Genomic DNA, 288,358 nt, shown 5'->3' with positions numbered 1-288,358 from the left:
TTTCTGACTCTCCTGTGGATTAGATAAGCTGTTCATAGAAAATGCATGTGGGCAGGTAATTCTTTTATATTTCCTTTCAAGGCTGCCCTAATTGGGTCTATGGTAACAAAGTCCTTTCAATAAGAAGCACCTATATACTCAGCATTGTAGAATTTTAAAAATCAGCTGAAAAAGTAACTTAAGCATTAATTACCCAGATTCAAAGATAAATTGTATGTGTACATTTATGAATTTTCATTAGTTAGTGAAGCTGTGCTGTCCGATGAGTTCTGACAAGTGTATCAACTTAGCAAGCCATTGCCAGAGCCAAGAAACACTCCTAAAATTTTTCTCTTGACCCTTGTCCCTTTCTCTTCCTGAAACACAGTTTCTTTGTGAGCAGAGATTCATTCTTCCCTTTTTCTTGGGCCTAGACAACCTCAAATTGTCTTTTAATCATTTCCTAGAATTTTAGATAAATTGAGTAAGTCAGAATGTATCCAGGCATGCCTGACTTTTTTGCATTCTTCCTGATGATTTCGAGATATATCCCGTTTTTTGTTCATCAACAGAAAGCGCTCTTTTACGTTGATGAGGATTAATGTATCTAAAGATATATAACATTGTGTTAATTCAGTCACCTTCTGATGGACATTATGGAGAAGCCGAAGCAGGACTTCACCTATTGGTGAGTGGGAACCGCTGTAATAGCTGATGCTTAGCTCAAAATAATGTTGGCAATAGTTCTAAATTCGTTATTCTGTTATTTCTTTAAATGTTTACATCCAGTACTACCACTGATGATTCTGTTTTTATTGTGTTCTTGACCCTCTCGTTTGATCATAGTAAGCCTGCTTTATGAAACTGTAATTGCTGATCTGCATGTTTTCACGTGAAATGACTTTCCCATGATACACAGTAATGAGAACAATTCAACAACCTTTCTGATTAAAACAAAACAAAATAAAACACCAACAAAAAACACCAACAAACTACTGAGTTTTTTCAAGAGAAAAAAAAAAAAAAATCTTTTCACCTCAATATATTTAGCTGAGGGGCCCTCTGGTGGAAGAATCTGTATATAACAGGACAGGAGCTGCTTCCTGCTTTGACTGCCTGTGAATACTACATTTTATTCATGAAAACTATATTACCTGTATCTATATTACAGTAAAATTCTCAAAATTCAAGTGTTCGCTCAGGTTAAAATTCAAAGTTTGGATTCAATATTAAACTATATGATGAGACTGAACATAATGATAATAAATACTTTCTATCCCAGTTGTTACTAGATTGACCATGTGGGTGAAAATGTCTAAAAATAAGAAAAGTTCATCTTATTCCCCTGAGTTGTATTATGATAGAATACATGTTGGTCCTGATAATTTACCTGTTTTATAGGTAGATGTTCCCTGGTTTCTCAGGTTAGAACCATCATACACTGAGGAGTCAGTCTTACTCTTCTAGGGCCCAGGGAAGGTCAAATGGGGCCATCAGATGAGTCCCACCCTGTCCATCCTGAAGTCTCACCTAGGACAGATCACATAGTGGTGAAGTTTTGGTGGTTACATGTTAGCTCAGGAAAGTGAGCTCTTGTATATCTTCTCTTCTAGACCACATGATTCTAAAACCAGTGTTGAAAGGTTAGTGGCAAGTCAAACTTGTTTGTTTGTTTTTTGTTTGTTTTTAACATTCAAGTGAATCATTTTCAAAGATATCTAGTGGAGTTCTCATCTGTCATGTCAATTTGATTTTCCTTACAATGACTGTGCAGTACTTTTAAAATTATCTGCATAAATTAGTTGTACAAAGAAGTTTCATTTTACCTTGTTGATTTGGGATACAATATATTTGTCAGAATCACCCCACCCCTCTTCATCATTCTTCCTTCTCTTCCTTCTTCCTAAACAAGTACCAACAAATTTATGCGGATTTTTCTGTATCAATAAACAACGGAATAGCGTTTACTTCAGAAAATACTAAGGGAGTCTCATCCTGTACAAAGATCCAAGTATAAAGCTGCTATTTACAGGCACAGTCACACTTACCGAGGCAATGTCTCTCTGCTGGCATGTGCTTATGCTGGATCTTCCTGCTCCACACATGTTGTATGTGAGGATAGCAAAGCTCATAATACCAACGCACAGATAGAAGCAGCTCTCTCTCTCTCTTTCTCTCTCTTTCTCTCTCTCTCTCTCTCTCTCTCTCTCTCTCTCTCTCTCTCACACACACACACACACACACAAAATCACTGTTCCCTTATGAGTATGAAGTCCCCACACCTTGCCCCAAGGAGGACTTAACACATGAATCATGAGTTTTAGCAACACCATATTCATAGGAAGGAAGAGATCAGCATGATCAGTGCCCTGCAGGTGCACCCAGCTCCCATAATCAGAACCAGAGGAGCCCAGGCAGAGCAAAGGACCACACACACCTCTCTTGTGCTTCTGACTAAGACTCACAGATGGGAAGTAGAAGTTATATTGTGGAAATGGGTAGGTGCCATTTGTCACACACACACACGCACACGCACGCACACACACACACACACACACACACACACACACACACACACACACACACACTCAAGCAATTCAGTGAGTTTTCTGTGTACCCAGAGAAGGAAGAAGCATCTGGAATCAGGCAATAGCTCCACCTCTAGCCATCATATAGAGGGAACCAGCTGAGCAAACCCAAAAAGGGACAAGATGCTTTACAACTTATCCACTGGTATAAGTGTTGTTTTAGGTTGAAGAAGCCTGAAGATGCTACTGCTGCTATATTTGTAGTAGATGCAAGTCATGTACATGCTTGTCCAATAATTCCTGCATGGATTCCTCCTCTACCTCAAAGGACACCAGCTATCATTCTTCGTATAAATATTTTTATTAACTTCACTTTATTCTTTATAAATTACATTCCATTTTTAAATGAGTCAAATTGGAGGCATCCAGATTAGCATCTCTCAATCTTCACTATGAAAAAAGTTCTCTAGAGATTTTGTAAAATGAAGGTGTTGATTTAACAGGTCCAGTAGCCTCATATCAGCACCCAAGTGGCCCTAGAGTGTAGGTCCATGGACAGTGCTCTGAGTATTAGGAGTCTAGATTCTTCCAAGTGGAAGGAAAGAAATGTCCTATGTAAAAAGAATTCTCCCACTGTAGGCAGAGACTTGAGTGTAAAACCATAGAACCACATGTATAGAGAGATGTCCCAGGAAAATGCTGTGTTTTGCCAAACTGCTAATGAACTTGATGTTATCTAGTTCTTCTTTTCTTTAATTTAAAAGGATTTCAAATATTGTTTCAAAGACTGCAGTGTTCTGTATTTTTCTAGGGCAAGGGGAAATTAGAAAACTGTTGGAGAAAATATACTTATCTAAATAATCTAGACCACTGAACTGATCTAGATTATTCACGAATGGCATCAGACGCATTTAAAATAACCAATATTTTCTCTAAGTTTGTTTTCCACTTCCATTTGTGCTGTACATATTTGGAGAAGCTCTTGCAAGCCACAAAATGAATCATAGGACACAAATTATCTTTCCTAGTTATAATGTTACTCAGCATGATTCTGAGCCAATGGACCATAAGTATATCCCTTGTTATATCCTGAACAGGATCCTAATTGACAAAAGTAACTAGCATTAGTGTAGAATTTGTGGTATGTAAACACGTAAGAAGTGTTCAGTCATCTTCTACAACAGCTCTGCAGGATGTCCTTGCCTTTCCTGTAATGCTTAATTGGGAAAAGTATTTGTCATGTCTTGGCAGTGACCAGAGAGAGTATCACTCATAAAGCTATAGGGAGGAATTAAAGGGAATTGAATAGTGTTTCCAGTAATTTTTATGACTCATATAATTTTCTTCACACTATGTATTTAAGAAATACTTTACGTAACTACTTATCTAAGAAGTATTTTAGAGAAAATTCGCTTTAACTTTAAATTAAATTGAATTGAAACTCAATTATCTAAATGGTTGCCTCATCTGAAATATACTTTTCATCTACATGGCTGATATTTTCTAGATAAGTTTATAGTCACCACACAAAAGAAAAAATGAGCCAGACACTGGTAGCTCACCTGTAATCCTAGCTACTCAAGAGGCTGAGATTTGAGGATAGCAGTTCAAAACCAGCCCAAGAGAAAAGTCCCCATGAGACTCTTATCTCCAATTAACCAGTCAAAAGCTGGAAGTGGTGCTGTGGCTCAGGTGGTAGAACACTAGCCTTGAGTACAAAGAGGCCCGGGACAGTACCCAGGCCCTGAGTTCAAGCCCCACAACCAACAAGAGAGAAAGAGAAAGAGAAAGCAGGGGGGGGAGGGGGGAATGTATTTTTATTTATCCTATTAATTATTTTTATTATGCAATCATCTTTTTTTTATTTAATTTAATTTTTTTGTGAACATACTGTACAGAGGGCAGGATAATGCATACTGTACATGGGCAGGATAATGCATACATTTCTTATCAAGCATTGCAGCCTCCTCCTTTGTTTACCCTTCACATCCCTTCCCTACCTCCCCCCTACCTCCCCACCACCCAATTCTCCCCCCTCCCCGCCCCCCCCCCCGCACCAACATTGTAAAGTTCGTTTTCGACATGACCTTGTACTTCTCATTGTTGCAACAGGTCCACCTGTATCCTTAAACGACTTGTTTTTCCCCTATGCAATCATCTTAATTGTCAGTTATTTCTTACAGTTAAAATTTTAAAATATTTCTAACATATTAATAAGATGATTTCTTTGTTGCATTGTAGTTCCTCCCTCACAGTATAACCCTTGCTTTCACTGTATTTGATGTTGGTATAATTTGTGGAGGGGAAGAGAAAAAACAAATTGTTTAAATAGGGATACAGGTAGACCCATTGCAACAATGAGATGTACAAGTTGTTATGTCGAAAAACGAACTTTACAACTTTGGTGGGGGGGGGCAGAGGGAGGGTAATGGGGGGGTGAGGGGGGGAGATGGGAGGGGATAGGAAGGGGAAACAAAGGAGGAGGCAACAATGCTTGATAAGAAATGTACTCATTATCTTGCCCATGTAATTGTAACTCCTCTGTATGGTATTTTCACAATTAAAAAAAAACTTTAAAAATATATTTATTTAATTCAGACCTGGAAGTATACATAATTTCTCAATTAAATTAAAAATGTCACATTATGAATTACTTGTGTGGTGTTAATTGGGAGTGCAATCTATTAGCTGGGATGAGGGGAAGATCTTGAGTTTAACTAAAAGAAAAAAAATGAGGTCCCAAATTTGGAAGGCTTAACGTATAAATACAGCAGAATAGATTAATGACATTAATAGCAATAGTAATACTTATTAAACACCTACTGTATGCTCAGCCTTATTCTACATGCCTCTCCTATATGCTTTATTCGTTAGAGAAACATGGGATTCTATAGTATAGTACTAGCATGTTACATGGGAAAATGTAACTTGGCGATGGAGATACAAAGAGCATAATCAGCAAGGTTGGGTCCTTTTATTGTGGGATGGAATTGGAATTCAAGCCCAGAAAATCTGGTTTCTCAGGTAACATCACTGTAGAAAGTTTGGGGAACTGTAGCATTAAACAGAACTGTAGACGGCTTGACATTCTTTACTACATACTGTGATCCACAGGCCTGCCGCTTCAAAACTAGCGAAGTCATTTATACTTTTTTTAAACAATGGAAAGAAAAATAATGTTTTTGTAAAGTGTGAAGATTTGCTGAAACCGTAATTCTGAAACTTTGTTCATAAATTAGTGCTTTGTGGTACAGTCTTTTTTTTGTTTATATATTGTCTGTGGTTGTTTTCGTGTAATGACAGCCAAGTTAACCGGTAGCAACAGAGACCATATGGTCTCCAAATTTTAAGATATTTGCTATCTGGTCCATCATGGAAGAATTTCCCAATCCTATGGTAGAGCACAGGGGTGAAGGGAGCGAAGAACATGGAATTCCATCCGCTACCTCAGAGGTTCTAAAATGGCCTTAGTATGAGGCAGGTAAGCTTACTTGGCAACATGGCTTCACCTTATAAAATGACAGTATAATGCAAAAATACCAAAACTTCCTCCAACTAAGTAGATAGCAGTCAGAGAAATAGTTGCTTAGGTGCTTAGCTTGCTCTTCCTAGGAGTAAAACATGGGAAAGGAGCTTGGGAGGCTCTGAGCGACCAGAAAGGACAAGGACAGGATGATGTCCCAAGCTTCTGGGTACAGGACGCAGCTGCTATTTACTCCATTGATGTTGGTAACATTCCCAACCCCCCTCTTTTCTACCCTTGTCATCATGATCTGTAAGGGATTTTGATTAGAGATCTACAGAGCTCTTCTGGGTCAGGGGAGAGGGATTGGAGGTGGGCTGTGAATTTCCCTGAATGGAGCAATAGTGCAGTTACCTAGGCACTGTGGGAGGGAGGTTTCGAAGTCTGTTTGTGCCTAGATGTGCCTTTGCTGAAAGCTGTTCATTCTCTATGTACTTTTCCTGGAAAATGGTATTTCCAAGCATGATGTTTTTAGCCATTACTAAGACCACATTTTACCAGGCATTGTGGTTCATGCCTGTAATCCCAGTTACCTACTCTTAACAAGACTATATTAAATTATAATCAGGAGAGGCCTATAAATTTAAAAGCCTGATTACTCACCATTTCTAGAGAGGAAGAGACAGCATGCACATGTGCGCATTGTGCGCGTGCATGCGCGCGCGCGCGCGCACACACACACACACACACACACACACACACAATTAGAACCCAAAAAGTACAGAAAATAGGCAAGAAGATGGTTCAGTGCCAGCACAGGTTTCTTTAGGGGGAAAACCTGTATAGAGGGGTCTCCAGCAAGGATTCAGACTGGCCCCACAGCCACTTACAGACTGGAGTTTTATAGGGGCAGGCAAGCAGGTCATGAAGAAGAACGGGTCTAGCTACCCTTGGGTGCCAGGTAGTGAGAAGGGAAAGAAAGGTTCTGAGTTGCTATGGGGGTAACTAAAAATGTAGTTTGAGGTCCTCTGGGACACAGGATGTTGCCTGGGATCATCTGGGGTGCAGGGTGTTACTTGTGGTCTGACTGAGTGTTAAGTATCTCCTAGGGGAGGGTGAGGAAAAGGGGAAGTTTTCTGTTTTGCACTGATATTTAAGAAAAATTCCTGGACAGGAGCATTCAGATGGAGGTATCTTGGCTAAGCAGACCTAACACTTACACCACAAGGATGGGAGGTGGAGAGGAGACAAAGAGAGAGAGAGAGAGACAGACAGACAGACAGACAGAGAAAGAGAGAGACAGAGAGACAGAGAGAGGGAGAGGGAGAGAGAGAAGGAGAGAGAGAGGCAAGCAGACACACAGACAGCCTAAAGCCCAAAATTTATTTATAGTAGACAAGGAAGGGCAGAGCAAGGATTGTGGGGCTTTGTGGAGGGTCATTGGTTGTATAGTTTGAATGTAACTGGTCAGTCAGGAAAGAAAGGAAGAGATAAAATAGGAAAACCATCATGAATTCATCACTTGAATATACTTGTTTAAGACCAATATTCAGAAAAGGACAATGAACAGGTAAAGGTTCCACAGGAATGAAATGGTGCTAGAACTCAGAGCCACCAAGGAACAAAGAACCGCTTTGTATTACAGGCCCAATGTAGTCACAAAAGTCCTTAAAAGTGAAAGAAGTCATAGCAGAGAAAGATGGCAGCATCCTGCAGCTTGGTCCAACATGGCTGACTTAGAAGGGGGAAGGAGGCGCCTGCTGTGGATGTGAGTGGCTTCTGGAAGGAAATGCCCAAGAACTAGGTTTTCCCTAGAAACTTGAGAATGAATGCAAGCCTGCTGACACCTTGAGTTTCATCTGGTAAGACCCTTTCAGACTTCTAATCATCAGAACTATAAAGATAAGAAATTTTGTCTCCCTTTGAGTGATTAAGTTCCTGGTGATTTGTTGCAACAGCAGTAAACTAACAGCACCCTTTAGATTCTATTGTTGCAAGGTGGAATTGAAAACCACAGAAAAAGATTTGCTGACTCTCATCCACCCAGGAATAACTCAAGATTTCTTATCTAGCTCCACATCTTCCTCACTCCAGAGCTCCTGGAAGTCACTACCAAATGAGGAAAATAGACACACCAATGAAAGTTTACTTGCTGTTCTTGGCTTTAGTACCTGTTATTACTGTTATGGCTAATGTCGTTTATGTTGACAGAGCAGCAATGAGAATTGTATATATGTGTATCTTTCCTGTATTGCCTCAGAGTCTGGTAGTAGATGTTCAAGAATATATAAATGTAAATATTCTGGAGGGAGTTAATGGATTTGTTAGTCCAATAAACATTTAGCCAAGGCTTTTATGATGAGTTAGGCCCTAGTGTTGGCCTTGAAGAATAAACTTAAAATGGGTCACTCCTGGAATTTTCTCTTTATTCATCAAATAGGACATAGATGATTCATCACTTAGTGCTACATAGCAAATCAATTCAAAATGTATTTATTTGAAATAGTGAGCATGTAGTAGTGCTTAGGGGACAATTGGACTGTTCTGCTGATCTACACCATTTTGCTAATCTTTCTTGGACTCAGTCATGTGTCTGTGGTAAGCAGGCACGTTGGTTGGTGGAAGGCTGCTTTTGAATAGCCTTATCTGGCTCTCTGCTGTATAATCTTTCAGCAGGCCAGCCTGATCTGATCTTGTGTTCCCAGGGGATCCAAATAGCTGAATGTAATCCAGAAGACTAATTGAGGCCTAGGCTAAGAACTAACAAAGTTCTGAGAGAATTTTACCATGTTCGGTTAGACAAAGCAAATCACGGAGGATGGAAGGCCCAATTCAAGTATGAATAAAGCTACCTCTTGATCGAAGAAATTAAAAAGTCATGTTGCAAAGGCATGGGTAGAGAAAAAGGAAGTAACTGGACTTATTCTTACAATTGATCTAGGTGGCCTGTCAGTTCTAGTAAGCAAGTGAGAAAACCATTTCAAATGCAAAAATTATAAGGATGTCGACACAAATTCCTTGCCCGTCTTAATAATGGTAGCCATTCATGACACAGATGGTACCTTAGCACCATTGCCTTACCAAAAATAAGATCTTGTGGACTGAAGTACTGTTCCTTGTTTGTATGTATTGTTCACTCCTATTTGTTAAATTTGCATTTGCCCATTCTTCTTTTTCTGTTTGGTTTATTTTCTCATTTGGGGAAAGGAAACCATGAAAGGACCAATGACTTGACACGGGGCAGTGAAAAGCTGTGGTGAAAATAGTGGCCTGTCTACCTTAGCTTAGAATAGCTAGACAATGGACAGGGCCCCACTGAGAAGCCCACGTGTGAGTCTTTATGTCTCAAAGCAAGTGTAAAATATGGTGACCAGGTGAACTTAGATTTTCATGCCCCTTTCTTAGACACTACCCCCAGTCTGTAGCAATTTCTATCATTAATAGTTGTCCAAAGTGGAGTTGAGGATGTTGTTGCCTTCATCATACTTCCATATAATAATCCAGTTGTCTCAAATAAATAAAGGTTTTCCCCCTAGTAGAAGCAAAATTAACGCTTTCCAGGACTAAGTCCATTCATTTTGTTACTCTTGTAGAATTCAACCCAGTACTATATAGACATTATTCCAAGTTGTATTCCTTGTACTTGAAAACTATTTCAAATCATGCTTTCACATAAAGCCAGCTACAATGATAATGATACACATTATTTTTGGAGAGAAAATGAAGAAGGAGCTATCAGTGAAATCCCCTTATCAGATGGTACTGTTGGACGTTATTTGGTATCATTGCTGTAGTGTATTAAATTATTTGGAGGGTTCTACAGCGCTGTCTCACTATGTAGGTGGATGGCCCCGTTCATGTTTACTATAGGAATTGGCACACACAGCCCACTTGTCTAGTTGATAACTGAATTCCCACAATTTGTGATTATTATGAGCCCAAATATGCACTGAAAAATATGTGCTGTGATCACTAGAGACCAAATACCTACTGTGTTTGCAACAGAGAAGGGTGTGGTTATCAAGCTAAAAAGTAGCAACGAATTCTAAATCTCAAACACCATGCATGGTCAGTTAAATGCTTCCTATTCTTACTGATTGCTGAAGGAAAAAGTGAAAATATTAACTAGAGAAGCTTTCCTAAACTGTACATTCCTAAACAAAGTCCGTTGTAATTCATGTTCTTCATTCGTATGTTTGACTCATTCTTTTTGTACATTTTTTATTGTAAAAATACTGTACAGAGGGGTTACAGTTACATGAGCAAAGTAATGAGTACATTTCCTATCGAGCATTGTTGCCTCCTCCTTTGTTTTTCCCCTGCCATCCCTTCTCCTACCCCACCGGTGAAGTCGTAAAGTTCATTTTCAACACAGTGTCTTGTACATCTCATTGCTACAATGGGTCAACCTGTATTCTATTTAAGCATTTTGTTTTTTCCCTTCCCCTCCCCAAATCAGAGAAGTGTATATACAAGATGCAGGCCCCTGACATCAAATACAGTGAAAATAGGGGTTATTATCAAAGAAGGTACTGATCTCCTCATGTGACTGTAATATTTTCTTACCAATCTCAATAATATCCCTTTTCCTTCATTCTTCCCCATCCCAATCACCCTTCTCATTGTCTTCCTCATTTCACAGTGCTTCTTAACATTCAAGTGCTTCAAGGCTTGTGCTAATATTTCTCTAAGTGGTCTCATTTAGACCGGTATCTTTATGTAAAGGTGATAAAACCCCAAATTTATACTTCTAACCTCAACCCCTCTTAGGACCTCAACAACAACTGTCTACTCTCTACCACCATTTAGACTCTACAAGGCATTTCATTCTCAACATGCCCCAAACTCCAACCCAGTCCTGCTCCACTGCCTTGCAGCCTTCTCCATTCTAGTTTAACAAACTAGGTTTCTAGCTGCTCAAGTCAAAACTTTGGAGTTATCCTGAATGAAATTGTCTCCATTTCCGTATTCTTATACAAATCCTGTCAGTATTATCTTCAAAATCTATCTAAAATCTGGACATGTCTCACCATTTCTGCTAAGTGTTAGAAGTTAGAAGCTTCAGAAGAGGAGAGAGGTAAACGAAGCAGCCCCCGCCGGATGCCTACAGTCTGAAAATCCCTTGGAAATCTAGGTTTAAAGGCTAAAGAACCTGGAATCTGATGTCCACGGGTGACAACAACAGAGAAAACCCCTCAGGAAGAGTCAAGCTAGCTCCTCTTCTGTGTTTGCATTCCATTCAGGGCCTAGGTATATTGGGGAGTGCCACCTATATTCAAGGTACATCTTCCCTAGTCATTGTCCTAAGCCACAAACCAATATTCCCTGGAAACAAAGGTCCTTGAAGCAAGACAAGATGACAGCCAAAACTATAAGGAAACAAGAATAGATTATTGGCTCAGCTTCTTTCATTTTTCCTTTGTGTTTTCTTATTCATTTCCCTCTGCTCTATTGAAGTTGGAATTCCTACCTGCCTTCTCCCTTCTCCCTTCTCCAGCAATTTCATCTAAGAACCCTTGTTTTCACTTTAAGTACTCTATCATTGGATCCTATTCAAAAAAGCTTTGAACAGAGTTTATATTTTAAAGTTTAGGAGAAAATGGGCCAAGTCAATATCCAACTAAGTTGATCAGCTTATAAACCTAATATAAGACACCAAGAACTCTGCAGCATTATTTGTGATATTTAGAAGAACGAACTTGACTTTTGCTACCCAACACAGGAGACAAAAGCCATGGGTAACTATTGAACACTTGAAATGAAGCTACTTCCACATGTAAAAACAATAGAATTTCCAAAGTATTGAATCCTGTAAATTATCAAAATTAATATCAAATTTTCCTTATTATGTTTAGCACCATTTGCATTATATCTATACTTAGTGGTGCCAAGCAAGAAAGTTTAGGCAAGAAAAGGCAAGTAGTGTGTTAATAAGATCAGTAGATGGCCAGCCTGTATTTTAGAGCTGGCATCCAGGCCATGTTTAGAGACAGACATAAGAGAGAGCAATTTGGAGATGGACACCAATTAGAAGATAACTTTGGTAGCTCAGGAAAGAAAGGATTGCCCTATTCAAAGCCACGGAAGTATTATTTCTGCACAAATTGCCATTTGCTGCACTAGTTATAAAGAAGAACTAATGACTAAAACAAAATAATAGGTTATTGAAAATGTGTTTGTGAACTTTCTCTGGAAAGCAAATACCCAGCCATAAACAGGTATCCCCATATTCACACTAACATCTCCTCTGTTCTCATTTTTTATTATTTTTGCATCAATCTGGAGTAACGCAAATGAGGGAGAATGTGGCCTTTTATGAATTGCTACAAGCAGGGCAACTGAGGCTAGAGCAAAGAACTTGTGCTTTAGACTAAGCTCCACAACTTGCCAATTGTATTTTGCTGGGCAGATTTGCTAAACAATCTGGGCTTCACTGCCTTCAAAACAAAAATAGCTAACTCTTTCACAGGGTTGGTGGGAGTTGAAATATAAGTACAATAAATGTGTGGACACCTAACTAATGCCATGAAGTGTAAATATGCTGGTTTGTCTTTCCCAAAAAGTAAATCATGGATAGCAATGGTGGGATGACTCCTTGGGTCACAGTGGCCTTCATACTTGGTAAACCGGTAGTTATGCTAGAAGGTGCAAAGGGCCTTCTCAACATTTGCTGCTGGGGGAACTTTGGGATTCTAGGCAAATGTGTCCTCCTTCCAAGGACAGTCCTGGCAATGATCGAGCAAGATAAGTGGAGGATAACCCAGGCTCTTTGTCGGCTAAGTAAATGAGACCCTGTTTATTTAATCTACTAGTTATCTGGCCACACAGGTGTTCCAGAGCCATTCTTCCCTTCGCCAGGATGTGGGTTTCACAGGGCCCCCAGAATCAGAGCAGTACATAAGGAAATGTTTATCTCCTCTGCAAATATAGGCAGTTGAGACACTTCAAAGTCAGGTATTTTTATGTTTAAATGTCTAAGGTTTCTGTGTCATAGTTGAGTTATGTAACCTTCAGTTGAGTGCAGAAGACTGGCATAATTTTTCAATGGAAGCCCCTCAGTCTTCAGTGCCTTTGGTTAGCTGGATGGAGACTTCCCATAGATTGGAGGTGCTCTATTGTCCTTCACAAGACTGTCCATCAAGATTACTATCCTGAGGTGTGAGCAACAAGCTTCAGAGACTGGTAGAGAGCAAGATTTCTGTGGTAGCTCCAATTACCAAGTGCACTCAAGGTATGGGGAACATTTTACTGCTTCAACTACATATTAATTGCTGCTTGCTGGGGCACCATGCAGAATGGGGTGAATTTTCACATTAACCCAGAAGTATATATATGGTTCCAGATTGCCCATGAAACTAAAAACTGCCCATCCAATTGAAATTCCTCCACAATGGGATAAAGATCTGAGCAGTTATTTTTTATGATTAGAGGATGATGGAAGGAAAGATGATTTTACAAAGTCAGATGTTGATGGGAGAACTTGTTAAAGTATTGGCATTCTCCATGACAACCACTCACATCTCATGGTGCAAAGCTTAACTCATGACTGGATGCTTGGTGTCTGAACTATTCATGAAAGTCAGAAAACCAGTGGACAACCAAGAAATCTGTATTTGTCAAAGCAGTGGTAACTGTTCTACCCTGAAATCTCAGTGACCTAAAATAATGGGAGTATCTTTTTTGTTCTGTGAAATGCAGAGTATCTGTGACTGTTGAGTAGCTTTCCACCTAGTAAGGAACCTAGGTTCCTTTCCTGGGTTTTTGCAGCGTAGGCACCTGACTTCTAATGAAGACATAGAACCACAGAGGTTCTGCATATGGAGGACCTTACATGGGTTTTTAGAAACAAGACTGGAATTCATTCACAATATATGCCAGGACTAGCAAGAGACATGTGTCTTATCTCCCTGAAAGGGACCTTGGGGAAGAGGATCTAGATCTTATTCCTGCATGAAGAGTTAGCCATAGCATACACACAGACACTCTAGTTAGCAGGTGGTCTGAAGAAAACAATAGATTTGATCAAAGTTCACCCCTCAGCTAAGGACTTCATCTAGACTGGATCAGCTGACATGATTGGAAAACTGGCATGATAAATGGCTGATTGTCTGCCTAGCCTTTGTAGGTCTGGAATATTGAGTCTTTCTGAAACATTTTAAAATCTGAACTTACTTTGATGTATAGAATAACCTCCATCGACTCTGGTCTATAATTCAGAATATAATGACTTTTGATTCTAATCCAATAGCCTATAGAAAATGACAATTTACCCAATTATTGGTTAGATTTTGTACCATTTCAAATGTCATATCAAAAATAACATATAAATAAGTTTTTAAGGTATGCAGACTATAAACTTCTCCATGATATGGCCAGAATGAATGTTGGTTCCCATAGGACATGATCCTGGGTTCAATACAGCATTAACACAGTAAATAACAGAAAGATGAAAGACTTTAGTTCTTACAAGCTTCAAGAGAGTTTTGTTTTCCCTTTATTTAATTGAATAAAAGAGTATTCACATCCAAAACTATGAGAGATGGTATGAGTAGTTGTAACTTTAGCAGATATGTAGAATAAACTCTTTTTGTTAACTTCTTCATTCACAGGGTTCTGCTAACTATGCATCGACAATGGGCTAGATGCTCACTTGTGATGGGGAGACCCAGAGAACCCCAGCCCTCTCTGCTTAGGACTTGGAACTGAATGTGTTGAGTCTCAAGTGAGGCAAAGGCTAAGGTAGCCACCTAAGGAGATCAGTGGCTGAGAGATAAGGGGCCTGGTAGGAATTTTCCAGGGCCCCCACCCAAGGAAATCCTTGGTAGTGCCTTATGTTCTTGTTTGAACATCCTTTGCCAAATTTTCTTGACCTTTGTACACACACACACACACACACACCACACAGACCTGTTGTTCCTTTCTGTACGTTTAATTTTTGTCATGGGACTGCAAATGACCAGCTTTAACTTAAAAGTATAAAATTTTTAATGATCCATTAAAAATGTGCACATTATCAGGCTAGATGGCTCTGGTTCCTTAAAATGATCATCTCCTAGAGTTTCTAAATATTTACTTTAAGTACTATATCACCAATTAAAACATCACAGTTGTTTTTACCCAGCACTTCTTTTTGTACACGATTCCCATACCATTACTTTCCAAGCTGAATTGTATATCTTTTCTCTTATTCATTATTTCAGCTGATTTTGATGAGGTCATAAATGACCTCTCTTTTCCTTTACTTCTTTTCCTTGTGGTCCTCTTTTTCCTTCTTCTCTTTCTTTTTTCTTTTTAATTTTTTTTCGCTTGTTACTTTGACACATGGTATCCCTATGTGGTCAGGAAAACTTTGAACTCACAATCATCCCACCTCTGCCTTTCAAAAACCCATGAAATAGGTATGAGCTACTCTCACAGACACTCTAATTGTAATTGTTCCTTCACTTATTCTTTCTTCTTTGTTACTGTTGAGAAATAAGTCTTGTAGCCTCTCAACATGCTAGCTGGTTTTCTGGAGGGAATGAGATCTCTTGAAGAATTGATTCTATGTTTGAGCGGAGGGCAAAAATTGTAGAAAAGCTACATATAACTGAATGCAAGATGGTTATGGTCAAATCTGTGAAAAGAGATGTCAATGGGCCTGCTCAGAGAACGTTAAACTAAGGAAAGAGACAACAACCTTCCCTCATGATTCTGAACATTGCATAAGCACATTGGAAGAGAACTTGCCATAGTTCCCACTTTCTCGTCTTCCCATGTACACCTTGCAGAACCTTACCAGCACTATCAATATGGGCTTATCTGTGAATAAAATTAGAAATATGTCCTTGGAACCTCCTCTGTTTTCATGCCACTTTTCCATGCTCAAAAAGATAAGGCTTCCCTATAAAAGGAACTTTCAGTAGTAGCTGGTTTTCCAAGAACCCAACGGATCCGCCATGGTGAGTCAGGAACATCTTTTCTAGGTTAATTTGCTAGAATTCATTTTCCCCAAAGGTCTGCATGAACTTGAATTACATCCATCTTTTTTTTTTTTTTTTTTTTGGTCGGTCGTGGGGCTTGAACTCTGGGCCTGGGTGCTGTCCCTCAGCTCTTCAGCTCAAGGCGAGCGCTCTACCACTTGAGCTACAGCGCCACTTCCGGTTTTTCTGGTGGTTTATTGGAGATAGGAGTCTCACAGTCTTTCCTGCCCAGGCTGGCTTTGAACCGCGATCCTCAGATCTCAGCCTCCTGAGTAGCTAGGATTACAGGCGTGAGCCACCAGCGCCTGGCTTACATCCATCTTTTAACACGTTAGTTCACCTGAATCAACCATGTTTTTCCCTTTCTGCAGATGCTGCTGCTGTGGACACTGTCACTGCTGCTAGGGGCAGCAGTAGGTGAGGAACGGTATTTATTTGACAGTGGGGAAGCCTTACTGCTTAGTCCTTTCCAGAATTCTGGAATGGCTGGATAGAGACATGATAAGGACAAGGAGTAAAGTGATGAGGATCTAGGATTAAGAGCGCAGGACCTGGGGTGAGGTTGTCAGATCAGATCAGTGGCACCCAGCTCCATTTGAATAAACAAGAAAGAATTCCAACGTATGTGGTGCTACATGAAAAAATACTCGGTTATTTGAAGTTCAGATTTATCATCAATATTTATATTCTGAACCTAGCACCTCTCGCTTCAATTAATGGAGTCGTTTGAAGCCTTCCTTAGTCACCTACAACTCAATCGCTCTATGGAATATCTTTAACCTCTTATGTTTCAGGGTATTTTTTGGTCAAATGAGGATAATGACATCCCCATTATGGGGTGACTGTGCGGCTTAGAAATGGCAAAGAAATCACCTTGCCTAGTGTCTGGCACATGGTAAAATCTAGGCAATGCAGCCACCATAGCAGCTAGTATTTTTAGTGCTGCTATCATGGTGGGCTTAACCTTGCTCTACAACTTTTCCTTTGAGGTTTCCCGTTATGCAGTACCATGCCACCCTAGGTTGTGTTAAATTGTGGATGTTTTCTTTGATTGATTGGGTACCTACGTTATCACAGGAATCTAGGATGGTCCTCACGTATTTGTCAGATACCTATGTGCTCACCCATAGTGGAGATAAGAAGACTGGGTCCCTGCATGAAACAAACTAACCACCCCACCTGAATTCCAAAGCCAGAGGGGCTAGTGGTAGTCCAATCCTCCGCACATCCACACCACAGCCCAACGCACAATGCAACTCAATTCTTGGGCACCAACTGCTTAACTATAATATCTATTTTGAGAAGCTAAAATGATTCCCTGCCTTTTTCTGAGCAGAGACGAGAGGAGAGAGAGGTGCTTCCCTAAGGTAAAAGTGAGGAACCAGAGCCTGTCTGTAATTGCCATTGCTCTTTATGAAGGTGCTTTATGAGTGTGATAAAAGGGTATTTGGGAACGTAAAGGAAGAAAATCTGTAGAAGATGTACTTTAACTTATATTATGCCTGAGAGACCATTGAAAATGCATTCTGGTTACAATAATATCCTTGAAACCCTTCTGGGTGATTTCAGGAAGAGAAGTCTGCTACGACAGACTGGGATGCTTCACTGATGATGCTCCCTGGGCAGGAATTGTGGAAAGACCCCTGAAAATACTGCCCTGGAGCCCAGCGGACATCAACACTCGCTTCCTGCTCTACACCAATGAGAACCAAAACAACTATCAAGTAAGAAGCCCTCTTTCCAGGATGTAGTCCAAGCTGTTCTATGTAATTTGTTCACTAAATATCCAAATCTTCTTTTTTTATTTTTTTATTTTTATTTTTTGTGAACACACTGTACAGAGGGGTTACAATTACATGGGCAGGTTAATGCATACATTTCTTATCAAGCATTGCAGCCTCCTCCTTTGTTTACCCTTCACATCCCTTCCCAGCCTCCCCCCCAGCCCCCCCAAATCTTCTTAAGAGAGAAAAAAAGCAGCATTGTACTCTTATATTTGTAGATTTCTAGGGCAATGAAATTTATTTTTTGACCCTTCCAATGTACATGTGTGTATACAAATATATGTATATATATGTGTGTATATGATGTATATATGTATATAAATATTTGTACATATTCATATTCATTCAGATATACATAACTTCTTGCAATACATACACAGAGAATGCATATTTAAAGTGGTATGAATTAAGGTTTCTTTGACCTTGCAGTGGTAGAAAGGTTTTATGTGTTTTGTAGACATCATCTTTCAATTTTAAATTCTGGTCTTTTTGGGACTAGCAATAGACAGTAGTAGTGAACCACAATCCCAATCAGCCACTAATAATGAATGTTGGTGACTGATGCACTGGAGTGTGATGTGTTGCTAAGGTATGATATTTAGTAGTTTGGGTGTTTTCAATGTATTTTCAGCCTACAGTACTTTCAAATTACATCAGGTTTATTGAGACATAGCTCAATCATAACTAGAGAAAAATCTATACACATAGATAGATAGATAGATAATTACAATTGTAAATATATAGATTAGGTTACAGCTATACACAGTTGAGCATATGTATATGTATACATGTATGTATGAAGACTTGAAGTAGATAAGACTTGAAATAGATAAGATTTCACTGACAAATATTATAAAATACATATCATCTGAGTAAGACAACCACAAAAATCTTGTGATGATAGAAACTAGAAGCACAGTGATGTTGGTGAATAGCTTGACTGTAATGGCAAAATCCTTTCAGGGATCCCAAATCCCACTAGTTTTCATCTTCCTACCACCTGACATATATTAGTGATTCTAGAAGACACTATACACACTTAACCTGAAACACTTCTCCCCTAAACAGAGAGTCACTGCAGACACATCAAGCATCAGGAGCTCCAACTTCAATACAAATAGAAAAACTCGCTTCATCATTCATGGATTCATAGACAAGGGAGAAGAAAACTGGCTGTCCGATATGTGCAAGGTGAGACCTGGTGATCTCCCAAAAGAAGGTTAAAGTTGTCTCATGTGCAGAAAAATCAACCTGTAAGGCAGGGAGGGCCCCAACCAAGGAGAACAAATGTTAATACTGCCACACTGGAGGATTCTCTAGTTGTAGGAAGGCTCCAGGGATACCAGTGGGAGTGAGATCCTGGGACAGACAGGGCAGCAGGCATTTGGGGACTGTAGTCAGCTATTATTTAAGGGCTAGTATAGACATTTCAAAACTTAGCAGTAGAAGTGCCTATTGATTTTCAGTTGATAACTCTTATCTCCTCTAGTAGGAATATCTATGATCACTGGATGGTTTTCATTTCTGGCTTCTGCTTTTCCTACAAAAGTGATCTCATTTTCTTTTATTTGCCTTTGGCTCTGCTCCCAGTGATAACAAAGATTTAAAAGATAGAAAATCAAGTAGAATAAGTTGTCCTTGTAACTGCTAGTACTTAAGAACATTATTATTGATTCATTTATTTGTATATTTATTCACATTTTCATCAAACTTTTGCAGCTGCTATGGCATTGGATTGTACTTGTTTTTACAGGGCTGTCACGAAAAGAATCCCAGGCTCTGCTTAACCCATTAATTTCTGTCCTGTGTTTGACTGGAACCAAAGACAGAACCAGTTAACTGTAGAGCACATGGGCTGATCCTGACCAATCCTGACAATAGAGAAGCACACTAGAGTTCATTCCCTTCATGAGTTTAGGAAAATTAGTAAAAGCAGAGTTTAAATTTTATAGTTATTGTAGGTGGTAATAATATTATGGACAGTAATAATAGCTTGCTGTATAGCAGTGAAGGAAAAATGTGATTCAAAAGAATATAATTATTTTAGGTAAGAATATAGAATTTATTTCTAATATCCCAAAAGCAGGTGTTTTAGGTATATTTGATTGGGCCTTGCCAACAGTGTTACAATACTATTAATATGTTGTGATGAAGAAAGGAGGGATTAAACCAGAAGGATGAAGATCCTAGTTTACAATCCTGATCTATTCTTAGCTAACTATAATATTTGAAAAGGTGTAGCATAAATTATGCTCCATAGCAGCAACTTCATGCTCTCATCTAAACTAATCAAACTGGATTCACTTTTACTTACTTAGAACAATTATTTCTGTTCTTTGGATTTTATTCTTCTGTAATAGAAAAAAAGTTAAAGATGATTTCTTTAATATTTTTAATTTTATGTAAAAAGATGAGAGTATGTAAAATATATGCTCAAGCAAATAATTTCTACCAGAGCTGCTCTTCTACAAGCCTTGCTTGACCCTAGCAAGCAAAGTTACCAGTTTACATTGTCAGATATGCTTTTGTTGTTATGTTGTTGGTTGTGGTGCTTGAACTCTGGGCCTGGACCCTGTCCCTGAGCTCTTCAGCTCAAGGCTAGTGCTCTACCACTTGAGCCCCAGTGCCACTTCTGGTCTTCTGGTGGTTAACTGGAGATAAGAGTCTCATGGACTTTCCTGCCCCAGCTGGCTTTGAACCACGATCCTCAGATCTCAACCTCCTGAGTAGCTAGGATTACAGGTGGGGCCACCAGCGCGTGGCTTAGATATGCTTTTATGTGAAATAACAGTGATGTAGAGTAAAACATGATTAGGAATTCATCAAAAAGAGCTTATTCCTTGTAACATCAGTATATTTTCCTATGTAAGGGATTCTAACAGTCTTTCATTCATTCACTCATTTAGTAATTTTTTTTTTTTGGGGTCCGGTCGTGGGGCCTGAACTCTGGGCCTGGGCGCTGTCCCTCAGCTCTTCAGCTCAAGGCTAGCACTCTACCACTGGAGCCACAGCCCCACTTCCGGCTTTTCTTTTCTGGTTATGTGGTGCTGAGGAATCGAACCCAGGGCCTCATGCATGCAAGGCAAGCGCTCTACCACTGAGCCACCTTCCCAGCCCCTCATTTAGTAATTTTTTATTGAGCATTTGTGAACCAGGAAGTGTTCTAGACACTGAGCAGAGAACAGTGAAAGAGCCACATAATGTCCTAGTACATTCTAGTAAGGGACAATGTAGTTTGATGGCCTTCAAGAAAGTCTAATAAGACAAAGACTAATGTCACAACTCATACATTTTTCTCTGGATCAAATGCATCTTTTACAATAGAAATCCTAATAATGCTGTTTCTACAATGGCCACGCCTCGGGTTTGGAGCCAGTGGTAAACTTCAGGAGATATCCTATACCTAGTACAGTTTTGTTCATAGCTTTGGGATTAAAAGTGGCATGATTTGTTTAGGTCGAGGAGGGAATTTATCCTAGTCTTCAAATGTGTTCATTACTCATCTATTTCTTGTGTCTCTTCCTTCAGAACATGTTTAAGGTGGAAAGTGTGAACTGCATCTGTGTGGATTGGAAAGGTGGCTCCCGAACTGGCTACACCCAGGCCTCACAGAACACTCGCGTTGTGGGTGCAGAAATAGCGTATTTTGTTGATGTCCTTAAGGTAATACCTTCCAAGTTATATAAAAAACTCATATACTTTGTTTTCTGGATTCTGTTTTGAAAACAAAAGTTCTAGGTATGATAATTAATCAAGACATTTCTCTACTGAAATAGGCTTTCCCTTCCCTTCAGATAAAAATACAAAAGAATAATCTAGATTTGGGCGTCATCGATAATCTATTTATTTCAAGAACTTAATTTTTATTGTTAATTAAATGGACTTAATCAAGAAACTAGGGGCTGGGAAGGTGGCTCAGTGGTAGAGTGCTTGCCTTGCATGCATGAGGCCCTGGTTTGATTCCTCAGCGCCACATAAGCAGAAAAAGCCAGAAGTGGCACTGTGGCTTAAGTGGTAGAGTGCTACCTTGAGCTGAAGGACAGTGCCCAGGCCCAGAGTTCAGGCCCCACGACCGACAAAAAAAAAAAAAAGAAAAGAAAAAAAGAAACTAGGGGCTGGGAAGGTAGCTCAGTGGTAGAGCGCTTGCCTTGCATGTCTGAGGTCCTGGGTTGGATTCCTCAGCACCACATAAACAAAAAGAAAAAAGCCGGAAGTGGTGCTGTGGCTCAAGTGGTAGAGCGCTAGCCTTAAGCTGAAGAGCTGAGGGACAGCGCCCAGGCCCAGAGTTCAGGCCCCACTTCCAGACCCCCCCCCCAAAAAAAAGAAAGAAAGAAAAAAGAAAAAAGAAACTAGGTAGATGATACCTACTTAATACAATGGCAAAATGCTAACCAATTGGGAAACCAAAAATCCAACTTAAAAAATGAAACTTGAATGTATTTAAATAACTTCTTCCATTAGGGTTTCAACTCCAACTTGTCACTTAATCACTTCTGCCTAACAACTCACATTGTTCAAAGATAGATTTTACAAAGTAAACAGTGTTATAAAGTTTTATGCCCACTAGTTCAAAAGTTAAACCCATTTCCATTTTGATCATTATAACTTCAAAACAAAAAACCTCTGAAAACAATTTTTTTGAGGAGACAGCATGTCTTCCTGAAAATCAAGAGTGAGAGCCCTCTTTAATGTCCACCTGGAATTCTGAACTCTTGAAAACATTTTAAGGAGGTTTGCTTTCCAACAGAATGAATTAGGATACTCACCTTCCAACGTCCACCTCATTGGCCACAGCCTGGGCTCCCATATTGCTGGAGAAGCTGGAAGAAGAACCAATGGAGCCATTGGAAGAATCACAGGTTGGTCACAACAGTGGCTGCAATATTAGATTAGATGTATCCTCTATGGGGATCAAAAGGAGATATAGGAGAAATATCTGGTGCAGCCTCTTAACCTTCTCACATTTTCTAAATTGTGCCACAATTAGAAATCAGAATGTTCCATGTCCTGGTAGATTGTTTTATTGCCATAAATCTTTGTTTTTCACCATTCCATTTAACATTTGAATATATTGCATGTGACTAAAATGCAAATTGAGAAGCCCCAGAAACATGACTGTTTCCCCATTTTCAGGAAATAAATACCATAAAGCATAGAATTTAACCAACAGAGCTTAAGTGTGTACAGTTAATTGAAATCCTGCTTTAACAGCAGCTGCTAATTACCACATGTGTCATCAACCAGAATCCCAGAGACAAGAGAAGGGAAAAGATGGCTAGATTGCACTGGACTGGTAATTCTGTTCTGGACATTACTAATTTGATATTAAATGCCATTTTACTAAACTCAAAATGGCTGCATTGAACTAATAGGGTCACAGTTGTTCAACAATCCTGTAACCTTTAACAAAGAAGTTGCTATCTTGGATCTGAGACCTGACTGCTTCAAGGAATGACCATGCCCCTCTTCCATCTTCCACCTATCTGTGCTGACCCAGAAATACCCAGATAAGTTGTTTGTATTTGGATTAGTGGAGGCATCTAGACTTTCTCTTAATTTGCTGAAAAGAAGTTCTTCCAGAGTCTTTTCTCTCATTTTCTACTCTGTTTACCACAGTCTGTTCAACCAGATACTGGGCCATGCCAGGCTATAGACTCAGTAAGGAGAGCCAAGGTCCTTGTCCTCTTGGGAGACTGTATTATTATTGGAGCACTTCAATTCTTAATAGTATTAAACTCTTTTCTGATAACTGCTTCTAATAACCAAGATTCTCTCAAAGAGTATGCATCCATAAATAGAGTCAGTGCTATCATTTGGAAAAATCCACTTTCAATCAAATAGCTAACTCAGAGCAGATTTCCCTTCAAAATGGTTATGTCAGGAAGAACTCATTTCTTTCTTTCTATCTGTAACTCATGACTGTAGCCAAGACTTGCACTCAGGTCTGTAACTCATGAAGAAAGGTGGAGATGCCTGAACAAGGACATAATTAATGACACATATATGTTTTAGGGTTGGATCCTGCTGAGCCTTGCTTTGAGGGTGCACCTGAGCTAATCCGATTGGACCCCAGTGATGCTCAGTTTGTGGATGTCATTCATACAGATGCTGCCCCAATTGTCCCCAACTTAGGTAAGTTCCTCAACTTGTCCTCCTAGAGGATTTTGAGTCTACAGTTTTAGTGTATGTATAGTGTCTTGAATCTCTATCATATCATAAACCTACTCTTACTTTTTAAATTATTCAGGGTTTGGAATGAGCCAACCTTCAGGTCACCTTGACTTCTTTCCAAATGGTGGAGTAGAGATGCCTGGATGTCAGAAGAATATTCTCTCCCAGATTGTTGATATTGATGGGATATGGGAAGGTAAAACCATCCTTGTGCAGACATGTTTTCTTTAGGGAAAGTTTGTATAATGTTGATAAAGTCACTGGATAATTTAGAATAATTTAGGTTTGTATATAACAACGAATCTCTAATTGTACTCTTGAGATACAGATCCACATCAACACATGTAGGAATGAGGTCTTTGGGAATAGAATCATATTTATGATAAGCTTTCCAAGGACCTAATTCAGCGACTGCATTACCAAGTTGCCCTTATAACAATATGGGACAATTCTTCCCTTATCAAGTTATTTTTGTTTCATGTAACAATGATATTAAATATTATCATTTTAAACAGTACTTAAATTCTAGTTGAATCTTTAATCACAAATACACTTCATAAATGATTTTATGCTATGACTTCATGAGTTCACATTAATTAGAGAAAGCTTCAATACCTATGTTTTCATTACAATGTTGACTTGGAAAAATAAAAATGTGTCACTGATATATAATCATATTTGATTTCATAGGAACTCGTGACTTTGCAGCCTGTAATCACTTAAGAAGCTACAAGTACTACGCAGACAGCATCCTCAACCCTACTGGTTTTGCTGGATTCTCTTGCTCCTCTTATAGTGTTTTCTCTGCAGTAAGTATATTTCCCCTTCCATGTGAATTTTAATTTTGAATTTTATTTTTGTAGTGCTGAGGATGGAACCTAGGGCCTTGTGCATACTAAAGGTGCATTATACCACTGAGCTCTATCTCCAGTTACTCCATTTGTATTTTGTGGCTACGGGTTCTTAATATTAGCATGGCTCACTATGAAGACATCATTCAGTGAATATTTATAGTGTTAGATGTATACTAAATTGTAGATATGCATTTTAGTAGCAGAAAAACACGAAGAATTTACATATTAGGCTTGTAAATGGAAATCTCTTTTGTATAACTTATTCCCTATCACTTCTGTACATCGGGTATATGTTCAAATTCATTTTGGAAATAATCCTAAACAAACAAGTAACATACAAGTCCATGGCTATCTGAGAGCCATGTTTAAAGGAAGCTGCTGAACATGGGAGATTTTCCTTAAATGCCAACCTCTGTAACTGTAGAATTATGGACATAGAGATAGTTCTTGACAACTTCATATCCATCAATATTTCTTTGAATTTCCATCTTGTTTGATAGCCTCTTGGTATTGAATTCTTCTATCTAAGCTTGAACATGAAATATCTGTTGTTTGTTATAATTTGTAGTTTAAAATTTTTATTTGAGAAAAAGTAAAAAGAGAAAAACAAAATAGCTAAATGACTGAGTAAAGTACTTCATTGCTCTGAGACAGTATCTTCATCTATAGATGAAAATAATAATGGTCAATTCAATGCCCATGGAATTAATGATATTTTATGATATATTAATATTTTCATGATTTATTAATTGCTTAGCCCTGAACAAAAAAAAACCCATAATAATCAGTATTCAACAAATGCCAGCTATTTGGGAAACTGGTACACAATTTTAATCACATACAGACTGATTCCATAATTAGAACTGAACATCTCCCACTTTTCTTTAGTATAATGTTTTGTTTTTATCATTTTATAAATAAAGCAGAGGAAATCATATTTCATGCAATTAAAACAGTCTGATTCAACAATATAAACAATCTTTTTGGAAAAATGCTCAGTGCTTATCTGAGTAAAATCACTCAATCTTGAGAGTTCTTTGCCTCTATACCCCATTCTCAATGTTTCTTCAAGGGAGTACTGACTTAGTTCATTCTGTTGGTGATCTACTCAGTATATGGTGTTTTTGGTTTTTGGTTTTGGTTTGGTTTTGCCCATCCTGGGGCTTGGGCTCTGGGCCTGGGCGCTGTCCTTGAGCTTCTTTTGCTTAATGTAAGTACTCTACCACTTGAGCCACAGCACTACTCTGGCTTTTTCAAGTAGTTGATTGTAGATAAGAGTAACTTGGAGGTCCACTGGTCCAGAGAGGTGCAGTTCCTTTGGACTTTCAGTCATCTTGTTTGTCTTTTGGATATGCATGCTCTGAGACTTCTGAAATGAAATCTGGAGCTTGTCTACCCTGGGTTTAGATAATCCATTTGTTCCTGTCCAGTTCTCTCTCTCTCCCTAGCTTATGGGATGTTGGCATGAATCTATTTGGCCTATCATCAGATCCATTGATTCAAATGGTAACTAGGTGTCTTTCCACAGTGGGAAGTGGATGTTCATCTTCCCAACTCCATTCATTACTCTTAATTCCTCTTAGTATATTCCCTAGTCCAGGAAGAGAGGATATTTTCCCATATTATAAATTTCTACAGAAATCAGCCTCATTATTAACCTTTAATAATCAACTGGATCATTTTTCTCTGCACATGGGGAGAATTCTGAGATGTAGTCTGCAGTCCTAAACACTAAATGGAGGCTAAGGGACTTGAGAAATACCTGGCTTGCAAGTTTATTGTCCCCCTAATGGATTCTATTTTACATATGAGAGACTGATTATCCCATCTTGTTCTTTCTTGTGCAACTGTGGTAAAATAAATTCCAACTTCCATGAAGCAACATGAATATCTTGGGGGCAAGAAGGGCAACTTATGGAGAAAACAAGGAAACAAATGTATTCACACAATGTCCCTAGTTATGTGTAATTATCTAACAGCAAAACCACTGATTTATCCTCCTGCATCATTAAACTTTTCTGAGACATTATTAACGTTCTTTTACCATCAGAAACAGAATTAGCATTACTTGACTTTTTACTTGACTTGTAGCAACATGGAGGAAAAGATGATACACTGTTAACAGAAAGAGCACTTATTCAGGACATCTTTGTTTTCACAGAACAAGTGCTTCCCCTGTGCACATGGAGGATGCCCACAGATGGGTCATTATGCTGACAGATTTTCTGGGAAAACAAATGGAGTATATCAGAGATTTTATCTAAATACTGGTGATAGGAGTAATTTTGCTCGTAAGTTCTTATTTTATTAACCTTAAATTATTCTCCCCACCTCCAACCTCCTGCTTAGTGCTGTTTACAAATTCACTGTCTTATATATGGCAAACCAGTGTTCTACCACTGAGCTACAACACTAGCCATAACTTTAAACTTTTAATCCTATGTTTCCATGCCCACTAATAATATATAAAATTGTTTTTCCATGCACATGTTTATACATCCCTCCCAGTGTGAAAATTCTCCAAATGCCACACCCCATATAATAGAACGCAGTATGGGGCATAGACTATCAATGTGACACACATACATTTCTTTTTTTTTCTGGTTCTGAATTTAGGAGCCTTCTTCTGCATCAGTCTCTTTTTACTCAGTCAAAACTTTTAACAAAATTCTAAATTTCAGTACAAACAGAAAAGTAACCTCCCATGGGGCAGGCATGAGTCCTCACCCCTGTAATCCCAGCTACTTGGGAGGCTGAGAGCAGGAGTACTGTGGTTTGACACCAGCTCGGGCAGAAAAAGGTTGCTAAATTCTATTTTCAAATAACTAACAAAAATGCATGGCTGAAGACAGATCAAAGGCAGAGCACCAGCCCAGCAAGCGAAAGACCCTCAGTTCAAACTTACAGTCACAAAGAAGAAAAGAAAATTAACTCTCAAGAAAGGTAGCAGTGGTGATGGGAATGGAAAGGAGTGGCTATAGTTCAAGAGATATTTAGGGAGATGGATAGAGGGGGTAAGATTGTTTTTAGTATATTATAAACATGTATGGAAATGGAGTAGTGAAATGCTCCCCTGTGTAACTAATGTAAGGTGAGAGCAAGAGATGGGGGGCCGGGGAGGGGGGGAGAGGAGAGTGAAAATAGAAATAGAGCATGTGTGAGGTATGAAGATAGGCTCCTGGTTTCTTTTCTGGATGACTGGGGAAGAAAATTGATTCTCAGGGACTCATTTGTGTTAGCAGTCTTGTAAAAACTGAAGATAAATTTGATCTAAGCCCCACTTTGGCCAGGCTAGCACTAACTGGCAAGTACTGGTGGTTCCCTATTGATGAATACCAGGGGAACTTTTGCTTACCTAAATAGAGACATTTCAAGAGGTAGAGAAAATCCATGTAAAGTATTTAGACAAAAAGGTGAAAAGACTAATGTTTTGTGATCAATTACCTTTTACCATAGAGTTTCCTAGACTATTCAATAATAAGTGGTTAGGTTCAAATTTTTAAACAAGATTTCTTTGTCCCTTGGCTTTTAAAACTATCTTTAAGTTTGAAAAAACACCACAAACCTCCCTTTTCTCAGTGCCTGTCCTGTGAATACTTGGATAAAAGAAAAACTGTGATTTTCATTAGAAGAATCACCAGCATCATGTATAAATTATTCAAAATTCTTCAGCAATGGCAATGGGAATTGACCTGTTTCCTGTACCTTTTCTCTTAAAGCTGACATTTTGCACATTTTGCCTCCCATTCAGGTTGGAGGTATCAGGTATCTGTCACACTGTCTGGACAGAAAGTTACAGGACACATCCTGGTTTCTTTGTTTGGAAATGGAGGAAACTCTAAACAGTATGAAATTTTTAAGTGAGTAAAATAACTACTTTGCACTTTTAAAATGTTGGAATACTGTTTGCTATAATATATGTTAATGACAAAAAGGATTTTTTCCTATTATATATGAGAATATTGTCACATGTGATCAAATAAAATTTGCCCCACTTACATCAACATAGACTTCAGAATATTCCTAAGTTTCTTCTCTCATAATTTCTTAGGAAACTATTAATGTTTCTTTTGTTGTCTGACATAATGAATAGACCATTGCTCTCCACAAACCTGTAGGGGAAAGATGATACAATGATTACTGAACTGAGACTAAAAGCTGATTGAACATATAACACATCTTTTATGTACATTAAATGAAAGATAACATGACGCATTGGTAGCAAACCAGATAAAACAAATGTGAGAAATTAATTCATACCTTAGATTGAAAAACTGATTCATACATTATATTGGGAGCAACCCATCCATTGAGCTAAAATACATGTGAGAAATTAATTAAAACATTAACTTGAAAACCAATCAATTTAGGTATGGACATTTTAAGCTGGTTTTAGAAACATATACATGTATATAGACTACATATGATATATATTTATTGTGTGAATTACTTGGTTAGTATTTGTAAATAGTCACACACTTTTAAAAAATCTTACCACCTCAGGGGCTCTCTCCAACCTGGTACGGTTCTTATCAATGATGTCGACTCTGATGTGGATGTTGGAGACCTGCAGAAGGTTAAATTTATTTGGTATAACAATGTGATCAACCCAACCTTACCCCAAGTGGGAGCATCAAGGATCACAGTGAAAAGAAATGATGGAAGAATGTAAGTAATAACTGAAGGGTTGAGAAGGACTGAGGAGTGTTTATAATTCTGTCTTTACTAAAATTCTCCCTTAAGTACACATACTTCTACAATGATTCACTTCTGCTCCCCCGCCTCAACTCCCCCCACAAAGCTGATTTCTAAAGATTTTCGTACCTTTAGGAGAAAGTATAGAAGTTTAGGAAACTGACTTTGATAGATTTGTATGTAAGTGTTCTTTCTGAAATTCAGCAGTAGAGTGAGAATCTAACTTCATAATTTGAAAGTGTAAAGAGTGTTCCATTAGAATTAACTTATGCCCTGTGTGTAAATAATGTGCATCATTTGTGAACCTAAACTTTATAGGCTCAAAACATTACCACTTAGATAATCAGAGACTTATTGAACTTATCAACGAAGAATCTAGGTTTTTGATGGAAAGGTCCACACTGAAGTGTTTCAGAGCCAAATGATGTTCAGGGAAAGTGAACTAATAATAATCATAATGGTAACAAGAGTTTTTTCCATATATTTTTATTGTAAAAATACTGTACAGAGGGGTTCCAGTTACATGAGTAGGGTAATGAGTAGATTTCCTATCTAGCATTGTTATCTCCTCCTTTATTTTTCCCCTAGCATCCATTCCCCCCACCTCCCCAACTCCTCCCTCCCACCCCAGAAATTGTAAAGTTCGTTTTCAACATAGTGTCTTGTTTGCCTGTTAGACATCAGTATCTTTTATTGTTTGAGGTTCCATGTCATGAAACCTGTTGTTTCATGTAAGAGTTTTTTTATTAGTAAGCCAAATTTTGAGGCAAAGAAGACTGCTTCTGTCACCAAATTGCACTTATTCACATTAAAACCCAAGAAAAAAAAAGAACAACTAAAACCCAAGAAAACTTGCATCTAACAGAGAGTACAAACCACAACACTTCCAAACTTATCTAGTACAAATTCGGGCAAAATACATGAAACAAAAGTTTTCATGACATGGAACCTCAAGCAATAAGAGATAATGATGTCTAACAGACAAAAAAGATAAACAGGTAAAGCCATAAAATATCCCAGCTACTGCTTTGAGAGAATTTCCATGGGGTGGGACAGGCAGGCGGACTTCAAGCAGTAAGAGAAGGATCAGAGCAGTTAGAGGACATAGAAGTATCTGGTCAATGTTCTTAACGTCTCTCCTTGGACCAAGAGTGCCCTTCTTTCTCAGATTGTTGGAGGGCAGAATGGGTGGAGAGAGCAGCAGCTGGGCTCATTCCCAGCGCTCCACTTGTGTGACAGGAGTGACCTTGATGTCTCTCTCCACAGATTCAACTTCTGTAGCCAAGGTACCGTGAGGGAGGATGTTCTGCTTACCCTTACTCCCTGTTAGGAGCTGTTGACACATGACCACTGGCTCTTACTACTAATAAAATCTACCTGTGAAGCATTACATCTGTCTTTTGTCATTAATTACTTCCAATGAAACTTCTGGGTAAGATGAAAAAAATCCAAAATCTGTGTTTGGTATGTTGAAACACAAAAGACTGATGAATTTCACTACAAACCACATGGCATTTGGTCTTGGAAATTTTGCTTACATGATACTGATATGGTGTCAACTACTCAAATTATGGATGCAGTTCTGATCATGGGAGGCAGCCTTCTAGGCCCCAAGTGACCCTTTGTTGTAGGCCTAAAAGGAAAGCGCCAGCTGATGTTACTTTTCTTTCTTTCTTTTTTTTTTTTTTTTGCCGGTTGTGGGGCCTGAACTCTGGACCTGGGCCCTGTCCCTCAGCTCTTCAGCTCAAGGCTAGTGCTCTACCACTTGAGCCATAGTACCATTTCTGGCTTTTCCTGCTTATGTGGTGCTGAGGAATCGAACCCAGGGCCTCATGCATGCAAGGCAAGCACTCTCCCACTGAGCCAACCTTCCCAGCCCTGATGTTACTTTTCCATGATTAAGTTCTGCTCCTGACTAGCTATCTCTCTGGATGATGACACAATGAGGAATGAGGACAAGGCTCTCTGAGGCCTCCTAACTGGTCTCCCAGTTGGGTTGCCCACAGACCTCTTCTCTCCCCGCAGTCTATTGGATCTACCTAAGCACAACTCAGAGTTCTCCATAGTGATCCTCTAAACAGAATCCATATTTCTTAGTCTTCTCAGTTCCCCTTGTCAGGTTTTTCCTCTTAAACTCCATTCTCACCCCCCCCCCCAGATGTTTCTTTCTGGAACTCCATGTTCAGGACCTGCCCCTCAAAGGGGGCTTTTGGTCTCATTTGCACAAACTGTTGTGTTTTTTTCCTTGTATGTCCTTTACTACCTGTCTATTCCATTTCCCTCCATTTGTTTGACTTCTGTGAGTTCTTAAATATCTCTATAGATTTCATTTTATCCAGAAAGCCTTTCTTTACCTTACCCTTTCAACCCAGATTGACTTAGCTATCTTTCTTTGCATTCCTACTGCTGCTGTTTTTTTCCCTTGTCATAATAACTCTGTCTCCACCTGTAATTACAAACTCTCACCTCATCTGTCATACCTATTTATCATATTAAGGCTGTTACATTCCTAAGAATACTGCTGAGAGATTTAACTATGATACCACTAATAGAAAGAAAAAATGAGTCTACTAAAGTCAGGTATTTAAAACTAGGCTATGTTAAAAAGAACACCTAAAAGAAAGAAAGATATCTGTGCTATGTTTTACAAGACAATAGAGTTATTAGTTGTGTTAAGATGATGGGAATGGTACTTATGAGTTAGAAAACAACAGAGACAAAGACACAGGGATATGAAAATATAAGAAATTCAAAACATGCTTTGTTCCATGGTTCATCAAATTACTGTATATTCAAGTTGATAAAATATGAAAACTTGTTCTAAGCACAATCAACCTAGAATAAGAAGGATGTCTAACTCTTGAAGAACCAAAACCTTCAACTCTAACTAGTGCCCATAATAGGGATGTGTGTTGTATCACATGACTGGAAAGTCCAGAAGATGTAGAACACTCTGGTTTTGTTGGTGCAGCAGCTTATTGACCCCTTCCAGAACTATTATCTTCCTGTCTCTTTGTTCTCTTGTCCATGATGACTGGCTCCATTCCCAATCGGAGCATGGCCATCTTCCTCAATTTGTGCCACAGCCTTCCTCCTTCATATGAAGGAGAAAGTGTCTTTTTTCTCAGTCTTTCTGACAAAACTCCAGAAATTCTCTCTGACAATAAAATGGAATATGGTAATTGGCTAAAGCCAGTCAAAGGCCAGCCTTGGACAGGGGATGAGACCAGAATCCCCAATGTACATGGACCCTGTGGAGAAGGAATGAGTACCTAAATTAAAAAATGATCCATCCTCCCTAGTCACTTTAACTACTGGAAGACGGAATTGTTTTGATTGGGGGATGCTCTGTGAGAAATGTTTCAGGAGCAGGATCAGAAGGTCAATTTTCATCTTGTCACATCTGAGATGTTTATCAGACCTCGAATGGCCCTATTAAGTAAGCAAAGGGAGTAGAGAATATAGGCCTGAATTAGACATCAAAACTTTGGTATGTTCAAGATTTGGTTGACATTTTTTAAGGACTGTATTTTTCTTAAAGGAGACTAGCACAATACTCTGTACAGGTCAATGCTGAATTAATAAGTTATATTTTGTGTGAGTACCTTATGTAAATGTCCTATTAAGTTAAAATTACTAATAAAGCAGGCATGGTAGTGAACACCTGCAATCACAGCACTTGGGAGGTTAGGCACCAAGATTTCTTTATGCCAGCCTATGCTACATAGCAGAATGCCAACAAAAAATTTAAAAATGAAAATACGAATGCTAAAATTAGCAAAGGTGCTACCTATCAATTTACTCACTTATACCATGAAAAATAGGACTTTATCATTAAAGAATTAAAAAGGTATATATACACAATGGAATTCTATGCCTCCATCAGAAAGAATGACATTGCTCCATTTGTTAGGAAATGGAAAGGCTTAGAAAAAATTATATTAAGTGAAGTAAGCCAGGCCCCAAGAAACATAGGTCCTATGGTTTCCTTTATTTGCAATAACTAATATATGTCTGAGTCAAGCAGAAAAGATCAGATAAGTTGATGTTAGGGAAATGAACCCTAAGATATGTATTCAAATGCTTTTTTCTTTCACGCGATTGTTTCTAACACATTTAAAGATGATTTCTTTGTTGCTTTGTATGTCCCTCCCCCACGGTATAACCCCTGCTTTCACTGTATTTGATGTCGGTATAATTTGTGGAGAGGAAGGGCAAAAACAAGTCGTTTAAATAGGGATACAAGTGGACCCATTGCAACAATGAGATGTACAAGACGTTATGTCGAAAATGAACTTCACAACTTTGGTGGGGGGTGGGGGAGGAGGATTGGGTGGGGGGGGTGGGGGGAGAACTGGAAGGGATGGGAAGTGGAAACAAAGAAGGAGGCTACAATGCTTGATAAGAAATGTACTCATTATCTTGCCCATGTAATTGTAACCCCTCTGTACAGTATTTTCACAATAAAAAAACAAGAATTAAAACCACATTTACTTAAACTCTATTGTTACAGAGAATAATCATTCCTAGCAGGATACAGTAGTGGATACCTGTAATCCTAGCTGCTTGGGAGGTGACATTGGGGAGATGGGGGCAGAGGAGGCAGTTGGTGAGACTCCATCTCCATCTGTGATAGGACATAGTGCCGGACACCTGTTATCCCAGATTCAGGCCATTCACAATGGCAAAGTGTGTATGCAACAGTATACACCTGTCATTCTCAGGTGTATACAAGTAGGAGGACTGTAGCTTAGGCAAGATCAGACATAAAGCCAGCGCTTAAAAATAGCCAATATAAAAAGATGCTGGAGGTGGGGCTCAGTGGTACAGAGCTTCCTTCAGGCCCTCAGTTCAATTCCCAGTCACACACACCCACCCCCCACTCCACACACATGAATTATTCCAAAGATTTCATCTGTTTTAGGCTGTAGGAGTGTTGTTCTTTTTCTGAGTTATTTCTCAGCAGCAAGTGGGGTCTAATGAGAGATCCTTAGGACTTTAATGAATTTCTTAGATCTCTTTCTCTCTCTCTCTCCCTCTCTCTCCCTCTCCCTCTCCCTCTCTCTCTCTCTCTTTCTCTCTCTCTCTCCCTCTCTCTCTCTCCCTCTCTCTCCCTCTTCCTCTCCCTCTTCCTTCTTCCTCCCTCCCTCCCTGCCTCCCTCCCTCCTTCTACCTTCAAATTTCCTCTTGGATGATGTAAGCTCTTCAGCACATGTGTACCTCTGCCATGATTTGATGCAGCTGAGAGGGAAAAGGCCTTCACCAGAATTGAGCTACAGTTACTTTCATGACTTTGAAGCTCCAAAACTATGAGTTAAATAAATTATTCTCTTTAAAGTGCTAGCTACCACAAGTATTTCACCATTGTAATGGAAAGCTGATTAGTTCAGGTAGTATAAACATTTTAGCAGTATCCTTCTGATCTACGTAAATGGGATATCTTCCCATTTTATTGGGCTTTCTTTAATTTTTTATGTCCATGTTTTATATTTCTATGGTAGAGATAATTAGCTTTCTTGGTCACATTAATTACCAGATTTTTTAAATTATTTAGCTTATGGATTTTTTTGTTTCTTTGTATATATTTTTATTGTAAAAATACTGTACAGAGGAGTTACAGTTACATGAGTAAGGTAATGAGTACATTTCCTATTGAGCATTGTTACCACCTCCTTTGTTTTTCCCCTACCATCCCTTTCCTCCACCTCCCAACTTCTCCCTCCCCACCCCCTGAAATTGTAAAGTTCTTTTCAACATAGTGTCTTGTACATCTCGTTGTTACAATGGGTCATCCTGTAACCTTAATTCAGCATTTTGTTATTTCCCTTCCCCTCCCCAAATTATAAAAATGTATAAACAAGATTCAGGGCACTGGAATCAAATACAGTGAAAACAAGGGTTATACCATGGAAGAAGAACATACAAAAGAAACAAAAAAAATCACATGGTACATTATAAGTACATTAAAAAAACAACAGCAAGAAAGATAAAAACCACTTGTGTCTCTATCTTGGGGTTCATTTCGCTTAGCATCATCTCATATGGTCATATGTACATAGCTTTTGAGCTTTTCTGCTTGTCTTAGACAGGACTTATGTTTCTTTGGGCCTGGCTTACTTCACTTTAATATAATTTTTTCCAAGTCTTTCCATTTCCTAACAAATGGGGCAGGATGATTCTTTCTGATGGAGGCATAGAATTCCACCATATATATAAATATATATACATATATAATCACATTTTTGATCCATTCATCTACTGAGGGGCATCTTAGCTATGGTGAATAATGTTGTGATAAACATAGTTGTGCTGGTAGCTTTAGTATGGTCTTGTTTGTGATCGTTTGGGTAAATGCCCAAAAGTGGGATTGCTGGGTCATAGGGGAGCTCTATGTGGAGTCTTTTGAGGAAACTCAATACTGCCTTCCAAAGTCATTACCAAAATTTTGTTTTTGTTTTGCTTGTGACAGTCTCTTTATTTAGCACAGGATGGCCTCACACTCACAAAAAGTACTGGGATCACACACATGTGTCACCACAATTGGAGTCTAGTAATTTTGCAGCTATTTGAGTAGAATTCTTTTATTGTGTTTTTTTACAGATAGTTCACCATTGATGTATGAAAATATGACTGATTTTATATGTTCATTCTTCACCTTCACTCAATTCATTATTAGTTTGGATCCTTTTTCTGGTATGTTCTTTAAGGTTTTCAATATAAGATCACGTGTCTACCAGAAGGGACAATTTGACTTCTACCTTTCCGGTTTGGATGTCAGTTGTTTATTTCTGTTGCTTAATTGAGCTGTCTAGGGTTTCTAGCAATATGTTAAACAGAAGTGAGAGTAGACATTTTTCACTTTTGCAAAGTGAAAAGCTTTAAATTGTTCTTTAATCAATACCACATAGCTGTGGCTCTTTCATGTGTGGCTTTTCCAACAGCACATGAAACATGCTCTAGAGCATGTCTTAGGACACAAACAAACACAAACACACACACACACACACACACACACACACACACACACACCCTGTACTAATCAGCTTTCCATTACAATAGTGAAATACTTATGGTAGCTAGCTCTTTAAAGAGAAAAAATTTTAACTCAGTTTTGGAGCTGTAAAGTCATGAAAGTGACTGTAGCTCAGCTCTGGTGAAGGCTTTTTTTCTCAGCTGCATCAAATCATGGCAGATTCATGTGTGCTGAAGAGCTGACATCACCAAACAGAAAATTTAAAAAGATTCAAATCATTGCAGTTATCTTTTCTAATCAAAATGGCATAAAAAGAGAACAGAGAATTCAGGGGAAATGTTAGCAACTTACACATACATGGAAATTAAAAACATGTTCCTAAACACCCCATAGTCTACTGAAGAAGTTAAAAGGAAAGTGAAAATTTCTTCAGATAATTAAAATGAAAAAATCAAACCTTACAGGATACAGTCAAAGCAGTTCCAAGAAAGTGGTTCATAGTAGCAAATGCCTACACTTAAAAAGAAAAAATGTCACAATTAAAGAAATATTAATATACCACAAAGACCTAGGGAAGAAGCAAAAGCAAGAAAAGTCAAACCTCATCCCAAATCTTGCAAGAATTTATACTTTGAAGGTGTCCCCAGTGAATGAAGAATGGGCAGGAGGTTTTTGGTTTTGCTTTTTTTTTGTTGTTTGTTTTCTTGTTTTTATATTCCTATAGCTTGAACTCGGCCTTCGTGCTGTACCTGAGCTGTCCCTGGGCTTCTTTCGTTCTACCACTTGAGCAACAGCACCCCATCTGGCTTTTTCTGTGATTAATTTGAGATATGAGTCTCATGAACTTTCCTGCCTGGTCTGCCTTCAAACTACAATCCTCAGATTTCAGCCTCCTCAGTAGCTAAGATTGCAGGTGTGAGCCATGGGTGCTCAATAATGGTCAGGAGGTTTTAATACAAGTTATAAACCTCACAAAAGCCAATCAAGAGTATATATAAGACTTTATTTGTGTTGTTTAGAAGAGTAAGTGACCTAGAAATTACGTTTTTCAACACAGTAGCTGGTATCATAGGAGGCTACTGATCCTTTGAAATGCATCTAGTAGCACATGGGGAAATTCTAACAATTTGGATGTATTAGGTTGTATAAATTATTTAAATGAAATTCATTGAAATGTTCTCAGTTTGGCGGGCAGCAATGGGGATTTAACTGTGTGATACATACTAGGCATGTGCTTCACCACTAAAATTCCTGCACCTTCCTGACATTTTTAGAGTGATTTGCTTTATATCTCTGCTGAACAGTGCCAAGCAAAAAAAAAAAAAAAAAACCACACACACACAAGCAGAAGGAAACTGGGATTTTAACGATAGGGGCATGACCAGTCTTCATTTTACTACTGGCTGGCTGTGTATAGAGGGAAAACGAGGGGAAACATTCTGGAAAACAGAAGTTACAAAATCAATGATACTGCCCAGGAAACAAAAGATTATCATATTCAATATCATAGAGATTTATTTTTATTTGATGAAACTTCTATTCCTAGTTATATGGAAGTGAAAACAGCTAAAAAGAAATTTAAAAAAAAAACAACTAGATTACCTAAACTATGTGTTAATTTGGGAAAGCAAAGTCTTCCTCATCTTAAACAGGTGGCTACATTCTAATATCTCTTCTGTACACATTCTTGAATACTTTTTCAGATCAAATCTAGATGAACACAGCCCAGAACAGGATAATCTGTGTATTGACACAAACAGGCTCAACTGAAGCTAGTAGAAAGCATTTGTGCGACTTGGCTGAACTCTGCTACCTCTGTGTCTCTGAACAGACTGTATAAACTGAATTTCAACAGACTTCGTAAGAAAAATGTCTACACACATGCATAAGATCACGCTTGGATAAGACACAAAAATTCAAAATTATGGGAACATAAAATAATGATGTAAAATTTGAACAGACTTTGGTTCAGGAAATTAACTCATGAATAATACCAGACAGATAACTAAAATTTGATGGCTGGGTTGAGGTAACTAGGTACTCAAAACCCTCATATTTGACAAGATGATTGTTCTGGAAGGTGTAGACCACTAACAACCCCCTGTCATCACAGTATTTTTCTATTTGGGGAATTTTGCCATTCTAAGCAAACATGTTCCCTTTCCCAGGACACCCTGGCAGCAGCTGAGTTCTATAAAGGGCAAATAGCACAGGCTCTCAAAGGCTGAGTAAATGAGTCCCATCTGTATAACATGTTTGTTATCTGGCCACAGGTGCTCTAGGACCTTTCTTTCCTTTGCCTGGACTTTGGTTTCACAAGGTTGCCAGAATCAGCATATTATATAAAGGAATATTTATCTCCTCTGCAAATATAGGCAGGTGATGAGAAACGTCCAAGACAGGCACCTGAGTGTGCAGAACATTGAGCTGCTTCAAGTCTACATTAATAATTATAGCTATGGCAATGCAAATGAATTTTCACTGACCTTGACCTATAGTCCAAATTGCCTGTGAAACAATGGTTCCTCAGGAGAAACTGCATGAAAAAATGTCTATTAAATTAAAATTCTTCCATAGTGAGGTGAAGGGCTGAGTGATTTTTTTTATTTTGTTGGTCATGGGGCCTGAACTCTGGGCCTGGGCACTGTCCCTCAGCTCTTCAGCTCAAGGCTACCGCCCCACCCCTTGTGCCAAAGCACCACTTCTGGCTTTTTCTGCTTATGTGGTGCTGAGGAATCAAACCCAGGGCCTCATGCATGTGAGGCAAACACTCTACCACTGAGCCAATTTCCCAGCCCCAATTATTTTTTTAAATTAGGGGATGGCAGGAAAGATTGTTTAAAAGCCAAGTGTTGATGGGGAAACTTGTAGAATGTATTGGTGTTAAACATGAAGACCATCTCTCTCTCTCTTTTTTTTTATTTTGGTCGGTCATGGGGCTTGAACTGTGGGCTTGAGCACTGGCCCTGTGTTCTTCAGCTCAAGGCGAGCTCTCTACCACTTGAGCCACAGCGCCACTTCCAGTTTTCTAGTGGTTTATTAGAGATAAGAGTCTCACGGACTTTCCTGCCCAGGCTGGCTTTGAACCGTGATCCTCAGATCTCAGCCTCCTGAGTAGCTAGGATTACAGGTGTGAGCCACCTGTGCCTGGCAACCATCTTTTCTCATGGTAAAATGTACAGCCCAGAACTGGATGCTTGGTGTCTGACTATTCATGAAAGTTAGAGGATAGGGGTACAATCAAGAAATCTGTTAAGATAATGGTGACTGCCCTAACTGAAAATTTAAGTGGCTTGAAGTAATAAGGGTTTATATCCTGATTCTATGAGTTGGAAACTCAGTGTCACGTTGACCAGCTTTTGTCCTAGTAAGGAACAGGTGTTTCTTTTCTCTTTGAGTTCTTCAGGTTGCTGTGCTTGCCTTCATCAACTCGTGGAAGCATATGGAGGACTTTGTGTGTGGGTTTTTAGGAACAGGACTAGAACTCAGGCACAACCACACATGTGTTTGTCATGGCCAGAAGTCCCATCACGCTGCAGGAGTTATTGAGGAAGAGAGTCTGGATCTTATGCCTGTGGAAATACGTCAGCCTTCTTTACCCAAAAAGTAAGTGAGTGATCCAAATAAACAACAGGGCTGATAAAAGTTCACCCCTCAGCTAAGATTTCAACAGGATTGAATTAAGAAATATTGGAGAGTAAATTTTTATGGACTCAGTGTTTCAGAATTTGTGTGAAATGCTCCTAACTCTATAGTCCATATTGTGTGACATAAATTCCCCCACAATGTAACTTTTTATGAGACACCTAGAATGGTAGTATATGATTGTAGTATCAACCTAGCATTACTCTGCATAAATAATATAAAGATGCAACACTTCAGTTCTTAGAAGCTTCTAGAGCGCTGTTATTGTTTTTGTTAGTTGACTTAAAAGACCCTTTAGAGACTTTGTATGTAACATACATACAAATTATGCAAAAATATTTCTTTTTCTACTTATCCCATTATGTTTGGTTATTCCTTCACAGAGACCTGTTGGCCTATATACCAGCATCCAGCTGGATACTGTGACAAAGAGACCCAGAGAATTATAGTCCTCTCCTAGTTTATGACCCAGAGCCAAACGGCACTTCTCAAGTGAGGGAAGTGCTGAGGAGAAGTTTGTTAGAGGATCAGGTGAGCGAACCTAAGGAGGGCTGGAGAAGCCACCTGAGGAAGGGCAGGGACTAGGAGATGAAGGACCTGGTGGGAATTTGATAGGTCTCTCATCCAAGGAATTTATTGCTTGTTCCTTTGGTCCATCTTAACATTTCTTTTACTTTCTTTCCTTAACCATATTGTATAAACACAGAGAAAAAATGTGACTCTTATAGATCTTTCATTTGTCTGAGGACTGAATTGTTACTTGACAAATTTTGGCATACACATATACTAATTTCAAATGAGTCGATCTAAACATTCCAGTCTACCATTTTGCATCTTCCCACAAGCAACTTGGATAACCTTGCCTGTTCTATCAATATGGGCTTATCTGTGATTAAAATTATAACTATGTCCTTGGAACCTTCTCTCTTTTCATGCCACTTTTCCATGGCACTGCTAAGAAAGATAAGGTTGCCCTATAAAAGGAACTTTCAGCGGTAGCTGGTTGTTCAAGAACCCAGCGGATCTGCCACGGTGAGTCAGGAACATGTTCTCCAGGCTAATTTGAAAGAATTTGCTCATTTTCCTCAGAGGTCTGCATGAACTGGAATTATGTACTTAATTAGCCCACCTGAATCCAGTGTATTTTTCCCTTTCTGCAGATGCTGCTGCTGTGGACACTGTCACTGCTGCTGGGAGCAGTAGTAGGTGAGGAAAGATACTTATTTGGAGATGAGGAAGCCTTGTTATTCAGTTCATTCCAAAAGATTGAGATTAGCCATGATGAGACTGTGTAGTCAAGTGATGAAGATGCAGGATTAAGGGCACCGGGCTTGGGATAAGATTGTCAGATAAGATCTATGACACCCAACTCCAGCTCTGAATAAACAAGAAATATTTAAAACAGACATAAATATGCAATATATTCATTTTAGAAGTAAATCCCAAAAGTATTCTAATAAACATTTAATTTCAATTTTGATGTGCACATTTATTTTCTGAACCTGGCACTCCTAGTTTGGAATCCAGTCACCTACAATTTAACAATCCTGAACAAAATACTTAACAACTCTATGCTGCAGGATCTTCTTTTGGCCAAATGATAGCCCCTTCGTGGGATGACTGTGAGGCTTAGGTAAGATAAAGAAATCACTTTGCCCAACATCTGGCATCCCCACAAAAGCTACTGCTTTAATCCCTGCTATTATGATGGAGATTACCTTTGAGTTGTCCCTTTAGGCAGAAACATACCATCTGTAGTTATATCAAACATGGATGTTTTCTTCAATTGTTTGTGAGTACCTGCTTCACCACAGTACTCTGGGTGACCCTCAGACACAAGCCTGATACCTATGTGCTCATACAGAATGGAGATAAAGTTTGTGCCATCCAGATGGTGACTCCTGGCAGTTGAGACCTCCACACAGTCCACCAATGAAGCTTGACACACACAGCTACTCCATTCATTCCAACACTACAGCTTGACACACACAGCTACTCCATTCCTAGGTACCAATTGCCAAAGGATGAATCTGTTTTGAGAAGCTAAAATGAGTCCCTTAGCAAGGACAAGAAGAAAGTGTGGCTGTTCCCTGAGGTAGAATGAGGAGCATCAGCTTGTCTGTAATACGGCATTGCTCTGCATAGCTATTTCATTAGTAACAGTAGAAAGAGAACAGTGGAAACAAATCTGTATCTGGTGTAATTTAACTTATATTTTGATTGAGAGATCATTGAAATAGGAATTCTTGGCGAGCTAATATCCTCGAAATCCTTCTGGATCGTTTCAGGAAAACAAGTCTGCTACGACAGACTGGGCTGCTTCAGTGACGATGCTCCATATGGAGGCACTGTGGAGAGACCCCTGAAAATGCTGCCCTGGTCCCCCAAAGTGATCAACACCCGCTTCCTCCTATATACTAATGAGAATCCAAGCAAATACAAAGTAAGAATAGTCACCTATTTTAAGGCTTAATGCCATCTCTTATGTAAGAAGTCTGTTTGTAATCTATGTGCTACTTCTGTAAGAGAACACCACAGGAGGTAATTGTTTTTTAAAATTGATGCTCATTCAACTCACGGTTCTTGAGGCAAGGATATCTCCAGAGCTCAAGGCTCTGGATCCTCAATGCACGTACAGAACACTGCCTTACTGCACCATAATATAGTGTTAGACATCACATGGAGAGAGAGCCTGTAAAAGAGAGCGAGAAGGAAGGCATGGGATGGATCTGAATCTCCCAGCCCTGATTAGAGAACACAGTCCACACAACAGCTCACAGATTGGGTCTTGTACCTACACCTCCTCCAGGCTGATGGTGCGAGCTGGGAGTTCTGCAGTTTTGAGGTCTCAGGGATTACCTCACTTCACCAGGCAGCAACCTTGTAGGGATCCTCTGTTGCGCTTCCTCCCTCTCATTTTGCAGTATTCTTCCCGGACCCCCAAACTGTCCTTAACGACCTTTGAAGTGCATAAAAGCTGCGTATTCCACTGCCCTGGTGTTTGTCTTCTTTAGAAGGTGGTACATACACCAGAGCCTGTATGTGCCAGAGCAGGGATGTCTGAGGAACCATAAAGTGCAGTGTGGTGTGCAGGGACCTAGAGCCCTGGGCAGCAGGCCCAAACAGGGTACTTTAGGCCCTTCTCCCCAACCATCTTGCCCTTGTAGGGCTCTGGGCCCGTCATGGAAAAGGAAAGTCTGTGAAACTCATATCTCCTCTAAACTACCAAAAAAAATAAAAAAATAAAAAGCTGGAAGTAGAGCTGTGGCTCAACTGGTAGAGTTCTAGTGTTGAGCAAAAGATGCTCAGAGACAAAGCTCAGGCCCTACATTCAAGCCCTAGGACCAGAACCAAAAAGAAAAAATAGCTAGTATCTAAATTTTACAATGATAACTAATCAGATTGTGGAATTGCATTTCTCTAGACTTTCAGGGAATAAGTACATTCTTTTATGGATCTTCTTTATAAATGTTCGATTAACCTAATATTGTATATTAAATGCATCATACCACTAATTTAATACTCTAAAATGAGTTTCAATGACCCCATGAACACACATCAACATTTAGTTGCCATTGTAATGTTATTAAGAAATGATATTCAGAATGGACTAATATAGTTATCATGAGTGTATCTTCTGGATAAAAAGTGGGTTTGCCTGTCTCTTGTACTGATTTGCCAGTCTAAATTACAGCATGGAAAGATAGCACCAAAAGCCATGTCATGGTCAAATAAACCTGTTGTTTAACCAGTCTACATATATGGGTATATGTTTGTGTGTATGTATTACACTTAAAATGCCAATATTAGCCAGGTGCTGGTGGCTCACGCCTGTAGTCCTAGTAACTCAGGAGGTTGATATCTGAGGATCATAATTCAAAGCCAGCCCAGGAAGGAAAGGCATGAGACTCTTTTCTCAAATTAACCATCAGAAAACCAGAAGTGACACTGTGACTCAAAATGGTAGAATGCCAGCCTTAAGCAGAAAGGCTCAGGGATAGGCCCTGAGTTCAAGCCCCATGACCAACAACAACAAAAGTCCCAATAGTATAATTATGAACTTACATTGTGAAACTATTATACAATTTATTACAATATCATATTATATTATGAAACAATGAACTCAGTTACAAATGTACTACAAAGAATTTCACCTGAGAGACTTCTCTCCCCTAAACAGGATGTCACTGCAGATGCATCAAGCATCAGGAACTCCAATTTCAAGACAAACAGAAAAACTCGCTTTATCATTCATGGATTTACAGACAAGGGGGAAGAAAACTGGCTGAGCAACATGTGCAAGGTGAGAGCTCCCAAGATAAGGTTGGGGTGGTCCTAGGAGTGAAAATCAACAACCAAGAAGGACAAATGCTTGCTGGTTGCCATCATATTGGAGGATCTTCGGGCCCCTGCTATGCCCAGGATTCCCCTGGGAGGTCCCCTGGGGTGGGGGGGTGGGGGGGTTAGGAGGTGGATGCAGAGGCTCTGGGACAATCATTACAGTGAGGTTGGTTGGCATCTGATGGCTCCTGAGAGTGGTTATTTAATAATTCATAAAGCCTATAAGTATGGTTCAGAGGTTGAATGCCTGCCAATAAACAATATGCTCTGGGTTCACACTCCAGTGTTGCCAAAATATTTTAAAAATTAGGGCTGGGAAGGTGGCTCAGTGGTAGAGTGCTTACCTCACATACATGAGGCCCTGGGTTTGATTCCTCAGCACCACATAAGCAGAAAAAGCTGGAAGTGGCACTGTGGCTCAAGTGGTAGGGTGCTAACCTTGAGCTGAAGAGCTGACAGACAGCACCCAGGCCCAGAGTTCAGGCTCCATGACCAACAAATAAAATCAAAAAATAAAAAAATTAATGTATTGCTATTTCAAAAGAGCATATGCTGCCACACAGGTATATCCTAACTGCCCTTGGATTGCTCCTTTGTTCATTTACTTTTAATTTCTATGTGAAGACCTGCTAAGAGTTCTTGTTGTCCCAAACTTCTTCCATTTTCATTTCATAATCTGATCTCCTCTTATAGTAATGTCAGTGATCACCCAATGGGTTTTTTTTATTTCTGCTGTTGTTTCTGCAGAAGCGATCTAGTTTTTTAAATTTACATATGGCTCTGTTCCTTGTGATAATGAGGATTTGACAGACCGAAAATCAAGTGTTATAAATGGTCCTATTCACTGATGGTTCTAGAAGATCACTATTATTGACTTATTTATTTCTGTATTTCTTAACATTTTCATCATTTGTTTTGTGGCTGCCATGGCACACTGTTTTCATTTCTTCAGGGCTGTCATGAAAAAAAATCCCAGACTTTGCTGGATCCATTCATTTCCAACCTGTCTTTGACTCAAGTCAAATGCAGAACACAGAGCACATGGTCTGGCTCTCCCCTTAAAATAGATTGGACTTAATCATTTGAAAAAAAACAAACTTACTCCTTAACCTTCGATATATTTCACACATAAATGATCTCATCAGCCAGTAATTTTATGGAGCACCTGTGTGGCAAAAATATTCTAGACACTAAGGCTGCCCCGTTGCTCTTTAGCAAGGAACAATGTGGTCTAATGGTCTTTATGAAGCTCTTATGAGACAATCAACTCTGCCACATCTCAAGCATTTTTCTAAGAATCAAATGTCTGTGTCGATTTCACTAGACATCCCAAGAATCCTGCCCTCATGATGCTCAATGCCTCTAGCAGATTTCTGGGGGGATTTTGTACTTAAGTGCTTTGTTGATGGCATATGTTAAGAAATGACATTACAAGGAGGGAATTTGCCCTACACTACAAATGAGTAAAGATTCTGATTTTCTTACCTTTGTGTTGTTTCTCTTCCATCAGAACATGTTAAAGGTGGAAAGTGTGAACTGCATCTGTGTAGACTGGAAAGGCGGCTCACGAACTGGCTACACTCAGGCCACACAGAACACCCGGGTTGTGGGCGCAGAAATAGCTTATTTTGTTGATGTCCTTCGGGTAACTGTTTTTGGATTACTTTAAAAACTATACGCATTGCTCCCTGAGATGCTTTTCCCAAAAGAAAACAGTACATATAATCATTATGTAAATTCATTTTTAACTGGTACATAAAAATTGAACAAAGTCACGCAGTGCTACATGATATTTCAGTAATTTACTTTGTGAAAACAATTTGCAAGATATTAGCAGTTGTGTTTAATTCCTCAAAGAATCGGTTTGTACCAGAGAGTTCATATCTGTAATCCTAGTTACTCAGGAAACAGAGATCTGGAGTATGGCAGCTACAAGCCAGTCTAGGCAAAAAGGTTACAAGAGTCATCTCAATAAAAACCTGAGCATAGTGGCACACACATGCTATTCTAGTCTGTATAAAAATGAGACCTTATCCCAAAAACAAGTATAAAGGCTGGAGGTATGGCTTAAGGTAGAGTGCTCATCTAGAAAATATGAATCTCTGAGTTTAAAATTTAGTCCCAGACCAAAAAGGAAAAAGAATGGTTGTAACTTGAATGACACTCAGGGGCTAACTTGTTTATAATTAAAGATGATTCCATTCTCTTCTATCTATACCTTTATATCAGAAGCAAATTTCTACCTAACGTAAAAATGGAACTGTATCTCTGTTCTGATTTATTTGTCTTTGGATAAGTGACAAAGGTTTTTTACCTTTGTTGTTTTTTTCATAGAAAATACTCCAGCTTTAAGGTGGCTGATAGAGAGTAGATCAAGTAACCACCCTTGCTATTGCTCCTCTACTGTCCTTAGCTCAAAGTATTTCTGTTAAAGGGATAGTTTTGGATAATCAAAACTGGTTTTCTTCATTTTCCAATAGTCTCAATTTGGATACTCACCTTCCAACGTCCACCTCATTGGCCACAGCCTGGGCTCCCATATTGCTGGAGAGGCTGGCAGAAGAACCAATGGAGCCATTGGAAGAATCACAGGTTGGTCACTACTCACTACATACTACAAAATTAAACCATGTACACCTCTATGTGGGTCCAGAGAAAAAACTGGGCAGTATACATTTTATCCCATCACACTTTCTGAATTGGGCAGAATGATAAGAATTCAATCTTTTAAATTCATTATTGATAAAGACTCTTGGTATATACTGTCCTACCTAAAAGGTATATTATTTCATATGTATAAAATGAGAACCAAGAGCATCCAGAAACTTTAATGTCATTTTATTTTCCCATAACTGGATATTCACAAAAGACAAGGATCATGAGTAAAATATTCCATTATCATACAATAAATAGAATTTAACCTGTGGAGCTTAAATGTATATAAATTCATTGTATTCTGCTCCAGCAGTAATTGCTAATGAGACAAAAGTTCATAAGTTTCAGAGCTGAGAGAAGAGGAAAGATGGTCGGGCTGCCCTAGGCTACCAGTTCTGCTCTGGCAGCTACTAATGAGATTTTAAAAGCCATTTTACAAACCTCAGACTGGATTCATTAAGCTAGTAATATACAAAGCAGTGCCCTTATAACAAAGGGATTGCTATCCTAGATCTAAAACTTGATTGCTTTTGGGAATGACCACATTCCCCTTCCATTTTCCAACTGGTGATCCTCTTGCTTGCTTGTTCTCTCTCTGCCCCCATTTCCTCTCTCCCTCATTTCTCCCCTCTCCCTTTCTCTCCCAGTCTCTCTCTCTCTCCTCCTCTTCCCTCTCCTCTCCTCTCCTCTCTTCTCTGCTCCCCTCCCCTCTCCTCTCCTCTCCTCTCCTCCTCTTCCCTCTCCTCTCCTCTCCTCTCTTCTCCTCTCCTCCCCTCCCTCCCCTCCCCTCCTCTCCCCTCTCCTCTCCTCTCCTCCTCTTCCCTCTCTTCTCCTCTCCTCTCCTCCTCTTTCCTCTCTTCTCCTCTCCTCTCCTCCTCTCCTCCTCTTCCCTCTCCTCTCCTCTCCTCTCCTCTCCTCTCCTCTCCTTTTTCCTCTCCTTTCTCCTCTCCTCTTCTCTTCTCCTCTGGTTTTGAATTCAGGTCTTCATACTTGCCAAACTTGAGCCACCTCCAGTCCTTTGTGCTCTGGGTATTTTCAGATGAGATCTCACATTTATGCTCTAGTTGCCTGTTTCATTATATTCTTATTCATACTTCTTGCTCTACCTGGGAAAATAGACATGTGCTACTATAGCTAGTCTCTTTCTGTTGAGGTGGTATCTAGTGAACATTTTCTTGCCCCAGCTGACCTTTAACCACAGTCTTCTCATTGCTATCCTCCCTGTGGGATATGGGTTCATAGCCTGTGCCTAAATGTTCCTTGAGATAGGATCTCACAAGTTTTTTCCAGAGCCAGCCTAGACCGGGTTCTGAACTCTACCACCTGAGTAACTAAGATCATAGACATGAGCATTATAACCTGATTGCAATTCTGGATTTAATACTCAATATGTTGGTTATATTTGGATTGATAATCATCTTGAATTTCTATTTCCTAACTTGCTAAAAAGAAGTTCTTCCAGAATACTCTTTACAATATGCTGCAATTTTTACCACAACCTGCTCAATCAAGTGCTGAACCAACCGTGCCTGCTGTGGACTCAGTGACCAAGAAAGCCAAAGTCCTTACCCACTTGAATCATTACAATCTAGTTGTAATGATTTTATCCTGAGCAACATTTAGCCTAGTGTCTCCCAGAAGACCAGGGCTCTCCAAGAGATGAAGCAACCATAAGGAAAGGAAAATTCTATGGTTTGGGGGAAAATCCACTGTCAATCAAATAGTGAATTTGAAGCAAATCTCCTTTTAGAATGTAGTAATATCAGAAAAACATTGTCTCTTTCCATGGGAAAACCACGAGCATAGCTATGACTGTCATTCGGGTGTGTAACTATGAAGAAAAATGACTATCCATGAATGCTGAACCAGCTAATGACACCCTTGATTTACTTAGGTTTGGATCCTGCTGAACCTTACTTTCAGAACACACCAGAAATAGTTCGCTTGGACCCCAGCGATGCCCAGTTTGTCGATGCCATTCATACAGATTCCGCCCCCATGATTCCCAACATGGGTGAGTGGCTCAACCTGTCCTCCTGGAGCATTTTGTGATGCCTGTAGTTTAGAATGTTTCACAGTGTCCTGAGTCTATCTGGCTACTATACCACAACATAAACCTTCTCTTATTTTTAACAACATTTCAGGATTGGGAATGAGCCAAATGGTGGGCCACCTAGACTTCTTTCCAAATGGTGGGAAGGAAATGCCTGGATGTCAGAAGAATCCTCTCTCTCAGATTGTTGACATTGATGGCATCTGGGAAGGTAAAACCATCCTGAATGCAGAGAGAATTTCACTAGAGAACATTTGTTGGGTATTGCTAATCTTGCTGAACATTTAGAATTGGACACATTTCACATTTTATATGACAAAGGCTTTTAATTGGATCCCTGACTTTCCAATTGGGACAAGTGAACATGAGGAGACTTTGGGGAAAATACGTATTTATGGTCAATCTCCCCAGGACCAAATTCAGGAAATCGTTACTAAGTTGTCCTTATATCTGAATGGGTCAATCTTTCCCTTCTGAAGTCATTTTTTATTTCATTTAATTACATCATTTACTATCATAGTCTTATATTTGATTGCATTTCAAATTTTAAAAATATATGTCATGAATGATTTTTTTTACTGTGACCTCCATTGAGTATGGAGAAATTTATTCAATAACTATAATGTCATCATGATGTTAACTTGAAAGAATCAAATCTGTAGTGATTCATAATCATATCTGATCTCATAGGAAGTCGTGACTTTGTGGCCTGTAATCATTTAAGAAGCTACAAGTACTACACTGACAGCATCCTCAACCCTACTGGCTTTGCTGGATTTTCTTGCTCCTCTTACAATGATTTCACTGCAGTAAGTAGCCACATTTTAACTGAGAATTATGTGATTGTCATTTTGCATGACTGGTATGGTTTACTCTGTTTATGCATTCATGTTATCTATATATCAAAGGATTGCTTTGGTGGTAGGTACAAGGCTTTGATCTCAGAGCCTTTTACTTTCCAGGGACTCTACCACTTCAGCCACATTTTGTGTTGGTTATTTTGGACATAAGGTTGAATTTTATGTCCAGGCTTGTCTAGGCTGGTATACTCCTATTTATGCTTCTTTGCATAGCTGGAGATTATAAGTGCACACTACTGCAACCAGCCCATAGTTAGACATTAATCTCATCTTTTATCCTAGGAATGACCTTAAATTTTGCTCTCTCGATTTCTACCTCTAAAGTAGCTAGGATTACAGGCTTGAGCCACTGGGCTCAAAATCGAAATACTAGAAAACTTCAGAGAAATGCACTTGAACATGAAATGTCCTGTGTTGATCATTCTATCACTGATATGAATATCTGATAAATGCTCACATTATTTTAGAAAGAACCTTAAATTACAATAGTAATATGACTTCCATGGACAGTTATAGGATCCTGAAGAATGTAAGAAAAGTTCACTTGTGAAAATTTCTATGACTTCTCACATTTTTTAGTATTTGAGCTTTCATCTTCTTTTATATCCTCTTGATACCTAAGTTGAAGTCTTATATGTGTTCTTGAATGTGACACATTTATTGCCTGATGTTTTTGTTTAACTATTGTTCACACTCTAATTTTTTCTCAAATCTAAATTTCTAACCTATGTTATTAAATAAAGAAAGCATCAAGTTAGTGCCTCCCAGGGGCTCCAAAAACATGTACCATAGTGATGAAGAGAAAAGACTGAAATCAGGTTTTGCCATTGAATAATTAAATGATTCTGAGCAAAATCCTTCACCCCTTCAAGTCATTTCTTTGCCCAGCTATGGAAATGATAATAGCAGACTCAATGTATTTGGTAGGAGGTATTAATGAAATTATTGCTATAAATTACTCAGACTAGAATAAAAATGGTAATGATTATCATTCCATCAACTTTGGTTATTATGCAGAAATGATTCATATTTTATTCACAGAATAGCAATGAGAATAGGTAGTAAGTCAGGAAACACCATTTCTCTTTCTCTGGCTTCAGTCTTAAAATCTTCTTCCCCAGTAACCAAGGGTGGATAGAGGAGAAGGCAAAGCCAAGACTTTGCATCTCCTACAGTTGAAACAATTTTGATGCAGTAATATAAACAATCTGTTTTATATGCAGCTTAGTACTTTTTGAAAAACGATGCCTGTCTTCTGGTTTTCTCTACCTTTCAACCCTCTCTTCAGCTTGTATCAAGGCTTATGCTGGATTAGGTCATCCAGATGTCAGTCTGTATAGGATGTTCCACACTAAGAGCAACCTGGGGACCATTGGTGCATGTCTTTTGGCTCCTTTGAACTCTGAGCCATATCCCTTTCTCATAATCTTCACCTTCTGGCTTAAGAAATGCCTTCAGAGCTTATTCGGAAAGGCTCAGGTGGTCTGTTAAGATCAATAAAAACAAACTGCATTTATTTTTCTTAAATAGTCATTTGAGGAGCAAAGATTCCACTGAAAGCCACAATGTGTCCATTGGAGATGGTCCTCAGGGGAAGACTCTGGGACTTCCCAGGTTAGGAGTTACAAGAATTATTCCTGAAAGATAAGGATAAATTTATTTTTTTGGCTCATTGGCCCAGCATACAACAGCTTTAGACTCAACCATGGTTCTAGAGAGTAGTTATTTCTACAGTCATGAAGTTACAGGCTGTAATTTCTTAGCATGATAGCAAATTCACAGAGTGGTTACACAGCACAACATAGGGTCTGAGCCGCAAAATAAGGCCACTGCTGTCACCATTCCTTGAAACAGCTTTGGTGACTCGCTGGTGGATCAGTCTTAATTGTTTTTTACTGGACCAAATCTAGACTGCCTTAGGTGTCATGTAGTCCTGTAGTTCAGGGGTCTACTGGGAAACAATTCTAAACAAATTGAGAAAAGCCAGATTTGTGAGCCTATTCTTCTTCTAATGGGCCTAGTTTGCATGGCAGAAGCTGTTCTTTTTTAGGTAATCTTTCTAAAATAAATTGTAGATTTGGGGATGTAGCTCATGGGTAGAGCTCCTGACTAACATACTCTAGGCCCTAGATTCCATGCTCAAGGTCTTGGGTTGTATTTTTTATATAAATAAGTAAACAATCTAAAATCCATTGGCAGGGGAATGTCTTGGCATACCTAGGGCAACTGAAAGAGTAAAAAAGAAAACAAAAACATATGTCTATAAACATTTCCATTCTATGTTTTTCATTGTGTTCAGTACAATCTAACAGTAGAAGTACTAACTTATGTTTGAGCAATGAGATGCATTTATAGTCTTCACTGAAATGTTAATAAAGTCCCTTTTCCTGCCATCAGGAATGAAATTAAACATTTGACTTGTAGCAATCTGAAGGGAAAGATGATACACTGTTAAAAGAAAGAGCACTTCATCCATCATTTCTTCATTCCCACAGAACAAGTGCTTCCCCTGTGCACACGGAGGATGCCCACAGATGGGTCATTATGCTGACAGATTTTCTGGGAAAACAAATGGAGTATATCAGAAATTTTATCTAAACACTGGTGATAAGAGTAATTTTGCTCGTAAGTCTCTATGTTATTTACCTTAAATATTACGTATTTTAACATGTTCACTGATAATATCAGAAATGACTTTTCTACATAAATCTTTAAGCATCCCTTCTCAATATGAGGAATACTCAGTTCTATGCTCAAGGTAATGATGACTAATTAGGGTAGCTGGAAAGAATCTGGGGTCTGCAATATTAGTGAGACATTTGATTCTAGGACTGAATTCAGAAGACTTCTGGTCTAGCTTCTTTGTATTAAAAAATACTCTGACCAGATCTTGAGGGTTTAAATAAGCAGAGGGCTGGGAAGGTGGCTCAGTGGTAGAGTGCTTGCCTTGCATGCATGAGGCCCTGGGTTCGATTCCTCAGTACCACATAAGCAAAAAAGAAAAAGCCGGAAGTGGCGCTGTGGCTCAAGTGGTAGAGCGCTAGCCTTGAGCTGAAGAGCTGAGGGACAGCACCCAGGCCCAGAGTTCAGGCCCCACGACCGGACCCAAAAACAAAATAAAAAAAATAAATAAAAAATAAAAAAATAAGCAGAAAAGTCATCTCTAAGAAAGGTGGTGGTGATGGTTGGAATGGAAAGGGGGGTGACAGAGTCAGAGGATGTTTGGGGGTACAGACTCCATTGGGTCATGGGGAAGAACAGCATATGGGAATGAAGAGGCATGGGGATGGGCCCCAGATTTCTTTTCTGAATGATAGAGGAAGAAAAGTGTATGATGGGAACTATTGAGCTTAGCAGTCTTGTAAATGCTAAGAAAAATTTTATGCCATCTCCATTTAGTAAAAATTGGTAGTTCACCATCCTTTTGGTTCCTGGAATAGGTACATTTAAGAGGCAACAAAAAGATGGATTAAATTTTTTTTAATTCACATTGATGACTTAGGAAGAAAGTGTCAGGACTCTAAAGATTGGCAGTCATTGAAAAAAATAAGTCAAACTGATGGGAATGTAACCCTCTTCCATTTTTCCACTATCTCAAGATAAAGTTCATAGAACACTGAAAAAATAAATTGCTTAATTGCTATATTTCTAAACTAAAATTTCTGAGCCATTGAAAATAAATATCTGTTAATAGAACTTGTACTCCCCCAGTGGTTCCCTGCCTACTTGGAATGGCTGTGATTATTTTATTAATAGTGCCACTGACATCATATCAAAATTACCCAATATTATGGGATAAAATCAACGCAGGCTTCAAGCCAGGCTCTGGTGACTCACCCCTATAATCCTAGCTACTCATGAGACTGAGATCTGAGACTTACGGTTCAAAGCCAGCCAGGACAGGAAAGTCCATGAGACTTTTATCTCCAAAGAATCACAGAAAAAGCCCAGAAGTGGTGCTGTAGTTCAAGTGGTAGAGTGCTAGCCTTGAGCACAAGGAACTTAGGGACAGTGCACAGGCCCAGAGTTCAAGGCCCAGGCCAGAAAATAAAATAAACACAAGTTTCAATGTCTTCTCTATAAATTGACATTTTGCAAAAATTTTCCCATTTAGGTTGGAGGTATCAGGTAGCTGTCACACTGTCTGGAAAGCAGGTTACAGGACACATCTTGGTTTCCTTGTTTGGAAATGGGGGAAACTCTCAGCAGTATGAAATTTACAAGTGAGTAAAATACCATGTTGAGTTTCTTGAATATTCTCATAGTGTGCAGGAATTGAGCATGTAAATTAATTTGTTTTATTTCTTCCCATACAAGAATAGAATACTGCCACATATAAGAAAAAATATTCTATCACTTACACTATATTTCAGAACTATGTTTCTAAATATTTTTCTCTGCTCTAACTCAAGAAAACCATTAATGTTTACTTCAATGCCTGACATCTGGAACATAAGCAGTAAAATACTTTTCTTGTATAAGATTGAGGAAATCTGATATAAGGATGTCATCATAAATTAAACTGAAAGAACTGTGACTAAAATAGCTGCAGTTGCATGAAATTTATATGAATCACTGATTACAAAACCTGCCACTGTATGATTTTAATTCATTACAATGACAAGTGTTTTGACAAATCAAGTTAAAAAGAGAAGCATTCTAAGATAGTTTTAGCAATACTTACATCTACATATATATGTATACATATTTCCATGTATGTTGATTAATGCATATATTTGTGCATTTCAAGTATTTTTTTTGTTTACTTCTCAACTCCTCAGAGGCTCTCTCCAACCTGGTAAGACTTACACCAATGAGTTGGACTCTGATGTGGACTCTGGGGACCTGCAGAAGGTTAAATTTATTTGGAATAACAATGTGATCAACCCATCCTTGCCCAAAGTGGGAGCATCAAGGATCACAGTGAAAAGAAATGATGGAAGAGTGTAAGTAATAATCAAAGGGGGGGGATGAGAAGGACTGACAGTATTTACAATTCTATTCTCACTAAAATTCTCCCTTAAGTACACATACTTCCTACAGTGCCCCCAGCCACAGATTATTCCTAATATTTTTTTTGTGCTGTAGGAGAAAGCATAGAAATTTAGGAAAACAATGATGATAAAGTTGTAGATAAGTGTTATTCTACTGATAGAAATTAGAGTAAGAATTTAATCCTAAAGTAAAAAGAATGTCTCATTTGGTAGATAAACCTGTGCCATGTATGTAAATAATATATCATCTGTGAACCCAGACTTCCTAGATTCAACAACTTAACGCTTAGATTAGCAAGCTCATTGAAATTTTCAATAAACAGAATAAGCCATTCTGTACAACTTGTCTTGATGAAGAGACACAGAAGATCTGCCCAAATGGGAGTGATTCTGAGCCTAAGATTTATGTCATTATGAACTACCAGAGAAGGTGACCAAAAATAATCACAATAATAGTGATATTAGTTTCAGAGGTTTATTAGTATTAAACTGAATTCTGAGGCAGAGCGGATTGCTTCTTCTGTTACCAAATTTCATTTTTCCTCCTTAAAACCCCAGAAAACTTGCATCTAAGACAGAGTATAAAACACAACAGTTACCTTCCAAATTAAAGCCAGTATAAATGTAGACAAAATACATGAAACAACCATTTTTATGACACTGAACTTCAAACTGTCTGACAAAAAGTAAACAGGTAGAGTCATAACATTTCCCAGCTACTGCCTTGAGAGAGCTTCTGGGGTGTGGTATAGGCCGGAGAAATCCAGTGTATGCTCTAAGTTCATTTGAGGAGACCTAACAATCAGAGACTCTAAGGCAGCTAAATCACATAAGACAGTGTGCCAGAGAAGAGACAGCTGCAGAGGGAGACTTGTAGAGATCTAGCAGCCATCTTGAATACTCACATAATATTTAGTACATGTATGTGAGCAAACCAGCCACGACCAGAGACCCAGCCACAACCAGGGACACAGCGATGACCAGGGATGCAGCCATTTGAGAGGGTAAGAGGGAACAGTACTCAGTAACTCGTAGGGCCAAGAATAGTGCTTTGTTCTAACAGATTGCATACAGAAAAATGAAGATAAAAATTGCAAGTGATTTTCTGTCATAGCAATGCAAGCCATAAAGCAATGGACAGCATTCTAAAAGTACAAAAAAAATTCATCATTGAGAACTTACACCCATAAAAGTAACTTTCAAAGTTGATGATGAAATGAAGGCTCTTCAGGTACTCTAAAGTTGCAACTTCCATCACCAGTGGGAGGTCAATCATGACAAGAAATAGTAAATAAATAAATGAATAAGTAAATACTATTAGTCAAGGAATAGAATAAATTAGAAAATAATATATGGAAGGAAATTAGGAGAAGAAAAATATCAACTACATGAAAAACACATGAGGTTTTTAATTCTCTTTAAAAATAATTGACTGGAGCTGGCATCCAGGGCTAAAGAATGTTATCATATCTACTCAAGAAGCCGAGTTCAAGAGGATCAGAATTTATGACCATTCCAAGCCCTCCCCCCAAAACAATCCATTAAACTCCATCCACAAATAACCAGCAAAAAGCAGAACTGTTGATGTGGCTCAAGTGATTGTGTGACAGTTGAGCAAACAAGACTTCTTTTGTTGTTGTTGGTTGTGGCGCTTGAACTCTGGGCCTGGGCACTGTCCTTGCATTCTTTAGCTCAAGGTGAGTGCTCTACCACTTGAACCACAGTGCCACTTCTGGTTTTCTAGTAGTTTATTGGAGATAAGAGTCTCATGGACTTTCCTGCCCAGGCTGGCTTTGAACCGTGATCCTCAGATCTCAGCCTCCTGAGTAGCTAGGATTACAGGTGTGAGCCACCAGCACCTGACCTTCTTTTTTTTTTATTTTTTTGTGGGTCGTGGGGGCTGAACTCTGGGCCTGGGTGCTGTCCCTCAGCTCTTCAGCTCAAGGCTAGTGCCCTACCACTTGAGCCAAAGTGCCACTTTCAGCCTTTTTCTGCTTATGTGGTGCTGAGGAATCGAACCCAAGGCCTCATGCATGCGGGGCAAGCACTCTACCACTGAGCCACCTTCCCAGCCCCTGCAAACAAGACTTCTGAGTTCAAGGCCCTATGTTCAAACCTCAGTACCACAAACCAAATAAATGAACATATAAATAAATACAAAACTATGGGCTGGGAAGGTGGCTCAGTGGTAGAGCACTTGCCTTGCATGCTTAAGGCCCTGGGTTCGATTCCTCAGCACCACATAAGCAAAAAGAAAAAAGCCAGAAGTGGCGCTGTGGCTCAAGTGGTAGAGCACTAGCCTTGAGCTGAAGAGCTGAGGGACAGCGCCCAGGCCCAGAGTTCAGGCCCCACGACTGGACCCAAAAAATAAATAAATAAATAAATGCAAAACTAAATAACTCACAGGGTCTGGAGGTCTAGCTCATTGTTATAACCTGTATTTATCATCCTTAGCACCACAAATGAAAATGATTTAAAACTATGGCAAATTTGTTAGAGAAGAGGAAATCTATTATATATAAAAGTAATGCATAAGATTATATTCTAAAGAATTAGAGGTAAAAAATTGAAATATACTAATAGAGGATCCTAGTGCCTTACGTGAACTGGTATAATACCACTTGAACATAGAATGTGATAAGTTTATCAATTCCAAAGCAACCATTAAAATCATAAAAACTATAGTGAGCAAACCAAAAAAGTACATAGAAGGGAATAAGAAAAAATCCAAAAGAGAGCCTAAAGAAGTAAAAGAGAACAAAGAAGAGAGGAAGCAAACAGAAAACAATAGGAAAAATATTAGACATACTTAGTTATATCCATATTAAATGAAAATGGTCTCAATAACAATTAGAAGGCAATGATTGTCATATTGGATTCTTTGAAATTAATATCCTATCGTATTAAGTCCACTTAAACATCAAATTAAAGAGAAAAACATAAATAGATTTTTAAAAGAAGAATAGGGAAATGTTGCAAATTAAAGCCACAGGAAGATACCACCATAAGCCCAATTTTAATGTCTATGTTTAAAAAGAATTGAGTATACCAAGGATTGACGAACACAACAAGAATCTGGAATTTTCCTGCTTTAAATGTCAGCATAAAATGATACAACCACTCTAGAGAGCAATGTAACTCAGAGCCAAACATACTGCGGATCATACATTCTGCTCTTAGATGCAGTAGCCCCCATTCCTGGTTTTGCTGCCTGCAGTTTCAGTTACATATAATACAGATAATAAATGGAGAGTGAGCACTTCCTGTTCTTTGAGGGGTCATTAGCGCTGCTCTCTGCTATTTTCACTGCCATGTTTTAAGGTTGGAAAGGCGAGTCCTTCATTTAAGTAGATATCTCTGTCAGTGTCCTCAACATCTCACTTTGAACCCAGGGTACCCCCCTTTCTAAGGGGGAGAGTGACAGGAGACAGCAGTAGCTGTTCCCATAACCAGCATTCCACTTGTGTGCCAGGAAGTGATCTTCGGCTGTTTCTCTCCACAGATTCAACTTTTGTAGTCAAGATACTGTGAGGGAGAACGTTCTGCTTACCCTCACCCCGTGTTAGTACCTGTTGACACATGACCACTGAGTCCTACTGCTAATAAAATCGACCAATCAACTAGTCCATTCTGTCCATTGTCATCACTGCTTGTTATTTCCAATGAAACTTCTGGATGGGTTAATAAGCCCAAAATCTATAGGAGTGTATGCAGAAGCAAGTAACTGGTGAATTTTGCCAGTCATACATAAAATATAACACTTGAGCCTGGGAATATTGCTAACATGATACCAATATGGTATTCATTGTATTACTCATCTCATATTACTACTAAGGCAGAACTCAATTCAAGAGAAAAAGCAGGCTGTTGGTAACCCTACCCTCAACATCACTCTCAGAATTAGGTACCTCTGTTATTCTGGATGGCTATGCTTACTGACACTGTTCTACAACCATTTATTTGACCAGCTCCCTCACCAGATTACAAACTACTAGAAGGAAAGAAATGTATCTGTGTCAAAAACAATGTCTGCATATGAGAATGGGGTCTCAGTAAATTCTTGTTGACAAAGGCAATATGTGTTTAAACTTAGTTTGTATGACAAAGTGATCACGCTATTATCACTTAAAGAGACTAGGGAGGAGACCAAGTGGGATGTTGTGCTGACTGCTGAGCTGTGCTACTCAGAGAACTTGCTGTAAGAACAGAGTTAACACAGGCTGGCTGCCACCCATGTATCTATCATGACATTCATCAGCGATCCTCCTAATTGAGCAAAGAAGGAATCCAAGTCTACTCTTACCTGAAAGAGGACTCCTGAGAAGGGCTACCTTTTCTAGGGATTCTCCACACTTGGCCAAGATGTTGTATGTCCTCTTCTGATCCAATAAGTCCTTCCCTTCTCTCACTAAGATTTAGACCTTCACTATGATGTGAACTTTCTCCCTCCCTATTCCTGCTCTCTCCTCTATTATTTCCACAGATATTTCTGAGTAAATCAATGTCTGATTCCATTTTATGTTTTCTGCTCATATTTTGAGACAAAACTAGTTTAAAAAAATAAAAGAGAGAGACTACAAAAGATATAACAGGAGAATATATTCAGCAAGTGGATATAACAAGTTTAAATATATATGAAACAAACACTATATCACCCCAATATATAAAGCAAATATTATTAAGGACTAATGGAGAGGTAGATTCCAATACAGTAACAGGAATATCAACATTATACTTTCATCAACAGACAAATCAGACAGAAAATCACAAAAGAAACATTGGAATTAAACTATGCTATTGTATTACTCGGCTTGCTACCACTATAATAAAATGCCTATTCTGAAGCTACCTATGAAGAAAAGAGTTTATTTGGATCATACTTTTGGAGGTTTGAGGATATGGCACCTACATCGACTCTGTTTTGGTGAAAACCCTCTCAGCCATGCCATGGCCTAGCAGATGGCAGGGGTGGGAACATGTGCAGGCATACGTAACTGTGCTCTGACAATAGAAAGCCAGGCCTCTGGCTGTCATAGCAACCCTATCTTGAGAACTAATCAGGACTCCATAAGAAATACTTTTGTTTCTTCTCAGGGTATATCCACAATAGACTTAAGACCACCCACTAAGCCTCATCTCTTAAATGTATTACTTTCCAATATTTCCACAAGAAATACTTGAGGACCAACATCTAGAACATAAGACCAATTAGTTCTACTGCAGGGTAAACATCCAATGAAAGAAAGTTAGGACATTAAAAAGATACCTGTACTATGCTTATTGCAGCCCTATTTAAAATAGCCAAGGTGCAACATCAACCTAGTTGTCTATCAGCAAACGAATGGATAAAGAAAAGGTTACACATACACTCACAAACACACAATGAAATATAATTTCACTGTAAAAAAGAAATCCTGCCATTTAGGGCAACATGAATGAATCTAAAGATTAAACAAGCCAGGCACAGAAAGACAAATACCACATGTTCTCACATGTAAAAGCTAAAATAACATTGACTTCATAGAATTAGAGAAATGTAGAGTGGTTACCAGAAGCCAGAAAACGAGTGCAGAGGTGTAAAGACATGATGAAGAGAAGATGGTTAGCTACTACATGAGTAGTTAGGTAGAAGGGATAACTTAAATGTTCTGTAAGATAACCTTCGTGACAACAATGAACTAAATATTTCAAAATAACTAATAAGAGGAGCTTAAATATCCCCAACACAAAATGATAAATGCCCAACGTGATGGATATTCTACTTACCATTCTCCATTCATTACATATACTAGCATTGAAATACAATGCTTTATATATTTTTCTTAACTACGTTTTCTCATAGTTAAGAAAATCACTCTGAAAATTACTCTAAAGAGCAAAAGACCACCAAACTTTTCCTATGTGCATTCTCCCTTCATGAATTCACAATCATTTCAGTGCCAGAAGCTGCAAGTACAGCAGTAGCTGGTTCAAGCAGGTGAAACCTTGTCCTTACAGTATTATATGGTAAATGAGAAACACCATTGCAAACAACAAAGCAGACAACTGAGAAAGATCATGATAGCTTGTGTCTCATGATGTGAAAGAAGCCAGCAAGGTGCTGGGAGTCGAGGTCGAGGCTACAGTGCAGTGACCTGTAAAGACCCTACTGAAGAGGTGACATTTAAACTGTTGAGTGACAAGGAATCAGCTCTGTGATCGTATAGCATTTCAGACCATGGGAATAGTAAATGCAAAGGCCCCAAGGTGGGGAAGGACTTGACCATTTCTGGGGAGATCCATGTAGCCTGGTAGAGGAGGTAAAGTGGAATTCAGGAGAGAAGACATGCAAGAAGCAGAGAGGCCATTGAACATCTTCTGTCAAACAACCTACCTATCTATCCCCCATTTCATCCTCCCAAGTCTCACTTGTATCAAGCATTTCAATGTCAATTTTTTTTTAATCCATAAATCTTTTTGACTTCACTGTCTTTGAAAACTGTTCCAGTATCCTCCCAGCCCAAGTGAGCTGACTTTCAAAGCGTAACAGCTCATCTGTACCTGCATAGATCCCTAGATACAACTTTAGCGCTTCCCCTTCCTCTTTGAGTCAGACCTTCTTTTCTTTTCTCAGACTTGTGGGAATATGTACCTGCCATTACTTTTGTGTATTTGTACAGATTAAAATATTAAATATACTCTGTCAGGTCAACCAGATGGCTCAGGTCTGCCTGAGTTCAGGGGAAGTCTGTTTTCTACTATGACTTATGCTACAGACAAATCTCCTCTAGTCTGTGGGACTGATGTTCAACAAATCTTGTTGATCACTTTCTCAATGTAGCAAGATGTTGAATATTCAACAGTTCTTGTTCCACTCTTGTGCAGGTAGATCCAGATTCTACCTCATCATCTATTAGAGGTGTCACTCTGCAAGCAATTTAGTTGTCTTTCTGAGTCAGTGTCCACATCTGCAAAGGGAGGCTAAATGATGATACCTACCTGATGTGGTTTTTATCAGACATAAATTGGGAAATGTACATAAAGTGCTTAAATCTCAATACTTGATAAGTTGCAGAAATGGTCAGCTGCTACTCATTACTCCAGAAGAAAGTCCCTTCTGTTTCCTTAGCAAGAAGTTTCCTTCATCCCATACCCAAGTGCTTGGACTATTGTGAAGGATGAAATTTGACAGGGAAGCAGATTTCATTTAAGGTTGAGGTGCTTGCCTGTGAGGTCTTATCTGCCCCATGTGTGAACCTGCTGGCTGCTCACAGGTGTGCAGAGTAGATCATGAGCTGTGTCTGTCTTGCAGGTGTGCAACCTGCCCTCAGATGATCTTGGGAAATTCCACAGGCGTGAGGTGGGTTGGTGATATGAGCTTCTGGGGTCTCCTCAACACTTTATTCAAAGCCTAGTAACACAGTACAATAATTACTACTTTTTTTCAGATTGGTTTCTTGCAAAGCAATGGTTAACTGGAACAGGTAGTAACTGGGGAAACTGTGGCAGAGGTTTTTATGATAGCCACTAATCTTGTTCTGTGTATTTGTACAGATTAAAATGTTAAGTACACACAGTATATGCTATCATCACTCACTATGTTCTTGAAATAGAGTCTAAATGATAAGGCTGGAGTATATAAGGCTGGAATCCTGGGGTAGAGAGTAGCCGAATCGTCAGACAGGGTAAGCTACTTTTGCATTCTCTCCCCCACCAGCTGAGAAACAAAATCTTTGCTTGTTATCTGTGATAATTTGGTGAGGCTGAGTGTGTTTGACTCTATTGTAGATGCTGATCTTCTGGACAATCACACTTTTCCTTCTGGGAGCAGCCCAAGGTAAGAACCACCACACCTGCCCAAGCAAAGGCTATAAAGCCAACCTCTTAGCACTGGCTGGAGGAAGCTTTAGACCAGCAGCTCTAGGGGCTCAACTCTGCCTGGGAAAGTGGGCAGGGCAGTTGAAGAGGGACCTCCTTAGAGTATCTCCTCCCCCCCCCCCCCATTTTCCAACAAAGTCATTAAACACTGGCAGAACATCTGGAAGCAACTGACATTTGCAGGCATTAATACTTACCTGGTTCACGTATTGACTCATCAATGCCAATTATCATGTTAGTCAAACAAATGTATCCGAACTTAGGAGAAGACTCTGAACATTTCAGCTTTAAAGGCAGTTTGAAGCAAAGTCCTGGTGGGTTTCTTAGTGGAATTCTACAGGGCTAGTCTAGACCAACCTATAGATAGTAGGCAAGAGGTAGAGTGTGCATCTCCTGTCTGCACACTATTTTCAGGCAGAAGAAAGACTGACCCTGGGCCACAAGGACACCCCAGAGCCTGTTCTTAGGAGTGAACGCTTAAATAAATCCCCGCTTTCCCCTCAGGAAATGAAATTTGCTATGCGGATCTTGGGTGCTTTTCTGACATTGAGCCTTGGGCTGGCACTCCAATCAGGCCTCTAAAGCTTCTCCCCTGGAGCCCAGAGAGAATCAACACCCGCTTCCTACTCTACACCAATGAAAACCCAAACAACTTCCAGGTGAGACCCCTCCCGCAATAACATTGCTTTCACATGGAGAGAGCTGGGCAAGTGGAACACCAGGAGCAAATTTTTCAGTTACCAAGACTCCGGCTGCTTATGTGGCCTGGTCTGGGCATAGGGTTTACTGTCCAACTAGAGCCATCAAGAAGATAAGCCTGTGAGACATAACCCAAATGCAGTGTGGGGAGGCGGGGTGGGGGATGGGAAGACCTGTGGAGATTGAGCAGGAAAAGGGAAGTCAAGGTGGGCTTCATGCAAGAGGTGGCTTCATGCTAGGCTTTGAAAAGCCAAAACATCCATACAGAGATGCAAAGGGAAGAGATGGGCTTGTGGAAAGAAGTGGCAAAAACATGCTGCGTTGTGTATGTCACAGATTCTTCGTCTCTCGGATCCATCAACGATTGAGGCATCGAATTTCCACATAGACAGGAAGACTCGCTTCATTATCCATGGTTTCATAGACAAGGGAGAAGAGGGCTGGGTGGTAGATATGTGCAAGGTAAGAAGAGCTAGCTCTGACCCCTCGACTTCCTTGCCACGTCCCCTCGGCCACTGTACCACTAGGGCCATCACCTACCTCCCACTGATGTCTGCTCACTTGATGGAATCTCAGTAAATGAACTTGAGAACAGAAATCCTTCCATATTAGGTCCCTTTGTGCAGCCAAAAATGCCTCCCTTCCCCCAAAGCACAATTCTTCCCCTTGTTTCTGACTTCTGTATTCCACCTGCCACTGGAGGCAGGGGCCTTTGCTATGTTGCCAGGCTCCTGCTGTGTCTTTGCTGGCTAAACCAATTTGCAGTGTTTTGTCTTATTTTCAGCAAGAGATACTTATGTTTTTGCAAATAAGGTTTATATCCTATTGCTCTCATCTTCTCATCCCAGAAAGTCAGATACATGTGGCTGTGACAATTTATTTTCTGAAACACGGAGAACTAAGATTGACAGCGTGATTTAAGTGACGGAATAGAAAGTACCACAATTAGAGGGCATAGGGAATCTGAACAGCCACAGAAGGACATAGGCATGCGCTCACAGAGGCATGCATGCACACATGCAGACACAGACACAGATGTCCATATAGATAGGCACACCCATGCACACACACATGATACCATCCTTCTGTTCTTCTTGTAAATACACTATTTCTGTCTATAATACCTGATGTCTCCCCAACACCAGAACATGTTTGAGGTGGAGGAGGTGAACTGCATTGGTGTGGACTGGAAGAAAGGCTCCCAAACCACCTATACACAGGCTGCCAACAATGTGCGAGTTGTGGGTGCCCAGGTGGCACAGATGCTCCACATCTTGTCGGTGAGTGTTTCTGTATAGAGGGCAGAGCTGCTGGTCTCTCATGGGTACATAGATTTCAAAAAAGAAAACACACAACAAGGAATGTGGTCCAAATCTTACTTCTGGAAAATCTGATCATTGCCTTACTGACACACTAGTGAAAGAGAAGCTAGTAAGAGCTAACTCTTAGTAGGTAGGGGCTTTAGTGTGATTTTCAATTCCTTCAGTAGTGATACCAGAGAAGGAAGTTACTTTGTCTAGATGTTACTGAACGAGTAAATAGGTGGCCTCCAGGTGGGGCAAAACATGGCGTTGCCAACCAAAGCCAAATGGAGCCAAAAGACAAGACATGCAATTGGCATGTGCCAGCTTTGCTGGCCTGTGAGCCTGAGGGCCTCTAATGTAATTGTATAAGAAGCACAATTGGCCAGTCAGAAACATTTGATAAACAGCCAAGCCCAAGGTGCCAGCACCTTGTAGCTTTATTTTCTTTACTTTTTGACCCTGTATATTAGTACAATCTTGAGAGATAAGAGTAGAGAAATAGGGGCTGGGAAGGTGGCTCAGTGGTAGAGTGCTTGCCTTGCATGCCTGAGGCCCTGGGTTCGATTCCTCAGCACCACATAAGCAAAAAGAAAAAAGCCAGAAGTGGCTCTGTGGCTCAAGTGGTAGAGCGCTAGCCTTGAGCTGAAGAGCTGTGGGACAGCGCCCAGGCCCAGAGTTCAGGCCCCACGACCGGACCCCCCCCCAAAAAAAAGAGTAGAGAAATAGGATGGATGAGATTACTTGGCCCCCAAGATGGGCAGGAAAGGCTTGCAATGACTATCAGGTTCTGGATGGGATGATAAAGGTTTGGTGGTTTGTATAGAGATGGATGGCACTTAAAGAAAAAGTCTCTCCCCAGGCAGGCTATTTTGATGATAGTTGAACAAGTGGTTGGGAAGATAGGCTACAAAGAAAGAAAATGGTATATATTTGAATTCCATAAAAAGTGTGGCTGTAGCCAGGCACTGGTGGCTCACACCTGTAATCCTAGCTACTCAGGAGGCTGAGATCTGAGGATCAGAGTTCAAAGCCAGCCTGAGCAGGAAAGTCCATGAGATTCTTATCTCCAATAAACCAACAGGAAACCAGAAGTGGCATTTGTAGCTTAAGTGGTAGAGCGCTAGCCTTGAGCTGAAGAGCTGAGGGACAGCACCCAGGCCCAGAGTTCAAGCCCCATGACCAATAACAACAACAAAAAAGATGTGGCTCTAGAAGAGTCTAGGAAAGTAGATAATGAGTTGGAGACACTCTGAGGCTACCCTAGTGAGTTGAGGCTGAAGCCTGAGTACCAAGAAAGCGTGGGGTTTCCCAGATGAAGAGTTATGCCATCACAGCACACCACCCTGAAAATACTATCTCTCCTCCAGACAAACTACAGCTACTCACCTTCCAATGTCCACCTCATTGGCCATAGTCTGGGAGCTCATGTGGCTGGAGAGGCAGGGAGCAGGACTCCGGGCCTGGCCAGGATTACCGGTAAGGCCCCAGGTTAAGTCCATAGATTTTGTCTCCAGTGATACCAGGATGTGTTCACAAGCCTTCAGTCCAGCTCAGAGCTGTCCCAAATAGGGCCAACTCCCTTAGCCAGCTGGAGCCTGTATAGAACATTTTAGAAAGCCCCCAAGAAGCACATCATAGTGGCAAGGAATGCCGTGGCTCTGCTCCTCTGTGCCTCGTCAGCCTCCATTCTGGTCCCTTTTCTCCAGGTTCAAGTTCCTAGGTTCACTGAGAATAGGAAAATGCAGAATAAGGCTAGTGTGGACCCAAAAGAAACACAATCGCAAAGGGGCTATCTGTTCTTCCTTTCAGCTGTCTCATGCAAGGACAGAACCTGAAAACTATGTTCCACTTTCTCTCCCAGTAAAAGACACCCACTAAAGAATTCATTCTTTGACCTGAGTTAGGCTGCTGAATTATAACAACAACAGCAAAATATATCTCTGTAATATAATGCTACTATAATTACTATGGCAAACAGAAGTGCCTAATTATCCCAAATACTTCAGAAAGTACTTTATATCTTCTCATTTAAATCTTGAAGTTGAAGACACAGACTCAGGGAAGAAATGATTTGCCCCTGGCCACACAAGTGGTCAACAATAGAACTGAAATTCATAGCTGGCTTTGCCAATGTTTGGCTCAAGCCACTCTCTACCTTTATAAGAAATCTACCTTTGATTATCAGTAGATGACTTCTTTGAATTTCTGTTCTTACCAAATCTTCACATAACTACCCCAGGATCGCTGACAAGAAGGAACAATGGTCAGCAAAGCAGTAATAATAATTACTATTTTTGTAAACACCCATGATTATATGGCAGGCACTGTGCTAAATGATACATGTTAACTTATTTAATGTATAATAAACATCTGTAATAGATGACAACTTTGCTAACATTTTCTAAAATGGGAAAACTGAGTCAAGAAAAGGTTGAGGGATTTGCTCTAGGTCATGCAGCTTACCCACAAAGTAACTAAGCAGGGATTTAGAAGTCCCTAACCCAGCCTAAGACAAATAAGAACATTAAAGATGAAAGATATACAAGTAAATGGAAGGATTTGATGCAGAAAGATATCCTTATTCAAACAAAATCTAAATTCCATACTCTTCTGCCCCACCACAGCCCTCTAAATAATCAGCACTGAAACTCTATGCCATATTTCACACCCAGCACCACGGTACTGCACTCCTCCTGGGTATGGCGCCTTTTGGGTTGGGCAGTACACAGCCTGAGAAACTCTATACCACAGTCCTTCTGGCACCAACAATTTGCCTATTGTTCCACATCGCCAACCGTCTCTTTTAGGATTGGATCCTGTAGAAGCAAGCTTCGAGGGCACTCCTGAAGAGGTCCGACTCGATCCCTCTGATGCCAACTTCGTCGATGTGATTCACACAGATTCAGCTCCCTTGATACCATTCTTAGGTGAGCTCCGAAGTCCTCAGCTATGAACACATGCGATTGAGTCTTAACCACAAGAGCTCTGCCTTGCACCAAGCTCATTTCTGTTCCAAATACTTCAGGTTTTGGATCAAAACAAATGTTGGGTCACCTTGACTTCTTCCCCAATGGAGGCGAGAACATGCCAGGCTGCAAGAAGAATATCTTGTCACAGATTGTGGATATAGATGGCATCTGGTCGGGTAAGGCTATATGGCGGGGCACGAGGAGGTGGGGGACAGAAAGGACACCATCACTTCCCTGGACTGTGCAGCACTTCTCAGTGACGAAAACGCATTTCCCTTTAGAAAAACACAATGTTTTTTTCCGCAGGCTTGTTTCTGAAAAAAGATGGTTACATATTGTTGCTGTTCACACAGAGAGACCCAGGAATGCAGTGTCTGGTAGGCAGAAAGTAGACTACACCATGCAGGTATAGACGAAATTTATTGAAATGTCACAGGCTTATATACAGCATACAGGCATAAAAAGTAAATCTTCAATCAAGGGACAGAAAGTTAATCTTAAATAGTTTTACGGGAATACAGACCATGAGAGTTAACTTTTAGCTAGTAAGCAGGAAGAGTTAATCCTTGTCAACAGATGTGAAGTAGCTCCAGTGATCACAGGTTACAAAGAATAAGCAAAGTGTTGGTGGGCTTCCTCAGACACACAAAGGGAGTCTCATGGCATTGTTCTACAGGACTAATCAGAAGAGCACGAAGGACACTTTTGCATACCTTCACCTGAGGCTTATGGCCAGGTGTCCCCTGACTTGGAAGAGGTGTCCCCTTCCCCCCCACACACACCTCTTCCCAAGGGAATGCATGTTGGCATATGCACCGTCACGGCACACAAGTCCTCATATGGGGTCACGCGAGATGGTGCCTCTGACAACATATGTGTTATATCTTTGTTATATCTTAGCTCTACTGATTTTGGAATTCCTTACAAAACTGTGATTTAAAGCTATAACTTCAACAGTCCACTGATAGCTCCCTAACAGAAAGGACAACCATAACAGTATGCATCTAGCTATCACCAAGAAAATTATTCTGCAAACTCTTCCTTGGGAGTCAGTGATGTGAGTCAAGCTTAGGTAACTAGCTTTAGTAGCCAGAGTGATAATGTTTCCAGTGAAGTCCTTGGCAAAGCCATTTGCCCAATGAGAGTCATTGTCACTTGCTTACAATAAACAGGAATAAGAAGCAATCAGAGTAAGGAAGACTGGTATGGGAAATGGCTGCTGACCACTGATAAAGCATGGCTACAAAGAAAGGGCATGCTTGCATACATCTGTGAATCTATAGCTAATGAGGTCAAAAGGACAACTGCAATCCAACTGCCCATGTCTTATGCCTGTAATCCTACTTACTCAAGATTGAGGTTCAAAGCCAGCCTAGGCTGGAAACGCCATAAGACTCTTATCTCAAATAAATGCCAAAAATACTGGAAGTGGAGCTATGGTACAAGTGGTAGAGCACTAGAATGAACAAAAGAAGTTCAGAGACAGTGCGTAGGCTCTGAGTTCAAGCTCCAGGACTGGCAAAAAGAGGATAGTTGCAAGATATAATTTCAGCCATATTCATCTTATGACATCATGCAACTTAAACCCTTACTGGTAGGATCAAACCTACTAAATTTGATCAAAATGACTTAGCTGCTCGTAAAACAGATACTAAAGGTGAGGACACATGTCTTACCTTTCATTGTCTTACAAGGGCTTTGTGTGAATAAGAGTAGCCCAAATTCTCCACAGATAATTGACCAGCCAGTTCAGTCCAGGTCCGGAAGGAACACTGTGGCATTTGTCACATGGCATGAGTTTTTCGGGACAGGGATAGTTAGGAAAAAGCACAAGAGTAAGAATGATGCTTAGACACAGCTACAAAGAGCTACTCAACTCTTGATTCATCCAAGTACAATATGACAATGTTCTAGTGCTGGTTGTGTCACAACTGGGAGATTATGCTATGTCTGGATTGATCTTTCTAGAACACTTCCAACTTGAATCCTGGATACAAAATGGCACAGAGGTTCTAAGGATGGTCTCAAAAATAAGATGGTCTTGGGTTCTAAAGTTTTACCTCATGTTATTTATAATCTGAAAATCAGAGGCTGGATCTGTGGCAGTGTCTGTAAAGGGGATAATACAATACCCCTCCATATAGACTCCATGTATAATGTACACAACACGACCAGAACATTTCCTGCCAGACCCAAAGGACCCACTGGATGTTCATTGTAGTTGTGACTGGATTTTTGAACTCCCTTAAATTGTGAAAATATGGTTCCAGTTTGGAAGTATCACACACTTATAAAATGATGCACACATGCTGCCACAGCCTGCTCCCAACCATCTGTGCCCACTTCCTCCCATGTTTCCCCAGGAACCCGGGACTTTGTGGCCTGTAATCACCTACGAAGCTACCAATATTACTCGGAGAGCATCCTCAGCCCTGATGGGTTCACCGCATATCCCTGCACCTCCTACAAGGCCTTTGAGTCTGTAAGTTACTATCCTGTCCTGAGGACTAAGCACATGCTCTGTGGGATGGGACTGAGGACCAGCGGGGTATGGGATTTGAAGTGACTATTCACTCCATACTTGGCATTGCCCCTCAGAGTTTCAGGTCCTGTGCAACAGAGGAAGAAAAAGAAAAATAATAACTTTAGGTAGGAGATGACAGAAATTCTAGAATAGACTCAAAGAAGAGCTTTGAGTGGCTTCCATTTTGAAACATGACTGGCAAGATGATGGAGATTAGATTAGGACAGAGGCAGAGTAAACACAGAAGAATGGGTGAGAACAGGAAACCTCCTCCATCTTCCCCAATGAAAGAAAGGCAGACACTGGGGTTCTGTGTGCCAGGCTGATCGCAGGGAAGAAACAGAAGAGTGCTATACTGAAGCAGGTCTGCTCTGTCTCAAGGGATCCTAAGATCCTCTTATTGGCCTGAAATTCACCAGGGTCAGAGTTTGCAGCCCATAGAAACTGATAAATTCAGCAACTGGAGTTTTTTGTCCCAGAGCTGGCTGCTAGTGACCCACTGGCATTATACTTTTGGAAAGTATATTTGATAGAATTTGGGCTCAAGACTTTCAAGACATTCAAAACTCCCTGGATAATTTTGATGGGTTGTACATAGGGACTTGGAACCCTGCTGAAGGTGAAGGTTATTGAGAGGTCAAAGGTTCTGACTCCCTGTGACAAATGAAGAAACTGACAACTGTAGTTAAATGTGTCCACTCCCCTAGATACATTGGTTGTAAGACAAACTCACCTTACAGTGCCCTCTGTTCTCCTCTCACTAGAACAAGTGCTTCCCCTGTCCAGACCAAGGATGCCCACAAATGGGTCACTATGCTGATAAATTTGCTGGCAGGACAAGCGAGGAGCAACAGAAATTCTTCTTGAACACAGGAGATGCCAGGAATTTTGCACGTAAGTTGCACTTTCACTACTTGTCCAGGGAAGAAAGTATAATTTCTGTTACAAGTATATCCTTGCCTCTACCCTGAAAGATTTCTGGGACCATTTTGATGATCTTAGAAAAGGAATGTCTAGTAGAACAAATCCAGCAGTGGTACTCAGCAGACACTATGTTGAAAGTGAACTATATAACTTGTAGGTTGGGGACGGGAGAGATAAATTGAGAGAGAATGGAGGTAAGGGTGACATTGCCAAAAAGAATTGTAGTTATGAAGTGGTAACTCCTCTGTACATCACCTTTATAATAACAATTTTTAAAAATTAATAATAAAAAGAAATGGACATGTCCAACCCATCCCATTTACGACTCGGCTAACATTTGAAAAGATTCTGCATCTCTTCCATTTTTATGTTCATGGCATGAATGGACAGGAGTAAATAGTGAGATTAATGGGATTGGCTGATTTGCATGGCTTTAGGTAGACTACCCAAATCTCTACCTCTTCTCAGTTCATTGTCACCTGTTTATTCATTCAGCGCTCTAAATGGGCCTCTTAAGGGGCTCAACTCCAATCTCACCACCCGCTTTGTCAAGCATCCCTGCTGACCCTTTGATGGAGTATGAGTAGGAATCAAAGGAGAGACCATTTCTCTCCAAAACACCTTGAATGAACTTGGACATCTAGGGTCAAGTCAGACATATTTGAACCTCTTTGTGATAACCTGACCTAGGATGTTTCCAGAAGGCATTGCCTAGCAAAAACAGAGACTGTGTATTTGTAGGAATATATAGAAATAACGCATGCCTTATGTAGTTTTTAAAGTCAGGGTTTTTGAGACATAATTTATAATACAGTAATATCCATCCTTTTTAGTGTACAGGTCTATGATTTTTGACATGTGACTAGATGTATACCTAGCTCCACTATCAAGACACAGAACATTTCTATGACCGTAAATACAAGTCTGTGTAATTCTTTTGTAAGGAGACATTGGTTAATCAATCCTTCACTGATGGGCAATACATGAAGTACTTGCCCATAATATTTTAACAATGATAAAGTAACTATTCAAAAAACATGGATTTATTCCTCAACAGTTATTTATTGGCCATTAGATAGGGACTGCTAGGTACTGGGGATGGAGGGATGAACAAGTAACTACTCCTGAAATGTATAATCAGAAGAGAAGGAAACTGAGCAACTACAAGGGGGTTGGGCTTGGTGGTTTCCTGCTGTGGCATTACAGGACAGAGCGGCTGACTCTGAATGGACAAGGGACAGGGACAATATCTCTGAGGATTTGAAATATACATAGGAGATAGGCAAAGGTATGTGCTTGTTTATGTACATGTGTGTGTACATGTGGGAGTGTTTGTGAAAGCAACTTCACATGTATTTCTGTTTTAGATATGTGTGTATTGAATTGTGTGTGCATGTTTGTTGATAGTTGTGTGCTTCTATGTATTGTGTGACTATGTACATATAGTTTATATGTCTGTATTTGTGTGTGTGTGTTGTGTGTGTGTGCACACAGGCACTGTAGTAAGTACCCTGACTACAAATCTAGGAGACAAATGCCTAGGCATCTGCTCTGTACTTGGAGCCTTTCTAGGGTTCTCAGGCTGCAGACAGGAAGCCCCCGTGGTGCTCTGCAGGCTGCACCCCTGTGCGACCTCTGCCCGTGTTGACTGGAGCCCCGGCTTCTCCTCTTCTGCCTTCACTCAGTGCTGGCAGCCTCCAGCACAGTTGTCCCTGTGCACCGATGGGCATCTCTGCCCCATGGGATCCAAAAGCCATTTGCTTTCTTCACCAATGCAGCTGGTGAACCTGAAGAGTTAAAATTTTACTTTTATTTAATTTGAGTTTACATGTGAGCAGCCACCTGTGGCTAGTGGCCCCCTTACTGGGCAATGCCAGTGGACAGAAGGCCAGTACTAGGCCTGTCATTGTCTTCAAGTCCTAGTATTAGGTGTGGATTAACAAGTTGAATGCCTTATATTTTAACGGCTTGAGGCATGGGGCAGGGACGAGACCCAGACTTGGGCCACCTATGTGTGAGAATAATCTGAACTCTTCTATGCTCCACAGGCTGGAGATACGGGGTTTCTGTGACGCTGTCTGGGAGAGCAGTCACTGGCCAGATTAAGGTCGCGCTGTATGGAAATAAGGGGAACACTCGCCAGTACGACATCTTCAGGTAGTTCTCTGTCTCATTCCATGCTTTTCACAATTTTCAGACCATGTACTTAAATGCTTGCCACTTCCTGTATATCAGTGGGTATTAAGTTACTCCCAAATATCTTGTTTTATGATTAGTACATATATTTCTTCCATATAAAAATACTTTGAATAAGCAATATGAAATAATAATTAAAATAATAAAACATTTAAAATAATAGAGATGAAATGATATAAAAATCAAATAATATGAAGTTCTATCATCTTTATTAAGACAGTTTTGAAGAGACATTAACTTGAATTTGATAAAAGCAATCCGTAAGTAATAACTTGAGGTTGCGTGCACTTATCAGCCTTTTCTATATTTCTCCGCTATTGACTTGAGGATTAAGTTAGAAGATGACTCATTCATCTAAGGTAGAAGATCACCACATAGAGGCCTCCCGTGGCAATTAAAATGCACTTCCATGAACCGGAATGTCTCTCTTTCTCTGTTTCAAGGGGGCTTATCACGCCAGGCTCCACCCACTCCAATGAGTTTGATGCAGAGCTGGATGTCGGCACCATTGAGAAAGTCAAGTTTCTTTGGAATAACCACTTGGTAAACCCAACTTTCCCCAGACTGGGTGCAGCCAACATCACCGTGCAAAAGGGAGAGGATAAGACAGTGTATGTATCTTTCCTTTGCCGGTTCGTCTCAGAATGTGTACAAAAGTTCATGTCTGTAATGGAAACTCATCCCACAACATGATAGTAGGCCAGAAAATCAGCCATCTGTGGCTCCGACAGGACCCCTGAACCCAAGTGTGGAAGACAAGGTCAAGGGCACTTGATATGCATCTGTACCATAGAAAGTTTGAACTACCACATCAAGTAAACCTGCATTTGTATCTCGGCTCTTCACTTGGCTGAGAGCCTTTGTGCCTCGCTTTCCTGTCTTGTAAGGCAGGACTAATAGTAAGACCTCCTTAGACCTATGTGGTGGAAGTGAAGTTCAGACAAGATAACTATTTAGTGTAGTTGATTGTGAATGCTGAGAGCTCAGTACTATAGCTCCTAAGGTATCCTCTCCAGTCCCAAGGGTAACTAACTAAGGAAGAGAGTGTCCATCTGTAAATGAATCTGCAATCTCTACTGCTCACCATGGCCCTGAGCCACAGCCCTGACACACACAGAGGCCCCTCCAGAACAATACCAGGTCCTGTTCCCAGGGCCACAGCCCTAGTGACCACTCAGTGCCTTTCAGGTTGTAAATCAGCATTAACCCCTTCTCAACAGTGGCAGTTGCAATGGCTTTCCTAAGGATAACCAAATATATACCAAGCATTTGTTTTCTCCACAGGTACAGTTTCTGTAGTGAAGACACCGTGAGAGAAGATGTTCTGCTCACTCTCACGCCCTGTCCAACACCAGGCACCATGTGATCCCTTGCAAATCTCAATAAAATCCATTGTTTCATCTGTCCAGTTACAGTGTATCTCAGATACCAACTGCCACCCATGCGGACATTTGCAAGTCAAACCCTTAGACTTTCACAAGCATTTCTGTCCCCTTGGGTCTCCTGCCTTTGACTTTCCATCACACTCCACTCCTCCCCACCTTTCTTGGTCCCCACACTTGCTGAAGGGATGGAGATCAGCGATAGGGAGAAACTGAGTCACCGAGCAAGGAGGTAACTGCCCAAACACAAGTGAATTTGTGACCCTGTAAGAATCCAGGGCTGGGCCCTGACTTAGCTTTCAATGTTCCTTTCTGACTCACTGCTCACTTTGAGGGATTATAGAAAGGCCCTGGAATGCATGGTATCTTGGAAGTGACAGATTTGGAGATGGAGGGAACCACACCGTGGCCTTGGTTCTTGGTGACAAACCCAGGGACTGTGGTGAGAAGAAGTATGCAGTACCCACAGGCTTCCAGCCCCCACTCACAGGCCTGACCTGCCTCAGGGCTTTGTCTCTATCTACCAAGCACAAGTTGTCCCTGGACAGGCCCTGTGCTCTGAGAATGGCTCCAGCCAGGGGTTCTGAGGAGTGCATAACACAGAACATTGTTCAGATGGGGTTTTTCTGCTATCCCGTTGGCTGGAGCCACTGATTGCCACCCTTGGCCAATCAGTCAAGGTCCTATGGCCCCATTGACACAGACCCCAGGAAGTGTGGGTGTCTTTCAGTGGTCCAGTCTGAGCCACTACCCTCCCAGCAGGTCCCCACTTCCCCAGAGCATGACCCCTCTTGGTCCCCAGGCTGCACATCTCCCCCATGGCAGTTCCAGACCTCAGTTTCTATGGGATGCTAGAAGGAAGCTTCCAAATTGAATATGAATGGGCTGTGGATTGTTCCTGGATACAAGCCTAAAGGAGCGAGTACAGTAGAGGACTCTCAGAGTCACTGCGGGGAAGCATCCCAAATAGCCCTCAGCCTCACTGCTGGCAGTTACTTGCCTTTAGGAGTCATTGATTCTGGAGGCCACGAAGCTGAGTGGCAAGTTTTCATCTGTCACTAGCCGTATAGTAGATGACATCTCTGGCATGTGAGTTACATTCAGGGACTTAAAAGCAACTTTTGTTCAAAGCACTAATTCTTCCCTTGCACAGGTATCCAGCAGGTGCCTAAAACAGGACGGAAAGCTTGGCCCCTCTACCTTCATATTATATCTGTCCCCTCTGTTCCGTTAGTCTTTGGGCCACGCTGTTTCAACTCAACTCTGCACATAGACATGGTAGTCATTTAAGAAATGTTTATGGGGAATGTTAGTTTATCTGTAACTTCCCTAATCTTGCTCTTCAAGGCTAAAGATGCCAGGGTAAGATCAACTAAGATGTATATGGTCAAGATTTACAGGGACATTTTGATCATCATAGTACCAATTACCAGCATCCCGTTTCAGGCCACTACTCCTATCCTAACCTGAGCCCCTGTCTTGCCTAAAGATAAAGGAGGTTGAAATTTATGAAGAGGAATAAATGGTCATTTCCAGATACTGGTCAACTCTTTTCTCATTTTGCTGGCATTCCAGATAGATCATTTGCCTTGCCCTAAAAACTTGTCATCTGATCCCTGGGCTCCTTTTCAAATGGCAGGTAAACAGATTTGAGTTTGGTAGCAGCACAGGATACCAGCAAAGTCTCAAAAATAATGATGATAGCACCTTAGAATCGAGGGCTCTCAGTTACCAGAGCTACCTAATAATGAGGAGCCCTTTGTCACAGCTTGACCCAGCACTGAGGCTGACCACATGCCCTGGACAAGGCAGGACCATGCTGGCCAGAGAGCGACATCAGTACAATGCAGATGCTTCACATACTAACTCTGCACCTGCCATCGCACCCCACACTGGAGATGGAAAAAAGCCAAAGACACCAGCCCTGCACTTGAGAGTAGCCCGAGTGCCACACCCAAAGAAAAATTGGTGCATTTGGAGTGCAAAAAACAAAGCATATCCCAGGATAGAGATCAAGGCAAAGAAATGAGCAAGATGCCAAAGGCCCACAGAGGCATACTTCTAAGCCCAGGCCTGAAGGAAGACATCCTCCAGAGATCTCAGAGTCAGACCAGCCATGAGGAAGCACCTCCGTGAGTCTCCAGGTCAGAGATGCTGAAGGCATCAGGCGTGGGTGAATGGAATATAGTATCATGGAGGTGGGCATGGGTAATAGCCCTACTCCCTGATCAAGAACAACTCATCTTCTCTGCTCTCCAGACTAACATAAATGAGTGATGACTTAAGAGAAATGCTTTGAAAATAGAAAGAAGCTGAAAAGAGTGTTCAGCCATGGAGAGAGAAAGCAAGCTAGAAGAGTCCCCAAGTCTGTCAGCCATGCCATTTACATGCAGCCAAGCCCACGGGGTGACCTGGGATGACCTACATCCTGGAGTCAGGTACAGGAGTGGTCATATGTTCCAAAGGCCAGGGAAACAGCCAGTGGGGCTCTGAGCAACCGCAAGGATAGGAGCCTGCTGTCTTCCCACTTCCTTTCCTGGAATAAGTATCCTTTATCAAATATGCAGAAAACTTCCAGGAAGACAAAGAAAAGCTAGTTCCAAGAACACCACCATGGGCCATGACCACTGACAGTGAGGGACCAACTATCTACTTCCTGACACCCCTGGCATGTCCACACTCAGTCTGTGCATCTACCCTGGCCCTGACCTGCTGCTCTGGGGAGATAAGGGAGGTACTCACTGAATTTACTCTGAGTAGAACTACTGAGTATGAGGATTCTGTCCCTGCTCCCACTCACACTCATCCTCACCAACATTTGCTCTTGTTTATTTTCTTGATATTTGCCATTCTGACCTAGGCGGAATAGAATCTCGGTGTTATGATTACATCTAGGGAGATGTGGAACATTTCTTCATGTATTAGAATTGTCTTTTCGCCAGGCACCAGTGGCTCATGCTTGTAATCCTAGCTACTCAGGAGGCTGAGATCTGAGAATCATAGTTCAAAGCCAGACTAGGCAAGAAGTCTGTGAGACTCTTATCTCCAATTAACTACCAGAAATCCGGAACTAGTACTGTGGCTCAAGTGATAAGAGTGCTAGCCTTGAGCCGAAAAGCTGAGGGACAGTGCTCAGGCCCAGAGTTCAAGCCCCACAACCGGAAAAAAAAAAAAAGAATTGTCTTTCAGTTTCTTTGCTCATTTATTAATTGGCTTATTTGCTCTTGCTTAATTTTTAAAACAAGATGAAAATTAAAATTGAAGCTAGGTGCTGTGGCTCATGCCTATAATGGTATCCACTTGGGAGTCTGAGATAAGGAGAATCATGAATAGAGGCAAGCCCAGACAAAAAGTTATGAGAACTCCACCTCAACCCATAAAATAAAATTAGGCATAAGAACATACACTTGACATGAAAACTACATGGAACTTGTAAATAGGAGGATCATGATCCAGGCTGACCAGGGCAAAAAGTAAAATCCTAGTTTAAAAAAATAATAATAATAAAAGCAAAAAGGGCTGGAGACAAAAATCAAGCGCTCGAGTAGCTGCTGAGAAAACTCAGGGCCCTGAATTTTGAGGCACTGTAGAATATGTGTGTATTAATTTATCAAAGAAAATAGCCTAGATTTCTATTCGTTATGGTTGTTGTTTTTTGCTTCTTCAGTTTTGGTGTCAGGGTAATACTAGCTTCACACGATATGTTTGGGAACATTTCTAACATATTTTGTGGAATAGTTTGAGGAGCGTTGGTGTTAGTTCTTCTCTAGAAAGCTGATCAAGTCTATAAAAATCCTATCTCCAAATAAGGCCATATTTTGAGGCACTTGAGGTGTCAGGACTCCAACACACCTACCATGTTGGCTGTTTGTGTTCTTATGCTGAAACAATTTCCCCTTGTGGTAAACATAGGGAATTATTACAAAATTAGCACTTAAGTTCAGGAAGAGAACTAAGGCCCCATTAAAGTGCTTCAGAGAGCTTCCTGGCACCTCCTCCAGGTGAGGTCACAGGTCTGCCAGGTGAGGACACAGCAGCTGTCCCTTTCTGCTGCATCTGCCATGTGGGGATGGAACAAGAACAGGCTATACTTGTGGTAGAGAGCAGCCCTCCTGAGGCACCAAACCCGCTGAAACCGTTGTCTTGAAGTTCCTTGTCTCCAGAATGGTGACAAATACATTTCTTGGGGACCAACTCTTCAACAAATGGGCCTTGGAGGGTCTTTTAAAAATCAAACTATAGCACTAGAAGAGCATCCAGCACATTGTAGCCACATAACAATGAGCATGAGTGAGCAAACCAATGGGTAACATCGTACATCTGAAGACACCCAGGAACTACCTGCAAAATTAGAGCAAGGAAGGGCTTCAGGAAGTGGGAGAAGATGACATGAAGTAGCCTAGAGGAAGAGGGAGGTGATGCCGCCAATGAGGGCAAGGGCAGGATGGTGGGGAGGGGCAGGGAGAGAACAAAGCAGTTTCAGTAGATGTCAGATGCCAGAGAAGGAAGGCCTGAGCCAACCCTAGGCTCCGGGCAGGGCCTGCAGCAGTTGACAGGGCTCAGCAGGCTCTGATGTGGCTTCTTGCTAACCACGTTTGGTTTGCCCACAGATATTGGCCTCCATGTTCTTCTCACAACAGATAGTTAGAAGAACTTCAGGTCTATTACCCCAAAGAACGGTGGGCAACTGAGCTGGCCTTACCACTGATAGGCAGGTAGGAGCTCTTCAAGTGTCCTTGAATCCCACTGGCTGTCTTGAAGCGCCCTGTAAAGAGACAAGACAGGCTTTGAACTGCATGAGAACACCCATTGCATCATTTCCCAACCACTCTTCACAGAGGAAGGGGCACCTACCCTTCCTTGGGGGAAGCTTAGGACAAGAACAGTGTTCCTAATTCAACCTGGATTCCACCTTCCATGGGGCAGCACAGAGTCCCACGGGACACAGAACCCCAGGAGGAGGTGGAATGCTGGGGTCAAAGCCCCACCGCTGCACTCACCCTCATGCCAAGTAACCTTTCCAGATCACTGGTGTCTCCACTGTAAAATGAGAGGAAGTGAGGCTGTTTGCAGATATTTACGACTTCTAGGAGCTGGGTTATGCTCACTGTTGTATCCTCTGGAGACATCTTTTGAACCACCAGGACCTGACTCCCTTCCCATACGTAGCTCTTGCCACAACCCTCAGTACGTGGCATGGAATCTGTATTCCTCAGATCTATTTGTTCAGTTCATTTCTCACTACTCGGAGCACTGTCAGCTGGAATCATTTCATATCATCTTTAAAATGGCTGAAATGATGTCCTTCTTCAGGGTCATGAATAGAAGACTGGGTGTGCTTTCTCTAGGTTCCAGTTTTCAAAGTTTTTTGCAGGATTCCAGTTTGAAAATGACCCAGCAAGCACCTCTTGTCTGAGGCTACCTCCCTGGGAGAGGTGGTGGGAAGGCAGACCCGATCAGCTCACCAACCCCCAGGAGTTATTAACTTTGAATTCCTCATTCTTACATGCAGCAAATACCATGGCAGGCTGCCCCCTCCCCCGAATTTTCCAGACCTCCTGCCTCACGGCCCAGGACACCTACGTGTGCCAGCTTCTAGGCTCTGGCAGCACAGCAATGGTGATAGAGACCTTGACTTGCTATCAAGGCAAGATCTAGATAAATAATCATGGTTGTCTCTGTGTAAGAAAAGCTAAGGAATGGAATAAGAGATATGGAGGAGGGTCTGGAACTCTGGGCCTGGGCGCTGTTCCTGAGCTCTTCAGCTCAAGGCGAGCACTCTACCTCTGGAGCCACAGCGCCACTTCCAGTTTTCTGGTGGTTTATTGGAGATAAGGGTCTCACGGACTTTCCTGCCTGGGCTGGATTTGAACAATGATCCTCAGATCTCAGCCTCTTGAGTAGCTAGGATTGCAGGCGGGAGCCACCAGCACTCAGCCTAGGGAGTGCTTTCTTTCAGCAGTAACTGGGATTGAACTCAAGCTAGGCAAATGCTCTACTACTTGAGCCATGCTCCAAGTCTTTTTGCTTTTGAGGTTTTTTTCAGATAGGGTACTGTACCTTTGTCTTGAGCAGACTTGGATGAGAAGCATCCTACCTCTTCTATAATCCAATAGCTAGATTACAAGTGTATGCCACCATATGCCTACAGGTTCTTTTTGAGGTGATATTTTATTAGCTGAGCCCCAAAGGATGACTAACTTAGGCATGGAAGAGAGTGTTTTAAGAAGAGAAACCAAAACATGCCAAGATCTGAGAGGTGTATTCTTAAGAGATCACCTGGAGTTTAGTGAGCAAGGGGAAGGTACATGATTGAGATAGAAAAGAGGCAAGATCCAGGTGAATCTACTCCACCCTCTGCAAAGGTGACAGAAAACATTCCCCACAGTTATGAGTAGTCACTGGACTGAATCCATTCTGTGGGTGTAGGGTTTCCATTCTACCTTATTCCATTTTCTTCTATCGGGTCTGCTCCTGAGCAGGGTCAGGTTCAGCCTTAGACCTGATCATTGTTGTTCTTGCTGCTGAATTCTCCAGTAGGGGCAACAGGTAGCAATACCAGTCTTGGCTTTCTTGAGTCATACATGGGCCCACTCCAGATTTAGCCTTGCTTTCCCCATCCATAAATCTGACTCTTCTTTTTTTTGTTGTTGTTGTTGGTGGTGGTGGTGGTCATGGGGCTTGAACTCTGGGCCTGGGCGCTGTTCCTCAGCTCTTCAGCTGGTGAGTGCTCTACTGCTTGAGCCACAGCACCACTTCTGATTTTCTAGTGGTTTATTGGAGATAAGAGTCTCACAGACTTTCCTTCCCTGGGCTGGCTTTGAACCATGATCCTCAGATCTCAGCCTCGTGAGTAGCTAGGATTACAGGCGTGAGCCACCGGCGCCCAGCCTGACTCTTCTTAAACCCATTTGAAATGGGCAAGTTCATAGAGAATGAACTTCCACCAGCTGCACATTGCTTGCTTAAGCATCAGAATCCTTAGAAGGGACACACACGCACGCGCACACACACACACACACACACACACACACACATACACACACACACACACACACACACACACACACACACACACACACACACACCTGGAACCCTCAGGAAATCACTGGCAATCTCAGTGATCCTGGGATTTGTTGGTCAAAGGGCAATAGGAAAACATGGAACACTAAACCACCATTCAACTGCTGCCTGTGGGTTTGTATCCACAAGCACGGTCAAGTCCTAAAGTCACACATGCACACATCCAGCACCCTGGAAATTATCCTGTGTATAAACCCAAGAGAAGAATGTGTGTGTCCACCGTAAGACTTGAGCTGATCCCAGCCCTATTTTTCCCAACATCTCCAAAGTGGAAAGAACCCATATGTCTACAAACAGCAGAACAGATAAGCAATCATAATATGTTTTTCTGAGAAGCCTATCAACACTATACAACTTAAAAAAAAGAACCAACAAATGATACCTGTAATACATAAGAGAAGGAAAAAATACCATGCACATGACAAAAAGCAAAAACTGTAGGAATGCATGCTGTATCATTCTGTTTACATATTTCTAGGACTCTACACTACACTGCATATATCGTGATAGAGAGATGGTTGAAGAATCCTAACAGATCTGCCTGGCTTTTGGTCCAGGGCATATACACAGGAGTATATATTTGCCAAACCCATTGAACTGTACTAAAGATGTAAACTTAAGGTCTAGGCTGGGAATGTGGCTTAGTGGTAGAGTGCTTGCCTAGCATGCATGAAGCCCTGGGTTCAATTCCTCAGTACCACATAAACAGAAAAAGCCTGAAGTGGTGCTGTGGTTCAATTGATATAGTGCTAGCCTTAAGCAAAAGAAGCTCAAGGACAGTACCCAGAGACAGTGCCCAGGTCCTGAGTTCAAGCCCCAGGACTGGCAAAAAACAAACAAAAGATCTATGTACACTGGTGTATCTAAACATGGCAGGATAACACCTGAGTATTCACTAAAACTTTCTCCTAGCTCTGAAGGAAAGAAAACAGTTCCATACTTATCTTCAAGGCAGAGTGCAGCCAGTAAACACAGAAGTGCTTTTATTTATTTTATTTTATTTTATTTTGTCAGTCATGGGGCTTGAACTCTGGGCCTGGGCACTGTCTCATGAGTGCTCTACCACTTGAGTCACAGCGCCACTTCCAGTTTTCTGGTGGTTTATTGGAGATAAGAGTCTCACGGACTTTCCTGCCCAGGGCTGGTTTTGAACTGGGATCCTCAGATCTCAGCCTCCTGAGTAGCTAGGATTACAGGCATGAGCCACCAGCACCTGACCAGGAGTGCTTTTAAAATCGACTATACTATTTCTAAGCAAACTTGGATGTGAAAAGGGTTTGTTTTGTGTGTGTGTGTCTCTATCTGAAAGGTTGCTTTCATTTCCAGCCTCTGTCTGGGTTCCTTGGGGCCAGGGGCTGTTTCCACCCACTCCACTCCACAAATGACGGTGGTGTATGTCTTCACACAATCCCCCCACACACACCCTGGAAAGAGTAAGTTTTCCAATCATTGAAACCTGTGAAGAACAGTCAGGTGATAAGATGGGGGAGGGTGGTCCTTTTCACTGGAAAGACTCTTAATAGGGAGATGCTACAGCCTGGTATTCCTCTGTTACTGCTTTGAGATTTGGCAAACCAACCATTTGGCAAATGAACCTGTAAACTCAGTTCCACAGAGCACTTTCTCATGTCCAAAGTTGGGGTTTTCTCTCTGAGAATGTTGCTCTATAAATAGAGCCTCAGCACACTGTGCTGGCTCCAAGTGCTTATGATAACAAGTTAAAAGTGTGCACACACAGCCCTATCTGTCCTGTCCTGGTGTTTCCTCAAAGGAGTCCGAAGGAGAAAGCCTGATTATAAAAGGCCACAACCAACTTGCCGGGCATAACGAGAAGTCCCAGTGTGACACAGTAAGTCATGGTGCTTCCTGGATAGGGAGGGCTGGGGCAGTGCTGGCTGCAGGGGAAGAGGGCAGGGGGAGGAAGTCACTGCAGGGAAATACCCTGAGCCTAGGGTCCCAGGGTAGTGCTGAGACTCCAATCCATTAAACCTTGGGAGACCTCAGTCTTCAGGTTCCCGCCCCAAAGGTAAGGTCTTGGTGGCTCAGGCCACAGAGCCTCTGTTTTCTCAGCCTCCTGGACATTCTCCAGGTACCTGGCCTGTCTGAGTTCTGCCCCTGCCAAGCTCGCACCTGTGCCTGTGGTTGTTCAGTATGTGTGTCTATCTTCATCCATACAGATGCTGCCCTTCTGGACCATCGGCCTCCTCCTGCTGGCCACCACCAGAGGTGAGGATGCTGTCCCCACCCCTCTGGGGAGAAAGTGATGGTGTGGGCTGGATGTCATGGAGATGCCAAGATGAATCAATAGCATCCCTGTGTCAGGCAGTTGGCAACTAGTTGGTATTTGATGATGTTTGAGAGAACTGGAGCTCTCTGCACCATCTGATTCCAGCAGCAGGTGGCAGAACAGCGATGCCCAAACTTGCCTAGTGATAAGGGCTCTTATGAAGACACAGATCCTCTGAAATCACAGATGCTCTGGGGAGGGGCCTGGGAGTGCATGTATGTAATAGCCATCTTTAGCCTCTGATGATAATTCTTATCACCACAGGAAGATGGGCAAATGTGTGTGTGTGTGTGTGGGGGGGTACCTTGGCCAGTCCTGTCTCCATCCTGAACAGTCTCTCTGCATGGAGATGACATTATTCCACTCCAGAACCTCACATGGGTCCTGTTTGTGTTTTTGTCTGTCCCAGGAGAAGAAATCTGCTTTGAACGTCTTGGCTGTTTTTCTGCTGGCAAACTATGCCCACTGATTATTGAAACCCCTTTGTGGAAGAAAGTTCCCTTGTCTCCTGAGTATATTGATACCCAGTTTTTCCTGTACACAAACGAAAATCCAGACAAACATGAAGTAAGAGCAAGCTTGGGTTGACTGTATGGTGGGAAGGTTTGGGCCCTCACTAGAGCCATCACTTGGCTGCCTAGGTCATAATTCAAAGCTTTGGAACTTTTCCCCCGTCAGACCTGAGTATCTGAAGACATCTGTGGATGCCAACCCAGAAACAAACATCTGATGTTTCGGTCCTCAGGACCACCCTAGCATTGGGCAAGTTAAAAGGGAGGAAGAGTAGCATTCATGAAAAAGCCCAGGCGTATCTCTGAGGAGTCCTGTCTCTTTCTTTACTAGGCAGTGAATGAAGGTCAAGCCCCTTGACTCAGATTGAGGTGGATGAGGCATATAGCTTCCTGAGGAGCTAGATGAGAGACAGAGGAGAGGGGATGGTGAGCCAGAAAAGAGATAAAGGGCGGGGGGCGGTCCCTTGGAGCAACTTTCAAAGTGAAAGCCTGCCAGGAGAAGCAGGGAAAGCTTGTTCCTGGTGGTCAGAAGTGTCTGGGATATGGCTTCCAGGACACAGTTTTGAACAATTCAGGCAGCTCAAGCTGTAGTCCCTGACCGAGTCCCTAGGTTACCTAGTGTGGGACGGTCCTATGTGACAAACCTACCTCTGATGTAGCATCCTAAAATCTGCAGGAACATAGTTGTTGTGTGACCGTTGGACATTGTGTCCTGATGCTTGGTGGAAGGGTACTGAAGAGACATGTGGAGGTGAAGTCCCTTAAACTTTCAGGGCTCCTCAGCTCCATCTCCCTTCAATCTACTACTTTTGCCCAAGGGTTCTCCACCATCCTCAGGCTGGAGACCTCTTTAGCCTCCTGAGGAAGTCTAAGGGTCCCTTCTCAGGACAGTATTTCCAAGTACATAAATGATAGAAATCAATTGCATTGGAAAAGCTATCCTAATGTTAAAATATCTCTAAATATGAGACACATTTATATGTGCTGCTTTATCATCCCTCTGAATAGCAAGATCTAAGGGTTGATCAAATAACTATCCTAAATTAAAATACTAATAGCATAAATGACACTTGGAGATTTTTTTTCACCAACTAGAATGTGACATGCAACGTTTCTGATTTCAACTTACAGGTGTTGCTAATTGTATTGTTTCAGGTTAAAGAAATTCTAGACTTTAGTTAGAGGTTCATGAACATAGTCAACTTCTTTCTGAATTCTTTGTGACTTCAGGTCAGGAACTGTGTCCTGTGTGACTCAGTTTTTAACACTGAACTTAGAAGTGGCTCTAACAGGTTCGCAACTTAGAAAGGCCAACATTAAATTCAATTTCTGTAATTAAATCAGCTGATCACTAGCACTGATCCAACCACCATAGAGGCTTCGAAGTTCCAATTCAACCACACGACACGCTTCATCATCCACGGCTTCTTAGACAAGGGAGGGAAGAAGTGGCTGTCAGACATGTGCAAGGTAGGTGTCCCCTTCACCTAGCTACTTCTGGAGGCGATCAGCTCCTGGCTAGTTCCAATACCAGGTTCAAACACCCTGAGACCAGGAAAGGAAAGACTCCAGGGAGAGAGTAAAACCACCAAAGAAAGCCTGCCCATCAATGACATCCCTTGCCAAATACTCCTTACCAACCATTCTCCAGCCAGCCATCTCCTTCTAGGCTGAAGAGACCCAGAGTTCAGTCAGCAAGACTCAGAGGTGGAGACTTCACACTGTCTGGATGGTGGTGTTGCTGATGGATGATATAAAACCCCTCTGGGTCATTTTAAAAAAGAATTTTATCACCGTCCCATAGAGTGCTCTCAATGACAGAAATGTTCCATATCTGTGCTGTCCAATCAGAAGCCACCACATGTGATTAGTGAGCCCCTGAAATGCCACTAGTGCAACTGTGAGGAACTGAATTTGAAAATTTTGGGAACAGGAGTCAGTCTGCTCTCCCTTGTTCTTGTGACTCTGTGTGTGTGTGTGTGTGTGTGTGTGTGTGTGTGTGTGTGTGTGTGTGTGTGCGCGCACGCGCTTCTGCTGGTACTGGGACTTGGCCTGAGCTCTGTCACATCTCCACATCTGGCTTTTTGGTGGCTCATTACGGTTAAGTCTTTCCTCTGCTTTGGCTAACTTCCACCATAGTCCCCCGATCTCATCCTCCTAAGTAGCTAGGATTGTAGGTGTGAGCCACCCAGCTGTTAAGTGACCTTTTTGACCTGGCCATGTCATTAACCACGTGTGAGACCTGAGGCCAGGCCTCCATTTCCATCTGTATACAGTAGAATGAGAACACCCAGCTCACAGTGACTGGCTGAGGATCCAGTTACCAGGGTCAGGGGAACACTAACCCTCACACACTAACCAGGGGTTTGATGGCCAGCCTGTCCCTGGGGTGTGCCATTGGGACCTCCCCGGATTGATTGGTTTCTCTGTCTCCCTGCTTCATCTTCCTTTAGAACATGTTTACGGTGGAGCAGGTGAACTGCATCTGTGTGGACTGGAGGCGTGGGTCTCAGACTCTGTCTTACCCCCAAGCGGTATACAACACTCAGGTGGTGGGCGCCGAGATAGCTCTCCTAGTCCAAGAGCTGGTAAACCAACCCTGCCTGGGCCACATCTGGGGGAGGCAGGGAGGTGCCACCTTGCACTCAGAGACCCGGAGGCAGGGGGGCCGGGTGGGCGGGGCTGAGGGTCAAGTGGCTCAGGCTCTTATAAACCCCGGATGAAGCTGCAACCTTCCTTCATTTCCAATCTTAGGGTATGGGAACACTGGCCTCAAGCCTCAGTTTCCCTTTGGAAAGAAGCCCTTCCTTGCAAGGCTGGTCTGAGGATTAAGAGTAGTTCTCACTGCAAGAGAGGGCTTCATCCTCTCTCAGCCCGGGGGAGACTGTCCACCCCTCTTTCCCGGCGGTGTGTTTGGCACAGCCAGTGCCTAGGACCTGCGACCTCCCAAACAGGTCCCTCCCCACCCCCTGCACGCATGCGCGGCCGGCCCGGCGACCTGCAGTTGATCCAGGCGGCCACTGGTCAGCACTGTTGCCCCGTGCAAGAGTCCGGAGGCCCGCAGCCCCGCCCGCCCTCTCGCCCTCTCGGGGCCTGAGACTCCAGCCTCCCTCGGCCCAGACGCGCCCTCTCTCCGCAGACCCGTCTGGGGTACAACCCGGAGGACGTTCACCTCATCGGCCACAGCCTGGGAGCGCACGTGGCGGCCGAGGCAGGCAGGAGGCTGAATGGCAGCCTGGGCAGGATCACAGGTAGGGTTCACCCTGCTTCCAAGGCCTTGGGTCCTGAAGGTGGACGCCTAGACGCATGCGCATCCCGGCGCTGATTTTTAGGTGATGCCCGGACTTGCAGTTATAATTGTCTGTGTATCTTAGGTTGCACTAGAAAATAGACAATCATAAATCACATCATTCATAAAGCAAGAAAGATACAACTATCACATTAAACCTGACTTCGGGTTATTACTAGTAGAATGTGGCAATGTTAACCAAAAAAAAAGTCTAAGTGAATGTTTTTGCTCTCTTAGTCACAAGCAAAAACTGAAAATGACTGAGATCTGCCACCTAAGAAGAGCTCAGGGAAAACTGACTGAATGAATCACTAGACAGACTGAATCATGAAAAACATATTCATAACTGTCCACCTGTGGCCACATCAATATGTAACTTTGGCAACATTTGTTTTAAGGTTCAAGGAGTGGCCCCTTGCTGGAGGCTCTGGGGAGAGGGGTCATGGAGTGAGGAATAATGGGGTAACATACTGCTCATAGTGGTGCAGTGATCCTCACTTGACAGGGTCCTTCCCATGAGGTTTTCACAATAGTCCTGTAAGAGACATGACCTTACTCCCACTTTCTGGATGAAGAGAGATATTTAACCTTGCCAAGCCCAGGTGAGAATGTGAGTCATTAGCATGTGGGCCACACTCCTCAGCCCTGCTCCTCTGTGAAGATACATGGGGCATAGCCAAACTTAAGGAAAGACACTGTCTACTCCAGGAAGCAGAAAATGAAGCAGTCACACAAATATCAAAGTAGGTTCAGTAAGTGCCAAATAATACAGTGGCTAGGATGGGCTGACAAGGGAGAAATTAAATTCCCTATGAGGAATTAGCCTGGGAGGTGCAGGGTGGGGGAGGGGGATAAAAGCTGAAAGAAAGACACTGTGAGAAAAGACACAAAAGCCAAGAACTTCTAGCCTCTAAGAACAGTGCCCAAATAATAACATGGGTACAGATGGTTAGACAGGAGAAAGAAAATGAGATGCAAGGACTCCACCCAGATCCTTCATGGAGAGTAAGATATTAGCAATTCCAAATGCTCCTTATCTTTAACAGCCAGTACCCTCTTTCCCAGCCATTCTTTCCTGGCCTCTTCTTTCCCAAGCAGATACCATTTGAAGAACCACAGTCACTATACTATAAGGTCCTTAGCCAAGAAATCCTTGTGTTCCATCTGGGAGTGTAAAGCTTGTACCTGGGACCCAAGGTACAACTTGTCTACCTCTTCCTTTTCAGGGCTGGATCCAGCAGAGCCATGTTTTAAGGACACACCTGAGGAGGTTCGACTGGACCCATCAGATGCCATGTTTGTGGATGTGATTCACACAGATATTACTGGTACTTGTGAGTTCCTCGGTCCCACCTCCTAGCAACCAAGGCTATGACTTGGGTCCAGGTAGTCCAATCCCCATCACACTTGTAAACTGCAGAGGGGCTACTCAAAATGGTTGACGACTGGAATGGCTTGGCTACTAGCCAATGGAAATGTAACAGTCAATATAATGCTGGTGGTCTCAGCCTGGGGACCCCTTACTAGTCTGCAGAGGTGATCATTCTCAGGGTACAACTGGTCTACCTCTTCCTTTTCAGGGTCAGGGCCGGATCGATCAGCTGATTTTGAGGACATACCTGAGGAGGTTCAACTGGACGCATATGATGCCAGATCCTTCCTAATGAGTGAGTTTCTCAGTCCCACCTCCTAGTGACCAAGGCTATGACTAATGGCCTTGGTGGTCCCACCTCATCACACACATAAACTGCGGAGAGGCTACTCAAAATGTTGACTACCGGAATGGTTTGGCAACCAGCTAGTGTAAATGTAACAGTCAATATAATGCTGGTGGTCTCAGCCTGGGGCCCCTTCTACATTGGTGATCAATTAGTCTTCAATCCTGCATTTTTTTCCCTAGTCTACCAAGATCCGAACTGGTAAGTTCATTATTTAAACTACATTTAAGATTTCAATTTACGTTTTGAAGGATGTTTTTTATTTTGTTTTGTCATAGCTTTGTTTACAACTTGCCATGTGGTAGACTAAATATATCCATCATTTAATTCTTGTAAAGTTGATGTTCTTTCAGTATCTTCTTATATACCACTAAAGAGACTTGCCAATTATAGGGCATGTTTTTCATAATAATAATGGATAATGATATCTTATTAAGTTTTTACCATGCACTAAATATATTTTAACTCATTGGAATACCCTAATAAAATAGCTATCACTTTCACATCTGAGGAACTAACAGTACGGTTAAAGAGTTGCTCAAAATCACAAAGAGATCTTTGTTAGTAGATAGAAGATCTGATAACAGATCCACGTGCTTCAACAAACAAAGCTCCAAGCTGTGACACTGTGCCTCTTCCTAAGGCAATAAAATGCTGTGTGATCTCACTATCACAATATTGAATAGACACTAAACTTTTTAAATGAGTAAAATAATAAAATTGAACCTTACCCATGCCTGCTTATGGTATCTGTCATATTGGTGCTGCCCAGAGCCTCTTCAAGACAGACAGATGTGTGCACTCCCTGTGCCCTGCCTCCCTCATTGTCCTGCCAGGCTCCAATCTCTGAGAACTTTCTACATAGATAGAGGTTCTGGTGGCTGGGCTGAGGGACAAATTTGCCAAGCAGACACTCTTGTTAGAATGAGTCGGACATTCACTGTAGCCAGCATCTAACTTTGAGACTACTGACCTTCCTGCTTATCTCTGCTTCAAATGTTTCAGGTTTCGGAATGAAGCAAAAACTGGGCCATCTGGATTTTTTTCCAAATGGAGGAGTGAATATGCCAGGATGTAAGAAATGGACCATTTTAAGCTTCATGGACCTAAATCAAATATGGGAAGGTATGGAAATGAATGAAACAAAGCACTGACTGCTTGTGTTTGAAGTGAAAGCAGAATGTATGGTTCTGGCTACCGTTACATGAACTTGCTACCATTTATAGAGTACTTGTTCCACACCAGCTATTTTCATACCAGTGCTGTGAGATACTTCTTTTAGCTAGTGCCATTTTAGAGATACAAAAACTGAGAATCAGAAAAGCTACATCACTGGTCTAAGGCTGCTCTGGCTGAGGCCCTGTGTAAGGCCCTGGTCTCATGCCCCAGCCTATGTGCTGTCTCCTCCTACTGTCAGGATGGCGCTAAATGGAAACCCTGGCAAATGCCCAGGTATGACTTTGGCCACCCCACCTGCTCCTTGAACAACCACACAGTGGAGTCTTTGACTTCTTTGCTGCTTCTGGTGTGAGTCCTACCCAGCCTTGGAAGGGCACTGAGCTGATACAAAGGCAGAGGAGAGGTATGCTCTGGGGGTTGTAGCTGGGGTGGTAGGGAACCAGGGAAGCCCTGGAGGTCTGAGGGCTCATAGTGTCTCCTGGTGAGGTGTGTGTATCTTTCTGTTCATTTAGAGAGAAGGATTTATACCCTAGACATTAGTGACCTCCCAGTCATTCCCTGTCTGGCCTTTGGTTATTCTTCTTGTCCTTACCCTGATACCAGGCCTCACTGGTCAGTAATTATTTGTACGTGTGTGTGTATGTGTGTGTGTGTGTGTGTGTGTGTACTAGTTCAGTGGCTTGAACTAAGGGCATTCTATCATTTGAGCCACAGCTCCACTTCTAGCTTTTTTTTGTCAGTTGTGGGACCTGAACTCTGGCCCTGGGCGCTGTCCCTCAGCTCTTCAGCTCAAGGCTAGCACTCTACCACTTGAGCCATAGCACCACTTTCAGCTTTTTGTGCTTATGTTGTGCTAAGGAATCGAACCCAGGGCCTCATGCATGCAAGGCAAGTACTCTACCACTAAGCCATCTTCCCAGCCCCACTGCTAGTTTTTTGGTGGTTAGAGATAAGAGTCTCTTGGATTTGTCTGCCCAGGCTAGCTTCAAACCAGAATCCTCAAATCTCAGCCTCCTGAGTAGGTAGGAATACAGGTGTGAGCCATTGACAACTGGAAGTCATTTTATCTGTCATTATCTTTCTGAATTAGAAGTTTCCCATAGCTGAGGACTATGTGAGTACTCTGTTCAGGGCCTGGCCTACAGCAGGTACTAAGTATACTTTGTGATATTTCATGTGCTTGATGTCAGCAAGCAGAGTAGATAAAGTTACATCCAGTGTCTTCAGTCAAATAAACAGCCTTGGAACTCTTGTCCTCGCACTAGCAACCTCCTGGAAGGACATGACCATTGTGCTCAGCCTGAAGGAGCCCAGAATCTCAATAATAGCTGCTCCCTCCCCAAAACGATGAGCCAGATACACATAATAGGAACAGATCCAAGTTTAATTAAAGAAGCAATTTAGAGTGAACAGGCCCATAAGTGCTGGAGTGGATTCCTATTGTGTCAAGTTCCAGTCACTCAGGCACTGGGGCCGGGGGACAATTAAACCCACTTTCTCTTCTATTATGGAGTCCCTGGGCAGCAATTTTGGATGAAAGAAACAATTAAGTGTAAAATAAGTTCTGTTGTCTTATGACAAGCACTAGTATGGGCATTCGGAAGCCAGCTGGCTTGGTTGGAGGGCACGAGGCTATGGACCCAGGAGAACTATGAGCTGGGAGAGAGAATCCATGCTGACCAGAAAGGAGAACCTTCTTTTCTCAAGGGGTGGTGTATAAGGCCTGCCTGCCGGTCCCCCCACAACTGGTCCCCAGTCACTGTGGACTATTCCATGTCAAGCTTTGTACCAAGTAGCTCAGGAAATGGGGGTGGCGGGGAGAAGATCACTGGTTTAAAGGAAAAGGTGGTAAATAAAATGCAACGAAAAGAGTAGCCAGAGATGCTTTATGCTCAGCGTAGTAAAGAGGAGGGAATGCTTAGCCTGAGCAGTAAAATCCAGAAATGACTGGCTCATGGGTTGTATGTCTGGCCCTATGAGCACGGACTTGTCACTCCCCAGTTGTTTCCCAGCTCTGAGTTTCCTTCTCAGAAAATGCCCCATGTTGAGTACCACACTCACCCATGAAGTGTGGAGGTGATTCTCCACTCTGTCCAGTGGTTCCCACATTAGGGGTGAAAGGCCGCCTCCATTTCCCATGGTCTTTGCTTTCCCAGGATTAGATGACTTAGCAGCTTGCAACCACTTACGAAGCTACAAGTATTACACCAGCAGTATCCTCAACCCCGATGGCTTCCTGGGCTACCCCTGCACCTCATACAATGAGTTCAAAAAGGTAGGTCACACAGGCCCCTGAAGCTGTCATGCTTTGTCCCTGTGGCTTAGAATAGAACAAAGAGATGCATGTGGCTTCAGGAACTAGTGGTGGCCATGGAGATGCTGAGATTTTCAGAGCTTTCTTCCTGGAGAGTGGGGAGAACAGAGGGTGTGGGGAGACCCTACAGAGCTAGCTGTGCTAGCCTTCTTCTCAGGTCTCCAGCTTTTTCATGTAGGACAATGTTCATTGTCCTAATATACAGAGACTGAAAGAAGAGCGCGTGAATTCTGTTTCCACTTATCAGTGGGTGCTTACAAACACCAGTTGCGAGCATTTCATATAGGTTGCTGCATGTGTATGCTGTTCCTAAATTCTGCAAAAGTAAAAATGTTGGGACACTTTACTCATAAATACTTCAACATTAATCTCCTTAGAGTAAGACTATTCTTCAATAGAAGAGCATTCAAGAAATTTAGCTTTGGTATATCCTTGTTGTTGTTGTTGTTGTGGAACTGGGGTTTGAACTCAGGGCCTCAAACTTTCTAGGCAGGAGCTCTAGTTCTTTCTTGAGCTGGCTGTTTCTGATATAAGGTCTCACTTCCTGCCTGGATAGCTACCCTCCTATTTTCTTACTTTTCATCAAAGCTGGGTGACAGACACACACTACCACAGCGAGCTTCTTCTATGAGATGTAGTCTCCTGGACCTTTCTCCTCCAACTGGCCTGGAACTACAGTCTTCCAATCTCAGCCTCCCATTACCTAGGCATTCAGGTGTGAGCCACGAGTGCCCTGCTGACGCACTAATATTTTCTAATACATAGTCTGTATTCAGCATCTCCAATCATCCAAATACTATCTAAAACTGACTGCCAGCTGTCATGCATTCTTCCCTCCCTTCCTCCCTCCCTCCCTCCCTCCCTCCCTCCCTCCCTTCCTTCCTTCCTTCCTTCCTTCCTTCATTCCTTCCTTCCTTTTTCCTTTCTTTTTTCCTCTCTCTTTTCCTTGTACTGCATTTAATGTCTTGTCTCTTCAATCTCATTAACTCTGGAAGTGTTTTCTATTTGTTCTTGGTCTTACAGGACATAGATACTTATGAGAATTCCAAGTCAGGTGTTTAGTGAAATTAGTCTTTATGAACCAATAGGTGATGTTAAGTGCTTCTCAGTGTATCATTTAATAGCATATTGTCCATTATTTGATAACATAAATTTTGGTTCCTGAGCCAGATGTGTGTCATATAAAAAGAACTTTGTTCCCCTGTAGGTTATATAGGTAATATTGTTTTTCAGCATTAAGCTTAGTAAAAAGTTGCTTTTCTACTGATGATCTTAATTGAGTTGCTTTTCTACTGATGATCTTAGCTGCACTGGAGTTGGTAAAACTCTGATATTTCAAATATTTTTTCTCAAAGACATAGCTCAGGTAGTAGAGCCTTAGCCAATGAGTGAAAGCAACTTTCAGTGCTGGTCAGATAAAAAGTTTGAGTGCTTGTCTCAAACAAGGAAAAAAAGGGGGAAGGAAGGAAGGAAGGTAGGAAGGAAGGAAGGAGGGAGGGAGGGAGGGAGGGAGGGAAGAAAGAAAGAAAGAAAGAAAGAAAGAAAGAAAGAAAGAAAGAAAGAAAGAAAGAAAGAAAGAAAGAAAGAAAGGAAGGAAGGAAGGAAGGAAGGAAGGAAGGAAAAAAGGAAAGGAGGGAGGAAGGAAGGAAGAAGGGAAGGAGGGAGGGAAGGAGGGAGGAGAAAGAAAAAGAAGAAAAAAGAGAGAAAGAAAGAGAGATGGTGGAAAGGACCTCATCTGTGATCCCCAACATCTCTGAGTAGCATTGGCTGCTGTTGGAACTGAGCCGTGATGTGGTCTCCAACACCCTGGTGCTTCACAAATCACAAAATAGTTCTGTGTGCCATGTGTTTTGGAGGTAGTATAAGGTCAGAAAAGAGGGTAGTGACATTGTGTTATAAAGCTCTCACCTGAATTGAACACCACTTAATGAATTACCATTAAGGGCATACTTGCTGGGACCAAGTAGAGAAATAGCTGACATTAAAATGGGGCTGAGCATGGATCTTCCTTTCCTCGCTTCTTTTGAAGTGAATTGCTATCTTTCCTATTTACTTCTACCTCAGTGCATTGCCTGTGTTCCCCTTTCATCTTTTCATTTTAGTATTTCCCTACTATAATCTATGTATCCAAGATAATTTGTTGTAGACTGTGTGGAGCCTACAAAGTTCCATCTCCTGTTGTGAGGCTGGACTGTGGGCCCATTAACAAATAGGTAGGGATAAGCAGGCATGCATAGTAGAATGGATAGGAGATTAGAATATGGATGAGAGATGGATGAGTGGATACATGCATATACATACATGATACATACATACATACATATATACATGCATACAAATACATAGATGACAGGTATATAGATAAAGAGAGACAGAGACAGCGAGAGATCAGTAACTTTGACTGAGGTAAAGACCTACTACTAACTTTGTTTTTTCCCACTAGAATGGCTGTTTCCCTTGTCCAACCAAAGGATGCCCCAGAATGGGACACTATGCTGACCAATTTGATGCCAAGACTGCTGCTGTGCATCAGACCTTTTATCTGAACACAGGCGATCGTAATGACTTTACTAGTAAGTTTCTGTTTTACTTAAAAAATCTTGCAAGTGATTTTTGAAGAGTAGGAACCTTACTAGTCCAGCTCTTTGGTAGTATTTGACAAAAACTCAAGTCCAATCAACTTTCACTGTAATGTAAGGAGAGCAGCATGGTACTTGCCTGGGCTCTTATGTTTACCTTGAAAATCCTGATGAACAGCATAGCGGAAGGACAGTGAGCTGGGTATGTGTGCACTCGCGTAAGGTAGGGGGGTTGCAGCTATTAATAGATGAGAAGGTATGTCCCTCCCCCACAGTATAACCCCTGCTTTCATATATTTGATGTCAGTATAACTTGTGGAGGAGATGGGGAAAAACCAGTTGTTTAAGGATACAGGTGGACCTGTTGCAACAATGAGAAGTACAAGTTGTCATGTCCAAAACGAGCTTTACAACATTGGTGGGGGGAGGGGGGAGGAGAAGGATTGGGATGGGGAGGAGGGGGGAGGCTGGGAAGGGATATGAAGGGTAAACCAAAGGAGGAGGCTGCAATGCTTGGTAAGAAATGTACGCATTATCCTGCCCATGTAATTGTAACCCCTCTGTACAGTATGTTCACAAATAAAATTAAATTAAATTAAAAAAAAATAGATGAGAAGGCAGCTGAGGCAATGTCATTGTAAGACATGAAGTCAACAAATGATGAGCATCTGTGACACTAGGCTTCCAGCATGCGCGCACACACACACACACACACACACACACACACACACACACACACACACACACACTTGCTGTGGTTATTATTGCCCAGTTTCTCATTTAAAAAATACAAAACAGGAAATAAGAAGACTATTATTTATGACCAGCCTAGGCAAAATTTAGCAAGACCCTCGCTCAAAAACAAGCCTCTGACAATGTCCAAATCACAAAGTAGCCTTTCCCATCATGCATTTTGGATGTGGGATGAGGTCAAGGAGCTATCTGGCTTTCCAAGAGTGGTTTAAGTTTTCAAAAATAATTTTTAAGAACAAAATTTTTTAATCATTTAAAATTTTAAAAATAATCTCATTTAAAAATATAGTTTAAAATATTTATTTAAAAATATTTTGCAAACCAGGTGCTGGTGGCACATGCCTGTAATCCTAGCTACTCAGAATGTTGAGATCTGAGGATCACAGTTTGAAGACAGTCTAGGCAAAGTCTGTGGAGACTCTTGTCTCCAATTAAACATACACACACAGACACAGACACACAGACACACAGACACACAGACACACACACACACACACCAGAATGGAGCTGCAGCTCAAGTGTTAGAGAGCTAGCCTTAAACAAAAAGCTCAGAAATAATGCCTAGGCCCTGAGTTTTCTTACATACATTCTTTTAACCCAGACACCCTTGCTTCTCAGAATATTCCATGCATGTGTACATAGCAGTTGCTCTATGATACTCACTTGTAGCATTATAGCAAAAGGCTGAGGAGAAAATCTCAATGCCCACCATCTGGAAATTAACCAACCTATGCTATAGGTTAAGTGCTATGTTATAACCACTGAAATAGGCAGAAACTGTAGTTCTATGTAAGGAAGAGAAAGCCTCTTTAGAGCAAATCAAGTGGCAAGGCAAGTGACTAAGACTTGTGTCCTGGTCAGTTCAGCCTATGGCCATATACCCTAGACTGGATGACATACACAACAGCGTTTATTTCCTCCTAGTTCTGGAGGCCTAGAATCTGAGGTAAGCATGTCAGAGTGGTCAGTTTCTGGTAAATACTGCTGTCTTCTTGTTATCTTCTTCCTCAGCATGCAGGGCAGGGCAAGAGAGACCTTTGGGCTCCCTTTTATATGGGTACTAATCTCATCCACGACGGTGACCTAGTTGTCTTGCAAAGTTTCCTCTCTCTACTATTATCCCATTGGTAGGATTTCAGCATATGGGTTTGGAGGGACCCAGGAGTCCTTTGCCTCATGTGTTCATAAGAGGGATGTGTGTAGTGCCAGGCTGCCCTTCATCATTGGAACATTGGGCTGAACCGTAGCGTCTCCTGTCCTCTAAATGTCTTCATCTCAACCCAGGATCTCCAAGTCCATGGAAGGAAACCCGTTAGTCAGATGTCTCCAAGCTCTCATGGGGCATTTAGAGCTCAGTAAAACAGTGTCTCCATTGGGGTCATTTTGTTCAGCAAGGTAAGATCATTGAGCTGGTTGTATTTTCTTTGGACAGGTTGGAGATATAAAATATCTGTCATACTGTCTGGGCAAAAGCAACTGAGAGGACAAATCAATATTATTTTGCATGGAAACAATGAACAGTCAAGACCACATGAAATTTTCAGGTAAACTCAATAGTAAGGTAAAGTGTCAGGCTTTCCATAACAGATTACTTACAGAAAATGGAGTATAAATTGCTATATAAATCTAAATATCTACTCCTGAGGACCACTGAATCCTGGAATGTCAGAAAGAAAAAAGGAAGGAGGGAAGCGGGAGGGAAGAAGGAAGTTAGTTTTCACATTTCACATTCCATTGCCACATTTCACAAATGAGAATTGGGCCTCAGAATGGGGAATTTGGTATTTAAAATGATTCATGTACTGACTCCATTTTGATTTTCATTCACATGACTTAGTTTTTTCTCCTTTGACAAGGACATCTCTAGGACAACTCCTTTTCCAGCGTGTACCCCATCCACACACCCAGCACATGACATCCTGGGACCACCTGTCCATTGCACTGTTAACCTCAGCCTTTGGCTTGTGCTGGATATGTGAGGAGCTTGGCCGATAATGTGCTGGATGGCTAACGTATGTGGTAGAATTCGATTTTATATTTGCCCTGACTTTAATGCCTCAGCACGTTGAGTTAAAAATTTTTGACATTTGATATGGTAACTCGTGGCATCTGCGGAATCACAAGCATCTTTAAATAAAAGATACTACATCAGTTGGTCCATTAGCAGACAGAGCACATGTGCATATCAAATATCTCATTTCTCTCTAGGAGCAGCTAACACAGTGGAGATTTGAAGTACCTTCTGCAAAAAAAAAAAATACATTTGTTTTGGGGCAACCTCTGGATGTGTAATAGAGCCACTCTAGGGGTTGGCAGTGCGCCAACATCAGCCAGTCCTTGGAGATACAATATATTTCTATCATCCTGAATATTGATATAATCAACTGATAAGATATTTTCTGTCTATATTTTCAGTGGATCCCTCAGCCCAAATGCAAGTCACATGCATATCATTGATGAGGACAAAAATATTGGAGAAATCCTAAAGGTTTTTTTCCTCTGGAAAAATGGGCCAATGCCCTCCCGAACCCATCTAGGGGCTTCTCAAGTCACCGTGGAAAGCGGAGATAGGACAGAGTATGTATCTTTCATCCCATCTGATGATGTGTATTTATGTGTCTGTCCATGCACCATCCATCCATCTGCCCAGTCCTCAATCGTTTCCTGTACCTCTGCTTCTCCACTTCCACATCTGCCTAGACATCTACCTCCTCATCCTGCTCATCCAGCCATCCTTTACTTTTCTGTCTATCCATCATCAGTCTTCCCAAATGCTTGTCTCAACTCTGTCACATCATCTGACTTACTTTGAAAAATCAAGTATCATTTTTCTTATGCAATACTCACCTTAATTGGAGCAAAGCATCAGTTATACTGCACAGATCCAAGAAATTGGTAGATATGGTATATGGTTTCCTCTCGAAATCTATGGAGACCATGGAGGTGCTGCTAGATTCAGTTTATAAGTGGTTCTCAATTTAATTTAGATTTTTCTTTGGAAACTGTGGCAGAGATGTAGCTTATACTGGGAGTTTGGCTCACAATGGAAAACTCTTCTCATTCTGAAGAAGAGAATGGTCCGTGGTAGGAGTTGGAAAGCAACACAACTGCTTTCAACACACAGCACCTCAAAAGGAGATATTCAGAAAGCAATGGGATCTTAGAGACTGGAGGGAATTCTGCTGTCACCTCTCAACTGCTCTCATTTTAGAATGAGAAACGTGAGATTTGGAGGGCCAGGCAACTTGTCTGAGGCCACATAGGCAAGCTAGAGGGAAAATCCTGGATTGCAAATCTCTGCAGAATACACACACACACACACACACACACACACACACACACACACACACACACACACACACACACACACACACCAGGCCCTTGTTCAGACGCAAGACTAATGTTAATTGATAACTGCAAAATCCTGATTCTTCTGCAATGTCAGAAGGATCAGATGTGATAGCTGGTGTGCTGTTGCTTTGAATACTCAATTGAACAGCAAAGACCAGGAGCCAGGTCCTTTGATGCCCAGTCTAGTGTTCTAGTTACTCACTGTGCCTTGAGGCTCACATAGCCAGATGGGTAGCTGAGGAGTCACAATGTCTGGCAATGCAGTATTTCATGAGATGTCTGGAACTCACAAGACATACAGACCTCATGCTATATATCTCCAACACCGAAGTCCTTCTTTCATGTAAGGGTTCTTTTACCAAAGAGTTACATCCCAAGGGACGACTTGCTCATACTATTCTCCATTAGCCAGGGATGTCTGCAAGTGAAAGTATCTTGCCTCTTATGGCTTGAAGATTACCTCAACCTGGCATACCCTTAAAAATGACAGCTTTCCAGAATTTTAAAAAATATTACTGATCTATATTATTCCTATACCATACAACTCACCCACATCAAGTGTGCTGTTTTTTTAATGTATTCAGAATTATGTAATAATCACTGATTGATTTTTAAAAAGAAACCCAAGATCCTTTAATCATCATCCCTCAATCTACGCACCCTTATCTCTGAGACCTAGACATTCACTAAGCTACTTTGTTTCTCTCTAGATTTTCCTAGTTTGGACATTTCACATAAAGGGAAGTCATAAGCTATGTGGTCCTTTGTGACTGGCTTCTTTTGTTTAGCACTCTTTTCAAGTTTCTCTGAGGAGCATGTAACAGTACTTCATTGTTTCCATTGTTCAGTAATAGACCATTACATGCAAGTAGCATATTTTGTTTGCCCATTTATCAGTTGACTGAGATCGGTCATGGGGCTTGAACTCTGGGCTTGGGCACTGTTCTTCAGCTCAAGGCGAGTGCTCTACCACTTGAGCTACAGCGCCACTTCCTGTTTTCTAGTGGTTTATTGGAGATAAGAGTCTCACGGACTTTCCTGCCCGGGCTGGCTTTGAACCATGATCCTCAGATCTCAGCCTCTTGAGTAGCTAGGATTGCAGGCGTGAGCCACCAGTGCCCGGCTTTGAAACTATTTTGAATAATATTGCCATGTACATTTGTATTCAAGTGTCTGTGTGGGCCTTTGTTTTTATTCTCTTGGGTGTATACTAAGGCATAGAATTGCTGCATCATATGTAACACTGTTGAACCTTTATTTTGATTTTTCTGTGGATACTATAGCTTAAACTCATCGCTAGGTGCTCTCCCTGAGCTTTTTTGCTCAAGGCTGGCACTCAACCACTTTAGCTGCACCTTGATTTTTAGTTTTTGCTGGTTAATTGGAGATACGAATCTCATTAAGACTTTTCTGACTGGACAGACTGAGATCTCAAATCTCAGCTCCCTTAGTTAGTAGCTATGATTACTGAAGTAGGCTACCAGCACCTAGCTTTGTTTAACCTTTAGAAGAACTGTCAGATCATTTCCAAAGTGGCTGTCACATTTTACATTCCCAGAAGTGTATGAGGGGCCCTCTGTCATCTTGATTCAACAGAGATTGCGCTTTCTGGATCAGCAGCTGGGCCACTGCTGGAGCTTGGAATCAATGGCTAGGCCAAAGCGGTAGCCCCACAAGAGTCCCTGAGTTCCAAGCTTTGCTTGTCTGCAGCTGGTTCATTTTTGGTGCATTCAGAGCCCATGGAGGGTGCTGTCCAGAAAGTTTTCTTAGAATCACTTGGACCTGCCAGAAGTTACTAAAATACTGTTGACTCATTAGCAATCATGTTTCCCTCAGCAAATGAGTCTCATGCTGTTAACTGTTTTCTTCCACAGGTATAATTTTTGCAGTACAGAGACAGTGCCTTCAAATACCTTACAGCCTCTTCTCCCTTGTTAAAAGCCTGGGACAGCACTTGTCTCTCTGGTAATAAAATGTTTTACTGCACTTGGGCTGTGGTTATGGTAGCTTGTTGTTCTCCATACGTAATCCCTGCAACTTCCCCCATACTCACGCTACCATATCTCTTTCACAACACTTTATATGACCTGTGTAAATATATTTTATTTCCTTACACAATGAATTTCTACTCTGCTTAGAAAGGGCATTATTCCTTTTTCTATCTTTGAGAAGTTGTACAAAGGAGTTGCCGTTTAACAAAACAGTTTTTGAATGTAATGCATCTTGATCAATGTCAGCCCTTCCTCCCTCCCAACCCACCCCTTCCCTCGCCTTTCTTAATTTTGTAGGATATACACTGAATTCTTGACTTCATTCTCCCTTCCTCCTCTTCATTCATCTACCCTTCTCCCCTTAACCCTACCCCACCCCACTGCTTCAAGTACCCATTTCCTGGTATTTATTTTATTGAACTTTGACTTTGCCTAAGGAATTACACTATTTGAGTTGCATACTTAATTTTTGTTATCTAATGGTTGCAAGATGGGCATCATATAAGAATAGCCCTTGACTCCCACAATTCCAAACTACTATGATTTCTGTTTTTTAAAAATCCAGCCATAGCCTGGCGCCGGTGGCTCACGCCTGTAATCCCAGCTACTCAGGAGGCTAAGATCTGAGGATATTTGAAGCCAGCCTAGCTGGAAAACTCCACATGATACTCTTATTCTAATTAACTACTCAAAAACCAGAAGTGGCACTGTAGCTCAAGTGGGAGAGCACTAGCCTTGAGCACAAAGAGGCTCAGGGACAGTACCCAGGCCCTGAATATAAACCCCACAACTGACAAAAAAAAGAAAAGAAAAGAAAGGAAAGGAAAAGAAAAATCCAACTGTGGCATGAAGAATGAGAAGATTCAAAAATAAGATAATCCATGCACAGTTTAACCCCTGATGCTAAAGAAGCACTTTGAAAAGGTGAATCTCTACCCTTCCCATCATCCAGTGTCTCAGGTCTACCCCAGATGCAACTTGATGTTTTCTCCAAGAAATACAAACATTCATGTGTACGTTCCTACCGCACACCACACCGCAACCCCTCCCTGCCCTTTCTATCCAAGCGCAAATGCAAAACAGCATAATACATACTGCCACACAGCTAACCTTTCTTCACTCACAATAAACTAGGTATTGTCTCATGATTGACATGCATGACGTGTAGGGCGGGATCTGCTGATGGATGTGCAGAAGGTTTCCAAAATTTCCTATTACAGACATCCAGGTGATCTACATCCTTTTGTGATATTGTCTCTATAGTACATATTTGTCCAATAAGTGTGTGGAATTTTATGATCAATATTGCCAAATTTTCCTTTGGAGCAATTGTGCCAATTTATACTCCATCAAATAACTTAGTAGGTTCAACTATGTCAACTTGCCAATTTTGCAGGGCAAAAAAATGTCAAGCATTGACCTTTTCATATGGCTTACTCTAATAATGTTAATGTAAGAACGCTTCTATACGCTCCTCAACATGTATATTGTCAAACCTTTGGCCAATTTGATAAATGCTTATCCTTCAACTGTGGTTTGCATCTATTATGAATGAGGGTGGATGTGTTTGGTGTGTGATGACTATGTTTTCTTTTCTATGTTTCCCTCCATTTATCCCTCAGCCTAAGAGGAAATGGGAAGGCAGAGGAAAGACCTAGGACATGTACCTATCCCAGACCTATCCCAGCCCACCTGAGCCCCAGTCCATCCTGGAAGCTATTTGAATGCCTATACCCCAGCATCTTTGCAGGAGACTCTAACTGCCTGAGCTCAGGCTGGTCAGGGCCAGTTGAGGCAGCCAAGCCTGGTTTCCAGCCTTCCTTTCTGAGGTTGACCCGGCCTCCAACCTGCACCATTAGTTTTCAAGAATGTACCCGGCCTCAGGAAGCATGGAGCACAGACGTCCTAGTCTCCAGCTCAGCCTTCCACATGCGCTCAGCAGAACTGCATTCTAGTTTCTAGGGTCCAGTGACTCAGTGGATGGGTGTCATTTGCTGGATCTGGGGGAGGAGTGTGGTAACTTTAGATCTTATAGAAATAGCTTCATTTAGCAAATACCAAGAATAGGTTCCAGCATAGTTGTACCATGCTTCAAGTGCCAGCATGGCTGGTATTGAAGAGAACTGCAGGTGTCTTATCCACCAAGCTTTGGAGAATAAAGGTAAAAGGAGTTTCCCCTTCATGAGGCATCTCAAATCCATAATGGATCTAAAGGGCTTGAACTCAACACCTGGGGCTCTTCCTTCCATTCCATTCCCTTCCTTTTCCCTCTCCTTCTCCCTCTCCCTTTCCCTTTCTCTTTCCTTCCATTCCTTCTCTTTTCTTGGTACTTTGTAATTTCCTTTTCTTGAAGCCCTATACAGCATTTAAAATCTTAGCCTAGTGTAATGAGATCACCCCTTATCTGAGACCTACTAGATGTCCTAGACAAAGCCACAGAAGTCCTTGCCCCTCACTTCATACTAGAATCACTGTGGGGCTTTAAAAGAGACCCCACCACTTCTGAAGCGAGGTGCCAGTATTCTCAAATCTCCCAGGAGACACAGAGCCAAGGTGAGAACCACGAGCACATTTCCTTCTAAGGGTTTACAATGATGCAAGCCTTCTCCTCGCTCCTGCGGACTCTCATACATGTAGAAGGCTCAGCCCTCAGATCTGCATTAAGGCTGAGCCAGCCTTCAGTCACAGCTTTATCTCATTGTACTTGTACTCCCTCGGCTGGCCACTTAACTCCTCTGAGCTCAACCACACAGGGTGGCAGTGAGGATTAAATAGATAAGGCATGCGAAGCCAGAAGCACAGTGCTTGGCATGGGATCAGCAGCCAATCAATGAATCAAGAAGGGCTAGCGGGCATGAGTTATTCTTTAAGAGTAATAAAGACACTGAAGGCAAGAGGCAAGACAAGCTGCAATCTAAGATGCCTGAAAGAACACAACAGAGGACTGGTAATCACTATGCATAAAGAAAAGGACACCATGATACAAAAAAAATGGACATACTTAGGCAAGCCAGACAGAGAATGCTGTAACAGAATGCCTGATGCTGGGCAGCATACGAAGAGCAAAGGCTTTTTATCTCATGATTCTGCTGGTTGGATAGTCTAGATAGCGTGATCGCAGCATCTAGTGAGGGCTGCGTGGCTATGTCACAGCATGGTTGTGCAGAGACACTTGTGAGGAAAAAATAATGAGAGAGACCCAAGAAAGCCAAACTCAATTTATAACAATCCATCCCCATGGAAACGAATCCAGTCCCACAGGACCGGATAGAAATCCCTTCCAGTGGTAGTGCCTGCCCCCTACCATGATCTAATCCCTTTCCCCTGCACCCCACTTCTTAACATCACTATACTGGGGACTAGGCTTTCTAGTACAAACCTCAGCCAAATCATAGCAGTGTACAAAAATAATTTGAGATTCAGCCTCATTAGAAATCAGAGAATTACAAATGAAACCAAGAAAATAATGCATCATCAGGTTACCCAAGATAGAACTTCAGCAAAGAAAAGAAATGAACCTGAATGTCCCAACCTAAGTGTAGCCTCAAAATATACTGGTGGTGAGAAAAGCCTGATGGGAAGACACGACAGGCTACAGAAGCGAGCGCTTGTCTGTGTTTTATTTGAAAATGCTGCTACTCACGGTACATGTGGCTCAACATAGCAAAGCCTGGCCCAGAGAGCCTTTCAGAAGCCTCCTAAGTGACCAGTAAGCTTAGTTTTCATTGTGAAATGCTTTGAAGTATTTTTTTTTTTTTGGTCGGTCATTGGGCTTGAACTCTGTGCCTGAACACTGTCCCTCAGCTCTTCAGCTCAAGGCTAGTGTTCTACCACTTGAGACACTGAGCCACTTCCGGCTTTCTAAGTGGTTTATTAGAGATAGAGTCTCACAGACTTTCCTGCCCAGGCTGGTTTTGAACCGCAATCCTCAGATCTCAGCCTCCTGAATACCTAGGATTACAGGCATGAGCCAACGGCGCCTGGCTGATGTATATTTTTTAAAAGTTCATTTTTGTTCATTGTAGATAATTATAATGATGTTTATCAATATGAAGGGAAGTGTAGTTTGGTTTTTTGGGTTTTTTTTTGTTGTTTCTTTGTCAGCTATGGGGCTTGAACTCTTGGCCTGGGTGCTGTCCCTGAGCGCTTCAGCTCAAGGCTAGTGCTCTGCCACTTGAGCCACAGTACCACTTCCCATTTTCTGGTGTTTAATTGGAGATAAGAGTCTCATGGACTTTCCTGCCTGGGATAGCTTTGAACCGTGATCCTCAGATCTCAGCCTCCTCAGTAGCAAGGATTACAGACATGAGCCACCGGTGCCTGGCTTGGGGTTTTTGTTTGTTTGTTTTTTTAATTCAGAGTCAAAAGAGAAAGATAAAAATTGACCAGTTCCAGGGAACCTGGGAAGGCTTCTCAGAAACCTAGTGGATGAGCTTTACCATATTTGGCATCTAGGACCTGTGGCAGGTGAAAAGTGACTCAAACGGCCTTCGATGGCTGACTCCTCCCAGGATGGCCCTACATCTCCGCTTGGCTTCCAGTCTTACTTCTCTGCCACCATTGCCGAGATACGCATGACAGGGACATCCCTCCAGCTCCTCTTGAGGACCGCATCATTGCCCTGAACCCCATGATGCTGCTGATGCTGACCTGTGCATCACCGTGCTGGACCAATGGAGACCCCTGTCGTGTAGACCACCTGATTTCACGGCACTAACTTGCCCAGGCCCTGGCTGCATACTTCCCTAGCGATTTTACTGACTCAAGATATTAACAGCAACCAAGGTATGATCAAAGAAAGTCATCCATCAGGAATCAGCCATCTTCATCGCAGCTTCTCAGCCTCCACAGGGTGGGGGGGAGCTATTTCATATCTGTGATGTTAAGTGAATAACAAATTGCTTTCTCTTTTTACTAGCTTTTAATGCTAATAGTGCCATTTATTCCTGACCTTCAGAAATAGGAGATATTTTAAATGACAACATAAAAAAAGAGTTCTTGTTTGAAAACCCAGGCTACTTTAGACGGCATATTATCACTTTTAAGTATAGAGTGTGTCAACACCATGATTTCAGCATTCCATTTCTTTCTCACTGGTATATATTTCAGTTGACATTTATTGTTCTCCTGTGTACGTGTCAAGTTCCAGAATGACAACTGTGTTCAAGCCGTGATGCTCAGTATATATAAATTACATATAATCAGTGTTATCTATTAGAATGCTATTTGTGACAAATCATGTTCAAAATGAAGAAAATTGAATTGATTTTTCTGTTATTTTTAATATTATGCCACTCGGCAGAGAGCCTTTGATTGGATCTTAAACACATTAATGTTCTACTTTTGTTTGCCATGGATGAGAAATGAGAGTTTGTTCTATCCACAAAGCTAAAACAATTTATAAAACAACAAAATCAAATTTCTAAAAAGGCATCCTTATTTCCCCTCCAAGGGAATAAATTTGGTAACCCTGTTGTTACTGGGGATAGAACTTAATGACAAAAGCCAAGCATGCACATTTAATTTCTAGGCATTCATTTTCTTCTATATTAGATTTTTAACTTTAATTCAGGGTTTGAAAAGCTTGGGAGAGTCTGTCTTTTCTCTCAAGCAATAGAAAAGCCATTGCAGGCTTTTCCTGGCTAATTCAGGCTTCACATCAGACTTCTTTTCCCTCCCTCTTGGCAGAGAGCTCTGACTGCATGAAGTCTTGGTCCTGGGGCCCTCCTGGAAAGGTATCTCTCAAGGGGGTGTCTTCTTGATACATATTTCTAGCAAAATAAATTGCTTGCAACTAGAGTCTATCTATCCCTACTCTTGGCTTTATTCATGGTTTACAGCAGTGGCTGGTAAGTTAAGGCTCACAGAATAGCTTTCACACTTTTAGGTTGCTTTAAAGTTACAGGAATGAACAATATTTCATGATACAAGGAAACTATGGACATTTCAAATTTCCAGGTCTATTGATAAAGTTTCATTGAAACACAGTGGCCATTTAGATATTGCCTATCTCAACTTCCCTAACAGATGACAGAATTAAGTAGCTGTGACAGAGAGCAAATACTGTGGATGCTAAAATATGATCTGGCCCTTTGAAGATGTGGTCTACCTCTAGCTTACAAGGATTTATGTCCTACTAAGGGGGTTAGGAGTGTCTAGGCAGGAAACTGAGATGCCACTTGAACAGAAAGCTGCATTTGTGACAACCAATGTCATAGAAATGGTTTGGGTTTGTTTTTTGTTTTTTGTTTTGTTTTTGCTGGCTCTGTTCACAAGTAGCTAAGAAGAAAAGACCAAGGCAAACAAGAAGAAAAAAAAGCAAAATAATCTTCTCAGCGACACATGTGACAAGTACATACAAGCATTATAAAATTGTCTGGAATGTCCTTAGACATCCATTGTCCAACACTTGTAACTATGCTCATAAAACTGGAGGAGTTTAAGCAGATGGAGGTGTTTCAGGCTAACTTGCATTGGTAAGAGGTCTTCCCAGCTGACAGACCCAGAGCCAGGGTCTGAGTCTGTAGCGGGCAGAGCAGCAGCTACAGCCAGAGAAGCCCCTGAGGATGTCTTTGTGTGGCCTTCAGTAGAGTGCCTAGTAGAAACAAGGGCCGAGGGACACTAGGCTGGTGCTTGGCTCTGTCAGGCTTGGAGGTTATTTCCCGATGTGGTCAGGGGAGGCTAGGTGACCAATTCTATTTAAGTCCTAAATAGACACACCTCACTTGCATCTGAAACGTATCTGCCTCCTCTGTTTTTTTTTCTGGAAAGTGAGCTTGCTTTGGGAGCCTCTCTATCCTTCCCACCCCCTCTGCTGAAAAAGCAGCTGTTGAGAAGGCAGACAGGCAGCGGCCCCCCTGCATGTGAGCTTGGCCCAAGCGAAGCTCACGCTTGTGTGGTGCTCACCCTAGGTTCGGCGCCCCAGCACACCAGGGAATGTTCAGGAGAAGGAATTTGCTCCAGGAATCCAGAGGCCTTCGGGGGAGGAAGGAGCCAAGACCCCAAACTCTTGCAAGTGCTGAGATAGGGTGGAGGCTGAGGAACAAAGTGGCAGGGCAGGGCAGGGCAGAGAGACAAGTCTTAATCCCACCTCAAGCCTGTGCTCAAAGTGAATGGTGCGGGGTCTGGGAAGGTGGTTCAGTGGTAGAGCGCTTGCCTTGCATGCATGAGGCCCTGGGTGCAATACCTTAGCACCACATAAGCAAAAAAAAAGCTGGAAGTGGAGCTGTGGCTCAAATGGTAGGGTGCTAGCCTTGAGCTGAGGAGCTGAGGAACACTGCCTGGGCCCAGATTTCAGCCCCCATGACCGACAAAAAACAAAAACAAAACAAAAAAACCCAAAAAACTAAAAAAACCTAGCTAAAGTGAATGGTGCTCTCCATCCTTCCTTCCTTCCTAGTGCTTTTAATCCTGGTCGCAGGAAATCAGAAAACTTGCGAGCTTTATGCCTGCAAGCTGTGACACCTTAAGCCCTTTGTGTGTGCTGTGTAGCTTAATCCTCCAAAATAAAACTTCCTGAGGAAGATATTAGTACTACTCAAAACCGAAGGTTGATACCTGAAGCAGTTGTTTCCTGCTTAAGGTCACTCAGCATTTCTGATACACCCACAAGCATAATAGCTCCTCTAGCACAGAGGTATGGGATTGTACATCCCTCCATTTCCTTCCTGAGCCCAATCAGTGTGAAAATTCCACTCTTCCAAGTAGTTTGTATTACTGTGGCAACGGCCAAGAGAAGACCCATAGTATGTCACGAAGGTTCCGGGCGCAGACCAGGCCTCAGACTGCCTGGCTCTGCCTCCTATTGTGTGTGATTCTGTTTCCTCCCCTTGTCCTTCCCCTCTTCCTCTCCTCTTCTTCCCATGATGCATGCTAAGCAAGCACTCCACCACCAAATTATATTCCCTACTCCCTACCAAACTTTCCCCCAGCCTTTATATCCATGGTACTGCATAGGCTCTTTTATTCTATATGTAGTAGGAATTGGATGTTCAGAGAGGTTAACAAAACAATCTCGAGTCACACAGCTAAATTTGAAAGAGAAGGGAAAAAAAGCTTAATTGAGATATGAACCCCAGGAATCTGGGAGTCTACCTTCTGCCCGCATACTTCACAGCTGACTGTGAGCAAAGTTAAAGCTGCCATGGAAATCTGTTCAGAGACAACATCATGGTCTGCACCGTGGGATCCAGAGACAGAGAACCCTGGCAGAGCCTCTTCACCCAAGACTCAGGAGGGAGCTGTCAATTACCACCCAGAAAGAAGAGACCCTCAAAGAAGCACTCTAATCACCATGGAGCCCAAACTAGCCCAACAAAGGGACCGGTTTCCCAGGGAGTTTTGTCTTATCAGGTAATGGAATTGTTTTTCCGTGGCAAGAATGAGCTCATTATGGATGCAGCTTGTGCTAATAACGATAATTTGCCAAGCGGTAAAATCACCTCTCCACACCTCCCCGGGCAGACAGACAGGCTCTAGAAATTACAGGCTAGGAAGAAACAGAAAGGAGAAAGATTAGAGAGAACAATTACAATTCGGAACTACTTACACAAAAGGAGTAAGAGATTTGTGTGTTGAACTTGGTGATCTTAGCCATGAACTTGCAGGAGAGTTTGATACTGTTAAGGCATTTTTTAATTGCTTTTATTCGATCTCGTGGCCTCTGTCATTGGGCTGTTGTTTTTTTGTTTTTGGTTTGGGGTTTTCTTTTTATGATTTTGGATTAAAAGCTCAAGCTGTAGTTTTAAAAGATGGCATAAAACAAATTAGTCAAGGAGACTTAAATATTGCTGCCTGACATGCCCTTAGGAGAAGAGCAAGATGAGGGTAATGGTAAGTTGTGTGGGTTCTGACACTCCCTGAAGTTCATTGCAAAGACCTTCAATGCCCTTAAGTGCCTCAACTCTGCACACTGTGGCTTCTGTGAGGGTGGGGGAGGGGGCGAGGCAGACGGTCTCCCTTGTCACTCATCTCTAAGGGGATCGTTGCGATTCAGTGGCTCAGCAAGGCCCTGAATGCAAGGGGCTGAATGCAAGGGTACTAGTTTCCTCTCCAGGATTATAGGATCACTCATTCAACATTTAAGAATCGTCAGGAAAAGGAAAGAAAAAGACACAGGTGGCTCATGCCTATATTCCTAGCTACCTCAGGAGGCTGAGATCTGAGGATCGAGATTTGAAGCCAGCCTATGCTGAAAGTGGAGGCATGGTCCAAGTGGTAGAGCAACAACCTGGCTGAGTAGGAGAGCAACACCCTGAGTTCAAGCCCCAGTACTCACACACACACACACACACACACACACACACACACACACACACACTGAACTGGGCCTCAGCCCCCTGAAGAGGTTGTGAATTCGCTTCTTTTGAGATACGAGAGATTTTTCCATGCAACACAAACTCTCCAAAAAAAACTAATTCAAATAAGGAATTTTACATTTTTCCCCATGAAAGCAATGCCTGTTGGCTGGAGAAAATCAGAAAAAGCAAATAAAAACAGCGATTATCATCGTCTAAATAACCACTATTAGAATCACAGGCTTCTTTCTCCCAGTTTTACTAAAGAAAAACACAATTGGGTGGGCGGGTGTGTGTACACACTTAGGTTTGTTGCTCACAGACATTTTATGGCCTGTCCCATCCATGTATTATATCAAATATTTTCCCTTCAAAAACATCAACTCTTTTTTGAAGATGATATTTTTATTTCCTTATTTCTTCCAACAACTTGATACATAGACATACACACTGCACATATTTGAGGCACACAATTTGATAAGTAATTGCCATCACATTAATAGAGTATATTAACTGTTTTCCAGCTCATGTGTGTAGAATTTGTTTTGTGTGTATGTGGGGGGGGAGGGCAGGGTGGATGGGTGGGAGTAAATTAAAACTTTTAGAATTAATTTATTTTCCAAATTTACACAACTCTTTAGCATTTAGTCTAGGCATTTAGACCCAGAGTCTGTGGTAGTAATTTTTTTATCCATAGCCTCAGTTTACTAAATATATCCTGAAATCTTCTGTGGAAATGTCATTGAAGAAAACGTCACAGTTCCTGAAGCTACTCTTTACAGACTTCCATCTCAGACAACAAATGCAACAAATCATTTAAACTCGGCTTGTCAATAGTACACACTTCTTGCAATTTTTCCTTTTAATGGATTGCTCTTCTCAGTTTACATTTGTGTTAGCAATTCTGAACTAATTCATTAACATTACTGTCTCAAATTTTATATCCCTACAAATCTCTGAAGCTATTGATGCATGGCTGTGAAAAGAGTGTGTGAAATAACACAAAGCTAACAACAAAAATGCAAATTCAGTAAATACAAGCAGCAAAACACCAACAACCTGAAAGTATACTTGCTGTGATAAATTGTCCCCAGATATTAAATATGTATCTGCCAAGACACAAAGTCCATTGAACTGACTAGTTCCAAGTTTGAGGTAGGTGTACTTTGAAGAATGTACACTTTTAGATTGATAATTACAAAAATAGTTCAAAGAACTACTTGTCTTTGATCAGCATCTCCTAAGGCTGAAAATCCAGAGAACCTTAGTATAATTACCAAGAGATGTAATGCTTTAAACTGCTTTAGGTCATTGGCTTTATTGGTACTTACCAGCATTTTTTTTTACTAATACTCTATTTTCCATCAAATCTAATCTAATCTAGCTTGCTTAGTTATCCTGTCTTCTTAGCTTACCTAATCTGCAACCTTTCCTCTGTCTTTCCTTGTCTTTAACTATGCCCTTGAGGCTTTCAAACATCAACTATAATTCAAGTGAAAGGCTGAAATCAAGTCTTCCAAGCAAATGGCCCTCATAAACAGGCTGGGGTAGTAATACTAATATCAGATAAAACATATTTCAAATTACAATTAGAAAAAACAAAGAAGAACATTTCATATTAACAAAGTGAACTCTCCATTAGGCTTCTGTCTGATGTGGTTCCATGGTCTTGATTATTTTCTTCAGGTTATATACCTCCTTTTAGTATTTTTAGTATTAATACTGGCTTCTTGTTCATGAATTCCTTTCATTTTTCTTTATTAAAAATTTTAGTTTCTCCATCTATTGTGAATGCTAATTTCGCTGGCTATACCAGTCTGGGTTGGCAGTTATTGGTTTTCAGGACCTGGATGGTATTTTTCCAGGCTTTCCTGGCATTGAGGGTTTGTATCGAGAGATCCACAGTGATACTAACTTGGTTTCCATTGTAGTATATCCTTCTTTGATTTTTCAGCATTTAAAATCAGCTCTTTGCAATTCAGGTCCAGTGTGTTTTCTACAATGTGTCTAGAAGTGTGTCTTCTAGAATCCTTTCTACTAGGTGTTCTGTATGCTTCTGTTATGTGGGTGAGGTTTTCTCTTTTGAGATTGGGGACATTTTCTGTAATAATCTCAATGAATAAGTGTTGCATCCCTCTGTTCTGGTATTCCTCTCCCCTTCATCGATCCCAATTATACATCAACTCTTAAGTAATACTGCGCACTGTGACCCTGAGTCCTGTAGAGATGAGGTTGCTGCTTTGCGGGACACTCACTCTTTACCTGGTCATTGCTCCTCTCTTTTTTGTGTGCTGTACTGGGGCTTGAACTCAGGGCCAAGGCACTGCTTCTTGGCTTTTTTACTCAAGGCTGATGCTCTACCACTTGAGTCACAGCTTTACTCCCAGCTTTTTTGGTGGTTAATTAGGGATAAGAGTCTCATGAACTTTCCTGCTATGGCTGGCTTTGAACTGCAATCCTCAGATCTCAGCCTCCTGAATAGCTAGGTTAACAGGCCTGAGCCACTGGTGCCAAGCACTTCAAGGGTTCTCTACCATTTCTGGAATACCTTGGTCATGCTGGTGAACTCTGTGGGCCTCTCCTCAAAATCATGTTTTCCAGGGTCTACAGTCCAATTATAAAATAAAACAAATCAAGAAAACAGCCATATTAGAGTTTCTTTCCCCCTATATTGGATGGCACTATGTTGGAAAGCCGGCTACAATAACTCTAATAGCTACTGTAAATACATAGATGTGTATTCATATTTCCAGCTGCTTGCAACAAATGATGCAAAAGAAGTTGTTATTTCTGCAAGACTGAGGTGACCCCTGTGTCTGTTGGTTACATTGATAAATGAAGGAAATTCTAAGTTCTGCTTGTGGGGCTGATATCACTGGAGGTGGGAGCCTTCGTTCAGCAAGGCTCTGCATTCTCTCTGTGGTCTCTAGCTGACCTGGGGGTGGGGAGGAGGGAACCACAATTCCTGCCTTGGAAAGCGCTCCTGACAGAAGCCTGCTGAACTCCTGGCTTCATTCATGTTTGAGCTTTGTGATGTCCGTGGCCCCCTCGCCCGGGAGCCGCTTCCGATTTCTGATGAGGAAGGTAGAGACAGCAGTCATTTGGCAAGGAACGCCAAAGGTGTCACCATCACCACAGCTAGGAAGAGGCAGGCTGCAGAGTAGTGAGGTAGTGAGGCCCTGCCTACACCTCAGCTTTGAACTCCTGGGCTCCGTAATGAGACATGTCACCAATACTTTGTGGGAGCATCTCTGGAACGCTGGGAGATCTGTGCCTTCCAGCTGGAGCTTCCTGTGAACTGGGACCCTGAAAACCAAGGGTTGAAGTAGGCCAGGCCCCGGATATGGTGCAGATGGCCGGGTTAGAAGACTGGGCCAGGGCATCAAAGAACCTGGGCCAGTTGTCCAAGGTTAGGAAGAAGAGACTGCACCCTGGCACTTCTCAAGGTCAAAAGTACTGATGGCTCACACCTGTAATCCTAGCTACTCAGGAGGCTGAGATCTGAGTAATGTGGCTCAAAGCCATTCCAGGCAGGAAAGTATGTGACACATTTCCACTTTCCACCAGAAAACCAGAAGTGGCACTGTGGCTCAAAGTGGTAGAATGCTAGCCTTGAGCAAATATGCCCAGGGACAGCATCCAGGCCCCAAGTTCAAACCCTATGACCAGCAAGAAAAAAAAAATGTACCTTAGGGGAAAAAAAACCCACAAACACCATTAGCAGACTAACAGATACCTTCTTTATTCCATCATGATCACAAAAATCTCCATCACTAACGGCATGTTCTTACCAACAGCACAGACAGGAGTTCAAGTACACTTGTCCCTCAATTCCCTTTTTGCCCTCTAGGGAGTGGGTGTGGGCTGATTCTGCTACTAGCATGGCAGGCCTCTGGGCCTGCTGAGATCCACCTCTCCCCGGAGGCTGCACCCTTCTAACCCTCTGTGTCGGTCTTCACCTTCTTGTGGCAGGTCACATTGGGCCACTTAGCACAGTCACCTGTTGGAACTCTGGGGTTCTTACTCAGGGATCTCCCATGGGAAGGGCAGGTTTCTCCTGAAGAGGAAAAATCCCAATGTGAGCTGCAGAGAGGGCTCTGTGCACATTCTGTCTCCCTCTGCAGAGCAGTGGTTAGGACGAGCCCTCCCCAACTTACCAGAAAGGATGAGATCTGCGCACAGCGGTGGCAGCTGGTCCTCCTGCTGAACATCTAGCGGATTAGGAGGCACTTCAGTGATGACCTTACGCATTCTAAAGCGAGACCAAAGCCAAGTGAGAGTTACTGGTTTTAATAATAATAATAATAATAAAAGAAGAAGAAGAAGAAGAACTACTACGACCCACAGAGGTCCTAAGCAAGCACCATATGTTTAATTCTTATAACTTATACCCAAGGCTAAGATTTTTTTTTTCCTATTTTGTTTTGTCAGTCGTGGGGCTTGAACTCTGGGCCTGGGCGCTGTCCCTGAGCTCTTCAGCTCAAGGTGAGCACTCTACCACTTAAGCCACAGCACCACTTCCAGTTTTCTGGTGGTTTACTGGAGATAAGAGTCTCACAGACTTTCCAGCCTGGGCTGGCTTTGAACCACGATCCTCCGATCTCACCCTCCTGAGTAGCTAGGATTACAGGCGTGAGCCACGGGCGCCTGGCTTTTCCCATGTTAAAGAAGGGAACAGCAGGGCTGTGCGAGCCACTCATGGGGTGTCCTGATGTCTCTGCCATCCCTCTCCCTCAGCATCTTGGGCCTGAACAGTTGGCCCTGTTGGTTTGTACTCCTAGCCCTTTCCCTGCAACCCAGCAAGGACCAGCAGCAGCAGGTGGGCGTTGGAGCTTGGTTGTATACTGGGAAGGCCCTATAATACACAATAGCAAATCAGACCCAAAATAATCCCTACAGCGTGGATGGAGTACCTGGTAGACGGACCCTCACCCAGTTCAGCTGTGCTCTGCCCTCTGTGGGTCCAACTTGAAGCCACACTTACTCCTCATAAGTCTTCTGTTTTGCCTTTGCATCCCGCTCTATGATATCCAGAAAATCCTCGTAGCACTGTTTTGCCATGACGGTATACCTTGTGGCACAGCCAATTTCAGTGACTTTGGCTCTAGGTAGATACCCCGCCCAGCCAGGGATGGGGGGCTCGTGGAGAGGTTTCTTCAAATACTGGTAATCTGTAAAGACACCCAACAGGCAGCCTGCAGAAGCTCGTTAGCATTCCAAAAGGAGATCTAGAAACCCCTAAGTCTACACAGGTAATGAAAGCAACTATGACTGGGTGAAGGTATATGTCAATCACTTGGGGGGAGGGCTTTCCAAGTCTAATTTCACTGAATTCTCTCACCAACCACAGGGTACCACAATTCCCTCCAATGTGTGGAGGAGCAGATGAAGACTTGCATGGAACATCAGACTCAGCACCTAGACTGTGCCTTCAGGTCTTGACTAGGACTGGCCAGCTAGCTGACCCTGGAGAATTTCCTGCCCCCACTGCCCCCTGCAGCTACCAAGCCTCAGAACTCAAAGCTAGAAGACACCCTTGGAGCATCTGGTCCATCCTTCCCTTCCCTAGATGAAGAAACTGGAGCCCAGAGAGGGGAAGCAATTTACATTCACCCACACAGCAAGTGGTTACAATGCTAGGCTATAAATCATAAACTTGTGCAGATTCTTTGTAACGCTTGAAAATTATATTTGCTTGAAAAGCACTCCAAGAACTATAGTACTCGAAGCACAGGAAATCAATCCTGTTACTTTTCCTACAGGACATTAGATTGTAAAATAATCTAGGCCAAATCACCACTGTGATTATTATTCCATAATCATCTGTCGTGGTTTTTCCTGTTCGATGTAAAACCTCTTCCTATGAGTAAATGGGGGGGGGGGGGCTGGATTCAAACCCAGGGCTGACTTTAGGAAGTGATCTCAGCCAAGTGACAGTTCCTCTAGAAACCTCACTTCTCCCCCAAAATGGGGATAACAGTCTCAACCATCGTGCAAGCTCACAAGTGATCCAAATCCCAAAGCCGATGTTGGAAAACCACTTTCCTGGGGGCTCTCAGTACTTTCAGGCCTCCCCTTGGCGTTCCCAGGACTCCTCTCCCTCTCCCCAGGAATTCATCTTCCTGTAAAGACACTGAGCCCTGGGGGCTCCAGGCTGTCTACATGTTGCTCTTTCTGTGGCTGCTCAGTTTGCTGCTGCAGTTTGCATCTGGGGCCAGGATCAGGAGTTCGGGAGTGGGCCATACCTAGAGTCATGGGGTGATAGAGCCGGGCATAATCATGCAGTGACCGCAGGACCGTCTCCTCCGAAGAGACGGGCTTCAGTTTCTGACTGGTGGCCACCGAGTAGCGAAATCGATCCATGTCTTCTTTAAGGCGCTGCGTTTTCTCCTGGAAGGCTTTCATACAGTAGTCCATGTTGTCCTGGCTGGAGCTTTCCTGGCAGCTGAGGTACGGCACAAAGCCTGCAACGCCCCATAGCACCACAACCTGAGCACGGGGGCCTGTGCCAGACCCCAGCCACACAGCCTACCCCGTGCTCTCCCGCTCAGCCAACCATGCTGGGTTTGCCCACAGCCATTAATACAAGCAGGGAGGTTTTCCCCGCTGTGACTGGTCTCTCCCATGGACGGGTGGGGAAAAAAAAGAAAAAGAAAATGACCCTGGAGCTGGGGGTGGAGGGCCTATTTCAACAAAGGCGATGGCAGTCATATTCTTTGATAGCAAAGCCCTCGATGTCAGCCTGAGTAGCAAATGGGGAAAGCATTTAATGGGCCGAAATGATAGTCTGAGGAGTAATTGAAATTATTCATCTTTTTTTTTTTTTTTTGAAGAGAGAAAGCGTATTTTCCTTGACACTTCCCAAATGCAATTTGGGATCTTTCTTGCTGGACCATAGAGAAATTGCAGGCTTATTAAAAGCAGGGACCCTATTACACGAAAAGGTAAATTCATTATCTGTGAGGCCCACTGGAGGACACATTTTCACCATTTTCCACAAAATAACATGTAATCATTACAATTAGTATGGGTAAAACACAACTATTTATTTAAACTAGATGCTGAATCCTAAGTACTATAGAGCATTGTCACAATTGAACCATTTTTTCAAAGCAAAAATGAGGACAACTGGTTAAGAGCTTGGCTTTAAACCATGGGGTGAGTAAATAAATATCTGTGGGGACAGGAGGCCAGTGTTTTTGCCTTTGTCAAAGAAAAACTGGCTTCTGGTTCGAAGTGGCGTACACACACCCACACCCACTCCAGAGCCCTTGAGCCCACTACATGAGATCAGCGGCGGACTCTGTCAGTGTTGAAATCCTCTACCTGCTACCCAGTCTCTGCATAGCCGTGGACAATCCAATATGGAGAAGACCATGGAAACCCTTTTCTGCAGGGTCTACTTCAATCCACACAGATTTTCTAGAGGGGCATATTAGCTCTCTCTCTCCCTCTCCCTCCTTCCCCCTATCTATCTCATACACACACACACACACACACACACACACACACACACACTCAAGAGTGATGTGGGCTACCTCTATGAAGCTTTGCTACATCAAGCCTTGCTGAAGACACAGACATTTCAAAGTGCATCTAAGTGTTGATTCCTTCGGTGACCACAAAATCATATGCATCCCATATGATGGGGATGTGTTAGGTAACCCAGATAAATAGCTTCACTCTTAACCATTAAGATATCTTAATCTTAAATCTTAATTCTGGATGACTGTGGCACTGCGGAGTTATAATAGAGTATCTAGAAGTGGGATTGTCCCAGGTTTAGGGAGGGCTATAAAGCTAGTGACTGATGTCCTTGCAGGAGAAATGAGACTCTTGGGGGTCAGGGAGCTTGGGACAAGTCATGGGAACATTGAGAGAGTAATGCTTCCATGGGCCAGGAGATACCTGGGCCACCAGAAACTAGAAGGAGCAAGAAAAGACTCTCCCCTAGAGACTGGAAGCGAGCATGGCCCTGTTAACTCCTTGGTTTCACACTTAGGGCCTCCAGAATGGGGACTCTGTTTCTTCTGTTTTAAGCTGCTCAGTTTTATGGTAATTGGTGACAATAGCTTTAAGATTTTTTTCTTTAATTTTCCTTAAGAAGTTGATATTTGCCGGGCGCTGGTGGCTCACGCCTGTAATCCTAGCTACTCAGGAGGCTGAGATCTGAGGATCGCGGTTCAAAGCCAGCCCGGGCAGGAGAGACCGTGAGACTCCTATCTCCAATAAACCACCAGAAAACCGGAAGTGGCGCTGTAGCTCAAGTGGTAGAGCGCTCGCCTTGAGCTGAAGAGCTGAGGGACAGCGCCCAGGCCCAGAGTTCAAGCCCCACGACCGACAAAAAAAAAAAAAAAAAGTTGATATTTAACAGTCATGTAGACAATGGCCAATCAGAGACCTCCATCTAAATTTGTCAGAACCCACATCCAGTTTAATTATTGTTAGTAGGACTAGGGTAAGCCAGGGCAACCTTCCCCACTCCTGCTCATGGGACATAGGATGTGCTACAGAGGTAGAACACAAAATAAGTTCTCAGTAGCCCAGAAGCCTGAGAAGGAACAGCCTTTAGCTCCTAGTTCAGCATGGACTAGGAGTTTTTCTGGACACAAGACTTCCAGCATTACAATAAGGACACTCCTTGGAAAGCCAAAGCAGTTGGCTACCTGCCCTTTAGGGGACACAGGAAGGAATATAAGATTGTAAGTACAAGGAAACTTGGGAAAACCCAACTTGAGAAGGACAGGGCTCAAGTTTATGTGCTGTGTCTACCCCTGTAGCATTGTGTCCCTCTTGGTCCAAACTTACTCCACACAGAGTAAGTGCTAGCATGCCACACCACGTCCTGGCCAGTCCTGTCTCCCCCTTGTCCCAGCCTCGCTATCAGCCATCTGCAGCCCTGGGTGCTGTGGGTGCATATCTTCAATGCTGGGGGACCTGTGCTGGCTCAGTCAGCACCACAGAAATGGACAGTGGGCCAGGGCAGGGACAGAAATGAGGACCATAGGTCTCCAGAGCATCACCACTTACCACTGTAGCCTGGTGTGACAGGCGGCTCTCTCATGAAGGTCTTGGAAGGCTTCATGATTTCCCTCTCCTTCTGTTAACAATGGCAAGAAGGAACGAAATAGTCTCATCTGAAGTCCCTGCTTCAAGAACACATTGCACATGTGCAAGAAGCCCCTGGGAAGAGAATGACCTTGAGACTGGGACTGTGGACCATCACCTTTAACAGGATCTTAGAAAACAGATGTATGGATCACCAACCAACCAGGAGTGTCTTCTGTCCCTGGGAGGCTTCTGCCCATCCATTCATCCATTTGTCTGTCTGTCCCTCCCCCCATCCATTCATCCCTCCCTCCCTCCTTCATGAACTATGCAATGTGTTAGAGGTGAGTAATATAGAAACGAATAGGCAACCTCGTGGGTGAACCTCGTGGGTGGAGAGTTGAGGCACCCATACTCCCTGTGCGCCTCCTCTTTTCTTAATCCGGGTGGAAACTGGTTCTAGTGGTCATTTTTGCCACCAGCTCCCTCCATCCCCAGAACACCTGGCAATATCCAGGGATATTTTCGTTGACATTACTCCGGGGCTGCTCTCCTGGGGTACACACGAGAGCCCCACAACAAGGTTAGTTCTGGCTGGGAGGGACCCCAGGGCCCTCAGGGCCGCGGCGGATGCGGTGCGGCCGCGCGGTCGGGGCGTGCGGAGGGCGCTGCGGGGCCGGCAGTGGGAGCGCGCACGGACGGCTCGCGGTCCCCACGCGTCCCCCGGGGGGATGGCAGAGGCAGCCGGGCGCTGGAGCAGGACCAAGGCCTCCCACTTCACCCCGGCTCCCTGGGGGGAGCACTTCCGCTTTACAGATGGGGCGGAGCGAGGCCCAGAAAGCCGGGGGCAAGGGCCGGGGTGAACCGGAGACCGAGTCCGGGGGAGAAAGTAGGCGAGAAGTTTCGAGATGGGGATCCTGAGAGGCGGCAGGGAAGGCCCCAGAAGGCGAGGACCAGGACTTTCTCCTCCGCACCCCTTCCATCCCGGCCTCCCCTCACCTGCGCGGCCCAATCACCGCAGGCAGGGCCTCCTGTGCCCCGCCTCCACTCCGGCCTCCTGACCCAGGCTTCGCCGGGTCTTTGTGAGCTCACCCTGGGTGGGCGTGGCCGGCGCGGGGCCCCGCCCACTGTGGCCACGCCCCTTCCGGATTTGCCCTATCAGAACTGGAAGCAGGGCTCCCCAGCCCAGACAGAGGAGGAGAGTGAATGTCACAGCCCAGACTTGAGCAGAACTCACGCGTGGTCCAGAGCCAGGCACCTGAGCCGCCACCGTGCCTACGTCTTGCCGTGTGGGCCCGGAGGGCCTGGGCCGGCCGCTGGAGGAAGCCGATGGGCTGAAACAGGCCCGGCCGGAGAGGTGGGAGGTGGTGTCTGAGCGGGCCAAAGGCTAAAGGGGCCAGCAGAGGGGCCAGTGGGAGCCTGGGAGAGAGGCCAGAGTTCAGGCACTTCCCTGGGCTAGCAGCTTCCACCTCCACCCATCCCTTTCTGTCTCCTATTAGGCAAGGCTGGTTTGGGGGGTTTTGTTTTTCAGATGTGCAGAACACATAAAGAAGCCCTAAATCAAAATGAAACCCAGTGTCTGGGGATATTGAATCACATTCCTTTTTAACTAAACCTGACTCTGGGAGGAAGAGTCCTGAGTCTCCAACTCCTTGGGTTCAAATCAGCATGCTACTCTATAAACTAGATGGAGAGTGACTGCGTGATCTTACAGATGGCTAGCCCTAGCTGCTGTCCTTACAGAGAAACTGAGGCCCAGCTGCCTAGTGGCGTATGTTCTGATACAGGTACAGGCTATCTCCCAGCCATCCCTACCTCGACTTTCAGGAAACTGAACTTCAAGAGATGGGACCAACCACCATTTCTGCCCCTCTTCCACTCCTGGGACACTCTCACAGCCCATCTGGAAGCTTCTAGAGCCTGGAAGAAAGCCAGCCAGTTTTGCATGCCTGCTAGGATGCTGGAGGGCAGGGTGCCACCTTTGGCCTTCTGCTTCTGAAGTGACTCGTGTGGGTACGTGGATTTGCCCCCCCTGAATATCGGCCTTCTCTGGCCAGATCACTTTGTTCCCACATGGGAGGGAAATCTGTGGGCAGCCAGGGAGCTTTGGTACCCAGCAAAGGCCAGTCTTGTTAATAACGTTTATATCATCCAGAAAAGGACCCCCAAAACCGGTCTCACCTGAGGTGCATGTAGATCACTACTGTTCTATAATCCCACTTACAAACCCACAATGAGGAAAAAGAAAGAAAATTCTGGGCCACGTCAGATCCAGAGTTTTACTTTATTAAACATCTGTGAAGACAAGAGCGTTTGCAGATACGCTCCTGTCTGTTGTGAACTGCCGCAAAGTTCTGTGGTTTGGAGTTATCCTGTGGTGAACAAGACCCCCAGTGGCTGGAATCTTAGAATATGGTTCCGTATTTCAAGCAGATGAGAGGTGTCAGTGATACTATGGCCAACAACATTTTACTAGCCATCCACACAGGCCATTCCCAGCATACGTGTGCAGCTTAATCACAGCCATTACATCTCTACAATGTGCAATTCGATCTCCGACTAAGAATGCATTTTGACTCCTGTGTATACTGGTACATGCGATTCTTTGCTACCCTGGCAATTAACCAGACCTGGACTCTACAAGCTAAACTTGGTCTAAATAACATTCTAGGGTTGGGACAGACTCTGTCATCTGGGCTGGGCCACCACTCCTCTGGCCCCTCCTTCCAGGCAGCTTGTCTGTCACTCGGCATTGTGAAAGCCTGCTGTCAACAGGCAACAATTCTCCTTTTCAGTAAGGTGACTATCAGATAATAAATGCCAGTGACAACTGAGTAATGGGCCCGTACCCCAGACCTCATAGAAATGTTCTAAGATTAGGAAGTGTGTCTAAGCATATTTATCCAAGGCTCTTCTTCTAGAATATTTCAGTAGAAATGGGGACAAATTTAGGAGGGTTGTTTAAGGAGTTTAACTACTAGGGCTTCATCTTTGGAACCAGAAGAAAGTCCAGTAAAATTATCACCCCCTACTTCATTATCAGGTTTCCCCAACTTCAGATATCTATGAGCTTACTTAAAGGAAATAGGAGAAGGAGGCATCCTTTGTGTAAGGTGGGAAGCGGTTTACATTAGCCAGGGAAAGAGGGGCTTGACTACATTGCTCACACTTAACACTCAACCCAGTAGAAAAGCTTGCTTTAGGTACTTGGTTCCTTGCTTTGACCCTGGCTTACTGAAACATCACACACAAATGGACTATGCTTTGTCCTCAAAGTGAATGCTTTGCCCCCATCAGGAAAGGTCAACAGCCCGGCAGGATGCAAGGAGTCTAAGAAGGATTTTCTGATTGGTTCCTCATGTTTCAGGGTTCGCATTGCTTACAGCACCAAAACATTCAGCTTTCCAAAGCTGGACAGGAGAAATCAATACATTATATGTTCCTTTAAATGCAGCATGTGAATCTTTGGGAGGGATGTGCGGGTGGAGGGGCTGATGAAGCTGTTGATCCAGGCGGGCCATGTGTTCACAGCGTTCTAACTCATAGGCATCTCTGTGTGTTGCTCAGTCTTGTACACACAGTCCATCCCTTGGTACCGGCACACATGGTTGATTAGTGAGAGCAGTTAGGAGATGAACCCAGAAGCTTACAGGCAGCAATGTCATCAACAAAATTAAAGAGCATTTCCTTTTTTTTTTTTTAAACAAGTAAAACTGTAGAAATGAAGATTCTGTACAAGATTCTAATATTGTATGTACATAAAATTATATTCCTTATAACGAAATTGAAAGGCTTGTTTGTAGACTATGGCTGGCAACACCAAAGATCCATAACACTGAGCTTTGGAAGCAGAGCGAGCAGTGGGGAGACCCCTAGAAAACACACCTTGGTGCCTGGAGGCGAAATCCCCCGACTTAGTTTGAGACTCATCTAGTTCTGTGATCTGATAGTGTTTCATATTCTAGCAAGGATTTTTGCAGCAGGCAATGTGAAAAAAGAAGATATGTTAAAGTGAAATTTGCAATGCTATTTGAAATCTGCATATTGGTTGTGAGAATGGGTTGGGTGGATTCAACTTGCATTTGAAGTTCATTTGCTCATTCTCCATTCACTCATTCATTATGCATGCCTCCCGTGATGTGAAATCAGAATGAATTCCAGCAAGTAGGAAAGACAACTTTGAACAGACCAGATGGACTGGGAATCAGATCCACGAAGCTTTATCCTCAGTTGGCTCTGGAATGTTGGAGAAAAGTGGCTTTGACCATAAGAAAGTAGAGAAGGCAGCCCTTCAGGTTGGTTCCTCATCAGTTTTCTGCGTTCCTTTTGTGATATATTTTCTCTCCCCAGATCCTCCTTGTGAGGGTTAAAAGGGTCACCCCCACCTCAGGCCAGGTGGGGCCCTAGTCCATTCACCAGAAGTACACGCTGTGAGCTAAACCCTTTCCCTAAAGGAACTCTGATGGGAAGACTGGAGGTACAGACCGGCTGGGCTACAGCTTGGACAAAACAGAAATGTGGTAATTCTCTATTCCCTTGTAACGTGCACACTAAATGCAGGTTCTGGCCCTCCCCTTCAAGCCTGCTGCAGTTAACACGCACGGTGGAGCCAGGAACCTACTCTTCCCAAGCACCCAGGCAGTTCTGACTCAGGTGAGCCACAGACTTCCTTTAGAAAAAGATTCACCTAGGCAGATTTTCATGAAACATGTCATAGAAAAAGTTCTCCTTGCATGCTTCACCATTGGATTCCTTTCAAAAGGTGGGAATAGATGTTCAAAATTCTCAAGAGGGGCAAAGAGGAGCAGAAAGGAAGAGTTAGTTTAAAATGTTTATGCTTTTCAAGGCAAGAGGCTGTTCCGGACATTGAGTCTTTGCTATGTGAGCAAAGCAAAGGGCAACCTTATAGCCTCAAGCTGAATTCCTACCAAGATGATCTAGAATTGCTTGTGAACTCAGGAGGTCAGAATTGGGCATTTCTTGGAATTATATCACAAGACATTAATTCTTTTCCACAGTTTCATTTTGTTCACTTTTCTTTTTCTGTGTTAGCATTAGAGCTTGAACTCAGGGCTTCATACTCTCACATGGCTTTTTCACGACAGGCTGGTGCTCTACCAGTTGAGCCACATCTCCACTTTCAGCTTTTTACTAGTTAACATGAGATAAAGTCTTGTGAACTTTCCTGCCTGAGCTGGCTTTGAACCACAGTCCTCAGCTCTCTCTCCTGAGTAGTGAGGATTACAGGTGTGAGCCATCAGTGCCTGGCCCTACAGTTCCATTTCTGAGGTTTCCATTACCAGGCTCCAAAAAAGTACCGTATCATATTTTTGAAAAAGACTGACCATATTTTGAATTTTATTGCAGTGTTTTCATCACTGGTCTGTTTGATCATTAGTTATTGTTGTTCATCTCTTACTGTGCCTAATTTATAAACGGAACTTTTCCACGGCTATGTGAATATAGGAAAACGCTTCCTAGTTTGAGGCACCCACTGGTGATCTTGGAAGGGAGCCCCCACAGGTGAAAAAGGAGTATTGCAAGCCAGAAATTCCTGGACATCCATTTTCACCAAAGCAAGATTTTTATCTGCTGAAAAGCTGTCTGCTCTCTTACTCTCCCAGATTCTAGCCAAGGCTGCTGTTATTCTCCAGCAAACCTAGGAATTTAAAGAAACTAAAATAATGCCCAGTGTAGGCAATCTTCTTCCACCAGCTAAATAAACAAAAACCAAAAACCACTCCAAATCCCCACTGAATTGCCACTTTAACCCCACTGCGATTGTGAAAAGAAATTCACTGCAGATGGGTGATATTTTATGTTGTCTGCCATCCTAAAGGTTAAAAGTCCTCGGCTGAAGCTTTCTTCCTGCTCAATAGATCTCATTTCAAATCTAGGAAAATGGCAATAGGGTATCTTCAATTCTACACTACAGGGATCTGTTCAAAGCCAAGCAGACCAATGCTGGGAAGCGTACTGATTCCATCTCCTCAGGTGACTTTCTCTTTTTGCCACTTTGGTACCCACGAAAAACAGCTGCTTTTCTAGGATCCTTGCATTTCCTAGTCCCTGATCTAGATCTTAATTTCTGTCAGTTTTTCTGACTCCAATGCTTATTTCTCACCCTGGTTGGTCTCATCTTTCTTGCTGAAATTCAGGTGGGCAATGATGAGAAGGGTCAAGGTCGGGTCAAGGGCAGCCGAGGTTGAGGTCAGTGGATGCGGATGAGTCGGGTCCAAGGGGACAGGGGGCAGGGGGGGATGCTTAGTAATTTAAGAAGTCAATGCCCACTTTGACACTCTTGGACGTGGCTATATCAACGGCTGTGGCCTTGATCTCGGTGTCCCCGAACTGCATGAGGGTCTGGATTTCCCTCCGGGCCGGCACCGCCGTGCCGCTGGTCCCCGTGAGATCCAGGCGGAGCGTGCCGCACTTCTTCACCCCGGGGTCGGTGATGAAGCTCACGTCGTCCTGCTCCGAGCTGTAGATGTTGATGACGATGACCAGCTGCGAGGGCTTGGCTGGGGTGTAGCTCCGCTTGACCAGCTCCCCCAGGGCCACGGACTGATCGGCAGAGATGAACTTGTCGAAGACGTCGGTGCACCAGCGGGTGCCGTCCTTCACCAGCAGCTTCTCGGCCGGGTGCTTGCCCTCCACGTAGCGGTTCAGCACGCCCACCCCGTAGGTGAGCGGGGACCGGCGCACCTTGATGACAGCGGGGTCCAGGCCGAAGAGGACGGCGCCCTTGAGGATGGTCAGGCCCACGTCCTGAGGGATGATGATCCGGCACTTGTCGCCGAAGGCAGACTGCACCGCCTGCTGCAGCAGCGGGGCCTCGGCGAAGCCCCCCACCAGGAAGAGGAACTTGACGGTGGACACCTCGGGCTTCTGAAACAGGTCCTCTGAGAAAGGGAAGAGGGAGGGAGGAGGTGGGGTCACCAAGAGCCGGCAAGGAGAAGGCAGCTGGGCTGTCTCGGGCGGGTGTGATGGACTACATCACTCGGCCAGCTGGACGGCTGGCAAGCCTAAGTCCACTGACCCCGAATTCTCGCTGAGCTCAACCTGTGGAGAGGTTTGCGGACCAGAGCCCGCTGCTGCCAGCAAGGGCATTTTAACAGAGGGGCGGATCAGTGCACAGCAAGGAAGAAGATTCTTATAGGGCTCTTCACCCATGGTTCTGTGGGGTACATCGAGCTAAAGATCTCCTCCTGCTACCAGGGCCTCTGAGCCGCAGGTGAGGCGTGGGGTGAGGATGAGGAGTTTGGACAAACGGTTCTTGATGAAGGCCAAGACCGTGGGATAGCAGCATTTCCAGACTCTCGCTGGCTTACGTGCCAGCTCCTTCAGCAGGGTGAGGAGTTCTCATCTGTCCTGTCACTCTAGAGTTTCCAGCTCTCCGGCTTTGAAGGCTAACAGTCAGCTCGGGGAGGACAGGGTCTCAGCTGCTTTTCAATATCGGAGAAGCAGCATCTGGAGCCTGGGCCCAGCAACCTCCCTCAGACACGCCCACACCCTACCTAGCCCCTCCCAGCGCCGGCCTGTGGCTGATGGGCTGGGGATGCTGGGCCCCCTTCTTATGGCTCTGTCCCTCCGCCCCCCACCTCCATAAGTGACCAGGCACTGGCCGATACTTACGGAGGTGTTCAATGATACTGTCGATGGTTGGCTTAAAAAGGGCATTCATGGCGTCTGGACTCATCCTCAGCATGCCCTGGGAGGACCACTTCACAAAGTCCACACTGGAAATGTGGCACAGAGAGGAGCAAGCAATGAGTGAGGGCACAGCGCCCCGGCTCCTGGCATAGACAGCGCATGGGTCACAGCAAGGGGCGTGAGCAACGGCACCCTCAGAACAAATCCCTCACGCTGCCAAGACCTGGAGCCTCGGAAGCTCGAGAGCTAACCGCTTCTGCTTGAGACACAGACTCTTGCACGTCCCTTAGCTTTTTACTATACTGACCTTCCCCCAAGCGCAATGAAGGCCAAAGCCTAGTGAAAGACACAAGGAGGTAATGGAAGGACCTCTCTGGCTTTGGGAGGACTACCGGCAGCAGTCGATGTATGCATAGGAAAGGCCTGTATTTGCTGTAGTGCTGCCTTAGCTATGAACTGTATGCTCAGATGCATCTTCTAAGCCCTGCACAGTGTCACATCATGGGATAAGCCTACTCCTAAGGGAAGGCCTCGTGGTCTCTATCAAAGACCTAGTGGTGGTGCAGAGCAGAGAGAACCATGGATTCGTGGTGTGGCTGGGCGCCAGTCTGACCCCACCCCTGAGTAACTGCAGCTTCTGAGCCCGTCGCTTTCCACTTTCTCCAAGGCCAAAGCTGGTTTTCTCATCCTGCACCTGTCTCATCTCCCTCACAAGGGAAGGTTTCAAGGTTAAACAATGTCACGGTCATGTCTGGGAAAACATTTAGGCAAGTTTGGGGTACCAAACACATGTCAGTTTGTTTGGAGACAGGGTCTCTCTGTACCCCAGCTGGCCTTGAGCTAGACATCTTCCTCCTCCTGCCTCCTCACCGCTGGGATTACAGGCACCTGCCACCCTGCCTGGCTCAACAAACAGCTTTAAAGTCATAAAAAAAATCTATGATTTTTGTCTACTGGGTTTTAAATTGGGCTTTGAAATATCTTTTCAACAAACGGAGTGATGAACACAGGCTGGCAGACAAGTCAGATTCTCATGGAAGTCACTGAGCATTTAGTGAACACGCACTGTGGGGCTGGGACTGCAGCAGTGGCCAGAACCATTCCCAATGACTGTGCTAAGCACGTCACACAAGTGAGTTCATCGCATGCCCACAACTACTCTTTGAAGCTAAGTGGGATTATTACTCCCATTTTTCCAGATGGGGAAAAAAAGAGAAAGAAAACTGAAATGCTCGCCCAAGTTGAGTCACTCGCCAAGATCCCACAGCTAGTGGGTAGGATTGGCACTCAGAGCCCACAGCCACTTCCCTCCCGCCTGGGACTCAGAGCACACGCAGGCAAGGCTAGCTTACTTGCTCTTCCTCAAGGCGTGTTCCACGCTATGGCCGCGGAACTTCTTGTAGTAGTCGATGAAGGAGAAGGGCAGGGTGATGTTCAGTGGGTTCGTTCGGTCTGGGGCGGCTGCTCTTTTCCGAGATTCAAACGCTATCATCAAGTCCACCCAGGCTGCAGGACGTTTGATCTTGAATTGTTCGATGAAATCTTCACCAAATATTTTACACAGAAGCTTTTCAAATTCATAATCTACTCCCAAGGATCCATAGGGTCCACCTGAATGGAGAAAGAAACAGGAGCCCACGATGAAAACACACACACACACACACACACACACACACACACACACGCACGCACGCACACACACACATGCACACACGCATGCACGCACACCCCAGAAACTGAATCTGAATTGTGATAATCAAGCCTTCCCAGTGCAGTAGCTTCCAACCATGTCCTTGAACAACTTTCAAAAACAAACTCCCTTACAGGCACTGTCATGCTAGCTACTCAGGAGGATGAGATGTGAGGATTATGGTTCAAAGCCGACCTAGGCAAGAAAGTTCATGAGACTCTAATTTCCAATTAATCACCATAAAGGTGGAAGTGGAGCTGTGGCTCAAGTGGTAAAGCACTAGCCTTGAGCACAAAAGCTCAGGGACAGCAGCCCAGATCCTGAGTTCAAGCCCGAGGACTGGCGTGTGTACACACACACACACACACACACACACACACACACACACACACACACACACACACACACACACACACACCCCGTTCCTTGATGCCAAAACTCAATGAGTTCAACTACACTTTTTTCTTTCCAATTTCAAACAGGTGTGAGTGTCCCCACTGCTATGGTCCACATCCTGGTGACATGGAGAAGAACAACACTGAAAGGCTGACATAAAAGTGTATGGGAAGGAGACCTTGTGAGGGATGGGAAAAGCAGCTGTGTACTGGCTCACCTGTTGCTTTATACAATTCCTTCAGGTGGCCCTCTGGTAAGCGGATCTGATGGACTGTCAGATCTACAGTGCCTCCACCACTGTCCACAACGACATACTTGTCACCTAGTGGAAAAACAGCCATCCTTTAGAGAGAACACTTGTCAACCCAATCTCAGAGATGCTGGTGGAAAACAACTGGTGTACCTAGCTAAGTGCATTAACCCACGCATTTGCACAGTGGTTTTGCTAATTAGAAGCACAGCAGGTTATTCATGACTTTAGAGAACGCAATCACATCAGCCCAGGAAGGCCAGCTAAATATAGATGATAAAGAACCCAGAGGAGCGAGTCGTGAAGACCAAAAGCACACACCTGGCATACCCCGCTACCTGCTGTCGAAGGCAAAACTTCTCCAGGATGGGGAAGCCTCAGCCCCTACCTGTCTTTGGAAGCGTTTATGTGGTTTTACAGCAGGCAAAACTGTAGCTCCCCAAGGGGCTCTGCCACTAGTGTTGAACATTTTTATCAAAGCACAAACAAAAGGAATGATTGGGAATACAGTAAGGAGGGAGGGGGAAGTGCCTAGGAGCACACATACATTAAAAATAATCCAACAAGGGCAAAGAGCATTCAAGTTCAAGGACGCTACCTTCCTCCAGCTCGGACCAGATTTCTCCTATGACATTCTCCACCAAAAAAGTCCGGCTCTGCCGATTACGCCGTATGTGTTCCTTCGCTAGTGGCCGACAGAAAGAAAATGATGATGGGTAAGAAAGCATGAAAAGGCAGACAGTCATCAGTAGTCAGTGGAGACAAGTATGAGCAGGTGCAGGAATGGAAGGTCTATTGACACTTGACCGAAATGATGACGAGACGAAACATTAGCAATTGCAAAGCCAGCTCTGCCCAGGAAAAGCAGCTCCTTCTGACAGCCTTCATCCATTCATCTGCTCCATCGCGCTCGCCTGTACCCAGCAGTAAAGCCCACCCAGAGGAGATTCTGACCTCTGCTGACACCATTCTATGGGTTAATGACAAAGGGCCAATTGCCTGGCTTTGCTGCTCCAAGTAGCGTGCCAATCAGGGCACTCAGTGAAAACAATCTCTGGTCAAGGAATATAAGGGATGTAGGTTATGTTTCCCTGACCTAGATCCTAGATAAATGCATAGATTGGGTAGCCATTTCTTGACTCTCTTCAAGCCGATGTGCTCTGCAGCCACAAGGTGGCGCGTCAACCAAAGATGGCATCGGGACCTGGCAAAGCCCTGAACTGCGAAGCTCAGTTAGAAATCCTGGGGTCAACCTCTGCGGGCGTCCACCACCTCTGCGGTGGGTTGGTCCAGCGCACAAGTGATCATCTTTATGTTCAGATGAGGGAACCAGGTCAGAGAGGTTAAAGGACTTGCTGTTCCTACAACTCTTGTGTTACAGCCCAAAATATCCTCTCAGCCCACACAGCCTCATGTCTTTGAGATTTAACTATCTGTAGGAAAAACCAGGATAAAGGGATGGCTAGGGATGGGCAAGGTGCTTTGGAAAATACCCAGGAAGCAACAGAGCATAGACAAGATAGCCTCAAGCCGATCCTTTAACCCCGCCGGGACTCAGGCTTCCTCTTTCTTAGGGAGTATTACTAGTTGGTCTAAATTTCTCATGGGCAGAGGAGGGACTGGTTCCGAACGTATTCTGGTTCTCTAATGCAGAACAGATGCACACAGTAGGTGATGATGAAGGCAAAGCACCTACTGTAAGACGCGATGGTCAGGTTCTACGACTGAGTCCGGGCAGATGGAGCCCGTGGCGACCTGTGCCATCCATCTCCTCCCCCTCCCCCACCACTGTGGTTTGGATTTTGTTCTTCCGGTCTCCAAGCGAGTGCTTTCGAATGGTCCAGGAAACGGATGGTTATCCAATAAAGCACTCTTCACCCCTGCCTCTTTCTGCAAGAAGCACAGTGAAGCACGGTTTACGAAACGACTTCCCTGGGCCTCAGGAAGTCTGGGCAGTGCTAAGTTCTTCAGTGCTGGGGTAGAGTGGAGAGGGAGGCACCCCGAGAGGGCGCCTCACACTTCCTCCCCTGCTCCCCTCGCTGGCTCTAAATGAATGCGAGGAACAGACCTCATTAGCGAGGATCTGATTTTCCAAACTATTGCCATGGCCCACAAAATGGCATTCATAAAAAACAGCCAGGCGAGGCTAATATGTTCTGAGCTCCCAACATATCGTCTCATTCTTTAGGCAGATTAAGCCCAAGATTATAAACAAATGTATCCTTTTATTGATGCCATTAAATCCTTGAGGAGTCAAGTAATGCCCTCAGCAAAGCCCATTTGCCAGCTGCCCCCCCTCCCACGGGCACCCACCAGGCTCTGATCACTTAGCAGCCTACAAGCAGGTCCAGAAGCACCTGGCTAAACGCCACCCAGGCTCCTCACCTCATAATTTTCCATACCTGCCTGCAAAGGCATTATGACCAAAGTTTTATGGATTCCCCAAACCAAATAAAACCCTCTAAGCACACACAACAGCAGATCCCACAAACCACATGCATGCACGCGCGCACGCACGCACACACACACACACACACACACACACACACACAGTAGCATGAGGAGAGAAGCGCTAAGTCAAAGGAAAAGAAACCCCAAGCTGAGCTCTCAGGGAAGGCTGTCATTCAAAGCCAGATTTCCCCCTAAGCCAGAAGGGCCATACACTTCCCAAAACAAGGCAGCTGACTCTGACATGAATCTACATATATGAGCAACTGAGAACTTATATGTAAAAATAAGGCCATCCTTCTTCCCAGTGAGATAATAAGCGGGTTTAAATACATGGACTGTCCTGAGTACTTGAAACACGAATGCATTTGATTTTATTGGCAGTAGGGCTGGCCTTAGCATCCTGTGGGGATGCTAGAAAGGGATCCATCCATCTCTCAGCTTTAAAGCAAAGCTACCTTCCTTCCTTCTCAAGTAATTGGATCGCTAACATAGTCCGGGATAGGTGACCGCAAAGCTCTATGTACAGCCCGGTGACTGAGGTTTACAGACTCCTAATTCCAGGGATTAAAATGTAAAGAGGTAGCCTCTGGGGAGTCACTCTGTGGAGCAATGCAATGGGTGGTCTGCAGAAGACCCCAGTACATGGCGGGAAGGAATGTGCATTTCTTCTGGGCAGGTTTGGGTGGGCTTTGAAGAGTAGAAATTCAAGCTTATGGTGTAGGCTATGAGGAAAACGGGCTTGGCTTGTTGGGGACAATCCTTACTGATGTCTTCATTCCCGTCTCCATGGGCCTGGCACCTTCCAGGGCAGCCTGGAGTGGGTGTAGGTGACGGACACATGTCTGCTCTGAAGGCCCCCATCTGACAGCACAGCAGAGCTCAGAGTGGACCCAGCACACCCCACTAGCACCTACACTCCCGGTGGTGCACTGACCCTGATCTTAGCCCATCTGAAACCCCTGGAAGCCTAGATAGACCCAAAGAATATGGACACTGAGGAAAGCCATCCTGGGGACCAAGACTGTGGCCATCTTGCATGTAGGTAACCATGGAGGAGAAAAAGCTCCTTCAAATGCCCACTCTGGACCTCCACAAGGGGGCGCTACTTCCTACAACCAAGTACACATCGCAGCTACATTAGGACCTTAATGAGCTCATCACACACGAGGCAGCCCAATGAGTCAGCGGCAAATCAACAGTCTTAATGGAGGAATTAATAACAGGCAAATTACATGAGAGTAAGAATCAGTTAATCAGCAAGAAAGATTAAGAGCCTAGTAAAAGGCAAGGCCAAGGACTGCTCTCAGGTTCCCCCCTCAGATTCTTGAGGACAAACAAGTCCCCCTCCAGATACTTGGTGGATGGTGAACAGGGGTGACTGATGCTTGCTTTGTCGGGGTCCTTAGAGGTACCAGGTAGGGAGGTATACATAGAGGAGTTTAAGCCCCTGTGTAAGTATCCAGCACTAAGTATCTTTTGCATCATCCCAAATAGAAGAACATTCAGGGCTCAGGAGGGGCAGAGAGGGAGGGAGAGAGAGAGCAGAGGTACCCTGTGTAAACCCCGCTCCTACTGTGTCACTGCCGCGGTACCCATTGACCACCGCCTTGCTGCTGAGCTCGATCATCTGGTGCAGCCGCAGCTTCCGGCAGTAGATGGAAGCCGCCTCGGGCTCCAAGGCAATGATGAGCTGCTCCGAGTTCTCCGGGGAGGCCAGGCCCGCCTGCAAGAGAGAAGCAGAGGCTAGGACCCAGGGCAGGCCCAACCACAGGACGCCAGGCCTCATGCCGACACTCCCAAGAAAGGACGCTCACTCTGCTTGCTTGGGACATGGCCTCCACAGGCCTCTTCAGAGCTCATAAAAAGGGGTGACTGGGTTCTGCATCCCCAAACACCTCAGTGTGTCCATAAAAATAGGTCTGCATCCCCAAGAAATGCCAGGCTCTCTAGCCATGAAACCTCTTGCACTTGAGGCTTGCTTGGCCCAGAATGAAGACGGACCAGGGCGGAGATGACAGGGATACATGGGCGATGGGCTCCACACTCAAGTGGTAGAGGGATGACGTTGTGGAGGTCCCCGCACTTGGAAACACAACAGGGGATGGAAGGAAGGTGATCTGTTTCCGGTTATAATAGGCCTCACAGTCTGACTGAGGTAGAACAGGCCCTAGGGCTGGTAGACCCCAATTTGGCCGGCCTGTGACTTTGCTGTATGGACATCCTACCGGAAGTCCTCAGCATGCCGGGAGGGGCTCTGCCACCTGCCTGCTGGGGACAGCGTGAGCAGTGGCTCCCGGAGGAAGCCCTTCCTGACTCTCAGAGTTCTTTCTTAGAGTGTGGATAGGCGATCGGCAGGTTTCTTATTCAAAGCCCCCATTTCTGTAATAGTGTGAATTATACATATAATACATGCTTAGAACAGATAATACAGAAGCATTTTAACATTTCTTACAACACTGGAGTTTTGAGCTCAGGGCTTCACCCTTGCTAGGCAGGCACTCGGTGTCCAAGCCACGCTTCCAGCACTGATGTGCACTGGGTATTGTTGAGAGAGTCTTACTTCCTGCCCAAGCATCTACCTGGTTCATGATCCACCTATTTTTTGGCTTCCCATTGTAGCTAGGATGACAGGTATGCATCACCGTGCCCAGCAAAATAAATCATGTTAATGACAGAAGAATTCAGCCCCCAAGTTCCCATCTACAGTCTTTTATCTGCAAACATTTGGGAACTTGGCTGACAGAAGGCAGAAATGCTTCTCTGTGGCATGTGACCTGTTCCAGTCCAGGCTTAAAGGAAAGCTAATCCAGGAGGCCCCAGAGCCACCCTTGTGAGCATGCTCAGAGAGAGGAGCCCTGACCCATGTCCAGGTCCCTGCTCACCTCCCCCCAGCCTGATCAGGATAGAAAATAACACATATTGTTCCTGTCTCCACTGTGTGTCTTCTCTGTTGTCAGTGTCCAGGGAACTGTCATACCCACACCCCTGCCCATGCTCTACACCAGATGCTTGAGGTTTAGTAGACAAAACAAAACAAAACTCTTACCAGTAAACAAAAGCCTTCTTACAAGCCTGTGGCTATGGGCAGAGGCACTCAGGTGGTTTCACTGGTGAGCAAGGGAGGCAGGGCGTCCTTGGGTTAGAATATTAGGAATGCACAGACCTCTGGAGCTTTGTACCCAAAGATGCAAGGTCCCGGTTTGCCCAGGACAGAGGGATTCTGACACAGGAGACTCAGTGCTAAACATCAGTCTTGAGTGGCAGTGCCAGCACTTGGTGGCATCTTGAGCCCCACAGAGCAGGCTCTGCAACTCCCTTGGTAATTCTACTCTGATTAACTTGAGCTATATTCGAGGTGCCTGGGCCTGGCACTGTGACAAAACTCCCATGTGTCGCTCATACTCCCTTCTCCATTGACTTAAAGGTGATATTGCTCCACCAACACGGTAGCATCTACACTCATCATCGGCCTGCTCCAAGGATCCAAGAAGCTGTGTCTGCCCTTAGACAATATCGGCCATGACTCAGGCAAGAGCGGTTTCCCTCTGCTCCCTGTTCAAGCAATGAAAAGTCCCTCGGCCCCAGCCTCCCTTTCTTCCATGGGTCCTACCAGACATACTGTGTGTAAGACAACTGCAAGTTAAGATGTCCGGGAAAAGCAGATGGGGTCACACACCAGGAATGCCAACAGGAGTGGAAAGAGCTCTGAATCGCAGCTCTTAGAAGGTGTACAAGGAAGAAATCCGCAGCAGAGAACAGAACGGCTCCCCATCCTTGAAGATGGCTCATGCAACTAAGCAGTCCATCCGAGCTTCATAATACCCCAGGACCTCCTGGGGGAATAGACCCCCAATGGCAGCTTCCCCAGAGAAGGACACAAAGGCATAGCTCTGCAGTGCTCTCTTCCAAAACTGAGACTAGACACTGAGCTGGGAGAGATGGGGCCCTGGGTGGAGCCCAGGGATTCTGCATGAAGGAAGAAAGCAGCTCCGAGACACTTTACAGACCTTCGGTCCCATGGGGGGTGTCAGCCTACCTGGTAGGATTTGCCACAGCCGTCCCCGGATGCCAACAAGAGCCAAGGCCAGGCCTGTGGCCGAGCAGACAGGAGGGAGAAAGAGCTGCCCACAAGCTCCTCGTTCCTCTACCCTCCCTGGACCTGAGATTCTGAGCAGGTGCTCTGACTTAGATGGGAAATCAAATCAAGGAGCACAGGCATGAAAACCCTTGTGTAATAGGACACGGCAGATGGTCTTCCCTGCTCCAAAGCTCCTGCCTCCTGCCACTGAGAAGCAACGCCCAGGCCACCTGAGTGTGCCCCAAACAGCACACGCAGTACCCCACAGGAGGGCGTCTTTCATCGGTCCCTCCCCAGCTGGGCTAACTTCAGCTCCACAGAGGTAGGGGCTCCCCAATGCACCTGGGAGAAGCTCCAGGAGGGGACTGGAGGTGAAGAGAACCCCACTGCGGAGGCAAAGCAGCAGCAAGATGAGGGAGGTGTTGGGAAGTGTTTGGGAAACCCCTTTTGTTGGACCCAGTTTCTTTCGTGTTCCCCAGTAAGACTAAGAGGCCAAATAGAGGAGCACTGGGGGCAGGGGGCGAGGCGGGCAGGGGAGAAGGGCAGCTCGCTCTGCGCAAACCATCTCCCCAGGAGGATCCGGAGCCACTCGCGGCCTTCAAGGACAGGAGAAAAGGGGGAAGGAATCAACCAGACCCCCAACATCCTGGACACCTTCATCTCTGATGGGGTCTCCCTGCCTGGACTGTAAGCTTCATTCTGCTCAGGCACTTGAGCGGAAATAGAACATTCTGTCTGTGAGCTCTGCCTTTGGAGCTGGAACCTTAGTTACTGATGTGTGCTCTCCCTCCGCTGGGGCCCCTGTCAGGCCCTTCACCTCTATCAGATGACCCTGGCTCTGCCCTTCATCCTGCACTGTTCTGCCCTCTGTCTCTGCTGAGCCGAACAGAAGCATGCCACAGAGGAATCTGAGGATTCTCCAAATAGAAAATGTCGGAAGCAAGAGCCCGCTATTCCACTTGACTCCCCAGGAATCTGGGGCAGCAGGAGCAGCCTTGGGGCTGCTTTTAGAGCTGTTCCCGTGACTCACTCAGAAGAAACAGGCTCCCCAGCTCTTCCTTGGCTTTCCGATCTGCCAGGAAAACCTGCCAATGGGATTGCGTCCACGACTGAGAAAAATGGCCACATCAGGTAAGCGCTCTGCTAATCTGTCATCAAGTTCAGAAGGGCCCCGGCTGCACCAGGGCTGGAGTGCTGCACTTGTCTCTCCTGACAGGATTATTTTTTTTCATGGCAGCTTGTTCTGCCAGAGAAGCAAATACCAGCTGCCTTGCCTCCCGTTAGATGACATCATCATGCATATGGTAGCATCATTTATTTAGCAGGTTTCTGGAACCTACTAGAGTTACACATTTTAGGCAAAATGCCTTCAGGAAAAAAAAAAAACTAGACTATTTCCCGCCCAAGTTTCCCCCCATTTCAGATTCACCACACACTCTCCTCTGCTTCCATTTCTTCCCAAAGGCTTCAGAAGCGGATCAACTGTTCCCTCTGCTTCTGTCTTGTCCCTGGAGACTGGCAAAAGGTCTGTAGGCGTCCTGTATGACTCATTAGAGATGGAGATTCAACCCATTGCTGCAGGAAGCGCCGAGTCTAAGAGATGGATGATGGAGATGATGTGGGGACAGCTCTGTGGCCTTCATGGGAAGTGGTTTGAGCAGAGACCCCCAGCTCCAGAGCTGAAGATGCTGCATAGAGTGTGATCCCACATCTGCTCCAGACCTCGTGCCCTCCGGTGGGAGGGTGGCACTCAGCATCACATGACTGTGCCCTGGTGACAGTGTCCTCCAAGCCTAGGAGGGTCTCTGTGTGTGCCATGCACAGAGTGGGCATGCCCGGTTCTCCATTGTTCTGATGACACCCACATTCGGCCACATTCTCCGGGCTTCTTTGCAGGCCAGCTGGAGGCACGGTGGGTGTAGGGATTGGCATGCAGTGGCTAACTTGTAGAAGGAAGCACACGCCCACCCAGTAACCCAGTCCACAGAGATGGACACCTAGCATCCTCAGAAGCCAGGCTGAGGTTGATACTTTTTTTTTCCCCTTGGGTACTGTGTCAGCCAGGATTCTCCAGAGAAATGGAACTAGTAAGGAACACAGATACTAATAAATAGAACTGTTACAAGGATTTGGCTCACAATTTTGATGGCTGATAAGTTCCAACATTCTGCAGCTGGCAAGCTGGAGACCCAAGAGATCTTGTCCAAGGTCAGAGGTTCAAGTTCAAGACCCAGGAAGAGCCAATGTTTCAGTCTGAGTCAGAAGGTGTGGGGGGGGGGGGACGGACCAGTGTCTGAGCTCTGAGGCACAGGTGGGGGAAGCCCTTCTCACTCAGGGGAAAGCCCTTGACCCTACTGGAGTGTTCAGTTGATCGGAGGCAGCCCAGCCACAGGATGGAGGGCATCTGCTCTAGTCAGTCTAATCATTTGAAGGTTGCACTTATCCAAAACGCCCACGCAGGAATACCAACCACCATTTTTTAACTAGACATCTGAGCACCTTTTGGCCCAGTCAAGATGACCCACAAAATTATCCGTCAGAGGAACTGCTGTAATTTCCTAATTCTGTATTAACAATGGTGGTGGGTGGTGGTGGAGAGATGTAGCAAACTTCATTTCCTTTCTTCCTGGGACTCTTCCACAGGGTAAGCTAACGAGACTACAGAAAGATCTGCTAGGCAGTGATGCCTGCAGTGCATCTCTTGCAATTCAAAAATTATGAGTTACTTGATCATGAGCTAAAAAAACAGAGGAAAAAGTTACCTACTCTATGTATGGTATGTTCTTGAACTTCAGAAAGCAAATTCCCTACATTCCTTAACACTGTTCACGTGTAGGCCTGCCAGGAGCTGCCATCCTTTTCTGTCCGAAAGGCCACTTGTAGGCCACCAAGGCCAAGGCCACTGTCCCCTCCCCTGCCTGGCTTCCTTCACAGGTGCCCCAATGTGGGGTGCTCCTCCTGCCCCACCAGCTCAGAGACACAATCTCAGAAAGAGATGGGCCCAGGGTGCCTCCTGCTGACCCGCTGACCGGTCTTGGCACTTCTTTCTTCTTCAGGCTAAAAATAAAGCTTTGGGCCTTTTTTACAGGTCACACATCTGTGGCTGAAGTCTTCCCATGGGTTGAGAACTGTGAGTGGAAGCCACGAGCCTTACATCTCCTTCCCCAGGAAAGCCCAGAGCGCGGGCGGTGTCTTTTCAGAGGGCGGTGGCCCGACATCTCACCATGGGGCTGTCTCTGAAGGCTGACACTGCAGCAACAGCTCTGTCATGGTCAGGGCTTCTTTGGCCAACCAGACTACATTCCGTCTTCCTGTCTTCTTAAAGAAATTGCCTGTTTCTGTAGCTCCCTCCCTCTTCCTTCAATCCTAGGAAAACAAATCTATTTTTGGCAGCTCCATACCCAGAGCCAGATTCTCACGCTGCATGGATGGATGGAGGGGAGAGCAGAGGAGAAAGCTCAGGAAAGGGGGAGAGCGAGGGGAGGGATGCTCCCTGCCCTGGACCATGTGTGAGCTGAACTGTACATGCTGTTTGGGGAGAAAGCCCTGAGCACCGAAGGCAATGCATAACCCTGGGGCTCCCGTGACCACCCAGGCACACTCTGTGACTCTGTGTTGGTTCTGCAAAGGTGGGCATGAGGGTTCCTGAGACGTGTGATCGACAGGGCAAGGAGACATCTGGTTTGTTGGCGATGGGCCCCATCCAGGCCTGAGGCTAAAGACTCAAACACTGACTCCAAGGCACAGAGATTTGAAGCGGGCCCCAGGGGAGGGGCTGACGTCCCTCAGAGCCAGGTCTGCCTCCGGAGAATAGCAGGGCAACATGGCCAGCTGTTTTAAGTTCAGACCATCCTAGAAGCTTGTCCTGGTACAAGCTCCCTGCAGACTGTGAGCTGAAAGTCTTAAAGGTTTGTGGCACTGATGCTCTCAGGGATGGAGGGCCCTGTCTCAGAGGATGACAAATGCCCTGTTGACCGGCACACCATGCAGCCAGGCTGCAAGTGGCAACCCTCACCCCTCTCCAAGTGCCCTCATAGTCCCGTGTGGCTCCTACAGGAAAGCATGTAGGGGACCGTCCTAGGCTCTTCTTTTCCCGCTGCCGTTATTTTCCGCCTCCACACCAAGCTGACTGAAATGCCTGGTTCGTGGCCCAGAATTCCATCTTTATTCTTTTCTTCCTCAAATATCCTTTCTCAAATATACCCCACGCCTTTTCCTTAAGACTCTTAAGTTATATTTACCCACAGGAAAGGCCCATGCACCTCGGAGACTCAGCTGAGGATGCATAACCTGGAAATACACAAAGAAAACTGAGCCCAACCCTGCGGGCGGCAGCTGGCCCCAGGAGCCACGGCCTATTCCTTCCCACAGAGGCCTCCTCATGGCCTCCACCAGCGGCCTGTGCGCGCTGCCCTCACCTGGTAGGCAGCTTGTCTCATGAACTGCTTGGCCGGCTGTTTCCAGATGGCAGGAACCGTGATGACCCATCTGACATCTGAGTTCTCGAACTCCGAGCCCGCCTGGTCACTCAGCTCCTAACGCAAGGGGAAACAAGAGGCGGCAGGTGGAGGGGCGCTGCTGGTGTAAAGGACACATGCTTTCTGAAGACTCAGCAGGCAGGGAGTTTGAGCTCCTCCTGCTCCCCCAAATGTGGCCCCAGAGGAGAGAGGCAGGTAGAGAGACATCGCTGTGGCCACTTCCTAGTTAGGGGACTTTGGATAAATGACAATCTCCTGATCCTGTTTCCCTCTCTACAAAATGGGGACAATCCACCTGTGGATTGGAAAGGACTGTGGAGAGGACTGACAGCTTTGTGTACTGAGAGCTGCGAGGGCCAAGTTCTGTGAGCGCTGTATGGGCCTTCATGTCTGTTAGCCCATCCACGCATCTAGTTAGGCTGGGCATGGTGGCTCAGGCCTGTAATCCTAACTACTTGAGAGGTGAGACTGGGAAAATCATGGGACAGAGTTATTGTGGGTCTGACCCACCCTTCCACTGAATTAATGTCCTCTTTTGTCAATAAACTTTTTTTTTTCTTTTGTCTTTTTTTAAAAAAAAATCTGAAATTTGTAATTGTGGTAGAAATACAGGAATCAAAATGTACCATCTTGGGGCTGGGAAGGTGGCTCAGTGGTAGAGCACTTGCCTTGCATGCCTGAGGCCCTGGGTTCGATTCCTCAGCACCACATAAGCAAAAAGAAAAAAGCTGGAAGTGGCGCTGTGGCTCAGGTGGTAGAGCGCTAGCCTTGAGCTAAAGAGCTGAGGGACAGCACCCAGGCCCAGAGTTCAGGCCCCATGACCGGACCCCAAAAAAAAACAAAACAAAAACAAAAAAAATACCCCAAAAAACAAAATGTACCATCTTTACTATTTCTAAGTGTACAGTTTAGTAGTACCAAGCACGTCTGTAAAATACTTTTTAAAAAATACCCGCCTGTGGGCAATATAGGCAGACATTTTTTCTTTAAATCATTTTTGTTTTTGTTTTCTTGAAGGGGGGTTTTTAAAATGCACATGATGGAAGCCAGGTACTGGTGGCTCACGCCTGTAATCTTAACTATTCAGGAGGCTCAGATCTGAGGATCACAGTTCAAAGCTAGCCGAGGCCAGAAAATGAGACTCGTATCTCCAATTAAACAGAAAAAAATCAAGAAGTAGAGGTGTGGCTCAAGTACTAGAGTACCCAGCTTGAGCAGAAAAGCTAAGTGAGAGTTCTAAGGCTCTGAGTTCAAGGCCCAGTCACACACACACACACACACACACACACACACACACACAAGCAGGTGATAGAACTGACATGTCAGGAAAGACCCAAGCAGGCTTCCAGCTATCATGCAGGCTAATTTCAAGTCTAGAAGAAAGGCTTAGTGGTGGGCTTTCCAGCCCACCGAGGAGGGGGAAGAGGAAAAGGTTCCTGGGAGGGAAAGGCAGCCACGTTTAGAAGCGTGTGCCTCAGGCTCCTCCAAGAATGGCTGACAGCCTCATGCGTGTGACTTCTGTCACTCAATGTCATTGGTGGATATTCCGCTAGAGCCTATTCCAGTCACAGGAGCGCGTCCTCCCCGCAAGCCTGGCCAGGGCACGGGGAGGGCCGCACTGCTCCCACATGGCACTGCTCCCACGTGGCTCCGGCTCCCACCTCATCACCTTGGGCTTTGGCAAGGGAAGAGGCAGCCCATTCCCTAGAGCCCCTACGGCTGAGGAGACAAGTTCACAAATAGCGCTCCTGTCGACCTGCTGCTTCTGAAGTTCCCCATTCAGTCTGCTGAATGCTCAAAGCATAAGGGTTCTTAAATAATCGGATTCACACCCCTCACCCCAAATCTGTAGGAGGAGACCGAGTGAGCAGCCATATTCCACTTGAAATTCCTAGGTTTCTGGCATTGTGGATCAGTGTGGTCACAATTCTCTGTGAATGTGACTGTCTTATATCTATTTTCTGTTTATGACTAATACCACCAGCTGGGAACTTTATAAACAATAGAAGTTGATTTGGCTGGGAAGTCTAACACAAGCACTGGCACCTGCTCAGCTGAGGGTCTTCTTGATGTATCCTAACACAGCAGCAGACATCGCAGGTCAAGACAGTAAGTGTGCCAGCTGCAGTGTCCCTCCACTTTTCTTACAAAACCACTAATGCCACGATGGGGCCTCCAGGCCCATGATCTCTTCTCATCTAGCTACCTTCCAAAAGCCTCACCTCCAAATGCCATTAACATATACGTTAGGGACTAAGTCTCCAATACATGAACTTTGGAGGGACACAGTTAAACCACAGTGGTGATCCATGGGGGCTCAAACTGTCAGCTTCTCCCAAAGGCTGTGGTAGGCACTGGGAGGGAGGGAAAGGAAGACAGCGGAAGCGGGGGAGGGGGAGGGAGGAGAAAGAGGAGGAACACAACCCTAACAGCCATGATTTGTCAAGCATCTACTGTATACCAGCTCCTGTGAGGACACTTCATGGCCCATATTTCATTTAACATCAGGCCCTGTAAGGACACTTCATGGCCCATATTTCATTTAACATCCATTGAACCACAAAGTTTTTTTTTTTTTAAATACCATTATTCAGGTTAGAAAAGTCAATCTCAGAAATGGTGAGTAATTTGCCCAAGACAGCTGCTAAGTGGGCTTCCTGTCTGCCTTTTTTAACCTATGCTATAATTCACAAGTGACAGAATTCACCCTTTATGTGTATATAGCAGTAGGCTTTTGTCTGCTCCAAGGCCATGCAACCAACTCCACGATCTGATTTATTTAATCACTCACAGCTTTTTGAGGCCAGTCCTTACTCCTCCTATCCCCCACCCCACCCCTGACAACCACTAATCTGCTTTCTGTGGATTTGTCTGTTCTAGATATTTCCTACAAACAGAAAGGTGGCTTTTGGTATCCGGTGTCTTTTGTTTCACCTGAGTTTCGCATCCATATTGTAGTATGTATCTGTATTCCATTTCTTTTTCCATGGCTGAATAACACGGCTCTGTGAGGACATGCCACATTTCTGGTTACCTTTCTGTCTGCTGATGGGCATCTGAGTTGTTTCTCCTTTTCAGTTATTACAAATAATGCCATAAACGTTTTTGCACACGAATGTTTATGGGAGCGTGTTTTCATTTCTCTCTGTACCTCCCCTAGGAAAACTGTTGGGTCCTACAGTCTCTCTATTTATCTTTTAGAGGATCTGTCAAACTTTCCAAAGTAGTGGCGCCATCTTACCTTACTGCCAGCAGCATTGGGGACACATCTGACCCCAGCCCTGGCTTGTTCCCTGCAGGCTGCACCTCCTTTAGCCATGGGGTCCAGCACCCCTGGCCCGTCATCACACCAGTTGACTAGCTGACTGGCTCCAACCTGTGGTCCTACCTTCAGTGCCTGCTCCTTAAAGTACTGCAGGGCATAGGCAAAGATTTCCAGGGCTTTGACTTTCTTGCCATTGGCGGCCGTCAGGTCTGTATCCATGGTGAGGTCCTGGTGGGAAAGAGTAACAGTGAGATGACAGAAACCTGCCTTTGGCCCTGGGAGGCCTCAAACATCCTTGTGTTCCCCCAAGTTTGACAGGCATCCTACCACAGAAGAGGCCCAGCCGTCCCTCTAGGCCACCCCACCTTCACAGCTCCCCCATTCCCTCGCTCCCTCTCTTCCTCTGTCCTGGCTCTTCTGGCAGCAGAAGTTTCAGAGCAACAGAAGAGCACAGGAAGAGTGGACAGGCAGCAGGTACCACGCCATTGAGATTTACATACTACAGCCACACGTGAATATTCATGGTCAACCCATGACCAGTGGACACCTAGATCACACCAACTGTGTGCATGTGACACTAAGCAGAAGGAAGGCGGCTTTATTCCTGCTGAGTTGCCAACCAAACCACCAAAATAGAAGACCTCCTATTTTGAGGCCTGCCTTGTCCAATCCACTGGGAGCCCAGGATGGCTGCCTCCCTTCCAAGGCCAGAGGCCAAAGCAGCTGCACATGGTCCTGGAGCGGGGAGGGGAGAAGGGGCTGGGAACTTTGTACAGATGCTACCAGATGCTGTGCAGACAGAGGTCACTAAAAATGGTGAGAAAGGTCCCTGTGGGATGGAAGACAGACACAGAGTGGGAGAGCAATGGTGGAGGACGCTCATTAGGGCTGGAAAGAAAAAAGGGGGAATGGGTAGGACCCCCAGATGGAGACAAGCTAGAGAACGATGCTTTGTCCTCAGAGAAGGAAGGTTGGTGAGCGACTAACTGGCATGTCCTATCTGCACATGCTCCCTCCTCCCAGCCACCACCTCCCTCTCCTCCCCCCCCCCAAACTCCCCTAAGTTCTGGGCTCCCAGGCCCAGGAAGGTGGTTAAGTTCCAAGAAGCCACAGCTGGAAGTCAAAAAGTCCCTGTACTCTCACCAGCACAATCCTGATATTCAGCACGGAAGGCCATCAGGCTAGCTCTAAGCTGGAGGATTCTCACACCCCCGCCTCCCGCAATGTGGAGAACGGCCTGGCCAGGCCTGCTCACCCCCGTGGTGTGCAGCTTCATCTTGAATTTCTCCAGGTACAGCCACTGCTTGGCCTCGTTGGGGTCCAGGTCGTGGTAGAAGTCTCTGGCGGCATACCCGAAGCTGTGGAACTTCCTCTCGGGCGTCAGCAAGATGGTGGTTGGGGTCTTCTGGTTGGATACACCAGGGTCTCCTCCCTCCCATCGCCTGCCACCAAGGGAGGACAGAGGTTACCAGCCTCCTTTCAAAATTCCAGTTCAGGCACAGAGTTGCATAAACGTCTGTATGCATCATAGCTATCAGAGATGTGGGGGCTCTGAAACACCCCAGAGTTCAGCTGGCTAGCAGAAGCTAGAGACAGGACCTCGGTTAAAACGAAAAAGGAGCCAGGTATGGTGGTACATACTTGTAACCTTAGTTACTTGGGAGGTAAAAGGAAGAGGATCCAGAGTTTGAGACAGAGCTAGTGAGACACTATTCCAAAAACAAAAGCAAAAGGGCTGCAGGCATGACTCAAGTGGTAAAGAACTTGTCTACCCTGCAAGAGGACCTGGGTCTAATCTCCAGCCTCACAAGAGTTGGGAGAGGGAGGGGGAGAGAGAAAAGAGAGGAAGGATAGGAGAAGGAAAGGGAGGGGAAGAAGGAGGGGGAAGGGAGTGAGAAATGGAGGGATAGAGGGAAATTGGAAGGGGCAAGTGCCAGGTTCTTGCTCAGTAACAAAGTCCATGTTTATCCATATGCTGGTGACATAAGGATGAAAGATTGATGTCTCTGCCTTCACATAACTCTGTCTGCTGTGTAATGTAGTTGTGTCTGTTTTTAATCTGTCAGCACTGAACGCAAATAGAGACGTATAGAGCTGGCTTGAGTCTGTTTGAAACAAGGTAGGAACTGAACAGAGGCATAGATTCTGCCTAACTTGCCAGAAACAAGGGATCCGGGGAAGGAATCAGATCAGAGAAGGCAGAGGTGCTAGCTGGTGGGGTTGAAGAGAGAATGCAGGACTCAGGGAGACCAGAAGAAGTGCAGAACAAGTAGATTTCAAAGGACACTCCAGGCTGGTTCAGACATGATCCATAGGCATCATATCTTTAAGTGAGAGCAGGAACATCAGCTAAGAGCCATCAGCTAAGCGCCACCCGCCAACAAGGCTTGGCGCTCAGATGGCTCTGGAATCAATCAATCACGGCTGACAATTTCCCTGTCAAGCTCCACCAAGATGCAAACCTTTAGCCTGGAGGCCACAGGGTCCCTGAGGAGACCATATGGTGACACAGGGATAATTCTTAAGCTAGGCAGCAGCTCTGGCACACTGTGTTTCACAAAGGAACTTGTCACTGCTGTCTACAGAGACATTCACGGTAGATAATGACCTCATGTGCTTTTCCCCCTTCAAATTCCTATTCCTTCATTCCCATTTAAATGCAAGAGATTAAGCTTCCCCTTCAAACCTTTGTCTGTAGGATGGTTATGTTAATATACTCTGATTAAAAACAAAATTCAACCTTCCTCCAAAGCCCCAGCACTGAGATGATGAGGTCTCCAGAGGCCTGAGCCATACACAGCGCTGCCTTGTAAGTATTCCTGCAAACAAGTTCAAAGTTATTGTCACTCTTTCTTCTCTATTTTCATTGCCTGGCCATCCCAGGGACTAGTGTTTCCTAGAACTAGCTGGAAGCTGACCAATAGATTCCTGTTATGTTTCCATCTGGGTTTTCCATCTCAGGGGGCTGTACAGAACTGTCAGCACCTCTGACTCACAGAGGTCCAATCCAAGGGACCATCCAGGCCTGGGAGCCATGTGGTGGTAGAACTGGATTTCTGTTATTTCCTAGTGAGCAGACATTCTCTGGAGCCTCTGATGACAATGACCTCTGGCTGCGCCATCTCTGATTTTTCAGAGAAAGTAGGGGCTCCATCAAGGTTTGGTGAGAGTCACTTTTATGATGACTTGTGTTGTATGAGACACTTTAGAAAACTACCTAAAATCTGATCACTGAATTCCACAATCACTCAGTTAAAGTCAACGGAATGCCAATTACGATACAGCTAAAGCAGGTCCCCTAGGTGGAAAATGGGTGTGATACATCCCAGCCTTCCTAAGCTTGGGGGTGGGGTACAGATACCATAGGAAAGTCACAGGTTAAGATTCTGACAGTCAATGTTGGTGCCAGGACAGATCAGTGTCCTCGCAAGGTGCTGGAGCCTGGGGGTGATGGGGTTGAGAGCCACCAGGCTGCTGTGTGTATTAGAAACACGAAGGGAGCATGGACCCCTGAGGCCCCCAGAGGCCTGGGGGTAACTTATAACCTAACCTGTGGGGCCACTGTGCTGAGCTTCACCCTCACAAGCCCAGAGCTTTCTGCTGTTGGCACCACAGCTGGTGGTGTCTACACCCACTGGTGTTAAACCACTTCCCTGCCTACATTTTCTTATGTGTTGAGCACATAAATCTTATTTAATTGCATGGATACCACATGAGTCAGGCTCTACCCTTATCCTCATTTCACCGATGAGGAAACTGAGGTTTAGCTGGTTCAACAATTGCCTAAAGTCACACAGAAAATGGCCAAACCAGCCCCTGGACCACCTGCATCACAGATGTCTCCTGGCCCCTCCTACCCAGGACATACCAGGAAATCACTCTTCTAGATTTCAACTATTCTATACACACCAACTAAATCAGAATTAAACCAGTGTTTTGACAGATGGGAGAAAAAATGGCTCCTCAAAGTGGCCCAGTGGGTCACTGGATTGAGCTAGACCAGAATTTGGAGTTGTTCTGCATAAGCCCAGTGGCTGGCCCCGCCCCCAAGTCCACCCCACCCCACAAGGCACTCACCTCATCACGTGGATGCATTCTGGCTCCTTGGTGAAGCTGTAGGCATAGCCACTGGAGGTGGTTCCAAAGTCGATGGCCACCACCACCAGAAACGTCTGCTGTTCTGAGTCATTAGCATCAGTGTCATTCTGCAGATACAGAGTAATGCACTGGGGTGGGGGGCTGGCGGCCTTCAGGAAGACACTTCCACCCTGCCCAGCTGGACACTCGCTGCAGACTGAGGGGCCCCCAGGTTTCCACTCAAGTCTGTCACGTGGCATCCCTGGGGGAATCCCTGGGCCGCTGCTGGTCAGCAGAAAGAAACTGGGAGGGCAAGGGCAGCAGGCACTGCCTTCCTGCTTCTCTAATAAACGGTGCATACAATGATTCATTACAGAAATGTGGTCACTGGGCAGAAGCCTGGTAGCTCCGTGTCTCCCCCACCCCCCACCCCGCGACCTCCCTGGGTCCCCATGCAGCTGGCCTCACGGCCTCATGCACTCTGCCAGCTCTGCCCATCGCACCTCCCAGTGCCCTCTCCATCTGTGCTGCATTCCACCCACATGAGCAGTGTGGCCACACGGAGACCCCGCCTGACCCCGCCTGACCCCGCTGAGCCCCAGGTCTGGGGCAGGCCACTCCAGGTTCCATTGCTTTTGTGGTTTTCTTTTTAAGCAACATAGAAAACTCCAAATTATAAAATCAGCTTTTTTGTTTTTTATAATCCGGTCCTGGGACTTGAACTCAGGGTCTGGGTGTTGTCCCTAAGCTTTTGTGCTCGAGGCTCACATGCTTCCACTTGAGCCACAGCTCCATTTGGGCTTTTTAGGTGCTGAATGGGAGGTAAGCGTCTCAGGGACTTTCCTGCCCAGGCTGGCTTTGTACTGCGATGCGATTATAGGTGTGTACCACTGGCGCCCAGCAAAAACGGCATATTTTGTATTTGGCCTTCTTGGCTGGAGCAGGAAATGAGGACATTACTACAAACCTCTAACCCCCCCACCTAAGAGTTCCCACTAGATGCAGTGTTTGAAGACCACAGAACCTAGCCAAGGTGAACAACCCTCCTAGTTTGCCCAGGATGGAGAGAGTTTCCAGGACGCAGGACCGTGGGCAGCTCTGAGGACATGAAAACCTGCTAGCCTCCTTCCTGAGTGGTGGTTCCCAAGTTCTCAGCAGGGTCTCATGCACAGCCACTCCATTCTCCAGTGCTTTATTCCAGCAGGTTCCATGCACCCTTGAGAACAGCTGCCCGTGCCTGCCGTATCTCCCTGTAGTGCAGGGTCTAGGGAAGGGGGGGAGAGACAGCCCAGTCTCCAGCCCCTGCCTGCAGGCGAATCCTGCTCAGGTCTTCTCTCACAGGCCGACCGTGGCAGAAAGCGATTCCCCTGCCACAGGCCCTTGGACATGCTGGCCACTGCAGTGGAGGAAGCCACTGCATCAGAAATGAGAGGATGGTTTGCAATCTCTGGATCCTGCGTCTTCCAGAGCTGCAGGGCCAGGGCTCCCTTCCAGGCTCAGGGGGGTTGTCAGGGCTCCTGTGGCTGACACAGGGCTGCTTTTATCTCCTAATCTCCTCCCAGTGGATGCGTGGGGCTTTCCAGCAGCCTGACCTGAGCGAGCAGGTGTGCAAGTGTGCATGCATGAGTGCATACACACAGATGCAGACACAGACACACACACACATACACACACACACAGTCTTACCACAATGTGGGAAGGGGAGAGAGGTGTTATTCCTGTGTCCCCAAGACTCCGGGCAGGAGATGAATACGTAGATGTGGGGGCTGTTTCTGAAAGGAAAGACAGAGCTCTTTAGAAGTAGGAAGGGCTGACCAGGGAGCAGGAGAGTAGCTGGCAGAGCTCTGTGACCCAGGCACGTGGCTTCTCAAAAACCAGGGAATGTGTCCTCACAGGCAGGTCCCGATCCAGCCAGGGTCTGCATCCAGGCCAGCACCTGCTCTTCTCCATCCACTACCAGGCCTCTCCCGGGCCACCTGACCCCCAACTAGGCTGGAGATGCTGCTGTGTCATCCGAAGGCTCTGGCTGACATCTCTGCAGAGCCGGTGCTTAGCTGAGGCCCCGTGGACAACAGGAGCCTGAAGCACCTGGGTGGGCGTGCCCGGTTTCCTAGGTGTTTTCTGGAACAGTATCCACAGCCCTCAGCTCCCCAGGAGGAGCATGGGACACTTGCCCCCACAGGGTAGCAATTGTGTCCTACGAGACAGATGCGCTCCTCACTCGGGCTTGGAGGCCCCAAAGAGCACCGTGAACTCATCTCTTCAGTGACACCGATGGCTTTTGACATCCATGTGTACAAAAATCACAGCAAAAAGGCAGCCGCAGTAGCAACCCCGTCCCTGCCGCTGGGGCCCACGGGAGACCCAGGTCAGAAGGACCAAGAACAAGGCAGCACCAGCACTGCGCTGCCCATTGCCCCAGAGCCGTCTCAATTATTCAAACACAGATGCTTCTAGAGACTTCTGAGTTGAGCGGCTCTCCTGCCAGGAAGGGGTCCCCAAGGGGAAGCCACACACTGTCACTGGGCAGTGCAGCATATGTCCCCGGTGCCCTCGTGCCCGCTGCCCAGGGCTGGCAAGGCTCCAGAGCAGCAGAGAACTGAGCAGTCCCTCTGAGACAGAGGTCAGGTGCAGCGCACTTGGGAGACCCAGGACACGGGGGCGGAGGGGCTCACTTAGTACACAACCCGCAATGTCCGGGAAAGAACGACCTGCCTCTGAGGGAGCCCAAGGAGCAGCTACACCCACCTCTGCTGCCCGCTCCCTTTGCTTTGATCCTGGGCTCCTACGCCATTTCCTACTTACTGGGGACTCCCACAGTGGCAGGGCAGTGAGTCCCAAAAAGGCCAAAGGGTGAAAGGAAGCAGGAAAGAGTGAATGTGGAGACCCCTTCCTTGTCAGGCCCACAGCCGCTCTTCCCAATCAGGCTCAGCTCCAACTTCCACATGACAGGGGAGCAAAGCCACACCGCTGTGGAGGCAAAAACCCAACTCACTGGGCAAAGGGATTTCTCATACAAACGGGCAGTAAGTTGATGACAAGATTCCCCATGTCACTAGCAATTGGAGAAAAACAAATCAAAAATACAGAACTATACTACTTCACACCCATTAGCGTGACTATAATTTTTTTTTTAAAGAAGAGGAAAAGAATAAGTGTTGACAAAAGAAGCAACTCAGAGCTTTGGGCACAGACAGGTCTATACAAAAGTGCAGCTGCTATGGAAATATTTTAGTTTCATAAAAATTCAGATACAGAATTATTATAAGACCCCGCAATCTGATCCTACATATCCCAAAGAACTGGTGGTGGAGACTCAAAGAAACACATGCATGTGAATATTCATGACAACAACCCAAGTGTCTATTAACAGATGAATAAATAAACAAAATATGATGTATCTATACAATGGAATAGTATTAAGCTGTGAAAAAGAAGGCCATTAGCTGCACACAAATGGACAAATACTACATAATTCTATAATAGACATGAAATGTCCAGAATAAACAAGCTCATAAAGACAAAAAGTAGATTAGAAGTTATCCGGAGCTGGGCCAGAGGGAGGAAAGAAGGGGGAGTTGTTGCTTAATAAGGGCAGAGTTCTTGACTGAAGTGAGAAAAAAGTTTGGAAATGGTGGTGATGGTTGTGCAATTCTGTGAATATAATCCATGCCACTCAGCTGAACATTTAAAATGGTTACAATACCTACACTTAGAAAATGAATGATGGCTGGGTTCTGGTGGCTCATGCCTGTAATCCTAGCTACTCAGGGGGCTGAGATCTGAGGATGATGGTTCAAAGTCAGCCTGGGCAGGAAAGTCCATGCTTATCTCCAATTTACCACCAGAAAACCAGAAGTGGCACCATGGCTCAAGTAGTAGAGTGTTTGCCTTGAGCTGAAGAGCTAGACACAGTGCCATGACAGACAAAAAAAAAAAAATGATAGGAATATAAAACAGGTTCTGGTTGCTATTAGAAGGGGGAGGGTAAAGGGAGAGTGAAGGAAGGTGCATGTAGTCAAAATAGGTTTACGTAAATTTGTAAAAATGGAACAGTGAAGACTGCTGAGATTGGCTTGAGAAGGAGAGATAAGGAAGAGGACAGGTAAGTCTGGTCAAGGTACAATGCATATATATGGCCCATCAACATGACACCTTGTGCTACTAAAGCAAAATACAGCAAAGATGCTGACAAACAAAGAACTACTAGAACAGTTAAAAGGGAAGGGTTTATGTGATACACACTTGATCAAAAACTCAAGTTGCTCACCTGGGAGGATGTACTATTTCCTACTGCTATCAGTACCCACAGCTCCTGGCTGTTGAAGAGAGTGGAGATGTGAACTCAGTTCCCCGATCTGCTGATCACATAAAGCAGGGAAACTCTGCTCTTCCACAACAGGTCCCAGAGAGCTGATGCTCCCTCCTGTCGGTGACGGCTCTGTCCTGCTCTCGGCCCCAGGGCAGCCTTTGGAGAGGGGCCACTGACCCCAGAGAGCTGCCCTCATGCCACCTGCTACCTGCAAGCCCTGCAGCCATGTGTCCACAGTTGCACAGAAGGCCTTGGAAGAAACCAAACATCTAATTGCCCAGAAAATCTGGTGTTGGCAGTTAGCGAACGTGCTACGATCCACACACAATCCATCCGCCCTGCTGTTGCTTGGCTCTAATTATCCCATCACTCCCGTCTCTCTCAGAGCACGTCCCGGGTCAGCCTACTGATCTGCAACATAGCATGGCGCCAGCCACACACTAAACATTTCCTGAGACCCTGGGGTATTTGGGGAGCAAAAACCAAGAGCATTTTGGTTCTCCCCCTACCACCCACCCCCACTGCCTCTGGAGCAGTGTTAAATAAACCACTAACTGGCTAATCACTCCTAGGCCTAGACGCAGCTGAACTTCATGGACTCCTTCCATTCGAAATTGGCACAGTGTGCGCACCGTCGCCATATACCCAGTATTCTAAATCAAAGGCAATCCACCAGTGAATTCCACCACGCAGCACAGGAAAATACCAAGCCTGTAGTGACACATTTGTGCTCAGGCTAATCCTAAATATTTCATTCTTTCAGATGTCAAGGTAGTCCTCAGAACTCTGTGTGAAAAGCCCACCTAAAAGCATGGGTGAGCAGTCTTTAGTTGGGTCTGTATAACATCATTCATGGGTTTTACAACATCATCAATATAGCTGGGGACAGCTGATGACAGCCAATGAGAAGAATGAGAAGAGTATGTGTCAGTCTAGCCATCCATCTACCAAATAATTTCTCTGGCCTTATATGGCCAATGGGCTGGATGTTCCCTACTCTTTCAATATGTTAACAGTTCCCTACTCTTTCAATATGTTAACAGTACAAAGGTTACTTCTGGCAGGTTGACTGAAATCTCTCAAGCTCCATAAGTAATTAGGATTATACACAAAAAGGTCAATGAAGTTGGCCTGCCACAGGTGGCTCATGTCCATAATCTTAGTTAATTAGGAGGCTAAGATCTGAGGATTCAGGGTTCAAAACCAGCCTGAGGAAAGTCTGTGAGACTCCTACCTCCAATTAACCAAAAAAACTATTAGTAGAGCTGTGGCTCAAGTGGTACAGTGCTAGTGTCCAGACCCGGAATCTAAGCCTTAGGACCAGCATAGGGAGATAAAATTGGGTTAGGTTAGTATTATCTAATAATCTCTCTTTGAGTATTGACAGACAAAAGCTAAACGACAACAGGAGAGAGTTAAAATACGGAATATCCGTTTGTATGAAGACCACCCAAAGCATCTTACGTGTTAAGCACCACATCACCCCCACATCCCATGCCAGACACGGTGTCTCAGTCAAGCTTTCGGGGGCTGGAACAAAATAGCTGAGGTAAGCAACTTAAAAGGAGGAAAGGATGTGGCTCGAGGTGACCTGGGGCCTGTAGGGGTACAGTGTATCTGTCAATGTATCTGGTGGAGACTTGTAACCTTATGTCCATCAGGAAGCAGAAAGAGACCAGGGTCTCACCCTCTCCTTCAAAGATACACCTCCAGTGACCTCCCTTCCTTTCAGTAGGTTCCATCTCTTAATGGCTCTACCACTTCCCAGTAGTCTTCAGGGATAGCATCTCCAAACCATAGTAGAATGATGCCATGTGTCACCATTTCAGAAAAAGCACAGAGCATTTCAAAAATGCAAACTGTCAACCACAGAACTCTGATTGCGCTTGGGGGAGCTTTCTCTATGTAGGGAGCCCCCTAAGTCATTACCTTCCTGTAAGTTAACAGCATTTTAGTCTTGTAGAATTAGAATTGCAGACAAATTGTTTAGTGACTATTAAAAAAAAAAAAAAGGTTGGGCTGGGAATGTGGCTTAGTGGTAGAGTGCTTGCCTAGCATACGTGAAGCCCTGGGTTCGATTCCTCAGTACCATATAAACAGAAAAAGGCAGAAGTGGTGCTGTGGCTCAAGTGGTAGAACGCTACCCTTGAGCAAAAGAAGCTCAGAGACAATGCCCAGGCCCTGAGTTCATGCCCCAGAACTGGCGCACGCGCGCACACACACACACACACACACACACACACACAAAGTTGACAAAGGTATTTACAGATATTCTTTAACATGGAGAGACCCCACCCATAAGGCATTCTTCAACCAAGTCCTTTTCAAAATAATATTTGCAGGCTAGAGGCATGGCTCAGTGGCAAAGCACCTACCTAGCAAGTGTAAGACCCAGAGTTCAAATGCAGCTATTAGCAAAAAAGTAAAATAACGTTTGCAGAATAAAATGAATGCAAATAAATGTAAATGTTCTACAGCAATGTAGAAGACATAAACAAAAGGATTACTAGGTCAACAAGTCTTCTGACCAGACTGCTTAGAATTCCGAACCAGAGTTGAGGCGAGCGGAGTGGGAAGGGGGGTTTAGTCTCATTGCTTGTTTCCGTGATAGAAGAACTTAAAGGTGAGCCACATGGGGTAGTTCACACCTGTAACCCTAGCTACTTGGAAGGCAGAGCAGTTTGAGGACAGCCTACGTAAGTTAGTGAGACTACATCTTAACCAATAAAAAGTGAGTGTGGTGACACACCCTTGCCATCTTGGTTATATGGGAAATATAAACAGGAGGACCACAGTCCAGGTGGGCCTGGGCCAAAATCAAGACCCTATTCAAAAACTAATGAATGCAAAAGGGACTGGGGAGCCTAGATCAAGTGGCAAAGCACCTGCCCAGCGATTGTGGGGTCCTGAGCGCAACCCCTAGCACCGCCAGAAATAAAAAGGAAAGAAAACAATTGGAATGCTAGTTTTTGATCTGGTTTCCAGCTATGAAATGTAAGACATGCAGAATTCAGACCGCTTTTACGTGCTCCCAGTTCCAGTGGCCTTAATCAAAGCAGATGTTCTTAACATAAAACACCTTGCTAATAGAACCTCAAAGAACATCATAATTTCATGAACTGACTTGCTTGTTCTTCTCTGCAGGAGACATTAGTCAGCAAATGGCTGTGAGCAGAATAGTAGATCTGAGACAGGGCAGTATCGATCCCACTCCCTAAATACAACAGATGAAGACAGAAGCTCTCTAGCTGGCCTTCTTAAAGGTCCAGTCCTCACACTTAAAAAAAAAATGGAACACATGGCTGGGTGCTGGTAGAATCCTAGCTACTCAGGAGGCTGAGATCTGAGGATAGCGGTTCAAAGCCAGCCCAGACAGGAAAAGTCCATGAGACTCTTACCTCCAATAAACCACTCAGAAAACCAGAAGTGGTGCTGTGGCTCAAGTGGTAGAGCACTAGCCTTGAGCTGAAGAGCTAAGGGACAGCGCCCAGGCCCAGAGTTCAAACCCCACAACTGACCAAAAAAAGAAGGAACATATATGTCTATATATATACACATATATATATAGACATATATTTATCTGTCTATCTATCTATATCTATATAGATATATAGATATATTCTCCTATGCACCATGAGATGACAAGGTATTTGCTGACAGTTGCCTAAATCAAACTACTTGAGGGAAAAAAAAAAATCCCTCCTTCTTCTCTATTATATGTTCCCCTTCTAGTGTCATCTTTGAAAATTGATCAGCTCAAGGTCATGTGTAGGTTACTGGGAAATGTCTTTGAAGAAGGAGAATAAAAAATCTTTTATTACCCTATAACAGGCTCCATGGCCAGCTGAACTAATGCATTATTACCGTAAGGCGAACTTCCATTTCAGTAAATAATTCATGGGCTTTTATTTTTTTTTTTAATCACCATGGTTGATGTCCAAAGTAAATGGAAATTTTATTGGCATGAACAGGGAGACCTACTCACTACAAAGAACACTGAGTATAAAATAACCACTCTCCAAATGCTAAATAATAATTATGGAAATGAGCCTTTGCCATGGCAGAAACCACAGCACCAAGAGCAGGCTGAATGGGGGGCTCAGCCAGGCCCGTGACACAGGGCGGTATCTTCCATTCATCCACCCACCTGTCTTGTCTGTCACATGTTTGTCCATCTATCCATCTATCATATATCCATCCATCCCTTTGGTGCCCGTGACATGTTAAGAGCTGGAGAATCAGAGATAAAATAAGCCATGGTCCTGTCTCACCGAGCAGTCTCTGAGAAGACAGATGGGCAGAAGTATCTTGGGGTCATCTATGGGGTGAATAGGAGGTGCTAGTCGTCTGGAAAGCATTCCCTTATGTTTCTCAGTAGTGTCTGGACACCCAGAGGCACAAGTCAGAGGCCCAGACACCGGTGTGGGACGCTCAGCTTATGAGGGAGAAAGGAAACCGGCCTGGCTGCCCCTGTGGGCCTGCAAGGACTTGTGTATTTCACTGTCATTGGGACTGACTTAGCCCCGGATGTTCAGGAAGCAAGAAGCGTCACTGGAGGCCCTTCCCGGTGTCTGAGATGGGATCCTGCCTCTGTAGAGAGGCAGGCCATCTTACTTTAAGGACCAAGGGATTCCTACTTAGTTTTGTCCTTGAGAAGAGCTGAGATTCCAGTGTCATGGGGGGGGGGGGGGGCAGGAAGTCTCAGCCAAGGCTCTGGCACCTTCCCTTGACTCTCATCCTGAGAGTAACAGTGAGCTGAGACATTGATGGCAGATGTCATTTTGTTCTATACACTTTGTTCTATACGAAGAAGCCTAAAAGGAGGTGCCCGTGTTCCTGCAAGCACCTAGCACGTGAACGGTTTCCCCCACACTCAGACCCCAGCTTTAGCCTTGGGATGGCAGGTGCATCACATCTGGCAGTCTGGGCGTGGCTGAGAAGCAGGGAAGCTATGGAACAGCAGCAGAACCCGAGTGGGCCCACTGGACAAGAAACTGGCTTCTCTCAATGACAAAGAGCGTTCGTGTCAGACATAGAGGGCAGAGGTGAGCCCGGGGCCGCTCCTCACGTCTCCTCAGGCCTGCCTTCCTCGCATGAAAGGAAAACTGACAACCTCAGGCCTCCACCACTGTGCGTCAACACACGGAGTAACAGCTCCACCCACCATCTTCTGAATTCCTTCATGGATTCAAATACCTCTGTCTGTCTGCAAGATTATTCCAACTCAAATAACCAATTTGAAATTATTAGAAAAATGCAAATGCAGCCATCTACTGGAAAAGCGATCACGGTCAGCTCTCACTGAACGAGGCACTTCACAGTGCATGGCAGGAAATCCTGCCGTGAGGTGCCACCATTACTCTAATTCTTTGGATGGGAAAAGCGATGCTTAGAAAGTTCAGCAGCAGCTCACACTGCCAGTCAGGGTGCCTCCCACCTGGACACAGAGCTCCGACTTGAAGCCTGATGCACCCTGCACTACAAGGAGCATGAGGTCTCTTACAGGTGAGACAGATGCTAACTCCGTCCACTTGGTGCTGTTGTTACAGAATAACAGAGACTTGGAAAGTTTTAAAGAACAGGGGATTATTTCTTACAGTTTGGAGGCTGGAAAGGCCAAGTTGTAGGAGGTAAATCTAACAAAGGCTTTCTGGCTCCTTCATCCATGGTAGAAGTAAGGAGTACAAAAGAGCAGGACTAAGACAGGAAGAGAGAAAACCGTCCTTTTATCAGAACCCCACTTCTCCAAACATTAACCCAGTCCTGGGATACTGGCATTATTCCTATCAGGAGGACCAAGCCCTCATGACATCATTTCTTAAAAGGACCGCACCTCTCAGCATTGTCGCATTGGAGACTTGACTTTCCAACACATAAGCTCCGGGACCCAAACAGTAGCAGATGTAAATGTAAACTCCATTTCACACATGCACAGATAGTGTGGGGGAAGCCAGGGTACCATCACCAGGCTGGGCATCACCATTCCTTGCTGGCATCTCGGTTCCAGGTCCAGAGATTCCAGGTTCATTCCTCACTGGGTGCCAAGCTAACAGGGCCTCCATTTCAAGAGCCATTGCTTCTTCAAAATCTAAAGGCTGTGAAGACACAGGGGCTAAAAGGACAAGCACACAGGTGAAGCCAGAACTCAAATGCTGTATGGCCTTGGCTGAGCTATTTCACTTCTTGGAGCCTCGTTTTTCTCACCTAGGACACAAAGTGAAGTGATCCCAGTGAGATAATTTATAGAAGTGCTATGAAGGAGAAATGCAATAATACCTCCAGAACTTGGTGCATAGTAAGCGCGCAAGAAATGACAGCTGTCATTTCCCCGTGTATTATACTCATCGCCATCATCATTGTCATGGTAAGACTGGTGGAGCTGCTGTTGAGCGAGAGACCGTGGGACAGGCAAAGCCCTCCACTTATGTACAAGGTCAGCAAATGTAGTTCCATTACAGTTTGCTTCTCCAGGCTTGTAAATCTGTGCTAAAAATTCCCACCAGACAGAAACTTGGCAAATGGAGCCTTCAGGAAAATGCTCCATGATGGGAAACATACGGGGTGGTGTTGCCAGGACTGAGAGACCGTCTGGCCCTGTCTTCCCACTCGGCTGCCTGTGTACCACGGGGCACTTCCGGAACCAAGGACCACTTGGTGAGCCATGTGGCCATGACCTCAGTGTCCTGTCTTCTAAGAGCAAGCCCAGTTTCCCATTTTAAAATGGAACAGGTCAATGAAGAAACTCTCTCTCACTCCAGGGAAAGGATCGCACCTGCCGGAGCCTCTGGGAACCCTGGGTTTAGATTTCTCTAAGTTATGGAGAACGAGGCAGGGATGGTTCTGCCCTCAGTGGCTGTGGCACAGATGCCACCGCTGTTCTGGGGTTAAAGAAAGCATCTCTGCTGTTCTTTGCCAAGTTGGTCTCAACCTGAGAACTCTTTGCCTCCCAAACGTTCACCATCTGTCCTTGGGGAAGTGGAAGGAAGAGGAGGCGACAGCAGGAGAGCTGTCACATCTGGCTCACCTCACACTACTAAGAAAAAAACTGCGCCTTGTCCAGGGAGAGATGGATGTCTTTAGCCCACCATGTGCCCCAAGCCTGAAGAACCTACACAAACCACCAACTCCTTGAGCCAGGGCAGAGGCATGAGTACTGACAACCCCTCTGCAGAGCTCCTTAGAGGAAGAACTGTTCCAACACAGCTGTGCAGCTTCTGCACCGTACAGAGGCACTGACTTGTGGGACACCTCCCAACATGGCTGCCCACGCCCAGAGATGTCATCTCCTTACACTCAGAGGCCACCGAGGCAAGGATGACATCATGTGCAGGGGAATTTTTCAAATTTCTGCACCAAAGCACAGTCAAAGGAAAGACTTTATAGTCAAAATAAGGAAGGAAATGCCTGAAAAAGCACTGATCTGCCCATCCCTGGGAGTTCAAGCAGAGGCCAGGCAATGTCTCTGTGAGCTGCAGAAGAGCAAAAGAGAGGAAGTGGAGTGGGAAGCGGGCTCATGATGCTGCAAGATCACTACAGAGCGCTGGCTTTGAGCCACAGCTGCTGTTCTTGTGCCTGTGTTCTGAAGCACAGCGGTCTGAAGGCTGAGTCAGATCCCACCTCGGTGACTAGCTGCTCCTAGTGGACAATGCTGTCCACCCTACCTCACTGTCTCACTGTTCATCTACACCCTACTTTTAGTGAAGTAAGGGAAATAACCCTCTCTGGACCAGAGGTTAATGCCCGTCATGGGACAGGCATGGGAATGAGTTTGTTCTTCAGTGTGGATTCCTGGGAAGGTAATGTTCTGGCTGTGCAGCAGGTGCCCAGGGAAGAGGGAAAGATCTGCAGAAGAGAAGGCCGACACCTGAGGTTACCATCGCCACAATTCTGTGGATGCAGCCTCCACCCAAGACTTTCTATGAACTGCCAAGTCCGCCCACCTGACAGGGGCCCCATCCGGGAGACAATTCATTCCATTTTTCTGTAAACAAGACAAAGTCAGGCTTCCCCAAGTTGTAAATAAAAACTGATACAAAGCTGTGTAACCTTGAACAAGTTACTAAACTTCTCAGTAGTTTGGTTTTCCTCATCCATTCTAAAGGAGTAATAACTCATACTTCTTGGGATTAAGGAAGATTAGACAATAATAATGCAGACACTGTATGCATCTTACTTTATCCTTACAAATAACCTAATGAGGTAGGAAATAGGAATTTATCAGCCCCATTTAACAACAGAAGAAACCAAGACATGAAGAGCTTTAAAGTTACACAGCTAGCCAGGCATGGGGGCATATGCCTGTAAGGCTAGCTACTGTAAGTGGAAATAGGAGGATCATGAGTTTGAACACAGCCTAGAAAAACTCAGCAAAGCCCTATCTAAAAAACAAGATGCAAACACAAGAACTAAAGATGTGGAGTCGAGGTAGAACACTTGCCTAGTATGTGTGATGGCTCCAGTTCCATCCCCACTACTGAAGGATAAATAAAATCACAGAGCTAGCAAGTGCCAGTCTCCAACACCCAAGCCCTTTCCCTCAGCCACGTTCAGTTACAAGGTCCAGGACTGGGTAACTGTCTGGAGTCTGTATCACTGGTAACTTACAGTAAAGAGCAGTTGCCAGTTAATGAGCTCCAGATGGAATGTGAATGGTAGTAACTACTAATGGGTGCCAGGTGCTTTCTAGCGTAAAGGAAATGTTCTGGAATTGGATGGTGGTGATGGTTGCACCAACTTGTGAACACTAAAATCCACTTAACTGTGTACCTCAAAAATGCCAAGTGTTGTGTTGTGTCAGTTACAGAGTGGGTAGAAACAGCCTTGTAAATACAGTTGGCCCCCATTTCGTCTGCCTTAGGGACCACAGCCTAGCCTGGGAATGAACCCATGCCCCACCCACCCTGCTCACAACTTCCTCCTTCCTTGCCACTCCTGAATCTAGCCTTTCATTTCTGACTCTGGGAATAAGGTGGAGGCCGCAGCTGGCACTGGCCTCTCCTGATACCTTCCTCTCCTAACAGATACCTTCTAGTCTGACAATGTCAGAACCTGGGCACAGAGTGAACCACGGCTGTATTTTCAGTTCTCCCTGAGACATTCTGAAGTCACTAGCCAGACAAGAATGGTACCTCCTCCCCAAGTCCAGGCATCATGATGCCATCTCTGCTGACCCATCAGGTAAGAAGTTCTAGAACAAGTGCTGGGAGAAGATGTAGTCAAGCCCACCTTGTCAGGAAGGCAATCTGCACCAGCATGAAGACACTGCGACTATATGCTTGTGGCAGAAACTGTGGGTTCCAGAAGGTAAACAAAAATGTTAAGTGTCAAGAAAGACTGGAAGAGACTAAAAGATGAGCCAGGATTGTCCACTGCAGCCTAGAAGAGAGGTGGGTGGCAGCTGCCCGGGATGCAGAAACAACCTCAGGAGCCCATACCACACTCAGAACAGGTGGCCCTCCCCACAGAAGGCTCAGGATGGACGGGATACCTTTCACAGACTTCCTAAGACTTAAAACCGAAGCTTACAAACATAGTCACTCCTTACTTTTCTAATACAAAACATGCAATGGTGGATTCACTATTTTACAAAGAAAGAATTTGTAACTGGGTCCAGTTACTGATTAACATAAAACTTTACTAAGTCAAGCTGCTGTTAAGCATGCCTAGCAAAGTTTCAAGAGTGACTCTCCTCTGAGGGAGATAAGATAGAATACTTAGCTTCCAGAGCAGAAGAGGGAAGTAAAATAAATGCAGATCACTGAGTGAAGCATTTTCCCAGAGCCTGAACTACTCAAAGTCTATTCCCAAGAAATGATGAAGGCTACAGAAAAGTACTTTCTATAGAATTGGGTTTAGAGCCAGGTGCCGGTGGCTCACGCCTGTAATCCTAGCCTCTCAGGAGGCTGAGATCTGAGGATTGTGGTTCAAAGCCAGCCCAGGCAGGAAAGTCTGAGACTCTTATCTCCAATAAACCACTAGAAAACCAGAAGTGGCACTGTGGCTCAAGCGGAAGAGCACTTGCCTTGAGCTGAAGAGCGCAGGGACAGTGCCCAAGTCCAGAGTTCAAGTTCCATGACCGACCAAAAGAAAAAAATTGGATTTAGCTCCACAGAGCAGGAGGTAGGCACCAAGCCACAGGAGCCAGGGGTTACTGGAGTGTCCTTGACTACCCTAAGGCCAAGAAGCTGTGATGAGATTGGCAGAACCCTCCTCCTTTTGGACATATAGCTTTTACTAATTGAATTATTTACTCATTTTAAGCAACTACATTTTATATTTCCCTTTTTGGCAGCTATAAATTGTTTAAAGGAATATGTTTTAATGTGACATTTTCACACATGCATAATATATTTTGATCATATGCACCCCATCTGTTACCCTCAATTATTTCCCTCCTTTGTCCATCTTGGCCTCTTCCATATCCCTAAATAAGGATAGGAAAGTCTCTACTTTTATCCCTTATAGTTGCCCTTCTTTTTTTTTTTTTAAGTTACTGTTAAGTAGTTGTACAAACCCTAATACACTGTTGGTGAAAATGTAAACGTGTTCAACCACTCTGTATGTATGGAGGGTCCTCAAAAAATGAAATATAAAGCTACCAGATGACACAGCACTTCCACGTCTGGACCTACAAATCAGGATACAGTAAAGCTACCACCACAACCATGTTCACTGCAGCACTATTCACCATAACCAAGGTATGGAATCAGTCCAGATGCCTCTCCAATTATGAATGGGTCAAGAAAATATGGCATATATATATATATATACAATGGAATTTTAGTCATCCATTAGAAAGAATGATATTGTACCATCTGTAAAGAAATGGAAAAACTATCTTAAGTAATTCAGGCCCAGAGAAACAAAGGATACATGTTTTCCTTTATATGTAGAAGCTAGATTTAGCTCATAAACTTGTAAGTACATATGTTGGGTGGTATGCAAATATATGCAAATGTATTAAGTGAAATATGATAGATTCAAGGAACAACTCAAATTAATTCCTTAGAAAATCAAAAACAAAGTTCAATTAAATAAACACAAGCTCCCCCCACCTCTCCTTTTTAATAGGATTCCCAGCTCAGAGAAGGCAAACTGACCGCCAAATTTTGGTAAGTTTTTTTATTTCAACTCAAAGCAAGTCAATATCACTCAAAACAAAACAAAAACTCTGGTGTGTACAAGTCGAGGAGGAACAAAGCAAACAAACTTCAAATTCCTTATCCCCAATTCTCCCCCATACCCACACAAAAATACAGAGTCCCTTCAAGCTCTTTACTATTATAAGCAGAGGCAGCAGCAGGTAGACAGCAGTTCTCAGAACCACAGGAAGACTAGGAAATAATGCATGTACTGTGCTTTGATGGGCCAAGCAGAGGCCACACTGATAGCCTTGTACAGACAGGAAAAGGCTCAGGAAATGTGGCCTCCATGATTCCTTGTTATAGCCCCTGTGAGACTTGGGGTCAGGGAACTAATTTCCATGCATGCACACAGTGGTCTGTGCTGGGCATAGGCAGTAGGTCTTGGCCATCCAGGATGGTCTGGCTTTTCATTAGTGCTATCCCATAGGCCCATCCCATCCCAGGATACAGGACAGCCTCTCCATTGTCATGCTTAACAGCTGCTCCCTCTGGAACTCAATCAGCAACCATTTCCTCTGCATAGATCCTCCTGGAGGGACCAGGCTGACTCCCTGAAGCACACTCGACTGAGCCTAGAATGTCTGTACCCATGTGCTGACCTGACCTGGGAGGCTGTCCACAGGAAGGGCTCAGACTTGGAAAATATTAGGAAACAATGTAGGGCTGGTCACAGGAACACCCAAAGGCCTGCTCTCCCAGTCCTTGGCCGCCTGACCTCTCTCCCTCTCCACATACCTAGTCTGGAAAGCTCCTGGATGACAAGGACACACTCTGAGGCATTCTGGGTTAGTGACTGAGAAGGGTTTAGAGACTAAACATGCAACCCACGAGTGCATTTTAGCCACCAATTGTAGCACATCACTCCCAGCCTTGGTCATCTACAGACCGTAATGTCCTGTGATCAGACCCAATGCTAGTCTATCAGTTGCTTCCATTAGGCCCTGACTGCTACGCATTATTATTGTCCCCTGCGCAACCCCCTGCTCCAGCTGACCTGCGTGCTCTGCCAACTGAGAAGCCATCTGCCATTGTACAGCCTATCTTGTGCAGTCTGCAGGCAGAAAGACCTTCCTCTTTCCCATGGGAGGTGCTGGTCCTCACAGCTGCCCTTCAGACAAGGCACAGCCCAGAGCCATTCCTCCAGGGATGGGGGAATGGGGCTGACGATGCAGAATTCCAAGGTCTGCTGCCCTTTACCAGCTCTGGCTGGACAATGTCCCCGGCCTCCATTTCTACAGCCATAAACAGAGCTCACAACTGTCCCACTAGCAGGGTTGAATGGAAATCACAGGGCAGACCACTAAGAAAGCCCCAGCACTGAGCAGGGTACAGAACAGCCTCAGATCCACAGCGCAGGTGCCAGCTGAGGGTCTCCAACTGTGGGCAGAAAGGAGGAGATGCTTAAGAGAGGATCACACGGGCACAAGAGCTATGCATATGATCATATAAAATAATGTTTATCGAAATGAACTCCAGGAGGTGGAAACAAGAGATTTTTCTTTTTCCTTTGTTGTTCTTTTTGTTTTCATTTCCTTCTGTCTTGTTTGTTCAGTTATCTGTTTTTAGGAGGATGACAGGGGGCACAGAAATGGTGGGACAAAGGGTGAACAAATGCAGCAGCGGTATTATGAGGTACTATGCTGAAAATGAACTATATAACTTGTGGGAAGGGACTGGAGGGAAAAACGGGGAGAGAGTGAGGAAAGGAAGGATATTGTTCAAAAAGAAATTCACTCGTTATATGATACTAATGTAACTGTAACCCCTCTGTATTTCACCTTTACAGTAACAATAAATAAATTCAAATAAAAAGATCCTGGGCAGGAATGCACGAGGACTCCAGGATTCCATGTACGCAGAGTTCAGGAACAGGTACACACAACTAGTCTACGGAGTGGATAGGGACTAGGAAGAGACCCAGAGAACTTTCTGGAGTGAGGAAATTGCCCTCTGTCCTGATCAGCATGGGGGTTATCAATTAACATAACTCTCAATTGCTAATATAATGAACTATTACCAACTTAATGGCTTAGACAAATTTATTCTCTTCCAGCTCTAGTGGTGAGTCATGGACACAGAGCTCACCAGGATGACAGATCTCAGCAGGATGAAGTTGAGGTGTGAGCAGGGCTGGCTCCTCTCAAGACTCCAGAGGAGAAGCCATGCTATGTCTTTTCAACTTCTAGGAGACATCCACAACTCTTCCTCATGTCCCCTACTCCATCTTCAAAGCCAGACACACTGAATCTTCCAAACAGTGCCAGGTTTGCCCGCCTCCTCTTTCAACTTATGAGGCTCCCTGGGATTACACAGGCCTTCCCAGGCAATCCATCTCCCCATCTCCAGGTCCTTACCATAATCACACCTGCACAGCCCCTTCTGCCATGTGAGGTTCCTTATTATGAATATAGTCCTGAGGCTTGAGGTATGAACACTGTCTTAGTCTGTTTGAGATGCTGGAAGAGTACATGATAAACTGGATGGTTTATAAACATTGGAAATTACTTTCTCATAGTTGAGGAGGCTGAGAAATCCATCTGAAACTGAGGTGAGTCTGTTCTTCGCTGTCCTTATGAAGTGGGAGGGGCAGCGCAGATCTGGGGAGCTTCTTTTAGAAGGGCACCAGCCCATGTGTGAGGGTTCTGTCTCTTGGCATGATCACATCCCAAAGACTGCTACCTCCTGAAGTCATAACATTAGTGAGCAGGATATATGAACTCCAGGGGACAGACGTACAGTTCTGGAACATCAGTGGTAACCGTTTTTCTGTCCACCACACGTGGCTATATGTGTATGTACAAATCCACCAGCTGTCCGTTTGTGTGCCTTGCCTGTCAGCACATATATAACACTCCCAGTGCCATTCAGAAAGAGCAGTCAGAGCTCCAAGTGTGGGATGTGGAGGCCGCATCCCTTGCACAGTCTGGGTATGCCATCTCACTACATCCTTACCCCCTCCATCACTGCCCTGCTCTATGGCAACTGAGTCACACAAGGGATGAAACAGCTCTTGCAATGGACAAGAGGTAGAGCTGCCTTGAATACAGTCTGATGACTCCAATCCCATGCTCCACCTTCTCTCCAGGGCCAACTGAAGCCCTCTATTTTGAGAGTCAGGTGGGCAACCCCGAGGAAAGGGGTCCCACCACAGCAGTGGTACCCTAGCATCTGCTGTGTACTCAATTCACAAATGAAAGGAAAAAAGAATTATGCCAGTTAGCTACTGCTCTCCAATTTGTTGTTTTACCCCCAAAGTTTAGTGTTTAAAGATTACCACTTACTTAGACAGAATTCTACAACATGGGTTTTTTTCTCATTTGGGCCTAACTCTTGCAACTAAAAGTCATGTGAAGGCTTGACAGGCACTAACTGGCCTATAGCTTTGGATCTTGCCTGGTGCCCACCTGGGCTGTTGGTTAGGGGCCTTAGCCCCCCGTCCCCCACAATGTGTCACCACAGCAGGACAACAAGGATCTCCTGAATAACCAAGAACAAGTGGACAAGTCCCAACACAATGACAGGCACTGCTATAGTTCAGATGCTGAATGTCCTCCCAAAGGCCCATGTTTTGAAGGCTTGTTCTCCAGGGCAATGATACTGGGGGAGAGGGGGGGTAGAACTTTCAAGAAGGCAGAGCCTACTGGGAGATTGTAGATCACTGGGGAGTGTCCTTATAGGACCCTGGTCTCTTTCTCCTTCCCTCTCTCCTTCCTTCCTCCCCTCCCCCCACCCCTCCCCCTGCCTCTGCCTCTTAGTGACAAAGTCACATTTTGCTCTTCCGCTGCCCCTTGACACCCCACTAGTGGCCTAAAAGCAATGAATCCATGCTGTCATAGACTGGAACACTTTTCAACATCCCATAAGCCAAAACCGAACTTTTCTCTGTGTAAGTTAATTGTCTCCGACGGTCTGCTACAGTGATAGAAAGCTAGCTAACTAACACGGGCATTATTGAGCCTCTGCTGGCTTCATGTATGCTGCTGCCCTCGAAACCAAAACAAGTCACATGGCTAAGTCCCAGATCCAGGCAGAAGGAGACTACATTAAGAGTCTGGAGATGTGATTTACTACAGGCTATTAATGCAGCCCTCTAGCACAAGGGAATATCAGCAGAAACCTTTTGTGAGAAGGAATAACTTAGCTCCATGAAAAACCACACAGTGGTCTGAGTAAGGCCCCTAGCTTCATTCATCATAGACCATTGCTGAGTGCCCAAAGGCCAAACTTGGGAAACACAGCACTGACCAATGACCCCACTGTTTCCAACAGAGCCAGAGATGGTCACAGACCCCTTGTCCGTGCAGCACTACAGATGGTCAGAGATGTGATACACAATTCAAGGTCCCTTGTTTAGCTTTACCTGCAGAGTGGCACTGTCTTTGTAATGCAAACACTGGACAATTCATACTCAACCTAAAGAAGCATGGTGCCCAATTAGGTCTATGTGATTAAAAGATCCCCCAGTGGTGGGCCTCCAGGCAGGGTGGCAGTGGCAGATGCAAAGACCTGCCTCTGTCCTTAAGCCACACCCTTCTGAGGGTCACACTACTGTCTCATGTGCCAAGCAACCAGCTTCTGGGACAAGTGTCTTCCACCCCCATGGAGATGACCATATATGAACAGGGATGCAGGCCCTCATCTTAAGACAAGCCCTGGCAATCTGGGTGTGTCACGCACACATTCAAACACACACACACCTGGGCTAGGCCTCAGCTCTCATTTCAGTGGATTCTCAACCCCCTCCTAGTAGTGCTGCCTGGCCCAGGGCATGAAGAAGGGCACAACCCTGCAGACTCCACCCCTCCCTTCCCCACAGCCAATGAGAAGAGGCCTGAGAAGGTCCACTAAAGCGCACTCACAGCCCTTGGCTATAAAAGTCCCTGGCACAAGTTGCTAACGGCACAGAGTAAAGCCCTGAGACTTCCTCCACTGCAGGGCTACTCCAGACCTTCCCCTCCACATGAAGCAGGCCTTCTCCAGATCCCATATGCAAAATTCTCTGGGTAAAGAATCCTCCCAAGCTGGAAATATTCTATATATGGATGCGCTGGTAGTTGCATAACTATATACATGAAACTATATACTTGAAAAGCGGAGTTTCACCTTATGTAACTTCAATAAACTCGGCTTCAAAGAATCTCCCCAGCAGGAGATCCCTGAGACTTAGCCAGCTTGGCTCCTACTTCCTGTCTGTCAAGAGGGCTTTGAATAATCCTGAGAAGGTATTGAACGCATATATTTTTGTGTACTTGACCTCTAGGTGGAAGGGGTTGTCAACTGCAGTTTTCCCATGAGATCACCGGGTTCATGGAGGCTGAGTAACTGGGTCAAGTCAAGGTTGAATGAACAGCAAGTGTGGAAGCCAGGATGAAAAGCAGGCCTTCCTAATCTCACTAAGCCCATTTCACCACCACCGAGTGCTCACCCCTTGCTTCATGCCAGGTGCTTTCTATACTTAATTGAGGCCGGGAGAGGCTAAGTGATTTCTCTGAAGCCATGGATCTGAACCTAGCAGTGTCTCACTCTAAAACCCACTTGATTGACCTTAGCCCTCGATCACGATGGAGGCTTGGAGTCTCACCCTCTTCTTAGGCCTGGCCCTGAGTGGCTCCTTTCCCCTCCCTGTCCATACCTGACCTGTCCTAACATGTGCCCTCACCAACCCAACGGATGACAGGACAACTCTTCACAACTCCTTGCTGAGACTGGTCTACAGTGGAAAGACTCAGAACTGTGGGTAGGACCCTTTAAAGAGCATCTATCTGTGCGGCCCCAGAGGAGCTGTGCAGAGACTGAAGTCACCAGCTTCCTGGCCAGAGCAAGCATAACTCCCTCCACCTCCTTTTCTCCAGCATTTTCTGGGAGAGAAACTGGGGCACGGGAGTTGGATGTACCCGGCCTAGACGCAGCCTTGCTCCGAGTCTCCACTAGCATCGTGCTGTGTGGGCCTGTGTAGACTCACACAGGATACATCCTTTGCTATGGGCCTCCCAACCCTGACCTCAGGCCTCTCCTGTGAGCCCCTCTAACCTGCCATTGAATTCCCACAGTTCATGGAAAGCACTGAGACAAATGCTTTGGATGGTGCACTTGACGTTATCGAAAGAGCAGTGTGTCCCTTCCGCAGTGCTCGTACTGCCTGCCGGGGCTTGACTCGGCTGGCCCTGCTAACCATGGCCCTCTCACAGCCACGGGGAGACCCCCGCTAGTGGGCAGCAGGAAAACACACACCAAATTCTCACTGGAGGGACCCAGTGCCAGTTACCCCACGAGACATTTAGATGTAAGGAAGGAACTGTCTCCAAGAAAGAAGGGAAAAAGCAACATGTTCAACTGATTGTCCGTTCATTCTCCCCACATGTGCATCCCCTGATGGGAAGCCACATCCTGTGCATGGCTCACGCAGCTACCAGGATGTGACTGCTGGTAGCCAACAGTCACTTTCTGAGCACTGGGCAGTAGATCTGCTTAATTCCCCATCCCAGCCAGATCGGCCCACCCTCTAGCCAGAGAGCACTTCCCAGGTCCCTGAACCTAGGGACCTCCTAGGAAGTAGGAGTGGGTAAACACAGAGAAACAGAGAGGTGACATGTCTTATGTGTAACCAGAACTTGTCCCTGTAAAGGGCACATGGGCCCAGCACCTCATGGCACCACAGATGGTAGGTCTAAATGGAGACGGGAGGACAACAGGCAGGACAATACAGAATCAAGGGTGGATAGCAGGCAGGGAGGGCAATGCGAATCAAGAGTTAGGGCAGGTACACTGCAGGGCGGGAGCACTGAGCCCAGGCCAGTGGGGGTGGCGAGCAGCTCCTTCTGCATGGATGTACCTGTCTCACCGTGGTGCACAGCCCCTGCACTCAGATCTCTGAGAGGTTCAGGCACTTGGAACTCACTGTCTGGTCCTGCATCACCTCCTCTTGAACTGCCAAGTCGCCATGGCACAGGCAATGCCCTTCCCTGGATTAGGTGGTGGGGCTGATAGTGGACACTCTGGTGAGGAGAGCATCCTAACTTGTTTCCTCCCCAGGCAACGTTCCAGCTCAGCACCGGGAGGGCACTGAGGCTTTGAAAACTACTTGATGGGGCTCTTCATGGTGACTTGAAATCAGAACTGACTGCAACATTTGGAAATCAATTGTGGCTCTAATGAGACTCTCTCCGCTTTATGGCACTTGTGAACTGAAGCACGCTGCTCTTGGAGCTGGGGCAGATGAAAAGGTACTGACCCGAAGAAACAAGAGCCATACAAGTTGGTGATGAGGCAAATGGCTTCTTCAACCAGAATGGCATGGTGTGGAAGGGATTCTCCTGTGTACCACAGGATGTGGGTAATTCTCTTTCAGGGGCATAGAAACCCTGAGGTGCTAATGGATAAGGTTCAAGGTAAACAAGATGATGCCCAGGCTTTGGTTCAGATGGAAGAGCTTGAATGGGGAGAGGAGGGAAGATGAAAAAATATGTGCCACCATCTTTGGAACATGTATCTCTTTGAGGAGGTTGTCTAGCAATTGTGTTTCAATGGATGGATCAGGATTTCAAACAGTGGAGATCACTGACTGGGAGATTTGTGGTAATTCTGGAACAGTTCCTGCCATTGTGAAATTGAATCAAAGCACAGTACCCACCTTAAGAGACCCTCTACCTTCTGGTGAAGGGAGCTGGACAGATGATTACACCCTCATCAGAGCCGTGGGCCTGCGAGTGAGATGGATCTGTTCACCATTAATCCATGGCTTGGGATGGCAATGTGGGAACCACAGAAAGCCCTGCTGGAGGGGGGGAGTGACGGGTCACACAGGAGAGGCCCATGTCTGCCACTGCCACCTTCCTCCAGCACATCTGGCTGCACAATCTATATGCTAGTGTCTGACACAATGCCTTTTTCATGCTAGCATGTCATGTCTAAAATGCATATCATAGGGGAAAAAACAGTAATGCCTTTCCAATTTCCCATTGAGCTCGTCTTGTCTCTGACTACGATAGCACTGACCTGTACTTACAATGTTACAAAAGCTTCACGTCTGAGTTATTAACATTTTCCTCTAACGAGTCAGATTGCTTTCTGTCTTTCAAAAACAAGAAAAAAGAAAGAGCTTTATGTATATTAAATCGATAACCATATTAGCTTAATTAGATACTTAACCTGGAAACTGTTAAGTCCTCTTAATATTGTTAATCAAGTTTACTTACTAAATGAAACCTGCAAAATCATATCCAGAGATTTGGGGGTTTGTTTTTGGTTTTGGGGTCTTTTTCGGTTGGTTGTGGGGCTTGAACTCTGGGCTTGGGCACTGTCACTGAGCTCTTCAGCTCATGGCGAGCGCTCTACCACTTGAGCCACAGTGCCATGTCCAGTTTTCTGGTGGTTAATTGGAGATAAGAGTCTCACCAACTTTCCTGCCTGGGCTAGCTTTGAACTGCGATCCTCAGATCTCAAACTTCTGAGTAGCTAGGATTACAGGCGTGAGCCACTGGCACCCAGCTTCCAGAGATTTTTGACAAATATTTCCTTCCTTCTGGAAGGGGGAAAAGGAAAGGGAGAAAGAAATTGCCAGGTTCCCCAAACTCCCCCTGGCATCCTCACACTAAAATTACACTTTGGTTTCATCTCTAGCTAGACAAAGTTCAGTTACGTGCAGCCTAACACACCAAAGAATGGCCTTTTATAACGGATAGTGTCCAAGGACCAGGCACAGAAAGACCATCCATAACGGCCAAGATCAAGTGAAGGACAAGTTACAGTTTGGCAAGAACAAGACTCCATAGCTACAATGACAGAGACGATTATTCACCATAATCTGATGTCACACCTCATTCCTCCAAGTTAAGCTTTTACTTCCTCAAACACCATTTTAACTGCAGGGAGAGATGAGTCATTAATTTATTAAATGCAATAAAGTTTAGATGCTTCCGGCTGGTTGGGAAGGCCGCTGGGCTGCTGTGTTGTTCCCAGACCACTGCGGGGCGGGGCTGGAAGGTGCCATGGGGTCAGATCACACACCCCCACCCCTCCACCCCCCACCCCTCCACCCCCCCACCCCCCCCACCCCCGGTTCTTCCAGAGTTTGTAATTGCTCTGGAGGAGCCTGTTTCCTTTCTGAGCTCAGTTTGTCCAATTATAAAATGACAGGGCGGGCCCAGGCCTGATGTTTGACCACCAGGATCTTAATTGGCTGCAGGTGCCGTGGTGAGCTCGGTCTTCAGACAATCACTCTGAGAATAGGACTCTTGACATTTGTGTTGTTTCCCATCCCAGCCAGCAGAGATGGCTTCTCCTGAACAATGAGAAAAAGAAAAGAAAGGAAGGAAGCGGCCAGAGGGGTTCTGACTTTAGAGCAAGGAAATCTGGGGGAGAAACCAAGAGTGGCTGGGCTAAAAGAAGAATGTTGATCTTCTGTGTCCCAGAGGGACTGGGAGTCTGCACAAAGGGACCTCAGACACCATCACAGTGAAAACCCAGTGGGACGCTGGGGGACTGAGCTATTAAAAAAAAAAAGAGCAAAGGAGGGATTGTTTTATTGTCAGTGTAGAGGTAGCAGAGACAACTGCAAAACCCACTAACCTTTGAGATCGTGAGGTGTTCAGTAGACCAATGGAACTTACATTAAAATCAGAACACCAGCTGGATGCCGGTGGCTCCCACCTGTAATTCTAGCTACTCAGGAAGCTGAGATCTGAGGATCATAGTTTGAAGCCTGCTCGACAGAGCTGGAAAGTCCAATGACTCACCAAAAAGCAGAAGTGAATCTGTGGCTCAAATGGTAGAGCACTTGAACACAAAAGCTTAGGGATGGTGCCCCGGCCCTGAGTTCAAGCCCCAGGATGGGCACAAAAAAAAAAGAAAGAAAGAAAAACAAAGAAAAGATCAGAACACAGTAGACAAAACTACCCAGTATATCTGCATACATTATAAGAAGAAATCAAGTCTCCACAGTTCAGGGCTCATCCTCAGAAATGAGATGAGAACAGGTAACCATGGGCCCTTTCTTTGGCATAACCCTCTCTTCTGAAAGCAAGTGTTTTAATGCATATTCAACCCATATTGAGTATGCATAAATATGCAGAAAGACAAGCATTTATGCCATAATGCAGTATACCTTCCTGAAAATCCTCACATTCTGCAAAACCACACACTAATGGGACTCGTGGGGACAACAGAGTTGGGGCATGTACTTGACACCTATAGAAAGCTGTTACCAGAACCTTTCTCAGAATGGGCAGGGCTCTAATGAAACCTGGACACCATTCCTCAGTGTCTGGCCCCGGACTTCCAGCTCTTCCTCTGAGATGAACCGCCTCAGAGCCTTTGCTTCGTAGGCAAGCATTCTCACTGAAATGAAAAACCTTCTTAGTGTCATCTATACCCACAGTTGTCTTTAGAGTGGCAATGTCACAGTAGCTCCTACAAGTGATTTCTCAGATCCAATATAGAGCCTTGGGGACATGAAAATAATCATTAACTTCAGTTGTCAGGTATGACTATAGATTTTCAGGTTTTAGAAAAACAATTCTTCATAGAGTACCCTTTTTTTTTTTTTGCCACTGCCAGGGACTCACAGACTTTCCTGCTTGCGCTAGCTCAGCTTGTTTGCTCAGCTGGTACTCTAGCACTTGAGCCATACCTCTAGCCTGGCTTTTTGCTGGTAGTTTGGAGATGGAGTCTCATACTTTTCTGCCCAAGCTCGCCTTGAACCACAAGCTTCTAGATTCCAGCCTCTTGAGTAGCTAGAATTATGGGTTTGAGCCATCACCACCTGGCTCAAAGAGTAAGTACTCTTTAATCCTAAGAAAGTTCTTCTTGATCTATTAAAACACAAATGAAATAGAAAAAAAAAAGTAGAACCAATACAGCTTTTGCATACATCAATATCATTCCCTATTTTCCCTGTTCATCAATCAATCAATACACATGCTGTAGAAGATGACCCTTGTGTGTGTTTGCAAATGGTGTGTTATTTTCACATTTTTATCAAGCTGATTCTGCCAAGCTGAAGACAGTTCTATCAGCTCCCCAATCCTGGCTGTCCGAGACCCGCCTCTGTGCCTGGGGACATGCACGGATCACAGTACAGCAAAAGTGATTTCACATGAGGCCTTGCAGCTTCCCCTCTCTCCCTCTCTCGCTGTCCTGAGACCACCCCATAGGAAGGCCCAGCTGGCTGGACTAGAAACACCCAACCCACAGCCAGCAACACCCTGTGAGTAAGGCCATGGCAGACTCCACCCCCCAGAGCCACCAGACAGCTGTAGTCAGATAAGATATAACCATTGGCAAGATCAGCAAAAGAACTACCCAGCAGAGACCTTCCCCCAGAGTCATGAGCAAATAAAGTGATGACTGTTTTAAGCCATTAAATATTGGGATGGAGCAGGATGCCAGTGGCTCATGCCTGTAAACCGAGTTACTGAGGATCTGAGGACCACAGTTCAAAGCCAAGCCAGGCAAAAAAGTCTGTGAGACTCAGATCTCCAATTCACCACCAGAAAACCAGAAGTGGTGCGTAGCTCAAAGTAGAGCACTAGTCTTGACCCAAACCGGTAGCAATAACACAATGTGACATTTTGTTGACTAATTATATAATACTTAGATAGTTTTCCCTGCTTAGGGATCAATACATCTTTATTCAGTTCTCACTGATGCTGCCAACCTTTGAAAAGAGGGCCTCTAAGCAGCCCTGACAGGGACAGTAGCTCCAAAGACCCTGCGGAGACTGAACAAAAGTCAAGGACTCTGGTCAACAATCCAGGCTCCAGGGAAGGCAGCACAGAGCAGCTGTATCAAGAACCTGACTGAGGAAGACAGTGAGGAGGGGCTGGGGATAGAGGTAGATGGGAGAGCAGGCCTAGCATGCCCAAGGGTTGGGTTTGATTTCCAGAACAGACAGAGAGGAGGGGAGGAAAAGAAAAATGAAGGGAGGGGGAAGAGAAAGGGAGAAAAGGAGAGAGGGAGAGAAAAGAGGGAGGGAAGGAGAGGAAAGGAGAAGAAGGGAGGGGAGGCAAGGGGGAGAAGATCTTTTTAGGTATGTAATACCTCAAATGACTGGCTCAGGGTTCCCCAGCAGCGGTGTCCTGGAATGGCTGCTGGCCCCCTGGGACATCTTGAGCTTCCAGGTTCCAATCAAGACTGATGGAGGAGAGCTTTAGCAGACACAGTTCTGCAAAGCTTCAGGTCCAGGTTGCAGCTCTATGGATGGGGCCAGTCTGAGGTTGGAGACGAGTCCACCTGAGCATGGAGGTTGGCAGTCCTGGATAGAGTCCAGGAATGCCAAGACTTCGAAGCCCATTGGCTACCCCATCAGAACCACCAGTGAGGATCTCAGGAAAGCAAATGGGGCTAGCAGCTCGGGCAGATTCCAAAATTCTGGGTTGGCTAGATCATATTGCTCATGGTTCTTGTTTGCCCCTACCTCACCGCCAGGGCCTCAGGCCAGCCCCTGTCCCCCATCTGGAGCCTCCTGGACAAAATGTAGCTGTTGATAACTGGCCTATCACTCTCCACGGGATCTGGGAGAATAACCAACCTCAACAGAAAACAGAAAACTCACACTCAGCAAGGCTATGGGAGTAATAATGTTGACTCTGAGGCTGGGCGCTGGTGGCTCACACCTGTAATCCTAGCTACTCAGGAAGCCGAGATCTGAGAACTCCAGCTTGAAGTCAGCTGGGGCCAACATACCCATAAGACTCTTATCTCCAATTAATCACCAGAAAAACCCAGAAGTGGAACTGAGACTCAAATGGTAGAGCACTAACCTTGAGCAGAGACCAGGGACAGCCTACAGGCCCTGAGTTCAAGCCCCAGAACCAGCACAGAAAGAAAAAGCCATCTATCCTGTGATGTCTGTTACACTTTTTCCACTTTACAGATGAGGAAACTGAGGTGTGTAAATAACCAGCCCAGAAACCCAAAGCTGGTCAGTGGTAAAACTAGGGCTGGAATCAAGCTCACCATCCCGGTTAAAGTCCTACTGAAACATTCTTTCTTCCTCAAGCAGGGTTCCCACATGGGCCAATGGCTCCCGTACGTGGGCCGGTGGCTCCCGTACGTGGGCCGGTGGCTCCCGTACGTGGACCAGTGGCTCCCGTACGTGGACCGATGGCTCCCGTACGTGGGCCAGGTAGCCACAGCTCTCACTGGCTCCAGCTGGTTTTAAAACTTACCTCTTACCTGACCTCTTTTTAAAGTTTTATTTAATGTTTATTGTGTTTAACGTTTGTATTAGCACCAGTTGCACAAGAGACTCATTTTGACATGTCTATATATGCATATGATGTACTTTGATCAGCTCACCCCCTCCGTCCTTCGCCCTCATCCCTTCCCGCCTCTTCCCAAGCCAGTCTCAATAGCCGTTTCCCTGTTCATGAACACACACAAGGTACTCTGACCATACCCCCCTACTCCACTCTCTCCACTAGCTGTCCTCCTCCCGCTTGCGCCCACACTCGAGTCAGGACACATTTCATCTTCCTAGTATTTATTTTTGTTACAGGGCATGTTAATTGTTGACAGGGGGCTTTCCTGTGGTATTTCACATCTGCTCTATTCAGCAGCTTTCGGTCAGATTGGTTTTGCCACCTCCAGTCACAGATGTGATGTATTTCAGTATTGTTCACGGAAACATCCTCTTCCCTAATCCTAATTCCCTCAAGCAGTCTCAGTATCTATAATGCTTGTGATTGTGAGAATCATTGTGTACAGTGATGTGTATATGTGAGGGGAGAGGGGCCTGTATCTTGAATGTGTTTACATATGTTTATCTTGTAGGTCTAACATCTACATATGACAGAAAACATATGACCTATATCCTTCTGAACCTGGCTTGCTTTGCTTAATATGGTGATTTCAAAATCTATTTATTTCTCTGCAGATGACATATGTAACTTTGCTCTTTACGGCTGAATAATATCCCATCGTGTGTGTGTGTGTGTGTGTGTGTGTGTGTGTGTGTGTGTGTGTGTGTGTGTGTGTGTGTGTGTGTGTGTGATTTTCTTGACCTATTCATCAGTTATAAGTCAAGGCTTTCTCCATAGCTGAGCTCTTGTGAACTGCAATTAAAATGTGTATACAGATGCCTCTATTATAGTGTACCTTACTTTCCTTCAGATAAATGCCCAAAAGTAGTATCACTAGATAGTATGGTAGCTGACTTTTTAGTTTTTTGTAGGAACTTCCATAGTGATTTCCTCTAGTTTACATTCCCACTAACATTGTACCAAGGTTTCTTTTTCTCCTCATCCTTGGCAGCACATGTTGTTGGTATGAAAATCTCAGACTTCAAATTATACTACAAAAAACAAAAAGAGCATGATGACGGCATGAAAATATAGACCACTGGAATGGACTAGAAGTCCTACAGATAAATCTACACAACTACAACCATCTGATTTTTTACAAAAGAACCCAAAACATGCTTTGGGGAAAAGATGGCCTCTTCAACAAATAACTGGATAACCACATGCAGAAGACTGAAACTAGCCTTCTGTCTCTTACTAATGTAAACTGAAAGTGGACCAATGATCTTAATTTAAGAACTGAAACTACTGCAGGAGAGAATAAAGAAAACACTAGAACATAATGGTGTACAATATGCAATATATAGCCACAGGAAATAACTTACTGAATAGACGAGCAAGCGAGCAAGGACTGACAAAAAAACTTCTGCACAGCAAAGGAAATAATCAATAGACTGGAGAGATGGACTACAAAGAGGAGAAAATCTTTGCCAGCTAAATATGTCACAAAGGATTAATAACCAGAATATACAGGGAGCTCAAAAAACTGAACTCCTAAAGAATCAATGATCTGATTCGCTACAAAGGCAAATTAATTGAACAAGCACCACTAGAAAGAAATACGAATGGCCAATAAATAGATGAAGAAATGTTTAGCAGCCTGGGCCACAAACCAAAACAACATTGAGATCCTTCTCATTCCCTGGCCTCTTGAGTCTCTCTCCTGTCTCTGCTTCCTAGCCACCATGAGGTAAGCGGCTCTGCCTCCCCCCACCCCCACGCTCCTCAGGGTGATGTTCTTCTTCAACCCAGGCTGAGTAGCCACCAAGCAATAGACTAGGGACTGAAACCTCTGAAACCACGAGAAAAATAAATACTTCCTCCCCTAAAGTTGTTTTTCTTAAGGGTTTGTCATAGCAAGGAGAAGTTTAAGGCAAGCCCCAAATCTGATCAAATGTGTGAGACTCCCTGATTGGCAACAAATGGCTGTCATGGGAAAAAAAAGGTTGATGTACCAGGTCTGTGGTAAAGCCTAGACATCATCCCCAAGTGTTTCCATAACAGGATGGCCACTTGGGTGATTAACCTGCAGAGCACCCAGTGCCCAAAGAGAGTCCCCAGGGAAGCTGTTTAGCACCATCTCACACACACACACACACACACACACACACACACACACACACACACACACACACACACACACACACACACACACACACACAGTGGAATATGCAGGCACGGTGGGTAGGGGCATAAGAGATAGACACATCACAGTAGAATATTGCAGGTTTAAAGGAATTTAGACCTTGGGGCTGGGAAGGTGGCTCAGTGGTAGAGCGCTTGCCTTGCATGCATGAGGCCCTGGGTTTGATTCCTCAGCACCACAAAAGCAAAAAGAAAAAAGCCGGAAGTGGCGCTGTGGTAGAGCGCTAGCCTTGAGCTAAAGAGCTGAGGGACAGCGCCCAGACCAGAGTTCAGGACCCACAACCCGATCCCCCCCCCCAAAAAAAGGAATCTAGACCTGAATGGATGCTCATATAGCCCCAAATCTAAGAGAAAATTAAAAAAACACACAGCACAAACTGCCCCCCCCCCAAAAAAAGCAAACCAGTTTGATCCACTACCCTACTGCCGAAGGAAGTTGTATCCTGGTGGGCACTGGGGCAGAGGAAGGAAGGCCTCTGTAACTGACAAAACATTTCCTGTCAGCCCTTACTTATCTCCTTGCTGTTTCCCCCAGCAGAGCAAGGCAGACCACACATGGCCTTTGCACAGACCAGGAAAGGACAGTCTAGTTGGAGTCTCAGCATTCCAAGACACTTTGCTTTCCTACCCACCGTTCACGTGACTGCACAGCTGAAAGAAGAGCAGCACTGAGAGTCATTTGCAAGCCCAGGAATGTAGCAAATGCATGCAGGACCCACCCAGTGTGTCAGTGTCCTTGCTGAGCACTGCCTGCTTCTCCTGGGGTGTCTCTGTTTGCCTTGCTCTCTCCTGGGGATGCCCAGGCCCAGAGTGCCCGTGGGGGACAGGCTCTCCCTCTCTGCCACATGCTGCCCATTCATTAACAGCCTCTGATTCCTCTCTGCCATTCTAATTATGCACAGCAGTAATAAAGAAGCTTTCTCCCTTACCAAAGAGGCCTATTTATATGACAAGAGAGCACTTCGCCCCCACAAGATTGAGTCGTCACTTAAAGTCTTGTGGGAATCAAAGCTCCATCTCTTCAGAGATCCGCAGAGCCTGTGCTGGCTTCCCCCACCAGCTTGGCTCACTTCTGAGCATCTGTGTTTCTAGAAGCAACCCCCCACCCATGGAGTGGGTAGATGTGAATGCCACTCCTCACTGCTGAGTTCACTTAGCTCTTGCTGACTGAGTCACTCAACGGACAGTAAGATATTTGTTGGGTACCTACTGTGGGTCCTTACTAAGACTGTGGAAATGAAAGACACAGTCTCTGCCTTCTGGGGAGAAATGGCATTGTGAGAAGGGGCACAGGCTTTTAGGCACCACGACTGATCCATAGCCCAACTCCACCATCCATGGTCTGTCATCTCAGAGCCCAATTGCAAAATGGTGGTAATAATACTATCAACCTCACAGGGTTGTAGAAGATACAAGATGTATAATTTCCAAATTGGCACAGCCTAGGCACTCAGTAAACACCACCTGGAATCACCAGAATCAAGTTCCAAGGGCTTTGGGACTTCACAAGTAGATTTCACCCTGATGCATGAATCCAGGAAGGCCCTGAGAAATAATACCAAATTGAATTTTGAAGGATAAATAAGAGGTTGCTTTGCAAAGGGAGATGCCTCAAGCCAGAAAACTGCATGTATCTAGGGCCAAAGAAGATCACAGGACTCTGAAAAATACAAGTAAGGCACTGAGAGGAAGAGAGGGGAGGAGGGGGTGGAGGCCACCATGCAGGAGACAGAGCTGCAGAGGCAAGCGCTGATACAGAAGTGGATTCTAGGAAGAGAACTCTAAGCTAGGATATCCAGAGCATCACCTTGGCTTTCTCTTGGTTCCTTTGGTGACTACACCTAGCATCCTTCCTCTTCTACCTATAGTCTGGTGGCCAGGGAAAAAGGAAGAGCCTTGTTCTCTATCAGTCTCATTCTCTCAGACACTCAGTGTAATTCCCTAAGGGCCTGAAATGTGACAGGCATATGCTAGGATAGGCTGTGCAATTGGACCCATGGACCTTGAAGCTGATAGCCTAAAGCCCCTAAGCCTCCGCACCGAGAACCTTTCCAACCCGCATAGCTAAACTCATCAGACTTCTCTCCCAATGGAGGACAGGAGGCTCTCTCATTGAGTCATTTATTCAACAAATGTGATCACGCCTAAATGAGATAACTGGGTATTCCCAGGTTTCATCATACACTAAGTCCTTGATAAATGTCAGTCCTCAAAAATGTTTATTTTATCAAGATTAACTGCCAGGATGGTAAGAGTCCCATCTCTAGGGCCCAGTGTACCAGAGGTACCTGAACACAGAGAAAATGACTCCATTTCCATTGTGCATGCCTGCCAGGTCAGCAGAGATGCTATACAGTCTCCTCCCCTTGCCCAGAGCATCTCCTCCTCCAGCACCTCATGAACCAAAAAACAGAAAACATGAGGAGAGACAGGAAGAAAGGTCATCTCAGCTTCTAATGTCTAACATTCCAGACACCAGAGGTGGGCCTTCAGTTAATTTTGAAAATTAACTAATTTAACCATGCGATATGGAAGTCTGCAAACACAAAGAAGCAGACCCAATGAGTCACTCCCTGCTTACCAACCAGCTGGAATGGCCACCACCATCCGCCATTTTGTTTCATCAGCACCCTCCATTCACTCCCACCTACCACAAGGGGGGGGTCCCCACTGAACACAAGTCCCAAGACGACTCATGCCTATGACATTCATTCTTTTGCACAAGAGCATGCTAGAAAGAATACCCTGAAACACGACTACCCCTGTCCACTACTACCTCACTGGGCTACCCTATGAGATACTCCAGTCCTGGAGTCAGCAACCCTGTGTCCCAATCCACACTCCCTAGTTGGGTGACCTTGAACAGGTCATTCAATCTGTGCATCAATTTCTCATCAGTGAAGGGAGTGCTGATAACAGGCTTGTTAGGAGGCTGAAGAAAAAAATAAACCCCTGCTTATTCATTGTCCAGACCAGAACATGCAATGAGATCTCAGAAGCGACGGGGGGAGGGGAGCGGACTCCGCTCACTCATTTTGCAGATGAAGGTTGGCAGCCCAGAAAAGGCACAGTGAGTTGCCAGGGGCAGCCTGCTCTTCAGGTTGCTGTGTCCCAAACCCCTGTACCCTGAGTCACCACCGGCTGCTTTGAACTCACAAAATGCCAAGAAAGCACCTAGAACCAGACCCAGGTGATCACGGCAGCGGCCTAACACCTAGTGTTTCCCCATCCTGGTAGAGGTCTCTGCCAGTCCCGGGCGGTTGAGAAGTGTTAAATGTGATTTTACATGGCAGAATGGTGTTGGTCAGTGGGCTCGCATCTCTGCTGGCAATTCCGGTTCCATTCATTTTATTTCCAATCTCGCATTTTATACAAGGTCCGCTCGTTATCTATCTCAGTATGAGACAAGAAACTGGCTCACTAACTCCTGGACTTTAAACAGTTCTAATGCCCAGCAGGCTCATCTTAAATGTTCCCCACCCCCTCCTTGCTTTTCCAATTTAAAGGAGGAAAAAAAAAAAGAAGATGGGGAGGAAAATGAGTGAATCCAGTTGCTGACTGATGTAGACAAAGACAGCTGCCAGCGCCGGCCCGAGTCCGGTCTGCCCACCTGCCCACCGGGGAAGGTCAGGCGAGGGGAGGAAGGGGAGCGCACGACTGGGCACCGCCCGGGCTCTGCGTCGCCCCTCCCCGGAGTGAGAGTCCGGATCCCCCAGCCCCCACCCCGCTCTCCCCCACCACTGCAGTGGGGGTGGGGAGGCACCTCCCAGATCCGCAGGAACAATGGGCTGGGGAGGGGGCAGGTGCGGCCGGGAGCGCAGCCCGGGGCGGGGCGGCCGCCCACAGCTGGAGGGGGACGCCAGGCCCACCCGGGGTGCGCTTCTGCAGGACTCAGTTTCCCCCGGCTTCGGGGCGTCTGCAGAGCCGAGCGCTCCTTTTCTGGCAGGATTTCCCTTACGTCCCTCGCAGGGCGGCTGCTGGCTCCGAGTCGACTTGGGGGACGGTCCGCGCCAAGCCGTGCGGGTCGGGGGCGCACGGCGCCTCCGGAGCCCAACTTTCCCCACTCCGGAAGCCGGGGGTGGGGTGGGGGGCTGGAGTCCCGGCCAGCCGGCCCCCTATGCGGGTGAAGCCTGGATTCACAGCGCTGGCCCTGCGCCTCCTCTCTCCCGGTCTGCTCCCGGGTCCGCCCCGCATCCCAGCCCCAGTCACGCCGCCCAGAGCGCGGCCCTGGACTATTTGCGAAATGCCAGCGCCGGTCCTCAAGTCCGCACCGCACCGGGACACCCCCGCAAAGAGACCGAGGGCCCCATCTCCTCGCCCTTCCCGACCCCGAGAGGCCCTGGGAAGGGGTGCGGAGTGCGGTGCAACCGTGCGGGCCCCGAGCTGCAGCCCCGCACCCCGGCGCGTGTGTCCGGCGGGGCCCGGTGGGCGAGGGGCCAGGTCCGGAGCTCTGATCCCCGGCTCGGGCTCCCACCTGCCTCGCTGCGCCACGGAAATGAGCCGCGGGGGACCCGGGCAGCCCCCCGCGCCGTGTGCTCGGGCGCAGGAGCAGCGCCCTCGCTCGGTCCCGCCGCGCCAGAGGCGCCACCCGGGGCGGGGACCGCCGGGAAGCCCCGCGGGGCTGCGGTCCCCACTGCGGCGCCCCGCACCCGGCGAGGCCGAGCCTGTGACTGGTGGGCGGCCCCCTGGGCCCGGGGTCCCCGAGGCGCCGGGCCGGGAGGGCCGGGGATGGGCGGGGGGAGCACCCACTTTTCCACGGTCCTTGGGCGGGCGGGCGGGCGGTTGGGCGCGGGACGAGCCCGCCTCGTCCCTCCCCGGGGCTGCCAGGCCCCGCAGCGGCACCCGAGCCCCGCGCTCACCTCGGGACACAGCATCGCCGCCGCCGCCGCCGGCGGCCTCCTTGTCCGCCATGGTCCCGCAGCTCCAGGCCGGTGCGGGGCGAGTCCGCGTCCTGGAGGCAGCGCTCGGCCCAGTCTCAGCAGCTGCAGGCAGCGGGGCTCCTCTGACGTGGGGAGTGAGTGGCGCTGCAGCCCGGGCCCCGCCCCTCCGCCCGGCCCCGCCCCGCGCCCCGCCCCGGCCGCCCCGCCCCGCCCCGCAGAGGCGGCTGGCGGTGTCCCAGGGCTCCGCTCAGGACCCAGGCCCCGCCTGGCGGCTCCCGCCACGCCAGGCCCTGCGCATCTCGGGGCGCGCCCTCCACCCCGCCGCCCTCCGGACGGTCAGGACGCCAGGGGCGCTGGGCCAGGCTCCGGTGTCAGATCCCGGGGCCCTTCGCTGTGCGTGGCTCCGGGAGGGCCTCGTGTGGCCCGCGTGTGGCCCACAGCAAGCACCGCTCACCGCTTCGTCCCACGGCCTCCCCGCCCCCCGCGCCCCCGGGTCCCGAGAAGCGATCCAAGGTGAGTGACAAGAGTCCTCCCCTCCTCCCCAGGCTGCCTGCCCAACCCCACGGTGACTCTGGCCCAGGGAAGTGCTTATCTTGGAGGCTGAGCTGCGCCTTTCATACACTGGATCCCTCCTCAGCCCCCCTGCGAGGCCTCCCCGGTGAGTGATTCATACTCGGTCCTCCCGCTCTGCTGGCACCACGGTTAAGGCCTGGCCCAGCGCTCTGGGCCCTCGTGTCACGCCCCGTGTTGGGAAGGGCAGTGATCACAATCTAGTGGGCCTCTCCTATGCCTGGCACGAGGCTAAATGCTGACGTCCTTATATCCTCTTCCTATAACTTGTGTGTAAGATAAGGAAATGGAGGTTACGCAGGGTCAAGTGCCGAACTGAGTATCCCAGAGGGCAGTGGAATGACAGGGCAGAGCCTCCACTCACCGGGTAACCATCTCTGATCCCTTACTACTGCTAGGGCCAGCATCCCCAAAGGGCAACTGGGGATGGGAGGGTGGGCAGGGGGTTTGTTCCAAAGGAGAGGGTTGAATAATGAGTTTTAAAAGATGGAAGGTGAGCAAGGATAGAGTACTTGTCTGCATTCTTGAAGCTCTGCTCAATACTTAGATAGGGAAAAGAAGGAAGTGGGGGGCAGGGGTAGGGGAGAGGACTAGGCTGCTGTTTGTACAATCCCTGGTTGTGTGTGAGAACACACGTTGAATAACCTCTCAGCCTTGATACTGTGATCTGTGAAATGGGTAGAACATGAAAACCCATTAAAATAAAGATGATGTTCGGTGAAACATGCTTAGCTTGACTTCTAACACATGGTAAGCAGCTCACAATGCATTAAGTTATTAAGTCAGAAGCAGGTTTTGAAGACCACGGCCAGCTGTGCAGTCAGAAGCATCTTTTTAACAGCTGTGCGGGCTGGTGCATGGAGGGCACTCCGGGAATCTAGAACATTCCCCTATTGAAGTGGCTTGCTTGCTGAGTCTACACGGCACCATCTCAGCCACAGACTCAACAGATGGGCTTCTATGAAGGCCGAGGAGACCAGAGGCATGAGGCGGCCTGATGCATGCAAGAGGCAGGATAGGAGGGAAGCAGGGTCCAGAGCGACAGCTGGCCCAGCAGGTTGGAGATGGGGAAGGAAGGACTGCTGGCCCTGGCCCCTGATAGCTACTGCTGCCTTCCAGTTCTGCTCTTACCTCCCTAGTGGATGGGGCTGCCTGGGCTAAGACCACACAGGCCAGAATGTAGGATGGCAGGGTATGGATGGCTGGCAGCATCCTGTCCACTGAGCAACAGGGTCCCATGGTTGCTTGCCCTTCACGGCTCTTCTGAATCTCTCTTGTAATCAAAACAATGCTGTGCTTCCCCACACCCTTCTGGAAAAAGTCCCAACTTTTCAGTGAGCCCTAGCCTTCCTCTTCATCCTCATCTCTCCTTTCTTCCTACCCTTTCCCTGTGAGTTACAAGCTACTTCACTCTTTACTTCTCTCCTCCATTGGCCCTGGGCTCCCAGGGTTTCTATACGCCCACATACCTCAGTTTACCTTCTCTACTCTGCCCAGGCAGTTCAGCACTCAAGAGGCTCCTCTGTCGGGATGCTCTCTTCCATGTCCAGGGCCAGACTTTCCTCTGGGACTCTGGATCTTGATATGTCTCCCAAGCTACCAAGGCCAGTGCTCCCCTCCTTCCCTCTCTCCTAGGGCTTGGACCTCTAGAAAGATGGCCAAGCTACACACCTGGGAACTCCTCCCTCATTAGCACTCCTCCCTTTCTCCTCCCTCCGGGTCTACCCGGGTCCAGCCCATTTCCAAGCCAGGTGGGGCCCAGTGAGCTGTTCCTACCTCTTCCCATGGCCCTGCTACCTTCCTGTCCAGGCACACCCTCCCCCCCCCCCCCCCATCCCTTGCCACTTTCCATCTACAGCAGCCTCCTCCCAGGATGCTTTGTGAGTCGGTTCCCGCCCTGCCGGCTCCAGTTCCAGCTCCCAAACCCTCCCAGCCTCCACACCTCTTGATGCTGGGATTTCAAAGCCATGGAGATGTGTGCCAGGCCTGTATGGCTCATCCCCTCAACCCAGCACTACTGGAAACCTAGAGAATGATTTCTTCTGAGTCCAGGAAGCCATTCCTGTGTTGCCATTCTGGCCAGGGTACCCTCCTGGGTGTCCTCCAGCACTCTGTCCCTCCGCATCAGGGACCGTGCTCTGGGTATCAGGACATTGGCTTTGGCAGCCTGTCAGAACCAGTAGGACCCCCACTGCCTCCCTTCACATCTGCCTCCTGCTCTACAAAGCCCTTGGGCATCATCTGCCCTCACCAGCACCCCGGCCACAGTGGCGGGAGGGCGTGTGAGGAGGATGGGAGATGACATGCAGGCCCCGGTGCTGGAGGCAGACAGCGGACAGTTTACATTTTCAGGGAAGCACCGGAGGCCTGGTCTGCTTTGTGTTTGCCCTCACAGCTGTAATGAGCATTGTGGAAATTAAGAAACACTGTAGTGAACACACACACACACACACACACACACATTTCACCAGCCAGGTTCTGTCCTGATCTTACCTAATCCCCTTGGTGGCTCTTGCTGTTTCCCAGGAGAGAAAAAAGGTGCACAGAGCCAGTGGCTCCTGCCCAGACTTCCTGGGGCCATGAGCAGCAAGAACAGCAGCCAGTGCTATCTCCTAGCTACACTGCATCCCGTCTTCCTCCCTTAACCCCTGTAGTCCCTTCCCCACAAGCCCCCACCAGAGGGAGAACATGTGGCTCTTCTGCTGCCAGGTCCCAGGTGGACTGACCTCCTGCTGCTTTGATGGCCTCAGCTACTTCTGCTCTTCTACCTCGTTTCCAGTGTGAATATACCAGATGCCCCTCCCCCAGGACGTACCCTCCTTGGAGCACGGTGGGGCCTGCTCCTTCAATGCTTCAGGAAAATGACCCCTTCCCAGACCTCCTCACTTAAAATCAGAGCTTATCTGAGCCCTGTGGGAGCAGTTTGCAGGCCTGTCGTTCCCCTAGCCCAATGCTAGGCATATGGGCAGGCTCCCACCAAAGCTCCCACCAAAGTTCAGACAGCTGAACAAGAGCAAAGCAAGGACACAAGGCCATTGGCCCAGATGGAAGTATACAAGCACTGAACAAAGCTCTGGCTGACACCTGGAGTCTCGTGCATCCCTCTGCAGCCCTGTAAATTCAGGGCCTTGTCCAGGAGTGGGAGTTGGCTCTGTAGCAGATTCCCGTAAGTCCCTCTCAGTCTCTTCCTTGCCACCATGGTGTCCCTTTTAAGCCCACGACAGCATTCCCCACTCTATGCGGTTCAGTGCCCAGGTCTTGGGCTGGAAGAATGTTCCAACCCCCAACAGTTACATATTGCCATGAGATCCTGAGTCCCTAAAAGCAGCCCAGCCTAAAGCCAAGCCTGGGACTGCTGCACACCAGTCATACCACCCTGGTGCTCCTTTGGGAGCCTGTTCTCCACTGTGTTGCCAGGCAACCTTGTTTCCTCCTACGTGTTTCAGCTTAGATGTCCTTTCCTCCAGGATACCACCTGGCTCTCCAAGACAGAGGCCCCTCCTCTGGCCTCTGTGTCTGCCCCGCTTCCCATGTTCTCTGAGGCCATAGCACTTGGCACAACTCGGCGGTCAAGATGATCAACAACCCCACTGTGCCAATGACAGGATTGAGGCCCTCACGGGTCATTGAGCTCAGGAGCTACAGAGCTTAGGAGCTAGATCTGGGGTCTTTCCAACTTCAGGATGCCCATCCCCCACTCTACCTGCACACACACTATATTTTTTCCTGATAAACATCTTTGTAATTGTGTGTGTGCATATGTGTGTGTGCGCGCACATGTGTGCAGGCCTAGGTGCTATCTCTGAGCTTTTGTTCTCAAGGCTACTACTACTACTTGAGCCATGGCTTCTCTTCCAGCTTTTTTTGGTAGTTAATTGGAGACAAGAGTCTCATGGCCTTTCCTGCCCAGGCTGGCTTTGAACCACCGTCCCTAGATCTCAGTCTCCTGAGTAGCTACATATGAGCCAGTGGTGCCTAGCCAATTTTTTTAAACTTTCCAGAAACACTGATACTAGTCCAAACCTTCACTTTTACTTAAGATGTTTCCAGAAAAAAAGCCACTAGAATTTTATCTATAAGCAAAATATCATAATAGTAGCTCCTTTATAGCAGGATCAAGACTCAGATATGTTAAGAAAATAAAACTTGCAGAGAAAGCCTGGGTATGTATCACACTCCCTGACCTCTGACCCTCTGTGTGTTATAAAAATCCAACCCCAGAGGCAAATCCTGGTGTGGCCAGTATATACATCCCTTTTCCCTTGGTTCCAACCCCCTCCAGGGTAAATCAGCCTCTCTATTAACATTCCAAAACACATTTCACATATACAACATGGGATGCTTCACGACTCTTTCAGGGCAAAAATTCAAGGGCTGGAGGAAATTATTTCTCCAAATATCCCAGTCACTCACGCCTGCAATGTAAACTTTAGAAATGCCTGCTCAGGTGATGAAGGGTTATCCAAATATTTTTCAGAAGTATTTCAAACAGCAGAGGGATCTGCAGTTGCTTTCTCAGAGCTTTTTCAGACCTTCTCAGACCCTGGCCCTGCGGAGCTCCTGCTTTGTAATAAGATGGGACATTCCGGAAGCCACATGTCAAGGAAGATGGTGCAGCATGAGAGACAAGGTTCAGGGAAAGAAAACAGAAATAAATGATTATGTAAGCAGGAGGACTTTCACCAAGGTGCAACCAGCCATAGAGAACTAGAGTCAAAGGTTCCAAGCTACGGAGAAAAATGATCTCTTTCCTCTAGCTCAAACCCCATGCAGGCCTGGCTCATAGTAGATGCTTACTAAATGTTGGCACAAGAAATGAGTGGCTGGCCTAGTGCATAAATTGGAGTGAAAGCTAGAGCCCAGGAAAGTAAATTGAGTTCAAAATCATACAACAAATGGGAGGGCTATGACCAAATTTTAGGCCCAGGTCTCCTAGCTCAACTTAATTCTCTTTGTCCAAGAGGGAGATGACTTACGTCAGAGATTAAGCAGTCAGCCATGATGACCCAAGAAGTAAGTGGCAGAGGAAGAATTTGTTCTTCTACAATCTAGTCCCAGTAGAACACTCGGGTCTATCCTGACTTTATAGGGGAACCTGAACTGGCTGCATCCCCAACATCTAGCCTGGCACCTGACATATAGCAAGGCCTTGTGGAACTTGTTGAATGAACAGATGCTCCAAGTCGAAGACAGAATGAAAGTTTATGGAAAAGTTTAACTCCATTCCTATCAGTGCACCAACCCTTAAATGAGTCACCAACCCTTTCTTTGGTTATTTCCTAGAAGATGGCTAATAAAACCCACAGATCCAAAAGCCATGGGAATATTACATTAGATAGTGCTTAACCCATCTTCTACAACAAAGCAAGCTCTCCATCAACACTGGCTGTTATAATTGGCTATTACCCATACCAGCACCCAGTGATGAGCCCCAATTTGTATGAGTGATGAAGCAGCTTTTTAAGAGTTAACACATTTGCTGGATGTGTGTGAATTTCTGGGGGGAAGAGTTTGTTGGTGGTGGTCATGGGTCTTGAACTCAGGGCCTGAGCACTATCCCTGAGCTTTTCTACTCAAGGCTAGCACTGTACTAATTTGAGCCATATCTCCATTTCTGGCTTTCTAGTGGTTCCTTGGAGATAAGAGTTTTATAGATTTTTCTGCCCAGGCTGGCTTTGAATGTGATCCTCAGATCTCGGCCTCCTGAGTAGCTAGGATGACAGGTGTGAGCCACCAGTGCCTGGCTGGTGGATGGTTGTTATCTTTTTGTCTTTTCTATTTTTGTTTTCGGGTGTTGGATTGAACCCAGGGCCGCACACATATTTGGCGATCACTAGACTGTCACTGCCCCGCCCCCTAGAATGTTTTTCTTAACCAGTCTCTCCTCAGAAAAATCTGTAAATTTGGAAAATAAACAAAATAAAGCTTCTTAGCCTTGCCTGATTGGCTGGCCAAGGGACATCAACCACATGTGAATATTACAATCCAGTCGCCAGCGAACCTAGAAAACAGACACACTGTGGTCCCCCAGCCCAGCGGTGGCACTCGGGCATGTTGGCATGCTGGCACTCGGGCATGTTGGCATACTGGCATGCATTCTATGAGCAGCTAGGACAAGCCCACAGGCTGTGAGGCCTGAGAACCAGAGGAACAGCTGTGGGCTTGAACAAGCCTAGGATGTATCCAGCCTCTCTCCACACTTCCTTCTGGGTGGACAATGATAAAGAGGACCCAGAGAGGCCCAAGGCACAAGAAGAGTACTTCACTAACTCAGTAATCACTGAGACACAAAGAGAGAGAGACAGAGACAGAGACAGAGCACGCACAGCAGGACGGGTCTCAGGACCCCTGGCTCTAAGACCAGGGTCTGCCTCAGATTCACTGTGTGGCTTTGGACAGGTCACCTAGTTTCTCTGAAGCCCTGGCTCCCCATCTGTACAGTGAGGATAAAATCATGCTTATTCTCCTGTCTTATCCTGTCAGTCACAGACATAAGGAAGAATCCCAGCTTGTCCAGCTGTTAGCTTGTGATCTTCATGATTCTAAGCCTTACTTTCCTTCTCTGTGAAATGGAGTTACAGTTGCATCCACTTCCCGAGGCTATTGTAAATGAAGTCGAGTGTGGCCACACACACCTGTAATCTAGTTCTTGAGTTCAGGATAGGTAGGTAAGCTCCATAGAAAGACCTGTCTCAAAATATACTGAGTCAATTAATTATTAATTAATCAATTAATATTTTGACCAGTTAACCTTTCTCTTAAAAAATTATTCTAGCTGGGATCCAGTGAGAAAATTATTCTAGCTAGGCTCTGGTGGCTCTATGGTTCAAAGTTATTCCAGGCAGAAAATTCCACGAGACTCTTATCTCCAATGAACTACCAAAAAGCCAGAAATGGAGCTGTGGCTCAAAGTAGTAGAGTGCTAGCCTTGAGCACAAAAGCTCAGAGACAGCACCCAGGCCCTGAGTTAAAGCCCCAGGACCAGCACAAACACAACCATTCTGCCAAAAGGAAATATATGTGTGTGTGTGTGTGTGTGTGTGTGTATGTATAGGTATGTATATATAATCTAAGTATATTAATAATCTAAGTATATATATAAATATATATGTGTATATAATCTAAGTGGGCAACTGAATAAACTTATAAACACAAAAATGAAGGTGGTATAGCAGCATGGGAAATGGTTATATATTAGGTGGAAAAGTAAGAGAGTATCCCCAGTAAAATGACATCTGCATAGGGACAGGAAGATCAGACCACTGTCCAAGGTGGTGAGTTACGGGGGGATTCTCTTGTCCTTTCTAGGCTTCCTCTGGGGCTTTGTTTTTCCTGCCTCCTTTCTCTACACTCTTGTCTGGAAACTTTGGCCTGTCACTTCCGGGCAGGGTGAGGAGGCTGTGTCCTGAATTCATCACCACTCTAGCTCTTAACATTTGATTTGGTTCCTAAATTCTTGAAACTGTAACTTTAAAAGCAAACTAGCCTGTGTGTGTGTGTGTGTGTGTGTGTGTGTGTGTGTGTGTGTGTGTGTGTGTGTGTGTGTGTGTATGAGAGAGAGAGAGAGAGAGAGAGAGAGAGAGAAACGAAATCAAGCTCCAGCAAATACTTGTGATCAGAGTAAACACTGTGCTCTGCTGAGGGCTGGGGCCAAGGAATTTCACACTTGGGCAAGAAATATTACTCCCCACCACGGCCTTCTGAGGCTTGAGAGATCTGAGAGAGAGTGAGCTCAGAATGCCTATTTTTTCCTGGTGTTCGCTTACCAAGGTACATGGGGCCTCCCTGTGGGCCTGGCCCATGCAGGTGATGCTCACTCTACCTCATCTCCAAAAGTCTTCCATCCCTTTGGGATTCACATACGTGTTCAGTTTGCCAACCACTTGAAGGGGCTCATAGATCTACATGGTGGGAATTCATTCATTCATGTACCCACTGGCACACTAACAAAAAGTATGAATGAAGGACTGTTATGTACCATATCTTGAGAATAACAGAGTCTGTGGCGTTAGGGTAGTCTCCAGGAGGAATAAACAGAAAACAATGAAGCAAGGTTGGGCTGATCTGGGTATCAATCTGTACCAATATTAAAGCTAATACTGCTCTGAGTAGATACAGACATGCTTCTAGGACTTCTTCACAGAGTGCATAACTCATTGAAATGTACATACAACTCACCTAATCTTCCAACAACCTGAGAGATAATTTACCTTCATATTCTAGATGAGGACACTAAGACTCATAAAAGGTTCAGTAACTTGGTCAAGGCTGGTCAGCAGCGACTGACGCCCTGGACTCTGACCAGGCCTGTCCATTCCAGTCTTCAGGCTGGGAACAAGGCAACCTCTGACACAGCACAGTTCAGCAGGGAAAGAAAGGCTGATCAGCCAATGGGAGGAGGTCTCAGAACCGCTGGGGTCCTCTATATGCTATAGTTTAAATACAATTTGTCCCCTCTTAGTGTAGTAGAAGGTAGACACTAAATTCAACTATGATTAAGGACTGCTAACAAAACAGTCACTCACTTTGCAGTTATTGTGTTATGAAACAATGGACTAGTCTGGTGGCTCACACCTGTAATCCTAGCTACTCAGGAGGCTAAGATCTGATGATCACGGTTCAAAACCAGCCCAGGCAAGGAAGTCCATGAGATTCTTATCTCCAATTAACATCAGAAAACCGGAAGTAGAGCTGTGGCTAAAAGTGGTAGAGTGCTTGCCTTGAGCGAAAAAATCTCATCTCAAAGACAGAGCCCAAACCCTGAGTTCAAGCCCCACAACTGGGAAAAAAAAAAAAAGGACCAAACCCTGGACTGGCCTTGTGGTGCCCTGGATTATGTCTGCATTTCGCCAGTTGGGTTAACAGCCTGAATCCCCAAGGACAAGCTGACCTTGAGAGAACAGAGCCCCTCAGGCCTCAGTGACAGTATGAGAATCAAGCCCTAGACACTGGAAATTGCTCACTGAGTACATCTGTGTAGGCAGCCATGTCCATCCAATACCCCTTCCCTTCAACAGTGAAGAGCCACTGTGTTCACATGCACTGGATGGGGCTGGGTAGACAGGAGATCACAGGAAAGGGCGGGATGTCTTTGTGAGGTTGACAGCAGGACAGAAGAAAGAGTCAGGCTTGCTTTCTTGCTCCAGGACTTTGGGGTTATTGTGGCATACCCATTTTTTAATCTGTAAAATGTGGATAATCACTGTACCTACTTCATCGGGACAGATATAGAGATGAGGCAACACATGTATATAGACTAGCAGCTGGTGCTGAGCAAGAGCAGCAAATGTCAGGTACTGTTGATTCTAGACTGAGTAAGCTGTGGACAAGGCCAGTTCTGCAAACTCAAGTCCCATCGAGCTATCTACCTATCATTGTTTCCTATCTAATTATAGAGTACATTAACTTTAAAAGACTGGAAGAAGACCAGGCATGGTGACACACACCTGTAATCCCAGCTACCAGGGAGATTGAGATGTAGGCAACTTTAGTCTGATTGTCTCTGCATAAATAGAAATAAGTAAATAGCTGAGAGGAAATGTACTGAAAAGGAATATTCACAAGAACTGTCATCTACATGGTGAGAATGATGGTTTTACTTTTTCCTTGACATTTCCTCCCACACACATTTTCAACAGATAACATTATTTGCTTTTGTAATCAGAAGAGAATAACTAATTCCCTAAAAAATGGAATCCACAAATGCAGGAGAGGTAGCTTAGAGATACACAATGGGACCTCTATCTCTGTTTCAATGCCAACTGACTAACGTTACCTAGCATCACTTGCCGACTTGATGCCTAGATTTCAGTCTCTATGGAACCCACAGAAACACTCTTCAAGCCAGCATAACTACTACCTCTCACCCTTACACCCCGAGCCTGCAACCACATTTCCTCTATGCAAGGCCCTATTGTTTCTTGGCCACTACTGAGCACCAGGTTCAAGGATAACTACTGTACCGGGTGGCAAATGACTACTTAACCAGGAGGAAGTATGACTGTAATTCGAATCCAAGACTTTTTACTTTAAGTCCAAGGCTCATCTTACTGAGCATACACAGTAAGTTAGGGATTATAGAAAGATAGTCTGAGGCCAAAGCAGCGATGCTTGTTTCCCAATGAGAATCCTACCTAGACTGAAGATGGTTGTATTGTGTGCTAGTGTGCTTGTGTGAATGTGTGTGTACGTGTGTTAGAGACAGGGAATGTATTTATAAAATGTTTTTCAAAGACTCTAAGAATAGATAGTAACACATGGAGCTTGCTCCTGTTTTTCCAAGAATTGGAGAAATTGAATTTAAAGCCAAGGAAACAAGTAGGATGGAGTCAGGTGAGCAGAACATGGTGAAGGTGGAGTGTGGGAGGTGTTTTGGGATGGAGCCAGGCCTGGACTGACTCTAGATCTGGATTCCTCATCGTCGATGCTGGAAGATCTAGGCCAGAAGGAGAGTTCAGGGGTGATGTTAATTCCTGGGCTGCCACTCCTGACAGCCAGTTTGCTTCAATGTCTCCCTTGATACGAATGTGGTACCCGAAAACTCAGCAGGTTCCCCAGAGTGACAGCAGCTCTTCCTCTCACAACTTTCTTCTTGCGGGTCTCAGTTTTGCCCCCTAGGATAACACGGAAAAATCTATCTAGGAAAGTTTGTATATCAAAGAGCGTAACTCCAACTGCAAAGGATACAAAGTCTTGACTCTATAACAATCAATTTCAGAGGAAAAAATAATAATATGTCTCTATCTCTTTGGATCTGCCCAGTTCCACAGCTGTCTTGATGTCAGGAGAGCAGAGCGATGGCTACTGCACAGCTCTGTGTCCAGATGAGTCAGCCAGCGTCCAGAAGAAGACATGGCCACAGGAAGTCTTCCTGTGGGATTTTCTCCTCAGAAGCCCCCAGCTGATCTCAACTTATTTGCTATTGGACAGAACGATATCACACGATTATTCTACAGTTGGAACCAGTCCTGGACAAGGACCTAATGGGAGGATCCTAATGGGCATAGACATCTAGTTTTATGTTGAGAACAAGGTCATCTTCCACGAGAGAACAAAATCAGCATCCTTTCTAGGAAAAAAAAAAAGAGGGAAAAGGCAGTTTGGTGAGCTAGGGTGTCTTTAACAGCACCCATACTAGGTTTGCTGAATGGAAGACAGCTCTTGAGGTACACAGCAGTAATTTGTATGACCAGGACCTTCTGATGCCCAGCATCTGTTCTGGCTTAGAAGAATCACCTCTCCTTGAGCACAGGGCCCATCCATGGCCTGGTTGATCAGCTTTTCTGGTGATTCTGTGAGCTTCTCACATCTAGTCCATTCTTTCTGTAGTTTCTGTAGCCAGCTCCAGTTTCTGTTGCTTGCAACCGAACAGCTGTAACTAGCCCATCTGATTCAAGTTCTGGAAGTTAGCAAATATGAAGAAAGAGAAATGGTGGTGGTGGTTGCCATGGATATAAGAAACTAAGATATAGAAGTGGGAGCATGAAATAGTAAGGGAGAAAAGGGATTTTTCTTTTGAAGTTTTTCTAGATGGTCTCCTTGGCATTTTCTGGAGGGAATGCAGGAAAGTTGTAATTCCTTCTCAGTTGCTTTGGGATGCTGTGCTGATGCTTACTTGAACACAGCATGGTGTTCTGGCTTGCTTGAGCGATGGCTTGGTTTTTTATGGACTGTACACAAATGTTCATTGAGCTCTTTGTATGTACCAGGAACTGTGCTAGGGTCCACACACACCGTAGCCCCTGGCTGTGATCACAGAGCTGGAGGCAGAGCAAAAGCATTCTGCCTGCCCCTGCCTCACTCCCTTATCTCAGTAGTGTGACCCCCACCAGTGCTCCTCTTCAGCCCATGGGACGTTCTCAGACCATTTCCACCTGACGTCTTTACCAGTTGGACTTTCAGGCTCCTTTCCCATCTCCTCACTCACAATCTGTTTGCTTCCCTGCCATTTTGATAAGATATAAATCCAATTGTGCCTCGTCCCTGTTTTAAATCTTGACTTCTTTCCCATCCCTTATGTGGATGAAGTCATCACACCCGTGGGTCAGCATCTGGTCTGGCCCGGTTGACCTTCCTCCCACACATGCTCTCCATCTCATACCCCACTCTCACATGGCCTGGAAATCATTCTCTGGGGGCCCATGGTCCTCTATTTCACCTTAAGAACCCTTCTCCCTCCTTTAAAACTCAGTTGGCTTCTTGTGGGAAGCCTTTCCAAGGACTGTTGCCCTGGCCCCTACCTCTGACAAAGCTAAAGCCTTTCCCATCTAAAGCACGTCTTGTTATACTCAGCAGTGATTTCTATATGTGTGTCTCTGACATTCAACCACTTTAGGGCCAGTAACTGTATCCGGGTCCCCTCTATGCAGCTTGAGCATGGGTAGATGCAGGAAGAGGTGCTGCTGATGGTGAACAGAGCTCTCGGGGCACAGAGAGAAGTGTCTACTTCAACTCATGCCTCCTGATGAAAACCTGCTGCTTCTGAATGGATCTATTTTTTCCTAGCTTGTGGCACAAGTGATCTTCTTTGGCTATTATCTTTTTTTTTTTTTTTTCCTGCCGGTCATGGAGCCTGAACTGTGGGCCTAGGTGCTGTCCCTCAGCTCTTCAGCTCAAGGCTAGCTCTCTACCACTTGAGCCACAGTGCCACTTCTGGCTTTTTCTGTTTGTGTGGTGCTGAGGAATTGAGCCCAGGGCCTCATGCATGCAAGGCAAGCACTCTACCACTGAGCCACCTTCCCAGCCCCTATTATCTTTTTTCAGTGAAAAAAAAAAACTACTTTCTTATGATACCAGTGAAAGACAATCATGTTCAAACAGTCACAACAAAATAATCCTCAAGGTAAAGAAGACAATAAAAAATTGTTGTGACTATACCACCCAGGGACAGCACTGTTGCGTGAAGCCTGTGAACTATTTTCCAAGCGTGGATTACCTGTCTGTGCAGAGTGACCAGCTCTACTCTCTCTATGCCCACAGGGTGCAGCTTCCCGCCGCCGGCAGGGTGGGGTTGGGAGAACTTCTATTAAGGGGCTTTAGCCCAAGGCAAAACCAGACGTGGTCCCTGTTCCAACTTGAGGCCACTCGGGCAGGCACAAAAAGGTCATTTTTCTTTTCCTCGTGGATAAAATGTGCACTGGGACGGGAGCTTTTCTGGGTGATGAGATTCAACTAAATAAGAAAAGTCATCTGAGGTTTTCCAAGAAAGTTAGACTTAAAGGCAGCATACACTGAGGCTTTATTTTTGTCCAAAATAACCATGAATTATGAAAGCTATTGTCTGAAGGTTGGGAGAACAGCAGGCTTTTGTGGAGAAAGAAAAGGCATGGAAAGAACTAGATGCTGAGTCACAAGAAGAGCTCAGCAGACATCTTGTATCCTAGGATGGGGGGATTCATGCTAGAAGTTTGTGCTGGGGGCTGTAGGCAAATTAATGTGGTAAACTGCCCAGATCCAAGGCTCTTGGACCCAACGGTAAGCTTCTGTGGTATTGAATTCTTTAAAAAATCAATTGGAGACAGGCACCAGTGGCTCATGACTATAGTCCCCTACTCAGAAGGCTGAGATCTGAGGGTTTTGTTTCAAAGCCAGCCTGGGCAGGAAAGTCTGTGAGACTCTGATCTCTAATAAATTACTCAGAAAAAGTGGTAGAACACTAGCCTTGGGCCAAAGAAGCTCAGGGACAGCACTCAGGCCTAGAGTTCAAGCTCCAGGATCAGAAAAAAAAAAAAAAAAATCAGTTGGAGGATCTTTGATCCATGTAGAAATCTACATACAAATGTGGATAATAATGGCAAAGGTTGGTACCATGGAATGACTTTTAACCACAAAATACTGGCATTACAACAACAACAGTTGTAATGTCAGCTGTGGTAAATTCATTGGATGACATTTGAAGCATCTATAGAAACAGAAGAAGAAAGTCCCTAGCAGGTAACATGAAATAATTTCCAGGATATTAACAAATAAAATCTAATCAGCACACAGCAAAACAGGAAGGGGGGGGGGGCAAGATCTACATCATTTTATCACCACTCCTAGGAGGAGAGAGGCTCCAGGCTTGAGAAAGAGACAAAATTTGTTCCTGGGTAGTCTGTATTTCCCTCCCTCCTTCAGAAAGCTCGAGACCCCAGAACCTGACAGTCTTTAATGTGAGGTAGGGGCTTCATGCCTGCATGGACAAAACCCTCCTGTGACCCCTCCACCTTCTCCGGGACACTCAGCACGGCACACTTTGCCTGGCCCATGGGAACGCTGTTCTTTCAATCATGTTTCTCTGCAGAATCACTCTTGCTGGCAGCAAAACACGCCACTTGTGGTGCTTTCCTTTCAACCATCCTCATCTATTCAGGCCCTCGTAATTTAATAAACTAACAATTGCCTAGAGAGGTTTCCTTTAAAGAAAAGACCAAGAATTTGCAAAGAAGGGGGGAAAAAAACCAAACAACTCACATTGGCACGTGCAGGACCCCAGGGAATTTAGACATTTTTATCTATCAGTCACCCCCAGAAAGCTCCAACGGGCTGACAGCCATGCCGTGCTGGAGGGGGTGGAGGGCCACAGGGCCGCTGATGTCTGCTGTGAGAGTCTGAGGCACAGGCCCCAGCTCTGGCCCTTCCGGTGGTGGGCGTGGGGGTGGGTGGAGGGCTGCTGGCCCCTGGGGTAGGAGCAGGAGTCCCATTCCCACTCTAATTGACTTACAGGGGAAAGTGGCCCAGGGAACCCTGGTCCTGGGAGAAAGCAGCCAAGGTAACCAGAGTGCAGGGGCCAGGGAGGCTGGGAAGGCCGAGGACCATGCAGAGGTGATGTGCTGACTCTAGGCTCTAGGCTATTTCCCCTCCCTTCCCTGACACCCCTCCCCTGCCTGTGACAGGGAAGGGACCAGCAGTCCAGGCTCTAGCAGAACCCCTCAGATAGGAGACCATGACTCTCCCCTCACCCCAGCCATCCCATGCGGGGACCCCCTCATCCACACCTTGCCCTGCCCCGACCCCCCTCCCTTGGATCCCCCCTCCCCGCCCAGCCTCTGGACAGCTTAGCATTCCAGCTGTGGTGGGGCATTTTATTTGTCCGCAGAGCCCGCGGCGGGAGGGCTGGTTGTTAGTAAACTCTGTCCAGTTTCTAGCAAGTTAGGTCACTGGAGAGTCTGCTCCAAACACTAGGATCAAATCCAGACCCCTAGAGGCTCCAACAGCCGAACCCTGTGCCTCTGCCGCCCGGGTGTGGCTTCTCACAGGCCTCCTGTCACCTGCCAGCCCCCGGGTCCCCGGTCTGGCCTCAGACCCCCGGGCTGGGAGTGCAGGAGCCCAGCTCAGTAGAAACTAGCTCAGCTCTAGGCTCTTCTCTCTCAGGCTCGGAATTCTCAATGTACCCCCTCTTTCAGTAGATAATAGTCACATCTCCTAATCTCACATTAACCCACGCAATCCACTCCCAAGCATATATTCAAGAAAACTGAAAACGTAACAAGTGCTCCTAGCAGTGCTATTCACAATAGTCAATAGGTATACACAAGTAAAATGCCCACAGCCAAGTGAATGGGTAAATACAGTGAAGAATATTGGTGTAAGAAAATAGTACACAGCCATAAAAGCGTATAACATGAGTGAACCTTGAAAACAGCATGCTGAATAAGTCAGACATACAAGACCTCATGTCGTCTTATTTCATTTATATGAAATGTCCATGTTAGGCAAAATCTATAGAGAGAAAGTAAACTGGTGTTGCCAGGGGCTGGAAGGAAAGAGAATAGAGGAAACTGCTGCAGGTACTGGCTTTCTCTTTGGGGAGAAAGAAATGTTCTGAAATTGGGGGTGACAGTTACATAACATAGTAAATACACAATAATGTTACTTACTTGAACACTTTACTTTTTAATTGAGCACTTTAAAATGACTTTTATGTTCTAGAAATTATTATTTATAAAACTGATGTCTCCATTTTTTTTTTTTTTTTGTCAGTTTTGGGGCTTGAACTCAGGGCCTGGGCACTGCCCCTGACCTCTTTATACTCAAGACTCATACTTTACCACTTTGGTAAAGCACCATTTCCAGTTTTCTGGGGGTCAGTTGGAGATAAGAGTCTCAGTCCTTTCCTGCCAGGGCTGGATTTGAACCGTGATCCTTAGAGCCGAGTCTCCTGAGTAGCTAGGATTACAAGGTGTGAGCCCCCAGAGCCCGATTCCCATTTTCTTAAAAGGCAGCTTGCTGGAGTTCCCGGACTTTGACCCCAGCAGAGTCCCACCTGGTAACTAACTTCACAGTCCTTGCTTCCCAGGGATGCAGATCCAGCCTGCTCTAGGCTGCCCTCTGCTGTCCACTGCTAGTGCGGACCCTGCAGGGCTGAACTGTGCCATTTTGCCCATTCTGTAATCCTCCCACCAGGAGAAACAGACCCCAGGGCAGGTGTGCAGAGGAGGGGTGACGTGCCACACAGCACGACAGAACGTGAACGTCATCCTGTGACACGCCTCTGACCATGGATGTCACTAGGCCACACCACTACCTGGCAGGCATCATGTGAGCTTCCCCTTCCTCCAGGTGACGACCCAGCAGGATAGACCCTCAACACCTCAAATACCTCCTCCTGACGATCAAACAAGCCTAAAGTATTGTCTGCCCTTGCTTTTCCTACAAGTTCTTCTCAACTGGTTGCTCCAGCAGAAGAAACACCCAGAAACTGTGAATGAGGCGGGACAGCCAAAGCACCAGGAACTTACTCTCAGTTCTAACTCCTCCTGCCTGGCCATTACTTTTACTTGGAATGATGCTGTCATTAAGATTGGTTCTGCTGTCCCCCCTTGGCTACCCTCACCCCCCCCCCCCCCGCCACCTCACCCTTGAACATTTTCTTGACCGTGGAGCAGATAAGTAGGTAACATATTGCCCCCTCCAGGACCCCCCCCCCCCCAGGACTCTGATCTCAGCAAGGCTCAGAAGCATGCTAATTAGATTTGCACAATAGAGCTCAATAAATTAGAGCAGATCAGCTATTGATTCAGTTATCAACTCCCCTAGAGATGCACAAAGCTTGGCTGCAGTCCAAAGACCCAGGGAAAACAAACCTGCAATTCAGAAGTCTTTAACTTTCCAAAGCCTTGGTATGCAGAGTGATATACATTCTTAAAAGAAAATAACATGCAGGTAACACTTTAACACTTGTTAAGTGGAGGGGGGGGGTTGGCGGTACAGATCTGGGGGTCCTATCATGCTGCATGTGACCCAGCTTGGCATCAAGGCTGCCTGTGATCAGCCCTAGGCTGAACCAATCAGCTGCTATCCCTGGATTTAGGAACATGGATGACACTCAGAGAAGGTGGATGTCTAGACCAGAGCTGTGGCTCTGGGCCAGGATGTACCCATGGGAAGCAGCCCCAACAGGAAGCCAGGGGTACAGGGGTGACTGAGGCAGAGAGACACTGGAACCCCACATGGAGCTACCTGTTCTCAAAAGGGAGCCATCTTCCTGGAGGCGCACCCGGTGCAGGCTGTTGCCCGGGATGGCATCTGTGTCACCACCTCCCACAGCCATTCCCAGGGCGGTGCTCAGACAGCCCTCAGTCCTGGGACAAAAGTGCCCAGCCTCCCTCCCAGCCTTCTCTGAATTTGCTTACAGCATCAAAAGCATCAAAGAGGCCTAAAGCCCTTCTCTGAGGCTGACTTCAAGGGCTCTGGATCCCTCTGAGATTTTCCTTCTTAAAGGGGAAAGGACTTTATGCAGGCTGGGAGAGGTGGAGCTGGAAGTGGGTTGGGGAGGGGGAGGGTATCCCCCAATGTGTTCAGGGGCCTCAGTTTGCAAGCACTGAGCAGCTCCTGGAAAGGAGGTTGTGAGAAGAGTCCAGTGATGGGGCACCAGAGACTCCAAGGCCAGAGTTCAAAAGCCACACCCACTTCCCCTGGCCCAGGCCAGGCCGGATTCTCCCGCTGAGCTACTTCTCTCACAGTCAAAGAGAAAGCAAGAAGAGGAAGCCTGTGGGCTCTGGAGCCCCAGTGGACACTGGGGTCAAAGGCCAAACTGGAAGCCCTGGAGCAAGCATAGCATCAAGGTCAGCGAAGCTAGCTTCAAAGTCAGAGAACGGGCCAGAGGAGACAGCCACCTCTGAGAGGACGAGAGCCCTGAGCTCTAGTCAGCAGCGCAGGAGACCAGGGCAGAGCCTGGGCCTGAATCATTTCCAGGGCCCCGACAGGGGAGCGGGATCCGAGGTTTTCAGAATGAATAACTCCAAAAAGATGGGTTGGTAATTTCAAAACTCCATCCTGGAGATTCCCAGCCTGCCAACATATGTAACAGCAGCTCAGAGAAAATAGCTGGGAGGCAGTTTCCCTCTGCAGTGATGGAAGTTCCTCTCTGTCTTAAGGGCCACGTGCCTATCAATCCCCAAGGGGGGCCTCCTTCCTCTACTGAGGGCACCACAAAGAACCTTGAATTCCAGAGCTGACCAGTCAGGCCAGCGGCGGCCACGCCCCTCCCCCCCCCCATACAGTCAAGTTCTGTGCAAGCAGGGGTGCAGAGGCCACTCCCACCCAGCCAGGACAGCACCCAGACACCCCCCACTTACACCTCCCATTCTTTGAATTGGCAAGTGAGCTACACTCATGGTAGGGGGCGGGTACCAGGAAGAGGCTGGAATCCACTGGCTGACAAAGCAGCAGACACCAGGCCACTCCCTCAGACCAGAGCACAGGGCAGGGGTAGAGCAAGGATGCTGGTAGCTTCGCCTTGAAACTCACCTTCTGGAGCATCTGCAGCAGAGATATACTGACCCCCTGTCGACCTTCAGCAGAAGGGAAGGGGGGACCCAGAGCTGTCTGGCTCAAGTGTCGAGATGTATTCCTAGGCCCTAGCCTCTCTGCTACAGCAGGCCTATGATGTTTTGTATTGCTGTGTGTGTGTGTGTGTGTGTGTGTGTGTAAATAACTATGTAGTTGTACAAAGGGGCTTCAGTTCAGCAGGTCAGCTTGTGAGTACATGCATCTTGATTAGCATCATCCCTTCCACCGCGCTCCCCGCCATCCACCCCAACTCCATCTGTCCCTTCACGTTCCCTGGCTCTATTTTCACATGTGTATGCTGATGATTATGACTCTTCGCCCACTGTTCTTCTCTCCCTGTGTCCACCCCCTCCTCATCCTTACACCTCAGACAAGTTTCAGCGTTCTTCTATGCATTTTGTTAAGCTGTTGGTTAAAGGGGTTGCACTGTGAAAATCTGCCCCGTATGTACCACACTTAACTCCGTTTGATTGTGTATATATGCACATGATCCTGTTTTCACATGTTTATACTTTAGATCTAATTTCCACATATGAGAAAAAATATATGCTCTCTGTCTCTCTGAGCCTGACTTATTTCACTCAATGTAATAGACAAGTAGCTCAAAAAACTAAACTCCTAAAGACTCAATAACCCAAATAAGTCCGGCACCAGTGGCTCACACCAATAATCTAGCTACTCAGGAGGGTGAGATCTGAGGATTGCAGTTCAGAGACACCCTGGGTAGGAAAATCCATCAGAGGCTTATCTCCAATTAGCCCCCAAATAACTGGAAGTAGAGCTGTGGATCAAGTGATAGAGCACTAACCTTGAGCAAACAAAACTCTCCAACAGACAGCAACCAGGCCTAGAGTTCAAGCCCCAGGACTGGTACAAAACAGATAATCCAATTAGTTACTGACAAAAGAGCTAAGTTGATACTTCCCAGTAGTAGTAAAAATAGCCAATAAATACATGTAGAAACACTCAATATCCCTGGTCATAAAGGAAATGCAAATCAAAACACTGAGATTCCATTTCCACTAAGACTGACCATCCTCACAAATAATGCTGTGAGTTGGTGACTCACACCTGCAATCCTGCCTCCCTCCCCCACTCCACACCATGTCCCCCAGCCTCCTCCTTCCCTCTTTTCCTCATAGAACAAGGCTCTGTGAGGCAGAAACAGGCCAGCCTGGACCCAGCCACTCCCTATCCCTGAACACCCTGGACACACTTTTGGCCTGATCAGCCCAAGGTGGCACCAAAGCAGACCCTGTATCTTCCTAAGGAAAAACTACCCAACAGCCCACGGGAGTGCATAGTGCCTGGGGTGAGGATGACGAAGATAATGTTCATGATCAGGGGGAGGACCAGAAGTTGCAGACCCACCTGCAAGTTCATTTCTTCCACCTTTCAGCTGATTGTGGCCAGAGGACTGATACCCTCTCTGATTCTGAGTGTCATTAGCCCTGATGTGTGTGTGTGTGTGTGTGTGTGTGTGTGTGTGTGTGTGTGTGTGTGTGTGTGTGCCTGTGTGTATGCATGCACACCCTGCCACAGAGCACATTGGGAAGAGCCAGGGGATACTGACCCAAGTATTATCTCAGTGGTTCTTAAAAGTGTAGTCCCTGGACCATCAGCATACTGGAAATACAATGGAAATGCACATCTCAGGCCCCATCACAGATCTACTGACCCTGAAACTCTGGGGGAGGCCCAGCTAGTTGCTTTGCTTTCCCTCCCCTTGGGAAGAGGAAATACAGACGCAATGCTTCAGTCTCTTTGCAGATGTGGCCCTCCTAAAGGGTACATCTTTGGTGGTCCAGCTATATCTCTGAGGAGGAAACACGCTGTGTGGAGCGTTTGTTGAGGGGTCTTCTGTAACCTTCCATCTACATCACAGAAAAAACCCAGGTCCAACATGTGGTGAGCTCATCCCCGAGCCCACGCCCGGCCTCTGTGGCCATTGGCCAGATTCCACACCTCGTCAGAGCCTAGGGATTGGTTCACCTTTGACCCCCTCGTCCCACGCGTTGTCCGCCTCATTCTGCTTCTCAGCTGAGCCCGGTTTCCTGTCAGTGCAGCCCAAGGTTCAGTAGGACCCCCTGCTGCCCTGCCGCTCACACCTCCTCCCTTCAGGCCTCAGGTCACCCCTAACCAGCCAGCTTCCAGCAAGATCTCTCCTGCAGCCCACCTTGGGGCCATCTCTGATGACTCACTCTTTTTATTTTTTTATTATTATAAATGTGATACACAGAGGTGATGATTCACTTTTTTTTTTTTTCTCCAGTCCTGGGCACTGAACTCAGAGCCCAGCCACTGTCCCTGAGCTTCTTCTGGTCAAGGCTAGCGCTCTACCACTTGAGTCACAGCACCACTTCCGGCCTTTTCTGTGTATGTGATACTAGAGAATTGAACCCAAGGCTTCATGCACGCTAGGTGAGCACTCTACCACTAAGCCACGTTCCCAGCCCCTGATTCACTCTTTACTGGCATAGATCCTGCCAAGGGACTGTGCCAGAAACTGATAATGCCAATTGCTGCCGTTGATGGAGTGCTCAGTGGGTGCCAAGAATGGTCCCAGCAGTTACCTCCATGACATATGAGCTGGCCAAGGGACGTCCTGATCCCTCCCTTCATAGGTGAATGAGCTGAGGCTCAGGGTCACACAGCCCAAGAGATGGGGCCTGGGACTTGAACTCTTGCCTATCTGGCTCCAAAGCCAGCTCTCCTTGTCTCACCATGTCTGTACAGCCCTGGGGAGGAAGCAGGGTCCCACAGACAGGCAACCTGACCAGGGCATCCCTGGAAATAGCCAAAATACTTCCTGGAAACAGGAAATCCAACACTGACTGTGCATTTGTTTCCTGCCCTTTCTGTATTCCTTCACCTTCCCCCCATTCAGGATAAGCCAGTCTTGCAAACAGCTTCATGACACTGGACTTCCAGAACCTTTGAGGGAGCTCGAGAAAACTTGCTTTTCTTCTTCACTGGAATACTGGAGTGACCCCGATCCACCTCATTTGCCCAGAAAGCTAAAGGACCTGGGCACAGACAGGAGCTGGAGGTTTTGAGCCCTTCACTGTCTTGGCATCTCTGTGCCCCTTTCCTGAGCCTCTGGTGGGACACAGGTCGGTGAGGTGGGTAGACAACTAGTAGGACTGTCTCCAGCTCTTCTTCTCAGATGGCTTCCTCAGCGTGATGTCCCTCAAAGTGATTACAGTCTCGCTTCCTCAGCTCTTGGCCATATTCCAGGCCGAGGTCTGTAACCCAGTCAGCCAGCATTGCAAGACTCTTCATAATTAGAGGGAAGCTGTGGAATTTAGAAAAACTTTCTATCTCTTGACAAAGCTCAGCTTTCGATACTATTTTTTTTTTTTTTTTGCCAAGCAAAGCAAGAGTAAAAGTCTAATTTGAGTGTCAAAGGTAAATAATGCATTTCCTCTTATTCTAGAAGAGCCTCACCACTTCCCTGAAGGACACCATTGATGCAATGGAGGTCACACAGCATTAAAATGTAAAGATAATGAAAAAGACATGGCTGATTTTTAAAAATTTGTTATCTTTGCATTCAAACTCTACACACTGGCTTAGCCCAGGCTTAATGTAATCTGATTTACATGGAAATATGAGCATTATTTATAAGTGGTAGCTTCTGCACTGATATCTTTAAAACAGTGATGCAAGTTTGACAATTTAGAAATGCTTCATCCCAGAAATTGCTTAAGGCTGTGCAGGGAACCTGGACTAGGTTCAAGAATTGGAGAGATTGATAACTTGGACTCCGTTCAAGTTTGCTTTTAATTTGATTTACTCCTGAAGCATCAAAGAAGCAGGGCAAAGAATAAATCGGAGCTAAGAAAGCCTTTGGAGCTATGAAAGCCAAGAAAGGCTGTGTCCCTAATGAATCCCACTGAGCTGCTCCTTGACGCTGTCATCTGACGGGGGAGAGAGAGCAGACAGGCTGGAGGAGTGTGGAGCCAGAAACTCACTCCTTTGGTCCTAAAGCCTTATCACCACCGGAGTGCTACATTCGGGCTATATCTAAGGCCACACTCCATTTTCCCTCTCAGGAACCCTCTTTAAGCAACCCAGGTGTGGCCCATCACATTGACAAGTGACAAAATAAAACATCATTTGAATCATTTGAACATTTGAACAAGTATCTATTGGAATAATTGCTGTTGGTTCCTTTGCCAAATCTGTAGTTTCTCTTCCTTCCCTGCCTGTCTAATTAATGAGCCCAAAGCCCAGGCTTTTCCTTGCCCAGGCTAGGCATTTTGCACACAAGGATGTGTGCTGGTAAATGGTTAATAACTGGCTCTCTTTTTGGTTCACTTCCATCTGCTATTTTGCAGACTTCTGGGGTCTCACCATGGCTGATTATAAGCTACCAACATGATGTCACAGAACAAGGAATTGGGAAGAGATGTAATGCATGATTAATGCTGTATAATGCACCACTATAGTGTTAGTTCCAACATTTACTATAATGGACATAAATAACCTTAAGTGCATAGATAAAATGTACTAAGTTAATTAGTACAGACATTTTTTTTTGTTTCTACCTTTAATAAAAATGTGTTCAATTGTAAAGTCCTATCATATAATTTTAAATAATGGCTGTATTCAAGAGCCAGCTCACAAAACCAATATTAACACCTCTTGGGAGCTGCTTTACCTGGCTTCAATACATGATGGAGGGGGCTGCTTCTGTGGGCCAGAGGGGTTGGGAGAGGAAGGGAAGAGCATGCCTTGCTGCTGGACACAGAGGACCTTTCCAAGCAATATGTCTTTAAAGTACACATTTCACCAATTGTTAGGAGTTTTTGTGTCTCCCAAATGCGCTTTATGTTGCCCAGTGCAGTGAACTCACAAGATGGCGGGCACTGACAACTGCTAGTACAACCTCAAGGTGGCGCTCTAACAGTGAATGGGGATAAAGGGTCAGAGAAGACGCAGGTTCTTACTGGCTCAGTGTCCTTCAGCAGCTGGTTTAAAAGAAGCCACACTAAGGCTGGACATTTGTGTTGTCTTGACAACACGTCAACAATTCTCATATCCCAAGCTTGACTTCCTCACAAAGGCTCTGGCAAAGGGGAAGGGTCCATTTGGCCTTGAGTGGCAACTACATTGAATTCTGATGCTGAGCGGCCATTTAACTCAAGTGAGGTAACAACACATTCTTCCTACGTTCTCTCACGTCCCTCACTCAGGGGGCATGGCTCCAAAGCCTGCCAGGATTCCACAGCACATGCTACCATTGCAGCCTCACAGCTCACCACATTGTGGGGGCACTTGGGATGGAGATTGCTTAGAAACAGTTGCCATGGCAATCAGCCAACTCTAAAGACCCAGCAAAAAATGAGACCTTGAACCGAGTCTGGGTGTCCAGACCAAACACGACAATCTCAGGGAGTCAGACAAATCCCCACTGAGATGCCAGGGCGGGTCAAGTGCCAGGTGATTCTCAAGGGACAGATAGAATTGCTCTGATCGTGATGGGGAAGTGGAGGTGGGCGTGCCTCGAGGCGCTCAGCCTTTCATCCTGAGAATGACACCCTGCTCGGCTGGCCTTGGGTGCGGCCATATGCTTCTCTGTTTGCCTAATGAGCCATCAGGAGAAATGAGACACAGGGCATGGCGGCCATGTTCTTGCTCCCCCGCCAGGAGGTGGGCAAGGCTCGGGGCAGGGGCAGCCTTGTCAGCCTCCGTCATCAACTGAAGATGAAGACCTGAGGCTGATCTGCACCAGCTCACAGTGAGATCTGGGGACTGGCTCCCCTTGGCCTTTCCTGGATCGCGCACGAGCGATGTTTGGCACGCTGGGGAAAGGCAGGCAGAGCGCCCAACACGGAACACAGAAAACAGGAAGTGAAGGTGGCCAGGAACATGGAGTAATGTTAGATTCTAAAAGACCTTCTAGAGAATTCTACCTTCTCTTAGCCTGACACCCCCTCTGCGTACACCACACACTCAAAGGGGGCTGCAATAGTCCACTGCCCCAGAACACGAGAGGCACTGTCCTGGCCCGGAGGACCCCACATCTACTGAGACAAGGTAGACACAAGGCTGAATACCTATTAGAGACTACTAATCAGACCAGAGCAAACCATTTCAGCTCCAACCCACTCACATCCAGAGCTGGGATCTGGGTCATCTGAGGGCACTGCTTAGCATGGAGAGCTAAGGAGAGCAGTAATTACCCACACCTCTTCCAAGCACAATCATAACTTGGGCTGCCTGAGTCGAGTGGCCTTCTACAGGGAGAAGCATGCTCTCCCTGGAGACTGCGTGGCAACCTTCCTTTCTTGCATCATCTGGCTTTCTGGGGAAACCTCTGGAATTCTCCTCAGAACCGGGTTTTTATGCCAGTACTGGGGTTTGAACTTTGGACCTCATACACTTGCTTGTCTTTTTCCATTCGAGACTGGTGGCTTTCCCATTGGAGCCACAGGTCCATTTTCCGGAGCAATGTTTGTAAACGATTAAAATACATCAACAGGCTTGCCAAGAGTTCATCAATCAAATACCTTCTGCTAAGACTGCGGTAAGTGCCTCTTCGTTAGCACATTATATGTCTAAGATCTAGAAGTCGCTATCAACGACTTCTATGGTTGATGGTAGATACTTCACAGTATCTACATAAAGGCAGCTAGTGGTAAAAGCAGCCTTGCTGTCTATGAGAGGCAAGTCCCAGGATTGCTAACCCTCGGGCTGCTCTCCTCCTTTTCCTCCTAATGAAAAGTCAGGGTTACCTTCAGCTGAATAGTAATGAAAGTGAGGATGCCAACGTTTTCCTACTCGGTTCACTGGCCACGGGCTGCTCCTGTGAAGAACCCTGGCCGTGGGCACCGGGCCAGGATTCTCTCCCATCCAGTCGGTGTCGTGACTGTGGGAGACTTCCCAGCGCACATGCGCAGATGCTGCTCGGGTGCTCCAGCCAGAAGCGAATCTCAATGAAGCCACACTGAGGGGAAGGGGTGCTGCTGGGAGCCACAAGGCTGAGGGTCCAAGAGGGAGCCAGGGCGGCCTCTGCTCTGCCGGGGCCTCCGGTCTCATCCTGGCGATTGCTCCCAGCCTGTCTCCAGGCATTAGCCCCGGGCTGCCTGCCCCGGGCCCTGCTTTCCCAGAGCTCCTTGGCACCTGAGCTGTGCCAGGGGCACAGGGGGTCCTGGGGTCCAGTTACTAAACGTGAGTCAACAGAGGAAGAAAGGAATCTCACTCAACAGGACTCAGAACATGAAGGCAGGGCTGGTTACGTTTAGAGCACAATGTTCACCAAAAGAAGCGCCAAGGCAATGGGAGGACTCAGGCTGGGAGAGCGGACTCATCCATCGACCGGTGTTGGGCCTGGTGCACCCCTTCCCACCCTGAGGCCGGTGGAGAACCGCACCCTAACCACAGGCGCCACCCCTGTCAACTAGGAGAGTCCCCACCACAGAGGGTCAACAGAGACCCTGCAGGCTGGATTTAAGGGAAAATATTTAGGATCTTTTCGAGCCCATCTCTGAGCCCACTTTGAGCTCCTACTTGTGGCTCCCAACTCCTTTCCTCCCCCACCCTACCCCCTGCCCTCCTCCTCCTGGCAGGAGGGCATGGGACTTTCAGAACACTGGTAGGACCTGGTCCACACACCATCAGTGACCAGAGCCCTGAGCTGCACATGGAGGCAGGGGGAGGGGGGATGGGGGAGGGGGGGAACGGCAGGGGGGGAACGGCAGGGGGGGATGGGGGGAACGGGGGGGGGGGGACGGGGGACGGGGGGGGGGACGGGGGACGGGGGACGGGAGGACGGAAGCCCAGATCTGCAGCAGAAAGGCAGCAGTGGCACCGGAGCAGTGAGCAGTGGCAGAGAGCCAGTCCTGACCGCCAGCAGAGCCTGGGCCAGGAACAGTCCCAGAGAAGCCCTGGGCCTGCCCTGCTCTCTGCCCTCTGCTCAGCACAGCACTGCTGCCCAGAGCTAAGATCCACCAGTGCTCTGCTGTCTACCTGTACCCTGTTCTTGAGGTGCGCTGGCTCCCGCTCTCCCCCCTCCCAACATACACACACACACACACACACACACACACACACACAGGAACATTATCCCTTCCCTTCTTCCCTTCCTTCCTTCCTTCCTTCCCTTTCTTTTTCTTTCTTTCTTTCTTTCTTTCTTTCTTTCTTTCTTTCTTTCTTTCTTTCTTTCCTTCCTTCTTTCTTTCTTTCTTTCTTTCTTTCTTTCTTTCTTTCTTTCTTTCTTTCTTTCTTCAGTCTTGAGGTTTGAACTCAGGGCGTGAGCACTATCTCTGAGCTTCTTTTGCTCACAGCTAGCACCCTACTACTTGAGCCACAGCGCCACTTCTGGCTTTTTCTATGTATGTGGTACTGAGGAATCGAACCCAGGGCTTCATGCATGCTAGGCAAGCACTCTACCACTAAGCCACATTCCCAGCCCTCATCACTCACTTTCTATCCCCTGTATGATACCAACCATCCACTGGTCACTCTGGCCAGAAATCAGTGTCCACTTGACCCTCCCCCATCCCTCTGACCCCCCCATCCCCCACCTCCTAGAAGACCCCTTCGAGATGCCCCTTCAGAATACCCCTCTCATCACCACAGACTGCCGGTCCGGCCCGAGGACCTGACCAGACCCTGCCTGAGTGGCCAGTAGCTGTCCTCTCCTCCTCTTGCTGCAGAGTCTACACATGCCCAGTCCCAGCCTCCACCTGCTCCTACACCCCAGCACCTGAGGCTGTCCCGCAGGAGAGAGGCACTGGCAGGGCTCTGGGCTGTTCTGCAGGTGGTGGGGCCTCTGCAAAGAGACTTCTGGAAGGTCTAGCCGTGGGAACTCCAGGTCCCACAGGTCAGGTCCCAGCGGCTCCAGGAACTTTATGGGAAGAGGTGGGGAGAAACACTGGGGGGGGGGGGGTCCTGAACCTTGGCTCAGGGCCTGCGGCTCTGCGACCTCGCTCTTCTATACGTAGCTCTGTGTTCCAAGAACTCTCAAAGATAAAGGTTCATCTTCATTTAGAATTAAAAAACATTTATATCCGAACCTTTCATCAGTCTCTGGCATTCATTTGTGCCACACCACAAGGATCTCCTGGGAAAATGTAAAAGCGGATGCTGCCTCCTCCCACTACTACTACTACTACTACTACTACTACTACTACTACACACACACACACACACACACCACACGTTGGGTTGGCTTTGAGCTGTCTGGCCAAAATGGCACATGGATTAGTGTTTTTAGAAAGCTCCCACATGTCCTCCACTGCATTCCACCTTGAGAACTAGTAGCCTGTCACCATTGGCAAAGGTCAAACATTCTGATGGCATCTCATGCATTCCAGGCAGGAGTACAAACTGCTTACAAAGTTCTGTGGAGACCTGGGGGCTGGGGGCTCGTGCCCGTAGTCCCAGCTACTCAGGAGGCTGAGATCTGGAGGATTGTGATTTGAGGCCAGCCAGGGGCAGAACCTTGATGAGAACACCAGCCCCTTCCCATGTGTCTTTGCTTCTCAGCTGTCATGAGCTAAGCCCCTACTAGCATATACTGTCTCACCTACGGCTCAAACAGAGCCAAGGGACCGAGAACCTGTGGATCCAGGAGCCAAAACAAACCTCTCCTTTTTATGTTGATCCTCTCAGGTATTTTGCCACTGTGATAGGAAGCTGACTGACACAACTACCAAAGCTAAAAGTGCCACCAGCAATGCCACTCCTAAGAATTCAGTAGATCCTGCTCCTGTGTTTAAAGCTGTGTACATAAGATCTTCACTGCCCACTGCTCCTAATCAGTGATTGGGAAGATCCCCAAAGCCCCCGTAGGACGTGGCTAAATCAAGCATGGTACAACCCCACCATAGAATACTCTGCAGCCAGTAAAAAGCACCCACAGACAGCGCTCACAGGAAGATCTCCACTGTCCCTGGTAAGCAAAACCAGGAGCCAAAGGCTCCTGTGAACACATCTGTGCGTGCCAGGACCTGAATATGCTTCTAGAATCTCTAGAGGGAAGATACACTTCTAAAAATGCTTAATAGCTATCAACTTAGGGGAGAGAACCTGGGAACCGAGAGAGGAACATGGGAGGCTTGGTTTACACCAGCTTCTCCCTTGCATATTGTTTGACTCTTTGTCATGAATATGGATTGCTTTAAAAAAATTAAGAAGGCGCCAGGGAGGAACTGGAGTGAGGAAAAGGCCAGGAAACCATTGGCACTATTGGGGAGAGCCTGTTGGGGTGCACTATTGGCACTATTGGGGTGGGGCCTGGAGTCTGGAGGGCTACAGTGCTGCAGACACTCCTCTGGGACCTAGGTGCATTTTAAGACTTACTATAATGTCTCACTGAAAGCAGTTGGTAGGAAAAGCTGTGTCCCAGTGAAAAGTAGAAGCTGGAGGGCGGACTTCTCATTTCTGCTCTGGCTCAACTGACCAAAGTTCACCTTGCGGTATTTTAGACCCAGATCAGCTGCAGTCGGTGAGGCATGTGCAACGTCCTGCTTACACCGCCCTCTGGTGGTGCAGTTGGTGAACTGCACAGCAGTCCACAGTGAGGATGCTTGAGGGTTCAGAATGAGAGAGGACAAAGAAACACAATTTTATTCTGAGGGGAAAAGAAGTACTCAGGAAGAGACGGGAGGATGTGCATGCAAAATCCGTATCTTAAACGCAGCTCGTGAACTTCCAACTAGATCTTTCACCACCACAAAACACCTTGGGCTTTTTTTTCCTTCAAAATACATATTTCCTTCAAAATACACACACGCATGTGTGTGTGCACGCACACACACACACAAACTGCAAAGGTTGGCTGTGACGGACGCCTCCTCCTAGCGCATTGGTGAGCTTCTGTACAAGTACGTGTGCACCGAGGTGCACGTAAATTTACTGCAGTTTTTCAGTTTGATTTTTTCCCCCTCTCAATACCTTGGACATCTTCACAACTAAACCCATGCTATCTCATCATTTTAAATGGTTTTAAATGCCCCACTTTTGCTTTTGAAAATACACCCACAGGCGCATTCCCACAGATGAGAGAACCAATTCGCCAGGAGCTGGTGGCTCACGCCTGTCATCCTAGCTACTCAGGAGGCTGAGATCTGAGCATCGCGGTTCAAAGCCAGCCTGGGCATGAATGTCCGTGAGACTCTTCTCTCCAATAAACCACTAGAAAACCAAAAGTGCTGCTGTGGTTCAAGTGGTAGAGCACTCGCCTTGAACTGAAGAGCTGAGGGACAGCGCCCAGGCCGAGTTCAAGCCCCACGACTGACTTAAAAAAAAAAGAGAGAGAGAGAGAGCACCAATTCACTAGTCATGAGTGGCTCTTGGAGAATGGTCTAGAAGCCACAGTGGGGTCACGCTGGCCTATAATCTACTCTTCAGGAACCAAAGGGAGCACTCAGTGCCCCTCAAAACTCAAGGTGTTTATGCTCAAGACAGAACTCAATCCTGCTTGGGCAGGGGATGTGGAGAAAAAAAAAAAAGGAAAATGTGTACAAAGAAAGAAAGAAAAAGAAAAACAATCCACAGTGACTCTTGGTGACAAATTGACCGTTTCTGGGTGACATGAGGGGCCTTTCCACTGGTGTGGGACCCCTAGAGGCTCTACATCCCCCGAGAGTGAGTCAGATCTCCACGCGGGAATGTCCCTTACTAGCTTGCTTCCATTTCTGAGGACACCCCCACACCTGCAGCCATCCTCCCCCCACCCCGCTCCGACCTCCCCCCAGGGCAGCCTGTGAATCTTCTCCAACAGGCTGGATCCAGAGCCCAACCAATCCAGAGTCTTGCCATGGTCCCTGGGCTGCACATGCTGGCCAGCTCGCTGTTTCTGGCCCTCCAAGTATACTCCAGCCCCAGGGCCTTTACACACGCTCTTCCTTAATAGTCACGAGCTTCTTACTCTTGCTCTGTCCAGATTCTGACTTCTAAGAGTTCCTCCCCCAAGAAGAAGGCTTTTCTCCATTTCCAGAACCTCCCATTAATGGTCATACTTTCTCCCCATGGCCTTGAGACTGTATTCTATTTCTGTGTGTTCGCCTTTGACGTTCCTCCCTCACGTATAAACTCCAGAAGCGGAGGAGGCGGTGTTGTGATGCGGAGACTACAGTACCAGGACAGGGCCAGCACATGGTGGCATTGCTCTCGATTCCTGCAAGCTGAAAAGTCAGATGTGTTTTTTTTTTAAAAATCATCTTTTCCATACATGCAGCTGAATGAAGAAAAGCTGACAGAGCCAAGTGAATGCGATAATTTGGGTGAAAATTGCAAATCAATTATTATTCAGGGAGGGGAAAAAAAAGTACCTTTCCTCCAAATGGGAACAGCACATCTCCCCACCATACTTAACTTCTGCAGAGAAAAGCAGAAAGGTTAATACGGGCCCATCAGAGCAAAGGAGCCAATTAGCACAACGTGATTCTTAAGAAGAATAGAAGTTAATTGCTTGGAGTCCACCTGTCTCAAACGCCTAGTGCTCTATCATTATTTTTTAGCTACATATTATCTCATTCCATATACTTAAGTATTCCACCTTATTACTAATTAGTAATTCCTTATCCTCACATTTTCCCTGATGCAGGCTGTCATCATAGGCCCTTCCTCAGCCCCCATTTTCTCCCAAGATGTAACAAAATTAGTGAGAGCAGTGTGGGACCCCTGTTCCCCGCTACCTCCTCCTGCCCCCCCCCCCGCCCCCAGCACCTCCCAGGCCCGCGTCTCCTCTTCCTGGGCAGTGATTCCCTGTCCTCTTCTCTCGGGTCCTCCCTGTGTCCCAGCCACGGCTCTGAGTTTATCCATAATGGCGGGGACAAACAGTTCAAACGCTTCCTGCACCTGCCACCTTGGTCTGGGGGAAAGATCAGTATCTGGTGCTTTGGGAATGTCACTGACTCACCAGACGGCATTGTCCGCCAGTGTCAGTATAACAGTAACCACAGCAATAATGATGGCTGAACATACTTTTGGAACATTTCCAGGTCCTGACACTGTGCTAATAATGAGCTCTCCGTGCGTGATTTAGCCCTTGTGAAACTGTGTGTGTGTGTGTGTGCATGTATGTATGTGTGTGTGCATGTGTATATGTGTGCATGCGTGCATGTGTGTGTGTGTGTGCATGTGTGTGTGTGTGTGTGTGTGCCCTGAGCACCAGGCACTTTGGGGCAACCAAGGGCCCAGGCCCGGATCTGCAGCCACAGCTCACACAGCTTAGGATTCTCATTCCTCATTCCCTTCCCTCATACTCAGAAGTCTTCAGATCACTTGTCTTCTTATCTGGGAGAGAAGAGGAGGAGGAGGAGGAGGAGGAAGAAGAGGAGAAGGAGGAGGAGGAGAAGGAGGAGGAGGAGGAGGAGGAGAAGGAGGAGGAGGAGGGAGGGGAAAGGAAAGGGGAAGAGAAGGAGGAGGAGGGGGAAGGAGGAGGAAGAGAGGGGAGGAGGGGGGAAGAGGGGAGAGAGAAGGAGGAGAGAGAGAGGGAAAGAGGGGGGGGCAGGTGGGCAAGGAGATACAGAATGCAAAGGAAGTGGAATCCCAGCCCTAGTTTGGACTGGCTGGAAGGTAGGTACTGTGGCCTAGGAGAAGTCTCCATTTCCCAGGATCTGTGTGGATTCCAAGCAGCAGGGCAAGGGGCTGGTGTGGGGCAGGCCTCCTCTCCTCTGCACAGGGTAAGGGTGCTTGTGTGGCTCTCCTTTGCTGGAATTAATTATGGCATAGACTGTCAATCTACCACGTTCACCCTGTCACAAGCTTGGACATACATGCAGGGACCCAGGAACTACAAAAAAAGAGTTGAAGAAGACCAAAGTCAACTTCCGGAAGTGGAAAGTATACCATTAAAGCACAAGCTTCATGGATGAGAGACTGGATCACCCAGAGACTGGATGAACTGTCCCTCAAGAGACAAGAACCAGAAAATACAAAAGGAGTTCATTGACAAACAGCTTAGATCCAGGGCTCCAGGAGCAAAGTGTGAACAAGCAAGGAGTGATAGAAGAGGAGACAAGGGGTGAGAATCTTCCAGGACTGATAACAGCTATCAACCACTGGACTCAAAAACCCAATAAACGTCAAGCAAGAAAAGGAAAGAAATCCACAATTAACCATCATAGTGAACCTGCAGGGCAGCCTAGGCCAAGGGAAGATGCTAAAAGGAGTCGGAGAAAACATAGGCAGCCTTCCACAGCACAGAATGGAACCTGAACAGAAGTCAGAGGAATGGAACAAAAGGTCCATTGGCCTTTGAGAAATAGATATGCCCACCTGGAATTCCTTCCTCAGTGAACATGTGTTTTGGAACAAGGTAAAATATAGATGTTTTCAAAGCAATAACTCGAGGAATTGGACACAAAACTCTAAAGAAAGATATGTGGACAGAGGAAAAGTGATCTTACTTTGAAGATAATATAAGCCTTCACTGTTTGTATTTTTTAAAATAAAAAGAGGAAAAATTGAAGACTTAGTGAAGTAAGTATTCGCCTTAGGTGGTGTTTAGAGACAAGCGAGAGAGAATAAAATGCACAGAATTTAAATAAACATTGTATGAAGCAATAATGATAATATCCCGTGGAGTCTAAGAAAAATAAAAATTTTAAGCAACAATAACGGGCAAATCAGGGGAGGGAGAGTGGAGTTAAAATGTTCTGAAGAGGCCAGCTCAGGTCTGGGCCGGTGGCTCATGTCTGTAATCCTAGCTACTCAGGAGGATGAGATCTGTTGATTGTGGTACAAGGCCAGTCCAGGCAAGAAAGTTCAAGAGACTCTATATCTCCCAATTAAGCACCAGAAAACCAGAAGTGGCGCTATGGCTCAAAGTGGTAGAGTGCTAGCCTTGAGGGGAAGAGCTCAGGGACAGCACCCAGGCCCTGAGTTCAAGCCCCACAGATAATAACAACAACTTCTGATGTCCTTGTACCATATGGAAGGTCCTGCTGCTTCTCATTACACTTTGGTTTTTTTTTTGTTTGTTTGTTTGTTTTTATCAGTTGTGGGGCTTGAACTCTGGGCCTGGGCGCTGTCCCTCAGCTCTTCAGCTCAAGGCTAGTGCTCTACTGCTTGAGTCACAGTGCCACTTCTGATTTTCTAGTGGTTTATTGGAGATAAGAGTCTCACGGACTTTCCTGCCTGGGCTGGCTTTGAACCGCGATCCTCAGATCTCAGCCTCCTGAGTAGCTAGGATAACAGGCGAGAGCCACCGGCACCCGGCCTCCTTACACTTTGATAAGCCAGATTAATACTGTAATTTCCATTGAAATCATGGGGACAGTGACCTACCAACCTACAGAGGGTGGGAAAATGAAATGAGAAAAAGTAATACAAAAGATAATAAGGAAAGAAAGAAAGAAAGCTGGTGGAGTGGTCCCAGTGGCAGAAAGCCTGCTAGTGGGGATTAGCCCCTGAATTTAAACCTCAGTACTTAAGAAAAACACAAAAGCTACAGGGTGAAATGAGGTTTGGAGGTTTAATGAGCTAAGTATTCATCTTAGATGTTGAATGAAGAAAAGCAAACTAAATCTCAAGTTTCTTGGAAGTAGACGTTTATGGAGCTCACGTTCCTTTCCCATCCCGGCATGCAACCCCACCTCCCCGACCTGAGAAATCTACCCTGCATGCAACCCCACCTCCCCGACCTGAGAAATCTACCTTGCATGCAACCCCACCTCCCCGACCTGAGAAATCTACCCTGCATGCAACCCCACCTCCCCGACCTGAGAAATCTAGGCTGTCTTGTGGACCACTTCCACCAAGCCCAGGAAGCTGCTGGACAATCGGATAGTTGGGCACGTGGCAATTTAATAACATTTTAACAATAGATCCTTCCTGCTTAAGACAGGTAACACTCATTTTCTGTTTACAGTAGGAAAATAAAGTTTCCTTTTCAAAGGTATTTCGTATGAGAATGGAATTTAGAGGAAAATAATTCCATAAATAATGACTTGGTGTTAAGAAAAACACCTCGGGTCTAGAATGGAAATGGTCGTAGTTTGTGTCTCATCGCACAGTTACACGGACCAGGTTGATGATACACAGCAGAAAAGCAGACCTCACAAATTAGCGTTTGGCTTGGAAAACCTCACAACCTTCCCTGGTACTTAATAAGATCTGCATGAGTGCTAATTGTTATTGTTATGATTGCTAATAGGACTTGAATAACTTAGATTTGAGAGCCGCAATTCTAAAAGCATACTTGATAGCCCCAACATCATCTCAAGGCTATGTAGGAGTCGGGCAGGGGGCCATTGGGCCTCCTCGCCCTCTCGCTCCATCTCCCCAGGCCTGCTGCTGCCTTGGTCCCATCCAACCCAGCCCAATACAGACAAATTCATGAAAACATCCATCTGTCTTTTTCAAAAAGCTCTCTACTATGGTGGGTGCTGGTGGCTCACGCCTGTAATTCTGGCTACTCAGGAGGCTGAGATCTGAGGATCACAGTTCAAAGCCAGCCCAGGCAGGAAAGAGTCCGTGAGATTCTTATCTCCAATAAACCACCAGAAAAATGGAAGTGGCGCTGTGGATCAAGTGGTAGGTGCTAGCCTTGAGCTGAAGAGCTGAGGGACAGCGCCCAGGCCCAGAGTTCAGGCCCCACGACCAACTTGCACAAAAAGAAAGTTCTCTGCCTAGGTTATCTTCAAAGGCGATGAGCAGATGGAAGCTCTTGGAACTGTCTTTTTCTTTTGAGGTCTCTCAAGAAACCCGACAGAGGTGAGACCCGAGGGGGGCTGTGTTGCATCCCCACCCAGCGGCCAGCAGAGGGCACTGACCTTCTGCAGCCACTAGGGGGAGCTACAGCTTTCTCTATGGAGCCCAGAATGCTGCAGCCTGAAATTCTGGTCCTTTGGAGGACAGCTCCTAGGACACTAATGGTTTCTGAAAGCCACCGTGTGTGTGTGTGTGTGTGTGTGTGTGTGTGTGTGTGTGTGTGTGTGTGTGTGTGAATCTTACTTCATTGGTGAGCACATGGGGCAGACAGGTCCTGGCTGAAGGCCACTTTCTCATTTGGAAGCCCTTTGTTTTAGGTCAGCATCCTCCAGCCCAGGGGTCCTATAGCCTGACTGCCGGGGACAGAAGGACCAAGAACCAGGAGTCAGACCCTTAGGTTCCTAGTGGTTATTTGTCAACTATCTGCTGTGAACAAGGATACCACTGCTCACTCCCAGAGTTCCTAAGAGGACAGACAGTCATGCAGTAAAAACACAACAGAAACATACCACCCAACAGAGGCCGGTGGAGGGAAACCTGTCCACTCCCTCTCAGGACAGCTGGTGAAGGCCTCCGGAGGACCAGGGGGACTTCTGGCTTTACCAGAAGTTCAAACAGGGCACTTGCAGCAAAGGCACAGTGGTAGAAATGTTTAGAGGAGGGAGCTTGGCATTTGGGGGGAGAAGGATGGCAAGGATTGGGACCGGACTCTATGACAGAAGGGTTGGGCTCTGTTGCTATGGTGACAGTGATGCGCTGTGCTTGGGGAGATGGCACAGGCAGGGAGACACTCACAGGCTACTGTCCTCAGCGCCAATGCTGGAGGGAATGGAAATTGTAAAGCAAATAAAACAAAACAGGAGGCCAGGCGCCGGTGGCTCACACCTGTCATCCTAGCTACTCAGGAGGCTGAGATCTGAGGATCATGGTTCAAAGCCAGCCCAGGCAGAAAAGTCCATGAGACTCTTATCTCCAATGAACCACCAGAAAACCGCAAGTGGAGCTGTGGCTCAAAGTGACAGAGTGCTAGCCTTAAGCGGGGGAAAAAAAAAAAAGCTCAGGGACAGTGCCCACGTCCTGAATTCAAGCCCCACGACCAACTGGAAATCTAAAACTTAAAAGGCATCTTTAGGAGGCCACTGTCCTCTAAGATGTCCTCTAAGATTATGTGGGCACCAAGGTGACCAACTTCATGGTGTGCCTGAGATGCAGGAGAATGCTGGGCCACGAGGCTTTTAGCTTTATAAACCAGGGAAGTCTTAGGCCAGGTGGGCCAAGCTGACCTATTGGCTTGGCCGCTGGCGTAACCAAGGTCCCTCCTTTAACCCCTCATGACTTTACCCTTCCCATTTGACCCCAGCCTCCACCAGCTGTTGTGCAGTGAGGTCTAGAAACATGGCAGCATCTTTAGACAAAGGCACCATTTAGCACCGAGCGCACACAAAGGCACAGCTGCCTCAGGCAAAGCAGAGTCTAAGCTGGCGGGGGGGCAGGGGGGGGGAATCAGAGCTGTTACCCCAGATCCCACTCATCTCCGCAGACCCACAGTGCAGGGCCAGCTGCTGACCTCCGTGGTCAGCACCCCGCCCCACCCCACCCTAGTTCATGACATTCAACTGAAAACCCCATTGAATCAAGTCAGAGTCCCGGTTCAACCACGGACTGAAGAGTCCACTCAGACTCTTTAGTGGCACTAAATCCACATTGTTTCTTCACTTACTGTCCTGGAATAAAATCGAATCCCCCTATGAACTGACCTCAACTCACACAGCCTTGACATTCTGCTTGAGTCCGACAGCTCGCTGTCTGTCCAACCCCATCCACTGCCACACTCCTCCTCCTGGACTCTGGGTCAGGAAGTGGCAGGCAGGGCAAGCTGCCAGATGCTTGTGATGCTGTACAAACGGGCTCCCAGGTCACCCTTGGGGGCCTGACTACCCCCTTCCTGTGCAGGCCTGTGTCACTGTGCCAGGGCCCAAGGCATATCCCACTGGTGATCCTGAACTTGATCTGTATCGTCCCGCCCCTCAGCCCCAGACAAGGGTTATCTCTGCGCCTTGATTGGTTTCTGCAGCCTCTCCCCCCACCAAATCCCAGAGCCATGGGCACAGACCTCAGCTCTCCTTCCCACCTGCTCAGGGTTGGAAGCTGGAGACCTGGCTTTCTGTCATTCCATCCACCGTACAGCACTGTTGGTTATCAGCTGGTAGGTACAGCATTTGGAGGTAAGAAGTGGTAGTTCAAGTGCTAGCTTCCCACATCCTAAGGTGTGTCCTTAGCAAACACACACATGAACACACATACACACATATGTATACACACACATACACACACATGGGAGCCAGAATCTCCTAACAGAACACAGGAACCTCTTAGCTTTTGCCTCAAAACCTGTTCTGTCTCCAAAGAGGCTGCACTGAGCTCTCTGTACTGAAATGACCATTAGCCCCTCCGCCTGCCCCTCCCCAACACCCTGTCTCCTCAGAACTGTGGGCTCCATGAGTGGCCAGGGCCACCTCCAAATGCTTTGACAGAGAGCAGGGGTGCAGTGCCTGCCTGGGCAAAGATTTTTGTGAGAACTTGACAGGCCAAGCCTCATTTCAGGCAAAAAGCACAGACACAACCCCTCCCTGCCACGAGGTGGCACTAGTGGGTGAAAGGCTAAGGGAGGGAGAGGACTTTCGGTGCTGTGGGTTTTGCTTTTTTTGTTTTTTCCCAAGGCATCCATTAGGAAACCCACTTCCTCCTACAGGACATGCCATCTCTCCCTCCTAATCCCCACCGTGGAAGAGGATGAAATAGAAATCCGCTTCTCCCAGATAGGAGAGACAAATGAGCAGAGGGGGGTGTCTGGGCTCTTGCTCCCAGAGGGCCCCAGCCTGGCCACCCACTCACCCCAGCTCTGAGAGCTGACAACCCCCAGCCCAGACTTGCTTCACAGTGGGACTACTGGCAGAGAGGAGTGTGCCATCGCCACCCTGGGCAACGCTGCAAACAGATTAGAGGGGTGGGCACTGAGATTCAGTGCAGCGCCCCAGGGACCCCAGCCACAGCTCATAGACAGATGTGCTGGCACCACCTTGTGGGAACTGGGCTGCCCGGCCCTGCTCAGGCCCCTGGCCACCCTGCTGCACCCATGGGTGCCTCCGTGACTTTCACATTCTCTCCTTATGTCAAGAAACTCAGAGGTGCCTTGTGCTTGGTCTCCCATTGGATTCTGCTGGAGGAAGCGGGGTGTTACGGAGCAGATCTTGTCCTGAGGAGGGGGCAGTGTAGGTCAGAGAGCTGTCACCTAGCCGGTCTCCTGTCCGTCCACACCCTCTCTGAGGACATTGTTGGGCAAAGATGTAATCTTGAAAAATTCTCCTTTTCCTCCCCATGCACCAGTCTGCAGGTGGAGTCAGGGGTTGGAGCTGGGAAGGAAACAGAGCCAAGTGCAGCAAGAATCATATCCCCAGGCAGAGAGTGTGGCTTAGTGGTAGAGTGCTTGCCTAGCGTGCATGAGGCCCTGGGTTTGGATCCTCTGTATCACATACACAATAAATAAATAAATAAATAGAATCGTAGTTCCTTATCCTGGGACACTATGCCTGTAATGTGCTTTGACTCTTTTCTCTGTGACACAAGCATACACATCACAGTTAAACTCTGCCAAATAAACTATGTTTTAAAGTTCTGTTAAAAAAAAAACCCTACAACTTTAGAAAGGTTTGATGTGGTTGACATTGATTTGCACATGTCCCGTTTCCAGTCTAATGCTGGGTTCCTTTCATGGAGAACAAACAGATTCGCAATGGCTTCATTCTACGTGAGTGGACTCAGGCGGAAACACACAGGAGGCACAGACACTCACATTCATTTTCTTCCTTTTTAAACAAAAAGAGATGATGTGTTTTATTTCTCAAAGACTAATTCCCCCACACCAAGTTTTCATTGGCATGCCAAGAGGTTGTGCTGTGGACTGAAGGCTTGCTCTGGGGTTTCATTTTAACCTGACGCTTGCCTGCGTCAGGAGGTGCGCCACCCCCCTCTTCCCATCCCACCCCTCTCCACCCCCCTGCTCTGAGCCCAGTGATCGAGAGAAAGCTGGAGAAACTAGATCCCCAGCATCTGGTCAGCCACCCAGGATACAAAGTCAAGGGCTTTCTCTATGGCAAGAGCTCAGAGAGATGGCGTAGCCACAATGAATTGCACAAAGGAGGGATGAAATGTTTATTAAAAACATCTAATATGGGGCTAGGAAGGTGGCTCAGTGGTAGAGCAGCTTGCCTTGCACGCCTGAGGCCCTGGGTTCGATTCCTCAGCACCACATAAGCAAAAAAGAAAAAAGCCAGAAGTGGCGCTGTGGCTCAAGTGGTAGAGTGCTAGCCTTGAGCTGAAGAGCTGAGGGACAGTGCCCAGGCCCAGAGTTCAGGCCCCACGACCAGACCCAAAAAAAACCAAAAAACAAAAAAACATCTAATATGTATTAAGTTGAAATGCTTTCTGGCAAATTTAAATGTGTGATTAAAAAATATATTATATATATATATATCTCATAGAACTATTTGCCAGAGGATAGAAAACAGTGTACATAAAACCAGACAATAAAAAATAAAGATAACTAAGTCAATTTTCTGGTGTCTGATCAGAGGGTTGCTGGGGCAAAGGGTACACTGATTGTGTCAGTTTGTGGATGAAATTATGCAGCTTATTGGTTGTTCTTTGCAACCTCAAAAGGAAAAAGAAAAATACTTTTGGAGGGGCTGGGTAGAGTGGAACCAGGCACTGAGCCAGGGCACAAACTGCACTGCCTTTCAGATGAGTAATCTGCCATTATCTATCCAAGTGAAAAATACACCAACCTAGCCATCCTCCCTTGAGCGATCCAGCTGTGTGAAGCTCCATCCATGCACATGTGCACAAAGAATGTTCTTTGCACCATTGCTGTCACAGAAAAAAAAATGGAAGCAAACTCATAAAGCAAACTCTAGGAGCCAGCAGAAAAGAATGCTATGGAATGCTATGCCAAGAGAGTACTACACACGCATGAAAAGAACGAGGCAGCTCCAAATGGAGGTATTTCAGATACACTGCTTTGTACAAAATATGCTCACAAAAAATGCCTTATGTGTGCAGGGCATCTTCTGTATCCCTGAAATCATATCTATGCACCTTACATGTGCTGTGAGTGGGGGAAATATTTGAAACAACATTTCCTCAATGAGTAACCGTGATCACTTCTGGGACAGAAAGTTCTTTACAGTGGTGATGGTTATATTCACTTTGTTTCAAATACAGGACAATGAGAGTGCCTTACTTTTATAGTCAGAACAATATAATGAAGAAAAAGGTAAGACAATGGAACAATGGTGGGAGGCCTTCAGAAGTATAATGAGACCTGACCTAGGAGACCAGGGAAGGCTATCCTAACAGGCTTCAATAAGCAGGTGGCCTACCCCAAGTGACTGGGTGGAGAGGCAGGCTGTTCCCATCTGAGCATGAACACATATCCCTCCCTGAGAGGTCACAAAGGATAGACGTCCCCATTTATGGCCGTGCTCCAATTACATTTCGTGGGACTGCTCAGCCAGTGAACCAGGAGCCAACAAACAGGGTCAAGTCTGAGCATAAGATGGAAGAGCCAGTTCAGGTCTGCTTGGCCCACCAGCTGGTGATGTTGGGTAGTACTATTGCCAGAAACTAGGAGGTGAGGCCTAGTTAGAAGTAGGCCACAGGTAGGGGGAGGGTAACATCTTGCCTCAGGCTATTATTCTTATTCCCATTTCTCTCTCTCTCTCTCTCTCTCTCTCTCTCTCTTACACACACGCACACACACACACACACACACACACACACACCCTTTTCTGCTTCCTGTCCACCATGAGATGAACAGCCTCCTCTGACACACATTCCTGTTCCCAGGACAGAATCAAATAACCATGAGCCACGCCCTCCAAAAACACCAGCCCAATCAATCATCCTTCCTTTTTCTGGTGGTGCTACAAGGAAGTGACTAATTTGGAGCCTCTGCATGGGTGCACCAGCTCAGGGGCTCTGCCCTGGGGGGGGGGGGGTTCCTGCCAAGAGTTATCTCTTCAAAGTGGGTCCCACAGGGAGGAGGAAACTAGTCACATATCCACCACCATGTAAGAGATGAGAAATACGGCATCGTTAGAGTAAGCCACTGAGCCGAACGGATGTCTGTTACCGAATGCAGTAACAAACACACACACATACAAACAAGGTGATTTCATAGGCGGTATTCTAGGCACAAACCATATGCTCGTGGTGAGGAACAGAGAGAGTGTGAGTAGCAGGCTGACATGCACAGCAGTTCACTCGCACAGACAGAGCTCCTGGTACAGAGGAGCCAAGGGAGAGCCAGGCAGTGAGCCTGGAGGAAGAAGAGTCCATGTCCCAGGCCCAGGTTCCTTCAGTATTGGCACCTAACGCCATGGCACTCCACAGGCTGAAACAGGCCATTCCTTTTGTTTTGTTCTGTTTTGTTTTTGTCAGTTGTGGGGCTTGAACTGTGGGCCTGGGAGCTATTCCTCAGCTCTTCAGCTCAAGGTGAGTGTTCTACCACTTGAGCCACAGCGCCACTTCTGGTTTTCTGGTTTATTGGAGATAAGCATCTCACGGACTTTCCCTGCCCAGGCCTCCTGAGTAGCTAGGATTACAGGTGTGAGCCACTGGCACCCGGCAGAAACAGGGCATTCTATTATAGCTCAACATCCCTGGCTTGCAGCTTAGTCACCCTTCCAGGAAAATGCAGGCTACCAGGAGGTTGTGTGGGCCTCTTCGTTCTGGGTAGATGGCCTCTCTGTACTATTCAAGATCCCCTTCTGGGTCTTGGGAATTTTGGGAGTGTGACTGCCATTCTGGAAATCAGCTTTTTCTTTTGAGAACAGGGCACATCTTTGTGGAGCAGACAATTGTTCTCTTACAGGAAACAGAGAAGCGTGCACTCTGGGGAGGGCACCAGCGTGGAAGGGGGCCCCCTCCCCAGGCTGCCTCATACACCCAGGCCCCTTGGAACATTCTCTTCCAAATCTTTTCTCATTTCTGCTGAGATTCCCCCACCTCGCCTGTCCTTCTTCAAAAACACCCCAGTCAGCCACTGCTCGATCCTGCAGACAAAGGTGCACGCGAGTGAGCCCCTGGGCAGCGTGGCATGCCTCTCCCGCCCTCTTCTGCTCTGGCATCTCACAAACCCCTGTGTGGGCCTGTGGGTGCACTACCTGAATCCCGGCAAGGGCTGTGTACATGCACAGCCTTTATTATTCCTCCCTGCCACCTCCTTTCCCATCCCAGGTGTGTGTGTGTGTGTGTGTGTGTGTGTGTGTGTGTGTGTGTGTGTGTGTGCATGCCCACGCATGTTCCATGCGTCTTTCAAATCACTTCACATTCTTATCTTCTCCTCCCGTCCATTTCTAGAACTGTCTTCCGGAAGCTCGGGATGTGTTTGGGGGCTTTGGAGCTCCTCCTGGGATCCCCGTTGTAAGGAGAAACTGAGGCTGAGTGGGCTTCCAGGTTATTAAAGTCGCATTGGGTGGAGGTGGTGCTAGACTCACTACGTGTCCTAATATATGGATGGCAGAGCCCTGAAGACAAAACTTGGGGTGATGCATGTGCCCCCCAGATTTCAGAAGCTTCCTTCATCCTGAGCCAGATGGAGCCTCCTCTGGCTCCCTAGAATTTTAGCCCAACACTACCTTACTTTAACATTCCGCTCCCCCCACACATACACCCTCTTACCCCCATCCCCATCCCCACCCTCTCACCCCCAGCCCCCCCCCCACACCTTCTCACCCCCAGCCTCTTCCACACACCCTCTCACCCCCGGGCCCCTCCCGTTCCCCAGGCGCCCAGGCCTCTGCAAGTGCCCGCAGCAAAGGCATCAGGCGAGGCGGTGGGAAGAAACGCCTCTGTGGGCTTCTGTGCAGCATCGAGTGCATGTGTAGGTGTTCTGTGTTTTTACAAACTCTCCTCCTTGGTTGTTATAAGATTAAAACAATTTTCTCCCTCAGTAAATGCTTCCCTTCAAAACCACTGGAAGCACATAATTCACCAGCCCATTTACAGCTCCTATTTTCTTGGGGCTGGAGGAAACGGCAATTGTGGGCCTGTTTGCTCAGAAGAGGCTCGGGTAGAACGAATGATGGACATGGAGAAGTCATGTTTCCATGACAGCCCTGATCAATGCTTCATTTACTTCCCAGTTCAAGGAAGATAGGTGAGCAGCGCAGGGTCTCTGCGAAGCGCAGGTGGTGGGTTGTTTTTTTTTTTTGACACAAATGACTCTTTTATCCTCAGTAAATTTACTGGATACTTGTATTAAAACTGCAGGGAATTTTAAGGTACTTCGATGCCTATTTCAAAACTGTATTTGAGGGGTGATTGGGGGGAGGAGAGGGTAAATTCCTGGATCATCTGTGCTGCTGAGAAATCTAAACATTTGAACCATGTGGATCATTTTCGTTTTTCTTCACAATGAGGAAAAAATTCACCCATACGCACTTGAGGACATAGAAACAGTATTTAAAGTCACAACAGATTTCAAGGAAACCTGTCCACACAAAAGAGAAAATGGAAAAATGCGGCGTGGCTGGTGTGGGGCATGGGGGGGGGGGAGAGAAACCAACTTCTGTTTGTCCTTGAAGAAAGAAAGAAATACACCTGTCACTGATCAGCAGCGCCAGTTTGCCACCAGACTACTGAAAAGGCTCCTGCTGACTACAAACAGCTCCATTTATGTGACTGTTTACATAATTACACACAAAACATCGCAGTCTTTCTGATTTAACACGTGTTTTAACAAGCCCTTTCGGCAACGGTACAGGCTTCTATAATCAAATCAAGTCTTTTCGATTAAAACACAATTAGAAAAGGTGTCATGGTGTCACCATTACAACCTGCCGCATGACAGGATTTTAAGAGTTGCTTGGCTGGGAATCTGAGCTAACTGAGGATACCAGAGTGTGAACACCATGTCAGACACCTGCCGTCCCCGCCCCCCAGAAACACAATAGGCGTGGGCCCTGGTCCTTTATGACAGAGGGGGCGGTCATCCTTGGCCATCTCTGTGATCCAATGAAGGCAGCGGAGGACAACCCAACATGCCCAGAGAGCTTGAAGATGGCTGTGGCTTTGATCCTGATGGCAAGGATTGTCAAGGGCCAGAAGTAGTGGGTACAAAGCAACTAGACAGGAATCCGCCTGGCCCTGCCATGCATACAAGCACAATGGGATTCTGGGTTGGAGATCCTTGAACTTAATGCTTCCTTGGAAAGGTGTAAAACAAGCCTCATGGAAGATACACCATTTGTCAGAGGCCATAACAATGTAATCATTTTGTGAGGCAAACAGAAATGTGCATCCTTTCCTTCCCCTTCCCCCCTCCCCATCCCCCAATGAAGGACTGTTGCTTAGAACACACACTGGAAGGATCTCTAGCTCTCTGTCTTTGTTCAAAGGCACATAGTTTGCTCCCATTTCCATATCTCCACATCAAAGGCTGGATGTGGGGTCGGTGCAGTGGATACAATTGTGGCCCCAGAAAGGTAGGTTAAAGTCAGACTCAAGAAACTGGGAAGGTTACTGTATTGAGCATCCTTGCAGGTGTAATTCAATTAGGGATCTAGGGATAGGAAGATTCACCCTAGACTCCCTGGTTACAAATCCAATGTCAAGAGTCATCACGAAAGACACACAGAGGAGAGACACAGACACACCAAGAGAAGGTGATGTGAAGATGGAGATAAGAGATTTGAGTGAGGCAGATGCAAGCCAATGACTGCCTGGCACAAGAATCCCAAAGAGGTAAAGAATTCTTTCCGGAAGATTTCAGAGGGATTGTAGCCCTGACACCACCTTGAATTTCTAGCTACAAGATCATTGAAGGAATAAATTTATGTCGTTATATGAGAAACCACTTTGCAGTCATTTGTTAGGGCAGCTATGGAGATCTAACAGCAAGATGTGATGGCCATGCGCCGGCTCCGCTCTGTCCAGGAAGGCTGATCAGAAGAGCTGGAGCAGTGGGTACCTTTGGCTTCTGGCTGTGCAGGACCTGGGGTGAGGGTGAACAAGAGTCCACAGGCCATAGCTCCTCTCACAGCGTCTCTCTAAGGAATGCTCAGCTCCTGGGCCCCTGGATTAGTTCCTTCAACCCTGCCGTTGGTCCAGGTCCTACCCTATATTCCACTCACCTCTCTTGAAGTTGTCCCTTTATCAAAACACCCAAAATTATTTGGGTTGAGTGTGCCATGCGACTGATTAAGGCCATTTATTCAAGAATTAATATTTCTACTTCGTTGCATTTTATCCATTTTATGACATTTTATTCCATCTATTTTAATGGCACAGTTGGTGTATTTTACAGCACACCTGTTTGCAGGTGTTTCACTCCTGGTGGATCAGATCACTCCCATTTCTCTACAAAACAGAGCTGGGGGTGTGGCCTCTGCTGGGCCAAGGAGGGAAGTGAGGCTCACAAAGTCTTTTGTGACTGTTCTGCTACAGGTGTGGAGCAGAGTGATCACAACATGCCCCTTCACCTCTACTTCCAGGCTCTTCCCCAAACTGAATTGTAGGCTAGTGATGGCAGGTCTCTGGTCCTCTGGATGCCAGTACTGGCACATCCAGGAAAGGTAACACTAAGCAATTGTGACAGTCCTGCAGACTGAGTCCAGACTACCTTTCTAATGCAGCTCTCTGGAACCCCAGGTAATGGGCCTCAGAATTGCTGCACAAGTGTGTCCTCCCTGCTACAATCTATTGGGCATTTCAAATTATAAACTGGCCATCTCCTTCACAGAGGGAACACCCAAGGTTTCCATGGACATGAATCCTCTGGGATCCAAGACAATGCCACATCTTTCTTTGGAGAGAAAATTGTACATTCAGGGATTGTTTTAGGATTACTGTGTGTTTAGAATGAGCAGGGGGGTACTTAACAGTTTCGCTGAGAAGTCTTCTGTCACTAACGAGGAAAGAGAGGAAGTAAAGAAGGTTGGCTAGCAGCAGCTCCTAGAAGGAAAAGGACTTTAGTAGGGGATGTTTAAGTTATAGTTTGAATATTAAATGTTCCTGGCTTTGGGAAAGTAACTAGATCTTGAGAGATCTGACTTAATGAGTGGTTTAATCCACTGATGGATTCTGAATCTGAATAAACTTACTGGTAGTAAAACTGGAAGATGGGTCCTGATAGGAGGAAGTAAGTGTCTGCAAGCATAGCTTTGAGACCATAGATTGCTGGGCTCCTTCCTATTACTTCCTGGTCTGCTTCCTATCTGCCACATGGTCCTACCATCAAGTCCTGCCCCACCATAGTCATAGAGTTGATGGAGCTAAGGAGTATGGTCAGAAACCTCTGAAACTGAGCACCAACATAAATCTTTCCTCATTTTAATTCATTTAGTCACAATAATGAAAAAGGTAAATAACACAGAAAACAGATCCTAGAGAAAATGTGATTGTTGCTATGACTAACCATGTGTAATTCAGAAGAATTTGGAACTGATTTTTGGGAAGAATTTGGAAAAGTTTGCAGAAGAAGACTAGTAAAAGCTAGAATGCTGTAAACCTTAATGAGTGATTCTGGTGAGAACTCAAAAGGCCAAAATGGAATGTGAAGAGTAAAGGCTCACCACATAGAGTCCTTGGAAATATGGATTCCATCTGGAATTGAACTAGAGACCATACATGTTACATTCTGGCAAAGGCTGTGGCTACATTTTGTCTGTGCCCTGAGACTTTGTGTGAAGTTAAGTTTAATGTGATGGACTAATCTGGAGGAAAAAAATCTCAAGGAAGTTTATCATTCATCCTGTGGCATGGTGGTTATTGGCTTCTTTTAGCTAGAAATTTAGCTAAAATTCTTACTTTTTGCCAGTGAGAGATGGGAGCAAAAAGCAGAGCAGAAAGATCTGAAAACCCTGCTGTTTGTTCAGAAAGCTGGTATAAAGTTGGGGTAACGAAGATGGAATTTCTGAAGAGATCATAAAAATAAGTGAAATGTCACCAAAAGAAGACAAACACTTTACATCAGGACAACAGGAAAAATATACTGATGGCATCTCAGGGATTGATCAGAACTTACAACAGCAGGTGCAAAGGTAAGAAAAAGTGAACTATGTGAAAATTCTTCCTTAGAGAAAAGAGTATCCTGCTTATACTGGGACACTTAAGAATTTGTTTCCCTGGGATATATGTAACCATGTTCAATTGCTGGGCACTCAGAGGCCAATGAGGCCAGGGCACAAGAAGGCCTGGCTACCACAAGGACAGCTAGTAGTGGCCCTTGATATCATCCATATATGTGATGCTGGTTTTACAAGCATAAGAATGCCAGAGTTATAATATAAGGTCATGGAGAAGTCCATCCAGATGTCAAAAGAAAGGCCCGAGAGGTCACGCAATTTGTGACTGAGTCAGGGTCCCTCCTTGTAGGCCCTGAGAGGATGAAGCCAACAATGCAAAGGAGACCCTAGAAGTTAGAGGTGGCAGAAACATGGAACATGTGCCAAGAAAAAGTGCAGACAATGAGTAAAAGCAGTCCATCCCGTCACAAGGCCTACGGGACTTCAACACAGCATTTCCTCATTCCAGCTTGTCTCCAAAACTTGCTTTTATCACTGTTCATCAAAAATGTGTACTGAGCAACCTGCTCTACAGAACAGTCTGGTGAAATTATGACAAGATTTATACTTATGCTGCCATCTTTATTTCCTTTGAAGGACATATGGTCTTTCATGCCTAGAACCCAGGCAGTCTTCGACTTTTGCAAACCTGAGTCTCAGCAGCTCACACTCTGTAGCCTTCACCTATGTCATATCATGCTCAGACACAGAGAGAGGGGATGGTGGTGCCCTAGGCAGCAATGAAGCACCACTCCCCAGCTAGAGGGGATGGGAAGGCAGGTTGGGAGAGACTTTACCCCATAGTTTCTCTTCTGCTGCCTCCTCCTTTTATGATGCTACCCCTTGCTCCAGCACCCCCTTCATGCCAGTAGCAACTAGACAGGGCTCCTGCTTCCTAGAATGCTGGGAGAAGAGCAATGGAGTTGGACGGAGAGAAAGGAAAATGGCTTCCCAGCAGCTGGCTCTGTCGTGATAGCTTGCCCTGACATTTTCCATGCGGGAGAAACACAGTTTCCCCCACCCCACGCCCAATGGAAAAGACAGCAGTACAAATCAGTACTAGAGCTATTCATAATGGAAGCTCTCTGGTGATGGGTTTCATTACTAACCCCATTCACATACCCTGGGCCCTCATGAAGGTTAAAGCTTGGGAGTCAGACACACCTGCATTCAGAGCCATACCTGTCTCTTTCTTGCTTGAGTTTGGTCAATGTTCTTGAAGTCTTTAATTTCCTTGGTTCTAAAAATAAGGATGCAATTGTAGCATTTGTGCCTTCAACAGAAGACAATGATGAAATCAGAGTCCAGCAAGGTGAAAAGCCTATTACTGGCACACAGTGAATGCTTTATCGGTGTTAACAATGCTGCTGCTGCTAGTAGTGGTGATAATGATGGTGATGGTGATAATGATGGTGATGGTGATGGTGATGGTGATGATGGTGATGGTGATGGTGGTGGTGGTGGTGGCGGCAGTGATGCTCTTACTACACATTTCAGTGAGTCAGGGAACTGTGAGCAGAAGACACTGCCTTACTTCTTGGATGGGAAGGACGGGTGGCTCAAGGATTTGCTGTGTTCTTGCTCTCTGGCGCCTCTCCAGGCCTGCCCTTGATACTGCATCTGCTTGGGGGACATCCTCCCCTAAAAGAGGGGCACTGAAACACAGGTGCAAAGACCCTCACCCTAAAAAATGCTGCTTCTTGAGTTAAACAGAACTTGGAGACCAGTGCGGGGGAGGGAGAAGAGATCTTTAGAAGGAACAGTTGTAGCCACCTCAAACGCTTCCTGGCAATCTTAGGGTCTCACTGAGGAGGACACTGGGAAGGAGAAGATGCACACTGTGGTTTATGGAAGGCCGCCTAGGCCAGAGAAAGTAAATGAGGAAAGTAAGTGAGGCCTGCCAAGGGAAAACACGGAAGAATGTGAACTCTCAGGTGGGCTCAGAGCGACCCTCTCCCCGCCTCAGAAAGGCAAAACGCCAAGTCATGAGGAATGCTGATGTTTCTTCTCATTTCCCCCTTGTTTAGGCTCCAAACATCCCTTCTTAATTGTGAATCTCCAGGTTTCCCCTCCCAGGAGGAGATTAAATGCTGGGAAGTGCTCTCCTAAGTCCAGCCACAGCTACCTTCATTTTCGAGCATTGTTCTGAGACCCACTCAGCCCAGTGCCCTGATCTCCTGCTTGCAGGCTCCTCTACTTCACTGACCTTCGCCTTTATAAACACCATCCATAGGTATTAATCCCTTTGACTGAGACATGGCTTTTTCTTTCCTTTTCTTCTACTCCTGTCCCAGCCCTTTTCTTTCTGAAAGTAAACCGATGGTTCAAAATACCCCTGGCATTTACTTGTTATAGTTTAGTAAGCATGGTACTCTTATAGGCATTATGTCAATTATTAGAAAAAAAATCAGAGATAGGTGCCCGAGGGTGCCCCCCACTCAAATAGCAGCATCGAAATGATGGGGAAATACGTTATACATATAAAGTTTCTGCCTCCTTCTTGACCTCGTGGTCACTATGAAACACGCTACGTGAGTTTCGGAACTCTCCTGCTAATCAAATTTCCCCTATGGCCCCTCTCCTCCATTGAACAGACTAGGAAATTGAGGCCTATGGCCACTTCAACAAGTATGCAACCTTGGGCTAGGGATGATGGCTACATTAGTGAAAAAAGATAAATGGAGGTCTGGCCTTGCCCCCGTGGAATTCACTTCCACAAGGAGAGAATTATGGGGTGGCTAGTGCCACTGGAAACAAACAGGATGACCTGGAAAGAGCTTCCCGGGATGAGATGGTCAGGGAAGGCTTCCAGGAGGAGGAAATAGTTCATCTAGAGGTAATGAATGAGCAAACATAGTCATGTGAGCAACAAGAGGCCCAACAGGGCAGGGTTTGGGCAAAGGCCTTGGAACTAGAAAGTGCTTGGCCCTTCCAGAAAGGGAATGCCAGTGTCAGAGGAATTGATCAGTGAGGTGGAGAGGAGTCCAGGTAGAGCCAAAAAGAGAGGGGGATAAAAGGAGACAGACAGACAGACAGACAAACACAAAAGGAATCCATACAGGGCCTCCAGGGACACATGACCAGTTCTAACCAAAGCAGACTAGGACTCTTGGCCATTGATCCATCTCCTCGAGACTTCTACTATCTGCCCGCCAACTCCACCCTCTGGAATAAACTTTGGGTACAAATGACCTTGTTTTGCTTCTTAGACCTTCCAGGACCAAGAAGCTGTCCCTCAATCCAGAGGCCAAATAGCCAGTGGACAGTTGGAACTCCACACACTCAGGAAAACTGACCTTGTCTTTGTGCAGTGGAATGGCTGTGGTAGCCTTGCACAACCCACAAGAACAGCAGGAAAGCTTCCCCTACGTCAGCACAGAGAGCTGCAGAGACAGCCAGGACTCAGGGAACAAAAGACAGACCGGTGAGATGGGCTGCTATTCCATGGCCGCTTTCTCCTGCAAAATGCTAATCCTCACTTAGCAAGAGGCTGAGCACCTGGTGGCGGCCTAGCAGCGGATGCAGCAAGGAGGAGAGGAACCCGCACTACAACTAGTCATATCCGAGGTAGAAGGCACAAAAGTTGGGGATTTGTGGGCCCTGGAATCCTCTAAAATGAAGGGCAAGCGAGTCCTGTCCACTTTTCCCATGAGACATTTATTAAGTCCCAAAATGATGTCAGGTGAGAAAAGGCTAGGAAGTGCCTTTCCCTAGCTGTTTTGTTGTTTTAGCAGTATCAAGGCTTGAACGGCCACTGAGCCAAGCTTCCATATAGGAACTTGTTGAAAATCAGATTGCTGTCCTGGAATGCTAAGGGGATAAGGCTTAAAATCCAGGACACACAGGAGAAAGGAGGCCTAGTGGAGTTATGACACTGCAGAGCTATTAGCCACCAATGGTGTGAGGAGAGCTAATTCTCTGAGACAGGGTTATAGCCACTGGCTTCTACCTCATCTGCCACAAAATGCAAATGGCCCATTCGAAACTTCTTCCCATTTTTAGACATGTCTGGCATTTGATCTGAAATTCTAGACATGTCTTGTAACAACTGGAACTAAATCATCAAAATCCAAAAGAAAAATTGAGAGAGAGAGAGAGACAGAGAGACAGAGACAGGGACAGAGACAGAGAGAGAAACAATCCCGTGGATAATCCTGATGCTAAAAGTTAAGTACTTTAAAAATAATATTTCCAGGAATGTTCAAGAAAACATGGAAGAAACAGTTGGAGACATAGAGAACTTATAGTGACACCTTTAAAAAAAAAATTACACGGGGCTGGGAAGGTGGCTCAGTGGTAGAGCGCTTGCCTTGCATGCATGAGGCCCTGGGTTCGATTCCTCAGCACCACATAAGCAAAAAGAAAAAAGCCGGAAGTGGCACTGTGGCTCAAGTGGTAGAGCGCTAGCCTTGAGCTGAAGAACTGAGGGACAGTGCCCAGGCCCAGAGTTCAGGCCCCACGACCAGACCCCCCCCCCAAAAAAAAATTACACGTAAACTATAAAACTGAAAACATATTGTATGTAAAAGTAAGAAGTCATCAGATAGTTTTAAGGACAGATTCAACACAGCAGAAGAGAAGATGAACAAATGTGAAGACATGTCAATAGAAAATATTTAGATAGAAGATAAAATGTAAATAGAGCTCTGAAAACAGTTCCTAGGAAGCCAGCTACAGAGGACCTTAGCTGTTTTTCTTATAACCTTTCCCTTATCGTTGTTGTGATGATGACGACGTTGTTTTAGCCATACCAGCTCTCAAACTACCACCTAATCCATGCCTCTAGTTTACCTATTTTGCTGGTTATTTTGGAGATGGAGACTCATAGACTTTTCTGTCCAGACAGTTTTCCAAGCATGGTCCTCCAGATCTCAGCTCCTGAGTAACTAGGATTACAGGAATGAGCCATTGGTTGTTCTTTTATGTTGCTTACCTGTGAAGTACCTCAACAAATAAAAAGCCCCCTTTGCTATCTACACTCACCTACAATCAAAGCCAAGTCCTTCCTTAACTTTGTACCAAATTCCAGTGAACAGCAGGTTTGAAACTTTTGCTGAACTATAAAAATGAAGAATTTTTCTGCTAGCCGGGCGCTGGTGGCTCTCGCCTGTAATCTTAGCTACTCAGGAGGCTGAGATCTGAGGATCGAGGTTCAAAGCCAGCCCGGGCAGGAAAGTCTGTGAGACTCTAATCTCCAATAAACCACTAGAAAACCAGAAGTGGCGCTGTGGCTCAAGTGGTAGAGCACTCGCCTTGAGCTGAAGAGCTGAGGGACAGCGCCCAGGCCCAGAGATCCAGCCCCATTACCAACAAAAAAAAAGAATTTCTCTGCTGACAAAGCCTCACTCCTACACTGGCGGACGCTCACTTACGGAGCTTACTGCCAAAATTAGGAAGGACATTGGGAGCTGCTGAAATGAAGGTAAGGTCAGTACTGAATAATCCCACAGACCACTGCATGGCATAACCTTCACGACCAATACCTTCTTGTTAAAATGGAATGACTCTTTCTCCTCTACTGAAAAGGGTGTTTGTTTAAAAAAAGATAGACTTAATTTCCTAAAATCTATCCGATTGGAGGGAGAGTCTGACAGGTTTGATATTACCTTTTTGGCAAACAGGATAAACCTTTAACGCTTGGTACATAGTCCTGCTTTGCACCAGGGACCGCTCTACAAATCCCTCAAACCATTGTTCCCCAGGCTCAGCTGCAGGCCTAGCGCCCCACAGAGGAAGCAGAAAGCGCTGGCCAAGTGCTCTGCGGATGATGTACCAAGTTAGAGTTTAATCACTGCACTGGCACCCTTGTCTGAGAAGCTCTGGAGTTTTCAACAGTATCCCATTCCTGTTACGGTGGCATACAACTATGGCAAGAATAAGCTGTCTGGGTTGCCCAGAAAACCTGCTGCTTGCAATACAGTTTTTAAAATGGGAGTCTCCTTCTTTCTTTAGTGGTGTATATGTTTTTCCTATAAACAAAGCCTCACATTAATGATCAATTTAGTGGGAGAGAGCGCAGTCTTTTCAATAAAAGGTGCTGGAGCTACTGGATACCATGGGAAAAAATGAAATCGGAGCCTACATCATACCACATCCAGGCATAGCCCATTTCATTTCACTTCAATCTGCTTCACAGATACTAGCCTTTGTACTTTTTTCTTAATTGAAGGTTTTAAGGTAACCCTGTATCGGGCAACTCTATCAGTACCATTTTTTTTAACAGCTTGACTGATTATTAGCATTTTTTTTTACATTTTAAGGCATAATATGTTGCACATTTATTGCACAGAAAATATATGTAAACATACTTTTATGTGAACAGGTGATGCAATTATTCACTTTATTGTGGTGGTCTGATGCCAAACCTGCAAGGTCCCTGTGGTACAACTGTGGAGAGGAGTGAAAAGGCCAAACTGTAGGAGCTAAAACCCACTCAACTCTTATTCGAGGAAATAAGGGGGAACACGGATATAAATGCTCATGATCATTTATTAGACAATGATTTTATAGATAACACCATCAACAAGAATGGGTAAATTGGATTTCATCAAAACTAAAAATGTTTTCCTCTGTGTGTGTGTGTGTGTGTGTGTGTGTGTGTGTGCTGGGGCTTGAACTTAGGACCTGGGCACTGTCCCTGAGCCTTTTTGCTCAAGATAGTACTTGAACTACAATCCACTTATGGCTTGTTCTTGTTTGTTTTGATTTTGTTTTGTATTTTTCATTTTGTGATTATGGGGAGAACTCACAGACTTTCCTTCCCAGGCTGGGTTCAAGCTGTGATCCTCTGATTTCCTGAACAGCTAGGATCATAGGCATGAGCCACTGGCACCTGGCTATATTTGTCTTTTAATACAAAACATTGTCAAGAAAGTAGTAAGTCAACTCACAAAACATGACAATGTGTTTGCAAATAATACTTCTGAGAAAGCAGATGTACTTAGAAAACATAAAAAATGCTTGGTGAGCGCTAGTGGCTCACACCTGTAATCCTAACTACTTAAAGGGTTGAGATCAGAAGACTAGAGCTCAAAGCCAACCTGGGTGAACAAATCCACATAACTCTTCTCCCTAAGTAACCAGCAAAAAGCAAGAAGTGAAGGTGTGACTTAACTGGTAGAGCACCAGCAGTTAGTCAGCCGCAAACTGCCAACTACTCTGAGGTTAAGTCCCAGTACTAGAAACAACAACCAAAAAAAAAAAAAAAAAACCCTCCTATAAAAGAAAACTACTCAATTCAATTTAATAGTAAAGGCAAAAGATCTAAATAGATATTTCTCCAAGGAAGATGCAAAAATATCCAATAAGTATATGGTAAGATGCTAACATCATGTAGTGTTATGAAATACAAATCAGTAAGATCACTTCATACCAACAAGAGGGATTATAATCAGAAAGACAAAATAAAACATTATTGAGAGTATGGAGACACCAGAATCCTCAGACATCAGGGAAGGGAAGATAAAAAGGTTCAGCCACTGGAAAGTGGTCTGGCAGAACCTCAGAAGGTTAGATATAGAGTTACCATATGACCTAGCAATTCTATTCATACACACATACACACACTTATTTAACAGAAGTGAAAAGATGTCTTCACAAAAACTTGTACATTAATATTCTCATCCATATTATTTGTAATAGTTAAAAATGAAAACAACCCAAATTCTATCAACTAGTAGATTAGCCCCTTGTGTTGCTATGATAAATACCTAAGAGAAATGATTTAAAGGAGAAAAGATTTTGGCTTATGGTTTCAGGTCCATGGTCAGCTGACCTATGGCTGAATGAAAGACAACTCCAGGGAAAAAGCTTTCTTCAAAGAACTGAAGCACTAGCCAGGGACTGGTGGCTCACGTCTGTAACCCTAGCTACTCAGGAGGCTGAGATCTGAGGATCATGGTTCAAAGCCAGCCCGGGGAAGTAAAGTCTTGAGAGTCATCTCCAATTAATAACTAGAAAACCAAAAGGGGAATTATGGCTCAAAGTGGTAGAGTGCTAACTTTGAGCAAAAGAGCTCAGTGACAGGGCCTGGGCCCTGAGTTCGAGCCCCATGACCAACAAAACAAAACAAAACAAAACAGAATTGAAGCACTGTCATCTGGAAGGGGAAGCAGATCCACTGTGGCCCCCGAACAGCCTCAGTCTCCTGTGTGGACTCTGCATCCCAACTCCCACCTCCCCTTGGAGGTGCACCGTTCCGCGGCCCCTCCCTGTGCCCCCACCCCCCCCATCTGTGTTGTGGGTTTCACACACTCCTTGCCTTTGAAACCGGTCCATTTGTGATGACCTATTCATTCCATCATTAGACAACAATCTAGGAATCTGGCTCAATTACCAGCTTCATCCATGGGTCCCAGTGGCCTTATCTCATTCACCACTTTCTCTCAGAACTTATCCCTGTGTCTGGCATGAAGGAGAAGCTTAGGTATTTGTTGAGTGAATGGATGATAGGCACACAAACGTCAGAAACCACGAGCTAACAGTCTTCAGAAGAACATGCCCATGGGTGTGATGGCCTATCCTGTAGGCAGCCGCCCCCTCCCTGCTCCTGAGCTGGTCAAGCACTGAGGCCATGCAGGGGGCTTAATCAAACACCAAACAGATGATCAGTTGGGATTGCATCCCTTTCTGTGTTAAAGTCTCACAGGTCGTTCAAGCACCCTGGGAAAAATCCCAGAAACCAGAGATGAAAAGTCATTAAATCCATTATAATTTCTCTATCAAGTGATAACGAACTATAGTCTTTTCCTGCTGCATGTTAGCTCTTTGTCATTTCATTATGCAAACCACAATTAGTGAGTGCTTGACTCTGCACATCTCTCAACACGTAATCCTCGCTCACATGAATTGGATGCTTAATTTGTGCCAGGCACTAACGTGCTTCACATGTATTTGAATCTCCAAAAATCTGAGGAGGAGAAGGATAGTTGGTATTTGCATTTTACACACAGAGGAGCTGGGAGCTGAAGAAATCAAGTAGCTCATAGATCTGTGAGCAGCAGATTTTGATTTCGGAGCCCAGCAAGGGTACTGTAGATGTTTGTTGAATGAATCATTGAATGAATGAATGAATGAATGAATGTCACTGGGGGAAACAAGGCTTCTGTCATCTAGCTGTCATCTTATGTGTCATCCTTTGTTCACTCAGAACTTCACAGGCCACAGCATCCCAAGGCTTCACATGGGGTCTTTTACACTTGTTTTAGTTTCTTTTCATGTTTTTCTTTATTGTAAAGATACTATACAGAGGGGTTACTGTTACATGAGTAATAGTACATTACCTATCGAGCTGGGTCTTTTAATAATAGCATAAAGACCATGTTTTGGCTCCTATTCCTTCCAGTAATGAAGAAGTCTTTTCAAAGAAGCGCCTCAAACACCTCTTTGGACAAGACTCTCCATTGTCTCCCAATGTCCGGGATGAAGTCACCCATAGGGCCATCGACAGGACACTCATTTTCCTGGCACTCATGCCTCGCACTTCGGGCTGCCTGCCTCTCATCCTTGCTTGGCTGCTGTGCTGCTGTGCCCGCTTGTTGGCCCAGGAGGAGCCACCTCTCCTGCTGGTACAGATGCTGCCAGCGCTGGGCCACAGCCGCCATACAAGTGCCACTGACACTGTCGGTGCTGGGCTCATGGCTGCGGCGGCGCCAGGTGCTGTGGAGGTATGGTGGTTGCTGGTGTCCCGCTCAGTTGGCAGACAGATGGGGCACAGATGAGTAACAAGACACCATGAAGTATCCAGGGGGACACAGATCCCAAGACCCCCACAGATACCCAAATCTACAGACGATTCAGCCCCTTACGTGAAATGGCACAGGACTTGTACAGAATCTACACACGTCCTATAGACTTTAAATCATTACCTCTAGCATACTTAGAATGCCTTGTACATTATAAATGGCATGTAAATAGTTCTCCTACCATCTTGCATATGGAAAAGGGCAAAGATGGAAAGAGGGGGCCTGCTCAGTACAGATGCAATGATTTTCCCCAAAGATTTTCCAGCCAGGCTTGGGTGAATCCCTGGATGTGGATTTCGAGGACTGAAAGGGTCAACTGTACTCAAACTTATCCCTCTCCTCCAAATTAGGCTCACGGAACTATCTTGGGATTTTCAAGAAAGAGATCACTTTGTACCTAAGGCAAACTGATTTCTTTTTCTTTTTCTTTTGTTTCTTTGTCAGTTGTGGGGCTTGAACATCTGGGCCTGGGCGCTGTCCCTCAGCTCTTCAGCTCAAGGCGAGCGCTCTACCCCTTGAGCCACAGCACCACTTCCGGTTTTCTGGTGGTTTATTGGAAATGAGTCTCACAGACTTTCCTGCCTGGACTGGCCTTGAAGAACAATCCTCAGATCTCAGCCTCCTGAGTAGCTAGGATTGCAGGCATGAGCCACCGGTGCTGAGCTCAAACTGATTTCTGAAAGCTCACCTTACTCTCAAGATACCTGTGCTTCCTGCAGGGGAGATGGCAGAGACTATGGGAGTTGCTGCTTCTGCCCACCTTCTTTCTCTCGCATACCTGAAGTTGATCTTTTATGTTTCTTTGTTCTGCTACTCAAAAGCTCATAGCCATATTTGCTGCCCACCATTGGAGGTTCCACAAGACCTCATGGCATGCATTTATAAATTAATCTTACCCACAACTTGCCTGTTTTTTCCTTTCAGAACTATTTTCCAACAATACTATTTTATTTTAAAATAATGTTGTTATATGTGTGTGTGTGTGTGTGTGTGTGTGTGTGTGTGTGTGTGAAAGTCCCTTTATAGAAATGACAGGAAATTACATAAGGAAATAAAGTGAAGAGCTAGATTAAGAATGTTATGGATAGCCAGGCACTGGTGGCTTACGCCAGTAATCCTACCTACCCAAGAGGCTAAGATCTGAGGATCACAGTTCAAAGCCAGCCTGGGCAGGAAAGGCTGTGAGATTCTTATCTACAATTAACCACTAAAAAACCAGAAGTATAGTGGTAGACACTAGCTTTGAGCAAAAAAGCTTGGAGATAACACCTAGACCCAAGTTCAAGCCCCATTTCTGAAAAGAAAAAAAAAGAGCTCTTCAGCTTTTGTTCGCCATTGTGGTTACTGTGCCTTCCAGAGCTTCTTATCAGGTCTTCTCACAAGACTTTCAGAATCAAGCGGTTTCTGGCCAAGAAACAAAAGCAAAATCGCCCCATTCCCCAGTGGATTCGGATGAAAACTGGTGACAAAATCAGGTACAACTCCAAGAGAAGACACTGGAGGAGAACCAAGCTGGTCTGTAAGGAATTGCTTCAGATGCCCACATATATGCTCTACCATGAACCAGTCAAGCTGAAACGTCAGTACTGCCTGGACTGACAGTTGGGCATTTTTAAAATTGATTTTTCTTTAGTTATTTTAATAATGGGCACAGTAATAAACATGTAATAAACATTATATTTGAAAAGAAGAAGAAGAAGAATTATATAACAGTCTAACAGAAAATTCCATTTCCAGACTTGGTGTGTTTCATTAGGAATCTGTGTGTGTGTGTTTGTGTGTGTGTGTGTGTGTGTGTGTGTACTGGTACAAGTACTTGAATTCAGGGCCTCAGCACTGTCTCTCGGCTTTTTTGCTCAAAGCTAGTGTTCTACCACTCGACCCAGCTCTACTCTCAGCTTTGTGGTGGCTAGTTAGAGACAAAAGTCTCATGGACTCTCCTTCCCAGGCTGGCTTTGAATCGTGATCCTTAGATCTCATCCTGCTGAGTAGCTAGGATTACAGGTGTGAGCCACCAGGCAGACCCGACTCTCTTGTGGAAGCATCAGTTGACTGGGCTCTGAAGTTGGACGACTTTGGTGAAAAAGCACAACACCATGGTAGTTTTTAGTGTTCTTCTTCCAAGCCCCCACCCTCTGTGGTAGTTCTGCACCTTGAAACAAACAAACAAACAAAAAAAAAACAAACCAAGAAGTCATGGGGAAGCTTTTCCCTTGACAAGCAGGGGTTTGCTGCCCTGGAGTTGGCTATCATCGGACCTCCAGTGGCCTTCAGATGTGGCAAAGCCATGGCTTTGACTGAGGCTCTCTTCCACACGGGGTCCTTGTCAGACCAGCCCTTTTATGTACTGTATCACCTACTGCTGGAGGCCATTGTGGGCGCTTGTGGCAGAAAATGGCAGCCCTGGTCAGACTTGTCATCTATCTATAGCTGAGATCATGTAGCGGGGAATGTCATGAAGATGATTATTCTACTTGGGTCTCCTCTTCCTCCTCTGAGCTTTTTTCCAACATGATACAGCGTGGTGGAATTTTGAGAGTGCAGAATGCTGATCATCATCACCACAGTAAGGGTTCAAAGTCAAAGAGAAGCCAGACCAGATGTGGAAGGGCTGCTGAGGGGCAATCACCCTATCGGTGTCTCCTTGCATTAAGGAACTTTAAACAAAATGAATGCGCCATAGTTTTACCTTTGCAGGGTCACCAGCCTAGTGATCAGCTGTCACAAATAAAGCTGTCACATGACAGGGGACTTTAATTGGCATCTATCTATCTCTCATAGGCTCCACACATCTTGGAAAGCTTTTTGTTTTACTTTTCATGAACTAATTGGCTTATTTATTTATCTGGCTGGGCTGATTTTGAGGCTTTCTTGAGCTTTTCTTCAGCACTAATCTCTCCCAGAATGCAGTTTCAAAGCTCATCTTCCTAGCCACAAGGAGAACCTTAAGTAAGTGGCCACTCTCTAGCACTTAAAAGAGCCACGCACCGACCCTCAGAGTCTGCTGTCAGCTGTTGTAGCTTTGTGGGTCAGGACTCAGAGATGGAGGTGGGTGTGGAAGGCAGAGCCAAGATAGGAGCTGGAACTGTTCTAAGAGTGAAGTAAGTAACTCCTGGGATAAAAGCAGCGGGAGTAAACAACAGCCCGGAGGAGCGGCAAGAGAGACAAAGAAGGTCACTGAGAAGAGAAGAAAGGACATGTGCTATGGCACCAAAGGGGAAAAATCTTGTAAAGCAATTGAGCGACAAAGGAGTCTGGGGAGAGGGAAGAGGCGCAGCGCTGGTGGGAGGAGGGATGTTTGGGACACACATCATTCATGAGGTCAGCCTATTACTCAATCCTATCAAATCTCTTAGTCCCAAGTCCCTTGTATGGCGGGCTGTGAAGCCTCAGAACTGAATGAGTCTCTACTCTCTGTCTGTGCTCAGTATTCCCCTGCTATAGAAGACACAGCAAAGAGCTTGTCACCACTACACGTGGTCTCTAGCCACGAGGCAGGAAGAACATTCCACAGATCATGCACCAAGGTGTGCTCATATATGCTGTCTCGTTGAATCGTCAAAAAGAGCTCCTTTGATTTAAAAAAAAAAAAAAGCCAGCAACCAACAGGCATGAATAATCTATTTTTATGGCGCCCAGTTCTCACTGTCCTATATGAAAGAAAACCAAAAAAGGAAGCTGAACTCTTAATCTTTCCAGCCCCTTCAGATCCCGTCCTTCCCAGGCTGGCTTTGATTTGAGCTTAGATTTTCATAAAATAAGCATTGTTTTCACACAGCATTGTCTTATAAATGCTCAAGGATTAATCCTGACCTTGTGGTCTCACAGACATTCTGGTATACCCTGTTCATGTGTGTATGTGTGTGTGTGTGTGTGTGTGTGTGTGAGAGAGAGAGAGATAGATAGAGAGAGAGAGATCAGTGCTCCTATGTTCAATTTGAGTCCATCCCATCAAATCAAATTCTGAACATGAGTGTCTTATCACCACGAGACCACTTTCCTCATGGTACAGTTGCTGTAGCCCAGGGGGCCTCACATGGGTGTTATCTTGCTTGTTTATTATTATTATTAATGTCTGTAATCCTAGCTATACAAGGAGGCGGAGATCTGCAGATCCAGGTTTGAAGCCAGCTTGGGTAGACAAATCTGAGAGACTCTTACCTCCAATTAACCAGCAAAAAAGCAGAAAGTAGAGATGTGGCTTAAATGGTAGAACTCCAGCCTTGAGCAGAAACACTAAGAGTGTGAAGTACTGAGTTCAAGCCCCAGTACCAGCAAAAAGCAAAGCTAAAACAAAAAAAAAACATAAAACACACGAAGAACAAGATGTCATATCATGTTAACTATAATGTAGGACTCGGACTTCACATTTCTTTCTGATGAACAGACATTCAAAGAGCATTTCAGTCTCAGAACAAGCATACACAAAAAAGCACTGTCTCCACAAATCACCCTTTGTCTCTCAATCCTGGAAAATCAAACCAAGCAGTAAGTTATTTGCTGAGCACCTACTATGTGACAGGCACAACCCAGGAAGCCTGATAGGGCATTGTTTCAATACTGTCTGTTCTGTATGTACTGTATATAAAGAGTTGATCAAGACAGTGCTGGCTGTTCTCTCTCAGGAGCTTTCCTGTGAGCAATGTTTTCAGGAGTTTAACAACTCTGATGGCTACTCAGAGCTTTCTGACAGTTTTTTTGTTGTTGTTGTTTTGCTTTGTTTCCACTATTGTTTGTAACCTAAAGCATTCCTCTTCTTTTCCTTCTTTCTGATTTTTTCTTTTAGGGAGAAGGAAAAAAAAAAAAAGCTAGCATCTGGGGGTCTGAGACCACTTGAAATGTCTGGGCTGTAATTGCGTTGACCTCCCAGAGATAACCCAAAAGGCTGATTTAGCAAAGCCCATTCTTGACCTTGACACAAGACAACACAGGCAAAGGGGAAGGACTTGGGGGAGGGCCTAGAGAAAGAGAAAGGATCACAGCAGCGCTCAGATCTCGCCAGGCCCCTCCCCCATTCAGCAAACACCTGGCTGAGTTGGAAAACATGACCGGCCCAACCTTCCTATTGGTACCAATTGAAGCTGTCAGCTCCGGCTTGTCACCAGTTGCATAGGGAGGCCCCCGGGCAGTCACAAGAGTCCTAATTAGGCAGAAATGACACTTCTACAACTGACCTGCCAGGACCTTTGGCAAACCATTTAACATCATTAGTTAACATTTTTTAAAAGTGTGAATGTAAATGAACAGCCAGTGGCTTTCAATGCAGTTTGTCGGTGGCATCTCCTCCCCCCCCCCTCCTTCCTTCTCACTCTTTCTCTTTTTACATGAATAGTCTACTTGTTTTCACCAGAATTGGAGGAAAGCATTGAGGAAAGAGGAGGAAGAGGACCGTCCTCCGAGCCCAGAGACATGTGAGCCCAGAGACATGTTAAAGCATAAACAAGCTCAGAGCACTGAGAGAGATCATCTCTTTCTGCCTGTATATGAGACCAAACAGAAAATGCCCAGGGCCATCTGAGCAGAACCAAGGTGAGCAGGGACTGGGCCTGTGCCTGGCAGGTTGAACTGGCGCTAGACCCCATCCCACGTGCTGTTCCTGGCTCACCACGAGCTCAAGATTTTCTGACTTGAGAATATCACTGAAACACCCCTTCTACTCGGACTGCTGCCTGTTTGATGGCACTCTCCTTCAGCGGACCATGCCATGCAGTGTGTGCATAAATGTCTTCCGCCAAAGAGGAATGAATGTGGCAGGAACAATGATTTCAGACCCGGGCTCAGTACTTACGCAAGTGCGTTCTGTTTCCTACCTGCAGCGGTTATTTCCCACCTTGAGTCACACTTCATTTTGTTCTTTGCTTTACACCCACAGAATCCATACACGCCAACACTCTCCATCTGCAGGAGAGGGGGGAAAAGAAAGAGTTTCACCGTGAACACGCTGCTTTGTCTGTTCCCTTGTGGCTCTTCAGTAGTGGTACTTGTGCCAGCTGACAGTTTCTCAAGGGGTAACCTAGGTCAGAAGCGAAGCCAAAGTTGAGGGGGGTAGCAGAAGAACCTGGGGTCTGGGGGGAGGGGAGGCTTTGCACTCACTACCTTCCTGTGCGGCCTTGGACAAGGTGCTTAGCCCTTATCCTTGAGATGGTTTTTTTTTCCATCTCAAAGACAGAGATAATAGCCTAATACATCAAGTATGAAAAAAAAGAGAGAGAGAAAGAGACCTGGGAATACCATGAGCACTGGAAATGTTATATGTACAAGGAGTTTTACCTAGAGAAAAGCAGCCAAAATCAGGGCATCATGCGTCACTCATTCACGGTAAGGAGACAGCACTGAGAATTTCTCTCTGTGTGTGTGTGTGTGTGTGTGTGTGTGTGTGTGTGTGTTTGCACCACTGGTACCAGGGCTTGAACTCAGGGCCAGGATTCTATCCTTCAGCTTTTTTGCTCAAGGCGGGTGCTCTACTACTCGAGCCAGATGTTTGCCGCCAACTTTTTGGTAGTTAAATGAACTAAGATTCTGAGGGACTTTCTTGCCTGGAGTTGGCTTTGGACCGGTGATCCTCCGATCTCAACCTCCTGAGTAGTTATGATTTCAGACATGAGCCACCAATGCCCAGCTGAGAATTTGTGCTCCTGATTCCCAAGGCACAGGAGACAAAGCCACCAGCATATTCCAGGTCCTTTCCTGGACTCCCACTGTACTGGGCTCACTCAAAAGGGCTCCAAAGCCATATGTGTGAATGCAAACTCCACCGCTCAAACTTTCGGTTGTCTTAGGTATTTAGCTCTTCTGCTGGCCCCTACGTACGTCTAGCTCTGGATTTCTGGAAGTCCTGTGCACAGTCAATGTTTTCTGAGCTGAAATGCAAGAACGCAGCTTCCAGACGTGCATGGAAAGCAGTGCGGATGTGTGCTTTACCACATGTGCAGACCCTAAATTTGGAAAGCTTTCCTTGTCTCTGAATTAGAAACTGAGTAAAATCAAGCAGGTGGTATGTGCTACTGCAAATGCTGGTGACTAGCCATGAAAGAGAATCAAGAAGAAAAGAAAAGAAAACAGTCTTAGTTTGGGGCAGAAGGAGAAGAGAAAGTGCTTGGAAAGGTTCTGAATAACAAACAGTAAAAGGAGAAGGGGGGAGAAAAAACCCTGCTCATCATGACCAGAGCATTTAGTGCTTTTAAGCTAAATACCTCTGCATATTAAGCAAATAGAGAAAAGCCAGTTAGAAGATGTCATCAAATTGAACTGCACAGTGTTCAGAAAGCCTATAGGAGGTGTCTGGCTTGACCCCTTTTCCCATCACATGCCCAGGCCCAGCCAGGCTGTTTAGTATTGCGTCTCCTCTCCAGCTGTGGAGCTTATTGAAAAGCTCTAGCTCCCCGCCTGGTTTTGGCACATTTTCTGCAGGTGCCTCCTACTGAGGCCACAATGGGCTGCTCGGGAGGTTTAGACCTGTCACCAGCTATGGGGGGCGTGGGGGTTGGCAGTAGTCGAGGGAGAGCAGTCATTGTCTTAAAGGGCCAGTGACATTGTGTGCCTTCACCACAGAGCCTGAGGCACTGGCACCTGCTAATGAGATGAATCCTTTCTTGCTCCCGCTCTTTTCTCTCTTTAATGATTTAACTTGATCGCTTTGGTTCCTTTCTGGAAGGGGAATTGCTCCATTGATCATATAAAGTAATTGCCTGGAAAACATTGCTGTACAACAACTACCACTGCTTTCCTGGCTGAAAATGTCACAGCAATTGAAAAGCTCTTAGCCCAGTTCAAGAACGAGGTAGCAGAAGAAAAGTCTTTGCATACAACCCCAAAGACCCCACTAGTCCCAGAAGTATGAGTTTAGGGTATGATTGATGTGTGTGTGTGTGTGTGTGTGTGTGTGTGTGTGTGTGTGTGTGTGTGTGTGTGTGTGTAGAAGGCAGAATCTCTCTTGTGACAAGGTATGATTTTTGTATGAGACTTGGTAGGAAATTAATCAAATACCTTTAAAAACAAAAGCAAAATTCCCTAAGCCCTAAAGCTAGATATATCTGTCCAGAGAAAGAAATTATTGACTTGGTCCTTCGTTCTTTTCTGAGGACACTTACACAGCATGAGTCAGTAAAGGAGGCAGAACCCCCTCATCTAAGAGGTAGCAGGGGGCTTTGGTTTTAGGAGGAATGGATGTTCTTGTTTCTCTCGTCTAATGATGTTTCAGACCTGTCACTTGGCGGCAGCAGTGACACACTGTGGGGATGGGGACCACACATTGAGGAGTTTTCCTAAATAACTTGATTAAATAGCCATTGCTAAGCTGATGGAAGGAAACACTTCACCTGGGAGCAGGGAGTGTGGAGGCGGAGGGCGGGGGAGATTACTGTCATCAGCATGAACCTGCCAGCCAACAACCAGGATGCTTTCCTTTCTCCTCTGACAAGTTAAAGCCTTAACTTTGCATCGATAGAAGCATCTAAAAAAATGAAGTTGCTACTTTAACTGGGTTACTAATTTGGGAACCAAGCTTCAGGTGACTCAGCTTTCACCAGGATGAGCCATGGATTTTTAATTTATTTTTTTTGTAACTGCTGAGTTAAGGGAAGTATATTATAACTCTATGCCTTTAAAAAGGCATCAGGCATCTTACCTGCTCCCTGACAAAGAGCGCAGACTATAATTATGAAGCAGGTTCTGTGCAAACCTTGTGAAAGGTCATAAGATGAGTTCCATAACTATACATCAGTACGTCACTTTTTTTTCCCCTGGGAATTTAGGAACATGGGATGGTAGATTTTAAAAAAAATCTTTCTACGTTGTCAGAAGATTCTAGCTATTCAGTGAGGACATTACACATACTATATCAATCTATATAGTATCTACTTGAGAGTACTTTTTCTTTTTTATATACCAAAGAGGATGTTTTTAAAAAAAGAATTAATTCCTGGATACAAAGAATTACACTGAAAATTTTTAACCTAAATTTCTTTATCTACGTATATAAAAATAGAATAATTTTTTACTTTTGAAAGTAAAATGAGATCGCCATATAATTAGAAAAGTAATATAGAGCCAGATAAAACATGAAACGGAACCCAGAGTTCTGGATCTGAGACCTTGCTCTTAAAAAATAAACACAATTTTTAAAAATGGCTATTCAGCATATAGATCGTGTGCCTCGTTACATTTCTTCTTCATGGAGAGTTAGTCTGAGTTGTAGTATAAGAAGGATAGAGATCATCTGTCATTCATAATTGCACCTTAAAGTCAACTTAAAAGAAATCTGAAACAAAAACGAAAAATAAAAAACGATGGCTTGGTGGCGAGTCCAAGCACAGAGTTAATTCTAGCAGCTGTGCTTATGAGATATGTGGTCAGACAGAAGAGGGAGTTGAGGGAAAGCTCAGCCCCACTGGCCAAGAACGCAGCACCAAGCCAGGATGCAAGCATGCAGAAGCACCAGGGAAGGCAGTTCTGGGGTGGAGGCAGCTGGAAGGGTGGTCAGTAGGTCCAAAACTTTCCCCCGTCCCCTGAATAAACCCCCAGCGTGAGGCCGAGGGTAGGGGGAGGTGTTTCAACATCTTATTTTTCTGGATTGGATAAAATGAACATCTAATGAGGAAAAATAACAACAACAAAACAAAGCAAACAAGCCTGGTTGGGAGAATGTCAAATCTGCCAACAGCCATAGATTGGCTTCATTTTTCATCTTCTTGCCCTTTATTTGTACACAATGTAAGAGAGACAACAGAACCAGACTTTACAGCTTACTCTCTGTGGAGTAAGCATGTTTTAAATCACCTGATTTTACATGGCTTAAATTAACCATTAAGCTAAGTATGTTTGAACTTCATATGAAAACAGGGTTTATAAAAATGTCAGGCAGACATTTTTTAAAAGATGCATTTCAAAACATTGCATTATTCCTATATACACACACACTTAACTGATTTACAGGTATACTGTAATGAAAATCATACCCTAGGCTCAAATGTGGTTGGTCTACATACTAATCGCTAACTTTCTGTGCAGTCAGATCTGTAAATTGACTTAGGCAGAGAGAGACATTTCAGCCTGAATACTTTGTTTACCTAGTAAATCCGTGTGTTTTCCTTTGCAACTGACAGGTATCTCATTTGATAAAAGAGCACTCCCAGAAATGCCAAGATGCATTATACTTAAATAAAAACCCAACCTCAAGCACTTGTTGACATGTTTGCATTCAGACTATAAGGTATATCCTGTTCCTGTTAGGCAAGATGATGATGTAAATTTCACTTTGTACTGTGGGAACAGAACAACAGGACCACTAGCTAAGGGGAGAAAACCATTCAACTAGTCTATGCCATTGCTGAATGTGTGAGATAAACCACACCGATGAACATCGGGACCACAGTGTTTACAATGAAGCCAGACATTACTGAAACGGTGATACATGCTTCATTCCCTCCTCCATCAACAGGCTTTCTCTGCTTCTTATAATTGTAGAATTCCATGTGCTGGGTTTCCTTTCTTGTAAAAGTCAGAAAGTACTACATGGCCCAAGCAGTTTCCTGTCCTCCTATCCTCTGTCGGATGCAGATGGCAGCCCCCTTCCTTCACTCATCACCTTTCAGAGTTAGAACTGATCTGAAAACATCCAGCTGAAATGGAGACACTCAAAGAGACATCCCAAGTGTGACTGTGACCCCAGGACCAGTTACAGATGGCCAACTATACACAGAAGCCAAACCCTTGCCTACACATTCGTCCAAAACTGAGATTGGAGGGCACTGGAGTTATGATCAGCAGGCCGGAGTCTACTATCAGAAACACAACAGTATGAACCACTCTGACAGGCTAGCTAAGCTGTGACCCTACGAGGCACAGGCATGTGTGTGACATGGCTGACTTACCAGTCAGGACCGGTTGGTGCCAAGAAAGACAATGCTGCTTTTCTTGGCATTAGGGCTTTAGAAAAAAGTATGAAAAGAGTTTCAGCATGCCCCTAGCAAGTCTAAATCAAAATTCATAGGGAAGGAAACTAGTATGGGTATGTGTGTGTACACATTCAAATACACACATATATACATATACATGGAGTAATGGTTTTCTCATATAACAAATAATATTTGGAGATAAAACACATTGCACTTATAAATTAAAAGAGGTCTGATAGTTTTGAATTCTTTAATTTCCTGCTTTTGTAGAATTATAATTATTCCCCCAAAAAGTAACTAATCTTTCATTATTACCAAGCTTACTGGACATCTACCAACAAAGAAAAAAAGAAAAAACCTAGTAATTGAACAGAAAACATTTTTTTGGCAAAGGTCCTAGTTAAGAATAATATGGATGTATTTTCAGGAAAGTATGCAAATAATAACATTCATTCTAAAGTTTATAATGTGATCATCACACATTTTATTTGGAATACCATTTTTAAATAAAAAATTTATGATTAGAACCTTTTGTTCTTACCCTAAAAACAATAGTCCTGGCTTTTATCTTCTTAAAATCAGCACAGAAACTATTTTCTTTATAGAAAAGATTTCTGATTAGGCAACCGAAGTTCAGGTCAAAGCCACAAGTTAAGACAAATCCCAGTCAAATGGTGACGTGGAATCATTTTACATAGAAACAAAAACAAAAAGCCTGGCCCTGGTTCCAGCAAACAAAACCACTGCTTTTAAAATGATAAAGGCAGAAAACAAAGTCTGCAGATACAGAGATCTGAGGTGAACCAAGACGGCTCTTCTCTACAAAATTCCTCAGTCTGTTCATGCATTTTATAATACTCTCTTTGAAATTCCGAGTTGAAAAGCCTGGGTGTGCATGTGTGCGATGTGAACTGTTAGAAGGATGGTCACCTCAAATCGTCTACAAATCTCATTGTGATTGCTCACAAATCGACTCCGATTTTGACAACATTCTCATAATAAGGACTCAACAGCAAAGCAGCCTCAGGGCCTTTGTGAAATCCCAGTTACAGCAAGCTCAGGAAGAGTGTGGCCCCAAGCAGGGCTGCCTGCAGCACACCACAGGCCCTGTCTTTAGGCACACCAAAAGAAATGGGGAAAGAAAAGGCACCCAGACACTTTTTTTTTTAAAACTGTATTTTTTTTTTTTTTTTTTTTTTTGGTACTGGTGATCAAACCCTGGACGATGTACTTGCTGGGCAAGCGCTTTGCCACTGAGCTACATCTCAGACCACCCAGACGCTTTTTTATTTTGGCCCATTGTGGGGCCTGAACTCTGGGCCTGGGCGCTGTCCCTCAGTTCTTCAGCTCAAGGCTACCAAACCACTGCTTGAGCCACAGTGCCACTTCCGGCTTTTTCTGCTTATGTGGTGCTGAAGAATCGAACCCAGGGCCTCATGCATGCAAGGCAAGCACTCTACCACTGAGCCACCTTCCCAGCCCCCACCCAGACACTTTTATTCTAAGCCTCAATATTTAAATGGAAGTACCTTCACTGGTAAGTTTTCTTTTTCTTTTTTTTCTTTTTTTCAGTTGTGGGGCTTCAACTTAGGGCTTAGGCACTGTCTCTGAGCCTCTTTGTGCTCAAGGATATTGCTCTACCACTTCAGCCACGGCACCATTTCCAGTTTTTGAGTGGTTAACTGGAGATAAGAGTATCATGGGACTTTTCTGCCAGGACTGGCTTTGAACCATGATCCTCAGATCTCCGCCTCCTGAGTAGCTAGCATTGCAGGAGGGAGCCACCAGCACCTGACAACAGGTTAAGTCTTTTGATCTAAACACTCTTCGTTCCACTCTGAGTGCACTGGTGCCAGAGCCCCTAGCACTTTCTTATTATTCTTTCCTGTATCTGAACTGTGGCCGTTACAATGTAGTTATGCTCACTGTACCCCAACCAAACCTGCATCATTAGTGACACCATAAAAACATTTCCACTTTAGCCAGGTGTGGTGGCTCACACCTGTAATTCTAGCTATTCAGGAGGCTATGATCTGACCTGAGGATCACAGTTCAAAGCCAGCCCAGGCAGGAAAATTCATGAACTCTTTTCTCCAGTTAACTACCAGAAAACCAGAAGTGGCACTGTGGCTCAAGTGGTAGAGCACTAGCCTTGAGCTAAAGAACTGAGAGACAGCGCCCAGGCCCAGAGTTCAAGCCCCATGACCAACCCTCCCCTCCAAAAAAAATATTTCCACTTTAGAAATAATATTTCAGTCTTTCATCCACACAAAAATTTTCAACTACTAAAGGAAACTGTTTCTCTGAGAAACTGATCTGGATCCACTTCTGTTTCTATTCACTACTATTTCTAGAAGATTCACTTAAGCTAGAGGTGAACATATCCACCTAATGTAATAATTTTATCATTGAGTAATGTATTACCTAGGTCAGTCACATTATCCTTTGTCATCATAAAACATAATTCAATAATTTTTTAATTTTTCCCCAGAAATTTAATCTACTCACATGCTAGGCAGTCATCACAGATGTAACCTTAATTTTAGAGGGCTTCAATGATAATAATGTATCTGACTGTCTCATATGAAAATGGTGCCACTAAAACAGTACTGAGGATGTGCCTCAAATGATTTTATCTGTAAAAAGATCTGGGAATTTACTCCCCTAAATTATATATATATATATATAGTAAAAAATATATATAATGTAGTATAACATATACTTATATATAACATATATAATATATAACATATGACATATATGTAATATATGTTACTCTCCTAAATTATATATTTATATACATGGATTTATGTACATACTATATATGTATAAATGCATATACATACATATGTATATATATAATTGAAATAACTAGAATTCTTAAGCTTCTTAAACAGAACAAGATAGGTTATATAGAGCAAGTCCTGATAGAAAAAAATAACAAAACAACAACCATCTCACACTTATCTCACACTCAATTAATGTAAAGAATTAAGGCTCAAATCTTTAACAACTAGATTTCTTTAAATCCTTCAAGTCATTTTGAAACTTTTATGTTATCATAAGATTACTGGCTAGGCTTGTAGAAATCGCCAGTGATGAAGACAGGAGATGGTCTCTTGATTCTGCTAATAGATAATTCCTCTTAAGACAGATAAACTTAATGTTTGTTCTCAGGAAAGCTAAAATCCCTTTCAATTGGGTTCTTAAGTTTAATTACAAAGGTCAAATGATTTATTAATTCTCATTCAAGCACAACATCATCATAGGTAGGCACAAAAGTACTAGGAGCCAAGATTGAAACTTCACCAATTAATTTTAACAATACCAGAGGAACATTTTTAGTTATAATTTGATAAAACACCGAACTCATCTTAACTGAGTTCTTTCTTCTTGGCTTCCCTCTAGATGGGAACTATATTTACTATTTTTTTCACTTGCAATAAGTTCAATCATAGTATTTATCTTGTTACTTGTTTATTTTTAAAAGTACAAATTAGAAAATCTGGTGTGTGCTTTACTAGCCCTATATTATGCCACTAAAATATCCCTAACTTCCATCTACTTCTATAATGTTAGAAAAATTATTTCAAAATGGCAAAACAGCTTGCTTTAAAATATTAATTTTGCTTGATCTTTTCCTATTCTCTTCATAGTCTGAGTTCATTGGATAATTACCCTACTTCTAGTTTCATTCTGGCCATAAAGAAATTGTGTGTCTTTCCCTTAAATACCAATTAAACTGCCAGCATGGTGTTTCCAACAGTATCTTCTCGTCCTCAGTGTCAAAGGGCTTTGAACAAATGACCAGAGAGAAGAATCTAAAACAGTTTCTGACAGGGTGCCAGCTCTGAATATTTGCTTTAAAACTATAGCTCCAGCTTTCTGCTTTATTTTGAAAGCATTGACTTTACAATTCTGCACAAATGCAAAAGGTTAACATATAAGCAATAGTTTCCCAGGAGACTAATCACCTCAAAAGGTCACTAGCACTATTTTTTTTTAAAATGGGACCTCCCCAATTATTCAAGTCAGTGTGGATTCCTGTACAGAGAAATAGGTTTTTAAACACATATGGCAAAATAATTTTAAAATGCTATACCTTTCTAACTGAATTGATTTGATAATAATCACACTGGTCACTAAGTGTTAGGTATCATGGGAAGAAGTTTACATGGATTTTGCTCAATCTCATAGCAAGAGTATGAAACTGAAAATATTAGTGAGGAAAAAGGCTCAGAGAAGTAATTTGAAAAAGGTCACAGAGTTGGAAACTGGAAGAATCAGGATTTGAACCCATTTAGTTGATTTTAAGACTCAACCTTCTAGACCATCTTGGCCACATCCACTATCAAATTGTCCCCTTCTCTGCAAGTGAAGATAATAAGCATAGTTTCTATATAATAAGGAAGCCTTTTGGGGAAATATGTGTGCTGGTACTGAGGTTTGAACTCAGAGACTTGGCGCTTTCCCTTAGCTTTTTAATCAAGACTAGACTTCACTTGAGTGAAGCCACAGCTCTACTTCTGGCTTTTTCTGGTAGTTAACTGGTGATATAAGTATCATGGACTTTCCTGCCTGGGGTGTTTTCAAACCACAATCCTCAGATCTCAATCTCCTGAGTAGCTAGGATTACTGGCTGGAGCCACCAGTGCCCAGCTTCAAAGGAGAAATCTTTCAGAGCAGTGGCTCTCCATCTTGGCTTCATATTAAAATAGCTCTGCCTAGGCCCCATTCTCTAGAGATCTGATTAACCCGGCTAGGGACAGGTCTAAGCATTGCTGTTTTTCAATATTGTAACAGTGAATGAAAAAGACAGCATGTATCTTCCTTGTGCTTAAATACTACTAGTCCTTAGACTGAAATAAAATCTAATAGAACAAAACCCCAGGTGATTCTAACATACAGCTCAGACTGGGAACCAATGACCAAGAGATCAACATGACCTACCCAGAAACCTTTCTCTGAGACCTCAATGTGAGCAACTCAGCTGGCTCTTCTATGGAGAGTCTAGCAACTGCTGACCCAAGAGAGGAAATTCATGTATAGAGTCCTAGCATTGAGAGGCAGAGATACATGATGACAAATGCATGGGTATTGGAGTCAGCTAAGCATGGGTTCAAATTCTACCTCTGCTATCTATGAACTGTGTAATCTTAGACACTACTTATCTCTTGCAATTGCTTTGCAGATTCAGCTGGATGACATAAGCACAGCTTCAAACCCATGCAAGTGTTCAACCAAAGGTAGCTGTGAGCCGGGTGCTGGTGGCTCACGCCTGTAATCCTAGCTACTCAGGAGGCTGAGATCTGAGGATCACGGTTCAAAAGCCAGCCTGGGCAAGAAAGTGCATGAGACTCTTATCTCTAATAAACCACTAGAAAACCAGAAGTGGAGCTGTGGTTAAAGTGGTAGAGCACTAGCCTTGATCTGAAGAGCTGAGGGACAGCGCCTAGGCCCAGAGTTCAAGCTCCATGACAGAGGGGAAAAAAAATAAAAAAAGGTAGCTGTGGTGGCGGGTTTTGTAGCTTTTGTTGTTCTTACAATTATTGTGCCAGGAGACATGGGTAAAACAAAACCACACTTTAAAAGCTTTTTATTAGCCAAATCATTCCTACTTTTGTTACTTAGCATTTAATTTGCAGCTATTTATATTTGCAATTAGTTTGACAATCCTATTTCTCACTCATGACAACTGGGATAAGAAGGTGAGCATTATTACCACTACTTTCTAGATGAGGAAAAGGCATCCTTCCCCATCTATTCCCTCACGATGATTCTATGATTAAAGGCACCTGCAATCATGTTCATTAGTTCCCTATGAAAATGATATTCTACACAGATGTCAATGCAGGGAGGGAGAATTAGCAAGCACTTGCTAGCAACCCCAAAATAGCATCTAAATAATCACTTTGGAACATTCAAGTCATGGCAAACAAGTTCCAATTTAAATAGAAGTATTGGATAGGATGAAGGAAAAATGAACAAATCTATTTTTCTTTATATTTGCTCATTGGGGAAATGTCTGATATAGCTTAGAATTGGTTTGAAATGTAAACGAAAGTATGGTTAATTTCCTGTGTGAAGGCTCTTCCATTCAGCAGCTTGAAATAGATTTATGCACCACTTTGTGTTAACTCAAACACAAAGTAAAAGAGATCTAAGATGGAAAGACCTTAGTGGCTCTCAACCAAAGGTCATCAGAAAGCTCATGGAATGGACTTTACAAGGGACCAAATGCATCACAAACACTCCCCCTGCCCCCACCCCACCCTCTGCCCAAGACTGAATAAGGGCTTATCTGAATATATATTATTTTGCATATATCTATAGCTATCTATTTTTTCATGAATGAAATATAAAGACTTCTAACAGTACTACTGAGTTTATCAGCGGCATATTGTAACTATTATTATATGGTAAGGTACAGTCTTCGTGCTCAAAAAAGTTAGGAAACACGGACCAACCCAGACCTCTTTCTTAAGAAGCTCTTAGGGTCATCTGTGATTCCAGTGGATGTTTTATCATTCCCAAATTGTCCTTACCTCACACCATACAGGCTCATTCATAGGACAACAACATGGCTATATCTCCCCACCCCCAAATATCCCCTTAGTCTGAGACTAGGACCTTGGTACTTGCTGAGTACCAATGAGCTAGCACTCTACGAACTGAGTTACGCCTCCAACCTCTTACTTCCTCTTTGTAAAGGGAGAGCAAAGTTCTACCCTCTCTAAGGGTATATGTTAAAATTTTGTACATCTCCAGAGTCTTAGCTTTTCCTTCCCTCCCATTTCCAACTCCCCAGGCTGGTATTTTTAGGATTAGGTCCATACCAACTTCTTTCATGCACTGATGCTCTGATAGTGTCCTGGGACACTGAGTCTCAATATGAGATGAATAAAGCAGTCACCAAGGTGCTTAAAGAATATGTGAAATCTGTATGCCATCTGCATATACATGAGTGTATTGTAAAGCTAAAACCCCAGGGCTCCTAATTACTTGTAGAAAATAAATGCAAATACTCATAAATTACCATTTTGTTTATTGGATCTATCAACACTAGCAGGCTGTTAATAAATCTGCCTAGCAACTTTTCAAAAAGGCTTTATGTCTGTATTTCAATTTATTGTTTGCTGATTCATTAAAGTGCTACTGGAGTATCATTAACATTTAAGTGTTGTTAAGAGAGGAAATGGTATGGATTTTATTTGCTCCTTGTTCTCTAGTACCGAGAACAGTGCCTGGAACATGGCAAAAATTCAAGGAATATTTGTTGATTGAATAACAGAAGTGTAACAGGATGATAGTTCTGTTTCTATGCCTTCACAACATTTCATTTTTATCTGAGATGAAATGAACCTATAACAACTATTTAGTTGTTTTTAATAGTTTAATAGTTTTTTCCCAGTAATCAATTCTGTAATCTCTGGCTTCATATCCTTTCCCCAAATACATATTGTAGTTTTGAAAGTTACACAAGTAATTGATTCATATGAGGAAAATAGGATATTAACAATATATAAAAAGAGGAAAAGAAAAGCTCCATTGGATGATAAGATTGACATATGTTCATGAGGTTCTGCTGTGTGCATATGCACACGCGTGCATGGGCATGCATGCATACACACACACGTTCCAATGTGACATTGCTGAAGTCTGTCTTCCACTTTGGATTTAGAAGTTTTTCTTCTCTGAATCTATCTTGTTTGTCTCTTGTTATAGCTCCTTACTGTCCTATGACCTAAATCCACTCCTTTCCCAGTACCTTGGTCCTCCAAATGGACCTCCCCTCCCACTTTCCACCAGCGCATACATCTGTTCTTACATCAGCTTCTAAGTCCATGAGGACATCTATCTCCACTTGTGGTCCTCCCTATAGTCATCCCAGATGCCAATGCTCCTCAAGCCCCATTTGTCCACAGCCCAATGCACCACATCCCACCAAGAGCAGCCAACTCATCTATCTTAAAAATCGTAACAGAAGCCTACATTGCCCTGAATGGTCTACTGCGGTTCCCCAGTGACCCAATGTCTTTCTATTCTTCCTTCTCTCTCATCCATCTCTTCTCATTGTTCCTATTGTGATTTAGGCCTTTATACTTACAGCATTTCTGCCTAGTTCTCCTGCTGTCTGTACAGCCAAATACATCAATCCTACCAGCTGCTACTGAACCATTTGTGGTGGTTTCCCACACTTACAGAATGAGATTCCAGTCCATTCACACTCTCACCTCAGCTATTTTTTTTCATCACAATTTCTCATTATTCCTCAAAACAAACCCTCACTCCAGACAGACTGGCATACTCATTATTAACCCAACTCTAAAACATTAGGTTGTGAGTTCATCACTTCTGACCATTTATGTGTCCAACTCATTCATTTACCCAATAAGTATTTACTGAGCATCTATTCTATTAGGCAGTAGTACTTTGATGCTGTGGATGCAGGGGTAAACAAGACAGAGACCCACAAGAGTTACAGGGGGTTAATTCAGTGGCTAGCAAGCCCTAGGCCCTGAGTTCAATTACAAACAAAAGACAAATGGGTCAAGACAGCCCTGAAGGATAGGCTTTGTGGTGTAGGCTACACGTGGGCAGCCTAGAGTTGAGAAGAAAGGACAGACTGACTGAAACCCGGCTGGAGTGGAACACAGCCTCTCTGAAAACACGGGAGTCAGACAGAACATTCCGGGATCTAGGAACATGGATGCCTTCTATGCAAGTAAATGAGGCAAGGTACAAAAATTGTGTGGAAATATGGGCATTAGAATGGTTTTATTTTGTAAACAACAACAAAAAGAAGTTCTCTGAATACTCAATCAGCAGAGCGCCAGGCTCTGCAGTGGCCAGGAAGATGACTCATCCTCAGCTCCAACCATCCAGGGATTTCCATCCAGCAAGGAGGAGAAGGCAGGTTGGTGAGGATGACTCACAGCCTAGCAAGAGAGATGTTTCGTAAGAGATTCGGAGGAAACATAAAGGGCATTCTGAGGGAGGACGTACAGAACCATATATTTTTATTCATCTATAGCCACATGGTACATAATGCAGAAAACATTTTGTTTCTAAGTGCTTTCTTACTAGCTTTCTTTATTCTAAGCGACTGGCGAAGCAGGCGGAGTGGGTCAGATTATGTCTTCCAGATGAGCAAGAATGGCACCGAGCTTTTAAGTGATCTACTTACGTCGCGTACCTAAACAGGCAAGGGCAAAACATCGGCCCACGCCTGTGGCAGTGCAACTATCCAGGGCACAAGGCACGCACTAAGAAGTTGTGCAGCTGCCCACGACAACTGGCAGGTGCAATGAAGCCATGCAGCCTTCTGGCGAGGGGGTCGGACATCACCTAGGGCTTTCCTCCACCACCCCTCACCTCCCCAATTCCTGCCTTCTTCCTTTCGGCTCCTAGACCTGTCCAACCATACCCATCCCTTAGGACTGCCCTTCCCCGCCCCTCAGTTTATTTGGCCCACACTGGCTTGTCCTGGCATTGATTTCATCGCTCCTAATTGATCTCCCAGGGAAGGGTGCGTGTGTTTCTCCCCGGGACACCACAGTGCGTCCGGCCAGCTCTCTGCGTGTCTCGGCGCATCATCCGCCGGACGAATGGATTGCTGGAACCTCTCGGGATCAGACCCCGGGGGTCTTTGCGGCTCCCCCGGCCCGGCGGGCCCGCGCGCAGGTCACTGCCCTAACCGCACACCTCCGGGGAAGGTCGCCCGGAGCGCGCGCGCCACCGGGGCTCGCGCATCCCCGATCCCGCAAAACGCGCTTCGCGAGATCGGGTCTCCATCGGGGGGAGGGGGTCATGGGGAGAGGAGGGGTCAGAGGTGAAAATCCCGGCCAGGAGAGCTCGAGAGTCCGGAGTGCGGGAGCCCAGCCCTCGGGAAAGGGGAGGGAGGAGTGCGCCCGAGACGGGTTCTGCTCCCGGGAAAGAGAAGTCCAGGCGACCTAGGGGCTGAAAGCCTCGCGAGATCTGGGAGTGGGATCTCGTGTGTTGCCTAGTGACGGGAGGACGCTCGCGGGTCCGCAAACTAAAGTCGGCGGTAGACTGAAATCTCCTACCATGGGGGAAGAAGGCGGCGGCCGCAGCTGTGGGATCACTAGGGAGCTGCAGAAGCTGAAGCAGCAGGCGATCGAGTACTACCGGGAGAACGACGTTCCGCGCAGGCTGGAAGAGCTGCTCAACTCCACCTTCTACCTCCAGCCTGCCGACGTCTACGGGCACCTGGTAGGGACCCAGGGACGAGCGCCCTCCGCCCTCCCGCTCCCTCCCCCCCCCCCCTCCGCCCGCTGGGGGCTGCGACAGTTCACTGCGCCTGCGCCTCAGACTCGCGCACGCGCGCCGCGCGGGGCCTTGATGCGTCCTCCTTCGGGAAAGAGGTGGGAAGCCGGCCGCCCGCGGGAAGTGTGCCGCCAGGATACAGCGCAGAGCATGGCAGCCTTCCTCGCTACCCAAGGAACCGCTACCTCTTCCCTGTGGGCCTCTGCAACCCAGATCTGACGCCCAGCTCAGCTTACCTGTCAGCGGCCCGCTTCCCTCTGCGCGATGGGTACTTGCTCTGGCCTCTGCTACTGTTTAGCCCCAGCCCACCTCTAGAGCCTCAACCAGCTGACTTCCATTGCTTCCAAGTTTCCCTCCGAGCTCTAGTTGGGACGTCCTCTGGTCTGGGTGATCGACCCCACCTGGCCAGCTCCTTTAACTCCAGAATTCGCCCAGAAGCCTTGCCCACGTGGCCCTAGACTAAGTGTCCTTGGGTAGTCCTAGGGTTTTTTGTTTTTGTTTTTGTTTATCCTAAGTCCTTTGAGTCATCCTCCATCAGCCAGCTGGTGAACTGCTGAGACAGGAAGCCTGTGCATTAAATTTGGGGGCATTTTAAGGGAGATCATGGGGTTCTGTTAAGCCCCTTGTGACTTGTTATCTCTGTCCTTGGGGCCATTTCAAAGTAAAATATGAGTCCCCTTTTCCAAATAAAGAATCTGCAGCTCAGATATTTAAATGATTTTCCTCAAGGGACACAGTGAATGATAGATCAAAAAGCCAGGTTTGTATCTCTAGTACCTAGCTGAGTATGTGGTATATAGGAACTCTCAAAAACGATTTATAGCATGAATGAGTGAATACTTGAATTGATCCCACTGACTCTTGGAAATACCGAAGCCACTTACTCCTGGGTTTACAAAGACAGCCCTGTCTCACAGGTCCTTAGTATACAAGCTAAGATGATAAATTTGGAATTTTGTTCCATAGGTAGCGTAATGCATTTCCTAGTCAGTTAGGCAGCTGGAACACACTGGTTTGTGCATCTCTGTACTATGGAGCGTGTACCATGGTTAGGGACGAAACTTCACTGATGTGTGATCATTGTGTGTTAAATGGCCAGAGTAGTCACTGTGTCACTGTATACCTATCCAAGGACTTCAGGGATGGAGAAGATCCTTGCAGGTGGGAATAGTGAGGAGAGCTTTGAGGGATGTTCCAAAATTGCACTGACAAAAAGGGGCAACCTCTTTTTCATTTGCCCAATCACTGTTCCAGTTTATCCCTATTTCACCTTGTTTCTCCCTCGTCTATGCCATCCATCCTGCAGTGCTGCCTGAGCAATGTCCACAATAACCCAAGCCTGAGGATAACTCTCTTCCTTAGAAACCAGTGTCTTCCCCTGGCAGAGTACAATCACACACCTTCATTTATGTGGCAAAGTGCTTGGGTCCTACTTCCAGTAGAAGAATTATCTTCCACCACTTCCCTTCCACTCCCCTATGTTAGACTACCTACTGCCCTCTGAAGCCTGGAGTTGCCCATTCCCTTCTGTTTGTTCATCTCATTCCCTCTATCTGCAGTATCTACCTCCACTAGTCTTCAATTTGGTATTTCTTCTGTATTTCTCAAACATCAGATAAATGCAGAGATAGAAAGCAACCCCTAGAGGCAACAATAAGACTGTGTTCTTTCATCATAAAAGTCATGGCTGAAAGGAGTTTGGACTAAGAAAAGTGTTACATTGGCCAATCCCCACTGGATATAACATTACAGTGAAAGCTTTTATGAAAGTCCTTCCCACATGGACTCTGGACCTGCCTTGATCGCAAAGATATAATCCAAAAGAGCGTGATAAGTGTTAGCATATGGAAGCTAGGCTTCATGCTAGAGAAAGCCCAAATACCTTGCTGAAAAGAGAACCAATGAAAAAACAGGCCATGGCAGATGTCCAGCAGCTAGCATATTCAGTGAGAAAGACATGTCTGGCCAGGCATTGGACCTGTGATTGACACCACTGGATATTCTGGCCCCATCAAGCCTTCCTTTAGGTGATACATCTGCATAGGAATCCCCAGACACAACTAGGAAAAGAATGTTCCAGTTAAGTTCCATTCACATTGCCAAACCACAAACAAATAAATGGTTTCTTCATGATTCTGAGTTCTAGAGTATACTGTTACAAGCAGTAGATCATTCAAACACTGGTGATATGAGCTAGGACCATTTCTTTCTCTACAACTCAGTTTAACACCATCTACCTCAACTGCATTGAGAATGTGATGATAGGCATACAGAATGTGCAAGGACACTGACATACATTGGTTTACATAAGACTCCTATATTATGGCAAATATGGTAGTATGTGATTCAGTGAAAACACTTGAAAAAATGTTAGTCCCTTCTCGTCTTAATAGTATATGGCACATTGCTGGTGCTTTGTTGAACTGAGCCCGTTGCAAACACATACTGTAATATAAATACCATTTTTTTTCCTTTTCCAATTTTCTAAATTCTTGTAAACATCTACTCTGTCACCGCAAACCATCCATCTTTAAATTGAATGATGGCCTGAAAATTGGCTTTGATTTCCTTCTGCTGGAGCCACTCCTGAGCTGGCTCATTGCTCTGGGTGTTAGACAAACACATTGTCTTGGCTAAAGTCTCTGGATCTTAACTGGACCAGAAACCTGGTCTACCGCATGGTGACAAAGAGGGCGAGGAGATTGTTCCTTAACTTTTTCTCCTCCCATCATCTCTGGTTTATGCTCCTCTGCAGAGAACGCCACCTCTAACCATTTCCCTTCTGCTCTTGGAGTGGGCTTCCCACCTCGAGAAACTATTACTAAGATTTCAACAAGCCTATTTGACTACACAAGTCTATAAGTGAGATTCAGTCACTAAAGTCATATGGCTAAAAGCCCGTATGACTTGCTGGGAGAATAAAAACGATTCCCTTTTTGGATTCTTACACTTGAATACACAGCAGAGTTCTAGAGGCTAACATCCTTACCATGGACTCTTTCTCTTGGGATCCATTAGGAGGCCGAGTTACTCTAGAAAGTTTTGCTAAAGAGTGACACAGGGCCATAAATTAAGAATTGAGTTTCTGCTAAGAGTTCAAAGACAACACATTGCTCCAATATGCCAGAGACACAGCCAGCAAAAGCCCAGTAGGGCTTTGCAGTCACAGGGATGCTCTGATAGCACCAAACTAGGAAGGATACTCATGGAGAGGCCTAGTAAACTACAGGAAATGTGAATCGTCTTTTGAAGATGAACTCAAAGCGATGTTCTGATTTTTGTTTCCTTGTGTGTGTGTGTTGAAGGCAAACTACTTTTCCAAGCTTGCAAAGCCTCCCACTATATGCAGAGTTGTGGGAAAAAGCATCCTGGATGGACTGGGGCTTCCCACACTGCAAGTGGAAATATTCTGCATCATTCAAAATTTTTCTAAGGTACGAGGCAGTTTAAGTCTTCCTCTACTTCCTGCCCTGCATTTACTAACAACTCTGGTCTAAACTAGAAATTTATGTTTTGAAGGTCAGTGTTTGTGAAAAAATGTATATATATATATATAAATGAATAAACACACATATATAAACATACTGATTATTCATAGTCACATAAGCATGAATCATACAATCAACTATGAATTTTATATTTTTATTATCAGTATAATTTTGATACAGACATGACATGCTAATCTGAAGAGGATCCAAGATCCAAGAAAAGGAAAATTAGGCAAAAATAGTTTTAAGACTCTGACTATACAAGGTGATGAATCCTATAAATTCACATGGGTTTACAGTTTTATAGTGTTATATGTTCACATAGATTTAGGTTGATTTGAATAAAATAACTCATTTAAGGAATTTTAACATTTCACCTTAACAGTGATATAAATGTTAGAAATCATTTTGCTACAGCAGCTGAGTAGAGAGTAATCACAGTTAAATCTGTCCATAACCTTGTCACTATTTATCCAAGAGGTAGTGAGAGAAATGAAATTCAGTGTTGGGCTTTAATGTGAGTACTTTATCAAGGTAATAATGGTAAAGGTTTCCAGAAGTAGGTTTTCACAGTGTTAGAATAGCTATGAAAATATCTCAAGGGGAGAAAGCAGTCAAGAATCATATATATATATATATATATATATATATATATATATCCTACAAAATTAAGAAGAGTAAAAGGGGGAGGGATGGATGAAAATGTTGAAAGGGGTGACATTGAACAAGTGATATTATATTTATAAACTCCTTTATTAAATAACAACTCCTTTGAACAACTACTTAAAATATTTTTTTAAAAAATATCAAAAAAGTGATATATTCTTGGTCTCCCCCCCCACATGTCAATTCCATTTCCTGTTTCTGTGAGACTTAGGGAAGATGTGGGGCACATCTGTCTTGTTTTCAGCACATCTGTTCTGTGGAGATCTCCACTGACTTTGAAGTTCTGGAGAATGCTTCATCAGAGCTGGTGGAAGCAGAAGAGGCAGAGAGGGACATGGCGGTGAACACAGCAGTGCAGTGGATCAACGAGGCCATCACGGAGGAGCTGCAGGGCCGGATAGCCACTAGGCAGGCTGAGGTGGACCAAGTACTCAGGTACAGCTTTGACTTTGAAAGAGAGGCATCAGTTGTCTGTTGTCTTTCCATTCACCTAGCAGTTCGATATCTCTGTACAATCTATAGAGATGGGAAGTCCATTTGGGAAGTATGTGGCAAAGCAGCTGTTTTTACACCAAGTGCCATTTTCTCCCCCCAAATCTTGCCACTAAACTCTGCATGAGGTCCCATAGCACCTTCTGATCTTTGTCATGCATGAAGCTTCCCTACCATTCAGCAAAAAAAGTTTGTCTGGAAAGGCATCAAAGTCCAAAACCAGATGTCCTCACTTGCTCTTACGCCACCTTTGAGCTCTTCATGACCTTCTGTGGAGTCAAGGTGTGTCTTACCTTCAAGTCACATTCAAGTCTTCCACGCTTTGCATTAGTGGGGTTTGCTTCTAAAATTAAAAAAAATTCTTTTGAAAAAATTTTGCCTGGAATTTTATGTCACTGTGCCTAAATAAGATTTCTCAAAACTAAAAAAACAGACAACAACAACAAAAAGAACTATTTACCTTAAGTTGGGGGGGATTATGCCTGCAATCGCAGCCTCTCAGGAGGCTGAAGTCTGAAGATCATGGTTCAAAGCCAGCCTGGGCAGGAATCTGTGAGACAATTATCTCCAATTTACCAGTAAAAATAAACCCAAACAAACCTGGAAATGGAGCTTTGGCACAAGTGGTAGAGCATTAGCCTTGAGCAAAAAACCTCAGGGATAGCACCCCTAAGTAAAAGATCCAGGAATGGCATATATATATATATATACAAAAAAAATACTTACCTTATGATTCTCCCAACATGAAGACAAAAAGACATTTTCCACAAAATGCTGTATTTAACCCTGTATTCTTATTTTTGATAGATCTGTCTTTTGAATATCGTACAAAAGAAAATCCCAGTATTTAATCAAATTATGTCTTCAAATTTATTCTAAAAGCACAGAAAGAACTCAAATCATTTTTTAAAATCCTTAAATATTTGCTGCCAAGCCAAAACGAGTTTCAGTCCTTGAACATAGTTTTAATAATATCATATTAAGTTTGACCTTGGAAATTAAAGAGAGTTTGTTTTTATGTAGCTAAAAAGCATATCATGAAAACATTTGGGGATCAGCTCTAAAACAGAGAGATATTTATAAATATCCCATTATAAAGCCATATTTTCTTTCTATTAAGGACATTCTTTGCAAATAAAGTACAAGAAGATAAGGAGCAGAAAGAGTTGGAGAAAACCATGGAAGAGTCTACAGCACCTGTTCCTCCACCTGTAACACCACCCCCACCCCCTCCACCTCCTCCCAAAAAGAAAGGGCCCAAGTCAGGTCAGTAGCTTACCAGCCTGTGGATCCAGGTGAGGAAGGGAGACTAAAGCTTGGACTGGCTGGTTCCCAGCTGGGTGCCATCCAACATTCATGCTAGGTCTTTGCTTGAAGCTGCTGTGCTGGGTGGGCAGGGTTTTTCCTACCTCCATTTTTACTTGTAAAACAAAATGATTACTCAGAGATGAGCATTTATTGAATAGACCCTTCACCCTTCCTCCGCTGGAAATTTCCATTAGGTAATCAAAAATGTATTCCAAGCCTGGCATTGGTGGCTCATACCTGTAACACTAGCTGTTCAGGAGGCTGAGATCTAAAAGATTAAGGTCTGAAGCCAGTCTAGGCAAAAATATTTATGAGACTCCATCTAAAGCCAGTCTAGACAAAAATATTTGTGAGACTCCATCTAAAGCCAGTCTAGACAAAAATATTCGTGAGACTCCACAAATATAACTAGCAAAAAGTTTGGCTGGAGGCATGGCTCAAATGCCTGAGCACCAGCAGAGCAAGCTAGTGTGAGGCTTTGGGATCAAACCCCAGTACTAGCAAAACAACAACAAAAAATGCCATTTTTTAGAGATTAGTAAAAGATTTTACTCCTTTTTACTTTTTCATGGACATCTGGCCCTTCCTAGGTCAAATGCAAATTAATGTTTGCCTGAGAAATCTTTACTGTTTTAAAGAAAATAATTGAAGTTATCACTTTAACTTGTCCTTTGCCCATGCCTTCCAAAAGATCGCTAGGTATGTATGGTATGTTTGCCTCAGAGTTGCTCCTAGTAATTATTTTTCTGTCTGTCAAACTAGAGCATCTCCTCATTCAATTTGTTATCATTACAGTGGCTAGCATGATGCTAGGCATACAGGAACACCCAATAAATGTGCATCCCATTTTATAAGAAAGCACCAAATCAGAAGGAGAATATGAAAACAAGATCTCTTCTTGTATTGATTCTGGCTGCTGAGATCCAGAGAGGGACAGAGAATCAAACAAGACAAAAGAATTCTACTAGTCTCCTCTCTGGAGACTAAGTCATTAGACCATAAGTAGATGCTCATTTGGCAGTTGTTTTTGGCTGCTAAAAGGAAAGACATAGAATGGAATGGTAATTTGCTAAGCCTTCTATGTGCTTGATGCATACCCATCTTATCTCAATAGAGGATTTGAGCTGTGGGAACTGGACAAAAGAACTAAAGATTTATGACAGAATATAATCTGATCAGACAGGGTGGCTGAGAACGTGTTACGATGAAAGGTGGGTCTGTGGCACGTCTAACGATGATAAACATCATCAAAGCAGTCATTTAGGGTTGATGAGGGGGATAAGTATATACATGAAAAGATGCCTGACCAAAAACAGGGTATAAAGATAGCTATGACAAGACACAGGAATAAAGGATACGGAATGGCAAGACGATATAAATCCTTTCTTTATGCACTTTACATATCACGCAAATGTCTTAATCACCATAATCCCCAGTTTACTATATGTGACTTGGATAACATCTACGTCATACAGTTGTTGAGTTAATATTGAATGGCTGGAATTTCTCAGGCAAAATTTTGGCTCAGGATGATTTGAGCACCAGTAAGTGAAACCAGCAGAAAACGTGGTGGTTGAGCTGAAGAATAGCTTCTTCTCAGTCATCTTCCCTTTTACCTGGCCTTTCCATCTCTCAGTTTAATGTCTACAAGTTCAGTCTTGTCTTACTATAGGCAGACATCGTAGGAAGGAATCTTTTTCTGTGTTTTTCCCCCTCCAGGACGAAAGGACACTCTTAATGAGAAACCTATCCTGCCTGCCGAACCCCCTGAAGCCATATTCTGTGGCAGTATGGCCATTGGGGCTGTGTCACTAGCTATTGCCAAAACCAGTGCCACACTGGACAATATTCCTCTGTATTTAAACATGGCATTACTAAAGCACAATCAGGTTAGTAATGGTGAAGATTCCACTGCAAGGAGTGTCTCCAGGCAAATGAACTGTTTCTCATTTTCCTTTCCCAATTTCAGGAACAGCCAGCAACATTAACTATGCCTTTACTGATGGGATCGCTGGTCAGCTGTGGGAAGTCATCACCTGGGAAGTTGAATTTAATGAAAGAAGTGATTTGTATACCCCATCCTGGATTATCAACCAAACAGGTACTTTACATTACCTTGCATACTTATTTTTCTTTGAAAATAACAAACAAAACCTACATCATCGATGATTTTTAAATATGGCTCCTCTATACTAGCAAGGGAGAGGAAATTAAATAGAGAATGAGAAAACATTAGGAAATCAGGGGTAATGAAAGAAAGCTAAGACCTCCTTTGAGGTCTGGTCCCTTTCAGCAGTGGCTCACACTGGCGCCTCAGAAGCCAGAAGCGAACAATTCTGAAGGCCTCGATAGTGTGGGAAGGTTGCTACCAAGGGCAGTCAAGATATCTTTATTTACTCGTTTATGAACTTTATTCACTGGCAGTAGCAAGTAGAAGCTGGCATTCTGCAGCCATTCTGTAGGAACTCCAGGCCTAGCAGATTGCCTGGCAAGTGGAGACACTGGTTTAGTCTGTATTTGTAGACTGCATGAATCCTAAGCCTACCTTCACTTCTTGGGAGTATATTATTAGTGTTGTCTCCATCACTCTTCAGAGGCCTGCGAGAGTCAATATGGACTTACAGTGGTACCAATTAATTGTGGGGAAGAACTAATCATTTATTTTCTATAATAGCTACTTTCAGAAAACATACAGGATGTTCCCTCTGACCTCCGGTAGTAATGAATGCTATTTTTCTAAGTTAGTGGAAGTAAGGTAAAAAAAACAAAAAACAACTAATCTCTGGAAGTTTTCTCTATGATAAAGAACTTCTTTTATAAATAAAATTATTATTACCTTACATTTCTTAATTATAGAAGACCAGAATTTCTATCTGACTCACCATCTGTCAAATGATATTTAGATCCTATTCCCTGAATCTTTCCCTTAGTTAATATCTGCTGTGATATTTAGTGCCAGAGCACTTGGCATGTCATTCTTTATCTGTCTTCATATGTAGATCTTATACGTATTAGAACATGCATTCTGATTTTTAAGTTATAGAGTATTCATACTGATTTGGCCACTCAAATCCAGGCTATCTTGATGACCAGTGACATGTACTAGAGAAAGCTTCCAGGCTGGTCAAGAAACCATGAAGAAAATGAAGTTACCTGGGCCAACCATTAGAACCAGGAGGAACATTGAGGAAACTAAGTCAGCTATTTGACCACACCACCTACTCCCTGAGGGCCATTATATAGGAATGTGAATATTCTGCATTAGGAATAACCATACGGAGTATATGTTCACCGGTACAATTGTAGAAGATGATGGTTATTCTACTTACAGGGCGTGGAGATGCTTTTGGAAATTCAGAAACAAATTAGCAAAGCAATGGAAACGGTATGTGAAAGTGCATAGCATCTAGCTACTTACCCCCCCCCCCTTCTTTTTTGTCAGTCATGGGGCTTGAACTCTGGGCTTGGGCACTGACCCTGAACTCTTCAGCTCAAGGCAAGTGCTCTACCAATTGAGCCACAGCGCCACTCTGGTTTTCTGGTGGTTAATTGGAAATAAGAGTCTTACACACTTTCCTGCCCAGATGGCTTTGAACTTCAGATCTCAGTCTCCTTAGTCACTAGGATTACAAGTGTGAGCCACCAGTGCCCAGTGCTACTAGGACCCAACTTGTAGCTCATTTTGGAATTAGATCAATCTTGTTACCACTATGGAAAAATGGCTTTATTGGCTTTGGATTTCCCATGTGAATGTACATATATATACATCCTTCACTGTCTGTGGATCTGCTTTCTAAGGGTACTGAGCACTCTCATCCTGGTTTCTGTGGCTACTGGCTCTGTGATAAGACCATCCTTTAGGATTGACAAAGGATTCAGTGACTAAAAGTTAAACCCACCAGCTTGTCCCCTGAGAATATTGGAAACAGTATGCTGGGCATATAGAACCAAACCCCACAGTGGTAGGGAGTATTCTGTCAGGCTTATCCTCTGCAAAGAGAGGATCTGCATCAAGTTCCAAACATGGCATGTGCATGCTTGTGTATATGAACAGAGGCACATGAACCATTAGCTGTACAACCCCTGTGTGTGACAGTGGGCACAAATGAAGAGTGAACTCAAAGGAATGTGTTCCTGAAGTTGAAAGTTTGGGATCTTAAAGAGTATGTCTGGAATCATCCCTATGTGTGTGTGGAGGTGTACACGTGTGTGCCTGTGATGTGCATGTGTGTGGAGTGTGCAGGCTGTGAGTATGGGGTGTCTGTATGTATGTCAGTGTCTATAAAGTATGTGCATTCATGTCAGTGTGGCAGTGTCTGTATGCATGTGAGTGTGGGGATATCTGTGTGTGTACATGGATGTGATTGTGTGGGATATCTGTGTGTATGTGAGGTGGTACATAGGTGAGTGCGTGTGCATTAATGTGAGGGTGTGCATGTATGACAGCAGAGCTGATATGAGTATGGAGGTGAGTAGAGGTGGATGAGTATGTGTGTATTTGTGTGTAGGTCTTTGTGTACTGGAGTAACTTATATGTGTGTGTGCATGTACTTTTGTATGCATGCATGAGTGTGGTGTGTGTATGTTTATGTGTGGGGTGACTATGAGTGTATTAGGTGTCACTATTTGTGTATATGTGGGCTGACATTTAGGTGTGTTTGTGAGTGCATATATGTAATTGTAGGGTGTATATTTATGAGTGCAGGGTGACTGTATGCATACGAGGGTATTTGTGTGCTTGTGAGTGTGGAGTGTGATTGTGTGTGTGTGTGTGTGTGTGTGTGTGAGAGAGAGAGAGAGAGAGAGAGACAGAGACAGAGACACAGAGAGAGACAGAGAGAGAGACAGAAAGTCAGTGTGGCTGGCCAGGTTCTGTGCAAGCAGAGGACCTGATGCTCTGCTTGCTGTCACAGACACGTTTGAAATCCGAGTGACATGTACTTGATCTTTTGTCTCACAGTTGCCACCTCCAAAAGCAGAGACAAAGAAAGGGCACGATTCAAGCAAAAGAGGTCAAGTAAGTCCATGTGTTTGTTTGCCACATCTGCTTTTCAGTTTAATAAGCAGACACACACATACACACACACACATACACACATTCATACATACAACTTTAAACCTTCAGCCTCATTGATAGTGCTTCAATTTATATAGTAGCAATTCATGGTTTGGGCACATCACAACAAACCTTGAAATAGAGGCATATGGCTGCCTTTCCTTGGGATCCTTTGGGTTCCCAAATCTGTTAAAAACCGTCCCTAGTAATGCATACTTTTAGTCTTAAGTCATTTTCTTTTTTTTAAATTTTTTATTGTAAAGGTACTATACAGAGGGTTACAGTTACATGAATAAGGTAATGAGTACACTTCCTATTGAGCATTGTTACCCCCTCCAGTCATTTTCTTTTTTAAAAAAAAATCAGACCTTTCCTGAAGGAAAATTACATTTTTAACAATTACGTTCATCTAGAAGAAAACAAAACAAGAAAGAGCAGGTTTGGAGGAAGAGGACTGGCTGAGCTAGAGACCAATGGACAGCTTCAAGGACAGACTCAACAGTCACCAACTTGGTGGCTATGGCTCAGTTTAGCTCAGTTTAGGGGAAATCATATGCCCAAAGTCCTGTGAATGGAATCTAGAAGTTGGATTTATCAAGAACCGAAGAACTGGATCTTTGGAGAGCTGTATCAAGTTATAATCCATGACCATCACAGAAGCTCCAAGGACGTTAGTTGGCTGGGATGACGCGCATCATTTTTTTTTCATCCTTAGCCACTGATCACTGGCAAGATGTCCCACCTTGGCTGTTTAACCATTAACTACGACACAATAGAACAACCCCTGCTTCTAATCCAGGGAGCCTGTGTGAACCTGGGACTAGAACTGGGAAGGAATCTGCATCTGGCCATCAACTGCGCTGGACATGAGCTCATGGACTATGTAAGTTTCCACTTGAAAGTGGGTCACCTCTGGCTGAGATACATAATTTTAACATTAGACCTCAAAGGAAGACCTTATTTGACTATATCCTCAAGGGGTACAGAATTTTAGTTATTCATATTCTGTAAGGGACCTAGATAGAAATTAGTGGAGAAAGCCAAATTAGGTAGTATAAGCAGATAAGTTTTTAGTAATACACAGTGTCCTAATTACATGTAGACATTCTGCATACAGAAACTTCATAAATTTTAAAAGTGTTTCTGAAAAGTATAAAAAATCCCTTCAATTATAGATTCCTTAGGAGTTTGCTTAATTGCATAATTTATATTGCCCTCATGAAAGCTATTGGGAAATGATATGTTTGTTGAGTATAATCCTTTGGTTGGTAAATGCTGAATTTGTCAGGCATGTAAAGTGGGTCAGTCATAATAATGATTGACAGTCCTTTCTAGATAGAATCCCTCTAAGCTAGCTGAGACTTAGAGTTTAGGCTTGGCTTTCTATTTATTTATTAGTTATAATTTCTGTAGTCCTAGGGATCAAACCATAAGGGGAGGGGTCCAGGCCTTAAACAAGTGTTTAAGAAGTGGGAGCCCTGTCCGCCAGTCCCCTTTTTATAGAAAAAAAAAGATGTCCAAGTTGTTAAAAGCTTTATGAAGAATATATTTTCACTCAACTAAATATATCCAAGTGTTATGCTCAGCCTGGATGGGGAGGACAGAACCTATCTTGATGATGAAATACCATGCAGTGATTACACTACTTAGAAAGAAAAAAATATTTTCAAGAGTTGGAAAACAGGTTCATTGACACCTGTCAGGCCCTTGCTCCCCCAGGCTACTAATAATGTATTTGGGAAATCTGTGTGCTAAGAAATATAATTGAAGTTTTTGGTCTTACACACACACACACACAATTCTCACATTTTAAAATGCAAAAATGTCAAGTCTTAATTTTATAAAATGCACATCATATTGACGTGTACTTAGAGTGACTTGGTCATTTTATGTCACATTTGAGAGACACAGCAAAATAAGATCCTGCTCTAACTGTAATTGTAACCTATCTACAAAAGAAATTTTGAATAATATCTTAGGTTAGAAGTTTAGTTTTCTCAAGAAACAAAGCACAGGGGTTGGGAATGTGGCTTGGTAGTAGAGTGCTTGCCTAGCATGCATGAAGCCCTGGGTTCTATTCCTTGGTATCACATAAACAGAAAAAAACTGGAAGTGGCACAGTGGCTGAAGTGGTAGAGTGCTATATTGAGCAAAAGAAGCTCTAGGACAGTCCCCAGGCCCTGAGTTTAAGCTCTAGGACTGGCGAAAGAAAGAACAAAAGAAAGAAAAGGAAGGAAGGAAGGAAGGAAGGAAGGAAGGAAGGTAGGAAGGAAGGAAGGAAGGAAGGAAAAGAGAAAGGAAGGAAAAGGAAGCAAGCAAGCACATACAAGAATTTTTAATTTCCTATTCTTCACAGAGCATGTTTTGTTTTGTTTTGGTGTTAGTACTTGGGCTTGAACTCTTAGCCTTGTGCTCTTGTTTAGCTCCACTTCTGGCTTTTTGGTGGTTAATTGGAGATAAGAGTCTCATGGACTTTTTTTTTGCCTGAGCTGTCTTTCAACCTGGATCCTTAGATCTCAGCCTGAGTAGCTAGGATTACTCGTACCTGGTTAACTGCATGTTTTCATCAGCAATGTATACCAAGAACAATGAATATGCTGCTACTAATGATAAGGAGCATGGGTATTTATTGCTTATATTCAATTTAATGTATTGGCTTTGCCTTAGAAAAGCTAAGGTTCTTTCAATGTGAAACGACTGCAAAATCCTTCCAGTTGTGGACTTCTTAGAAACCTAGTGAACTCCACTAAAATCTACTCTGTTAGCTGAAACAGCAGGAAGGCATTAGCAAAGAAAACAGCCACTCTTAGCTGGTCTACCTCCCTCCTAAAACCTAAATATCCTAGGTGCCACCCCTGAATCCAGACTTGAGAAGAATTGCTTAAAGGCTAAAGTACACCTGTTTTATTATATGCAACGATGGGAGCTGCAGACTTCTAATGAGTGGGCTTGCACTAGAATCCTCCTTTCAGGACAGTATGGTTCCTGGAAGTATGGTTCCTATTGAAGTTGCACACTACCTGAAAGATGCCTTCTCATAAACACATTTCATACTGGTTGTTAGTCCTCAAAAGGCGAGCCCTGCTCTCATAGTTTTACAATATTTACAGTAAGGGAGACAATTATCTGTCCACTGTGAGTTCCAGAGTGGGCAGATTTACAGTGCTATTTTGTTGTTGTTTTATAAATTTATATTATTGTCCACCTACCTAAGCAGCCGGGGACCTGGCACCAGGTCATAAAGCTAAATAAAAATACGTTCCCCTCCCACTCTGTACTTACTGGCTTTTTGTGCAGAAGGCTCCATCTGAGGTCTGTGGGAAGAGGAACACTGACTTGATTTCTCCAGGTTAATATTTTATAGATATTTAGATGGCAAGGCATTGATTTCTCAGGGGAAGCTGGCTTAAAAAGAGTCTGTTTGCAATCTTTTCTGTGAAACGAACAAAGAAATCACATACTTACCACTGAAATGGTAAAAAAAATTTACTCTTTGTCCTTTTATTGTGCTGTTTTCCTCACACATGTCAGAGTAAGGGGAAGTACGAAGTGATGGTAGGCACCCACAAAAACTTAACTGAGATGGTTGACCTGTATGTGGATCTGATCAACAAGTACCCCTCCATTATTGCCTTAATTGATCCTTTCAGGAAGGAGGTAAGCTGGGCCCACCTTTTCTATTTTATAACCTATATTTTATATGCTATAAAGTAAGCAGGCTCAACTTGTTCATTCTCTAACATAGAATAAAATCTCATTCTTTTGGATCTCTGTCATTGGGAATATGTGGTAATTTGGGCTGGGGACTGAGGTGCTTTATTTTGGCATTCATGAAAAAGGCACTTACTAAGCAAATGAATAGCAGAAACACAATTATCTAGGAGTGTGCCTGTCTATGGAATGAACAAGCCATTCTGCAAGCCCTTCAGGAGTACCTGCGTATTTACAAACCACCTGACTGATGGAAGCTGCCCCTGCTGTGCCAGCTGGTGCTTCAATAGGTTAATCATATATCATTTCCATGTGCTCACGGAAGCAGGACTTCTGTGAGACCAAATACCTTTTCAACCTAAATCTAGTTACTATATATGCACGAAAGGAACAAGGCTATATATATATTATGTGTATATTTAAAATACGTATCTCCTCCCAACCCACTTAAACTCCAAAATGGGAATGCTTGATTTTGTGAACTTGAGAACCATTCATATACTGAAGGGGCATGCTGAGCAGGCATCTTCTCTGAGAGAACTATGTTGATTTGAGGACAGTATGAACACTGGATTCCATTTGCAGCCCCAGAGCCTTTCAGTCCCATCTTCCCTTTCCTGGCATAGGCTACATCTAGCACTCTCAGAGGATACTTGCTGAGTTCAGAGCCAGACTGGCTTCACGATGAGGCCTCAGGCTCGGATTGTAGCTGAAATTGTAGGATGCACCCACATGGTCAGCTGTAATGGGACAGGCTGAAATTTGATCCAGTAGCTGAAATGACTTCATATGTATAATATGCATATATAAATATAAGTACATGTACATGCATATATATAAATATGCACTAATATAGATATATGCATGTATACATATTGCACTAATATAGAAGTATGCAGTTACAGATACATGTAACTTATTCAATAGGCATTATACTTTTTACAGAGGTCTCTCTGATAAAAATAGGGTGTTGGGAAAAAGCACTTGTAGGCTCTTTGTGTTTCCAGTTTTATGCTTATCAGAGATAACAGAAACATCTTCTAACCAGCCAGTCTTCAATAGCATTATGGGACGAGAATAGACTAGGTCAGTCCATGGAAGAACATCATTTAGTGCAGTAATATTTTATTCACAGTATCTGTAAGCTCAAATCACTTAATGATCCTTTTCCATGAACCTTGCTAATTCCTATGGGTATTGTACAGAGAGAATTCAGGCACAGGTTAAAAGAGTGTCAAGGTGGGGCTGGGAAGGCAGCTCAGTGGTAGAGTGCTAGCCTTGCATGTGTGAGGGTTTGATCTCAGCACCACATTAGCAAAAAAAAAAAGCTGGAAGTGGTGCTGTGGCTCAAGTGGTGCGCTAGCCTTGAGCTGAAGAACTGAGGGACAGTGCCTAGGCCCAGAGTTCAGGCCCCACGACTGGCAAAAAAAAAAAAAAAGTGTTAAGGCGTAACTAAGTCAAATGTGACTCTGATTCTGTGCTATTTGATTTGTTGATCATGTTCAATACATTAAGGTAAACCTTTCAATATTTACCCAGGACGTTGAGCAGTGGGAGAGCATCTACACAGCGGTTGGTTCCAAGTGCTATATAATTGCAGGAGCTGCATCCAAAAGCATTTCAAAACTTCTAGAGAACCAAATCACCAGCATCCCCAAATGCCATGGACTGATCCTGAGACATACCAATCAAACGACGATGTCTGACATGGTAGAAATAACCAATCTTGCTGACAGTGAGTAAACACAGCCAAAAGACTCAGGATGAGTTGCTTATACAAAAATCCCCCAAATATGCAGTACATCAAAGCTCATAGAAAGCAAGTAATCTCAGAAAGAACAATCTCAAGAGCCATTTGTCAGCACATTCTCTTTTTCTGGCAAAGAAACTGCAGCTAGGTGATTCATCTTACCAAGTTCTAACATCATCCCCTCACTGAGCTTCACGACAAAGGCCACTTCCCTGTCACCTTCATAATGGGAAAGCACCTGTCTAACTCTGAACAAGGCCTGCTTCCCTAGAAAGGGAACTAGCACACTTATTCCTTTGCTTGGGCTACTTGGCCTAGGCTAAAAAAACCTCAGAGAAACCCAAAGGATTGTTACAGCCTCTCTTACTATAGAACAGGATCCAACCTTTGAATCACAGACTATGGACCCGATGGCTGCCTTAGCCATGTTTCCTGACATGAGGCAGTGTTCCAGATCAGGAAAAAAGTTCGATACTCACAAAGGCAAGGTGTCAAGCACTATCAGGGAGGTCAGCAAGGACAGATGTGTTAAGCCTGCAGCACAGGTACTAAAAAATCCCTCTTTGTGCTGTCACCGCTTCATCTCTGTGAATCAAGGAGCTTCTATGTGGACAAATGAGATGAGGACGCTCTTACACACAGATTCAACCCAAGTACTTGATTGAAATAACCTTAGCTAGTAATCTACTCGGACACCAGGGGGCTCTTTTGATTTGTACTGACTTGGGAAAGTCTAGGGGGGAGGCTCAGAATGTGGAACTTGATCAGTTAGGAAAATGACAACGAGAAGACCCAATCAGAAGCAAACAGCTTTCCATCAGTACAAAGACCTGGGGCAGATGGAGGTTCACTTCCTACTACTTGGAAGCTGACAGGCAGGTTGGCAGGGCTGAGTAGCATCATCAAGAAAGGCACCTGTGAGCAGGCCCTTAGCAAGGAAGCTGGGAATCAGACGTGGAATCCAAGCACTGGGAGTCTGGGGATGACAAGCCTGAGAGGCCAGAGGAGAGCAGCTTCGTGTAGGACCCATAGGCACTTTAGCTTTGGATTTACTCTGAAGTAAGTCATTTCCTCTAGTTCAAACGCGTTACTACCTCATGTTCTAAACATACTGTTCCATTGGCTTTGAATGTTTTTTCCTGTACTTGTTACTTAGCTATCTACTCATCATTTAGCTATAGGCTTAAATGGCTGATGTGTACATGCCTTCTCTGACCTCCCCTACCCCTACTCATTTTAAACCTTCCTTGTGGCATCTTTTACTTTTCCTCTATAGGACAAGCATAATGATTTATGTGATTATTTAATAGCTGGCGACCCCTACTAGATGGCGGACTCCAGTAAGTTCATGAATGCATGTGTGCACAGCATACTGGGACTTAGGAACTACATAGGGGAGTCTCAGATCCTCATCAGGACACAAAGGCAGAGTGGCAGCCAGGGGCCAGGGAGGAGCTACAGGTTGAATGACAGGTCCAGGCAGGGCTGGCTGGGAAGGACCTGTCCTCTTGGGCCCCACCACTCAGCAAGCATTTGTCACCCATTTCACACAGCTCATCTAAAAACACATATACTGTCACTAGGGAGAGGGGGTCTGTGGTTGTGCTCTTTGTAGACAAATTTCATAAGGTTTTGAAACCCTCACTACCCACATTATTCTAACATTCAGAAAGACAGCTTCCTTTAGGCAGCCTATCAACTCTACATTTGCTGTCCTTGAACTTAAGTGTATTTCACTGACTCAAGGATGCACGTTGTCTACATTGAACAGCAAGGAAACCAAATCATGTCGTATAGCTGTGTCTTAGAAATGTGTCCATTTGATAAGCACTTCCCCATTTTTCAGTGACAATACTGCATCTTACTAACAATGTATCTTAAATTTGATGAAAGACAGTATTTAGTATTTATGGCCTCTAGCTATTGGAAAGAAGACGATAAAGAAAACCCAGGCAATAAGAATGTAAGTGTCTAGGCTAGAATTGCCAACTCTGGCAAGCTTCTATTTTTGATCCCAAAGGCTCTGATATTTATCAGAATTGTTTCTACGCCACACAAAACTGACATGAAACACTTCTCCAGGTAAGAAGCAAATCGTCATTCTTGGCACTACAGAAGGAGAGTCGTCTGATGACAGCCTTGTCGATTTGGTAAGTGCTGAATGCTGGTCAATTGCAGAATTGCCAAAACACTGCTTTTATCGCGAATTGGTATTTCAGAGAAATGCAGTCTTTGGTGAAGAAAGTCATGTAACCTTTTATGAAATAGACTTGCTTCCTCGTAGACAGCTGCCTTTTGCAAAGAGCTAATCTTTGAACTTTTAAAAAGAAGCAAAATTGAAGTCCAGGGAAAATGACGAGTACACTTAAATGACTAGGGTATGCACTAGCAATCTTTCCCCGAAAAAGAAGGGTGAAAGGCCAAGCTGTTCTTACGTGAAATCAACGTGCTTACAGGACCAGTAAAGTGCCGCATGGACAGCCAGTCACGCCATCTGTCTGCCCTTCCTGAGCAGGCCACTTTACTTACATCAAGATAGAAAACCAAGTTTTAAGAGAAAACCCTCAACAGCACATTGTGACATTACTCTTTCTCTTTATAAAGAATTGTTCATGGCTTAGCAAAACACCACTCCCCCATAGAAAAGAAGTTGTTTTCTTTGTTCAGGCTGTTGGACTCGGTGTCCGGTTTGTCAAGTTGGGGGGTCCTTCTCGAGGAGAACGAGTGACTAAGTACAATCGTCTTCTGAATATAGAGGAAGAACTTGTCCAGAATGGGACCTGGGGTATGCACTGCTTTCTTGCTTTGTTTTCACTTAGCCATGAATAAGGGAACAAAGACTGGAGGAGGGGGGAACAGAAGTCCCTCAGCAGGAGGGCAGGGGAATCCGAAGACCCTAAATCAGGGCTGACAGAGCCAGGGTGGCACTGCCACAATGGACATTGTTTTCTTAATGGATTATCTGTTTACCTGAATGTTTAACACTCTTGCCCTTCTTCTTGCTGAATGGGCTGTGTAATTCTTTTCAGTGGAATTAATTGATTGGAATCCCTAAGCCTACCTTTTGTTATGGTCCAAATTACACTTAAAGGTTCTCTGCACTGTCCCTGAAAGTGAAAGCAGATGTTTTTGCTGATGGTTCTTGGAAACAATTCGTTTTACTTCAGCCTAGTGGGCAGCATGCTAATTTTCATGTTGTACCCTGAAAAGGCCAAGGTCACAAGAGAAGTGAACTGATCACTTAGTTTGTAAAATTTGAGTGGATAGCAGCATTTTGTGTGTAGGCTGGTGGTAAATATTCTAGCTACACATTCTTGTTTTCTCTATTACTGATTTTGGTACCCAAAGGAGGGCTAACATGTAGAGAAATATCTAAAGAAACTGACAGAAATCTTGATTTTAAACTAGTCATCTTTAACAGGAAATAAAGAGCTAACAGGGCAGCCATTTCTTTGACATAGGAAGGCAATCAAAAGTCTGGGCCAGGCACTGGTGGCTCATACCTGTAATCCTAGCTGCTCAGGAGGCAGATACCCAAGGATTGCAATTCAAAGCCAGCCCAGGCAAGAAAGTCTGTGAGATTTTTTTTTTTTGGGTCCGGTAGTGGGGCCTGAACTCTGGGCCTGGGCACTGTCCCTCAGCTCTTCAGCTCCAGCTGAAGAGTGCCACTTCCGGCTTTTTTCTTTTTGCTTATGTGGTGCTGAGGAATCGAACCCAGGGCCTCAGGCATGCAAGGCAAGCGCTCTACCACTGAGCCACCTTCCCAGCCCCAAGTCTGTGAGATTCTTATCTCCATTTAGACATACCTGAGTTCAAGCCCCATGACCAAAAATAAATAAATACTGAGATCTGAGGATCATAGTTCAGTCACCCTGGGCAGGAAAGTCTGAGAGACTCTGATCTCCAATTAACTAACAAACAATAGGAAGCAGAGGTGTGGCTCAATTGGTTCAGCTCCATACAAGTCTTAGTACTGGCACACAAAAAAATGTTAAGACTATGCTGTTTACTTATGACACACTGGCTTTTTTGTCAAATAGGTCAGACTCTATGGTTGTACATACCATTTGATTGTCCTTAATTGTACCAACTTGTGGAGGCCTTAGGAAGCTCCAGTGCATTCTCCATTTGCATCCAGACTCCTCAAGGAACACAGCTACTCAGAGCACCAAAACAAACTTGTGACTGGAGGCAGAGGGAGCGGGGAGTCCAAGGTGCCATTTGTAGCCCTGGAACTAAAGACTTAGTAATAATTTCTCTGGCACTGGGCAGTAAATATTAAGGGGCCCCCTAAACTGGCAAAACAAAGCTCTCTACTCCCACTTTGGAGTAGCGGATCTTGGCACAATCAGTCTGCCTGGGACTGTCTTTCCATACCAGCCTTTCCTCTACATTGTTGTCTTCCTCTTAGCCTTTTCTGCTGAGTCTTTGGCACTGTGTCTCAGACTTCCCCAAACATGGCATTAGATGTCCTATACACTAGACAGGACAACAGGGTGTGCACAAATAAGGCCTAACTGAAGACAGGACATCTTAAAGAGGTGTGGATCCGAATGGCAGTGTGACTCCTTTGGATGTTTCTGGTTCTGTCCTTCAAATCATGTGATAAATAACATCAGAATTGGTAACACTAGATCAGACAGTAACCTTCATTGTTGTTGGTTTTAAACAGGTGCTAGTGAAGAACACACTTTCTTCCCCTTTACCGAGGATGCCGAGAAGCCTGCTACCGCCGCACTGAGTGAGCTGGTTCCCCAGGAGCCTATCTTCCCCACGGAGGTTATAGAGGGCCCAGCCAGACGATGAGCATCTTTGAGGTGGGGCTGGGCCCCAGGCCAGAGGCATCCCTTGCGTGCTAGGCTCACAGGTCTGAAGTATGTCTCCATGTTGGCTTTGTTGTGAAAACTTCACTAACTCATGTGATTTTCATTTCTTTAATCTCATTGTTTGGTGTATGTATATAATTTTTGCCCCACATTTTATCATACTTCCATGGAGACACTAGTTCCACTCTCCATTTTTCAGGATCACGATCTAGTTTTCTTAGATGCATTTTTGTTGTCAAATTCCATACTCTTAACGTCTTGTTCATTACAAATCAGAACACCTCTAAAAATACCATCTCTGCGTTCTTCAAGAAGTTCTCCGTGACCAGTGGGTGTCCACCTTCTGTGTTCCTTTTCCACCGCTGTGCTGACACAGAGCCAGCCTTGGGTAGAACTAGGAGAGGGGTGGGTACCCTTTTGGGAAGAGCTGAATGGCTTCAGCCCCCTTTCCTACACTTGACCCCTCTTTTGCCACTTCCCCTTCTTAAATTTTACTCTTGTATTTTACTTTTTTACCTATATGAATCTCCTCAGATACTTTTTTAGAAGGACAAGTACAAATAAGTACATGGGCTAGCAAATTTTCCTAAGGTTATTAGCTATCAGTTAGTTACACAACCGCTTTTTAAAGATTTGGAAGGTTAAAAATGATGTAACGTGCATATTGACTGAGTCACCTCTTTTGTAAGTCACTGTTGGGGTTATAGAACTGGAATACCAGAAATAAATTCAGAGACAGCCTATATATGTGATGATGTCCACTGCTTTCGATGACTGGGTTTCTATTCAAAGGGTTACCATTTGCTGCTCTTAAAAGTTATATAAATTGCTATATCCTGACCTACAGCAGGGTGACTAAATTTAGGCTTCTTGGTCTATAAATTTTTATTAAGTACAGAGTGCCTCTTCCTTTTGAAGAGTATGAACGAGGGAACTTTATGGCCTCATAGTAGATCAACTTCTGATTCTCAAAGCTACAATTTGAGATTGGCCCAGTAGGAGATGCTTGGAGAATGGAGCAGAGAACTGGTTGGAATTGGAATTATGTCACAGTCTGTAGCTGTCATTGCCTCTCTTGGCATTTAGCCACAAACAGGGAGGCAGGAGAAATTGGATGGAAAATTCATCTTCAAGGTAGGATGAACATGATTGGTATTCACACAGCCTTTGCAAATGTACACACACAGGTGTGTGCCCTGAAAGTGCTGTAAGTTATAATCAAATTAATGAAACCTAAGCAGGGATCCTAACCTAAGAAGGGATTTATTACTGTAACGAGGTCAGTACTTTTAATTCCAACCTAGAGCAGTCTTCTCACATAACCTTATTTGAAGCCTAAACTCACCAACAGATAGGGAGCACTGTTTATGTTCTTCATATAGTCATAAAATATTTAACATGTAAAATATATAATGTCGATAAAAAGCAACGGGAGACGTTAATCATATGCAGATCCCATATGGCCCTGGGGTGGGGAAACATCACACACTCCCATTCTGTGGGCATGATCAGATGACTCTTCTGAGGTAGTGACAACAGTGGGTGGTCATCCACTCCCAACTTGCTGACACAGAGTGAAGCTGTTCTCTGATGGAAGCGAAGGCACACCGACAGTGTGCCTTTAGGAAAGCACTGGCCCCTGGATTTGAGACTCTCTGATAAAGACTATTACTTGCCTGACCACACCACCTACCACATGACCCAGAAAGATAATCAACTATCATTTTTACCTCTATCTTCTCCCTCTCTAGCTACCCTTCTACTGTTAACAAAGGTAAAGGAAGGAGGAATTACTGGTGAGTAGTCGGGAGCCAAAACATCCACCCCTTCCCCTCTGGCCAACCCAGGCTGTGTGCCTCTGGCCTTGGTGACACACCAGTCAGACTCCCAACAAGCTGAGCAATAAATTCTTACTCTTCTAGAAGGGAGGAGAGACACTTTCTTTTTTTCTACTAGCAACAACACAAAGGACCTCTCCCCCTCTGCCTCACAGTGGCTATAAAAGCATGTCAATGCTAAGAAAAGTGAAGCAGAGAGACTTATGTTATGCTTCCAAGGCAGAAGGAAAAATAAACACATGCCCTTTTAGAGAAAACAGAACTATACACTCTCTCCCAGCTACAGCTGTACACAGTGGTGCAAACAGAATGCACACGCAATTTTTGTGCACAGCTGCAAACTTACTTTAAATGTACAAGGACTAGTTTCCCTGTGTCTGCCTATCCTAGCCCAACTGCTTTTTTAACAGCTAGTCAGCAGGGGCAAACCCTCAAAGCTGAGGTGAAAAGGCAACGAAAAAGATGAGTAAATACTGTATACCAAATACCCTCAAACCAATGTGACTAAAAACACTCTGTGAAGACTAGAGATGTAGCACTTGCCTAGCATGCACAGGCCCCTGGCTCAACCCCCAGCACCATAAGAAAACAAAACAAACAAAACAATTTCTAAGATGTTTTGAAGTCATATGTCCAAAAGTATAGAAGGCAGAACATTTTCAAAATACCAGGTGTGAACTGATGCCTGGACCAGCAATCATATCTAATCTAATGGTTAACTTCTGCTGGAAATGCAGATGTTTTAATAATCATGTCATCCTGTTGATGTGTGTATGGAATATGGATAGTGGTATGCATATTTTTATATTCCTAAATATATGGAAGACATGTACCAGAAAACTGGTGAGAGAGGACCACAAAAACAAAACTGGTGGACTAGGGTGTGTGTGGCTCAAGTGGCAGAGAATATAAAATCCAGAAAAAGGAAAGGATGGATGGAGGTAGGGAGGGAAAGGAGGAATGAGGGGGAAAGGAAGGGGAAAAAACTGTTCCAAGTGAACCATTTTATGGATCAATCATTAAAAATACTAACATTACCAACTCAATAGAAAGCATGTCAAGATTGGCTAAGTTTTGGGGCTATAACTCAATGGTGGAATTCTTGTTCCATTTCCAGCATAGCCAAAAGAAAAAGAAAAGAAAGGAAGGGGGGAGTGAGGGAAAAAAAAGGGAGGGGGGGAGGAAGGGAGAGAAAATCCCTGGACCATTTGGAGAACTAAATTAAATAATAATCAATAACCACAATTGACCTTAGTGGGAAACTACTAGTGCTTATTTTTTTCTTTTCTTTCTTTTTTTTAATATGTTGTGATGAGAAGAGTTCAATGTACAACATAACAGAATTCATCTGTGGATCCATCCATTTAGAGCTTGCATATCACATAGCAGGATTATTCAGTTAGGCATACATATGGTTGGAAAACATTACATTTTTTAATTCCCCATGAGATAACCGTCAAACCATCACTGGAAGAACATGGGGGATAGTCAAGCAGCGTGAACCCACTGAAATGGACCCACTCAGTCCATTCACGTCTCCCCACCTTGTCAAATCTATGCTCAGCACACGTGCAAAAAGTACAATAAAACACAACTACTGTAATTATTACTATCATTTTCTTTTGCCCTTAGGTGCAAAACACCTGACAGCTACATGCTGAGTCATGCTAACACAACTAAACCTTTCACTTTCTTTAATAGTAAAATTACCATTACCGAATCATTGTCATAAAAAAGTGCATTCAAGTGCATTACCACTTATTTTAAATAAACACCAATTTTGAAACAATCAACTTTGAAAAGCTGCATAAGTTTTTTTTTTTCTTTAAAAA

General features: G+C 44.9%; 7 protein-coding genes across 12 annotated transcripts; 5 read left to right on the top strand and 2 right to left on the bottom strand.

The window, feature by feature from the left end:
* Window positions 1-15,858: 15,858 nt before the first annotated feature.
* Window positions 15,859-30,826, top strand: LOC122115874 (pancreatic triacylglycerol lipase). Its single transcript, XM_042689444.1, has 13 exons — window positions 15,859-15,911; window positions 16,304-16,349; window positions 17,502-17,656; window positions 18,785-18,907; window positions 21,245-21,379; window positions 22,464-22,575; window positions 23,729-23,848; window positions 23,964-24,083; window positions 24,578-24,696; window positions 26,903-27,032; window positions 28,493-28,601; window positions 29,245-29,409; window positions 30,703-30,826. Exons 1-13 carry the CDS (start codon window positions 15,909-15,911, stop codon window positions 30,764-30,766), a joined length of 1,401 nt encoding a protein of 466 aa, XP_042545378.1. The 5' UTR covers window positions 15,859-15,908; the 3' UTR covers window positions 30,767-30,826.
* A 10,227-nt stretch (window positions 30,827-41,053) lies between these two features.
* Window positions 41,054-58,583, top strand: LOC122115875 (pancreatic triacylglycerol lipase-like). Its single transcript, XM_042689445.1, has 13 exons — window positions 41,054-41,086; window positions 41,215-41,260; window positions 42,343-42,497; window positions 44,235-44,357; window positions 45,906-46,040; window positions 46,876-46,987; window positions 48,945-49,064; window positions 49,195-49,314; window positions 49,794-49,912; window positions 52,459-52,588; window positions 54,078-54,186; window positions 54,745-54,909; window positions 58,460-58,583. Exons 2-13 carry the CDS (start codon window positions 41,215-41,217, stop codon window positions 58,521-58,523), a joined length of 1,398 nt encoding a protein of 465 aa, XP_042545379.1. The 5' UTR covers window positions 41,054-41,086; the 3' UTR covers window positions 58,524-58,583.
* Window positions 58,584-62,602: 4,019 nt separating this feature from the next.
* LOC122115779 (inactive pancreatic lipase-related protein 1) lies at window positions 62,603-74,838 on the top strand. The gene is made up of 13 exons (XM_042689316.1): window positions 62,603-62,621; window positions 62,725-62,773; window positions 63,319-63,473; window positions 63,850-63,975; window positions 64,659-64,793; window positions 66,185-66,293; window positions 67,625-67,744; window positions 67,843-67,962; window positions 70,150-70,268; window positions 71,075-71,204; window positions 73,283-73,391; window positions 73,874-74,041; window positions 74,715-74,838. Exons 2-13 carry the CDS (start codon window positions 62,725-62,727, stop codon window positions 74,794-74,796), a joined length of 1,422 nt encoding a protein of 473 aa, XP_042545250.1. The 5' UTR covers window positions 62,603-62,621; the 3' UTR covers window positions 74,797-74,838.
* An 8,896-nt stretch (window positions 74,839-83,734) lies between these two features.
* On the top strand, window positions 83,735-101,863 carry LOC122115858 (pancreatic lipase-related protein 2-like). Its single transcript, XM_042689429.1, has 14 exons — window positions 83,735-83,744; window positions 84,073-84,121; window positions 84,592-84,749; window positions 86,039-86,164; window positions 87,148-87,282; window positions 87,834-87,945; window positions 89,210-89,311; window positions 89,564-89,650; window positions 90,707-90,826; window positions 93,037-93,155; window positions 95,638-95,767; window positions 97,959-98,070; window positions 98,942-99,103; window positions 101,752-101,863. Exons 2-14 carry the CDS (start codon window positions 84,073-84,075, stop codon window positions 101,813-101,815), a joined length of 1,476 nt encoding a protein of 491 aa, XP_042545363.1. The 5' UTR covers window positions 83,735-83,744; the 3' UTR covers window positions 101,816-101,863.
* A 13,045-nt stretch (window positions 101,864-114,908) lies between these two features.
* On the bottom strand, window positions 114,909-121,268 carry CUNH10orf82 (chromosome unknown C10orf82 homolog). Of its 3 annotated transcripts, none has more exons than XM_042689622.1 (6): window positions 121,212-121,268; window positions 120,195-120,264; window positions 117,410-117,628; window positions 116,149-116,335; window positions 115,322-115,416; window positions 114,909-115,221 (listed from the first exon to the last, which is right to left on the bottom strand). In XM_042689622.1, the coding sequence occupies exons 2-6, from the start codon at window positions 120,247-120,249 to the stop codon at window positions 115,100-115,102; spliced, it is 678 nt and encodes a 225-aa protein (XP_042545556.1). In that variant the 5' UTR covers window positions 120,250-120,264; window positions 121,212-121,268; the 3' UTR covers window positions 114,909-115,099. The 3 variants fall into 3 exon arrangements, with proteins under 3 accessions (XP_042545556.1, XP_042545558.1, XP_042545559.1); XM_042689624.1 differs by lacking the exon at window positions 121,212-121,268 and adding an exon at window positions 120,585-120,651; XM_042689625.1 differs by lacking the exons at window positions 114,909-115,221; window positions 115,322-115,416 and having other exon boundaries at window positions 116,145-116,335.
* Window positions 121,269-126,223: 4,955 nt separating this feature from the next.
* On the bottom strand, window positions 126,224-263,362 carry Hspa12a (heat shock protein family A (Hsp70) member 12A). 4 transcript variants are annotated; one of them, XM_042689121.1, is made up of 13 exons: window positions 263,254-263,362; window positions 248,020-248,107; window positions 150,237-150,322; window positions 148,551-148,678; window positions 145,729-145,915; window positions 144,597-144,701; window positions 141,149-141,265; window positions 134,204-134,375; window positions 130,800-130,886; window positions 130,169-130,273; window positions 129,218-129,476; window positions 127,848-127,951; window positions 126,224-127,114 (listed from the first exon to the last, which is right to left on the bottom strand). In XM_042689121.1, exons 2-13 carry the CDS (start codon window positions 248,105-248,107, stop codon window positions 126,477-126,479), a joined length of 2,076 nt encoding a protein of 691 aa, XP_042545055.1. In that variant the 5' UTR covers window positions 263,254-263,362; the 3' UTR covers window positions 126,224-126,476. The 4 variants fall into 4 exon arrangements, with proteins under 4 accessions (XP_042545055.1, XP_042545054.1, XP_042545057.1 ...); XM_042689120.1 differs by lacking the exon at window positions 263,254-263,362 and adding an exon at window positions 263,172-263,241; XM_042689123.1 differs by lacking the exons at window positions 130,800-130,886; window positions 263,254-263,362 and adding an exon at window positions 263,172-263,241.
* On the top strand, window positions 263,133-285,730 carry Eno4 (enolase 4). The gene is made up of 14 exons (XM_042689125.1): window positions 263,133-263,337; window positions 266,697-266,825; window positions 267,790-267,980; window positions 269,158-269,303; window positions 271,065-271,234; window positions 271,315-271,446; window positions 272,677-272,730; window positions 274,306-274,362; window positions 275,117-275,284; window positions 277,933-278,058; window positions 279,652-279,847; window positions 281,945-282,012; window positions 282,530-282,647; window positions 284,535-285,730. The coding sequence occupies exons 1-14, from the start codon at window positions 263,173-263,175 to the stop codon at window positions 284,666-284,668; spliced, it is 1,854 nt and encodes a 617-aa protein (XP_042545059.1). The 5' UTR covers window positions 263,133-263,172; the 3' UTR covers window positions 284,669-285,730.
* The last annotated feature ends 2,628 nt before the right edge of the window (window positions 285,731-288,358 follow it).

This window comes from Dipodomys spectabilis, unplaced genomic scaffold (assembly GCF_019054845.1).
Source record: "Dipodomys spectabilis isolate Male_0828 unplaced genomic scaffold, ASM1905484v1 ptg000125l, whole genome shotgun sequence".
Classification (NCBI taxonomy): Eukaryota; Metazoa; Chordata; class Mammalia; order Rodentia; family Heteromyidae; genus Dipodomys; species Dipodomys spectabilis.
Note: the sequence above shows the minus strand (reverse complement) of the source record. Positions and strands in the feature narration are given on the sequence as shown.

Excerpts from the sequence above, each read along its gene's own strand:
- LOC122115779 (XM_042689316.1), top strand. The coding sequence starts at position 62,725 with ATGCTGATCTTCTGGACAATCACACTTTTCCTTCTGGGAGCAGCCCAA. Across the intron at positions 63,474-63,849 it reads AAAACCCAAACAACTTCCAG|ATTCTTCGTCTCTCGGATCC; the intron begins GTGAGACCCCTC and ends TGTATGTCACAG. Across the intron at positions 64,794-66,184 it reads AGATGCTCCACATCTTGTCG|ACAAACTACAGCTACTCACC; the intron begins GTGAGTGTTTCT and ends TCTCTCCTCCAG.
- Eno4 (XM_042689125.1), top strand. The coding sequence starts at position 263,173 with ATGGGGGAAGAAGGCGGCGGCCGCAGCTGTGGGATCACTAGGGAGCTG. Across the intron at positions 266,826-267,789 it reads TCATTCAAAATTTTTCTAAG|CACATCTGTTCTGTGGAGAT; the intron begins GTACGAGGCAGT and ends TCTTGTTTTCAG. Across the intron at positions 275,285-277,932 it reads GACATGAGCTCATGGACTAT|AGTAAGGGGAAGTACGAAGT; the intron begins GTAAGTTTCCAC and ends CACACATGTCAG.
- Hspa12a (XM_042689120.1), bottom strand. Across the intron at positions 145,916-148,550 it reads GAATGCATCCACGTGATGAG|GCGATGGGAGGGAGGAGACC; the intron begins GTGAGTGCCTTG and ends CCTTGGTGGCAG. Across the intron at positions 141,266-144,596 it reads TTAAGGAGCAGGCACTGAAG|GAGCTGAGTGACCAGGCGGG; the intron begins GTAGGACCACAG and ends CCCTTGCGTTAG.
- LOC122115874 (XM_042689444.1), top strand. Across the intron at positions 17,657-18,784 it reads AGAACCAAAACAACTATCAA|AGAGTCACTGCAGACACATC; the intron begins GTAAGAAGCCCT and ends TCCCCTAAACAG. Across the intron at positions 24,697-26,902 it reads CTTATAGTGTTTTCTCTGCA|AACAAGTGCTTCCCCTGTGC; the intron begins GTAAGTATATTT and ends TTGTTTTCACAG.
- LOC122115858 (XM_042689429.1), top strand. The coding sequence starts at position 84,073 with ATGCTGCCCTTCTGGACCATCGGCCTCCTCCTGCTGGCCACCACCAGA. Across the intron at positions 90,827-93,036 it reads CCTAAATCAAATATGGGAAG|GATTAGATGACTTAGCAGCT; the intron begins GTATGGAAATGA and ends TTGCTTTCCCAG. Across the intron at positions 99,104-101,751 it reads GAAAGCGGAGATAGGACAGA|GTATAATTTTTGCAGTACAG; the intron begins GTATGTATCTTT and ends TTTCTTCCACAG.
- LOC122115875 (XM_042689445.1), top strand. The coding sequence starts at position 41,215 with ATGCTGCTGCTGTGGACACTGTCACTGCTGCTGGGAGCAGTAGTAG. Across the intron at positions 49,315-49,793 it reads CATTGATGGCATCTGGGAAG|GAAGTCGTGACTTTGTGGCC; the intron begins GTAAAACCATCC and ends CTGATCTCATAG. Across the intron at positions 52,589-54,077 it reads TGATAAGAGTAATTTTGCTC|GTTGGAGGTATCAGGTAGCT; the intron begins GTAAGTCTCTAT and ends TTTCCCATTTAG.
- CUNH10orf82 (XM_042689622.1), bottom strand. The coding sequence starts at position 120,249 with ATGAAGCCTTCCAAGACCTTCATGAGAGAGCCGCCTGTCACACCAGGC. Across the intron at positions 117,629-120,194 it reads TGTCACACCAGGCTACAGTG|GCTTTGTGCCGTACCTCAGC; the intron begins GTAAGTGGTGAT and ends GGGGCGTTGCAG. Across the intron at positions 115,417-116,148 it reads AAACAGAAGACTTATGAGGA|AATGCGTAAGGTCATCACTG; the intron begins GTAAGTGTGGCT and ends GTCTCGCTTTAG.